The sequence below is a fragment of the Parasteatoda tepidariorum genome, chromosome 3 (assembly GCF_982258835.1).
Source record: "Parasteatoda tepidariorum strain Cologne lab strain chromosome 3, Ptep-v5.0, whole genome shotgun sequence".
NCBI lineage: Eukaryota > Metazoa > Arthropoda > Arachnida > Araneae > Theridiidae > Parasteatoda > Parasteatoda tepidariorum.
In genome coordinates this window covers 64,095,977-64,384,334 of record NC_141757.1, presented here as the reverse complement: position 1 = coordinate 64,384,334, position 288,358 = coordinate 64,095,977, and the positions used below count along the sequence as shown (strand labels likewise).

At 28.4% G+C, this 288,358-nt stretch overlaps 2 protein-coding genes across 2 annotated transcripts; both read left to right on the top strand.

The window, feature by feature from the left end:
• The first annotated feature begins 28,303 nt into the window (after positions 1-28,303).
• Positions 28,304-49,064, top strand: LOC139425527 (uncharacterized). Its single transcript, XM_071180542.2, has 6 exons — positions 28,304-28,393; positions 34,863-35,323; positions 38,575-38,871; positions 40,956-41,183; positions 44,806-45,042; positions 46,580-49,064. The coding sequence occupies exons 1-6, from the start codon at positions 28,391-28,393 to the stop codon at positions 48,894-48,896; spliced, it is 3,543 nt and encodes a 1,180-aa protein (XP_071036643.2). The 5' UTR covers positions 28,304-28,390; the 3' UTR covers positions 48,897-49,064.
• Positions 49,065-67,196: 18,132 nt separating this feature from the next.
• On the top strand, positions 67,197-271,493 carry LOC107446499 (neural cell adhesion molecule 2). Its single transcript, XM_016061170.4, has 13 exons — positions 67,197-67,795; positions 192,882-193,217; positions 197,904-198,011; positions 199,903-200,106; positions 205,506-205,802; positions 211,956-212,246; positions 228,153-228,440; positions 247,635-247,832; positions 250,331-250,358; positions 260,573-260,667; positions 261,458-261,591; positions 264,821-264,942; positions 271,215-271,493. The coding sequence occupies exons 1-11, from the start codon at positions 67,564-67,566 to the stop codon at positions 261,559-261,561; spliced, it is 2,181 nt and encodes a 726-aa protein (XP_015916656.2). The 5' UTR covers positions 67,197-67,563; the 3' UTR covers positions 261,562-261,591; positions 264,821-264,942; positions 271,215-271,493.
• The last annotated feature ends 16,865 nt before the right edge of the window (positions 271,494-288,358 follow it).

Genomic DNA, 288,358 nt, shown 5'->3' with positions numbered 1-288,358 from the left:
TCTACTGGTATTTCGAACTGGAGAAAATACCATAAAATAGAAAAATTGCGCTCCATTTTATGTAGCCAGCAAATGAATATCTATTTTGGTGCAACGTGGCTTGGAATTTTTAATAGTGTATATGTATAATGTACGTATAATTTATTAAAATTCTGCGATAGATTTCGGAGTGCACTAATTTTAAAAGAAGAGTGCAAGAGAGGGTAAATTTTGATTTCATTATAAAATTGCAACTACTAAACTTTTGTTTAGCGAAAACTGATTGTGAAAGTAAACATGAAAATTTAGGTTTATTGACAACATTACCTACTTTTTTACGTCAATTCTTCCCAAAGTCGTTAATTCTTCTTTGACTATTATTTGTTGCCCTTCTCGACGGCCTTACGTCAAAAGAAAAGCTAACTTTTCCTAAAATTTTAATTTAATCTTTGCGATAGAAATAAACACAAGTTTTAATTTTTTTCAGGTATAATTCGGGAAAAGTTATGCTTAAAAAAATTATGCTAACCCGAATTTCGGAAACTTTCTGATTATTTAAAATTCTGTCTATTCCAATCAGTTGTTCGATCAGTCTCTGATGTAAATTAACAGACACAAAATTAAAAAGAAGATAATAATGAATTTTTATTTGTTGCATATACTGGTGCAGCTTTATACTATTTTCTTCCAATGGCCGCCTGGGGAGTGACCTACGTCATATGAGGCATCTAAAGGGTAGATTTGTTGGCCACTTTTCTAGGGGTACCATATTAGGTGGGCTAATGTTGTTTCAGCAGTAAGGGCAGGTAGAACAGAGAATGAAAGAACATCCATGTTTTGCCCGGGATTCGAACCCAGAACCTTTTAGATGCAAGGTTAGTTCGCCGCCCACTACACAGACCGTTTGGCAGCTTAATACTATTAGATTCACCATAATCTGCACCAGAAAATCAGCACAATAAAATGGAAATTAGCTATGCATTTTGTATTCTTTAAATTTTACTATAATTTTTCTATGACTTAGTAGTTCTTGTTGAGTTTTCACTAATTTAATGCCTGCAAGTACCGTAGATAAATCATGCAAATTTTCGATTCAGAAATCAATCAGGTACAACAAACACACATGGCGTCACTTACAAATATCTAATTACATCTATTAAATCCCAATTAAGTTTATAGAAACATGCTTTAAAAAGTATCAATATATGGAACGTATGGTTTAATATACCTTTTACAATACAAATTCGGTTAAGTCATCACCATATGTCTCGAAATTATTAACGATGATTTTACTTGTTTTAAGATAATATATGTGGCAAAAGATAAATAATTATCAGAAACATGAGCTTAAACTATTTGTTTTGACTAATTAGAGCTGCAAGCTATCAAATAACCGTAGTATGAAATATTTATCAAGTCCTATGAAAAATTCTTTCCTGAGGATGTATCGATAGAACCGGTAGTTTTAAAATAAATAGTTAGATCTTCCGTGCCTTTCGACTTACATCAAATTTGGGAATGGTTGAGAAGTGCGGATATGTATAAGTTGCATACACACATATAAGAATTCTGCTTTATTTAAATAGAGTAAGAAACAATTAAATTTCACGTAATTAGTGTAAAGTGGTTTCTATCAGATCAAATGAACTCAGATGGATCAAATTAAATTCTTTCTTATTCTGATTGATTTTTGTAATGCTATGATGTTTTAAAGATATTGAAAAACTTAATTGAGGATAGAGGACAGATTGAGGAAAACTTAATTAACTTTATTTTCTTATATAAAAAATTCAAAATTTTCAAATTGAACAGCGATTAATCAGCAAAGAATAAGAACGTCACTTTTAAATGTGTACATAATAAATTTTTTTAAACAAATAATCGCGTATTATCTTTAAAAATCTTTCTTCTCAATGTTTCGTAGAAATTAAAATTTCTTTTTAGGAGTTAATACTTAACTTGAATGATTATTTTTATAAAACAAAATTCCTTTTTAATATTTCATAAAATAAAAATTCTTTTTGCAAATAGCTTACAATATTATTCAGTTTTTTAAGAATATAAATATACTATTAGCCAATAACATTTCTAAGCCGGGACGAAGATCTGACACATACGTGAAATTTGCAAGGCAAATAATTGTTGAAGTACTGTACAAACAATTAAATTTTCAGCGTATTCATCAGAAGCAGGTGAGAGCATCGTCGCCTATATCACGTTTAAAAGCAGAGGTTTGACAACGAAAATTTTTTCATGCTCAAATTTGCATTTGAATGTTATTTTCAGCATAAAAGTTGTTATAACGAATTGCGTAAAAAAGAGAAACGCTTGCCAGCACGCATTTGACATTTATTAAGAAAAGATTATAGCATATAGGGACTTTAGTTTATTGTACGATTTTAATGCTGTTCAATTTGTATGAGATCCCTTAACTATCCATAGAATGGTTTAAGGACACTCATAATGGACGCCATGTAAGATTTCAGAAGATCCCACTACTAGCAGCTAAGAAAACAGATTTTCTATCCCCATGGACACAAGTAGCAGCTCAGCTAAATAGTGAAACATTAGCCCAGGGGTGAAAGCGAGACGGAAAAGAGGAAAGGCTGGTAGTAAAACCATTTCAGTTATAGCTAGTTTTGGGGAGGAGTTTACTCATTCTTTTTTTAAATTTTTCAACAATATCTACTTTATCTTGGAAAAGAAGTAGATTTATATATATGCCAGAATTATAAAAGAAATCTTGATAGTTACAGATATTTCATTTTTTTCGAAAAAAATGCTGGAATGAAATGTTTTACGTACCAGATTTTTCTCTTTTCCGTCTTGCTATATAAGGGCTTTCACCCATGCATTAGCCTAAAAATAAAATCTTTTGTGCAGCAAGCTTGCGCTTGATGACATCTGTAGCAGTGTAGACCGGGAATCATGGAGTTTGCTACCAATGATATTGTAATACAGAAAGAAACACCAGCTGTGATGAAATGGAATATCAATCTAAAAATAGGAATGGTGGCACATTATTTTTACTTATAAAATCCAGATTTTGTCCACATAATTAAGATGAATATATCAGTGTTCGACAGCATCATGGTAAATGTATATTTCCAACTCGAATCTCACATCGAGAAACTGGACTACCCCCTACGATAGTGGTATTGAGTACCATTGCATGAGGGTGTCAATCACTTCATGAACCAACCATTACTTTCTAAACTTGTTAATACCCGTATCCCTACTTTATGTTTATCAGCAAGTTAAATCTCGACCAGACGTCGGGATTTAACTAGTACGGTTGCCAATAAAGTCCTGATCATACTTTCTACAAAACATGCCTAATATTCACCTAAGGTCAATCCTTCTTTTGATCTTCGAACAATTTAAAATTTGCAGTCCCCGTTCGCCGAGCTCTACATCTTACCAATCACTACTCTCAATGAACTGCTGCATTATCGTAAAGCTACATCGACCAAAGTTTTCAAAGATGCCATACAATGTCATTTCTAACTGCTTTTCTCCCTATAATGTACAGTGCGTAAAATAAAAACAGGCAACCTTAAACAACTATAATCTAGATTGGAACTTCACGTTCTAGGAATCAATCTTAAAGGTTCAAGGGTGTGACCATCAAATAAGATAATTAATTAGTACAGACTATGTTTTAGGTTACTAAGAAACGTATATTTTTTTTAATGAACAAGAAACAGAAACAAAGGGGGTAGCCTAAATTTGGGAAAAACGATCCCAATAGTTTGGTCAGGAAAGCTGTCCAAAGTTTGGATCTCTTAATGTTAATTTTATTTTTTGCGTATTTCGTCATAGCTTGAAAACTTTTTAAGCGAATTGAAAATTTTTTGCATATTATTATAAAATTCGTTTGTGCAGTGCAAAAAAAATCCAAGAAAAATATAACGTTTAGTAAACATTTATTATTTTTTATTATTTTAATTGAAAATTGTCGAAACATTTTGAAATGTAAAGAATATAATTTTTACATCATTCTAAAGAACTTAATTTTACATGGTAGAATACGAAATCATTCAAATAGCTCCTGAGAAATCAAATTATATAGAAACCGTATTTTTAAAATGTAATTTCTCCGGCACTATTTGACCTATTTCGCTCAAATTTTGTATTTTGCCATGTAAAACTACATTCTTTGAAATTATGTAAAAATTTATTACCTTACAATTCAAAAATTTTTCGACTATTATTAAAAAAATCTTTAAAAAAAGAAAGAAATGTTTATTGAAAGCTATTATTTGCATGGAAATGTGTTTGGATAAGCGATATTTTTTTTAAATCTGAGCAAAAAGTTTCCAATTCGCTTAAAAAGTTCTCAAGAGATATGGCGAAATTTACGAGAAATAAAATTAACATTAAGAGGTTTCTTCTTTGGATCGCTCTCCTGTCAAAACTATGGGAACCATATTTTCCAGATTACCGATATTTTGGAGATCAAAATTTCAAATTAGTCAAAAAAAATTATGTTTATTTAGTGAAATTACGTTTTGTGTCTGATTTCGTAAATTATACTATCGTCTGCAACAATTTATTAGCATATTTGAAGTTACCCAGTCAAACCATTAAGATTGAGTACGTGAAAATCCGATCATTAGATCAAAAGTTACATAGAGTGGTCCGTTTTTTATTTTGCGCACTATTCACTACTAATAAATATCATTCTTTTAAATACATTCCTTCCTGATTGTAGAAAATTTAATGGCTAGCAGTTTTTTATCATAAGTATATCCATGAACTCAGATATTTTTTTTTCTTTTTTCAAACATTTTTTTTAATTATATAATTAAGAAATTATATATTACCATATTTGTTAACATTAACAAGCTACATAATGTTTACATTCCGGAATATTTAAAAATTTCCATTTAAACGCTTCAGTTTTTTGTTTTATTCGGCAATAAAATAATTTGGATTGATAAAGCTTAAAAAAACATTTTCGACCCTGATCACCATAGAATATAACTCAATGTTCAGTGCAAAATGCATCCGAATTACTCGCTTGAGACCAAAATCTCTGCTCTTACATAATCGACTGCACAAAAACATTTGCTAAGCATTTCACTTTTCCAAAATCCATTTTTCCTATTTCAGGTTTTTATTTATTTTTGCTCCATTCTTAAAAAAAAGCCTTTTTCTATTTTCAGAATTCAACTTTTGGAGCTTTATATATACCAGAAAGCTGATGGGCTCGGATTTCAAAGAATCTTCGATCGCTAAGCATTCGGAAAATATACCAAATATCAGCATTGCCATTTTTAGTCATTTGTATGTGATGATTTTCTCGAAGCCTGGGGATATTATCGGTGGCGTGATGTTCCATCGTTACAATTCTAGAATCTCTTCTCTGATGTATTGAGAACTTCTGTTTTTTGGCGAAGTAATGAATGCACAAGAGCAACTTGCACGATTTTCACAAGGAGTTTTCGCATGCAAGATTTTCCGAAAATTGCAAAAACGTGAGATTGTAAAATGCGAATGGCCACAATTTATTTTACGTCATGGAAGTGATATCTATATGGAATTGAGAATTTGGATTTATGTGTTCCCTGGAGAAATGAGAAAGGGGAAGCACATCTCAATAATAAGATTGTACATTTTCAAAGTAAACTATTGTATCAAAAATAGAAGAGGAAAAAGGGCATTCTTAATAATTATAATAAGTTCTTAGAAATATAGTACCCGAAATCAAATGTGTTCTTGTTTAATGCGTTTTATTTTCAAATCAGTTTTTATGTAATGGAACATGGAAAGGTATTTTGAGACAAGTCAAACAGTGTAATAAAATTAAGATATTTCTTCTGGCACATGCATTTAATGAAAACAATATTAATATGTAAGCTATTCAACAAATTTGAACATTCAGACAGTTAAACAAATTAAATTAAATATCATATAGTAAAAATCAGTTAAACAGAAAAGAAGTATGTCCCCTCTTAAGTCTAAAGTTAAAGTGAAGTTTAAGTTAAGTTAAAGAACTTGTTTGTTCTTTAAGTAATATTTCTGTATAAAATGGTAATTGACATAAATGATTGACATAATTGATTCAAATGATTTATTTTGGTCTGACCAAACTGGTTATAACAATAAAGTCAGAAAAACGAAAAAAAAATAGGTTTTTAACCACGAACCTTTAATCAAGATTAAACTATGAGTATAAAAACTAGAGGTTAGCACGAACCAATTGTTTTTGCATCAGTAAATATCTGATACTGGTAAAACTGTGCATCAGTTACAAAGACGTTTCACTTTTAGTATATATTTTATCATCTATCTATCTTTAAATAAATGAAAAATTAAATAAAAATCCCAAAGTTTTGGTAATTGATTTAGTTGTCTTTAATTGCTTTTAAATTGCTTTCAAAAATCATTAAAAGGACGTTGATAAAATCTCAATTCAGCGTTTAAAACAAAACATTTGTCTCATATTTTTTGTCGAAACATTTGCAAAACTGTGAAAATTTTAGTTTTTATTTTTAAAATTGCTTTTTTTAAGTAAATAACTGTATAATGTAAGTATTTGTGAAAATAGGAGAAAATATTAACACAAGATTTGTCTAAAACCACCCTAAAATAAAATCATGTAAAAACTCACTAATTTGATTCGATCTGTATCAATCATCAAATATCTAATTTTTTGTATCAGTTTAAAAAAAGAACTATATTTCGAAATTAATCCTCAAATTGATATGAATTCACTCACTGACATGAATCCGAAGGTGAATTATACAAGTCTAGCAAGAACTCACTTTCAAGAAGAAATCTTATCAGTTGGTTTTCCTGGCAGTTTGAAACTGCTATTCACTAGAAGTAGGATATTCGGATTTCTTTCCTCTAAGTGAATAGGAGTACGTATTAAGCTACAAAATTTAAAAATTAAATAGTGCTGCCGTTTAAAAGACAAATTTATATGAATAATTTTTTTTTTAATATTTGTTTTCGTTATTGCGATATTACTTCTTAAAATGCTGCGAATGAATTGTTACAAAATGTAATCATGAACTGGGGATTGAAATAAATATATGTATAAGCCAGGGCTCGAAAAACAGCCCGTCCGGCAGTCCTCGGTGGTCAAAAATTCCCCACGGACAACGAATTTCTCGAATCCGACGTCCGCGTGGTCGGCCATTTTCCCGTTAATGTTCGTGATACATTTTCAATTTTTGTTATCTTACAAGAGTCTAGCTCCTCACTATTAAAATGATCCTCTAATCTAGAAATACAGCAACATACTGCGTATGGAATTGATGTTTTCTCTGTCTGGGAGTACTGCAGAGGTTGAAAGGAGCTTTTCAGCAATGAACTTACAAAAAAATGCATTACGTACTGGTAACAAGAAGCGTTAAACGCAATTAAGAACATCTACCTAAATGGAAAATCCCTTTCAGATTTCTATGCTGAGACCTCTGTAAATCATTGGCTTGATTGTGGAACTGGCAAACGTCATATTTGATTTATTTTAAAAAAACGCAGCACCCTCGGATAAATTGACATTCCAGATAAATTGAGCTTTGACATTTAAATTATTTCATAAAAGAAATAAATTATTTCATAAAAGAAATACTAGGTTACTATTAGTAACCTAGTATTTCTTTTATTACTGTATAATGTAATCCTAGTAACTACTAATTCATTGTGCAATTTATATAAATGTTTGTAATAAGTAAGAGAAAATTATATTTTAATTTATTTAGAAGCTACGGGTTAGTTTCAAAGGAGGACGGGTATATTGTTGGACAAGCCGTCCTCGGTGACGGGTAAAATTTCTGAGTTTTTTCGAGCCCTGGTATAAGCCCTATGTACACAATATCTGATACGTTGATACACGCTTACCTCAAATAAGAACGACATCTTCAAAACTATAACATCCCCTTCCTCTTTATTTCAAGAATGTGAATTCTTAGCATTCCTAGAAACATACATATATTTACTCTTTAATCAAAAATCTTTTATCTATAAAAGATAAATGAAAAATTAATCAAGACCAATTATATAAGTGCATTTTGTCTACATTGTTTATATACTCATTATCTCCCCTCCCCCAACTGTACCGTTACCCTTCAAACTTTGGCAAGGCTGTGATCTTTTAATTGAATTTTGGTAACAGTTTCCCAGGTTCAAAAATAGACAAATAACTAATGAATTACATGAACCATTTAACAATAAAAATTAAATTTTATTATAACTATAGATTTTCAACAAACACAACCTCAATCATCTCCAGATGCCTTCATGTGCACTAAAATTTTCAATTTATACACTTTTAAATTTCCAAATGGTTATACTCAAGATAAAACTTTTCGATAAAAAGCACCTTTAAATTTCATATGCACAACATTCAATTAATTTACACTAAAAGAGACATTTACGAAATTAAAATACTAGCTCATTCTTAATTTACAAAAACATTTAAACTTTAGGTCATTATATTCCTACAACAGATAATTAAAATTAAATATCCAAGGCTCATCTTAAAATAGGTATCTTAACACCTGATAGAAATAATTTAAAATACGGAATAAAATGCTCTTCTAAAAAGTTACTAAAAAGGTAAGAAATTAGAGTTTATAAATACACAAGGAACTTGCAGATCACCTTCTGGAACGCCCACCGGGCTTGCAGCTAGACTTGTGGACTAGGAGAACTTCGACTTTCTGACCGCCATTCAGTTCTTTAGAAACATACGATTTTCGTCCGAGGACTGCTCAATTCTTGCCAACCGTCTTGAACTTAGCGACATTCCGTCTATCACTTCCCGTCAACTATTCTGAGGCTTCAGATCAACTTTCTTCCAGACAACAGCTCATCCGACCAATGTTGCGTACTTAGTCGCGGCATCCAGAGACTCCTTCCAAACCTCAACCTTTCAGCCTAGATCAACTCACTCTGAGACTTCAGCTATATCTAAACTCATTCTCAATGATACCGGCTCAGAACACACTTCTAGCAGCCATGATAGATCCTGTCAGCGGTGATGTTTCAACCCAACATTCCATCGGGCACAATCCGCTCTCCCGTCGTACTGCTTTTTCAGCCACTCTTCACGCCTCTTATACTTTTTTCATCAAGGCGAAATAATCCATACTGACCAGTTTACTCGCTCAAAAGTCATTCCGCATCCAGTGGACGTCAGAACAAAAAAAAAAGATCCACAAGAAAAACCAGCTACAAACCCACTAATGCGCCATAAAAGTGATAATTCAATCCTCCTTGTATGTTAATACAATTTATATCCACAATCTACCCCAAAAATCCAATTTTAAAAGGATAAATAAAAATTTCTCATGAAATATCATAATTTTGATTGCATTTAAATTTTATCATAGTGGTGGCATCTATTGAAAAATAACCCTTCTTTAAAAAGTATTGATACAAAAAAAACTCCAATAAATTCCTATTTATTACACAACAAACCCTAACCTCCCCCGCCCAAACCTCCCCTCATTTCCTGTTTCAGATAATTGGCCTCGATTATGTGTATTTGATTCTATGCTTAATCAAAAGTGAATTAATAAATTAGCAAACAATTTCTTGCAATACCTGTCTATTACTGAAAATATTTTTTAAAAGGAAAAAAAAACACAGACGTGCTATTTAATTTTGCATGCGTAGTCGCATGCAAAATTGTATTTATGATGCTTATATCGCAATAATGTGCAATTGTATAACATAATAGCTTTAATAAGATAAACGCTAATGTTTCATGAAATGAATAACAATTAATAGTAATAGTTAGTGATATGAAATTTGATATTATAAATATCAATAGTTTCCTTAGTAATAGTTACCTTAGAGAAGAACTTTATAAAAACACAAAAAAAGAGGTAGACCAAAATTGAGATGGCTGTATCAAGTTCAGGGGTAAAATCAGAAACTAAAGAAAAATAATCTATGAAAAGATGGATTCAGGTAAAAAAAGCCAAGACCCACCAAGAACTGTAGAGTTGGAAATGAGAAAAAATAATAGAATTAAAATTTAAAATAATGTGAGATCGTTATGTAAAATTATAATCACATAACAATTAGAAAAAATGACATTCTCTTACAGTAGAATTGGGTTTTATTTTATTAGAACAACGAAGCATAATATGACTGTAGTTAGAATATATATATATATATATATATATATATATATATATATATATATATATATATATATATATATATATATATATATATATATATATATATATATATATATATATATTGTTTAGTATTTTTTACTACCAGACTTTATCTTTATTGGATATTTCAAAGAAGAATTACTTTTATTATCATATATTTAATATAGAGCATACAAAAAATAGTATTTTTTTAAAAAAGAAATAATAAATTTTTTATCGCACTTTAAGCACTTAAGTGCCATATAACTTCGGTAAAAATTTTTCAAAAAGCCATTTTTGAAAGAAACTCTTCATCCCATTCAATCTTAGCAGTTCACTGCCTGGCATTTCTCCAACAGACTCAAGAAATTGTTCAATAAATTTAATAAAAACTTCGTGACAGTAATATTTTTTTCCTGAAATGATTAAAAATATAAAAGGAACAATATTTTCTATTGTTGTTTTACACCTTCCATTAGATGAGGCTGAATTAAACGTGTAGGAATGATCTTTTCTATCTATCTATTCCGCTTCTAAAGTAAATACACTTAGTTATTTATTTCGGAGATATTCGAGAATCGATGCGTTAACATTTCAAACTTCTAATACAGAAATTGTATATTGGAAAAAGAATTTCCACTTATAGATATTAGATAAGTCAGAGAAAATTCTTTTATTTTCCTGCATTTAAGTAATAACAGATCGTAACATATTTCTTATATGCATAGTAAATTATAATAAATTTATCGATTATAAGAATATTTTAAATAATAAATATCTTCCTATGCTATAATAAATTTATTTATTTGATTTGGAGTTATCCGAGCATTAATACATCAGAATTTTATGCTTCTGTTTCAGAAATTGCTTATTAGAAATAGCATTTGTTCGTATTTATTTGTATAATAGTAATAGTCAGGGAAAATTCGTTAGTATTGTAGTATTGAAACGTTAAAATTTTTCATATAATATAAAAACATCTAACAGACGTCCAACAAAGCTTTCTATCGCTATCAGTGCATTTTTATTGTCCGGAAAATCACATGATAGGATCCAGTTTTCCCACATTAATTTCATATTGGTTTGGTTGTGATAAGCATAAAATTGATATAAGTTATAAAGATATTTGCAATCGCAACGCTTGAATACACCCTCTAGCGGTTAGTATATTTCCAGGCTTTTATTTATTAAGTTTTATTTAGTTCTATCAAAATCATTGCAGAATAGGACGCCATTTTTTAGCAGCAAATCTGAGTCAAAGGAAAAGGCAGAAGAACTTGAAAAAAATGACCCAGAACATAAGTAAATTTTTCTGAAACAGAACACGCCCAACATTTGAAGAACAATTTCTCAATAATTTTCATCTTTCTATTATCAAGAAACTTGCAACCGATAACGTTTGACTTCGTGATCGCATATTGCTACAGATGCGTGTATTACGGTAAAATATTTTTTTTTGTCTTCAATTCATTACAAATTAAGGGGAAGTCAGCATTGCTTACTTCATTTCAATAAATAAATATGATGTCAGAACGTGCAGAACTGTAATAATTATAGATTTTTTTTCCTCATAGAATAGTATATCTTTCTGAATCTATATAATCCGAAAAACAACAATAAAAAATACTCCGAATTACTTGAAATAGCATCATTTGTGTTAATTATTAATATATTTTTATCGTTTTCTTGGTACGCATTTTTTAATTTTGAAAGAATAATTTTAACTATAATTCAGCTATTCTGTTTTTAAGTCACATATTAAAATTCATAGCGAGATCTTACAGTTTAAAAATTTTGTTATGTGGTGTGTCATCTAAAAGTAATGAAGGGATAATCTATGTATATATTATTTGAGAGTAAAATTTTCAAACGAAGAACATTTCATTTGGAATTCTCCGAATTTATAAAGCAAGTAAGTAAGATGATTTTCATAATAAAAAATTTACTTGTAAGTAAATTTTTTTCTAATTTGATGATCTCTACAGAATAGTTTTCTACGTCTGATTAAGAACTTCAGGACTAAAAAAAAGGAAGAAAGAAACAACATAATAGTTATTTATTTGAATATTAGGAATTTTCAGAATCGTTTTTTCATCGTAAGCATTCTTTGTTTTACGTTTTTTTGTTTATAAATAATGATTTTTTATTAAAACTTCGCATTTTTTGATAAAAATTGTTTAAAAAAATTTTTTGCAAAATTAAATGGTATTACATTATGTGTTTCTGTATACTTTTGGTATAATTTTAATGTTTGGAGTAATATGATTCAGAAATGTATGGGATGTAAAATTTAAATGGGCCATTCTCCGTCACTAGGCTTTAACTGTAAAAATTTTTTACAAATATTTTCTTATTGTGTTTTGGATGTTCCTTCTCTAAAATAAAGAGATACCATTTTGTTTTCACTTTTATAAGAAAGAATTTAAAATATCTTTCTTTTTTAAATTTAATAAGCCACAATAAAGATGGAACGTTATCCTGATACACTGGGGAAATGTCCCGTGCAACTGATGATCGTGTTGTTCTTGTAGCAGTCATTCGTCTCAAATAACAACTCCCCATATAGATCATTGCGTTCTTGAATTGCTTCCCGATAAATATTTTGGCATCCCTAATTTGAAACTATTTACTTTGTTGGGTAGACATAAGCATGATTTATTTTACTTTATTTTAATTTTCAAAGTTTCCAACTCAGTAAGTGGCAATGCAATAAACAATAATAGACAAATCTCTTTGCAAATTTTTCCAAGCCACAAACCGATTCTAACTTATCTATCACCTTCAGCTATCAATCAAGCCTCGACCACATAAATGGAAATACAGAGCTGTAAGCGAAAGCAAGGAGCTCGCCCTACTCATCTACAAATCTACAAATTAATTTAAAAAATTTATTTTGCTGTGGTTTCTGTTCCGTTTATTGATAAAGAGCAAGTTTAAAATGCGTAAATATAAGTTATTTTATTAAATTGCCATTTGCTATCATAAGAAGTTATCTATATATTACTCTGTATACGTCTTCGCATAAGAGTTCGACAATTTGGAGACCCTTAAAGGGCGCTAAGAGATTATGTCGGTAAGGGAAAAAACACGAATAGCTTACAAGAGTTACACAAAGTAATTGTAAAAATTCCTCCATTTTGGACAGATAAACTGGAAATATGGTTCTATGAAGTTAAATCGCAGTTTAAGATAAGTAGTGTAACATCAGAAGAAACAAAGTTTAGTTATCTGGTATCAAAATTGGAACCAAAATACGTAGAAAATATCTGGGGCATAATTAGTAATGATAGTAAAAAAAGTATACAGACTTCAAATATAGTCTTCTAAACCTATTTAATGAAAGTTAAAATATTGAAATACCAGATTAATTACCGGAATTGAACTTGGCGATATGAAACCAAGCCAGCTTCTCAGAAACTGAAATCAATTGCTACGTCGGATATCTCAGAAAATTCAATTCGAACGTTTTTAGGTTACTTGATTTCCAGAGAAGGATCTAAACCACTTCCTGTAAAAGTCAAAGCTGTTTTGGATTAAAAATTGTCTGAAACTATTCACGAATTGCGTACTTTTCTTGGTATGGTTAATTTTTGCAGAAGATTTATGAAAGATGCTACTAAGACACAAGCCATTCTACATGGATATCTTAAGGGATCAATAAAGAAAAATTTAAGGACAATTAAATGGACTGAAGAAGCTATTCAAAAGTTTGTAAAATCAAACAGGATCTTAGCAAATGTTGTTTTATTGTCTCACCTAAATCCTGAATTACCTCTGTCTTTATATACAGATGCTTCAGTTTTGACGATAGGTGCAGTACTTCAACAATAAGAAAATGACAGTTGGAAACCAATAGGATTTTATTCAAGAAAATTAAACATTGCCAAAAGAAATTACAGTACTTACGATCGATAGATACACAGAATTTATTTAGCAATTAAATATTTCACGCATTTGCGAAAGGGAAGGAAATTTGATAATTTCACAAATCATAAGCCTTTAATATTTGCATTCAAACAAAAATATTAAAAAGCTTCTAACAGACAACTTAGATATTCACAATGTGCTCCTCAATTTTCCACTACTATTCTACACGTTAAAGGGGAAAATAATATCGTTGAGGATAATCTAGAATTGGAGAAATATCTGCAATAGATAATGAAATTACAGCCGAATCTCAAACTGATGATCCAGAGCTTCAAAGTTTGCTTGAAAACCCTTCTTTAAAATTTCAAAAGTATCTTTTAAGTAATGGAAATTTTTTATGGTGTGGATACTTCAACCTCTAATATATCAGACCATACCTGCCTAAAATTCATCGTCATGCTGTGCTTGAGAAAATGCATGGAATAGCACTTCCAGGAGTCTAATTAACCGTAAAAGAAATGACATCTCGATTTAAATGGACCAATTTTGAAAAAGAGATTTACAGGAATGGACAAAGTCATGTATAAATTGCCAAAAAATCAAAATTAACACGCACGCTAAATCACAATTTGCTAAATTTCAACAACCAGACGAGAGGTTTGATGTCGTTCGTATAGATTTAATTGGATCTTTTTCACCTTAAATGGAAAAACATGATAGGGTTTCAATTGATAGATTGATAGATAAAAACCAGCTTATTTGTTATAAAACTATTCTGCAATAGATGAAAACAGTGAACAACCCTCAACAGAGTCTTAGAAATTAAAGCAAAATATTAAGCCTACCAAAAACCATAAAGTATCTCGTTTTGGCAGACTTATAAAATTAGCTACCAGGTTTAATTTGGATGTGAAAGTTAAACATTTATAGTAACATTGTTACTTGGTAGGGGAGTAATGTAGGGTAGATATAAGCATGATTTAATTTTTTTTAATTTTTAAAGTTTTTAAGTTAGTGAGTGGCAATGTAATAAAACATAATTAAAATTAAGATTATTTAATTAAGAATTAAGAAATTAAGAATTAAAATTATTTAAAAAAAACTTCTTTTGTTGTGTTCTATTCCATTTATTAAACCTAGGCAAGTTGTAAATATGTAAATACAATTTACTTTTTAAATTGTCATTTACTTTCATAAGAAGTTATCTATATATTACTATTAACCATTTTACAATTATTATTTTGGCGCAAATTACATTAATATATTATTATGAATCACGGTTAATAAGATTAGTTAAATGACTTAGAACATAACTTTCAGCTTCACGCACAAAGTGATGATGTAAAAATTGTATTTAGTCTATACATCCGTTGATTTGGAAAGCAAAAATATTATATTACTTTTGTGAACTCCCCAAATTTATTATAACAATTTACTTTTAATTTAAGTGTTATTTCAAAAAATGAATGCTTAGAAAAATGATTAATGTTCACTAATGGATCTTAATAGTTTCATAAAAGAAGTATTTGGGCATTTTTAGTGCCAGGACAAGTGCTCTTTTTAGTACATATATTTTAGTGGAATAATTTCACCTGTTTTATGCCAAGAAACAGCAATTATTGCTAAGCAATCTTCGGGGTTGGTGAGCATCAGTGAACAGGAGTCTAAGCCTCCTAGTAGTTACATAATATGCATAGTAATGAAAATTACTATAAAATATATACAGCTACTATAAATATATATAATAATATATATTACTATATATTATTATATATATTACTATAAATAAATTACTACAAAATATATATAGTGGCTAAAGCAAAATACATTACTATAAAATATAAATTTGCATAGTAATTATCAATGGATTCATTTATTATTAATACAATACTTCTCATAATATCTATCTTCCTATGCTACAATAAATTTATTTATGTGTTTTGGAGATATTCCATCATCGATACGTTAACATTTCACACTTCCAATTCAAAAATTGTTCATTAGAAATAGAATTCCCACGTGCATAATAATATAATAGTATAAGTCGGGGGAAATTCTTTTATTTTGTTATGGTTAAGAGATAAAAAATAATTATATAACAATTGTTACATACATAATAATTTATAATGAATTAATCTACTTTAACAATGCTTCATATAATAAATATCTTCCTATATTATAATAAAATTATTTATTTGTTTAGGAGATATTAGAGCATTGGTATGTAAACTGTTCATACTACTAATTCAGAAATTGTATATTAGAAATAGAATTTCCAGTTATATTATAATATAATAGTGGATTCCGATTATAATATAATAGTCGAGGAAAATTCTGTAGTTAGGCGACAAGAAATTGTTACGTAATATTTGCTACTTATATAGTAATTTTTAATAAATTCATTTGCAGTAATTACTTATATAATGTTTAAACACCTGTCATTAGATGATGATAAATATCTTATATACGGAAGATCTTTAATGACGATATAACTCGCCACTAGAGCAAATAAACTTATTTATTTCTTTTGAAAACGGTAGAGCATTGATACATCTAATACTTCTGTTACATAGTTGCATACATCTAACATCTTATACTTTTGTTACTTAGTTTAAACTTCGAAAACAGAATATCAACAGAGTAAAGGATTTGTATCAGCTATAGTTAAGTAGCAGCAAATAGTCATATAATAACTGTTATATATATAGTAATTTGCTATAAATATATAGTGCCTCTAAATCTCTTATTATTTGATGCTGAGCAAACCGCCTAAGAATGATCTTTAATATTAATATACTGCAACTGCCAAAGAATAAATTGTTTGTTTGAAATGTTTTAGGATATTAATGTGTTTAAATGTTATTCCTTTCTTATTACAAAATTTATATTTTGGCAATTGATTTTTTGCTCGTAAGATATAAATCGGGAAACATGGAATTATAACTGCTGTTGTTAGGTAATTGTTAACAGTTACAAAATAACTGTTATCTATGTAATAAGAGTGCGCAATAGTTACATATGTATTCCTTTTATGCCTGTATATGTCATAATCTATCATAATATAATCTTACACGAAATATCATATCAATCAAAGTAAATAAAGTTGTTTTCTTTAGAAAAATAATCCAACATTGGCGTGTTAGTATTTCATATTTCTATAACAGGAATTGCACTCCTGAAATCGAATTTAAAATTATAAAAATATGCCAGGAAAACTGCGCAACAAATACAGTTATATGCAGGAATAAATAGTCAACTGCAACTACAATAATTAGTGAGAATTTATAGTTTTTGTGCAGTTTTTCTGATTAATTTGAAATAAAACAATGGTTTCGATAAAAATTTTAAATCTAGATTATAAAGTAAGTTTGAATCTAAATTATATTTGTAACTATTTTCAAAGTTTATTCCGCAGCATTAGAGATAAAAAGCATATTTTGTAATATTAAATGTCTTGTATTCTTGTGCACTTGGTTTTTGGCAAGTATTCTTCTTTCCGTTATAAAGACATATTCATATTATTTAAGCTTTGTTATTATTTAAAAAAAACTGAAAATTTCGAATCTGTTCTCTCATTAGAATATCATACGGAAATAAATCTATTTAAAATATTTTAAAGGAATTATGGAAATTGAAAGAAAAAAAAATAGCAGATTTAAAAAAAATGCACAATAAAACATTATAGATTTCAAAAATGGAGTTCACGATTATCTATCACCAATAAAATGATACAAATAATTCGAGAAGAAAAATATTGTGTAATTGAAACTCTAAACATTTCCACTAGTGCAGAAAAATTTAGCCAGAATAAATTTATCAAAATGCTTGTTTGATTTTCAAAAGATCTTCCCATTAAGGCTCTTTAACTGCATAAGAGGATTATTAAATAAATTTATTTTAAAATTATAGGAATGATAAGATTTTATCCATCTTTCAGTAGTGATACACAAACCTATAAATATTTTATTGATCATAAGGGAAACATAAAAAATGGTGCTGTACGTTGAGTTTTACATCGCGGAACAAGCTAAACAGGTATAAAATACTTTAAAAATCATTCTGGTTTAAAAAAATGGTTATGGTACGAACAATTCTCAAGAGAAGCATAATGTATTTATTGCATTACGTTAAGACGTCACCCCTTCTTAACGATTTCGTTCATTTTCTTGTTTATAGACTACCTCTTGATTGGCTTCCTGTACCTATCTTTGTTTATAAAGTAAATTAGATTTTCTATAAACTCGTTTTCTTACGTTTTCCCCGAAAATATCTGAGAATTACTGAAACAGTGATATTGATTAGTAATGAAATGAAAATACGTCAAACATGACATAAAACCAAATAAAGTGAAAATTGCACGTTTTTAACTCTTTTAAACTGAGAACTTTTTAAGAAATATAGTCCTACCTTTTTTATTTCATATATTTAGGATGTCGTATGAGTAACAAACAAAATAAAACAAAAATTTTATCGAAATTATGTTTTTCAAGTGATTATAAATTAAAAAATAGTTTTATTTTTGTGAAGCCAAAAATGAAAATTTTAAAGTTCATTTCTTTGTACAGATCCATTATCACCACTGATAATTCCCATCAAGTTTTTACTAAGTGATGCGTATTCCCTTTTTTTTTTAAAATTTTTATATCTGATTTTCTTTTTATTGGTCCTCTTGAGAAACGAATTTCTTTCTTAATTTTCATTTTATTGCTTTCTTTATTTTAATTTTGTGTATGATGTCGTATTTGTACAGCATGGATAATATCTGCTCGTATTTACTTAGCAAACAGATTTAAAAACGTTATCTTCTTTCACCCCTTTGGTCATTTATTTTTCTCTACATAATTACTGTCAATTAAAAAAGGAACATTTGATAATGATTTATTTACTGTATAATCCTTTAGCAGGAGAAATCACTAAGCAAATTATGATTTAACTGTGCTTTTAATTTATTTAGCCATATCTACAGTTAGAGATGTATGAAAAAATAGTTTTTGGTTCTCAGTGCAGTTGGATTATTTGAACAAATACTTGATATTTGATTAAAAAAAATCAGAAATATTAGACAAAAAAATTCCAATAATTTTCAGAAACGTAACTAAGTAATATATTGCTAGTTTTGTTATTTTATTAAAAATTAACAAACGAATACATATATGCACAGTGATTGTTCGAGATGATATTATACTGAATTACATTCGTAAGTATAATGCAGCATTTCGTGTAAGAGTTTATTTTATAATGTATAAATTTTTTATACTTTTTAAATTTCATAACATTTGTGAAAAATTGGAAGAATCGTTATTCCGGAACGTATGAAATCATTAAAAAAAGTCATTTTCTCTCAGAATAAAAAAAAAATCATTCTTGAAGAGGTTATGTTAACATACTCGTACAAATGCAGTTAACTTGGAATCCAAAACTGGAAAAAAAGATAAATAAGTTAGGAGAAATAATATATTTACAGCTCATATGGAAACTGATATCAGTGCAATTTCATCTTCTTAAAAAAGGGGTCGATATTTAGATAACGCTAAATTAGTTTTGACATTAATCTCTGCTTGTAATGCTCAGAAGACGACTAAAATTTGTGTTGTAATCTGACACGGATATGTAGTTCAAATTTGGCTATTACTTGAATACTGAATACTTCAAAAAGAATTTAAATGCATTTACTATTTAGAATTATCTCTTTACATTTTATTGGCAGTCTTATTTAATATATTGGTACTCTAAAATTATGCAAATCTTTGGATTTCAGATTAGAAATTCTGAAAAGACATTAGTCATGTAAATGTCCATTTAAACTATACATACATTCAACTTCTCATTTAGCTGACATTTAGTACTTTTTCAACATGAAGTTAAGCAAGGACCACTGCTGCATAGGATTAAGTAATCAACCACGACTGTATATAGTTCCATTTTATTTAGTTATCAAATTGTATTGAATATGCTTTCGAAACATTATAAAAGCTATTAAAACGAAGTTAGAAACGACGAACAGAAATTTAATTCGGGCTATCTTTTACGATGTATATCATAGAATTATTTAAAAAAAGGGTTATGGTTTCGTATTCTTACTTGAATCATAGACTTAATGAATAATTTGATAAATAAGGAAAACATTCGTTCTTGAAAAAGAAACAACTACATTAGGTTTCAAGAGTATTAGATTTGATTGGACTTCTAAAATAGCACGTTTTATGCTGATACGCCCTTAATAAATCAAATACGAGATAAAAAATTTCTTATATTTGTTTCGCTGTAGAAGAAAATCATCTGTAAGAAGCAATGTTTATTATTTTTTCTCAGTTTCCTTAAATGCTAATGGAAATAATTGCAATTTTTACGATTTTTAGATATCAATTTTATTAATTTTAATTAACAAAACAGTTGTTTTTATTCAATAAGTTTCATTTTCCTTATTTCACATTGATTTAAGAAAGCAAGCAAAAAGAAGGCTGCACAACGTCGTTTCAAGAGTTGGCGATGTTGATATACGTTCACGCTGAGAGTTTAGCATTCATTTGGCGTGTACTTCGATACACACAGGCCCTCTCCATAAGGATAATGGGGTTTTTTAAACACGCAGCAGAGTGTAGAGAAAATACAATTTAAACCCACCAAGCGTAGAGTCCTTGGGTAAAATTTTCCAGAAATTTTCATACTACGCACCATTTTCCCATTCAATAATATGAAGAAACCGGGTTTTTTTATGCATGAAGACCTGCATCTGAAAAAGCTGGAACTATCACTCAGAAGGTTAAAAATGAAAGAACATTTATGTACATAATTTTAAAAAGAAAACTTACGATTTTTTACAGTAATATTATACTTGAAGAAATTAATATTAGCTAAGTGTTCCCGTATTTGGAATGAGAAAAGCAAACTTATTTTCTATTTTTGACTTACTTGTAATAAAGAATATTTATTTTTTTTCCATCATACTAAAAGCTCTTTAGTGAACGTATTAATTGCTTCTTGGTAAATTTACAAGTGAAGTACCTTCATTGTTACTAACAGGAATTCTATGTGTTCTTTACTAAGCTTAACCCTGCAATACTACTTGAAAAGGAATTAAGTAGATTATTAAAAAAACCCGCGCAATCCTAGTCCAGATCCCTCAAGTTTTTCAACCAAAACTGCAGGTTTTTTTCAGTCCCTAGATTCATATCTGAATATAGAAAGCTCATATTGGCTAGACTTTCTCTCTAATTCTGAAATTGCGTACATAAATTACATATGACACTGGGTGTTAAAATGAATTCTCTACAAATCTGGTTTTGAGATTAAACTTTTAAGTTTTCCCTTGATGTACCATCTCATACCCTCATCTAAAGATTGGTGGTTACTCACTTTGTTTGTTTGAAATTAAATGAAAAGTATCGGCTGAGAATGCTTCGAAGAAATGTTAAGAAATTCGGCAAGATGCTCGAACAAACATAATACAGATTTTGCCTCAGGCTATAAAGTCTACCACTCTCTTGTTTCGCCCTCCCACACGTATACAGGTACATATTTGACACACAAGTCTTACATCTTTCTCTCGAATAGGTAGTTTTACTTTCCGCTCAGTTGATTTCAGAGAATTGAACAAACTATGCAAATTGTCTTAATTTTGAATATAAGTGTAGATGACTTTCATAACACAAATCTTGATTGGAATTAAATTCTAAATATTGCTTAGTTCCAATGTATACAGAATTTAAGCTTTTATTTGTCATTATTTATTTTGTCATTGAACAATACACATCCCAAAAAAAATTTTTTTTCAAGCTCCACCTGCAATTAAAAGCTTTACAAATTGTCTTGTTATTAATTGTTTTCTAATTATTTTTTATATATTTTTATTCGTTCCCTTTGGGATAGAGCGTTCGCGTTCCAATGAGGCGAACCAGGTTCGAATCCCAGTCGATACGAATTCCGCATCCGGCTTGCACCGACAGCAGTGCTGACGGGAAATATCCTCAATGGTGGACAGATCATGGGTTAGAGTCCCCTTGCCGTCAGGCTAACCGTGGGAGGTTCTCGTGATCTTCTTTTCCATGTAACGCAAATGCTGGTTAATTCCATCAAAAAGTCCATCACGAAGGCAAATTTCTCCCAAAATTCGATCCAGGAGTTCCCTTGTCTTCTGGATTGGATTCAAAATTACAAGGCTCCGGAATTGAACATTAGTAGTCGTAAGCCCATAAAAATGGGTCAGCTGTTCAGCGACGGTTATAAACATTATAAATATAAACATTAGAATAACCTTATGTAATTAACATTACATACAACTAAACATATTTAAGGATCTAAAACCCTTAGTATAAATACAAGACCAGAACTGTACGTCAGCAAAATTAGATCATTTTAAATTCGATTGTCGCCAACTTATTTATTTATTTATCATATTAGTATCATATCAGTGCAATATTTAATTGATGATAAGTGTTTTACGAAAAAAAAACACCCTCAAATTTCCTTTCAGTATTAAATTAATGAAATTTTAAGCAAACCTTAAAACTTAAATTTATATATCTACAAAAGAATAATTATTTTAAGACAACTAGAATGAAATTTTGAATCCTACATAATTTCTTCTTTCTCTCTCTCTCCAGAGAGAATGCATTTCCAGAATAGCAAATTACATAAGTTTATTCGATAGTGCTCCAAGAAAATATGTTTCTTAATTTGATGCCCCACTGGAATTTTGTAGAAGTTGATTTTGTTTCTCGCAAGTTTTGAATTAATGAGGAAGGATTCAAATTATAACGAAGCAAGTTTCTATTCTTAAAACTTAATTGCTAAATACCAATTAAAATTGAACCTTTGCTACAAAGTATTCATGTAAGTAATTTTAAAATATATGGTAATTTATTTTATTGTTCGTGTTTTACATTGAAAATGTTTAGAACAAAACAAATAACAAATGTTTCTTTTTTTTCTGAAGCAAAAAAATTATTTAATTAACGAATTAGTTAATTAACAATAAAGAAATGACAAAACATAATTTTATTTTTTATTTTATTTAGAGAACAATTACAAAAATTAGCAATATTATCAAGCAATACTAAGAAAACATTTATTAGTAATAATTCACCTAAAAATTATTGCTTTTGTTTTGTAACAAAAATGAAGATTATTTCTATACGTGATTTGGGATATTTTCATTAACAAGTAAGATCATTGACTTAAAAAGCTGGGAAAATATTCTTAAATTTTCATTCAGCATTTTTTAAAATCCAAATAATTACTTTAAATTTTATTCATGGAAAATGCAGTGTCTGGCAATAGCATGAACTAGATTTATTGTGTTTGGTGTTCTTAATCCTCATTATACCTGATCTGATTAATGAGATCATAAACTGACAAAAAGTCGGAAAGTAGAAAGGCAACCGGATACAATCCTCCCTTACAAATACACGAAGTAAAATATAAGGAGCGATTTTACATTTCTTACAACTGGGAGTCTTATTGCCCAGATCAAGCTTAAGACTTTTCAAGTGTCCTCTTAGAGCTCTTTACAAAAGTAGTTTTCTGGACTCGCGCCACTACACGCGAAAGCAGCAGCAATTTCCGCTACTTGATACTACCTAATTTTTTTAAGGACTATTTATTAATAGAATTAGCAGCCACTCTAAGTATAGCCCAAATCGTGGATAGACTGTTAAAAGTGACCCAGTCAATATATGGCAAAAATGAAACAGTGTACTTAAATCAATTAAATAGTTCTTACTAGTTTGGGAAAATAAAATCTTAAGTCAATGCATATATCCATTTAAGACGATGATTTATGTTCTTCCCAAAAAAAAATTAAAAGCAATTAGGTAATATATGCAAATTATCTCATTTTTTTTAAATATTGACTTTGTCACTTTTTTCAGAATTCTAACGAAATTTAATTAAAAACTTAAATTTTCATAAACGTTAAAACAGACTTTCGTATAAAACTTTTGGATCTATTTAAAACTTCAGGGAGTTATATATTTTTCCATAATTTATTTAAGAGTGGTATCTTTCTTTTGCAATACATAAGTTTTCAATAGAAGTAGTGAAATAAAAAGCTTATATCTAAAAAAGTAAATTTTAAGTTAACCTACAACGGCCAACTGTATGAATACTCACAAATGGTCGAGAGTCCAGTCAAGTCGGACAAGGAACCAAATTCACTTCGATATATCGAATATCGATATATTGCTTTAGCAAGTCGTCAAATTTTATAACGCTTAATATTCTACAAAGAGCTTTTACATAGTCAAATTTTTTCTGCAGATTTTCTTATTTAATATCTTACTGCAAAAATTCATGTTGCATTTTTTGACCGTATCCAAGTTTTTATTTTTAAATGCACTAAACGCTTTTTGTTTTATTAATTTTTTGTAGTTTTGCTTTAAATTGAGGAATTTGGCTCAAGAACAAGTTAATTACAGATTTATAAACTATCAGTGATCATTAAATCAAGTTTGAAAAGACAATAGGTTTGTACAGTTCTCCCCCGCACATCTTTAAATGTAGTAGAGAGTACTGATTTTTCATTTGGACCTAGTCTTTGTTTCACTAAAACCCGCTATTTGTATTAAGAATCAAAAAACAATAATATGCTTTACTTAGTTCTTGAAAAGAGGACATAAATTATTTTATTGGTTTAGCGTTGAACACAACAATTATTTTTACGCTTGATATTTAATAATATAAATCATAATTATTAATGAATTCACAAAAACCAATGTGAGTTTTATATTAATAATACTGATAAAAAACAAAGTTCTCTTTTGTAAAGTAGATATTAAAAGTAGCTTTACTAGAAAGTAAAAATCGGTAACAATGCCCAAACATCCGGTATAGCTATTTATTTTCATGTATTATATCACAGGGAGACAACACATTTTTTTTATCCTTAATCCATTATAGATATATGCTATTGTACTGTAGTTGTCTGCTATTTAAGATATTCCTTCTCGTATTGTGGTTTCTGGACACGATAAGAATATTTCCTTTCCCGCCTTTTTCCACAAAAGTTATTGGAGTAGGCCTTTAGGATTCTGACAGCTGGTTTGAATCTTTATCTTTTGACGAACAGAGATACAGACTTACTTTCTAAGCTCCAAGAAACTGGTTGTCGAAGCCCCCCTCCCCCCTCTCTTCCTCAACACTATCTATCCGGTATTATATTAAAGCCAGTAGTTCTCTCGGAATGGTGAACTGATAATCGAAAGGCAGGTTCAATCTCGTGAAGAATCGGAATCAATTCGACAGGGACTGAGATTGAAAGCTATTCTCCATTCCCTTATTTTCTACACAGCTGGCAAGGTAACGGGTGAAAATCTACTCCTCTTTGTTAAAAGAGAAACTTTTTTGAACATGTTTGAAAAAAGAAGATTGCGGGTAAAAGTGGTACAAATGCCTGACAAAAAGTGCTTCTTTTTCAGGAGATAACGATAATTAAACTATGCATCTACTATTCACTTTAATCTAATATGAAATAGATTGCAATAGTTTTACTCAACATGTTGAAATCTACTCTTCTCTGTTAAAAGAGAATACTAGGAAAAGGGATTTGCGAGCATAGCTGGTATGGATACCGCAAAATTATGTTTCGTTATTATTTCTGCAAAACATGAAGACACTGCAAATTATGAACTATGAATTTTTATTTAATCAAATCACAAATAAAAGTATTTTAAATAGTTTTATTCCATATAATATTTATTTTCATTTCATGATTAATATTTGCTTTATTATTTATTATTCACGTATCTATTTTCACCATATTTACATTTCATGGTTTACTTAAAGTAATGACTATAATTTTATTTCACAATAAAATTTTTAATTCTAATTTGTTTCAAGTGAAGCAAAAAACTGTGTTTGCTTAGTGATTATCCTACAAAAGTGAAATTCTAAAATCTCTGTCTTTTGTCCTGTATTCTTCTCATAGGGCTTATACAATTATCAATTCAACAATATGAAATTATAGGTAATTGATTTTATTGGCATACTAAATTACTAGATTTTCTATTACTGTTCTGTTCGATTTTTAGGGTTCGTAACATCTGTACGGAGTATAGAGTTCGTATGTAGTTGGGGAGTGACATCATACCGGTAGCATTCTCTGATTGGTTGAAAGCCAAAATTTAACATAAAGAGATGAAACAAACCTTTTCTTGCCTACCTAACATCGACAAAGTACTTTTAGTCGTCAGAATCTTAAAATTAATGCAGGTGTCTGTCATTAAAGAGTGGTATTCTATAAAGATAATATCAAAGTTCAGTTTTCTTATTTTAAAAAACATTTTATTTCTTAAATTTTACAAATTTATATTACTAAAAAATACGTTAATGTTATAAGAAATTATCACATTTTTCTGAATAAAAAATAGTTGGAAGATAATATTAATCATGCTACCTCCTGATTGGTTTTGCTGAAAAAAACTGGAATGAAGAATTCTGTATTGCGATATCGCGTGATCAGTACGTATAAAAACTACTCTAGACTGCTCTTATTGTCGATTACAAGATAAAATGTTACCAAATAACAATTTATTTAGTGATATAATTAAAATACTAAGAGGCTTCGCCCTCTGATCGCTGGCGCTCGCCAACTCCTAAATATTTTAGCTAATTATGCCAATTTGACATTGTTTAAAAAGCAGTAAAATCAAATAGCAGATATTATCAGCCGAATAAATAAATAAACCGAAATTTAGCGGCAAGCAAACAGTTTTCAAAGCGGAGTAAGAAAGCAGAGTTTGAGAAAAACTTTTCTAAATGAGGTAACCGACTTTTCTTTCGGCATTCTTCGCAACATCCATTTTGGGCAATTTAGTAGATGGTTTTATTGTAAAACTTTTAATTTAAGTAAGATACACGGGTTCTAAGCGTACACCGCGTTTAAAATAAAATAGTTTTAATAACTATATAAATAATGTTGGACGGTAAAAGAAATAATTCTAATAAGCATATTCTCAAAAGAAGTTGGGTTTATTTTATGATTTGGATAGGTTTAAATATATAATTAGTACAAAATTTTAGCCTCAGATTCTATCTTGTAAAATATTCACCCAAAACATTCGAGTAAATAAGAGGCGAAACTAATCCTTACAAATGTGTGTAAATTAGTATTGAATGATTTAAATAAATAAACAGAAAGTTCAAGAGACTAAAAAAAATGTTTTCAGTGAAAAACATGCATAAATGAACACGTGCATATTGGTAATATTAAACGAAATTATTGACCTGGTGAACTAGTTTTTTTTAGTAATACTTGAATTGTTTGGCAACGCATGTGCAGTAAATGTCTTTTATGAATGAATGAGAACGCTGAAGTAGAGCCCCTGACGCTGAAGGACGATTCACACTGACGTCATGACGATACTTTTCTTAAAGTTTGCCCTCGACAAAATGTACGACAGTTCTCTCCAGTAACTCTGAAAAGGAAACAATTAATTCATTCTATAGATTTGAATCGTTAATGCTCTGCGGATTAATATATGATACTCTACAATAAAATCACCAATCTAACAAGTAGTTAAGCTTATTAAGTAGTAGCTAGCAGTATTATTATTTTTAAGAGACGCCATTTTGTCACGCCTTGGCAGAAGAAAAAAACGCGTGTGTTTTACATGCTCTAGCATTAAAATGGCAACTTGTACAAAAAATGTATATTCATCGTTTCTTAAAAAAATGTCAATAAAATATTCTAACATAGATAGCGGCAAAAAATATGTTAAATCTTTTCTAATAGATCGTTTTTTATTTAAATTTCTGTTTTTTTCTAAAAATTTTTTTTAATTATTAATAAAGAAGGGATTAACCATTAGAATGATAATCGTACATTTTATTCATAGCATAGGCGGGACAATGGTTGAAATTTTGGGCCCGGTAATATTAATTTATATACTAAACTATTTGATCCATAATTTCCAGATTTTCTATTTTGGTAGTCAATAATTTAAATTCATCGAATAAAAATGTATGTTTATTCAGATGAAGTATACATTTGTTCCTGATTTCGCAACTTAAAATATCGTGTACATTAATTAATTAGAATAGTTAAAGATTAGATCAACGAACTTCTAAGATTGAGTCATAGTGCTTGAAAATTTGAGCATTGAATCAAAAATTAATAATGTGTTTGCTATTTTTTTCCTTTTACACAATGAACACATGGCAAATGGGTTTCGATAAAAAATCACGTGGCTCGACATTTTTTATATAAGCATATTCATGCTTCATTGCATTGTGCTTATGCCACTGACGTCATAAAAATTTTTCCATTAATATGTATACTTAAAATTTAAATCTGGCATCACTCTAACATTTCTTGAATGCTTTCATTTTTGTTATAATTTATAATCAATGTAAACAAAACAATATTTACAAACCTTGCTAATGCATCATGAGAATTAAATCGAAATCCAACATTTTAAGGAAAAATGGTACGTTTTAAAGAAATATGAATTTAAGTTCTTTTTTGAAATGATCACATTGTAAAATTTATGTTTAGATATTTATTAGTTTAATATTGTGTTTCCCTTATACTGAGTTTTAGTAATCAAACACTTATGTAGAAATTTTAATATTTATAAATAATAATTTCCACTGATTAGGAAATCTTCAAACGTCAAGAAAACAAAATAAACATCTGTTTGTACAATTGCAATTATCTAATGCAATAATTGATAAACGCATTTAATAAATATAAATAAGACTTGTAATTTTACGGATATTTTTATTCGACTAAAAATACTATGTTCATTATTTTTAAGCTGAGCAAGATGAATATTTTTGACTTAAGATTATTGTTTAATTCTTAATAAGATATCGTTAGTTAGTTCTTAAAGAGATATCGTTTAATTCTTATTTGATTTATTTCTATTGTTATAATTTTTTTTAAACTTTTTCGTGTCCTTGCTCCTCTTTCACTGATATTTTAGTTACTGCTGCTTGTTTTTAAAACTGATGTTCGACCTCCAGTGGTGGCTGGAAGCCCAATCAGCTTCAGATTCATGGGCACCAGATTGTCTGAGAAGTAAAGGCGGCCTATGCGCAGTGCTGACTATATTTCCACAATTAGGCTGTTGGTCTCGGAATTGTAAAGCCTTAACCTTTATGACAGCTTGCCCCACAATGGGCTGTTGCTAGAATGCTTTACTTTAGTGCTTGTTTTTACCTTTATTTTTCACTTTCTGCAATTTTTACTGTTTTTACTCTTTTACTTTTATTATGATTTTTGATGTTATTTCTTAATTATTTTATGCCCATTTTTACTATTATATATTTATTCTTATTTCACGGATAATACTTTCATAAGTTGTTCTGAAATAAGGAAGTGTAGCGGAAGAATTGAAAAGTAAAATTTTTCTGCGACTTAAACCATTTTCGCTTAACTACAACGATCTTATTTTTCTCTCTTCTCCTAGAATCGGTATAAGCCGCTTCTTGAGTTAATGTGAATGATAGCATCTTTGCCTACCCAGATCCCATTCTTTAAATTCTTTTTCTATTATACTTATTTCAGATCTTTTGGGCTTTACTTTAGTTAGGGTGATGCGAGTATGCAACATTACTGTCTGCGTACTCGTGTGTAGTAAATTTAATTTAAAAAAAAAGAAAAAAAAGAAAATTTCTTGTTATTTAATTAGTTTTGTTTTCTGTTTGCAGAACGTCAAGCACTGGATTTAATGAAAAATAAATTTCAGACTTTAATTTACATTTTTCTTGTGATTGTTTGATGTTTGTGCAATTTGCATTCGCAAACAGTTTGTGTAAAAACAATAGTTTTATAAGTATAATGTATATTTATTTCGTAAAAAATGCATAAAAATAGATGAATGATTAGAAAAATAGCAAGTTTTAAAGAAATATGAATTTAAGTTATTTTTTTAAAATGATCACATTGCAAAATTTCCATTTATAAATTTATTAATTCAAATTTATGATTAAAAATTTTAAGCATACGAAGAATAATTCACATTTTAAACGAAAGTGAAGAATTATTCTTAAAAGAAGAATTATTCTTTAAAATGTGATTTATCAGGAACTATTCAACCGATTTTGATCATATTTAATATTTTGCTATGTAAAGTTACATACTTTAAAACGATGCAAAAATTTTATACCTTACATTTCAAAGTACTTTTGATAATAATTTTATAATGTAATAAAAAATAATAAATCTTTACTAAAATTTATTTTTCGCATGGAATTATCTTTAGATATAATTGTGTGAAAATATTTTTTTAATTCGCTTAACTATTTCTCGAGACATTTTGAAATACACAAAAAGTGAAATTATCATTAAAGGGACTGAAATTTGAATCACTCTCCTGACGAAACAAAGAGGACCATGTTTCTCAGATTGCGGCTACTCTCTATATTTTAGGGGACAGAAATCTGAATCCGTTGAAAAAAAAGTAAATGCATTCCGAGAAAGTGCGTTTTTGTTTCTGATTTTGCAACTTTAAATATCGTCTCCGAAGTCAAGCATCACTGTCTGCGGTCAGTGTGCGGGTGGGTGACCACTTGGATCAGTATGCTTAGGGACCGAGGGTGTGCGGTATTGGTCCTCGTTAAACTGTGCTACCGTAAAGTGCTCGACTTCGCACGTAGGTCGTCGGGCTACCGAAGCGGGTATGCCATCCCCTTCGCAGAGGATCAAAATTGTGATGGCATGTCTTCGGATCATCCTCCGGGATGTTTCCCAGACCGTCGCCAATGTCCCATTGTGCAGTTCTAATGAGACGTAAATTAACAACAGTAACAATAACAACAACATTAAATATCGTCTACTCTAATAAATTAGAATATTTATGGCCACCCCTAGAATAGTTAAAACTGAGTCCTAGAACGTGAAGATCCGATCATTAGATCAAAAGTTATTCAGTATGGCTCAGTTTTGATGCACTGTCCAAGTTAAAAAGAAATGCGATGATTTGGTGCGACTTAACACCAAGCTAAGTTATCTGCAAATTTGAACGATATGCTTTAATACTCATCAAAATTTCTAAAATTACAGATATATCTTTCATTTTAAGGTAGTATAACTGACAAAGCATTTATATTTAAGCAGTTATTCTCATAATTGTATCCATAAATAAAAAGCATTGTTTATGGGATCGCAAACAAGTATCAAACTTAAAAGGCGATTAAATATACTGCAATACAATTCATGTATTTTTAAATTTTACATGATCTCCGTACAGGCACATATGTAAATAATAAATTTTATTCCTTAACATTACCCATGTTATCTGATATTTTGTGGCGAAAGACGAAAAGTCTTATAGCTCATGTGTTGGAGCCATTTCACCAACGAGGAAATTCTCACAAAGTTACTCGAAATTACACAGCATTTTTATAAAACATTGAATCACGCGCACTTATCCCGATAATACGAGTAGTCTATCACTTTACTGGAGAAAATATTTAGTGCTAGCGTTGATGATGAGGTAGTTTACGAATAGGCAATGACATATGGATTTCAAACCAAGATGAACAGGATTAGCGTGTGAAAACTCATGTAATCTATTACAACACGAGCATTTTGAAGTTGTTGTTGTTTTTTTTACACCAACACCAATATAGGTAGCCATACAAGTATTGTCAATTGACGACAACAATAAAAATTTGTATTAATAAAAAGTGGGTGCATAAATTTCTCTTATAATGCATTAAAAATTACGATAATTAAGAGCAAAGAGGCAAATATTTAATTAAACCTACATTTGAATCTTTTTCCTAATACATTGTGCTGAATAATAGGAAAAAATAAACTTCGAGTAGCTTGTAATGTGAGTAGGTTGCGAACATATTTGTAATATGAACGCATATGCAAAATGGTTATAAATAGAATTCTTTTTTTGTATCAACATAGTGTCCGATTTGGTGGGTGGGTGTTGGCGAAGCTTGATAAATACTTTAAATATACGTTTCGAAAAAGAGATCTAAAATAAATATAGTTGACTTCTCGAAAGATAGATTGAAAGTTTTCTGTACAACGAAGGACGCTAATACTTTCTGAAGCGGTATGAAGAAACACTTTTTTAAGCCATGTAGTTATAAAGGAAAAAACTAAAAATATTTTCACTAATTTCAAAAAAGACTGGCGAGTTAGATGAGTGCTGTTAGGGAGTGGAAGAAAACGAGATTAAAATAAATTTAAATTAATCACATAAGCGTGATTGACGTATAAAGACGCCGAACCAAATCTCTATTGCAATGTGTCTGACGTGAATATCATCGTGTGGAATAAAATAAAAAATAAAACTGGAAATATCAATAAAATACGATTAAATATTATTTGGTGGTATGTCTCCTTTATATCACCAATACAACTGTTAAGTACTTTATATTGGAAGGGGGATGAGAACTTGTGGCTCGAAACCAATTACACACGTGAACCACGACTTACACGGCGAACGTTAATATGAGGAGAAATTGCATAAACATTTAGCGGGGGCAATAATGGCCATTTGCTTTGCGAGGCAGTGTCTTAGACTGAATTGAATACAAGAATTCGAAGCATTCGATTCAAAAGCTCTGTCTTCCTCGCTTTCACCTCACATTATTCTTATATTGTATTTTATACATTCTATTATTTTTAACAGTTTTTAACAAGTTTCTCAGAACAGTAACTTTTTCAGGAATGAATTGTTAATGTTTTATTATATGGCGTTTTCGCAAGATATATTTTATAGTTATTTGCTTTGTGTACAACGCGTATACATAAATTTTTAAAATTTTAATTCCGCATCCTATGGGAGTTTTCCAAAATGAAACCTCTCGTTTAATTGACTAAAAGCAAGCACCCCGCATCATTCTTATATTGTATTTTATACATTCTATTATTTTTTTAACAGTTTTTAACAAGTTTCTCAGAACTGTAACTTTTTCAGGAATGAAATGTTAATGTTTTATTATATGGCGTTTTCGCAAGATATTTTTCATGGTAATTTGCTTTACGTACAACGTGTATACATAATTTTTTAAAATTTTAATTCCACATCCTAAGGGAGTTTTCCAAAATGAAACCTCTCGTTAAATTGACTAAAAGCAAGCACCCCACATTATTCTTATATTGTATTTTATACATTCTATTATTTTTTTAATAGTTTCTTAGAACAGTGACTTTTTCAGGAATGAATTGTTAATGTTTTATTATGTGACTGTTTTATTATATGGTATTTTCGCAAGATATATTTTATGGTTATTTGCTTTCTGTACAACGTGTATACATAATTTTTTTAAAATTTTAATTCCACATCGTATGGAAGTTTTCCAAAACGAAACCTCTCGTTTAATTGGCTAAAAGCAAGCATAACTCGAAATGCTCATTAAATAGATTGAAAACCTCATATTTAGATTGCAAGGCCTTTTTTTTTGTTTAGGCGTTCTATTTTATTTTATATTTTATAACCGTCGCTGAACAGCAGACCCAAATTTTGGGTTTACGACAACTAATGTTCAACTCCGTAGCCTTGTAATTTTGTGCCCAATCCAGAAGAGAAGGGTACTTCTGGATCAAGTTTGGGAGAAATTTGCCTTGGTGGAAGACTTTTTGATGGAACTAACCCGCATTTGCGTTACATGAAAAAAAGGACCGTGGAAACTTCCCTCAGTTAGCCTAACGGCAAGGGGACTCTAACCCATTATCCGTCCACCACTGAGGATATTGCACGCCGGCACTGTGGACGGTGCAAGCCGGATGCGGTTTCGTATCGAACAGCCATTGCCTGGATTCAAACCCTGTTCACCTCATTGGAAGGCGAACGCTCTATCCCCTAAGCCATCACGGCTCTGTTTAGGCGTTCTTAGACTATTACAAGCTTTTATCATGTTTTGACAGAAGTGCAATGCTTATTAAACATATACTCTGCTTAGATAAAGTTTTTTTTTATCGCCAGGGAATTTTGCTCTTTATGCTTGCCCGTTACTCGCCTGATAATCGACGTTTGAACTATTTTCCCTGCAGAATTCTTTTTTTTTTCATGGTCCATAAAGCGTATAAACTAAGTTTCATCAACATCTGCCCCCATGAAGGTTGGTATACTTTAGTTATTTATAATCAGTGTACAACTAAAATTTAGCTTGTTGCTCTGCTATGAAGTTTTGTCAAGCTGAAGTTCGGTACATAACAAAATGAATTCAGACAAAAGAAACAAATAAAAAACGAGACTTGGAAAAACTCACGTGAAAAGAAGGATTGATGCAGAAAATACCCAACATTGGGTTTAAAGTGGGGCAAGCTTGATTAGTTCATAAAAATATAGACAAATTCACTTGGTCTAATTTTTTTAATCATTTGCCATTATTGATTGTACTTGACTTAACCTGACTAATGTATGATTTGACCCAACCTGGAAAAAAAATATGCCGCCAAGTATTTTGTCAAATATATTCTTCATGTGTAGTATAGGTTTCATTAATTTACAGATTTTTCACCATTGATTTGTAGTGAAAGAGTGAACCAAATAATATACAAGTAACATCTGACAAGCGAAAACTCACTTTTGACTTTTTGCATTTTCTCAACCTATTCCGTCTCCACCTTCTATCTTCTATGAATCCTAGTTATTAAGATTAAAATTATACATTCAATTCGGTATTTATAAAAAGGACACCAGAGAAACTAATATTCCAGAATACAAGTTATAAAATATAATCTTCTTACTTAAAATAAACTAAAATTTTTCTAGAAATAATTTGTTAGCTATTTTCAATTTTCTTTAAGCTTAAAACCACAATTTTAATATGCATGTGTTATTGTAATTACTCATATTGATATATTTGAAACATCATTCAATAAAATTGTTTTATTCGTTAATTTGCATAATAATTATCATCTACTTATTTTACAAAATAATGAAATAATTTAAAATAATTTCTAAACTAATATTTTATTTTCAGATGTTTATCAGACTTCTTTTAATTATGATTCTTCTATCTCTAAATACAATAATGAGTAATGCGGATACTTCAGATGAAGTTACAACTGAATGTTTCGATTGCACTGAGTCGGAACAGCTAGAAAAGGATAATTTTTCTGAAGAACCATCGACTGAGAGAAATGAAAATATTGAACAACACATTGATTCACATAATTTTGCAACTGAAGCCAATGAAACTCCAGAAACAACAGAATCTGTAACAGAAATCGAATTAACCCATGAAGCCGATGACGACGATACAGATGACAGCGATGCATATAATTTAGAAGTCCAACAGAACACACCAACAACAGAAGCAAACCATCGTCATGGCGGTTTTACTTTAAGTAATAAAGAAGTGGAAATAATTAGCAAGGCTAATGAAATTAGAATAATCCCCAAAAAATCCTCCAAGAAGTTTAAACTACTGAGTTTGATTTTGTAAGTATTTTTTACGTTTGGAACAGTTCAAAGTTCAATAAATGTGAGTATTGCACACATTTAATATCAAGACTAATCATTTTGTTAATATATATATATATATATATATATATATATATATATATATATATAGTTACAAGGATTATTTACTCTTGTTACAAGGATTTACGAAAAAATAGTTCCATTTATAGGGTTCTTGTCTCATACATAGTAAACGATTTGGTGAAAAAAGTAAGGATTGTAAGAGAAAACGAGGGAATGACGTATGAAAGCGCTATATAAATGAACTAATCGAGAAAAATTTTCTATGTAAAATAGGTGAATACAAATATTTAATAATTATATGAATAATATAAAAATGAATGATATATATAATATTGATGAAAGGTTATTATTTTGTTCATGAACGATTTTTGTTTCATGAAAATAAATCTCAAAATATTGGTATTATAAATTCATAACAACCTTTTTCTCTTGTGCCTGCTCACAGCGAAAACTGTCCCGACTATAAGTTTTTCAAAAATGAAACGAAGCAAGCCAATTACTTGATCAATGCTTATTTTTAGAAAACTTTTAAATCATAAACACGAAAGAAATAAGCTAGACTATCAAAAATTGTTTCTCTAGTGATGATTAACAGTTTTTAAGGCATTACATACGGCATTATCGCAAAATAGGCTTTTTGCACATTGCCTTATTTGTGTAAGAATTGAATATTGAAGTTACCCTTTAGCCAACATTCCTCCTCCAGTTGCGCGTTGTTGGGCCTTTTTTTATCACTTACTATGGTATAACCTTAAATTTTTGTTTTAGTGCTAGAACTTCACGTAGTAAGAGGTAGCCGCATTGGTTTAAAGAGTTGACAGTATATAGTTAAAGTTCATTTCTTTAAACCATTAAATAATGTACTTAGGGAATCAAAATGTGATAATTAAAAGTGTTGTGATTGGTAAAATCTTTTTTTTCCTCTGACTGACACAACAATTTGTCGCAGGTTCTTGGATTTTGCATATTTTTAAGACATCTTTAAGTGAATTATTAGTGTTTTTTTTCAAGAATAATAAATATGAATTACTTAAATCTCAATTCTTGCGAATTAGTGTTGTAAAACAAAAGAGAACTAAAGCTAAGTGCTCCAATAGAGATAAAAATTTAATAATATTGCTGAAATGGAAGTGTTTTAAATTTTTTGGTTTTGCTGGCTAAAATTAATTATAAAACCTTGATATTAAAAGAACTTATTTACAAAGATTTTATAATGTATAAAGCACCCTCTCAATAAATTGATTTTTTTTAAATGAGCTGAACCGTTTAAATTTGTTTATTAAAGCTGAATTAAAAGTATTTATCTCTCTTTATACTACAAATATATTTCTTTTTATTTGAAGCCTTGCCTATTTTAAGTTTTATTGTAGTTAAATTAGCATACCTTTTATTCGACAAAATAATTTCCGTTATTCGCAAAGTAAGAAGAAATAAAAGGGAAATAAATTATGCGAAATAAGAAAATTTATAACATTTGAAAGAGTTTAAAAATTCTACCATTTTTTTTAAATCCAGCTGACTAGATATTTTAGAATGAATGCAGATATTTAAAATGAAACATAACTGGATATTTGCAAACCCTTTACTCTGGACAATTAAGGAAATAATCAAAGTCATCAAAGTACAAAGAAACTTCTAGATTACCGTCTGGAAGTCTGTAATTGCAGCAAATAAATTAAAAATACTAGAGGCAAATTGCGACGGAAATTCATAATTTTGATGAAAAATAAATACGTTAAAGAGTCGCATACCAACACGTAACTCAAATATTTAAACAGGAATTATAATGATCGAATTATAAACAGTACTTTTAATGTGTTAGAATAGATTTGTATTTTAAAGTGTTAGTACTTTAATTTCTTTCAATTTCAAGAGCTTTGCTATATTACTAATTCGAACTCTCAGTAATTACATATTAAAATTTTACGCCTTTATTGGATATTGCATAAGCACAGCAGCATGTTCTTAAAAGTTTTTGCGCAATTACTCTTTAATGATTATTTTTCGTTTTTCTTAAATATTGCGCATCATCTCGCTCATGGGCTGCAATAGCGGCACAACTCAAAAAATCATATTTTGAGATAAATGGGTTTAAAGTTTTCATTGCTAAGAAAAATGGAGAAGAAATGCTTCAGTTTGTTTAAACGAATATTACCTTAAAGTTGAATATGAGTTGTGCTAGTATTACTGCTGAAAAGAATGTGGATTTTCATATTCACACCTGTTCTTAGTCCAAAACGCGTGTTTTTTGAGTTGTGCCACTATTGCAGCCCATGAGCGATCTGATAATGTATGAATCCATATAACATATTTGTAGTCTTTATAGTAGGATGTTAAATTTGCTAATTAAAATTACACGTTTAACTGACCATTAGTCCATTATTACTTTCTTAACAACAAATAAAGTAAAATTCGGAGTATACATTGAGATTAACTGCATTTTGCAAATGTAAAATTGCGCTTAAATAAAAAATAAAAAAAACAGAATGGAGCCGGTGGATAAATTTCAAAACGTTTTGTTTCGATGGATATTTTTAACTGAAGAATTAACTTTGTAAATTTTCAAAATAGTTACCAGCTAAGTGTTGAAAAGGTTTTACTTGATTTACCTACTATGAAAAAATTGGATTGAAACTAACAAAAAATTTTATTGTTCAGTGCGGCCATTATGTACAAAACAGATATATTTCTGTTGTCATTTTTAAGGGGTGTCTGCAGGGCATGTATCAATAATGCTAAAACTGACCGTTTTCGATGTACCTTTCCTATGAAACTACTTATGATATGCTTTGAAATGCTTTGGGGGATAGTTGAGATTATATCAGTTGTATACTGTGATAATGTTTTAGCGTTACCATGAATATTTTCTGAGTTATAAGAGATTTCTGATGAAAATGATGAAACTTTCTGAAAAATTAAAAGTTCTTCGTTTATACTTTTTTAAAGAAATCTTTCAAGGTTTTGTATTAACAGTTATCATAGTGTAAACACATACACGTAAATATTCTGTACAAAAAACTGGAGCAATATATTGTTTAGATACTGGGAAAAGATACATCGAAAAAGGTCAATTTTAGCATTATTGGTATATGCCCTACCGACTCCCTGAAATGATATCCTTGATAATTTCTAAAATTATTATTAGTCATCATTAATTTTCTTTATGATTTTAGAAACATGTTTCTGTAATATGATGTTTATTCTAGAGCAAAAAGGAATGTTTCAAGTAGGCATGCTCGAAACAGTTTTTCTCGTTCTCTCGACACGTATGAGCAATCAAAATTTGCGGACCGAAACTCAAAGAACCGGAGGAATCGGAATCTGTTACCACTAAATGACTTGCAGAGTGTTGAGACAATGGCAACAAATCAAAACAAGCAATTAGGTTCCTCACAATATCCTGACTGGAGGCAAACTAAGATGAGAAACTGGCTGAAGAAAAAATATCTTCCAAGCTATTCAAGAAGCCGTGGTGTGAAGAAGGACAAACCATCATTTGAAAAGTAAATAAAAAATTGAATGAATGAAATTTTAGGATCGTAATTATTACATGGGAAAAATATGCATGACTAGAAATATTTCAGAATAAAAAAAATTAGTATTTAATCAATTCAAAAGGAAAAACATCATGGGATAAAATATATATAGGCGTGATGCGTAAGAACGTACCGGGCTCTTTGAACTTTGAAAATTAAAAATTGAGTATTTATTTCAAAAATTATTTACCATCAATTGAGAGTAGATATTTGAGAAAACAGCACTTATCACTAAACTTTAAACCCTTTAAATCAGAAATTTAAATCTTGTAATAAGCAAATCGGTAAGTAGGTACCAGAGGAAGATCACAGGTTCCTTCAAAGCCTTAATTTTAGAGGTGGTTTTTGTAATAAAGTTTTTCAGAAAAATATTGATCCCCTGGTTTTTTTCGGTAATTTCTAAGGGAAACGAAATACATGAAATAAAAATTTTAAATATAAGGACAGCGCAATGAACAGATAAAATTAGCATAATATGTCAGATAGGGAAATGTTTCAAAATGGATAAAGTTAGTAATTCAGATGTAATTAATTGTAGCTGTTTTGTACATGGCGTGTGCAGGGGATGTTGAAATTAATTATCATGATTATCATAATTTGTTAAATTCGGGATATCAGTTTTTAGACGTTGCACTCATGGATAATTTCAATAAAGAGGGCATTTAATGTATAATAATCATTCTATTTGTTGTAGATTCTCGCTTTTTTCAGGAAAATATAGGACAATGGACCCTTAGATTTAAAACTCGAAGCGCTTCCAAAAGACATTACCAAACAAAAATGCTTTTAGCGACTTAAAGGGTCAAAAGATTTCTTTTTAACAAAATTTTTGATACTTTGAAAAAACACTATGTTAAGACTTGTTTTATTCCAAAAAAAATTGACACCAAATATAAGATAATGCTCAAAAAATGTCTAAAGTTACAGTAAAAATTGTGAAAACTACTCTCCAAAAACAGAAAATAACACAACTATTCTCTTAACTGAAATCGTCTCTAAACTCAAGTATTTTGTTTAAGATTGTTTATTTAAAGTTTTATTTTTAAAACTTGTCTTTCTTAATTGATATTTTTTCACTTGACTCGTAATTATAATTTGTTTTGGTATATAATTTGTTGATAATTTGTTTTAGTATAGCATGTTACCTGAATTTATATTTCTGTATTAATTTTATATTTTTTGGGAGTTGAAATAAATATTTTTTTATAAATATTTATATTTTGAATTTAAAAAAGAAAACACATTTTATGGGCCGGGATAGCCTAACTGGTGCGACGTTGGGCTCGTATTTGTGAAAACGGGAGTATGAATCCCACCAGCCGAAGAACCCTGGTGAACTAAATAGTGTCTGGTGCACGTTAAATCAGTCGGGGTCAAAGTCTTCAGAGTTCCCATAACAAATTGTTACCTATGTGTATTGAATAGGATATTGGTTGAGGTTCTCTGGTTGAGGTCAAGATTACGAACTGTTTAGGAATTAATGCAGTATGATTGGGTCCTTCACGTAAAACCGATTGTGACGTGTGTGTGGCTGAATTTGTATTCTTGGGCATAGATGAAGCCGCTGAAAAAACAAGAAACAAGCACTCTGCCTTAAAAGTTCGCTTGCATGCTGGTATTGGTAAATGGTATACATAACATTAATACACAATTTAACTTTTTATTCTTCAATACTGTGAGCTGTATGGCTTAAAAAATTCATATTTGGCTAACTAATAAAAGTTGCTTAATGATTTAAATCTCTATCTATTAAAACAACTAGACATAATTTACTTAATTTGAAAAATGCCAAATCCTCAAAATTAATTGTTGCTTCACTTGCCGTTTCAAACAACAAACATTCTAAAAGTGAAAGAATGCAGTTACGAGGTACTGCTTATGATAAACCTTACAATCATAAGAATCATAATCATAAGTTAGCCATTATGCACATCATCCTAGGCGATTGATTTTTTTTTGAAGTTTTCCTGAAGTAGTAAATTTTTGCATATTGTAAAGCTTGAAAATGCTTTTTTTTTTCTTGTTTTATACTTGTTATTTTTACTTGCCAGGAAGAAAAAGCTGAATGAATTCGGAGCAGTTGAATCAGTCAACGAAAAGACAGAGCATCAAGCACCTTACGATAAAGGAGCCGCTGCAATAGTTGTCCGAACTACAACATCGGGTCGTGCTGCAAATTATGAAAAAAAAATTGATACATTTAGAAGAAAAATGAAAAAGTATCAATCAGGACATTCAAAAATGCAAGGGTTTAGAAAAAGCAAAATATCGCCAAAAAAGTAAATAGTATTTAAATGATCTTCTAAAAGTATAAACCAAGCGTAATATTTTATTTATTAAAATGAATATAAACTTACACATAATTAAGAATAGTCCTAATTCAAGCATAAATAAAAATATTTTTAGAGACGAAAATTCTTTTGAAATTTTATAAAATGTTTCTGAAATTCTAGCGAAATGAATTAAAGGTATCAGCAAAGGTTTATTGAATTACTGTCAAGTCATAATTTTAACATTCATTAGTTATAACAGTTTTAGAACATAAATTAATTCATCTAAACAATATGGCTTAGTAGCGTATACTGTTTATGTATGCACATATTTATTATTAACGCAAATGCAGTTTACTGTTTTAGAGTTTTACATAGATTAATGGTTAAAATGCCTTGGTAATAGTTATCGCCTAAGGTCATAATATTTAAAACAAAAGAAAATTATAGATTGAAAAAGTACAAAAAATGCTTTTTTAAAGATTAAATTTTTAACTGAAAAATTTTATTTAGACACTTAATTTATATTTAATCATTGGTTTTTGCTAATAATTTTATTTTTAAATATATATCTCGTCTCAGGAAGTGGTAAAATTGTAACTTATTTTATCGTTACAAAAGCAGTAGTGTTGACTTCTCCAACAACAATCATAATTAAAGAAAGAAATTGGAGGATAAAAACTATATCATAAAACTTCTGATGAAAAATAAATCTACAAGTGCTGGCCTTGTAGTAATTTATGGCAAGGAAGTCATAAATTCAAAAAAAAAATACCATTCTGCTTTAAAAAGGGCTCACTAACTCTAAAAAATTATATAGTTTTTGATAATTAAGTAAATGCTAGATAATATAATTAAGCAAATGACAATTAAATCACTAAAACATTTAAACTACTTCAAATGATTTTCTCAAAAAATTTAAAATACTCAGCTTCTTGGATTTTTTTACATATAGTTCAATAATAGTTTTTCTTGTGTGGTATAAATCTTCCAGGCATAATGTTTCATAATTTGTAATCATAACTGGTCATATAACAAGGTCATAGAGACCGAAGCTGTTAGTTCGCGAAATAAGAATGCCATCTAAACTTAAGTTGGCCAAGATTATGCAAAGAAATGTTAAAACTTTTATTACTTCAATGATCTATCAATAAAACCACTCATTATACAAAATTAATTGAGCTCTTTGAAGCACAACATTAAATATTTTAACTTTCATATCAGAAAGAGTTTTAAGTTAGCGATGTATAAAATGTGTGTAGCTATAAAATGAATAGCTGATTAGATGCGTAATTCATAAACGTTTTGTCTAGAAAAGTGATGACGAACCTCTGCCTAGCTTGCCTCTTGGTGCCACGTGATGTGTATTTTGGTGGCATGCAAGATATATTAAATAACTTTTTAATTAGATGTACTGAAAACTTTATTTTTAAAAAGAAATTTATTTGTTAGGATGTTAGGGCGACTGGTTCCTTAACTATTAACGAAGTCCATGTTGTATAGGGGGCTAACATTTTCTATGGAAGTATTGGATGGCGATATGTTGTAAAATAAATTGCAAACTTAAATTATGATGGAAATTGTAATAGCAAATTTTCACAATACCAGCTATTTTCATCAATGAATTCCATATTACCATTTGTAAGAAACAGGATTATATCTGATCCAATATAAGTTAATAACTAAACAGCAAGTACATCATTGAAATTTAGGGCTTAGAATCAAGGTAATGGCTGGTGCATTGTATTTGAAAAGGTAATATAACAAGTGGCACACTAGATACCTGAAAATAGTAAACCGTACTTTAACTGGCACACTAATCGTAAAAGTTTCTCCATCACTGGCCAAGAACATTGTACGCAAGCAGTCACGTAAGCAGTGTAGTGTACATTTTGAAACAATTCCGGAACAAACTACGATAATAACTATTGGCACCCTGAGAACAGCTTCAGTAAAATTCATTTTACTGTAAAATCCATTTTTACTGTAAAATTTTGTACCGTCATTTTACAGTAATACTTATCTAGGAAATGCAGTGATTTAGTTACTATATAGTAAACATTGGTGTAAAAATCATGGCATATCTAGTGCGGTACATTTTATTGGGATTTAATCAGGAATATTTTGATGTGTAGAATCTATTCACTGGTGTTGATTGCACCACCAGTAATCGCGGTGACCGTCCTTAATTTCGAATTCATCCCAAAAGCTTATGTCCCATTTGGTTTTCCATCAGTCTTGATAAGACAGTTAAAAAAAATCTTACATTGCTACTCTTTCTGAATTCATAGCTTTTTAATAAAATAATTTTCAGAATATTTTTTAAATTTCCCCTCTAAAAGATAGGTTATTCGCGTAATAAAGGAGTTTTCCATAGTTTCTATAACTCTAAATCAGCCATTTATTAAATTTTTCATTGTTATACCTGGGATCTTGTTTTATCAGAGCTTGCAATGAGCAAGTTCCAGCATTAAAGTGGATAACTTAACCTTTAATATTTTCTCGATCATTTAAAACTTTTTTTTTAATGGCGGGCACTTGGGATGTATTGTCCCAATGGCCTCAGAATGCCAGAATGGCCTCAGAATGCCCAATGGCCTCAGAATGCTTATCGTTACCCAGTGGGCACCTGTGGGCACGGCGGTGGAGCAGCGTCACCCACGTCACACAACCACAAAGCCCTTTATAGGGCGGGGCACATTCACACAATCGCAGAACGGAGAAAGGACATAGAACACAGAGAGAAAGAAACATCCATGCCCTGAGCAGGAATCGAACCCGCGACCATCGGCTCCACAGTCAGGCGCGCTAAGCACTCGACCACCTGGTCGGCTCATTCAAAACTTTTCTCGGCTATTTTGTATTAAAAGATATTAGATTAAAAAAAGCACTTTGATTAAAAAAAATTCTTCCCATCAACATTTGATTCAAATATTACAAACCCTTTGACGTATAATCTTTATTAAACATATTTTTCATACTTTTTCATTATTTTGTATTAAGTTTAATCAGAGTAAGCGAAAAATAAAATATTTAGCAATATAATATTATATGGGTCAAAATTACAGCATGGAAAACCGATGCCTTTTTTCTTCATTAAATGTAAAATTAACAGTTATTTGTCAGAGAAATTTTAATTAACAAAAACAGAAATTAACAAAATCAATTTTTGATAGATTTTTGAGTATGAAAAAGAATATATTTTTCCAACAAAATTTCCTTCGGATTTTATATTTTAGTACAAATACAATTCCGATAATCTAACACATACTTTAATAATTATTAGACTGTTTTCTTTTTTATAATTAAAAATTACCAAAATATATATTTTTTTCGCAATTAGAGAGTGAGAAAAAATATATATATAAACGGGAAACCAGTGTCCCATCTGATTCGAAGGGCTAAAGCCTGGAAAACCCTTTGAAAATATTTTTTATACCAAGATATTACTTAATTGATGTGTTTTATGTGTGAGGCAAAAGTGTAAAAAGCCCCATAAAATACGTTTTTTTTTTTAATTATTATTACTCCTTCAAACGAATATAGCACTTCTTTATTATGCAACGTTATTTAGATTTCTATTTAAAATGTTATCATCGGGAAATAATTAAAATTATGTCTTACTTTACAGGTACAAAAAAATAAAAAAGGTGAGTACCCCTGCATCGTTCGCAGTCAACACTGAAATTAGTGGACGGAAGTCGTATAATGAAAGCGCTGAGAAAAAAGATACTAAATATACAACTATTGGTTATGCTGTCGTTCATGAAAAGAAAGTGATTGAGAAGTTCAGAAGAAAAATGAAAAAATATCATCCAAGCAGTTTTAAAAAATCCGGAGTTAAAAAAGGCAAACAATCATTCAACAAGTAAAGTGTGATTTTAAAACATTTATTAAATGACCGTCGAAAATGTCGTAAGAATTCTGAATCTCTTTTTAATGCTTTCAAATTGTACACAAAAATTAAAGTGATAGTTTTATTACTAACCAAGTTCTTTCTAACGGGGTAAAAATAGCGAAAATAATTCATTAATCGATACTAATTAATGCTAAGAAATATTACAGAAAAATGAAAGCCATGCAGTTATTAAAGATAATTAAATTCTAAATTTAATTTTATTTATGATTTCAATAACCCTAATATTCCCTTTCCAATAACTTAACGCTATTAGATTAAGAAAATAATCACGTTTTTGGAAGTTCATCTCACCAAACTAAATATTGACTACATTCAGTGTCATTTGGCATAAAGCTATTGTTCAAAAAAATCACGATAGTCAAAATTTACCACAATGAAGCAATTTTCTCCCGTACTCTACAGGAGTCACGAATTTGCCACAGTATTCACCACAGAAATCGTATTGCCACTGTATCTGTAGTTGGTACCTAGTCACCTGTAGATTTCGTACCTATTAAACCTAAACAATTACCATAACACCAACAGCACCAAATTCCAAAATTTATAAGGCATCATTGCCGTCAATATACTACATAAGGATTCCACTAACTATTATTGAAGTCAGTGATGCTTGATTAATACCGTTACTAGATATTACTGACATTATTTATACAGGTACTTTGATAATTGATACCTAATATTCTTTTTTTTAATTATATATCTTTTTATTATATTTCTTTTTTTATATTGTTAAGAAAAGTACTTATTAGATTGGTAATTTTTTTTACTTCTTTAACTAAGCTATCATTAGAACAAAATCAAGCACAGAACTGCAAGGCATATATAACGATACAATTAATGAAGCTAGCAAAAATCCAAAATTGTTTAATTTGTTATTATTTTACTAACTGAGCAAAGTATGATTTTAGAAGTTAATCCCATTAAAATAACGGCTTATTACATTCCGTATTATTCTGTCTGATACTATTGCTCGCGCCTAACTCATGAGAGTAAAAATTTGCCACAATCTCTTCTCATTCATTTAACACTTTGAGGAGGGAAATCGTAGAAAAGCTATGACAGCAGAGCTTATATAAAATCCCGATATTAGTATATCTTTTTTATATTAAAACATCCCTCATTATTAAAATACCAATAGAATATCATACCAAAATTTATTAAACATTATTGGAGCTAAAAATAGCATGGCGTCTTTTACGGTATCTCAAAACATTTTTCTTCTTTTCTAATTTTAATCATTATCGCATGGATCTTTATTTTTTATTTCAAGTACCCTTAATTGCGAATTACTTAGTATTAAAGAAACTCGTTCAAAAAGGTTCTTATAAACAAGATAAACACACGATGTCTTAAAACTTTCATAATACTACTTTCGAATTAAAATATTTTGCACTTTATTTTTGACAAATATAAGTGGTTTTACAACATTTTTCCATGATGTATTCAATAAAGCATAAACCATGTTTATATTATTTATTTTTTGCAGATTGATTAAACTAAACGAGTCAAGTACTGAGAAGGCATTCTTAACAGATACTGGGATGGGTGTAATCAAGTTTTATAATAAAAGTGTCGACGCTCTTCAAGTTACCACTACCAGTCATTCCACAGTTACTCAAACACATTCCGCAATTGCGCAATTATATGCACGCAAGCAGCAATTATTAAAAAAGAAGATCAATAAAATGCACAAGAAAAAACTGAAGCACAAAAAATTACATCAAACACAGTCTGGACATAAATACAAAAAAATAAGATTTCCAGCTGATATAAAAACTTTTAAAGAATATAAAGAATATTTAAGGAAGAAGCTGAAAAAGGAAAAACTGAAAAGAAAACCCAAACCAAAGTTGTCCACCGAGAACTTTAGAAAGATATCTCAAAGACCATCACGTCGCACTCTGAAGGAATTTAACGAAAACGACGCTTCATTGGGTGTGTCAAATACAAGGAATAACATGATTATCAACATTAAAATTCCTGATGTACTTCTGATGAATTTGGGAAGACAAGCGCGACTTAAATATTATCTGGAAAATAAACAGCAAATCAAAATTAATGCATCACGCCGTTGGCCTACTTCTTATAAGTTTGAAAATGATGACGATGAAAATAATCAATATACCAATAGTTTTATAAACACAGAAAATGGTGGTCGACGAAATGTCAAATACGTAGAAGGGAATTTTGAGTTTGCTAAAAACCGAAGAAATAGGACTCCTGGAAATTATAAAAGATTTTTTACTGGGCCAGAGCGCTTTTACCTGAAAAGAAATGCAGATCTTCGAAAAAATATGTCTAGAAATATTACTGGTGACGATTCCAGATGGGGAAATTTATTAAAAAAGAACTTTTCTCGACATGTGTATGATAAAAGGAAAAATAACACCAAACTAAATTTAAGCTTAAGCATCGAATCACCAAGAAGAGAATTGTTAGAGAATAATGTGGCGGAAATTAATCTATATGACCTCTTAAAAAGTGGTTCTGCAGTGAATACAACTCATAGGAATGATCACAATAATAAAACCAAAATCAGGCCGATGTACTTTCATAAAACAGCAATAAAACAAAGTAATTCATCTTCTGTAACACTGCCAACAAAATTATCTTATCAAACAGCCTCTATTACTGATGATTACAAATGGGGTGATCTATTAAAGAAGAATTTATCTCAACTAACACTAGATGTAACAAAACTAAACTCGAGTTCAATGGGAGAGGTTTTAAGAAAAATATTGCTAGAGAACTATACAGCAAAACCAAGTAATTCAAACAAGTCTTTAGTTAATATATTTAATTTATTAAAGGATGGTTACGTGAAAGCTGCATCTTCACCGCATAACAAGCAAAAGGAAAAAGGGGACATGTCTTTTTATTTTAATGAAATGACTTTTACTATGCCGACCGAAGCATTACCGCCAGGGTCATTTTATCTTAACTCCACTCTGCCTGCGAATGTTACAATGAACGACGACGAACAAGCAAGCTCAAGTTTAGATGGCATGGAATGGAGAAAAAGATTGTTGGAGAGTAATTCAAAGACATTAGATAATTCAACTGAGTTCCTTCTAAAAATATTTGACATATTAAAGAACAGTTATGCAAAGACTAAATCGTTGCCGTACTTTAAGGATTATCAAATTAAGAAAGGCAATGCATCCACTAATTTTAATAGAAAAAGTTTAAATCAAAATGATGAGCAAACGGAAATATCATCACCAAGGATCATAGATGATGAGAAAAGCCGAAACAGAACAACCCGAAACTTAATCCGCATTCTGAGAAACGCTTCATGGTCAGAACCAATTGCTAGATTTCGTGAATCTTTTGAAAACGGAACATTTTCTAGTAATATCTCAGAGATATTTGATGCATTATATCCTCATTTATATCCGAATGCTACACAGGACGGTACTCGGCTAGGTGAAGTAAGCACAAACATTTTTAAAAAAACCTTTTCAAAGCCGAACAGTGAGCCATCTAATGTCTTTAGGAATACAAAAACTAATCAGTCAAAAATGAATGAACTGGCAGAAGATGAGATTGAAGAGTTGGATAATTCCACTGAAATATCAAGCACACCATCCCTTAGGAGCACCAAAGCACCCTCAGATAAAACGAATTTAGAGAAAGAAACGTTACGTAAAATTATATTTGTGTTTAAGAGGTACATTTGGCGAATGTTGGACAAACAAAAGCATTTAAATAAAGAACAAAAAGTTCGTATTTTTCAAACAGTTGTAAGAAACTTAATAATAGTCCTGAAAAGGCATATTGAAAAACTTTACGACAGAAAATAAATAATATTTAAAAATTCTTCCTATATTTTCTCTGTATATTTTCCCTTTTTTTGCATTATAATAACTTTTGTTTTTATCATAAGCTTGCATTACTGTATTTTACATTCTTGAGTAGCGCGTAAATAATTACATACACATAATAAATGTGAATTTTAGTTCAAACTTCGTGAATAAGATATGACGAATGTTTGACAGGCAAAAGAATGAAAATAATAAAATAAATAAAAAGTTAACTACTGTATATATTTTTTAAAATATTATGTATATTAGGAGTTTATAATCATAATTTATAAAAAAAAATACACATTGATAGATGTAAAAACAACAAAGGCCTAAAAGACTGATGCAAATTTAATTTACAACATTTAAACTTGATTTTCTTTTGAACATAACTATAAATATCTATTTCTTTAGTAACATTACTGTAAATTAGACATACACTAACAAAACAAGAATTTTAGTATTATATCCTTTTTTTCTAAAACTAATTAAAATTTTAAACTTAAAATTTTTATAAAACAAAACTTTTACGATTAAAAGAAAAAACACATTTTTTAAAGTATCACAATCTTAATTTTGATGTTAAGCTCTTTTCTCAATTTTTTTTATCTTGTTGATTGATTTTTTTTTGTAAGTTACTACAAAAAAGCGATGATTAAATGTCACAAGAATTGTTTTTCAAGACTATAAACATTATGCCTATTTACTTATTTTTTCCCTTTCGAGTGCAATTCTAAAATCTGCAAACAAGAAGATCAATAAAATTTGTTAGTTCTACGCTTCAATAAATGTTCCTTTCTAGAATAACAGTACCCCATTCAATGTATTTTCTTTCGAATTTATAAAAAAAAATACCCACAAAAAAGATATTAGACTTGGAAACATTTACTACAAAATCAATATCAAAGACTGAAGTCAAATCAACAAAGAAGAACGAAAAAAAAAACAATCTTAACTCCGATAACAAATAACGTAATCAAAAGACAAAAAAAAATTTATTGAACAACAATCGAAACGATACAGATATATCAAAACATTGATAAGGCATCGAAGAAAATTTTTTGCTGGGAAATTTCATTTGTTTGAGGCAGTTATTTTTTGAGAGTTAATCGTTTCCGCAAAAAGTTGGAAGGTGGTAGAAAATCAGTTATGTTTTCTTTTTACATTTTCTTTTTGGCTAAAAGCATTGAAAAGAAATGGTATGAGAAGTCACCTAATGCACTTCGATGATTTTGTGGTAACTGCTGCATTGCATCGAACACTTTTATCAACTACTTTATTAAAATTTAGGATGTTTGTTTCATGAACTTTATGGACTTTATGGTGTAGGATTTGTGATGGCAATAAGGCTTTTAAGAGAATTCATCATTAAGGTTGCTTTTAAAAGCTCTGGCTTTTAATGAATTGAACTCTGCCTTTAATTATATCTTTTTTTTTAGTTTAAGGCACTATAACTGAAGAACATTTTTAATAATTTGCAAGCAAAGAGATAATTTAGATAATATAGACTTCTTAACAGGTTTAAAAATGTAGTAGAGCAGTTCAAATGAATTGAGTTCAAATAAATTATAAAAGTAGTAAAGTAGAAAAAAAAATTAGTTACAAATAAAGAAGAAAAAAAACAGTAAAGCTTAATGAGAAGGGAAGAAGAACAATTATTAAAATAAAATATTTTAAGAAAAATAGATGTATTAAAAAGCAGGAAAACAAAAAAAAGGAAATGATATAATGTCTTCTTCAGCTCATACGATTATATCTGCGAAAAAAATTGCACGTGCATTCTTATATTGTATCAATCTAGACAAAACAAAATATATCAATACAATAGTGTGAGGAACACTAAGAAAATCAAAAACATTAAATAAAAAAATATCACACAAAAAAACAGAAAAGAAAAAACAAAAGAAAAAAAAACACAAAACGAAATCTATAAAGCGAATAACGAATTACAATGAACTTACGTGTACCGGTATCTTTCAAGAATGATTTAAAATATTTTCTTAATAAGATTGCCAGATTACAAAATATGAAAACAGAAGCTCAATTGGAGTTAAAAGCATAAATAGAGGAACTTTATTTTATGCCACATTCTTACTGCAGTAAGCGCGTTTGATTAATTGATTCCAAGGAGTGACCCGAATATATAATATATATGCGTGTGCGTGTCTTATGCTGTTGTCTTATCTTACTCCATAAGAAAAAATACCCTATGCTAATGCTAGCTTAAATTGGTATTACAATCTTAAGGTTTTAAGAAAGTGATGCACATTATAATTCGCGATCGCAACGAACTATAGGGGGCGTTGTTGTATGAAACCATATATGGCAGTACCTTTACTTTCGTTACTTGTACCGCCGGAACAAGTAAAAAGTACGTACTTTTACTTGTACTTCGTTACTTTTTAAATTTAGTACTTTTACTTGTACTTTCGTTACTTTTTTAGGGAAAAAGTACAAGTATTTGTAACGGAAATGTCGAATGAAATCGTTACTTTTTTCTGAAGCTCGGTAAGCTTTCTAAAAAGAAAAAAAGGAAGAAAAAAATTAAATTTAAAAAAATGCTTATGTTTCTTTGATTTATAAAATTAATGTGCAATATATATGCATTCACAGCTAACTTCGTGTTTAAATACCTTGACCTCCCGTGGAGCGCTTATTCAGCGTGGATAAGCACGTTCTGAGAAATTCTCACAGCAGACTCAGTGACACCACTTTCGAAATGCAATTATTTTGCAAAATGAATAAAATATTAATTAGCAAGTTATTTTAATTCATTTTCGAGTTTTATGCATTTATTTAATACATTGTAAATAAAAAATGTTGGATTTTGTTATTAAGTTTTTTAATTTTCTTTTTGAACTCACTAATAATACATTAATGACTTAACACATTTTTTACGAAATACATTTTTACCTAGTACATTTTTTACTAAAATTATGTTCATGCCCGACCTTGTCAAACAACGCCCAGTCAAATCTCTAACAACTTCAAAACTATTTGTGCTATTGAAAACTATTATAATTACCATTTTAACTCTTGAAAACTCGAAGGTATTAATTTAGCCGCTGATACTAAAATTCGTTTACAAATTTTTATTATTCCACTAGGCAGAAATGTTCGGAAAATGATTTTCTCGCATGACTTCAGCATACAAATAAAACTGTAGACTGTTCTGTTTCAGCTTATACTGCACATTCAATTATTTTTTACTAGCTCAAACATCACAAAGGTATCTATCTGAAACCCCGTGTTTGCTTTGTTTATGTTTGCGCTTTTAAAACGCGTTTCTATAGAGTAAAACAATTTTAAATCAATGATAATTTAAATAAATAAAAATAATAAACTAAAAATTAAAATCAATAGATAAAATTTCTTTTTCGTGCAAATCCATAAAAAGTTTGATATTAAAATCTTATTTGATTTTAAAATTATATTATACGATTATATTATAAGATTATATTATAATATTCTTCCGAATTCAAAAATAAATTAATGCCCATAACTTTCAAAATTAAAATTAATTAAATAAATAACAAAAATTTTACAAAAGCATTAAAGAACATAAGAATATTATTCAATAAAATTTTAGGTTACTTTGAATTTTCGATTTCCTAGAAATGTACTTTTAAATCGTTACTTTTTTTGTTTGGTACTTGTACTTTTACTTGTACTTTTTACTCGTTACTTTTTAAAATAAGAACTTTTTACTTTTTACTCGTTACTTTTCTTAAAAATACTTGTACTTTTACTCGTTACTTTTTAAAAGTAACGTTGCCATATATGTATGAGACTAATACCTGCGATTTCTATATGAACAGTCATTCAGTTAATCTGGAGACGTCTTTAATGTTGCGTGTAACATTGTAACGTTCCTTCTTTATCGTGGCCCATTAAATTCAAAAAAGAATAATGTTTGATATTCTTTCTTATGCAACCCAAAACAAGATGGTGTCTCTTTTTTTTAAAGAAGGAACACCCAAAACATATCTGAAAAATATTTGTAAATAAAGAGAAAAAAATATGTATTTTCTTATTAAAGTTAAAACCTAATGCCAGAGAAATAGTTTTACTAAATTTACTGATATGACCTGAAAGGCCTATTTAAACTTTACATTCTATAGTCTTAAGAATCATATTACTTCAAACATTAAAATACGCAAAAAGTATACATAAGCTTCATATTTTGTAGAATTTAATTTTGTAAAAAAAGTTTTGACAACAATTTTTATCAAAAAATTTTAAGTTTTAATGAAAATCATTATTTAGAAAGTAAAAAACGTAAAATAAAGAATGCTTACGATACAAAGCAAAAAAGAAAAAAGCAATTCTAAAAATTCCTTACATTAAAATAAACAACTTTCATGTTTTTTCTTTTTTGATTCATAATCGGACGCAGAAAACTATTCTATAGAAAACTATCATCAAATAAGAAAAACATTACTTAAAAGTAAAATTTTTTATTTTATAAAAATTAACACTTACCTTCTTTATAAATCAGAAGAATTCCAAAATGATTTGTTTTTCGATTTTTGTTACCATTTTTTACTGCTACGAAAATGCGCCTTTGGGATTTGCCAAAAATAGAACAAGATGCAATTTTATTTTTTCAGGAGCGAAATATTTTGCCCATTGTCCACCAAAATCCGATAAACTACTTTGATTTTAAATAAAGTGTTTTATTTTATGATTTGTGGCAAACATTTTTGTGGCAAACATTTTAAACACTTAAAAACCGCCAAATCTGTAGTTGCGGTGGCGTTATTACGTAAGTACCAAATTTTTATTCCATACTTTTTTAAATCATATTACTTCAAACATTAGAATATGCAGGAAGTATACATTAACACATAATGTTATACCATTTATTTTTTCAAAACGATATTTTAACAATTTTTATCAAAAAATTATAAACTAAAAAACTATAAAATAAAGAATTCTTAGGATAAAAAAAACGATTTTAAAAATTCCTAATATTGAAATAAAAAACTTCCATATTGTTTCTCTTTTTATTCTTATAGTTCTTAATCAGAATTAAAAAAGCATTCTGTAGAGAACTATCATCAAATGAGAAAAAAAATATTTACAAGCAAATTTTTTATTGTAAAAATCATTGCACTTACCTGATTTATAATTTCGGAGAATTCCAAAATGATGTGTTCTTTGTTTGAAAACTTTATTCTCAAATAATAGATACATAGTTTATCCCTTCATTACTCTTAGATAACATACTACACAGCAAAATTTTATAATTGTAAATCTTGAAACGAATTTGAATATGTAGCTAAGAACAAAATAGCTGAATTCTAGTTGAAATTATTCTTTCAAAACTAAAAAATACTTACGTTGAAAACGAGAAACATGAATTAAGAATCAGCACAAATGGCACTATTTCAAGTAATTTGGATAATTTTTTATTGTTTTTTTCCGAATTATATGCATACAGAAATATATACTATTCTATAACGAAGAAGAATATTCTATAACTATTACAGTTCTGTGTGTTCTGAATTCATATTTATTCACTGGAATGACGAAAGCAATGTTGAATTCACTTTAATTTGTAATGAATTGAAGACAGAAGAAATGCATTTTACCTTAATACACACATCTGTAACAGTATGCGATAGCGAAATCGGAAGTTATCAGTTGCAAGTTTGTTGATAATATAAGTTAAAACTTATTGAGAAATTTTTCTTCAAATGATCGGCGTGTTCTGGGTCTCAAAGATATCCCAATATTCTGGATGGTTTTTTCAAGTTCTTCGGCTTTTCCTTAGGGAAATTTAGATTTTTATTTGCTGCTAAGAAAATGGCGTCTGATCCTGTCAATGATTTTGATGGAACTAAATGAAAACGTGATAAATTAATGTCTGATATTTACAGGCTCCCGCTAGACGGCGTACTCGAGCGTTGCGATCGTGAATTGCTCGCTGTTTTAGTTTTATAAATATTCGTTACACGATGTTAAGGAATCGACTTGAATTATTTCGTCATCGACATTTAATTTTTTAATGATTTTATAGGATTGAATGTTTTTCCGATTTTCCTTGAACTTTAAAACTCTAACTGAAATCTCAGAAAATTCATGAATCACTTATTTGGACAAATGCTCCACTAAAGAAAAACATTTTGAATGTTGTTGTTAAGGCTAAATCCAAAGGATGAGGGATGATGATGTGATCCTAGCTGAAAATCGTACTACCTCTAAAATTAGCATTGACAGTATTGTAGTCAACATAAACCCTAAGATTTTAGCCATCCCTAGCTTCAGCTTTTTAGTCAGCAGCATCGCAAATTTCTTTTTAACATTATATTTTCATTTTAAGGTGTTTTGCATTTTTTAAGAATAAATTTTCATTAATAATTTCGATACAGTTTTTAAAATTTTAATATGTTAAAATACATTGTAGACTTTGATTAGTTTCAGAAATATGCTTTATTTCAGCTTTGCACATTCTTGAAGGTATATTAACCAATTAAAATATTTAAAAAAAAATACTAAAATACATTTAAATTATGACTTAAAGCAAACCTGTCGTGTGCACATTTTTCTGCATGTGTAATACATTTATTTTTGTTCTCATAAATGCAGATATATTTGCCCTTTCATTCAATCCAATCTTCAAGTTATTTGCTGGATTCATTAATATAAACATCCTAAGCCATAGGTCAGAAATTCTAACCAAGATAAGCTCGCTCTCAAATCCAAGAGCCTTTGGCGAGAAAGACAAAGACTCCATTATTTGGCCCCAGCTTTGTTCGAATAACATACATAATCATCCAGTCCGCAGTAAGGTACTTTTGAATTACCTTACACAAGGATATAACATCGCTGACCCAATGTCGGTCTTGGAAGAACCAATACTCATTTCCCGGGAAACTATACGCGATAAGCGATTGGATTTCCGAGGCCCAGAACTAACCACTTCCCACAGAAGATCCATGCCCGATTATCCTCCGGGGACGTAGCATGAGAGTTATATATGTTGGGAATGAGTTTAACCGTCTGGGGCAAAAGGGTCAGTCAGGTATAATTATCACGAGTCATTTAAGATGCCAGGCAGCTTCCTGTAACTAGTAATTTCAGCAGTTAATGCGTGTAAAACGTGAAGAGACACGTCTGTTCGGCAGGCAACGAGATAACACTTAGAGTTTAAAACTTTAGAAACAGCATTAATCATTTTCTAATTTCGATATATTCGCTTTAACTTCCTATTTTGGGTTGACACAATTATTTTAAATGGACAAACTTTTGTTTGAGAGCATCATAAATTCATGTTTAAATCATTATCATCTTAGCAGTAAGAACATTTTTTCGGATGTGAAATAATCAACTAATTTTTCGCCATGACGACAAAAAAAAATGATAAAATATTGCTTTTGTTCTTCGTTACAAGAAAGGGTGCGCATTATGAAGTCACGTTTGAAAATGAGGGGAGCAAATATTTCTAGATGTTACAATAGATAACTTTTGTTCATAAGTCATAGATTTGATGATGAAAATAATTTTAGACAAATAGAAAAAAATGCCATAGGGAATGCCTGCCATTCGAATATATTTTCTAAACAAACATAATCTTTTGAAAAAGAGGATGAATTTTGTTACATTTTTGTTTGTTGATACAATCACACATTCTCCAAATTTTAATAACTCAAAACGATTAATATTTTGCAGTTTGTAAAACTGCCTTTTTAAAGTATTTGAATGCAATCGAGAAAAAAATTGTGATTAAGACTAATAATTTATGGTAAAATAAAGCGTTTTTCGGGCTCTATGGGAACACCAGAAAACTCAGTACTCCAAAACGCTCGGTGACTTTTACCGAAGCTCTTTGGTAATAATATTGGTAAACTTAACAATAAAGTATAGATTTTACAATGCATGATAAAATTTGAAAAATGTTTTAGAATTTGATAATTTTGTCCTGATACCTTAAAACGTGGCATAAAAACTATTTATTCTGTAAAATTTACTTCTCAGTTTCGTATTTGGTACTAAATATGAGGCGATAAGAACTAAGTTTTTCTCTATATGGAAGGCATTATAACTTAAAAATATTTTTAGTTGAAAATTTTAAACTATAAGTTAATATGCAAACTAGGATGTCATCGATCCTGATTGTTGTCATATATGAGCAAACATTATTTTTTAATTACTTTTCACGTAGTTAGTTTCAAAAGTGAAGGAAAATGTGCTTTCATTTCTGAATTGGGAAGGAATGTGAAATTTAACATTTCTTTGAATTTCGAAATGAAGTTATTCGAATCATATTATGATGTTCAAACGATTCTCTAATCCAAAAGTATCCGAGACAGCAAGGTTAGATAGTTAAAAAAAAATTTTACGTTTTTTTTTACGACAATATCCTTTTTTGAAACATCTTCTTTAAGTTAATCATCTTAACGTTACGTTTTACATTTTAACGTTTTTTTCCAGAAAACATTTTTTTTTAAAACAGTGATAAAATTTTAGCTTTTCCAGAAATTGTTCAGGCAACACAAAATTTCGTTGTTCCATTTTACATTTTGCTTATTTGCGTATATCTTACTTGTTTTGATACAAATCATACATTCTTGTTTATTAAATTTTTGGACAAAAAAAATTGATAAAGATACAGGCATGTTTTAATGCAGATTCAGCAAGATTAAATTAAAACTTTAAAGGACTTTAAGCGTAGAAAACAACTTTTTTTATGCAGAATTTATGCAAGCTTGAATTATTTTCTTCTTTTTTTAAAGGAAAAAAATATGTCAGTGTCGAACCTGTATGTCTCATTTTGTAAACAAACTAATTTCTTTAAAAAAAAAAACGTTTGAATTTTGGGAAAGAATCAAAGTTTATTAAGTTTAATGTGTAAAGGGTGAAAGTGATTTTTTGTCTATGAGTTCCATAATAATTAGGATAAAATAAGGAGAAATATTCTTGGAACCTGTATTTAAACATAAATATCAAATTTAAAACAAAAAATTTCTCTTAAAAATATTCGAACTATTTTAACTCTATGGGTTGCTTGACATTTTTATTAAAATTCCTCCCTTATTTTTGCAATGAAACATTAACTACTCCTCTTAACCACCCCCACCCCCCACATTCGTGACCCATTTATGCCAAATATTTTGACGCTTTTCGTGAAGTTTTAAAGATGACTAATTTTTTAAATAAAATTTAGCTTTTTGGAGAGGCTTTTTACTAAACAGATGGTATTTTTCCAAACGTTTCAGCGAAAAATATTTCCAGGCTCCTCGTCATAAGTCACGTTATTTGAAAACATTTTTAACTTATATTATCATAATTTATTGAAAGTTCGTGCAAATCTGGAATGAGAAAATATATTTTTTCTTCCTACACTTTGAAAAGGAAATAAAAATTTGATTAAATGCATCATGAATTTAAATCTCACTACTCATCTTTGTAAAAACAAAGCATCAAATAACTTATTTAAAATTATAAATGTGCATATCAATTGACTGCTCCCATTTCTACACATTTCTAACGTTTTATAAATATATTATATGCATTTTTAAGCTAATTTACATTACGAATATTTATTGCTTTCTTTTAAAATGAAGCTGAGTTTTAAAATATAGCTTAATCGAATAATACTTGCTCTGTTGGAAATTTCTCGAAAAAATGAACGAAAACAAATTATTTAATTGCTATTTTACATTCAAACAAAACAATCAAATAACCGTAAATAACAATCTATTAACTGTGAAAGAAATCATGAGATTACTATATTAACCCTCTCGTCTGTAATATGTATTTAGCTGCAAGGAACTAAGTGGCTTCATTAGGGGAACCTAGTTGATCGGATAAAATTCTGTTTTTTTTTTTTTTTAACCATATTAGTTTAATAAACCTTATTTACCAAAACAGTTAATAAACTGTTTTTCTCAGAGTTAATATCAACTTATTCATATTATTTGACTGTTTGGTTGGAATATGGTAAACTAAAAATTAAATAAATTGTTATTTAACCGTATTTTCCGAAAAATTCCGAGCAGTCCGTCTTTATCAGTATTAACACTGAAACCCTTTAATACTTTTCAACGTTATTTTATGCACCAAGAGTTTTTGATTAAGAAGATGCGGCTAAAATTAAAACTTGTGTACAGACGAGACTTTACGAGGTTTTATTTCTACTTGGATGCTAGCAACAGTGTCACTGAACGGTGCATAATTGTTTGGAATTTTATCAATTTTCCAGAAATAGACTATTGGTGAACTGATTAATCAGTTTCACATCCGCTATTGCACCTTAGACACTGTTTTGTACAGTGTCTAAGATAATTGGGATATACTTCTGTCCTTATGATCGGATTACTGCATACTATCACTCAATACTAAGATTCGGATTTCTTAATTTTAAATATGATCATAATTAGTGCAGACGATATTTTAAATTACGATTGGACATTAAAATGCATTGTTTCGAAACGTTTGTTAATAAATCAAATCGTTATGCATGTTATAATTATAAAATAATATTTCTTTCATTTTTAATTTTGCTATTGGTCATTTGTTTTGAAATTTAATCAGTTAAAACTTTCAGATATTAAAGTGATGAACTTTTCTTTTAAAGAAAACATTGAAAAATAAGCTGGTTACTCTTTTGTTTTCTTATTTTATAGAATGCATATTTCAGAAATATTTTAAGATGTTTATCATAAATTAGAAACAAATGACAGCAAAAGTACACAAAAATCAATGATGGCATGACCTGTTGTTAAAAGCTTATAGACAATAAATGAATTAAAAACCATAAATAACAATACCTATGAATAAATAATTTAAACATTTTTTCATTAAGTATGGTAACAGACAAGGAAAGCAAGAAAGGATATTAAAATTATATCCTCTTTTTATTGTTCCTCTAAAAATAATTTCAGCACGAAACCTCTAAATATATAGTATAACAATATTTCAACTTTAAAAAATTTAAAAAAAACGTTATTTGAAATTTTGGTATTAAAGTTGGTAAAAATTATAAAGAAGAGAGAATTTTTCATCATTATTTTTTTTACATAATCATCCTTAATATATTGCAATTAACTTCTAATCAGAAATAGGAAAATTATCTAAAAACTCCATAAATTTATAAAGGTAAATAGAGATAAATAAATAACTTTAGATGCATTTCTTTAATATTATTTAAAGAACTATAAATAAAATAAGTATGTAGGAATATTTAATTTATTTGTTTTCTAAGTAGTTTGTCTTTGCAGTATAAATAATGTATTTCTTGCCACAAACTTTTAATTTCAGAAAATTTAAATATTCAACAGTTGAAATATTACTAAAGAAGCATTAAATATTTGCACATTTGTTATCATTTTTGAAGATATATATCCAATAATATCATTAAAATATGCATAAAACAATTCCGTGATAAAAGTAAAGAATAAACTGAAATGAAGTAAATAATATATTCTGAGAATGGTAAGTAGCGTCATTTTTCTTTTGTTTTAAAATATAAAGCTTATTTTAAAAGCCAAAGAAATTGTTTTGCCCGAAGGGATAAAATTGGTTTTGAAAAATCCTTGTGTATTGAAGCAAATATTTCTATAAAATATTGTACATTTCAGTTCAATCTGTTAAACTATTTTGGTTTTAGATCAAATTATTTCGACTTTATTTCAGACTTCGGTCTAAAATATATTTTAAACATAAATTTGTAATACTTTATTTAAGAAAGTGTTTTTCTCTTTAAACAAATTTTCTTTTTCTTATTAAATGCTTTGATAAGTGTTTTTATTCATACAAGCATTATGCAATTTCGTTAAAAATTTCTCTTCCGAAAAGTATGCTTAAAATCATAAAACATTCATTTAATTACAGAGACATTTAAGAAAAAACATTGTACGAGTATAGTAGTTAAAACAGGAACTGGAATAATAGTTTAAACCATTAAGACAATAAAAAAGTACTGTGAGTGAGAAAAAAAATACTCCCAACACAAAAACACCACTCCGTTTAATTCTGTTCTACAAAAGTCAACCGTATTTTGGAGAATTAGGATTTTATGGTTGATGAATAATATGGGGTTCACACTGTTTACCGTTCTCCTGATCAAACGATTGGGACCTTATTTCTCAATTTGCGGCTACCCTCTATATTTTTGGGATCAGAATTCCAAATCCATCGAGGATAATGTATGCTTATTCAGAGAAAGTACGTTTTAGCGTACAATTATGAAACTTAAAATATTGTCTGCACTAATTAATTCGCATGTTTGAAGTCACCCTTCAAACAGTCCTAGAACGTGAAGTTCCGCTCATTAGATCAAAAAGTATCTAATATGTAATGTATATAACGTATGGTGTAAAGGTGCGTGATCTTGGTGTAAACTTTTTACATTTTAGATATTTAGATCTTTCATACGCCATTTAAAATTTATATGAAAGGTCGATTAGGTGTTAACGTGAAAAATAGTGCAATTTTTCAGGTTGTTCAACTTAAAATTCTGAGAGACCATAGTTTTTACAGTTTTACATTTAAAATGTATATGAAAGTTTGATTAGGTGTTAACGGGAAAATAGTGACGCACAATTTTTAAGGTTGCTCAGCTTAACATTCTCAGAGACCACAGTTTTTACAGTGCATGTTGTGATTTGAAATTAATTAAGTGTGATAGAAAAAAACCGCAATTGAAATATAATGCTGAATTTATTGTTGTTTTGTCTATTACGCTGTTAAATATTACCAAAAAATTTAAATATAATTAACCAACGTTGTTAACAGGTTAAACATAACTCTAATAATTATATATCAATTTCCTTCTTCTATAGTAAAATTGGTAAGATTAGTTCATTAAATTTATTAATATTAAAATCTAAAGATCCACCTTAATAAATTTAACTAACCCATCTTACAAAGTTTACTAAAGAAAAAGGGAATTGAAATATCTTTAAAACCTGTTTGATTGTCTGAATGATAAGAGAAAAAGCGCTTATCAAAATATTTTTTACACCTCTGTGTTTCATCGGGTAACTACGTAACTACCTAGTTTAGATACACTGTGAAATACGTTTCTAAAATCTTTTCAGAATTTTTTCAAAACATACATGCTGTATTTTTTGTTCTTTTGAAAATTTCTCAAAAATTTTCGAATATAGTCGAAATTAATATAGTCGAAGTTGAAAAGACTTTGTCCACATTATTGAGCATAATAACATGCTCAAAACATTTATTTTTTAGTAAAATCATTCTCAAAAATGAGTATATGCTGTTATGAGAAAGTCCTTATACTCAGTGCATGCCGCTTACAAATTCAACACTATTTGTTTTGGAACTATTTTTATATATTTTTGCTTAATTTTGAGAAACCATTTCGTACAATGTAACTTCAGTCCATGTTCAATGCAATTCAAAAACCTTTTTGCCTTTTCTCTCTTAAACATTATTTTGGGACTTTCAGAGTGTAAATTGTTTCTTCCTTTTAAGCAATGTTTCTAAAACTCACTTTCAAGGCGATGAATAATGCACACCTTTGCTTAAATTAAAGAATGTAAAGCAAATATTGCAATACATGTGTATGATCGAAAAATCAATGAAGAATACACAATTTCCAAGTTGAAAGATGCCTCGAACGACAAAATTTTATATGAAAGAAAACGGTTCTGCTGTGCATAAAAACATAATGGCTGTTATGGTTTGATGATTTCAAAAATTGTTTTGTCTTCAATAAGACTTTCAGTGACCCCTTTCAGACTCTAATTACTAGATCCAGTATGAAAGTGGTATTTGTATTCATAAACTAACCTTTAACAACTTTTCGAATTTTAGTAATTTATTTTCACAACATGTAGTAACCGAACATGCTCTATTAGTATGCAGTGCCTCTTGGGACGTTTTATCCCCTTATAGTAATTTTATCGTAGATATTTGATATTTTTCTTTTCTTCAGTAATATCTCGAACGAGAACTACCCATTCAAAATCTATCATAGAGTTTTTTAAGCGCCTATACTTTTCACTAAAACGAAATTACAGTTTAAGAAAAATTTAACATATCTGGACCAAGAACTTCATTTCTAACTCAATAATTTCTGAACTAAAAACTTAAACTTTTAAATATTCCCTAATTAACGAAAAAAAAATTCGAAGTTCGGTTAAAACAAATGATAACCATCCCTAAATAGTTCATTGGAGCTTTTGAGCAATCCAAACATATAATTCTCTACCTATTCATTTATTAAGAATGCCTATCCGTAATTGCTTTGATAATTGAGAAAGCATCTCTATCCTTCATTTACAACTATCTGTATTCTTTCCGGTACTGTATCCGGATAATATAGCACAGTAATTAAACATTAAATCCTATCCCTCTGAGGCTACATATGCACATGAATTATGCATTGGAGCAGAGCAACTCAACTTGGAAAAATCCTGGGTATCCAGGATGTGTGCTATTCTTGGAGTTATCTCTTTCAAGACACATGGGAGAGCATCAATGACAGGATAAAGATTTTTATTTCCAATGGAGAATCTTGGGCGGCACATTTGATCAATAGCCAAGTCGAAAACGGGTGCTCATTTCGTTTTTTCCATCCGTCCTTATACATTCTCTAACAAATAATGTCGCCAAAAAAAGGCAAAAGAAGAAAAATAGCTGAACCAGAAGACGTTGTGAGATACAGATACATTTTGAGAAAAAAATTCTTTCAGCAGACGCGTTAGTGTGGTTAAAAGCTTGTAATGATATTGCTTTATTTATGTGTGTCTTACTTTATATTACGGAAGAAAACTTTTTCAACTGCTATAAGAAACTCTTATTTGAGATGATGTCTGTATCATTGAAAGAAACTGGTCGTTATATGCTAGGTAGGTATAATAAAAATATAGGAAATAATTTGTAAGCTATTTTTATAGATATTTGATTCAACAGTAATAAGTATATCTTATATGGAATACTGCTTGTATCATTTAAAGGAATTGCTAGTTATATTTCATGTTGGAGAAAAGCGATGACTCAATGTTTAGTTATCATCATGAGTTATCATTGAAGTACTGGTTTTATCCCTGGTAGTGACTTGATCTCCTCTGCAGATTTCATAAGGGAAATAAATGTGGCCAGTGAGCAAAGTAGATAACTTTGCCATCACATACCATTCATTTCAAAATTGTGGAGCCTTATACTCCATAACTCTCAAGCGTACACTGAAAAAAAATATAGTTAAAGCTACCGGAATATGATAAAATTTACCGTGTTTCTTGCTCTATGGGAACACCAGAAACCTCGGCAATTTTATAGATGAAATTTAGTAATATTTTTGGTAAAAGTAACAATAAAATATGGTTTTATATTCTGTGATAAAATATGAGAAATGTGGTTAAATTTAGAATTTTCATCATGATATCTTTGTGCTTGGCATAAAACCAGTTATTCAATTAAATTTAGTTTTCAGTTTTCTATTTTTAACATGGTGTGCTGTTAAAAGAACTATATTTCTGAAAATCAGAATTTCTGGTGAACGGTCACTATATGAACGAAAAAATTTTCAAATAAATGGTTTGAGCACCGTACATTTTGGCTTGTATTATCAAATCCTGTTTTTTTTACTAGAATTGTTATTATTATGCAGTATGGCAATTTTACCAGAACTTTTTTTTCCGTGCGCAAATGTCACGGGAGTGCTTGACCTTCTATGTTATGAAAGCAAATAAAAATATAATGTCATTATAGAAAAATTTAAAATATAATTACTTTAATAAAATAAAAAAGGATATTTTAATAAAAAGCTGACAAAATTATTGGCAATTCATATACGCTTAATACTGTAATAATATTGAAAATAATAAGTCATAAAATCATAAAAAAATTATAAAAAATAGATCCATTCTTTTTTCATATGTAGAATGCATTTTGTGGAAAAGAGCTTTAATTACTTTTATGGACTTTTATGATGCAGTTTAATTTACAGATTTGGTGTTTTTAATGCGAAAGTAAAGCTATCTAGAACTAGTAATGTATTTTTTAAAATCGTTTTATAAAAAATGGTTAATATCTGATATAGACGCAGTAAAAAATCAGATTTATAAGAGCTAAGAATTATATTTTCATTAAAAATTACAGAACTTTCCAGCAAAGGTTTTGACTTACTAAAATCACAAGTAATAAGAAAAGAAGTTCATTATGTGTAACATTTCATAAAAAAAATTAAATTTATTTCGAATCTGCAGTGAGTGAATAAGATGTTTTAAAATAAAGAGAAAAAAATGTGAGATGCATAGTAATATCTGGTTTTATTTAAACAGTCGCCCTTCAATTTATAATACTTAAAACTATTCCTCAAACATGCGCATACCCTTCTTCACAACTAGACTATACAGATATTGTGTATTCTCTTAAAATGGTTAATAAAATCTTTTAACGGCCAAATATTTTACAGTAACAGTCTTTAGTTGTACCACAGTCTTTAGTTGTAATTATTACTTTTATTAAATGAAACTGAGAAGTTCATTCTTTTTTTCCTCAAAGATTTTAAAAAGTACTGGATGCTAATAGTAAATATTGGACATGTAATTTACCTTGTTAGCGATGTTGTTGAATAGCAATATGTCTTTTAGTATTTTGTAAGCATGGGACTCATTAAACAAAAATAAACCGTTTATATACATAAAATGATTAATATAATGTAACTGTATTGCATCGGTAATACCTAAAATGCTAATAATACGTGCATTAACGATTACCCCCAGACTCTATTGTTCTTAATAGAATGCTTCTTGTATAGTCCAGACTATAGAGTGGAATATTTAATGCCTGCTATTTAAGTTCGGTATCTGAATAACAATTGTCATTGTTCCAGACGCATTGTTGCAGCTTTGGATCTTTCTTAAAACATTCTAACAGAAAATTATTTGTGAATGTAATAGTAGAATACCTGGTCAATTCTTAAGCTTCTCGTATTCATCGCACATTTTTCACACTATTAAGCAAAGTTAATCTACTTGAATGTACTCTCTGGTTAAAATATATAAATAGGGAAAAAATCAGCTGGTTAATTAAAATTTTTGCTGTCATTTTGTACCTCATAATTTGTTAGTTACCTTTTCATCCTAAGGCAGCTTTCAAACGCTGTTGACATGAAAGTTTTACTAAATAGTTACACGTTGTGCGAATTTAAAATTAGATTTGAAAAATTTTCCATATATTATATATAAAATTATTTAGATGAAAATATATCGTTTTTGTATATTTTTGGCTGAAAATATAGATTTTGTAATTATTTTTTCTCAGCGACGCATTTTTAGAACTTGACGACTATACTCTTTTTAGCATTTCATAATAAAAACTTACAAACAAAGGTGGGAAGCATTCACAGACAGTGGGGAAATAGACAATGACAATTTCAACAACTTTGCTTTAAAAAAAATAAAAACACTATTTATTAAAACACTATTTTATAAGCACTATTTATTATTACTAAGTTTCGTGGCTCTAGAGGCAAAACATCTGGAAATTTACAGGAAGCTTGGAAACTGTTTTACTACAAAAACTGCATATTATTGATCGTTTTTGTTTGGATACATATATCAAATAAATTTAAACAGATTGGCTGTTTTATTTAAAGATAAAAAATGAACTTTAAAATTTGTTTAACAGTGTAAGTGAAACAAATATGATTTATATATGTGAAATAAGGATAATAATTTAAACAGTAACGTGACAAGTTTTGTGGTTTTTATATGTTATAAAATAAGACATATATATTTTTTAAAATCATAAAAATATTAAACTTTCTTAAAAGATCCAAAAAATAATTTTACTTAAAAATTCAGACATAGATAATACACAAAATTACAGTAGTTAACTGAGAAAAATAAGAAATAAAACAGGAAAAAGTTTACTCGAAATATATCACGACGAAGATAAATTGTTTAGTTCTGAGAGATTAGAAAATGGAATAAAATAAAACATTTCTTTAGTATTTACCGAAAAATTCGTTGAGAAAATCTTAATAAATAATAAACCTAGCTCATTTAAAAGGACAAATGAGAATAAAGTAAAGATAAAATTCTCTAGGCAAGAATAGTGACTGCATGATCTTTATTCTATTCATAAATTCCTAGTCTATGCGAATTTATCTTAAATTTTAAATTATGTCTACATAACATCAAAAACCCTATCGCTATTTCTTTCTAATGAATATTAACGAAATTTGTAAAAGAAAGACGCAATTTCCCTGGCGTATAATGATTTCAAAAAGTTAGAGAAAAAGTTTTTATAAGGCGAAAGCCAGACGTGCATTTCGAAGCTATTAACCGACCTACTGCGATTGCCGGATGGCTATCGAACGAGTCTCTGGATTACAGCGCCTCCTTCCGGACGACGAATAGTCCGGCCTCTGTATCCTGCCGATCACGGACCGGCATTTACTTAGAATCTGTGTAGTCAGGCCAGAGGCAAGGATATACAACATACCTCTTCTCCATTTAATTTTGGAGTGAGAATCTTTGCTTAGAGGCGCTTTAGTAGAACTTATTTCCAAAACTTTTTCTTTTGTTTTAAACTGATTTCTACCATTCTGTTTCATATTAGGAGCTTAAAAAATTAACAATAGATGACGTGAAAGTCGCCGTAAGGCCATTGGAAGGCCTTTTTGAAGAGTTTATTTGGGCTTTCAATTTCATTTTGTGATTTAAGTTCGTAATTTTGTTCCCGCATGTGCCCCTTGAAAAATGATAACGAGTGGTCAGAAGGGTGGAGAACGTTATGTTTAGTGACTTATTCAATACCATGCTTTTGGAACATGATGTGGATTTTTCTGCTGTTATGCAATGTCCAGAGCATATCAGCAACATCTCGTTGGACAGTGGTACTGCGATCTTTAAGTGTAACTGTAGTGCTTCGTGCCTCAGGACTCTTGTCGTTGTGCTCAGCTTCTTCACCTCCCGGTAAGCACTGTGCTTTATATAAATATTATTAGTTAAGTAAATTTGAGAAAACATTTTATAAAAAAAATATGCATTCAAGGTAATTAAAATAGGAGTTCAAATGCAACCTAAGTAATTTAAATTTGACAACATAAAATAACAAGTATACACAAAGTGATATTTAAAATGCTATATTAGTGAATTAAAATTACTGCCGGTTTTATGCTAGTCATTATTATTTATTGAGTTAACTAGCATACAAAAGAAGTATGTGATGTTTAAAAAAATAGGTCATTTATTTTTCTAGAAACAAAAATAAATATTCAAAAATAATTGTTCAAATAATATTTTGTAACAGATAATGTCTAAGGAAAATCAAAACGACGATAAGCATGGCTACTGCCGTATATCAAATATACCCAATCGATTTCAGATGCTATCTAAAGTGGCATAAAGAAATTTCTGAAGAATTCTGATGAATTCTTATACCCTTGGATCATTTAATCAGAATCTGAGTTCCAAATATAATTTCTGATGAGGTTCCAATGAAATACTAAAGTATGCATTTCACTTTTTTACCATCAATATTATTTTAATGTACCTACCTGTGAGAGTCAGGTGCTACTGAAACAAATTTACAGTCAAAAGTCATCTTTTAAGTATACTTTCTGAGATGGGAAAGTAGATAGAACTAGATCTTCTTGATTAGATTCCATAAAATAAATACTCTTGAGAACAGAAGTGCGCAAGATAAAATTCAGAATAATTCAAAATTTTTTTATTGCATCAGATAAATAATGGACGTCATAAATCATCCACAACTGTAAGATGTAACTCTTTGAAAGTTTTCTTCACGAACATCTGAAAAAGTTTACTGAATTAAGTATAATTTTTCTGGAGTAATATATTTAAACTCAGTCTTTAAGGCTGATGTTTAATTTTTATGTTCCGATATTTCTGTAAATACTCACTTTATTGGTTTCCTTAGCTTTAAATTACTTAGTTTCAAAAATAATATATGCATTTAGAGAGCAATAATTGTCTAATAATAATCGCGTGTGAATATTTTTAAATTAAAAATTCACAACCAAATTATGGTCATAAATTCAAAATTTTATCAAGATCAACCATCATGGCAACTTCCGTAACTACAAGAAATGAACACTTACTGTTTGGACAAGCAAAGAGATAGAAATAAAATCATTATTTTTTTTCGTATAAATATACAGATTCTAAGCTCTCATAATAAGAAAAAGAAATTTATATCTTTATTTGTTAGAATATTTCAAGTACACTTTCATAAAAATAGATCCAGCGCTAAACCATAATATCGGTACATGGAGGAAAAAAATCTGGAAAAATTACCACTTTATATGGTAATGAGATTTCTAGTAAAATAAACAACTACATAATTCTGGAAATTAAAACCAAATTCGAGGGTATTTAGAGCATTTTGGTAATTTTTCCCTTTATATAATAATTCTGGCTTCCAAAATAATATTTCTTATTACCACACATTTAGTAAAAAATACAAGACTGTAAAAGTAAATAAGAGATTAGGCCATGCTCTAAGGTATCATGATAAAATTGCTAAATTTCTCCTCATTTACAATCAAACAACATGGTAATAAAAAGCATATTTTATTGTTAATATCACCGAAAAGTCATTACCAAAATGCTTCGGTAAAATTTATCGAGTTTTCTGAAGTTCCTAACGAGCCAGAAACACAGTAAATATTACCATATTCTTGTAGTTTTCAATATATCTTTTTCTTTGTGTACTTCTCATAATAGAATTTAAACTTGCTGGGATTTTAAATAACATAAGTTTTGTTTCCGTTCAAGTATTGCTTTCAAGAAATGTGAATATTATTTTATCCAAATAACTCAAACATATTATAAAAATGTCTTAGAAATATTTTAAAAAATTTAAAAAATGATAAATACATGACGCATTCCCTTACCTAAAAAAGAAACAACTGTAATTTTTAAATGTCTTATAGTAATCAAACTTAAACATGCAAATAATGTACTTCTTTATTAAAGTATGCAATATATCCAAATTTAGAAATGTACATAACTTTCTTCTCAATTTCAAGAATATATTACAAAATATAGTAATATATAGTTGAATATATGTACATAAAGTGAACAGATGTATGTCCAAAATGGATAGAATGAGCTATACACAATCAACTCAAATTTAGGATATTTCTAAATTACCAGGAAAATCTTATTCAACGTACAGATTCACATTTTGATGTATTTTAAACTTAGCTTTGTTTTAAATAAAGTTTTGCATTCCAACGCAAGAATATTTCTATTCATTTAAAAGAAAGCGTATACTTTTTTTTGCATGAAATATCATGCATTTCTAATTGTTTACATTAAAAGCAAATTATCTTTTATTTTTTCAAAGACCCCGTGTACAAGTCATTTTAAAAATTGCCAAGTAACTTGAACTGAAGAGTAAGTTTAAATTATTTGGCGATGTTACGACACCATTAAAAGGCAGTTTTCAATGCAAAATTGATTAAAGAAAAAATTGATTGAGGGATTTGTATTAAAAGCGGATTTTAATGCGACATAAATTTGACGAGAAAAGTAATTTAAGTAAATAAGTAGATGCAGTAGTTTTGCATTAATATATTAATTTTATTCTAGCAAATATTTTGCAAAATTTTTCTTACTGATCACTAATTTTCTTTAAAATATTACTAGTTTTTTTGTTCTCTTTTAAGATAATTCAGAAATTTTTTAGTCATTATTCAACGAATCATTTTTCTTATCTTTTATTTCTTCTTATCTTATATCTATTATTTTTAATACATGAATAACTCACACACTTTTTACTAGTAGTATGCTTTCAATTCATTCATAATATTCAAATGCAATGTAGTTGTATGATTATCTGACATTCAAATAAAGCAATGAAATAAAATATAAAAAAAATATATATTTCTTAAAATCAACAACCAAATGAAAAACCTCAAACTATAAGTTTCAAAACGTTTTGCACAATGTTTCAAGGATCAGAATTTTTCTTAAAGCGATTCAATTCATTCGTAATATTCAAACGCCACGTAATAGTATGATTACGCTAAATTCAAATAAATAGAACCAACTAAAATGCCAGAAAAAAAAGATGTACTTCTCAAAATCAACAACCAAACGAAAATCTTAAACCATAAGTTTTAAAACTTTCTTCATGATGTCTTAAGGATCAGAATTTTTCTTAAAACAAGATTACAGATTGCATCTATTCTTATTTTGTCAATATAAAGAGATATAATCCAGATAGGGTAATATAGATGTGGAACTTATAAATCTTAGTAAACAGTAAGCAAGAGAAAAAAGTAGGCGAATTCTAGTCTTTGAATCGACCAGGTCTTTGCAGTGCTAAAAGACAGAATGATAAATGACTAGAACGTAATCGATAGTTTTCAACTGAAGCAAGCTTGCTTAAATTTTCAGTTGGGTCGGTCGGAAAGTATTCATCCGGTTGAAGAAATTGGGAACTTTAAAGTTCGCAGGAATGTAAAAGACTACTATTGAAATAACTGGTTATTTTTTTTAATAATAAAACGTGTTTTTGAACTTAAAGTTTTTTCTTTTCTTTTTAAAAAACTGCTCCCAAAATCTTGTTCAATTATTTTCAAATAGTTTTTAAACTTTTCTTATAATAGTTCTGGTTAAGAAATATTTTAATCAGTTTTTCTATAATACAATGGATTTTTTATCTACGCTATATCTTTGAGAAGGAAATATTATTCTGAAAGCTTATTTTAAATTTACTTTACAATTATCTGCAATATTTGCTATTTAATAAAATTGGTTTTTAAAAAAATAAAACTTTTTTTGCTAGAAGTATTATTGATTTTTTTAAAAAAAATGCTATTCAAAAAATGTTTAAAACATGCTATGTATGATTTAAAATAGAATTTTTATTTGAAGTTTGCATATTTGTTAGATATTAAACAAACGAAAATCAATTATCACTCGTTTTTTTATTGTTTAATTTTTTGCAATGTTATTATGTCAATGTTTTATTATTTATTATGTTAATTTTTTATAATGCTTGTAACTATGAAATATTAATTAATTGTGATTATCTAAATGATATTTTTACTGTCGTTTATTAAATGATAAAATCAATATTCAGGTACAAACTGATTATTATCTTGATTTTATCAGAGAAATTCTCGCAAATAAATAACTTACTTACTGAATTAAAGAAGTCAAAGCAAGGTTTAACCGTATAATCTGAACCAGACATCAGTTTAAATTAAACCATATACCAGTTCTGAGAAAACCTTACCTTCATAGAGTTATAATTCAGAATGATTAACTTGTATAGTTTAAGGATTTAACTGCGGATGTGTGACTTGTTGCATTTTTATAGTAATACGAAATCTAAATTTTTACTCCAAATACTTTTGAATAAATTGTTAGGGCTTGAAGGAGTTTGATCCAGAATGTATTTCCAACATAATAATTTTTTTTTTTTCAATGCGCAATGTCTTTTCTTCATACAGACATTTGAAGGGCAGATTTTGTTGATCACTCTTTCAGGGACACCATATTAGGTGGGCCAACATTGTCCCCACAATAAAGACAGGTAGTACAGAGAATGAAAGAACACCTATGCCTTGATATTCGAACCCAGAACCTTTCTGATGCAAGGCCGGTTCTGTGATCCCTCCACAGGCCGGTCGACAAAAAATCAGTATGATAACTAATTTTTACAGAAATAAATTTATGCCTATGAAATAGTTCGCAATTATTTCTTTAATTGCTTTTTTACATTATAATCCTTTACTATTAAAGCAGAAATAAAAGAAACTCAAGTATTTAATTGACAAATAAAAACTTTATTTATATTCTTCATTTGTTTTGCAAAAGTTATTTATAACATTAAAGTGATTCTTAAATCTATCCCTGAAAAAGAAGTCTTCCAAAAAATCTGTCTATACAGCATCTATGGATTTGAAATAAAATTGACACCAGTTTAAAATCTGTCTAATATCGATAATATAACGCATCAATCATCAAAGTTATGCATGAAATTTATCCTCCCTCCCAAAAAAATATTGACCGATACCGATAATCGAATCTAGTAATCAGAATATGAGACAAATACTTTCATTTTGGAATTCTCTATTCTGACACTGAATTCTCCATACTTGGAATTCTCTAACCTAAACACTGTAAGATAAGTCCCTGAAGTGCATTTCGCAAAGCTTTATTTTCAAAAAAATAAAAAAAGCATTTGTTCTGGTGAAAAAAGAATTTAAAATAGTGTGTATCTTTTAAAAATTAAGACAAAGATGAACCATAGCTCTTCTAGTTGATTTTATAACCAGCGATAAGTAGCTGATCTATCCATAGTGAATGTAGACTTTTAATGTTCGACTCTGCGGTTCCTTAATTTTTAGCCCACTCCAGAAGACAAATGAACTTTTGAATGCAGAAAATTGACATTTTATCTATTCCGAATTGGATTGAATAAAAACTTACCCACATTACATTGAGTTGTCAAACAGGTTCGCGTCATAGGGACTCCAAACTGGGATTCATCTAATGCTGAGGATATATGTATATAACTAGGCTCGATGCAAACTGGGAGAAGCTTAACTATCTTAAGTAGTTCCTTTGTTCTTTTTTTGTAACTAGACTTGTTTTCGGTCGAACACAGGTTAGATGTAGTAAAAACTCAGATTTAGAGTTCAGCTCTATTATAGCACATATTTTTCTTTTAATGATTTTGTATAAAAAAAAATATAGAGTCATTTATATATTAAAATTAAAATATATATATATGTTTGTTTGTACAAAAATTAATAAATTGTAATGAATAAAAATTTTATATTTATTTTATAGTATGTTCAGGATAACATTTCGAAAACGTATTTCAAAAATCTAAATCAAAATAATATTTTAATAGAGAGTTGTGACTGTCAAAAAGAACTTTCCTCAAAAACACATAGTTTCGGAACAATGGAAGTCTCAGCAGTTTGATTTTTTCTTTTCGTAGATATTTCAAAAGATTTTATGTCTAGGAACACCCTAATACAATGTTTAGATCAAATTCGGCTTGACTTTTAAGACATACTACATAAAGTTTTTCACGCAGTGCCATATGAATTGAATTTCATTCCATTTGTTTGGAAGAGTGAAGCATATATTTAAATGAAAAACTTCTGAAATGCATAATTTAATTTTTTTTATGTATTTAAGCATTATAATAATAAATCGTTTTTTAAGTTTCGTCATTTTAAACTTAAATATGTCTGCATGGAAATCAAAATGATTTATTAAAACAAATAATCCAGAAAAGTGTGAATTATCTTGACAAAAGCGTATCCCGTGCTACTTTTGTATTAATTTCCACACTGTAAAATTCTCCGGATCAAATTACTGCATAAAGTACCAGTACGGTCCAACATCCGTAAAATTCATTTTAACATGGAATCCATTTTTCAGTAGATTGTTGTACCGTAATTTTTACAGTATTATTTGACTTTTTTTTCGGAAACATTTACTTTTTACAGCAACATTCAGTAATTTTCGGTAATTGTTACAGAAAAATTAAAGTAAATAAAATATTTTTTTTTCCATAAAAATGAATTTTATGGAGAAAAAAACTGGCACCTTGAGTTCCGGTACTCTTTACCGTTATTTATTAGATATAACAATAGGTTTTTCCCTTGTACGAATTATTTAGTATTTAGAAGAAGTATTACTTGAAAATTTAGATTGTCCGCAATCAAAAACTATTATGAAATTTTCAAAAAAATATTGAAAGGAACGTGAAATTTAAATTTTTTTTTCACGATTGCTCATTTTGCAAGAAAACAGAAATCAGTCTACCCTCATTTTTGATCTAATGATTGGATCTTCACGTTCTGCGAACCTTGCTATTGTTTGTGAGAGTGGTTTCAAATGTTCTATTTAATTAGTGATTGATCCGTGGTGGCTCAGGGGATAGAGCGTTCGCCTTCCAACGAGGTAAACTGGTTTCGAATGCGAATCCCGCAACTCGCTCACACCGACTACAATGTTGAAGTATAATATCCTGAACAGTAGATGAATGATGGGTTCGATTCTCTTTACCTTCAGACTAACCGTGGGAGGTTTTCATCGTTTCCCTCACCATGTAACGCAAATAAGATTCTCCACGACCACAGTCCTGATGTAATTCCTCTACGAAGGCAAACTTCTCCCAATATTTGATCTAGGAGTTCCCTTGTCTTATAGATAGGGTTCAAAATTGCGAAGTTACGGAGTTGAACGTTGGTAGTCGTAAGATCAAAATTGGGTCTGCTGTTCAACTACTGTTGTAAAATAAAATTAAATTAATGAGTGAAAATGTCATTTTAAGTTACGAAATCAGACATAAAAGCGTACTTTCTCTAAATATCCATAACTTTTTTTCAACGGATTCAAATTTTTTATCCCAAAAATATAGAAAGTAGGTATTAAAACATAGAAGCATATATCTCAAACTAATTTGGTCAGAAGAGCTATCCAAAATTTGTTCCCCTTGTTATTTTTACTTTTCGCGTATTTCGACATTTCTCGAGAACTTTTTAAGTGAATTGAGAAATGTTTTCTCACATTTGTTTATATAAAGATACTACATGCAAAATAAATAATCATTAAATATTATTTATTATTTTTTAATAATTTTACTTAATAATAATCAAAAAAATTCAGAATGTGTTTCCGTTTCTTCACTAGTTTAAAGAAATAAATACGAAAAAGGGAACCCATATTAGCTCAAACTTCTTAAATTTTATTTTTTCAAATTTTTAAATGACTCAGAGGGTTTGTGACAGTTTGTAATAAACTACGCAAAAACTTTTGTAATAACTTTGTAATAAAGTTTAGAATAACTTTTTCTTTTTTTAAATAATTTCGTGTTTGTTGGCTTACAAAAAAAATGACAAAATTAAATGTGTATTCTAAAAAAAAGTTACGATTAAAATATTGCTAACTGGAAAATAAAATTTAAAATTAATAAATTTCCTTACTTTTTGGCTAAGCATAGTTCTACTTGTGCTAAATGCAAAAAATACAGTACATATAAATTAACAAAATATGCATCTCAATAATATTTTATGAGATTTAAATATTAACTATATTCATTATATATTCAAAGACAGATTATACTCCTAGTCTAAAAAGACATTCTCAAATTTAAAACTATTCTCAGACTTACAGCTATATTACATTCTAAGACATAAATCTCGGTTATACTTTAAGATTCACAGTTAAGTTATATTATAAGCAATATTTGCATTTAAATTTAAAGCTAAGCTACATTAAAAGCGTTATCTATATCTAAATTTAAGTCTTGTTCTAAAATTAAGCCAATAATCTCTTAAAAATGTCTTTAAGCTTAATCTGAAGTATAATTACATTCATTCATTATTCATTCTATAAATAAAATTTTAAGTTTAATTCTGCCCACGATTACGCGGTATTTCAACCTAGTCTAAATTTCATTAATTTCTGTGAAAAATTGAGCTGTTACTCAACAAATAATATTTCAACGAATAGCTCAAAGTTTTAAATAAAGCTCAAACTATTCACACAAACGCTTAATTAGGCGATGTATTTAGCTTTGTGAGACCCTAGTATTTTTCCCTAATTTTTTAATATTTAACAGGTATTTGCATATGAGTAATATGTTTTCTTTCAAACAATAGCTAAAATATTTCTTTCGTGACTACGACGCAAGAGCGTTATTTATTCCCACCTTTTGCATCTTGCATACATAAATTATTCATGAAACTCGTAAATTAGCAGTGCTGTATTTAAGTACAGTGTCAGGGAATTCGTTTATTTTATGTAAAAATAAAATATTGAAATAAAATAAAGACCTTATTTATAAAACATGCGTTTTTATGATTTATCCAATTTTTACAAGAGAAAAATAAGGTAAAAATTTTAAATAGGGAGAAAAATATGCTGGCCGAGGGGTTCTGAGAGAATTTTGGGGGAAATTGCTTCTGCAAAGAATTATTTTAGAATTTTATGTTACACAAAAAGATACCACGCTTTTAACTTTTCTTTTAGTACTGAACATGTACTTTATAGATTAATATTTTAGCGAAACAGCTATTATTTAATTATTTAATTTCTTACTCTTTCTTTGATTTTGTCGCATCTGTTTGATTTGATATGGCAGTATGAAAATTGCAGTTTTCTCAGATACTAAGATTGATTGCAACGTTTTTTTTTGTAGTGACCAGTTATTGTATTATTTTTGTACCATTTATTTTCAGTATTAAGGCAGATTTTTCAGTAATAGTTAAAATTAGTTTTGTGTTCATTTTTTTTAAAAAATAGTTTTAAATTTTGGCACAAAAATCTCATTGCGAGTGGTTCGAACCATGCTATAAGATTTTTAAAACTCTACATGTCTGGAAATTCTTTTAAAATTTGAAAAATACAATAATGACATGAAATCAAGATTTTACATGCGTTTTTTTGATTTATCTAGTTTTTATATATGAGGAATAATTGCGAAAAGGGAAAGTCAGAGAAAATCTGGGGAAAATTGGATTCTGCGAGGAAGTATTTAACTTGAATTTATGTCAAGCATAAAGAAGCCGCACTTATAACTTTTTTTTCTCCTATCACTTAAGTGCCGCTCAAGCAATATTTCATTGATTTTGTCACAACATATATATATATTATTATACTATATATACTTTATGTTTTAAGCATATATATATATATATATATATATATATATATATATATATATATATATATATATATATATATATATATATATATATACTCTCTGGAGAACAAGTAATTCTGATACGAGAATGACTTTCTTAACAGTAATAACAAAAAAAAACTTAGTTCATATGGTAATGATTTACCGAAAATTGTAGTTTTCAAAATTATAGTGCTTAATAACATACATTTAGAAAAATATACAAAACTAAAAAGCAAACTTAACCATTTGATTGATTTTTACGCCTTGCTCTAAGGTATCATGATAAAATATACCAAATTTTGCAGCATTTACAAAAGTTTAACAGACATTATAAAACCATGTTATTGTTAATTTTATCAAAATTATCAGCGAAGCGCTTCGATAAAAATTAGCGAGATTTTTTCGGTGTGCCGTAGAGCCAGAAACACAATAAATTTTACAATATTTTGGTTGTTTTACCCTTACTTTTTTTCTCAGTATGCAATAGATAATTTTTTTTCTTCTAGAAACGATCTCTTCATATTATTGCTTGATATTTATTTTTACTGTTCAAACAGTTTTTTTTTAAATTTTGTGAATGTATTATTTATAATTAAATTTGTGGTAAACGTTTTTATTTAAAATAGTTCAAAGTGTTAGCAATTTATGCTTGCCAAAATCCCATTAAGAGTAATTTTTTGATTGACGATATAATCGTACAAATAATTGAAGTCAAAGGTTGAATTTATGCAAATTCTGAAAATAAAATGGAATGCACATTAAAAATTAAATATAGCTTTGATATTTAAAATGCTGCATCGCAAATGTCTGGTTGATTTGATGTTTCAATGAGTTTGATGATTTGTTAGCTTTTAAAGACTGGAATAGGAGCAAAAAAAATGTCAGTGTTTTTTAGATTAAACGCATTTGCCCAAAGCGTGTTTTTAAATAAAAGTACTCCCATTGAAAGAAAGCAAAAAAAGAAAGATATAGAAACATTTTATAATTTTATTTTACTAAATAAGAGAAATTGTGTTGTCAAAATATAACTTTTTTACAAAATGAACAATAACTCTTAAAATATATGTTATTTTCTTGACATATAAAAAAGGATGAAGGTCCGGTATACGTGACAAAATATCCTAAATTGTAAAATTAAAATATTTCTTCTTTAAATTTCATTTTCCAAACCCCCCAAGCTAAAAAATTCATAATAAAAGAAGTCGACTCAAATATGAGACAAATTATTTCCAGCTAACAATGTTGCTTTTTAATGAAATCATATGGAAATGAGACTAATATATTTAAAAAGAGAAACTCATTCAGCAACGCTAATGCATGAACATGGCTTCTGTTTTCTTCTTATTTTCCATTTTGTTTCCAACCGCAAGTCGAAGATATGATAAAAACTAGGGACCGTAACTCTAGCTTATAATTGCGAGATTTTGTGGGTTCTGTTTTATTTACTTTCGTTGATTCCTTTCGTGAACAGAATATCTAAATTAGATTTCTGAATGTTAAAGCCCCTTCCCTATTTATCTTTCTTTCGAGATGAAAACTTTTGGTCGCGAAATAAGATTGCCAGCTTAAATTAGTTTTACTTTTAACATATTGAATATTTCTCTCTTGTTTATTTCTTAAATCATATAAAGTATTGCTAAGGTAAGGCATTTTTTACAATATTTTTTTGAAAATGAATTTTTATTTCTTTTTAAACTATGGTTAGTAATGACAGAAGCAAATAAGCATAAATAACCTGCATTTATCTTACGTAATTCATAACAAATTGTACACAATAAAAATGTCGAACACAATTTTTTCACTAACTTATATGAGAATCAATATTCTTAAAACGAAATGTAATAACAAAGAAGGAACAAAATAATAGTGATACATGACAAAAATATTTTAATTGATTTTTTTTTTTGATGGTAAAGCCCTTTTCCTATTTATCTTTCTTTCGAGATGAAAACTTTTGGTCGCGAAATAAGATTTCCAGCTTAAATTAATATTACTTTTAACATATTAAATATTTCTCTCTTATATACTTCTTAAATCACATAAGGTATTGCTAAACTTTTTGTTGTTTATTTTGGAAATATTTTTTTTTTCAAACTATGGATGGTAATGGTAGAAGTAAATAAGCATGAGTTACAAGCATTTATCTTTCGTAATTCGTAACAATAAAAAAGCTAAACGCATTTTTTCAAAAACCTATCTCAAATCATTATTCACTGTAAAAAATTTATGCTCAAATATCCCGAAACTTTTTTCGTTTTTTGCGAAACCCTTTCCTGGTATTGTTTCCTCAAAGTGGCGAAATAACTATCTTCACTTCTTCACGGAAACGAATTTCGTCAAAATTTAAAAAAAAAAAAATATTAAATTTTATTTTTCTTTCGAAAAAAAATCGCACCTTATTGTACTAACTTTTCCACCAATCACTTTATCGTGGGCACTTAGGGAGATCCATGTTGCCCCAATAACACAAGAAGTGCAAATGAAACAGAAAGCTAAATTACTACCATGCCCAAAGCAGGATTCGAATCCGGGAACTCCCTGGTACGAGACCAATTAATCGACCACCATACAGTGCGGTCTGCTTATATTGTTATTTTATTTTTGATCGTCTAGTCTTCGTTCTTGTTTCATCATTCTAGTTAACAATCTCCCACAATGCACAACGATGAGGTTTTGAGTTGAGCAAGCATTTTTGTCATATATTTGAGAGTTAAGAGTTTGATCACAAGTCACATGATTTTGAGACGAAACGATTCTCAAAACTAACGTAATTCGGCTCAAGAACTGCTGAATCGTCAATTTCGTCTGAGAGTGTTCTTAGAACTTGTAGCGTACCTACCACTACAAAATTACAACTACAATTCACTAGTATAAAAGACATGTTAACTCGACTCTATGTCGGAGTACCTTTTCATAGATAATGGTTGACATGGTCGAATACTCCTCTCCCTACATTGGTGACCTTCGGACGTGATGTAAGCACGCCTACCTTGGCAGTAACGCCCACTTCGATATGAACACGCCTACCTAGACAGTAACGCCTACTTCGATGGATGATCCACATTGAACAGTTGACTTGCTACTTGTGACTGCGGCATTATCCACCTCCTCACACTGTTGCTACTCAGTCTCGTCTCGATCACGCACAACGTCGGCTTGCATACTTGTGATTACTCGACTGCTAACGGCAACACAGGAGCGACTACGACCGTGAAGTTAATACACTTCTCACATTCAGCACTCAAAAAAATACGGTGATCTTAATACAGCTCTCCCGACTTCTCACAAAAAACAGCAATGAATTAACTAGTGGTATTCGCTCATCGAATTCCATCACAGATATAATTCTGGTGGGGGAGTACTGTAGCGTACCTACCACTACAAAATTACAACTACAATTCACTAGTACATAAGACATGTTAACTCGACTCTATGTCGGGGTACCTTCTCATAGATGACGGTTGACATGGTCGAATACTCCTCTCCCCACATATTAAATGGAATGAGAAAAATAAAGTGGTAGTGATACATGACAAAAGTATTTCAATTTTTTTTTTAATGTTAAAGACATTTTCCTATTCATCTTTCTTTCGAGACAAAAACTTTAATGAGATTACCAGCTTAAATTAGTTTCTCTTTTAACATACTAAATGATTCTCTTACGTTTTCTTCCAAGTCACAAAAGGTATCGCTATTCATTCCCTAACGTATTTTTTGTGAATAAATTTCTTTAATCATTTTTGATTACCGAATATTAATATTAATGATAAGTTAGATGATTAATATTAATGTTAGTTACTCAACGTTAGTAAATAGTGATTAATATGGCTTTGAAATATTGTATTCCACGAACTTTTCTTTAAATTTTTTACATCTTTTAAACTAATTGTAATGATAAGAGATACGTAGAAGATAATAATAGGGGTAGATTTAAAATAAATAAATAATAATCATTGATTTTTTTAAAAAAAAATTTTTTTCCGAGACTACCTCTCAGCAATTTCTTAGCTGCATTTCGTTAATTATGACAACAACTTAGATAAATGCTTTTTAAAAATTCCGTATAATCAAAAAAGTGAATATATTAATGTCTCGAATTCAGCGAAATGCTCGCTCAAGTAATTTCCAAGTAAACAGTTTCATCGAACACTAAAAAGATTTCGTAAAATCATCCATTGTTTAAATTACAAAATTTTTCTAGGTTCTTAAGTTACCTTCCACAAATAATTTCAGAAATTTATGTCTTTATTAAAAATTGCTAATTTTTTTAAGCATTCTTTAACACTAATTGTGATTAATTTTATCATTTTCATTCTTTTTACTTTTATTATGATTAAACAACATTCAAAATACAATATTCAGTTTCGTTAAAATATATCTTGTTTTCAATCTAGAAATTTTTATTGAAAGTCAATGAATCGAAAAGTCCTTTTCAAAACTAGTAAAGATAAAGAAAATATTAAAAACTCTTGTGATTAAATGGAAAAATTTAGGTGTAATTGTTTATTTACTCATTTTTTTAAAGTATGATAAATAATTACTCATAACAAGTTTTATTCAGCTTGTCATCTTTTAATTTTATTTTATGGTTGTATATAAACATTAAATCAATAGTATCGATTCTAACTTAAATGAGAATTTTAAAAACAACTTATTTTCCTTCATTAAAGTTGGGAATTTTGATTTAATTATGAGTTAGATTTTCCTTGACAAAATACTAAATTTGAGTGAAATCGGTGCAATAGTTCCTGAGAAATCGAATCTTAAATATACATCTTTTGCAAAAAATTCTCAGGAACTATTCCACCCACTTCACTCAAATTTTGCATTTTGTGATTTAAAATTAGAATATATTTAGAATAACGTACAAGATTGTATACTTTACAATTATTTTTTTATTTTGTATATATGTGTATAAGAGAAATTGATAATTAGGCACAATTATTTCTGTTAATTTGCTTAAAAAAACCATGGTGAAATACGCAAAAGGTAAATTTAGAATTAAGGGGTTCAAACTTTGGTTTGCGCTCCTGTCCAAACTAAAGGGACCGAAAGCACCATGAAGGCAAATTTCTTCAATACTTGATCCAGGAGTTGCCTTGTCTTCTGGATTTTGTTCAAAATTACGAGATTACGGAGTTGAACATTACACTGTTAAAATTTTCATTCCAAAATTATGGTAAAGTAACTTGTAGCTGTCTGTCCATCCAATTAACCGTAAAGTTTACAACAAAGATAATTTTTTCCTTCATGGTTTTGAAACCATTTACAAAAAGTACTGTTATAAAACCAGGCATACAAAACTATACGGTTTTTTAACCATTTACAACTAGCATTTTTTAGAGGCGTAAAAAAATAATCATTTAACTAGACATAGGAACTCGGCTTTTCGTAAGGTAATGGGCATTGTTGAGTGCTGAACACTGGAAATTCTTCGTGCGTTGAAAGGAATGGAGGAAATATTGTGGTGTCAACATTAGGACTCGAACTCCAGTTCTGCCGGTCATGAGATTGACGGAATAAGCCCGCTCGGTTATAATATGTACGCAGTTGCAAAGAACTAAGTAGCTTCATTAGGTTTGTCTAGTTAGTGTGATAAAATTCGGGTTGTTTAAAAGTATTAGGTGAAAGCAGTTAATAAACAGTTTTTCTCCAACTTAACAGTTTGATTACCATTTTATTTATGGTTATTTGGCAGTTTTGATTAAATATAGTAAAATAACCATTCAATAAATTGTTATTTAACCATTTTTTCCGAGAAATTTCTAAAAGTGTAGTTGTCGTAAACCCGAAAAATTGGGTCAGCTGTACAACGACGGTTATAAAATAAAATAAGATTGCGGCTACCACCTATATTTTGGGGATCAGAAATCTGAATCCGTTAAAAAAAGATATGTTTATTCAGAAAAAGTGCGTTTTTGTATCCGATTTCGTTACTTAAAATATCGTCTGCTCTTATTAATTAGCATATTTGAGGTCCTCCCCCCTGAACCCGTAAGATAGAGTCCGAAAACCGAAAGAGCCGATCATTAGATCAAAAGTAATTCAAGGTTATCTGATTTTTTGGTGCACTGTGCAAATGAAAAGGAATGTCGCTACTTTAAAAAGAGGAAAAAAAGAGGAAAAATATTATTGTATCTTTCAATCGAAGAAAATCTATTTTTGCACTATTGATTTCCATAGATTTGTTTTGTAAAATTTACTCAATGATCCACGAGAACAAGGTAGCATAGGCTGAATAGGTCACTCTATTAGTATTTCAGAATTTATATGAAACATGTCTTCATTTTGATATAGTTACGTTTTTAAAACGTGCCTCCATAAAACTAAGTTATTTAGAATCAACTGTAATTAAAATAAATAAAATAAGTTATGAAGTGATAAGCCAAATTGATACATAAATAGTTCTAATTCGCTTAAAAGAAACGTAAAAAAAAACGTCATATAATTATTGACAGCAATAATTGAAATAACGAAAAATAAACTATGCACTAAAATTGAAAATTCATTGAAAAAAATGGTACAGAATTGCTTAGAAGAATTGCAAAAAATCGCAATGATGCCAATGGCGCTTAGCCAATTTTAGTTATAGGTATTAATTGAAAAAAAATAATAAGATGTGTACTAAAAAGCAAACTTAATGGGAAAACGGTACTTATTCATTTAGGAGAAAATTAAAAAACCACGATGTAACATTTTTGACATCAAAGAAAGATGCTTTTGAATTTTGTTAGTAAGTATTATTTAAATTTAAAATAATAAGATGCGTAAAAAGCAAAATTAATGGAGAAATGATACTAAGTCATTTTAGTAAAGGGTAAAAAATTACCAAACTGTTATTAACTCCAACCATGCTTAATTAATTTAGATGATATGTACTAATTGAAACAAAAAAGCTCAGTACTCTATGTACTGCATTTAAAACAAAACTAATTGAGAAAAAGTGCCAATTCGTTATGAAGAAACAGAAAAAAAGCCATACTATTGAAGGCCAATGATGCTTAATAAATTTTGGTAATATGCTGGGCTGACATTAAGGCAATTGGGAAAGTTCTGATAACTACCATGCATACTGTATGTTGTATTATGTTAGTATATTTATCACCTATTAAAACTGCATCAACAATTAGAAGATCTTATATTGTAGATACTGTGGGAAGAGGTTTTCTACGGCTCCTCTAAAGGAATAAGTATTGGAGAAAATTGCTTGATTACGGGTAATTTTGGCTATCATGAGTTGGTGTCAAATAGCAGCATCGTGCCAAATTATATTGAATTAAGGTAATCTTTTTTTGATGATGAGATGAACTTACAAAAAATCTACTGTGCTTAATCTAATAACATAAAACCACTGGGAAGGATAAAATTTATTAAGTAAAAAATTTAATTATTTTAGCTTTTTTTTCGTTGCGATGGCATATGTCTTTCAATTTTGCTCATGATACGTAGTGTTGTTCAGTAACATATTGATTATTTATTTCATTTCACCCCGTACGAATAACGGGTTTCCAGATAGTAGTTAAATAAGTTTAAAATGACGTTCAGGTTATGCTTTAAGCATTTCTGAATTAAATTAATGGAGTCTGTACAGATGTCTGTTGAGAGAGTCTGGTTTATATTTGCCTCATACCAGCATGATTCAAAGTATAACAGTGACACTTTTACCACATATGCTCCAGAAATGCGAATATTTCAATACATCCCATTTACATATGTTTTTTAAGTCAAGATTTAAAGTATAAGAATATCATCATATTTGCAGATCATCGTATGTAGGCACGTTGACTTCACATCTGTTGATTTCAGAGCAAATTTAGCAATTGAAAAGAGAAGTCAAAAGTGAAAAGGCAGTAAAAAATATTACCACCATTTTTCTCCTTTTCTTATTCTTTGGGCTGATTTAAGTATTATATAATTATTAAATATAATGGTAAGAATAGAAAAATGATATTAATATAATGTTAAACATGCAAAAATCAAACGTATAAATTGATATTAGAATACGAACATTTTGTTCTAACTATAATATAAATTTATGAAATATTTCGAAAAGGAACTTATTACCAAGAGAAATTACTATAACGCTTAAGTAAATATTTCAATAGATAAATAATAAAGTATCCAACTTCTGATATATCAGCTAAAACTTGATTTTAATTAAAACTTTTTAGCCAACTTATAACAATATTTTTTTTTGAATGAAGCAAAATAAAACCTTTGTAAGTAATAAACAAATCAATTTTGTTAAAATATTTAAGGCTCTAGAGAGATTAATTTAAGTAAGCTGTGAATAATGGTATTATGTATAAAAAGTACAGAATAACTAAATAATATACTCAATTCCGCAATAACTAGTTTAGAATTCAGAACTTTATTTACATAACCAGAGATTGGTAATTTTGTACAAAGATTGTTTTGAGTGTTCTAATTTAATTATTTTCTAAATACTAATTATATTTATTTTTACCTTAACAAAAATTGTACATTGACGTATGTACAAATTCTATATCGTTACAAAACTTAGAAATTTACAATATTGGAGAATAAATAACAGCAAGTAATTAATTTAGAGCACAATTATGTAAGCAAATTTATCTAAAGTTATTTTTTATTTACGATAAAGGAACGAAAACTGATTTAGAAATAAAATTTTACTTTTGTAATGATATATAATTTGGGTAATATAAGGGACAGAAAACTCTGCCTTTCACACAATATCTCCTTCATAATTACATTAAATTCAAGTATTTATTCGGAAATCATGTTGACAAATTTCGGTTTTAATTTAATACTATTCAGAAATGCTTAGCTATATATTTTTGGAAAAAAAAAAGAATTTTATTTGATTTAAGCAATGCATGAGCATGTTGTAATGTTATTACAAACATAAACGCCCGTCTTTTTATTATACTTATTAATTTTTAAGTCAAAAATATTTTTTGGCAAATACTGCTAAATAGTGTGTTTGTAGCACTGCAGTATGGGAAAGAAAATCGATTATTTAAGAAGATATTTTTTTTTTAAATTTGTATTTGACATTAAGCCTATGTGCGTATTCTTAAACGATTGGAAACAGTAATTTGCTTAATATATTTATTTTTTAACAAAAAGATTTAGAATATTGTTTTCGTGAATATTATTACCACATAGTGCAGTATTTATAGCAAACGGAGAAATGAATTCTGATGAAAATACCGTTGATTGTGTGGTAATGGTGTGTCTATTGAAAAAGACATATATATGATAAACGAAACCAAAATATACAGTATTTAAACCATTCGTTTTGTCATGTTTCCGTAGGTATGGTAGCGGTTTATCGAAAATTCTGGTCTTAAAAATTATAGTTCACACACATTTAGTAAAAATACAAAACTGCAAAGTAAATTTAACCGCATTTTTACATTACACATTTAGTAAAAATACGAAACTGAAAAGTAAATTTAACCGGACAAATGCTTTTTTTATACCTTGCTCTGAAGTATAATGATAAAATTCCTAAGTTCGATCTTTCTTACTAAACGGCATGGTAATAAAACCATATTTAATTGTAATTTTCACAAAAGAAATCTTTACCAAAGCGCTATGCATACCTTCCAACTTTTAAACTTTCTTTTTTTTAAAAAAAAAAAAAAAAAAAAAAAAAGAAGAACTTAGTGGTAATCAATTTCTGAGACCATAAATTTTTTTGTCGTATACCTGTTTAGGCAGTGGGGGTGCGATTGTTCCTGTTTTTCAGTGGAGCCATCTATGGCCAGGAATTCAACTTATGCCACGCCATTCGCATCCGTGACCACAACCCGTTTATAGGGCAGGTCACATTCACACGCATTCACACACAAAGGAGAAAGGACATAGAACACAGAGAGAGAGAAAGAAACATCCATGCCTTGCCCGGGATTCGAACCCAGGACCTGTCTGATGCAAGGACAGTTCCCTGCCCCCTACTCAGGCCGGTCGGTGAGATAATAAATGTTCCTCATAAAAAAAATTCTGTAAACAAGAATCAGGAAAAATGAAAATAAAGTTTTTTGCTGTTGCTACTTTATAAATCTTATAATATAACTTGGTTGGGGTGTTCATACTTTTCTATGGTGGTTAGAGCTGCCAGTTACAGTCAGGGAGGTGGATTCTTTCCGGCTACTAGCGATTATCTCTCACACTTTCCTCTACATTGGTCATAACGGACCGGCAACGAATAGGCAACTACTTCGCAAATAAAAAAAAAAGCAGTATTACTCTATTTCACCTTGTTCACTTTTTTTTCTCCAAAAACATAACTGTCTTGGTCTCAAACCAAGTGATTTTTGCAGGCAACGCTCATGCTTGAAAACGAGCCAGGTTCTCCTGTTCACAAAAGGGGGAGTGAGGGATGGGTACCATATACGGCTATTTAACTCACCCTGATTGGGACGTACTCCTTATTCTATGGTTTCTAGAACAGTCGGCTACGTGCGTAGAAGTGCTTATTTCATTCTCTGCTGGTAACTAACGATAAAATCTTACATACTCCTCCTCACTTGCAGAAAAAATACAGAAAAAACAGAAAGAATACTTAAGTCAATCAGATTTTCATGTTCAAAATCGACGTCGAACTTTTGCAATTTTACTTAATGATAATGAGTAAAACCTTGATAATCTAAAAATAATTTAGATTATAATATATTAAAATTGAAAAGCTTCTTAATGAAAGCTAAAAGTAAAATTATTCATAAGAAAACGCTTTGAAGTTTTTAATAGAAAGTCTCAAAGCTTATCAATAATGCATATATATGCATAATTTAGATGCAGGCTTATTTTGAGAACGATAGCAAAAAAAAAAAAAAGATAGCATCAAAAGAAAAATAAGCTGCATCTATCAACAGTAACATTTTTAAAAAAGAAAGAAAATGTTTTTATTTTTTAATTTAAAGAAGCAAGAGCACATTACGCTTAGTATCTAGGTTCTATTTTAATTTAAAATCCACGCCAAATCGTTGCCTTAAAACATAGAAAGGGACTCGGGAAAAGACACAAGATCATTTATCTGATACGAAAACTACTCAACATAACAAAAAGCAGTTCCACTTGACATTAAGAACGACTAATTAACTGTCATTGCTTGGGTACATGTACCCTAGAGAAAAGTGTTTGTTGGAATACAGCCAGCCTCTTAGACTTACGATCTGAATTTTCTTAATTATCAATGATTTTGATTTGGACGTTGTTTGAAGAAAAAATATTTTGACAATTTTGTTGCCGATTACAAGCGCATTAGAAATTAATCTTGATTCTGAAACTTGCGATAATATTTGCTGAGAAAAATAATTCAAATATTACTATTTATAATGTTTCAGTAAAAACCATCAGCTAATGATAAAAGCGAAAAGTTTCTGATTTAAAACAAAGATTAAATTTTACGTAAGGTAGCTTCATTTAACTTATATACTTAATTTCTTATTATTTCATGATTTTTATCATCTTAAAATGTGTTTAATTTGCTTCATTATGCAAGGAAAAAATATTTTTCTATTAAAAAAAACTATATAATTATATATGATATATTTTTTGTAGGTGTGATATATTTATGTGTCAAGCTTTAGGGCCAAATGTGTGTCTAAAAAAATAGTACACGTAACATAATATTTTTCACGAAAGCAGACTAAATGTACATTTTCTATCGATTTTAAGTAACTGGGTTGAAATCTTTCATCTCACAGGTGAAGTGATGCTGCAAAACGGCAAAGATTAAATGCATGCGAATTCAATCTGCACGAGATCTCTTTTTAAAATCCACGTAGGTAGGAAAATTTTATCACTTTTATATTGAGTGAATTTTGTTAAATATAAAAAAATAATAACATGAATTAAAAAGAACGCAAATTGTACGATCCATTCATAGTGACACTCTATATAAAAATTATGACTAATTTACTTTATTTCAGCATTTATACAATTTATTCGCAGATTAAAAACTGCCTGAAAAGTTCTGTTGAGACTTTTTATGGATAGATTTAGAAACGAAAAGAAATACTAAAGACTGGCATGTGCTTAAATCAAAAATGTTAAGCGAACATTTACATTGGTTGAACAATATACGTGAGCGCAATTTGCATAAATTATTTCAAATGTGTAATTGATGAGCTTGACGTCACTAAAGAACTAGGGCCAATTCGCTAATGATTTCTTTAAAAACAATATAGTTTCTTTTAGATCAGTGTTCTATTTTTTCACCAGTCCTGTGCTTTGCTATAAATTGTGTGCAGAAAGCTGTAAATAGTCTTGTAAAAATAGTGCTTACCTGACAACTGAAAAAAAAGCATTGCCTATTTGCAAACTACCAACTACCTAAAGTGCAATGCTTAGTACTGTCATCTTAGTTCATAGTAAAATAGTCCATGACCTCATGCATACTGTTTTAGTGGTAGGAGGTAAAAGGTAAAAGGTGAATCTTAAATATTACGATTTAGGAAAATAGGGATATTATCTCTCTTAAAATTCTTTTTTTTTGTTATCTTAACTTTTCATCCTTTTTGCGCTATATATATATATATATATATATATATATATATATATATGTGTGTAATATCGAATTTCTCATGCGAGTCGTTCTATATTAACTGGTAAGCTTAAAACATATGTTTCTTATCCAGTTTAAGATGTAGAAGTCGGTCTCTCACAAAGAGCCATAAAAAGTCAAGATAAACCAGATAAGGCCAGATAAAAGATTATTTTCCGAAGTTAATGGGCAATAATTCGTCGATGAAGATAGTCCCAGAAACTTCCCACCGTCAGAGTGGCGATATCCTTTTAGCGAATCAAAATCTCTAAATTTTATCAATTGAATGACGTTTCATTACGATAAGAAGATCCCTGCAGCCACTCCCCTTCAGAATCTCACTTTAAAAGCTCAGGACAGGCAAAACTGCGTGTCCTTTTAATATTTTCAATGGCTAGATAAAGCTGGGCCAAATCCAAACAATCCCTGCAAAGGGGGAAACCTGATGTAAATATCCCACGCATAATGTTTGCAATACTCCATCTAATGAAATAAAATGCCTTTTTAACAGAAGCCGCCTTCAATTATCTGGCCTTTAAAGACGTAACATATATATATATATATATATATATATATATATATATATATATATATATATATATATATATATATATATATATATATATATATATATATATATATATATATATATATATATATATAGGAAGGAACCATAAATTATTAAAAATTTTGTAGCAGAAATCAAATATTAGAAATAACGACAGGGAAACAAGAATGACTAAAATAAAAAAAGTCATTGTAAAATAGAAAGTATTTGCAAAATAAAGGATAAAAATAACAATGAAAGTATTGATAACATAGCAGCATTATCAGGGAGCAAGAATTACTATGCAGTCAGTGCAGAAGCAGTATTTGCTGCCTCTAACAAACCACCACAAACAACCCGACTGCCAGAAGAATAGTAATAAAATAGAAACAAGAACAAGTTAGTCATTAATAATATGGTAATATACCGAAATATCAAAAATCAAAGAAGAAGTATATATATTTGACCAAAGGGAAATTCGATCTTTCAGATGAAAGTCTCATATCGAAGACAAGGGTATGATATTATATTATATACAACAATGGAAAACCAGATTTCAATATCTAGATCGCAGAAATCTATGGAAACTAGGATTTAAATATCTAAAATAATAAAATAGGAAAGAGAAAAAAATGAATGAAACCAAAATAATCAATTAGAAATATACACAAGCATTCTATGTTTCTGTTGCTATTTCGATTTATGTCATGCGCTTTGTATTAGTATGCATTTTTTTTTCAAATATTTTTCAAGTTATAACATTTACAGTCTGGCGCTGCGGTGGTATATATATATATATATATACATATATATATAAATAGAAAAATTCTAGAATGATATGCCTTAACTATATGTGTGATTCAGAAATATAAAGATAGTTGTAAACATATATTTTAGATTGTGGGTGGTTATCAAAATTGAAACGTTTAATAAAACACTTTTGATATAAAACGCGAAAAATGAACAAAATAGATAAATTCTCTTCTATCTTTCTTCCAAATCCTTGGCACTGAAACTCCAAATATTCTTTCCATTTCCAAATATTAAACTTTACTTGATGTGTACTTGGAATCCCTTTTCAAGAGATAGAGCGCAGGGATGTTTGAAGAATTGAAAATAGAAAATTTCAATATGTATCTCGTTCTCTAACAACCTAAAAATTTGATAGAAATAAAGATGTGGTTTTCGATGTATTTAATATGAAATACTTTACTTTGATGTTATGCAAAAGTATCGTGTTACTTTAAGCCATACAAATTTACTGCGATGTTTTACTCTTTAAATATACTATGTATCTATGGTTCTACGTCTATCATCTATTAAATTTTCTGAGCCTTACATAAAATAAGCAAGTATTTGCTTTGAGTATAATTTTGAAAACTCTACTTTGGAATTGCATTGGTCAGAATTTATTCCTTGAAAAGGAAATAGCTAGTATTATGCATTCACATTTAACATACTTTGATAATTTTAAGTGTGTAAGTTAATAAGTTAATAATCCCTTTACCTTCCACGTATCTTACAACTCTAAGAAATTACCTTAAATCCATAAAAAAATAATTATTATACATAATTACAAATCATTTAACCCTTTGATGCAGGCAGAATTTTTATTACACTTATCTTTCATATTTTTTCATTTTTAGGACATATTTAGGTCCAAATAAGTTTAAAATGTTACAATTAGAAGTTTAATAGTTCACGGCTATGAAATACAGCAAGAAACACAGTGTCTTGTTCTTCAAATGAAGAAAAGGTAAAATCTAGGTAAAAGGTAAGGTTAAGGTAAAAAAATAAATAAATGAAAAGTAAATTTTTCCGAAAGCAGCTTACTTTCAAGCAATGTTTTTTTTTTAATACATTTGTATTTATTTTCAGTTATTTATACCTAAATTTCGTTGATTTGCAAAATAAGTTATTGATTAAAGTTTTGAATATAAATGTAAAGAAAACTGGTTTTCAAACTAGTTCCTTTTTCTGATTTTATATTTTAGTACAAATTAATTCCGATTATTCAACAGTTTTTTTAGTAAATAGTTGACTGCTTGTTCTAGTTAAAAATACAAAAATATATCTTTACTTGTAATTAGAGAGTCAGAAAAAAAATAAAGTAAAAGGGACACCGATGTCCCATCTGTGTCAAAGGTTAAAAGTGGAGACAAAAATTGATATATTTTTGAAATTAACCAATATACGTTGAAATACTCTTAACTATTATCATCTGTAATAATACTCTTAACTATTAGCAAAAATAACTTCCATACTTTATGAATTTCAAGACTTTGACTCCTTACAAAACTTTCAGGTTGTTATTAAATGTTTCTTTATGTACTGTTTTACATACGTTTAAGTGCATTTGAGTAAATATCTACGTGCATTAGAGTATTTTAATTGGAATATATTATTAATTCCATCTTGATTTGATTATCGTAATTATAATTGAATGGTAGGTAATTTTAATATTATATTAAGTATGACGCATTTAGAGAGCACTACAGTTAAAATCATCAAAGTATCAAATACTTTTTTACATTTTATATCTCTTTGCTAAATTTTGAGGTTCTTAGAAAAATTCAAAAGTCTTTTTTATACTGTTTGATATACAATTATAGAAATTTTTTATGATTTTTCCTTTGGTATTTTTGTTTTAAAACACAATTTTCTCAGAATTTTTTAAAAAGGAAAATGTATTTTATCATAGTGATAATTAGTTGTAAATAAAGATATTTTTTAACCATCTAAACTGAGGGCATAAAGGCTAGTTAAATCTGTAAATTAAGCTTATATGTTTTCTTCCTTATTAGAAACTAAAGTTATAAAAGCTATACCTTTTAAAACTGAGCTATAATTTTCTGATAGTTAAATCTAAAAAAAAATGTACCTTTTCCATGATTTCTCTGAAAGTTTTCTACCAAGCTTTGCATTTTGGTCAGAAACTTTCTATAGTTGTTTATTTTATTCGCATAGCAATTTCGTTATGATGCTGCAATAGACTTAACTACGGGACATTCCTCTAAAAACGGAGGATTTATTTCAGTTTATCCGCATATATATAAAGCCCGTGTTTATCTCCCTTAAAAGGTATATACGACAGTTAAGATAGGAAAGTTAGGAACAACAGATTATTTTTAAGTGCGTAGGGATTCTCAACGAGTAAAACAATCAGCTTAATGGCAAAAACGCTTAACAAGCAACTTAATGGTAAAAGAAAGACTGAAAGTTAGATCAAACTTTTAAAGAAAATGACTTTTTCCATGGTCTTGTAATAGGTTAGTCCTTCAAGTGATACAGTACTAAAGTTAATGAAATTGCTTGATCTATAAATTTCACTTTACTACGTATCTTATAAGAAGAAGAATAAAAAAAAGAGAAAATTTCTTGTGTTCTCAAATTTATTAGAAAACTAATCAGATAGTTCGTATAGTAGTTAATTGCATTCTGTAATTATTTTTTCATAAGAAGCTTATTGGGTTTTAATTACGTTTTTGCGTGTGCCTCGTAGACGAAGGGAAAATGCATCGGCACACCATGTTACTTTTATTCTGTTTCTTTTAATTTATGAAGTTTTTTGAAAGTAGTAATTTGGTTTTTTTTCTAAAAAGACGGAAAATTAAATTTCTAAAAGTGATCTTTGACTTGCTTTTAGGATATTACAAAAAATAAGACGTTTTTATTATGAAATAACTATTTTTCTATTTGATATTAATATCAACTTCATATATCTGTTGATGAGTTTTATCTTCACTCATTCATATTTTTTTTAACTTATTCATATTTTCACTTATCCATATTTATGAAGAGAATTTAGTTTGTCTTTGATTGTTTTTCCACTCACATTTTAAGCATGTTAATTTATTTTCAGTCTTATAATCTTAGATATTTGTTTCTAATAATTTAACATACTCAGTCACAATCATTGAAAACTATACTTTACTAAGTGTTTGATTAAAATGTATTATATTAAATTTCTTTTCTCTTTTCATATTATATAATATAGTTCATTATCTTTAAGTTTGTGTAAAAGCTGCTAGTGCGTATTTTTAAAATAAAATTACATGAGCTAAGTTATAGATGCTGCTAATATGTAAATTCAAGAAATTTTTATTTAAAATAGAAGTCATGCAATTCACATTACTTTATTTAAATATTTTAAGCTAAGCCAGTTAAACAGTTTTATTTAAAATTTTACATAAATTGCACTTTATGTTACTAGTATGAGATTGACACAGAACTTTTTTTTACTAATTCATTGCTTGTATCTTTTCTGTGTTTAAGAATAATCAACATTTCCTCAATTAAACCTAATTTATCTAAATAAATGAAGAATCATGCAGTGAATTTCTTACTGTTTCATAACTGTATGATGTACTGTGGAAAAATTTAAGTTTCTTGTTTATCTATATTATAATGACTCCACTCACGGAGAAAAAAATTCTTTTAATAATACCACACTGTATGGTAGCAACATTTCTAGTGAACGGGAAAAAATAATTCTACTAACGAAATAAAATTTTCGGTATTTAAGCCATTACATTTGTTATTTTCCCGTTCACACCATAACGGTTTAATGGAAGTTCTTGTTTTCTAAATTATAGTACTTATAATTCCCAAATTTAAAAAAAAATACAAAGCAAAAAGTAAATATGATTGAATATATGATTCTTAGGCCATGCCCTAAGACATCGTGTTACAATTAACAAATTTCACGATTTTTACTAAATTTTCTCACTTATTATAACACTCTATTTTATTGTTAATTTCACCAAAATCATAACCGAAGAGCTTCGGTGAAAATTACCGAGATTTTGGTGTACTTACAGAGTCAAAAACATGGTACTAATAAGTTAAAAATCTAGTAATTTCAACCATAATGCTTTTCTAAGTGCACCAAAGCATTATACATTATATCATTTTTTACGTGATATGTCTAGGCATTTCAAAGTAATATTCAACTAGATGACTTCAAATATAATAACTTCGATTACTTCAGTGATGTCAAGCTCGTATCAGGATTGCACGCAAAGCACTTTAACTAAAAATTAGAGGAAATTATTAAGAAACATATCGCATTTCAAAATTTCCGTAATATTTATATTTGCTGAACGTGTAATAATTTCCATTCTCACTTCTTTAACTGAAGTTTCACCCCGACCTCAATGGAAAACATACCGTGAGTCATAATACTTTCGACAAAATTATGCTTAGTTCTAAAAGACTTATGGTAAATTGCAAGTTATGATAAAAAGTGTTGATTTTTTGTTTCTTATAATTGATTATTTAACTCTAGAAGCGCCGTTTATGTCATTTTGATCATTTTTTGCAGCTTCTTATTTTATTTTTGAAGGTACGAGTGAGCTTTGAAGCTCCTATTATTTAACTTTTCCGAAATTGTTTCTATGTATACTATATCAAAATTGCATCCCTCTCTGTTGATTAATAAAATAAGTCATTATGAATATGCCTAGAACTGTCAAAACGTGAAGAAAAAGTCTACTAAGCCTTAGTCTACTAAGCTACTTCATTTCTATTAGATTATGATTTTGTTATTTTGTCTAAAAGAAACCATATACATACTGATTATAAGCGGTTAAATTTGTTGTAATCCTGGACAGGATAGTATTTTTGGGGAACAGTTATTGTTGAGTAACTAATAATGAAAATTTATTGCATGTCGTTCAAGCCACATAGCTTTGATGTCAACTGGTATAAAGTCCAAAGAATATTTTTTTTGAATGGCTGTTCTTATTTGTGCGAATTGAGAAACGAGCAAATGACTTATTACCTGGAAAAGTATAACTTTCTAATTATGGAACTACACACAAACTCAGGTGGAGTGGAATTTGGTATTTAGCCTCAGAAAAATGTACAGATGTTTTTTTTTCAGAAAAAAACTACTACATTACAGGAACACAAGCGTTTAAACAAAACAAAAAATTCCCCAATTTCATTGTCCTCGTCATGACATTCATTTTTTGCACTGCAAAATGAAAAATAAATACTTAACTATATAGATGCAAAATAAAAAGCATTCTTTTGTTAGTTAAAAAACCACAAATTAGTACTTTGCGCACCAGATAGACACTATTTAATAAATTTCAGTCTCTACACGCTAATGCTTGTGATGGAACGTAACGTTTTAAAACATGTTGTGTGGTAATGTATATTATTTATATTCATGTTGCTTGTTTGTTTTCGTATTATTTGAGCAATTTCGAAAGAATAATCTGTATTACAATATTACATTATAAAGCAATATTATTAGTGCATTAATGAAAAAAAACGAAAAAAAATTATTAACCTCTAAGAAACTCTTACACATTGTTTTTTCAACACTATTCATCACTAAAAAATCATTTACTTTGAAAAACATCAATTTCTCATGAGGGTCAATTTGACCCCGTATGACGGATTTAGGTAAGTCCAAAATCCAGTTTTTCTATTCTTAAAGTTAATTTGATATCTTGAAAATTTTTTCTGCTGAAATGAGTTCTCATGTTTATTGATTTTCATATAAAGGATTTGTCATGAAATTTTGATAATTTAAAACTCTTATTAAAAATTCATATATGAATCATGTCTCTTGGATTATTTTTTTTCGCAAAGTTGTTCATCATATTTTCTGTTAAATTTTAATAACGTTTTTCTGTAAATAATTTTATATTAAAAAATAAAATCTTTTTAACCCATTATTTTATTTTATAACTAATTTATAAGCATCTGAAAAAAAATTAGGTTTGCAACCATTGAATATCTCTCGTCAATATCTGCTAGAGATATTTATACAATCTAAAATTCGAAAAACGAAATTCATGTTGTTTAAAAAGAAGATACGATTGTAAGGTTGAAAAAACTCAGATAAAAATTTATCTGGACTAAAATCGGATAAATTACTCTAATTTTATTTTTACGAAACTGTGTTTGAAACAGATTTGTAAATTGGTTAATTAAATTTTGAAAGCAGAAATAATTCAATAAAAGCGCCTCCGATTTGTGATTTTATGTTTATCTATAGGAATTTCACTTTTTCGAAAATAAATAATAATTTTTTAGGCATATTTTAAAAAAATAAGGCTTTGAAAAAAATATGTTTTTCAGTCCAAATGTATAAACATTAATATTCCTTTTGGTTTTGATGGATAGACTTAGTCACGGGGAAAAAAACTTACTTGACACTTCAACAGCGAAATATCTTATGGAAGTTGTTATTTTGACTTTTGATAAGAGTTATGTAGAAGGTTATTTTTAACTGCAGAAATTGAACGATGCTTTTAAAGATTTTAGAAAGTTGATATAAAAGTGTTTAAATGTATGAAAAGAGAAAACATGAAGAGTTTAGATAACAGTTTTGTATAAGCAAGCTTTTATATATTTCAGAAATGCTTAATAATTATCTTCTTATGTTTTAGGTTAACTGCATTTCTCTTTTTTTTCTTCCTTAGTTTCCTTTAAAATATTCTGTTCCGATTATATGTTTAGATATATGAAATAGCATTCATTACACTCTTTGAACAAATCTTTTGCTGCATTTACACAAATACTAGACCTTACCTAATTTGGGTGTGGGTATTTTAAATACGAAATTAGTTTTGGTCCTAAAGTTAGAGATTGTTTTAATGGCATTTTTAGTCTATTTTATGTTGAAATATGTAAGTTTGAAAAATTTATCGGTAAAAGTGGGTCGGGAAACTGTTGCTACATACTTCTAGGGGAGTAAAGGCACATAATCAGGATTGAAATTGCATGGTGAACCATGCCCAGAAATGTCGTCTTCTATGCAGTTTTTGTCCTGATGATGCCTCTTACCTCTCCCAAAAGTTTGTCACCATATGTGTGCCACCCCTAGTAAACCTCAAAAAAATAGACTAAAAATGGTAACTATTTTTGGTAAATTACAACATTCACAGTTTTATGCATTAAAATTTTTAAATTAAGGCTTACATATAAGTTATATGCTTATCAGATTCAATATAAAATATTTATAATTATGATCAACAACTCATACAGGCCCTAAAGAGTTTTAAAAAAATAATGAAAGTACAATGCACCATTCACTTCAAAATCACATACAACACTGGAATTACATATTTCGACAGTTATACCTATACTCAAATTGAAAACAGTACAGTACTATGAAAATAGTACTATTTAAAACATTTTATTAAAATGTGTAATTAAAATCAATGCTTATTCTTACAACTTAACTCAAATCTGATAATATTGTAACGAATGAAAAATATTTAATGAGCACATTTTTAAAAGATGTCCAATATCTACTTTTTTAACTGAAACACTGCTTAGTTAATAACAGAAAAATGGTTCAATGACTTAAAAAAAATTATAAAGAGGAGAAAAAAAGAAAAGTTGTACATCAAGTAGTAAATATAAAAATAAACATACATAGTTTAGAATTAATTACAACGTTCATATCAAATACTTTGAAAATGAATTCATTTTTAAATATAAATACAGAAAAAGCATTTATTACAATTAAAAAATGACTGAAATATATGTTATTTCCTATATAAGAGCTTATAGTACACAACAAATGCTCCAATGCTTTTATAATGCTCTAATTCCTTAAGAACATGAATGAAAGATTTCAGATTTAAAGTTTTAAAGGCATTTAAACTAATAAATATTCATTTTTCCACAGAGTATAGAAATTGTGTTATATTTCCAAAATATTTAAAATTGAATACGAAATCCTCAATGCTTAAGCAAATTTGCATTTTTATTTGCATTACAATCAATTTAGTGACTCTCGGGGCTGAAAATGAAAAATGTAATATGAAAATAAGAATAAAAATGGTAAGCATTTAATAAAACTAATTATATAATGTATTGGTAGTAAAAAGGATTAAAGCGTAGTTAGTGTTATTACTGTAAAAATAAGCATGGTATAATAGTAAGTATAAAATGTATTAGTAAACAAAAATATTTAGGAATAATACATAATCTGGCTTGGGAATTGTAATCGTAAACATGAGGTAATTGAAAATAAAAAGTCTATGGTTTATTTCATGCTGTGATAGTTATTTAACTATAGTAAATTTTTTACTAAAAATTAAACCGAAGTATACGGTATTTAAACTATCCATATGGTAATTTTATCGCTGTTGTTACGGTTTACCGGAAATTATACTTTTCAAAATTATATTACTTATTAAAATACATTTAGTAACAAATACAAAACTCAAAAGTAAATTTAACCAAACAAATAATTTCTATGCCATGCTCTAAAGTATCACGTTAAAAATTACCAAAATGATCTTCAGGACTCTCTATCAATTTACGATTTATTTGGTAAATTTAACCTTTCGATGTCTTTTCCTCTTGCAGAAAAAAGAAGGGTACGGTTTATTTAAAATGACAGTTTTTTTTAAATGGTTGATAAGAATTAGACGATTGTTAACTATTTCTCATTTTAATATAATTTCTCAATTATAACAGGGATTAAAGGGACAAAAATGATGGCTTTAAATGTTTAATTAAATTGTTTTAAAGATAATAAACTCAGATATATTATACTCTGGTGACTGTTTTACCCATCTTTCATAAGGGTGTGGGACTTATTTATTTATTTACGTACACATTTGGTTTCTTTGTAAATGCAAATAATGGTTTAAAAATAATTTTCAGTTTGAAAAATAGATTGCCCAACTTTTCAAAAAAACAGCATGAATATACATCGAATGCTAGAGCTGGATTCAAACCTAATACATAAACGCTTCTTAGCGGTTAACGCCCATATATTATTGGGGTCGCCATTGTCGTACGGTGTTGTCCTTCTGCCATCGGCCAAATACTTAGAAGCGTAACGGTAGTAGTCTCAACATAGTGCTGCTGTTTTCCTCTTATTTAAGCTATATGTTACGAAATTTGACAAGAGACAAGTAATTATTTGCATTATGCGCATGATTATATAGATGTATCTAAACTGAAATTATTTATTTTCTGTCACACATCCATCGTTATGCTATCATTCGAACCTGTTACCTGCATTTTAAATAGCGTTTTGTGGAAAGACAAGACTGGTGTGAAAATAATTTTAAAAAAAAAGACATTGCTATTCCAACAATTTATATTGTTACATATATTTATAATTTTATATACCCTGATGTAGTATCTGTTAAATATAAGCTATTTACTTAGTTCAGCCTTGTACAAGCATTTGTGCATTGAAAAATTTATATTTTTTTATAACTTTAAATGTTTGTAGATACTAACTTACCAAAACGAAAAACAGATAACCGACGAGAAACCAAGTTAACTAGTGTTTTTTAAATAAAATAGAGGTGAACAAAATGAAAAATTTTCTGTCATCTCAAACTATACTAGCAATGTTAAAATTACCGACTTTTGATTAAAATTACCTATTTTTACCGCATTTACTACCAATCAGCATGGGTAAAAAAACATATTTTATTGTGAATTTTACCGAAAAGACATTGCCAAAGCGCTTGGTAAAAATTACCTGGTATTTTGGTATTCAAATAAAGCCAGAAACTCGTTTAAAATTGCTGTTGAAAAAAATCGGTAATTTGAGTTTAGCTTCCATAAAATCCATTTTAACGTAAACTAATATATCGTAAATTTTACATTAACGTTTATTTAAAGTGACTGGTTCAGTGATTTTATGGTAACTATTACTGTACACTTCACGGTAAATCAAATTTTTTATTCCTCCATAACATATATGAAAATTAATTTTACTGTAAAAAGTACCGGCATCCTGAGTGTCTAGATTTTCGGATTTTTTTACAGTGTACACTTATTTATTGTACTTACCTTGGAACATTACGAATAATGTTCCAAGGATAATATGATGCATTATGGATACAATTCGAATATTAACCTACATTGAATAAACTATTTGAAAGTAGACTGTTTTCTTAATAGTGCAACGAATTTACTACAAAACATAATCGAATTAGAGACTTTTTAAGAGCATTTTCCTTCCCGTATACCTTTTAATAAAAAACTAAAGTTATAAATGATAAAAATATCAAAACTTCACCAAGTGATGGAAAATTAATTCTGATATCTTTATAAGAGATGACCTAAATTCAATGTATCACAGAGCAATTTCAGGAATAACCTTCTCCCTGATCTTCAGGTCAAATTTGTTCCACAAAATAAGGGTTAGGCGTCTTGCCTTATAAATGATTAACGATGTATAGGAGGTCGATTAACGAAGTTAACTTTGCTTTCACGAATCTGCACCAGCCGTTGATATGCTGCCGACCGACTGAGTTAATTCACGTTTGATGGTGCTTCCTCTAATGATGTATGTGCAGTGGACGGTAAATGCGATTACCTGCAGCTAATTTTTAAGCAATTTGTTTCACCATTTGCTGCTTGAGTTTAGGCTCAGAAATGATTGGCCTGTGTTCTAAGAGATTTAAAGGGTACAATGTTGTTCCGATATTGAAAAATATTGATCATTGATTATTCGAAGAGCTGAGTAGAAATACTGCATTTTCAATAAAGATTTGGAGCACGCAAATCGTGCTGCGATTTGTCTCCTTTTTAATATATATTTTAAATTATAATTAAAAAATTTCTTTGAAACATTTGTTTATTAAATCGTTACCTTTAGATAGATAAAGAATTGTGTTCGCGTTTATTAATACTGAATTCTTGTTTCAGTGGATTAAGTTGTGAATTTTTGTTTTAGTCTTGCTAAGTTGTGAATTGATTTGATGTCCATCTGCGCATTAAAAATTTGAGTGTATAGTTGCCATCTTTTTTAGCTTTGGGGTACATTGTAGGCATTAAATACCACCATTTTTGGTGTTGAAGTGCATATCGTGGAGGTACTGAATACATTCTGAAGAGCAGAGTTAGAGATATCAAGCAAGACAAAAGATAAATAAAATTGACAAAATAACAATAGTTTCATAGAATCAGTGATTAAATTTTTAAAAATGTGCTTATTTGTTTAAATGAAATATTAAATTGTTAAATTGTTTCTAAAGCGTATGAAAATTGTGTTATGTGTTGTCTTGTCAGTAAACAAATTAGAAACACTTTTAAGATATTCACTACTTTTAGATATATAAAGCAGTAGTTTCCTGTTTTAGTCTTGTTAAATAGTGAATTGATTTGATGTTTACATACACTGTGAAAAAAATTGGTTTATAGTTGCCACCAGTTTCGATGTTGAGGTAAAGTACAGAGTTGTGTGCAAAAAATTACATAAAATTGACAAAATAACTGTTATTTGAAAGAATTGGGGTGAACATATTACTAAAATTGTGCTTTTTAAACGAAATGTTTGAGCAATGAAGCGATTAAATTGATTCTAATGCGCATGAAAATCAGTGTTGTCAGAAAACAAAAAATGAATAAATAAATAAATGAGACTATAACAGTGAGAGAGTAAATGGAAAATAAGACTACATGCACTGTAAAAATTTCAGTTTACTTATACACCCAAAAATGTTTTACAGTGTATGAACTAAAAATAATTTATTGAGGTAACTATTTTTCATTAAATTGCATAAATGATTTTGTACAAAATAAACCATTTCCAATTAACAGTCTGTCAAAAAACAAAAGTTTTTGACCTGTCTAACTTGTTTGAAAAAATTGGATTAAAACTTCAAATGTTTGTTTTCTATGACTTTTATTCTGTAGTTAAGTATTAATATGTAAGTATATTTCTATTAAGTACTTAAAAAAAACAATCAGTGCTACCATGATTAAAATTTAAAAATTCTCCTTTTGAGAAATATAAAAAATTATTCAAAGTTCACCTGCAACCAGAAAATTTACTGTTGTAGCAAATTGCGTAAATAGATGTACACGAATTGTTTCAAAGTGAAACATTTCCAGTTAACGGAATACTGTTTGATACTGTCAAAATGGGTCATAAAGAAAAGTTTGTGACCCGTTTTAACACTGACACATTGAAAATCACAGTTATTTCCAACCGATTGTTAGGAAAAATAAAGTAGCATTTGAGTTTAAAATTCAAAACATTCTGTTGTCCAAACTATTGGAGCTATATTTTCCAGATTGTGGTTACAGCCCATATTTTGAGGCTTAAAAATTGTTGGATAAAAGACTTGTTTATTCAGAAAAATTATGTCACGTCAGAATTTAAAGTATCATTTGAACAAATAGTATAGTATATTTAAGAGAAGTCCTGCGAATCAGTGAGATAGTATTTTAACACTTGAAATTCCAATCAGTAGATCAAAAGTTATCCAGGTCGTGTTATATAAATTTTTTTGCTTCGCTATGTTCTAAAAAATATTGAGTTTATCTTAAAGCAATTAAAATTAGTTATTAATAAATGAGCAAATTCAATATAATCTGTACATTATTTAATTGCATATCTTTTTAATAAACATTGCCCTATTTCCATCAAATGGGCATTTCTTTTTAATTTTATAATCGAACTAAATCGAAAACAAAGCAATCATTTATTGTATAACATAAAATGATCCCTTTAGAGTACCGCAGAAATGAAATTGGAAATATATTTACTCATTAAAATAATTTTTCAAACTTTTAAGACTTAAGAAAAATAATTAGTTTTCTTTTAACTTAACATTATAAACTGGAAACTTATCAGAGGAACTAAAAACAATAAGCGTAAAAAAATTAAAAAGGACGTGGCAGAAAGAGCAAGTTTTTAAATAGAACGCTCAAGAGAAGGGGATAAGATTGAAGGATATTGATTATTTGCTTTTGCCATGCAGGAAACTGCTTTATTTTTCTGTATAATTATGCGCAGAAAAAAAGATTACGCATGTGAGCAGATTTTTTTTCAATTCTTTACCTGCTTATTTTCAAAACTTTTTGAAGATAATGACTAGTTATTATTTGCAATTGTTTAAAAAAGGAAATAAAAATTCTTTTTTTGAATCTTTATTTATCTTTTCTCTTTATTTTGCAAAACATTGTGACATAGATAATATGAAATAGAAAGGTGCTAAATCGGATATCCTGATTATTTATTAAAAAAAAGTACAAAGCTCAAAAATTACAAAATGCAGTTTAATATTTTGTACCAAAATTTTTATTTAGTGAAAAAACTTTATACCAAAATTTTATTTTTAATATTGATAATTTTCCTTAATAATTTCTTATTACCCGAAATATTTATTGAATCATAGAATTAGTAGGTAATAATCACGTATGGAATAGCATATTAAGTCAATATTATTATCTTATATACTTTCTTTTCTATATACTTTTACTTCACTTTGGCAGACAACAACGGATTTTTAATGGAAATGTGGCTCTATCTAATTGGCATTTCGTAATATTTGGATGACAATGGAAGTGTCAATATAAAATTTGACAAAAAGTAAACCCAAATTTGTAATTTATAGCCAAATATTCTCGAGCAAACAAGAGATAATTCTACGTAAAAATCAATTTAATGGACCAAAACGTTTGTCTAGGTGCAAATTAATAAAAATGTTGTTCTCAATTTTCTAAAGTATAAGTCAGTTGTTTTTATACTTACAACATGCAAACAACTTAGTAGAGGAACAATCATTTTGTCTTACTTTACTTTTCTATGAAATAATCATTAAGTTAATGGATGATTGAGCAAATTTTATATAAAAGAAGGCATATTTATTTCCAATTAAGAGTTTATTTAGGACGATGCTCAAAATAGAACAGTCTCGAATTTCAGAGCAACCATCTTTAGCATTCCACATAGTACTTATCTCTCTTTCTTCTTCTCCAGTCATCCGCATTTCTAAGAAACAACCCAAGCTCAAAAATTATACCTCGTTTCTAAAGTTTGAATACATTTCTTTTATGTCTTTTCCAGACTAAACAAAGCTTTCTTCTGAGTTCGTATATTGGGTAAATTATCAAAAACAACTGTGCGCTTTATTTGTTTTGGAAAACATTGTGAATTAGTTAATCTAAGTAAGTTTTATAATTGGAAACTGAATAAAATGACTAAACTATAAAAAAGAGTTTCTTAAAAATACCGAATTTTTTATTAAATTCCGAAATTTATTTTAAAGTAAATAATTCATCTTAATTTTTTTTGTGTATTTAAACTAGAAGTAAAATGCTTTTATGTTAAACAAAGCAATAAGATTTTATCTTAATTCTCTTATTTTGTCTTGGAGTAAAGCAAAAACACATTTGTTAAATACCCTTCTTCCCATTTTTTTAAAAAAAATTGTTCTCAATCACGGCTGGGAAAACTTTTTAAATATGTATGAAAAAATCATTCAACTCTAAATGATATCTTCAATAAGGCTCACATGATCATGAGCTTGAAATTATTTAATGTTAACATCATGAATACCATGAAAAAGAAGTTCAAATTACGTCAAATCTTACATCTAAAAGTCGAAATCATAAAATTACAAAATTCGATGGTTGGAATTTTAGTTACGTTATTTAAACGAGAGACATTACTAAATAAAATTCAGAGAAAAATTATCAAATGATCAAAAAATGTTACATTGTCCAAAGCAAGTGTATTGATATTTCAAACAAGTGTAACTCAGATTAAGCAAAAAATTTTGTTATTTGAAAATTAAAAAACTCATATTACGTAGGGTTTACATTTTAACCTTTTGTTTGGAAATCCAGAATATTTGGAAAAACATTATTGTTATTGATTTCATTATCAGTATTTACTGCATTTATTTACAGTATTTTCTCATGATTTTTAGTTGTATTAAGCACCATCATCCTAATAGACATTTTTGAAAGTAATTAAATCCAAACTAAACAGATTAGTTTCATCAAGTTTGAAATAAAGTCAGTGCAATTTATTATCAAACGATTATAAAAATCTGAAAATTTAGATAAATTTAAATTCGGGAATTCTCCCTTTTTTTAATTAAGTTTCACTTAATTTGTCCAATTATATGCTGCGTTAATAATTTTTTCAAAAATACAAAATTTAGAGAAAATGAGACTTTGTTTCATTTTTATCTAAAGGAAACAAAGCCTACAACAAAATATTAAAAATAAGAAAAATTGACACACCGCAAACAAATATTAATGAAATCAATTACATGATATTTTTAGTGCATATTACTTCAAATATGTTTCGAATGCGATTTATCTGAATAGATATGAAAAATGTAAGGAAAAACTAGAAAATTAGTGTCGTTATAAATTAAAAGTGAAGTTCTCTCACAGTTGCCAAACATTGTGCGAATGAACTTTTGCGTCTGTAAAATCCAAAAATAATTGAGCACATTTTTTTTCAAAAAAAAAAGGAGCGAAAATCTTGCTCCCAAGAATCAATTGAGCGAAAATTGTATTTATCTTTTTTTAAAAACTAAGCGAAATTGTATTTCGTTTAACTTTATTAGCATGCTTGAATTATTTTCGCGTGGAAGTGACAGTACTGTTGCTCCTTAACTTAGCTGGAGACAAAATCGATTTTTGTTACTTGTAATTAAAATAAATTTCATACTATAATAATACAAAATAAATTTCATACTATGAAGAAATATAAGCAGTGTTTTCCAATTTTACGTAAAAAGAAATTTCTTTTTTGTCTATTTTTAGTATCCATTTCAATTTAGCGTAAGACAAATCAATTAAAATAGTATAATGTTTATAATTATAAATTTTCTACATCTGTTTTTAACTCTTGAATTAGAATTGAAAATGAATTAAAAATATTTTATAGGAATTATTTTTAAAATTTCATTCCGAAATAGAAATTAGTATACTGTGTAAAACAAAACGAAAAAACAGTTAGGAAAAATAAATTCCTTTAGACTATTATATGCGGATTTATTTGTTTAAATTTAAAACTAAACGTTTTAGTTTGTAAGTTTTTATTTGTATTTGACTCTTAATTTAATTAAACATTTAATTTGAACTTAACGAAATCTTTATAAATAGTGTAGAATTGCTGTTTTACCTAATGTCTTTTTTGGTTGATTTCCCTTTTAAAAACAAAATCTCGAATGTAATTAAACCAGCATATTGCGGTTATATCACTAATAGGCATTTAAATAAATTATCAGCCATTTAAATGAAACAATATCTACATTCAGAATATATTATCTCGAATGATATGTTTCAATATACTGGAAAATATTTCCTTAAAGTAAAATAAACAAATAAAGAAATAATAAAAATCGTAACTTCAATATACATATAAATAGCCCTATCCACTTGCGAGTGAAAATAGATAAATCATGCTTTGTATTAAACAGAATAAAAAAAAAACTAGAAACAGAGTTAAAACACCGATATGAGTTAAAAATACTTATAAACTCCTTTTTTTTACTTCTCTTTGGTTCTTTTTTTCTGAAATATAAATACACCATAAATAGCACTGATTGGTATCAGTATTTTTGAAGTATTTTGATTTTTAAAAATTTGAGCACATTTTTCAAAATATGACTGCGGGTTTGACTGTACTAGCTTTCTCTTTTGCTGTGAGATTCCTTTAAAAACCATATTTGCACTTTTCTACTAATTTAAAGTACATAACGAATCAATATGACCCGATATTTGTTGTTGATTTTTTTCTTATTTTGCTAGGTGCATGAAGAAAAAACAAATTTCTTTGTAAAGGAATTGAAATTTATAGTGATAAACGCTTATTTCAAAACTTCGAAGCCTGTTTGTACTCAGGCTTGAAAGTAATCAGTATACATCCGACAAAATAAAACATAAAATCATTTCAAAGGATTACTTAGAGAATCTTCGTCCACATAACTGCATCACCCTCTCCTTATTTATGATTTTTATATTCGATTTTTATACGTCATTCACTAATAAAGAAAAATATCAACATTTACGAAAAAACAAAAACAAAAAAAAGCACAAATATTTTTCATTTGACTTTCTTTCCGAAATTCTTGTAAATTAAATCAACACATTTTCTATTTGCGGCTACTTTTTACCCGGAGTCGACAAAGAAATGTCCCATGACTTTTACTAGCGTTTTTCTTGGAATCTAGTTTTTTGTTCCTATTTTTTCAGTTTTTTTAGTTTTTTTCAGTCCTCCTTACATCGTTCGCTTGCCTCCAGAGACTCAAAATATTTGCATTTGTTTCACATTCTGGTTTTTCTCAAAAGATGATGTTTTTTCAAAGGAAATAAAACTGTTGCAAAAAATCTAAGGTTAAATAAGACTCTGCACGCATCTAAACGAACTGAATTCGCCGTCAGCGAAATAAGAAAAGATGCGTACGTAAAATCGACTCGATGAATAAAAAGAACTGGATTTGGAATAAAAGCAAAGGTATTGGTTCATTGAAAGAACGCTTAAGGCTTTAACCAGTTTAGCTAAACCAATCCACTCGAAAATCTGTTTAAAGTTTTCTTTTCCATGCATACATTAATCATTCATGAATAGGCAATGACACTTCTTTTGAGGTATTTTCTTTCTGTTAACATAAAGCTTGAAACAGGAATAAAATACTTTTAATTTTTTAGTACCTGAACAAAGAGTCTAGAAACTTTATTTCGAAAAGCATTTTTTATAACAAGATAGACTTAATTTTTTTTTTATAAAAATTTAAATCAGAGTATAAATGCTATAGCATTTATATAAAAATAAAATACTTGTACCGTGTTTCAGAATAAAAAAAAAGTTTTATAAAAAATAAGTCAACATGCATATATTGAAAAAAAATATTTAATAATGCACATTGATCATTTCTATCTAAAGATAAAACCATTATGATGATTAATAAATTGGAGCGACCCTAAAGATAACATGGTTGCAGGTATTTTTATTAAATAATATAATTCCTGTTTTAAATTTATCAAGTCAACAATTAATTTATCCTCTGTGAAAAAAACGTGTTTTCATTTTTCATTTTACAATTTTCATTTCTCATTTCTCATTTTTAACAATGTAGGTTACGACTTCACGAATATACACCGTTGAACATCAATCCACTCCATAAAAATGCACCGTTTTTTTTTTTTTTCATTTTCAACTTTTTTAGCATTGAATCAAGATGATAAGAGAACACCTTTATAACGAACAAGGTTAAATTCACCTTCAATAAGAATTCTTTTAAGCGATATTATTCAGCATTTGAGCAAAATGGAGGTGAAAACCATAAAAATCTCTCGCGAACAGCCCGATGTCAATGCATCTCTGACATGTTTCAACCAAAATTTAATTTTTCGCAGCACAGAAATCTCTCTTGGTAGGGAACAAAACAACGTTTAACTATCCCTGTGTTTCGTTCATATGTAGTCTCAATGTTTCTTCACTGAGCACTGCTGATTTTTATGAAAGATTGCCATATCAGTTTTGTTAAACATATGAGCACACTTATCATTTTGGATTTAACATTTAATATTTTAAGCACACGTCTTAATGATTGTTGTTTAGCCCCTTCTTATTTACAATTAAAAAATAATGATCCGAAAAGTAGAAAAATGCTTGGTAAAACTGTTGGCCGGTTTAGCAGGTATTACTGATAATATGTAAATTGGGGCTGTTTTAATATGTAATATGAATGCAAATAAGCGTATTACGATACCTAATATGAGTATTGGGGAAAAAAGCTTTTTACAGTCTACCGAATGGTATAAACATCGGAGAAAATTTTTGAATATGATAATGTTTGACTATCAGGAGTTGGTCTCGAGCAATAGAATTATGCCGAATGATAGTGGGGGGCAAAGTTAATCTTTATTTTGAGAGGACGAGCTTCTAAAATTAATTTTTTCCTTATTTAACAACATAAAATCATCAAGAAGAGCAAGAAATAACAATAAATAAATAAAAAACTGCTATTTTAAGTTATTTAATTAATTGTCTTTCAAACTAACTACTCCGCATATATCTTTCAATTTTGTACATGATTTTGTAATGTTGAACATTACGGATTTATTGATTATTAAGTTTTATTTTAAAATGGAAAACGAGTATTCAGCTAATAACAATAATAATAAACTGAACAAAATGTTTAAGCACGAAATAACATTTATTTTAATCGCTTCTTTGCTTAGAAAAATTAAATTAATATTTTTACTAGGGCACACAAACTAATGCAAACCAGAAGCATAGAAATTGCATAATGAAGCTGTTTAAAAGCTCTTTTTTATTGTCTTTCTTAATTTTTGATTCTTAAAAAAATATGAATTCCTCCTTAATGTATGAAAGTTGCTGTTTCAAGTTTTTCATTTTCACAGATCTTTTTCTCCTCGCGCCTTAGCTTTCGATGCCAACCAAGAGAAGTAACTAAAGTTCTTTATTGACTATTTGCTGCCAAGTCACAATCAGTTCTTCCATCCAAAGAATACTCAAATAATGTCACTTAGTCGGTTCTTCCACTAAATATGTTTGAGATTAATAGATTTAGTAAAATAAATGAATGTTAAATATTTAAATAAAGCTAAACTTTCCAATAGAAATCTTAGTTACTTTAAAAATGTCAGTTAGCCGGTTTTTCTACTATATTTTTCAAATGTAGGTCTGAGTTATATCTCTTTCTGTTACAACGTTCCCTTGGAATGTGGTTTAGTTAGATGATATAGAGCAGTGGTTTCCAACTGTCGGCCCGGGGGCCGCATCCGGCCCGCGAAGCCTTTTTTTGTGGCCAGCGAAGTAAAGTATATTAGTTGTCATTTTTTTGCGTCAATTTTCGTAAAAAATCTATATGGGTTTAAAATACTTTTCTCGTTAATATAAACCCAATTTCTTCGTTTCTGTGAAATTAATCATACCAACGGTGCAAAAAGAAATATTTCTCAAGTTTTGCATCTAAGTAAATATTTATTCAAATACAAAAATAATCGTGTATGTTGCTCTTTTTTTATTTTTTTTTGTATTTTGTGAATATAATTTAGCATGTGTGTATCAGAAATTTTCTCGAAGAAATTCTCCGATTTAACTTTTATGAAACCGCTCATTTTGGACGAAAATATTTACACACACATTTGTAAGTTTCAAATTTAAAATGTAAATATCTATTTTCTGGTGGTTGCAGCAGACAAATCTCAATTTTATCATTGAACATCTTGTGTGCTACTATGTAAGTTCTTATGCCAACCTCTTTAAAGTTTTATATCTTAACAATTAGATATCTGTTGTACATTAACTGTGTAATACATGGGTGCACATTAAAGTTATTGTAGTCCGAATTTTTTAATATGCAATAAAATATTTTTAAAAATCTACTTCTTATTTTAATTTATAATTCAATACTTTGTTTTGTACAACTTGGAAAAATTCCGACAGTAATATTTAATGTTCCTTCAAATATAAAGGGGTCCTACATAAAATTTCGATAAAGTTGCGGCCGCCATTTGATTTGTGTTTTTAATTGTGGCCCGCGGTCTCATGCAAGTTGGAAACCCCTGATATAGAGGTACCATCTAGCATAAGAGGTGGATAGTGGTAAATTTTTTCTTCCTGTGAGATCAAAGATTGCAAGCAGAACTGTGATGCTGACATCTATAACTACTTGAGAAAGCTGCGTGTTAATACAATCCAGGTTGAGTAATTGAGAATAATGGTATGGAATTGAAACTGTTCGTGATACTAAAAAAAAATTAAAAAATTTAAATTAAATAATAAATTTGAAATAAAATTAAATTTAATTATACTCAGCAATGAAATTTAATTATACTGAAATTTAGTTAATTATACAATAGGCTCCAAATATAATGCTGTTGTGTTGTGTAGCTAGTTTTCCGTTTCTAATCTTTGAAATAATCGAATCGTCCACAATTTAATTTTTAGCAATGCCAGACGTTAAACTAATGAGAACAAACTCTCGAATCTCCGGACGAACAATTGAAACATTGAAGCGAATCTTCGATCGGGAGTTAAAATCAATTCATGCATCCACTTTCCAAATTTCTTGTAAGGAAGTTTTAAGAGAGACAAACTTACGAAATCTTTCCCTTATAATTATAAACTAGATGAATACCTGTTCTTCGCTCAGGGTAACACAAAAAGTAAATAAACATCAGTATTAATCAACACTACGCAATCACTTAGTACGTAAGTAGTAGCAATATCTCACCTCACTACGTAGATTTCACAATTAAAAAACAAAAATAATTTTAATATTATTTTTATTATTATTTGATCCTCTACGTGTTTACTTAATGTTATTAGAGTTAGAAAAACTTGTTTTTAAATTCAACTTCGCAGAATAATAATTTTCATAACTAAAGGTCTGGTTTCTTAGGACAAGCGCCTTATCTGGGAGTCAGCGGGACGTCAACGTTTTGTTGACGCCAACAAAATACTGGTTTGTTAGCTCAAGGCTTGGTTTCTTAGAACTAGCGCCTTATCTGGGCGTCAGCGGAAAGTTGACGTAGAGCTGACGCCAAAAAAATACTTTTTTGTTAGGTCAGCATGAGCAGTCGGTCCAACGCAGACATTATGTCTCATTGCGCATGCGTTAATAACGTAAACAAATATTTATTTTGAATTTGTATTGATTTTGTTATTGTCGACCAGTGTTTTAGAGAACAAATAATGACTTTGTCCAAGAAAAAACACATTATAGCTGAGCTGAATGAAGAGTCCTATGTTTAATGAAGAAGCTATGTTTAATGTCAAAATCAAAATCTTGGCTGATTTCAATGTGCTGTTGGATGTTGTCCGCCATTGCTTCTGTGGTTAACGTCATGTTGTAATCCAACTGAAGTTGAGTTGGACGGCAATTGTAGTTCAAGATGAGCGTTCGATGACGTATACTATCAAACTCACAAATGGACCAATCAGAGGTTAGCGCTGATTTCCAGCTGACTGCGTCCTGTCCTAAGAAACCAGGCCTTAATATTAATAATAACCATACTTAAGGCTCCTATACTATCAGAGCTGACCTTTCAAGCAATATTGGAGCAAAAAAGTTTGCAAGTTAACGTTATGTTAGTATTGTGCTTATGTTAGCTCTTTGGAGCGAAAATAGATGATAAGTCGGCCTGTCTAATTCAGGGGCTCTAATCATCATATCATCAATCATCATATCATTTAATCTCATTATCATCCGGCACCTCAAATGACGTTATTGATAGCTTCCAACTCAAAATTATCAAAATTTTCCGCAATAAAAATTCACCAGCAATTTTGAACTCGTGTTTGCACTTATTACTTCAGTTACTTAATTTTTTCTCATATGAATTGTTTTTAATTTTAAATATTTTAATGGAAACGTGCTTCAAAAGCTTAGTGATATAAAAAAATATATAAACACGTTATTTCAGATAATTTTTAAAATACTAATTCATTGATATCCATTTACTTTGATTTCGTCTATGTTTTCTTAAGATAACCGATCAATGACTATTAATTATTAAAGAACATGCGATAATACTCGATTTTGATCAAATGAAGCTGTAAGCTTAGAAGCGTCACTGGTGTAATATTCTAAATAGTTGAATAATAATCATCTACATCGTCTATGGAATAAATCATCTACAATTTACAACAATACCTAGTGATGATCAAATGAGTAAATTTCATTTTCGAACATCCATCCCGAATAGACTTATTAAAAATTTTGTACGGTTTCATCATCGTGTGCTAAAATTAACCCCTGCTGCCGCTCTCTACATTTCAGAACTCTAGCTCCGCAGTTGAAGCTATATACACACAAAGATGATACAAACAAAATTTTCCTTTAATTATTATATTATGAATAAAGAATTACTTTTTTTATAAGAATATATTTGTACCCATTTTCGAATGATTTTTTATTCAAAAAATTTGAGATATAGCAAGCAAAAAAATATATAAAGTAATTCTTATGAATATAAAAACACTTTTCTTATAAAAATATATTTATATCCATTTTCGAAAACTTGTATTCAAATTTTTTTTTCAAAAAAATTGTAACTTCGCGATATATGAAACTGAAAAGAACATTGGACACAGATGTATGAAAAATTTACCATATAAATTAATGACTGGAAAAGAGGAAAAATACCAGTAACAAATCATTCAGCCATCGCTGGGGCTCAAACTTCAGTAAAAGCACTAATTTATAAGTTAAAGTATTAACTGCTATACCTAGTCATCATGCAATGTAGAAAATTTTAAAATCAAAGTAACAAGTTTCAAAAACTTATCTTGACGTCAAAGTTTAAAAGAGAAAAGTTACCATTGTCCTCGATTGATATTTATATACTCTAATGTTACCGTATAAACTCTGAACAAGTTGTATAGTACTGTTGGTGCTACACTTTATAGTTAAATTTTCCCAGAATTATCCTGACTACTTACAGTATTTTTTTTAATACTATTTTTAATAGAAATTCTTTTAATTGTAATTTTAGATTTTTTAACAATTCAGAGTTATTCAAAAATGAGAATATAATTTTAAATAATTTGTATATCAATTGAGTACTTGCACTTCAAGAAGAAGATCATGGATACACAGACATTTGACCTATGACGTCAGTTCCATCTGGTAGCTTTTAAGCAAAATGGCTTGTTAAAGTTAATCAAGTTTCTCCACATAAGCCTATCTTTGTGTTAAGTAAGAAATATATAGTGAAAGAATTGAAATCTTTGTGAAAGAATCTTTCTGGAAGAATAAAGAATGTGGCAACTTATACTTGACGATCTTGACTTACTCGAAATAAAATTAAAAGAACAGTTGCTGAAATAAACAAATGATATGTATCAGCAACCAATCAGGATCTACACAAAAACTACGTCACTTGCAGGTATAGTGCGGCTTTGAGGAGAACTCCTCCAGGCTGAATGTCTGGGGCTGTCTGCTGCTATGGTAACAAGCTAGAGCACATTTCTAATGGGGGTGAAATGGGAGAAAGAAGGTGTCGATTGGTTTATTCACGACGACGTATGCTAAGACAAAACTATTCGCCCCACACCTCTATTCGAAGTCACCTTTCCTTGTAACCATAGTACCCGCCCGGCGCGAGACGAGTGAATGGAGGAGTTCTCCTGAAAGTCGCACTATATCCCATTATATATTCGCAGAATTCATACCGAAAGAACGAGAGTGTTTCAAAGAGATGTTTAAAACCAATTTGGCGGTGATAGCTGCATTATCGGCCACTAGGATGGTCGTTGCATAAGCGACTACATAAAAACCAAGCGAGGTTAGTTAGAGCTTTTGAGTATTGCCTTCATTTTAATTGTCCTCTATATCTTTTTTTCCAAAACAAATCACATTCTCTTATATTTACGCCATTTCTTTCGTTGACATTCTGGCACTAGCGTTCGATGAAGCTATAAGAGACCTGGCTGTATGAGACCGTCAACATATCGGAACCACGTTGGTAATGATTTTCGTAAAATTAACAGTAAAATATGGTTTTAGAACAAGTTGGTAAATGTTGTAAAATGTAGTAGTTTTTTTCATGATAATTAGATCATGGCGTAAAAACCATTTATTCAGTTAAATTTACTGATAAGTTATTCATTTCTTCAAAATGTGTAGGGTTGACAACTGCAAATGTAAAAACGAGAATTTCCGGAAGACAGTCACCATATGAACTGAAAAAATACCATATGAAAGGTTTAAAAACTGTATATTTTGGTATTCATGTTCAATTTAAAACTCATTAATAATAAATATATTAAATTCGATATACTTTTTGAATAACTCTGCATTGTATTTTTTATGTTTATTGTGTTTTTAATAGAATTGTTTAAAAAATACATTGCATATTAAAATATTTTTTTATAATACCTAATTAATTTAAATAAAACATAATTAGTTCTCTCAGGTTGAATCGAAAAACAATCGTTGAAAGAAATATTTATGTTTTAAATTTTATCTCTGTAAAAATTTAACCAAATAAATCAAACTGATTTGCAATTAGCTGCGGAGGAATAGAATAATTATTCTCGTCCATTTACAATTGTGTTTGGTATAATTAATTTCCAACTTCTCGGAACTCGTCACACTCTCACGTTTCATCGAATTCTCGAATTGATCGAGTTTGAACGTGAGGTTTTAATCTGGGAGTGGTAGTTATTGTTGATCTCTTCTAAATTATTCACTCGGCCTCCATTGTGAATAGGGTGTCCAGTTCAGTCATCATACTATTGCTCGTAGGGAAGATGTAAATTGAATAACTAATGCTTCAAACAAATAGATCAAGATTAATATCATAGTATTAAATTTTAAGTACGATTTAAAAAATACGTTACAGATTTCAGTTGTATTTTCATGATATTTCCATTTAAAAGTGCTACGATTTAATTTAATATAATGAAATATTCATAAAAACTTTTTATTTCAAAAATAAAACTTTTTTATGCTTATAAAAGATTAATCTATATCCCAAATATATATATATATGAGTTCAAAATGAAGATAAAACGAAGAAAAATTATAGACATATGAAAAAGGGGTGAAAAATAAGTAAAAAAATAACAAACAACAGTTAAAAAAAGAAAAAAAAGAATGAATTTTTAAAAGAAAAAAGAACCAGAAGAAAAATATATAATCTTTTCATCAGCCCACACGATTATATTCGCAAAAAAGGGTGCTATCTCATAGCCAAAGCAAAATATAATAATACAATAGTGTGAGGAGCACTCAAAAAATTTTTTTATAAAAATTACAACAAATAAAAACGAACACAATAAGTAAAAACAGAAAATAAAATAAAATAAAGAGAAGAAACAGTATAAACCATAGACTATAAAGCGAGTAGCGAAATCAAATGTACTTACATGGGCGGGAAATTTTTCAAGAATGACTTAAAAATGTTTTCGGAACAAGATTGCCAGATTACAAAATATGAAAACAAAAGCGCAAATTGAGTGTAACTAGAGGGTTTTAAAGTGCCATTCTTACTGCACTGCTGAAGTGATTTGTTATTCTGTGCATTAATTTGTTTGTTACCAAGGATGGGCCCGAAATGGATGTGCGCAAGGTAATATTATACTGGATAATTTAAAAAAGTTGACCATAAATAGTTCTAGAAAATAGATGTTTATTTAAGAAAAAATATAAAAGAGAAAAGAGAAACATAAATTGCCTAATTTAAAAAAAAATGATAAAGGGTATTAAAAAAACAAATTAGCTTATGTAACGAGATCTTATAAATGTCGCATTTTTAAATTTTAATTAAATAAAACGAAAAATGAGAAAATTTTTTAAATTTATTTCAAAGTCCTTAAAAACCCTCAATACTTTTATTACAGAAATAAAAATTCTTTTTTATAATTTTTCAGTGGCTTTTCACATTTCTCTACATCATTTATCAAATATTAATTTGAACATCTTCATAAATATATAATGCAACTGTCATAAAACATCTAGTCTAAAGAATGGTCTTAGACACGAAAAAGAACTGATATCTCATAAAATGGTTATCCGAAAGAACGTGACTTTTTTCTTTGCAGGACTGAAAGTATTCTATAAAAATTGTGATCATCTTGTGGAACTAAGGTTTAATGTTTGTATAAGGTTTTACAATTGAAAAATATGCTTTCAAGAAGGTTAATATATCTCTATATATCTCTAATATATCTCTACAACTTATAAAACAAAGCGGTTTTTTACTCAATTTTTCGGTAAATAGTCGAAGAACTTTTAATGGTCAAAATATTCACCTGACGCAACAATGCACAGAAATACCAGTTTTCGTAGTTTAAAAGGTAGTTTGCAACTTTGCACCTTCAAAATTCTTGGAAATGTTTTGCGCCTGTCTAACTCATGGAAATTTAGTTTCGTCTCTATTTACTTCTTTAGGTCCCTATGTATCCTAAACTGCCATAATCGCATTAATTTACTTCCATTCCTTTCCCCTCTTCTTATAGTTTACTAATGTACTGTTTCTTATTGCTATTTTTTTAAAAGACTGATCGTCTTAGAAAGGAGAGCCGAGTTTTTTGCATTTAGTTGAGTTTAAAATTTTCTTAATGTTTTAGGTTTTAAAAATAAGCTTACTGCATAGTTAATGTTGCATTGAAGAACAAAATACATCTATAGACTATATCTCTATAATAAATATCTGATCTCTATGGGCTATAAAGTAAAATGAGTCCGTAAAAATATCTCTGTAATAAATGTAATAAATATCTCTATAATTTATAAAGTAAAATGTCAATCGTTATCAAAGCTTTTAGTTCAAAGTCATTTATCAAATCTTTTTTATCGGCCAAATTTATCCCATTGAGCAGGAATACACATAATTGCCAATTTTGGAAATTTAGACATTGGTTTTTTTCTTGTTCTTTGGGCTAGCAAAAGCAACTTTTCCCTTTTTAAAAAATTATTTTCCTCCACATATCGTCTACGTGAGCAGCGTCGTGTTTTGAATGCTCGAAACATGCAAACCATTTATTTTTACTTTGAAGCCAAATAAGCATTCACTTTAAATATATTTTCCCTCCCTTTAATTCCAAGCACCTTTTTAGCCGTATGATACTTTTAATTAAGCACTTATTTATATAATAAAAACATTTAATCCTCTGTATATAGAAATAGTCAAGAATAGCTATAATTGAAAAAAAATACATCAGGTTAAGTTTTTAACTAAAAGTAACATCTGTTGAGCGATATCAAATGACTACTTAGTCTCTATCTGTGTTGGATAAGACACGAGTCGTAATTATCTTCAGTAAATTTAAATAAAGAAAACTGTAAATTTGCCCGGCAAACTATTAGAAATTATCTTTTTGACGCTAACCAGTCTGTCGCCATTTCTACCAAATGATTAGCAAGAGAAGCGAACTCATGAATTACATTTCTACTTTTGGAGCTGAAAATTATGATCAGATAATTAGGCTGACTGACATTTCGATATTGTACCGGGCACGCGTGATGCTGCGCGACCATTCCATTTCGAAAATGAGATTCTCCCTTCCGCTTTACCCCACTTGTCAAAAAGCGATAAGGTATGGCAGTTAAAATAACGGGAAAAGTACAGTAAAGATAAATTTCCTTCTGTCGAGAAGAATGGCACGGATCACAATCTCTTATTAATATTTGAATGTAAATGGCACATTCTGAACTTTGGAAAATTTTTCACGAGCATTCCAACTTATAACTGTACTATTCTTTCTAATTATAGTTTGAGAAAATATGTTTTACATGTTATGGGTAGTAAGTATTTTGTTTCCACGATAAAGTGTTATAGAAAATGAGCTCAGGATTTTGCTCTTAAATTACAATGTACATTTAGTTAACATTTAAAATTCTTATTCACTTTATATGTATATGAGCATATATAATATTACATATGTGTAAAAATAATCATCTTCATATAATATTCTCAGAAGGTTTAATATCAATCCCATTAGTGTTGGAAATATCTACAAAATATTTCAAATTACATTTTAGTGAAACAATCACGTTTAAGCTAAATAATCCAAAAAATTTTCATTACTATTTTCTTTCGTTTTAGGCATTTGTGTCATTTATTTTTTTAATTACATTTGTCAATTTTATTACTTGAAAATCCTTGCTAAAATTATTTTTTGAGACTCAAAATTCGCTTCACCTGCAATATACATTTCATAATATTAAAAAATTATAAATAAATAAAATGTTTAAGAAATTGTCAAATACTAAAAAATAAAATAAATCCTATGGTGATCGATGAATTACGTCCCATTAAAATTTAATTTATAATTACAAATCCAGGAAGTATTTTCTAATATGACTTCAAAAATCTTGTTGCAATCGCAGTTCAGTTCACTATATGGTGCTATAGTTTTATTTTCAAATCCAAATAAAAATTTTAAGAATAGAAGCACAAGAAATGCTTATGCATATTTCAAATTATCATATATATACTCAGCATATTTTACGCAGATAATAATGAAATATTTAGAACAAAATGATAAACAAATGTCTAAAAACAAGCTTAAAGTGGCCATATCTCTTAAATATCAAGGCAAGTTGGCCATCCAATTCTGTAAAGAAAAAGTGATGCTAAAGTATGGAAACAATCAGATTTCATTCTGCTGACTATGATTCATTTAGTTTTAATAAGTTGTAAAGAATGAATTTATGATGGTAAATAAGTAAAAAAAACGTTACTAAATAAAATAAAATCTAATGTACTGATTTAATCCACATTGCAATCAACATAACACAAACAATTTTACCACTTTTAACACATTTTTGCAAATGTTTTCTATCTTTTGAACATGTTCCAGGAGGCATTGCATGCATATCACCCCTCTTATTTAGAATTACGGCATATTTTTAGTTGTCTCATTGTATTCTTTTGCGCAGCTAACTCTCTAATATTTATCAAATTATGAGTGTGTGGAATTAGATAATATGTATGGGTCTATAAAGTATGTTGCAGGTTTCAAAATGATAATAAATTAGGTTCTGTGGAATACTTGGTGCGCTTTACATGAGTTAAAATAGTAAATAAATTTTAATTTTCTTCCATTATTACAAATCGATTCAAATATATATCATTTACAGAGAAATCTTTAAAGACAGATGCGAGCAATGGATATATACGAAAAAAATGATCTATTAAGTAGGTTGTAGGCTACGATCAGATAAGATAGGTCTGTGGCATAGGATTGCGATTCACTGGATTCATATGGCCTTTATGGATTGTAAGAAGTGGTTTTATTACTGTAATAAAAAGGCTGAGAATTACTTTCTTTTAGCTTACATCTTAAAATTAAGAAAAAAATGCGAATCCAAAGACTTCGAAATTAGGTTTATTTATTTGGAAATAAAATATTAAGCTCAGTGTTGAATACAAATTTATTAATATTCTTTTTATTTTTAATATTTTTTTACAATGTTTTTAAATTTTTCACTCATTGGCCATCACTTCTAGATTTTATATGGCCGTAACTCCTAAAGTTCAGTATGAAATCCCCATCGCATTTTAAAGGGTCATTTTGTTATTATAGTTATTTGCTTTCTATTCAGGAACAAATATTAGACTCCATATGGGCTTTAGAGATCCAGCTAGTTGAAAAACATATAACCTACATATTACATTGGCCATCTATCCTTCAAGGCAACCTAACCTAGACTTACCCTACATTATACTTTATCTCAACATGTAGTGCATTTGTAATGGTGTCCGTGATAATCATACATAGAGAGTTTATGCTTTGTCTTAAAACTGAATAGAATAGTGTAAATAAACGTCATGCGCTTTGCATACGTTAAAATGGTAAAAAAATTGTCATTTTCGTTATTATTATTAACCGATTCAAATGTAAAATATTATTTATAGAGTATTCCTCATAAAACATCTGTGAGCAATTTGTATAAATGAAACAAACGATGGTGTTGTGTTGATTGATGAATCAGAACCACTGCATTTACTAACATTTAATTTTGGGAAGATTTTTAATGATATCAATCAATTTTCTCTACTGCTATCTCTTACCATCTTTTTTCGCATCTAGCATGTATGAAAGTTCTTACTTCCAAACTATTGTGAAACATCAGAGGAATATATCTTTCATATCTGACTGTGAAATAGCTTGAATCATATATCTTAATCATTACTAAATAAAAATAATTTTTATTTACTCATAATAGCATGTATTTTTGCAATGAACAGAAAATCTTTTTTATACATTTACATAAATTTAAAAGCTTATCTAATTGCAGAAAATTACCCTTTTCTAAATCTATAGCATCGATTAACATTTCTTATAAATATATATATATATATATATATATATATATATATATATATATATATATATATATATATATATATATATATATATATATTAGAAATAAAGTCATTCATGTAATATTTTTAAATACATTCTAAAATAAAAAAGAACCTGAGATAGGTAAAATGTTATTATTATCACAATAAAAGTAAAGCATTGCATGTACTTCAGAAGTCACAAAAAAAATAGTTCAAGAAGTTAAAAAAACTCCTATCATCTTTTCAGCTGAACTGAATCCTTCAGAAGATCCTCAAAAATAACAAGTTCTTTTAGAAGAAGAGAATTACTGTCGCTTGAATGGGTTACGAACAACGGGAAAAAAACGAAACAAAGTTAGTTATACGAAAAACATTGACTCCAGTTAATAATGAAAAAAATAAAGCAATGGCAAAATCATTTTTTTTTCAAAGGAAGAATTATTTATCTAAAAGCATGATTGAAAAAGCATCTTCTTTCCCAATATATAAAAAATCACTGAATATATTACGAGCAAATGTACCTTGTAATACTTTCTTATATGTATAATATTTAAAAATATATTATTAGAAATAGAATCTTCTATATTTATGTAAAGAACAGAGAATTATATATTATTTTTGTATGTATTTTTGAAAAGCTTAAAAACATGGCTAAAAAAAATATTATTATTTATTGAATGATAAGAATGTAATGTTAGGTGTTAGAAGCTTAAAAAATGACTTTTTTCTCTAAAAAAGTTTTCAAACTGTTATCAAACCACATAAGTTCCAGAAAAAAGGTTTTACTGCGTCACTTGATTCTAAGAATCGTGGTAATATATTATGTGACTAGCAGTCAGATTTCATGTGATTGGTGCTAGATGCCAAAAAGATATCTATTTTCTCTGAGAACATTTTCCAATTGTTTTCTAAAACACATAAATTTTAGGAAACAGAATGTACTATGTCTTATGATTCCCACCAACGTGATAATATAATATTTGCCTGTAAGTTAAATTTTATGTGATTTCCTCCTATTTCAAAATAAATCAGCAACAATGTTTCTAGTAAATAATTTCTCAGCAACAAAATTTCTAGTATATTTGTGCTTAATAAGTTTTCTTTTATTTGGCACAAAAATTAAATTGGCATTGGTATTTTCGTCATTAAAAAAATCGACATGAACAGGTATCTCGCATTAGACAAAAATATTCACATATCCTGAGGCAGGAAATATTTACACATAAAATTCCATTTTAATTTGTAAGTGACATTTTGCGAATCACCCTTTTTAAGAGTGTTTGAAATTTTTTTCTAGTTGCTTTTTAGAAGAGACACTGACATGAGCAAGCTGTACACAATGATCTTTAAAATTAATGTGTATATATTTTGTTTTAAGCTAGATTTTTAAGTCTTAAAAATAATTACTCTGTTTGTTTTTTTTTTAAAAAAAAAGCGTAAGAAGAGAAAAGTTGTTGCTTTTCCATGAGTTTGATGTTTTTTTTTCTCTATATAATAAAGAAAAAGATTAGCAGAAGTAAAACGCCATGAAGTGTAAAAAACTTAATTATTAGTATCCGTCTTTTGCCTCAATTTGTTTGCGTTATAATTTTTACATACATGTATTTTTAGACAAAAGTCTTTTTTTTCTTAAAAAAAATAAATAAATGAATGTCATTTTTAACAGTTTTAAATGTATCAGGGATAAGATATTAATTTTTAAAGAGCTGGCAATTTTAATAGGAGGTTTCCTAAAACTTAAAATTAAAAATTATAAAAATGTAAAACATGTTTATAACTCGTTACATTTTGAGTAACTAAAAATTTTAAATAGCCACATAACTTTTGAGAAAAGGCATTTCTTTCATTTTGTCATTTTTTTACTAAGATATTATTTTTCTTGTTTTATTTCAATCTTGATGCTGATGAGATTGGAAAGGAAGGAAAATATGTTGTCGAAAAATTACTATGGTTATGTAATTAATCTATCTTATGTTGCCTAAAAATTGCTATTGGTTTTCAATAACATCTTATAGTTATTTTTCAACGGAAATTGCTTATTTTTAATACATGGATGATGCCACTCCATAATAAAAAAAAAATTAAAGTTCTATAATGTTTAACTGTGCACTGGACAACATTATCTTATTGTCCTATGAAAGATAAATATTTTGTATTTATAAACGAAAGACGTTTCTTTTGTCTCGATGTTTTTTACGTAAGCATTACGTAAGTTTGTTTTTCTTATTTTTAAACACTCAAAAAGATTGTGAATGAAGGGAAATTATTTGTAAGCATTATGTTGCCTGAAGAAACTGTTGTTTTTAATAACATCTCATGGGGTTTTCTGTTGAAAATTATGTTTTTATTTTCTTCTTTTTGTTTGGTTTTCTGATAAAAATTCTGTTTTGAAAGGTTTGACACAGATTAAATTAAAATTGAATATTACGTAATGATATACAATGTGCTGGATAACAATCTTATTACCCTATGAATGAAAAATATTTTGTATTACAGAAGAATATTTTACACTACCTTCATGAATATGATCAAAAAACCTTAAGATTAGTGATTTTTATTTCTAATCAGTAAACAATTTTTTTACATTCTTCTGGGATCTCAAAACTAATAAATTTTATGGTTACTAAAATCATAAAATTTGAATCTGATAAATAATCATTAACGTTGTAAAAGATTATATAACTTTCGGTATATTTATATATATATTTTTTTCATTTGAGAAAATATTGTGAAGTGCCTGGATCCTTTTTTGACAACTATCATTGCGTTATTTTTGTAATAGTGTTATAATTACATGTAGTAATTCATACAAGAGAAGGGAAGTGAGTTGTTTAGGATTCAAAAAATTGCTACAAGAAATATGCACTCGAAATATTTGAAAGTCAAATTAACTTGATTGCAAGTTTTGCAAATAGACTATGATTAAAATAATAAGATTTTTTAGATCATACGACTAGTTTCGAGAACTTTCCTTTCAAATATTGATGTAAAATTTTAATTTTATTAAATTTAAATAAAATTTTGAAAAATTTCTTTATTTGTTTTATTATGTGTAAAAATTTATAACACTAACAAAAAAATTATTATTGTGATTGTTATTTTTATAAAAAACCAGTTTTAGGTAAAAAAAGCTGATTTTTGGCATTCACGTTAAGCACTGTAAAAAAAAATTACATGACCGAAAACAAGAAAACTCATTTGATAATTTTATTTAGAAGGTTATCAACCATGATTTGAACAAATATCTTAAAAGCAAGTGCATATACTACTGAGTAAGGAATTAATGTAGCTAAAAAAGCAATTAGCACTTGTTTATGCTAAGCCATATGCACGAAAAGGAAATTCAACTATTTCTTTTCGTCTGTAGTTCAAAACATATGTGATAGAATCATAAACACTCATGAAAAATAGCAGACAATTATCTTAAAAACGGCATGAGATATCGCGTATAAGGTGATGTAATATGTGAAATAAATCTCAATTTGAAATACACTCATTATCATTGGTCTATCCACTAATATCTCCTTGCACAGAAACTGCTATATCTTTGTAAATAGTACAAGCAAAAGTAAAGTATTTTTAGAAAGCTAAGAGTACATGGATTTTAAATTTATAATAAGCTCAATTAAAAAAAATTTGCCTCAAATTATGTTTTTGTACTAGTCCAATAGATTAGAATAGCAAATAGTACGGATAATACTTTACTATAATTGGTTAGATGATGGTAAAGGCTCGGCAATTGAAAGCACTGAGATATCGTGAAGGACTGGGTTTTGATCCTCAATTGTCCAACAAGGTTCATTCAATGGATACAGGCTTATCTGGGAAGCAAATGTACCGGCTATTGCAGAATGCTAAACTTGTGGCCAGAATCATACAGTCTGACGTGAAATTGTGGATTTTTACCTTTATGAGCTCCTTGGTCTACGACGGGGTGTTGAAGAATTCCGTTACTTTTGGTAAAATTGAAACACTTATTCAATTTTAATTACTAAATCATATATAAAAACAAATTATAAAAATAATCTGACTAATTTATCAGCAGATATTTGGTCTTATTTATTATAAGTATGTTATCAATTAAAAATTGTCCTTAACATTACTATGTAAAGATAACATATAAGAATACATAATGAATACAACATTTATTTTCAATGGTCTAATAAACTTTTATTTAGTATGATTTTTGTTAAAAAATATGAATGAATTTAAAATAAATGTATTTAAAGTAGTTTTACGATTAAACCTGAAAATTTTCGTTCGTACTTACCAATTATTTATTTTTTATTTTTATTATGACTTATAATAATTAGAGAACTTTATTTTAATAATTTTAATAACGTTATTGCATGAAGAAGTATCGCAGATATTGACCAAAATTTAAAGTAATTGTCCTTTTTTTCTTTTTGTGTTTTCAATATAAAATTATACAATCAAGACACAATCTGATAACTTCAACCTTTTTTCCCCCACATTTTTATCCATATAAAGTAAATCATTGTGTTCGTTTTCATTAATAATTGTGTTCGCAGTGTTTATTAAGAAAAAAAATATTCTTTTGCACTGTAAAAAATTCCGTATCAAATTATGTCATTCAGGGTGCCAATACTTTTTACAGCAAAATCCATCTTTACCAGAACATATTAGGCAAACATTTCTGATACGACATAACTTTTATAGTCATAATTAAAGTAAAATTACTGAATTACACTAATTAAAAAAATTACTACAAAAACTATGGTGCAATATTTTACAGTAAAAATGGATTTTACGATTGATACACCCAAATTGCTAGTATTTTTTATCTTAATTTAATCCTGAAATTTTTAATGTGTATATTTTTACTTTTCTTAAAGATAAGAAAAACACTAAAAGCAAATTTTAGCAATATAAGACAAACAGTATAATTAAAGGGTTTTTTCTGCTTAATGTAATTCTCTAAAATCTATTTAGTTTTACACACATTAATATCAATATTAGAGTAAAGTTTTTTCAATCATATTTTTGTTATTATAGTATGTTATTGGAATCCTTCTAATGAATATATATATTTTGTCTAAAAACAAAATACGTATTTCAAATTTTAATTTTATGAATTAGATACAGTTGCATTGTAACATAATGAGAAAAAAAATAGATTAGAAAAAAAAAACGTTCTGTTCAATTTGTTCATTTTTATAACCAAATTGTTATTCCACTGTTCACTTTTATAAACAAATTTTTATTCAACAGTTAATTTTTTTAACAAAATCGTTATTTTACTGTGTTACCGAATAGTATACATGAAGAAACAAGTCTGAAAATTAATGCAAAAGTAATTCATGTGATCCTTCATTTATATTTCAAATCTACTACAGTCTGCTCCTGACATAAAGTTTGAGAGCAATAACCTTATTAAAAGCTTTGAAGTGGTTTCAATTTTGTTTTACTAAAAAATAAGAATTGTATAATTATTGATATACATAGAATCATTGTTCCATGTTGTCAAATGTTCCATGAAATATTCACATAAACGGAAGTCAGAGAAAATAATCCCCAGAATATTTTATGTACCATGGAAACTGATTGTAGGAAATGACATAGGAATGCAAAAGCTAGAGTACTCTAAAAGTTTCAGAAATATGTCGGGAAAGATGTTTTTATAGATTTTAACCACAAATAGTACTTTTTCACAAGTACATGAAAGAAGCGGAAATAAAATTTCCATAGAAAGTTTTTTTTCTTTCGCTTTTAAAATTTACTTTTTCCCTTCATATGGAAAACGATAAATTTCTTTTTACATTTCAATTTAATATTTAAAGATATAGGAACATAAAAAGAGACATGATAACATATTTTAAGCATTTACTTACCAATGTTCAAATAATGGAACGTGGAATTTGAGGTGATATTAGCGACCAATAAACCATTTTATTAGTTCAATTATGTGAAATGTGAAAGTCTTGATGCAAATGCCTTTATTATAAAAGCATTTATTTTAAAATAATAATAATTAGCACTATTTATTAATGAGTTTTACAACTGATTTTGAAGCAAGTTCTTTGAGTATTTCTATTTTCTTTTGTTGTCCTGTCTTTGATATCTTCAAAAAGTCATTTTTAAATCCCATAGTATTCCTCTAAAATCGTGTTTTAACTATATTTATCTATATAAATATTACATTATTTTTATTTATTAAAACATAAACTCACAGGAAAAATTCTATTTGATCTTAACTTGCTGTCCAAAGTTAAAAAATTCAAATTTCAATGTCTGGGGCATAGCCAAAACATATATATTTAAAGGTGTTATAGTTCTTATATGATACTTTATATCAGCAATGATGTGTTGCATGCCTTTTTTTAAGTTATCTTAAATCTTTTAAGTTCTAGAAACAAAAATTGTTCAATGCATTGAAATTATTTTAAATACCGTTTTCAATTTTTGTTACAATTTATATTTAATCTGTTTTTCTCTTTAAACGAAAGACTTTTCTTTCGTATCTAAAGATTGATGAAAACGATAACCAAAAGGAATTAGGTTCTCAGTGCAAAACATAATTATATATAGCCTGATTGTAATGGTATATGAGTGCCTAAAATAATTAAGTGCCCCTAGCAATATATTGTTTATTTTGATGCAGTGTTGATACGGAAATATTTAGTTTTATTTTGGGAGGGACAGGATCTAAAGTAAATGCTTGTTTACGAGTAGGAATGTCTGAAACGCAAAAGATGCCACGTGTGACATATTGCGCAAAGTTAATATGAAGTTAGTGGCAAATCTTTTAACTTATAGTACAGATTACTAAGTGGTGCCCTTATGTATCATTCCGAAAACTGCATTGTGCATTAATAAATCTTTATTATACGAAGTAAGAAGCAAAAATATTAAACTTGGAGAAGTCACAGTTGTATTTTCAAAGATTATTTCCATCAATTAAAACGCTCCACAATTTGTAGAGAAAATCTGAGCTTCAATAAAAGCTTAACCACTGGGAAGAATACTTAAAAAAACTGCTCTGCAATCACAAATAAACATAATTAGAGTAAAATCTGCAGAAATTTTAGTTACATAAAAAATTAAAAATTTGGGCTAGATCAACTGAATACGTAGTTTCAGTGTAGTGAAAATTACGATATTTTGGTATGTTCCCTATTTAATATCATAAAAAAGTATCTCTGAAAACATTGATTTGTTTAAATTTTAAGAAAAATTTTAAAGTGTGTATTTTTTTACCGTGGAATAAGAACTGCAAAAAGAATTATGCTGGTATTGTCCTAACGTGAATAACGTTCTTCGATAAAGGTCATCTTTAGGTCATTTTACTATTTGGAGACATGGTCAATAGTAAAAGAATATATTGTTGAAAAATCGTCATCTAAGTGAATTTTTGATTTTAAAATGATTTGTCAAAAGATAAAACTTAAAAATGGGGAATTTTAACTGCCACATATTATTTTAAACTTGACTTTCAAATTTCATTATTGAAAGCATGTATAAAATATATCAAAATTAATGATTTGATGTATGTATATATATATAGGTAAATAAAGAATTAGAAGATAGAATTATAAATTTATAAACTTACGATTTAAATATTTTTAGACATGGGACTTATTGCATACGTCATTCAAATTTGACTCCTTGTATAATTACACACATATTAATATTATGAACTCCAGATCAATAAAGTCTGTCTTATTTCTTTCGGAAGGTTAAACTCTTTTCATAATTTTTTTTTAGAAAAAAGTACGTAGCATGCACCAAATTATTTCGAAGCACTTTTAGAGTTCGACTCAAGTAACTTTGATTACTTTTCGATTCTCATGTTAGACACCATTTTGATGGAAGTGGGAGAAAAAAAACTCATCCGCGAGGAAAAAAATAGGGAAAAACTTCAAGAAGGTCAGAGTTAATCCCTAGACTGTTCAACCTAATAGCACGTATCCTAAGCCTTTCGCAATAATTGACTCCGTACCTAGGGAAAATGGAGGAAATACGAAAGATTAGTAAATTTCGGGTGGGAACGAATTTTTTCCATGACGCCAAGTAAGAAATAAGGGGATTCTACCGAATAAGAAAATCAGTGTCTTTCCAAAGAATCTTAACTCTCACCACTTTCGATTATCAGGGAAAGAAAGCTCGATGTGATGGTTGCAAATGGATAAAACGTGCGAGTACTTTTTTATCGAATTTCCAACGCAGCTTTTTATAATTAAGTTTGCTCGTGGTTCCAGTTACAAGGATTTTAAGTTAAATATAGCTTGAATCAAATATGCTTTTTCTTTCTACGTTTTTGAATTAAAAAAGAATGATACCGAGGAAAAGTTTTCTCTTCCAAATAACAAAACTGTTAAAATCAGTTTTTTTTCTGGATTTGATATATTAGAAAAAAAATTCTCTATTTTTAGGAAAATATGCAAAACTATTTAAATATGATTATTAGTAGGAATTATAGAAAAGTGAGCAAAAAGTGAGTTCATAGTAAATTATCAATTATAATACATATTGTACAGTTCTCAATTTGTTAAGGGTTTCTTTTTTTTTTTCTTTTCTTGAGAATGATATATCTTTTTAACAATAAAATGTCCCTTAACCGTAAATTAACCAAAACGGAGAATAAATTAAAAATTTTGAAAAGCTATTAATACATGAACTTTATATTAAAAATACTTTAGCGATTGTCTTAGATTATATGTTGTTGAAATTATGATTATTTCGTTTTTGTTTTTTATCCAACTATTACAATTTTAGGTCATGTTTCAAGATGGTTTAACTGGCGAGATCAATTTAGGTTTTTTATGTTATGATTGAGTATTTTTCATACAATCGAAACATTTGATTTATGTTTTTTTAATAAGTGAAAAATAATACTAAATTTGAATTTTAAAAAGCATTTTCAAAAGTTAAATAATTTTTTTATTTAATTAAAAAACATGAGAAAATTAGTATTTCTGCAATCTTTATAGAAATGATTTTGAAATGCTTTTGAAGAAAAAACCATAAATGTTTAAAATAATATATTAATGATTTCTCAAAAATTACATCTCAGAAACATACTAAAATCAGCATTTAAAAAATATTTTAAAAATTAAATGGTAAGAATATTTCATTGTCAATGCAAAAATTTTTTTAAAATATTGCATTTCGAAACTATTTCTAAAAGTAAATGGTATTTTCAATGTATTATATGCAATTTTAAATAATTGTCACTACTCTTATAATAATTGAAGATAATTAATTTAGATTAAGATTAAATGTATGCTTATAAAAATTTAAACAGAATTATAATGCTGATAACAGTAATTTGAGATTAGGGTTACTACCATTGCAGTAACGTGAGAATATTATTGACGTGGATTATGATTAAATTTGCAATTACAAGAATTTAAACAAATTATGATTCTGATATACTAATAATAAACAATAAATACATCTAACTGCAAGTTTCCTCAAAGTTTACAACAGTAGGAGAGAGAGGGCTACAGTAAATAGGGGCTAGAGTGGTCATCTTGAATAGCTTAATTCTTTATTGGTCAAATTTCTCTTTGAGATCATTGATTAGCAACACTAATGTGAACTCGCATATGCAGTTGCATAATCACACTGTGAATACTTAAGTTTAAATATGTAATGGAAAGAGATTTTAAGGTGCAAAAACAAATTTAATTTTTTTTCTTTACTTATTTATTAGCATATTTTATTTTCAGGATTTCAACGAAATGTGATTGTAAGTACACATCTGCGTAACCCTATTGTAGATATATGGTGGTAGGGATTGTATGGAAATATCCTCATTGGTCCCATATAATATATTCGTACATGTGAATCCGTTATTCGTTACACACGTGAATTCGTTATACATGTTACACATTTGATGTTATTTATTTTCGAAATTATAGAGGAATTTTATAAAGTTACATACCTTTTCAAATAGTGGTTCAATAGTGGTGAAAGCTTTAGCACTGAACTTTTATATTAACCCACTTTTTAAAGGTTTTAAAAAAATTTAATCTATATAAGTTTTTTAAATAAATATAATTCAATGCAGAGGAAAAAAATTAAGAAAAGAAGTTTTTAGTACTTAGTTATATTTTGTCACACATTAAACTACAACAGAAAAGGTGCAGAATGTCCCTTTCAGTGCTCTAGTTAGGGAAATATCTCTGATCCATGTCATTCATGTGTTGTCATTTGAATTATTTCAGCCTCAAATTAAGTCTGGTTATTTAAATTGGTTCTGTAAGCAGTCGAAATAAGCTACCTAAAACGGTTCTTAACCAAAAAAAAGAAGAAGAAAAAACGTAGAAAAAGCCACTAGCGTTCTTTCCAGGGAATGAGAATGAAAGAATTAAACTTCCTGACATCACTGGCTTGATAAGAGTTAGTGAATTTGTGCTAGCCAAGTTTTCTTTTTTTTCTTTTCTTTTCTTTCTTTTGTTTTTTTTCTATTTTACTTTTCTGTGTTGTAGAAGGGCTGGTAGACCAAAAGTTGCTTATAGATTTTTGGGTTTGATGATCAATTCTTAAGAAATAAGAGGGTCATAGATCTTGATATCGCAAATTTTTATTTCTTTTCAGAAAAAAAAATCTCAAATATTAAGAAAAGAAGTAATTGAAAATCTTTCATCTTCAGTAACTAAAAGAATTACCAGGACTTCATCTCGATACACATTTAAAATCAACATATCAGATTTTTTAATGAAATTAAAAAAAAAAACAATTTTAAAATATTTTTTAAATAAATCTAATTGAATAGTGGTTTTCGAATTAATTAATTAGCTTCCAAAACGTCTTCTTTGTTATGGTTGAATTCTCGATTAAAAGCAAGTATTTTAATTATGCGTCAATATTTATTCTCCGAAAAATATTAGAATAAAATGAATTTCATATCAACTTTAAATATAGCCTTCTGAGTAGTAAAAAATGGTTATTTAATAAGTTATCAAATTTGTCATCACTAGTCCTGTGAACAAAAACAAACTTTGAAAGAAGCAAATTAATTAAAAATATTATGAAAAACTAAACAACATTTCATTTCCGTATCTAAACAGAATGTAGGTATGTGTCCAAATTATGGCTAAATATACCTCCTGAATTAAAAATAATGTTAAATATGTTTTTTAAATATGTTTACTTGCACCCCTCTCCCCTATTAGTCGTGCCAAAACTCAATAATGACTTTATATGTAACAAGTGTATGTTGTCCCACAACCACAACTCGATACAGATACCTAAAAATTGTTTTTATTAATGATTGCCCATTAATTAGCATGATATTTGAACCTTTGTTACCAAAGAACGCAAGATTATGAAACTCGTTTTATAGATCTCACAATAGTAGGGGGAAAACAAGTGTATTTGTTAAACTGCAAAAGAAAATGTTCTAAATTAAATATCGCAAACTCAATTTTACACAAAATATTTGAAATAGTCCAGATATTTTCAAATTTATCCTATCCTAGTATAGGTGTTAAAAAAGCTTGATTTTGTAGTGAGTTTTGCTATCAAGGTTAACCCTAACATAATTATGATAGATATGTCACAATGAATGTATGAAATCTGACATTCCTTAGAGTACCTATAATAACAAAGGAATACATAAAAATGTTAAAAAATAACCCTCATATTATAATTCTACAGAATTATTAATCTGAATTTCCCAAAATGTAGCGGCATTCTATCAAATATTTATTGAACAAATAGAACAGAGATGCTCCATACAATGTATATGATAATTCAAGCTCCATACAATGTATATGATACAAAAAGTATATGCTAATTCTAATATTTTTATAATTGGCCTGAAAACGCAAGACAGTGTATACAATGCCGGCATTTCATGCATAGATTGTAACATATATATTGGATATAATAGTAACAAATATGATGAATGTATTAATCAAGTAGAAGAGAAAAAAAAATTAAAATTTTCAGCTTCTGCTAATTTTATTTACATGGAGAAAAAAATTTTGAATAAAACTACCGTACCGTATGGTAATAGCATGTTTGATAAAATAAACAATAATTCTGGTTCATTAAATCAAAATATACGGTATTTAAATCATTCATTTGGTATTTTTTTCGTTCATATGCTAATGATTTACCGGAAATTATATCCTTAAGGCCTTATTATTATAGTCCTCATTACCAACATTTAGTGAAAATATATAAATAAATAAATAAAACACACAAAACTAAAAGCACATTTTAACAGAATAAATATTTTTTCTCGCCATGCTCTGAAATATCATGTTAAAACTACCAAATTTACCAAATTTTATCACGCATTTAAAAAACTATATTTTATGTTTAATGTCACTAAAATCATTACCAAATCACTTCTGCAAAAAATAACGAGCTTTTTCGTAACACAGTAATTCTTACTATATTCTGGTAGATTTACCAGAATTTTTTCCTCATTGTAAAATCAGAATTAATAATCATTTTAGATAGTGAAAATGAATTAAATTTTAATTGGAGTTTAACCGTTTTGATTAAAACATTGACCTGAAACTTTTGAAAAACCTACTAAAAAATAACATTTTCCCCTTAAAACTTAAATACTCTTTAATTTTATATTTAAAATAAGAAAAATATTGCTATTTATGATAGCCCTAATGCGTGTTGGTGTCATCTACAAATTCCATTCCCCAATCTCATTAAAACCTTACCTCATAAAACATAAGCGACACTCTATAACTTTCATAGTAATAGCTAAACGCGCTTGAGACGTAATGAAATTGATGTTTATTCGAATTTACCTAACTTAATTACTTGTGGAACGACTAACAAAATGGCATAATTATAAAGATCATTCTCAAAGCCAAATTATTCGCAATGCATGTTGGGAACGACTGTCTCGTAACACTTTACAAATTTTATTAGCCGAGTTATTTATCAATGTAAAATGAAATTATGTATCTGAAATTGAGAAATTACCATATATCTTAAAACCGATTATGGAGGTTCATGCAAAATGTGAACATCATTATCTAATAATATAATTTGGTATGTGTTCACCTATTTTTTTGTAAAAATTTAGTTTTTAAAATGTTTTTATAAGAACGGATGTCTTTTTAAGAACTCTATTTATTCGTTTTAATTTTTCCTTTGATTCAAATTTTATGAAAAGCTAATTAAAAAATGCAATAGTTTAACACAAACTGGTCACGCATTTCTCTTATTTAAGCGTCTTTTTAAAGAAATGTATAAAAATTAGTTTTAAAAAAAGTTTTTAAGTAAATCATGACAATTCAAATTTTCTTTAGTATTTACCTTGAGCCAATTTGATAAATTTGGTGTACAGTTATTCGAATTTTTACGTGGTGCAAAATAAAAGTAAAGTATATATATATATATATATATATATATATATATATATATATATATATATATATATATATATATATATATATATATATATATATATATATATATATATATATATCGCAAGAAAAAGAAATAAAAAATATATATCATATTAGAAAAATGATGTATTAGAAAAACTCGATTAATATTTTTTTTAATTTGTATGAACAGGTTTTTTTAAAGAATCCTTCCATTTGTTTGGAGTCTAATTGCTTTTCGATTCAAATTTTACGAAATCTTGATTAAAAATATGATTGCTAAATTGACAATGATCATGCTAATGTTTTATTTAAGACTGTTTTAACTAAACATATAAAGATTATAAAAATTTTGAAATAAATTGCAACAATTCCAATTTAATTTAGAAATTTTCTTTAATTAGTTTATACTTCCCTCTATTTATGTTTCTCACGATAGGAGATGATACGTAATATGTACAATTATAATGATACGCAAGATGTACGTGCTTAATTATTCGACATTTTCTGTATTTATGAATAAAAGTCATCAAAATCATTCACCTGAATTCGTGTGGTTTTTCTTGTATAAAAAATTATCATATATAAAAAGAAAACTTGATTAATAATTTTTTTAGAGAACTGGGAAATAGTTCGTTGCTTTTATTCAAAAAATATTACTAATTGTCTTGAAAATTTTTATCAATTTTATACCTGACTTACCATTAGGTAGCAAAGCCACTTTTAATGTTTTAAATGTTTCCATAGGACCTTTTTACTTCACTAGTTTAATTATTACTTAAATATAGTATAACTTTATTAACTTGATAATAACTTAGTTACTTAAATATTAGTGTATATTTAATTATTATATCTAATTATGATATCTAATTATATCAATAATTTAAAAAAATCGGATGAAATGTTACAGAATTTTGAGATATGTCACAATATACTTCAGGAGCAGCTTTTTTTAGCTACATTAGCATGCATGTAATTTTTGCACAAAACATATATATTGTGTAACAACTAAACCTCATATAGCCTCTATATCGTCTTTTTAGTTATCTGCGTGACGTATTTTAAACTTATTTTGCTAGAGTAAAAAAAAAAGCCTTTCTTTACATGTGTTTCTTCATCTAAACGAAAGTTACACTTTGAGTGTAATGTTTATTATAGAAACTATAAGAAACAGCTCATGGACAATTACAGATTTTGGACTAAAAAAACAATGTTATATTAAGAGACTAGTCAGTAAATTTTTAATAAAAAAATGTTTGAGTTAACCCAGAATATCCAAACCACTAAACGAAAGGATGAGACATGTTAATTTTTACAATTTTACTCATGTAAATTTATGCTTGTACTTTCTCAATTTCACCTACTAGACAATTTATGTACAATTATCATATAATGACTGTATTGGCATGCACGTACGTTTTATTGAAACTTTAGAAAACAATTAGAACTCATTTATTTTAGACATTATTCCTTTAGTAATCTGGTGAGGAAAAAAAGGGAGACTTTTCATTAAAAGTGTTCCCTGATTTATGAGAAAGTTACAGTTTGTGAGCAATATTTATTATAGGTGTTATCAAAAATAGCTCATGGGCGACAATTTCGGATAAAAAAGAGCATTAAAGTGCTACAGGGAAAATAATGATAAAACAAAAAAAATATTTATTTTTGTACGCGACAAAATAGTTTCGGCTTTCTGATGAGTTATTGGGCAATGAACCATAGTAGCCAGCTGAGGTCAGAGAAAAAGAATAACCTCTTTCACAAAAAGGTAGACGGCAGTAGAAATTGATGAACAGTGAAACCTAAATGAGTCTCAAGCGAGCAGTAGTGCCAAGGTCTCTGGACGCTTAATCAAGTGTTTGCAGTAAATGTCCATTTTTTTTCTCTTTGCTTTTGATAAGAACTTCTGAGGTGCTTACTATTTTTATCCCACAAATTCCTTCAGTTAGTGAATTTACCTTTTAGATTTAATATAATGTAAATTTCTCGAGTTATACTTTTCACATTCAAAACTAATGACTTAGGGGGGTTGCTTAAGGCTTAAAATTATTTATATTAATATCCAATTCTATACATTAAAAAAACTCATCGACTTTTCCATACATTTTAATATTGTTACTGCTAAAGAACATGATACCATACTTTACTTTGCCGATATTTGATTTCCATTAGCCGTCTAATATTAGAGAAAAATAATAAGCTCTTTCACAATACGGTAGACGACGGTAGAATTTGATAAACAGTGAAAACTAAACGAGTCTCAAGCGAGCAGTAGTGACAAAGTCTCTGGACGCTTAAACAAGTGTTTGCAGTAAATGTCCATTTTTTTTCTCTTTGATTTTGATAAGAACTAGAGGTGTTTACTATTTTTATCTCACATTTTTTTTTCAGTTGGAGCATTTAACATTAGATTTAATAATATTTCAGTTTTCCGTGTTATATTTTTTGTATTGGAAGTTTAACACTTCTAAGGATGCTTAGTAAATGTATCCAAACTTGGAAAATTTATTCAATCTTGGTGAATGTATCTTTGCCAAGTAAGTTATGGTCTTCTTCTTTCATGTTTACCATAAGTTGTCCAAGTTAGTGAGATGTTATCAGGGTCATCCCGTTTTAGACGAAGGATATGACCCATGCGTCTCCATCTTCTCTTAAAAATTTCCTCATGTATGGAAATGTTCATTTTACTTCCTACTTTGAATAAGAACTTTTGAATCGTTTACTATTCTTATCTAAAAATTTTTTTTAGTTAGCGCATTTGAACTTTAGATTTGTCATAAGCTTCACCGTTATACTTTTTGCATTCGTAGACAAATATTTTAAAGACGGCTCATATTAATCTGAAATTCGATACATTGAAGCAAATAAGGAGTTTTGTTTTTAGTTTGATATTGGAATTGCTAATGAGGATGAAGTCGTGTTAGTTACTTCTCCAGTTTTGCCAATGTTTGATTTGCATGCGTGCAGTACAGATTTTCGGGGCTTTCATAGTAACAGCTGTTCTAAATTTGGAGCCAAAATGTGTTTATTAAGTTGTTTTAAAAAATATGCACGTTATGATAATAGTTAACATTATAGTAAAACTATGTCAGTTCAAATTAAATGGAAATCCTACAGAAACAGCTTCATACCTTTGGTAAACTGTTAAGTACCCTCCTTATAGTAAATGATTAAAAAAAATTGAAAATTGCACAATCTTATGCCATGTAATTTCGTATGAGGAAGAAAACATGAAATTTGGGGGAGTTTTAAATATATACACATACAAAGGGGGATGTTTCTGTTTTTATTTATTTTTATTTTCTTATTTTTATCCGTATACTTATTTATACTTTCCTTCTAAACGATGCATTTTACCGTCTCTAAATCGAAATTAAATTCATCGCAAAATTCAGAAGAAATAATTCCTTACTTGTCCAGATACCTTTGATATAGTATTGATAAAATTAAACATATGTACTAGACAAAATTAGTACATTTTTATAAAAAAAAAAGCCTCGCAACATTTGAACTATTTTCTTTATATTCTCGTATTTACTTTCTTTTTATTCAGGATAAAATGTTTATATTGAACAAAACAATAATTTTCTTGCTTCAATGTAGCAATTTTCGATCCGTAAATAGTTGTTAGTTAAACCTTGTACTTTTTGCACATGGAATCATTATAGCTTCTAAAATTTATTCTAGCTTATCATACTCGATCTCATTCAATTTAGCTTAAGAAAATTAAATCTAAAACAGTTTTTATTTCGATTGCAATAATTCTTCCTCATTCATCGTCTTTCTTAACTCTTCCCACTGAACCCAACAAATTAGTTTGTGCAATTACCAATTACCAATTACTATGAGAAGGGTATTTAAAAATTTGAAGGTTTGAACGAGTTTTATTGTCTGCTCAGTTTTTTTTTATTTTTTGCTCTATATTTTCTGAATAAATTAAGCAAATAGTGGAATAAAGATCATACGAATAATTTAGAGCTTGTAAAACATATTACTAAATATTTACAAACATATAAAAACGTAGATTAAAATGACGGTCTTAAAATGTTTTGTATAACAAAAAATATATGTTTTTTTTAATAAGGAAGCACAAAAAATTAGTTGTAATAGCTCTAAGTCGAAAACAAAATTGAATCTACTTTACCGAAATTGCATAAAAAGTTTTTTTTTTTTATATATATATTTTCAGATCAATTAGTTACACCGTTTTTAAATGATGTGTGTGATTGTTACCCATGCGATTGTCAAAGTTAATGAAGTTTTACCTTTCTGTTATTTTTGATGTCATAAATAAAATGTTTATTTATAAATAAATTTTAAAGTATAGGATTTTAGTATTAGAGACAATCGTAATGTTTTTCTGCTTATTTTTCTTAAAGAAACAACTTTTAAAAACAGAAAAAAAACAAGCCAGATACAAAACAGATATCTAGATTACTACACATTTTAATAAAAGAAAAAAAGTAGTAAAAAATATGATAAAGCCAGAGTTTTACATAAACCTTAACAAGTTTGCCGTAATTTATCTAGTCAAAAATTTTTGCAACGTTACTGAAAATATTAACTAATATTAAAATGTATGTACTAGAGATGAAAACTTTAAATTAAGTTAAAAATGAAATATTAAAATTTTAAATATTAAATCAGGGACAATGTCTTTATGTACTCATTTTATCATCGAAATTCAGATTTAAATAAACATTTTTATTTGCTGTAGAGCATTTAAAATAACGGCTTTTTTCAAAAAAAAAATAATCAATAACATTAGCATTATTTTGATCCTAAAAGAAATTTAATTACATGAAAGTTTAGGAATTTAAACAAATTCCAACTTTGTAAAGCGTTCTTCAGTAGTTATAAATAAAATTAAATCTTAAGTGAAAATCATCTTTATTTCCTATGTTATGTGTCACTTGTTTGTTATTTTGAATTTCCTACTCTAATATTAATTTTCTTTTTTAGGTAAGTGTTTCAAGCACTTGTGAGATATGTCTATACATTTTAGGTATGAATATTGATTTCTGTTTCTCAACTTTGGCTTGTGTGTAAAGATAAAAAAATATTTAAAAAAATTCAAAGTTTTTTTTATTTTTTATAAGCTAGTATACAAAGCGTAATGCTGCATTGAAAAAGAATACAATAATTACAGAAAACCTTTAATAAGATTAGTAAAATCCGCTGTGGAAAAACTAAGCAGCACAGTTTTTTTTCTTTTTTCATAACACAAAAATATTGCTCTTAAAAAGGAGCTTAGTTCATCAAATTGCAAAAAAATAAAATAATAAAAAAAATGAATTGAGATAAATGATTCATTTTAAATCTCAACAAATTTAAATAAAAGAAACACATTAAAAAAAAAGCCTCTTTTCTCGGAGATTAGGATAATAAATTCTAACTGACATAATTTCAAGCATGTATCTCTAATCCTATTATTTCATTACCAAACTCGTGTTGTGATATGCTTTGCTTTGTTTTTAAATGAGTATGAAAAAAATATGCTAATTTTAATGCCAAGCTTTATTAAACTATGCAAATAATATCTCTTCGTGAAAATTAAAAACATGTGACAAGTAATTCATATACACATTATCCCGTAGATAACACATAAGAAGCAACAATGACAGATGACTTATTCCACTGAAAAATTTATTATCTTTCTGATATCGTGGGTTTACTTGAGGAATTCAACTTTGCTAGAAATAAAGGGATATCATACAAATAACAAACCTGCTATCTATGCTGAGAAAAAAGTTTTAGTAAAATTTCCGTACAGTATAACAGTCATGTTTCTAATTTAAAAAATCAAAAAAAAATTTATATAGTATTTAAACCATTCATTTAATTACTTTTCCGTTCATATGGAAACTGTGTTTGTCTGAAATCATGGTTTTCAAAACATTAGCTCTTATTACCACATATTTAGTAGAAAACACGAAACTGTAAAGTTAGCCAAATAAAGGGCTATAGGCCTCAAGCTAAACTACCAAATTCTACCACAATTACCATATTTTATTACATTATATAGAACCATATTTATTTTACAAAAATCATTACCAAAGTGCTTCGGTAAAAATTACCCACCTTTTGGTGTTCCCATAGAGCCAGAAACATTGTAAATGTATCTATATTCCAGCAATTTTGTACATATTGTTTTGTTCTCAGCGTGATATGATCCACCATATTGATGACTTAAAGTGATTTTATACGGCTGAGAAAAGCAAATAAGTTTTGCAGTGAAGAGATAGTTTCTTGTTTTGTATTTAACTAAATTATAAGTAATTTATTTAAAAATTTTTGCTATGAGAGCTACAAACTTTAGTATTGTTTTTTACACTGATCATTAAACTATACCATGAAGAAAAAATTTATTACAGAGTATTTTCTTAGTCTTTTTCAGTTTCAATTAATGAATTAAAACTGTTTTATAGAACAAATTTATCACGGGCTGACAAGAAAAGCTTTCTATGCACTAAGCATAACTTCACTTAATAAATGCTCTACATAAATGTTCTTTATACTGTTGTTGTTGATGTAATCTGTTGATGTAATATCGAATATTTATGAACATTACAAATGTTCTATATTACATCAACAACACTTATTGTTAAATTTGAATGATTTTCTTTTGAAAATCATTCGAATTTGACGCATAATATATGATGCCACTTGTTTAAGAACTTCATTCTCTTCAAAAACATGCAAATTGGAAATAACGGTAATCTTTTCACTTCAATTGTTTGGGATTATTTATTTAAAATATGTATTATATTCAATAGAAATATATATTATTTCAAAATATGTTTGCTATTTCTAAATTATATATTTATCAAACAAATCTCAGTTACAAATATTGACTAACATCTGCTTATGATGAATCAAAAATTAAAGCATCAAAATATTTAATAAATTCTCAAAAATGTAAATTGTAATAGGTCATAGCTCAATTCAATTTTATCACATCGTCTATTTCTAAATAAAATTTAGTAATATCTTGAATAAAAATAGCTAACTTGAATAGAGATAGCTAGATTTTTATTTATAACGGAAGCGAAAATTGTTTACATTGTGACAGATTTTGAAAGGAATTTGCTACAGGAAAGTGTAAAAAATAAGCAAGTTTATTTGGTTAGCAAGGGAAACAAATTTTAAACTGCACCTGGATATCAAACCAAAATTAAAAAATTAAAATAAGGATGAAAACGAAAAAAAATATTTATTGCGATGAACATTATCACTAGAAAAATAAATATATAAATATATGCAAAATCTAAAACATTAAGCCTTTTGAATAACGAAAGTGATGCAATATTTATGGATATAGAAGAAAAAAAACCTAATATTTACATAAACCAACCTTCTTTTGTTCTGACAAAAAATATTATATACAGTTTTAGAGTTTTTAAATTTTAACTTAGAAGCTTACATTCGTTTAATTTATGTTTCGTATGTTGAGCTGAAATTTTTAACGTCACTTTTTTCAAGTTCTATGTTTTTAGCCATAATTCAAAATTTAGGCTTCGATTTAAATGCATTCTGTTGTTAATTAATTTAAGTCACAATTATTTCATTAGTTCTACTTATACTTTTGTAGTTTCTAGTTTACTTGTGAACTTTCAACCAACGAATGAAGATTGAGAAAATTTTTATTTAATTTTAAAATGAAAATATTTTTTCAACTTACGGGCAAAGTTAAGTCTTTAAAACGAAACAATAAAACACTATTTTTTCAATTTCCGATGAGAGTAGCGTTGCTTTATAAACTTACAAAGAAAGGGAAAGAGAAAAGAACAGTATTTTTTAATAGAGCAGAGATAATGCCTGAAATTTATTAACTCTGAATGCAGTTCAGTTTTTTTTTTAACTAAGAATCAAAAAAACCTCTAAAACGTTTTTATAAGAAAATGTAAATTATTATAAGAATCAAGAACTTATTGCAGCATTATATGTAAGACACTTTTTCCTAAAGCAACATTAACTTAAGCCGGAAGGAAATCCTTAAAATGATAGTAGAAATCGGAAAAATTAATAGAAGGATATTGAAAGCTTTGGGAATGCTTATTGCTCTGAAGGGACTTAGAAGAAATGATGATGATGAAAGAATCTATTTTATTATGTTATTTTTCTGGTCTTTTCATATAAATTTTTCTCAGGATGCTAATGAAATTTCTCTGAGCAAATATTGATTTTGTATGCAAAGAATTTTATTTGCAGCATAATTACTATCTAAGTGAGCATTTTATCATACGCTTTTTTTACATAATTTAATAAAAATTTGACACAATTGTAGAGCGTCCGTTATTTAATAAGGAAAAAAAATTTTAAATTTAATTATATAAATAGGGGAGAGTGGGGACAATTGCAACAGGGTACGATTGTAACAGAGCAAAAATTTCGAGTTTCGGGTTCTAGATTTGGTTCCTAGGTGGCACACAAGGTGTATTTAATAAATCTACATGCACACCCCTGCTGGGAACCATTTTTATGTACTTTTGAAAGAGTTACATCACAAAAGATATTTTCAAGTTAGGTAAGTACTTTTTTGGTATTAGAATATTATATTGTTACAAAGTAATTTTGTTTAAACTAATAAAAATTATTAACCGAATATGTAAGTGGACACCTTAATTAACATTTCAAAAAAAGATTAGTTTTGTTAATTAACTAGCATTGTTTTTAACAAATGAAGCTGAAATGGCGTCTTGGGGACGATTGTAACAATAAGTAAAGGGACGATTGTAACAGCTGAAAATAAATAATCTTATGTTTGCAAACCATTACTTAACTCTTTAAAAACCACCAATAGATTCCTATATCATTTATATTATGTTGCATGAGCATTATTTTATTTGTCACCTTTCACAGCATAAATTAAAATTTTTAACCCCTTAAAGTTAAAAGTTTAACCCTTTAGGTCTCTGCTCATTATTATTTTTACTCCTTAAATATCACTACTATTTTGATCAATAAAAAATATATCACAACTATGATAATATGTATAATTAACTATGTTTTAGTTGAAATTAAGAGCTGTTACACTTGATCCCGTAAGTGGGGACAATTGTAACAAGTTCACGACTGTCAAAAATTGTTAATAACTAATATAATATCATTTAAAATAAGGTATTTTTTTTCTAGTAGAGGATAGTCTACTTTACTCGTCTGTCAATTAATACTAATAATATATTGGATTTTTGTTAGTTAAAAATAGTTAAGTAAAAAACGTTACAATTGACCCCACTCTCTCCTACTGTAACAATAAATAATTGTAATTCAAATATTTTTCATTGAAGCGGCGCACTGTAAACAAAATCTGTTATGTAACGGAAAATTGCAGCAAAGTTGTCGATTTTACATATTCTACGGAAAATATAACTCGTTGGCAGAAGTTTTCCGTAACAAATCACTACAGAAAATATAATACGCACCACATATTTTTCATAGATCAGGATGCGACAAAGAAATTTGACATGAAGGTGTTGTATACCATCTATTTTCATAGTGAGTCACATTTTTAAAATTTAGAATTATTTCCTTATAAATCATCTCTTGTGTGATTTTTCGTGATTCTTGAATTGTTGAGAGCCATAAGGTTTAAACGAACCATCGTAAAATTATTTCTTTCATTTCCATTTAAGTTCAGACATCTCGGGACCTTCCTGGTATGATGCCAACTCCTTGACCACCATTCAGTTCAGTCGGCAGCTGTTTCAATTTATCAAATTAACTTTTGCCCCTTTGATACCAAAGTTTTTCCGATTAGGAACTGAAAAAATCTGTACCCAATAGAAAGAACAGTATGAATGGTTACAGATTATATTTGTTAACAGAGAAACGTCTGTTTTTGACTAATTACGATGTAGTTTAACAGTAAACTTCTGTTTAGTGCTGAACTACATGGCAAGTTTCTGTTTTCTTTTATTAAAGATATTGTGAGCGACGGTTGCAGGTTACTCACAATATGTACTTTTGCATAGATGCAATATGTTTACTTTTGCGTATATTTAATAATGTTGTAGTGTCGCATTATTGTTCTCTCAGATGTAACTGCAAGACAAATTATGGTTGGCGGAACGCAATTTCTCAAAATCACTATTATTTAAGATGTACTATTTATTGTTGGAAAAAAATTCAGTTTTACCAGATTTTTGCCCCTATATGGGGATTAAAATGGTGATTAATATGGGGATTAAATGGGGATTAAATAGGCATTAATGTGGGTAGAAGCTAATATGGGGAATAAACATATTTATTACTAATAGAAATAAGGAAAATAGTTTCATAATTCGATTGCAGAGTTGAATAATATTCATCATCATCATCAATGGGTCGATAACCCAGGATGGGCCTTGGCCTTCTCAAGAAGTTTTTTTCCAGGCTAACCTTTTCTTTTGCTAGTGTTCTCCAATTTTTTGTTTTTAAGACCAAAAGGTCTTTCTCCAGGCCTTCTATCCATCTCAAATTCGGCCTGCCTCTTTTTCGTGTGAATTGAATAATATTGAATGTGTTTAAAAGCTCAAACAAATGGATTTTGAACAGTATCAGACCATATTCAAACATGAATGAAAGTAAATCCAAGCGGAGTACATAAGTAGCCAAAGACAGGGTTTAACAGTGCAGTAAGTCTAATATAAACATAACTAACTTCAAGTTCTCATAAATGTGAGCTAGTTTGAATGCTAAGCAACTAAACTACCAAAACCATAAAAGCATTTTATTGTATAAGAATTTATATAAATAAGCCTGCTTGATCTTTAAATGAAATATTTTCCTTTTTAATTATTTATACAGAAACTGAGTATACGAAACCTGAAATATTCATTTAACGATTACATTTTATATTATTTAGTATTGTTCCTTATTCAAACATTCATGATACATCTCAATTCCGCTGGGGAACAGGTATAATTTCAGCATTCGCGAAACTATGTTCTAACATCGTGTTTCATTTTGTTGTTTTATTCTCATCGTATTTATCGCAGACTCTTGTATTGCATCCATAATTCGTCGAGAGACAAAGGAGGCAAGCAGACATATTTTCCAGCTAAGAAACGGTAACAACTCAACGATGAGTAGGCTATCTCACTAAATAATTCCGTATCGTCTAGAATCTTAGATGCAGGCTATTAAATAGAAACTGTGTATGATAAACATAAAAGAAAAAGGCAGTTTCACATCTGAGATGTCCAGTTAATGAAATCCAGGAAAATTGCTTACGTATTCTGGTAACATCCACCTACAAGGAAACGTGACACAATCCCACAATAACTAAAGTATTTTAGGATGGATATTATTATGTTACTGAGGAGAATTTCCTTTTTTTTTAAAGACGGTAATTGGTTAAAGATCACTTCGAGGACGATGCTCAAGTTCTTTTATGTTGTTGCTCTAATGATGAAAATGTTGAGATGACTTTATCTTATTTTCTTTTTCTAGGTAATTTGTAACTAACTCAAAGAAAAACAACTACTGAAAAAACACTTTTCGTTCATTTTCTTACGTCACGAAAAAGTATTATTCTCCATAACATAATTACAAAATAAGCTAAATCATAATATCATGTTATATAAAAATCACTAATGATGTATAATAATTCATAATGTATAATGTTAGCTTGCAACTGAAGTAACACTATGAAGCAATTAATTACTTAATTTCTAGTAAGTCTATTGAGTAAAAACAATAAAATCTTATGGGATTATTTTTTGTTAAATAATTCAGTCTATTGATGTAGAAAAACCATAAAAATATCGTTAATCTCATATATTATATTTTTATGCCTAGTATTTTTATATTTGTGAATCTTAAAAGCTAGCTTTTAAATAGAAAATGCGTATAATGAACATAAAGAAGAAAAGTAGTTTCGTGTCTGAAATGTGCTGTTAATGCACTGATAAAAAAATGCAGTCTTAACCACCAGAATATGGAAAAATTTACTGTATTTCTGGCTCTGTGGAAGAATTATTTAATTTATTAATAGTCAGAAAAAATTTGAATTGTAAGGTACATAATATTTTGCACTATTTTAAAGTAAATAATTTGATATGGTAAAATCAAAAACTTGAATGAAATAGGTTGAACAGTTCCTGAGAAATAGAATGTGTCTTAGAAAGTGAAGATCTGATCATTAGAAAAAAAGAGATTAAAAGTTATTTAGAGAGTGGCCCGCTATATAATATATATATATATATATATATATATATATATATATATATATATATATATATATATATATATATATATACCGAAGAGCCATTTCATTATGACCACCCTGCTAATAACATGTAGGACCACCTTTAGCCCTCAAAACTGCTAGCACCCACAGTGGCATTGATTCCACAAGGTGCTGATAGGTAGTCTGATAGGTAACTCTATTGGATTAAGGACAGGTGAATTTGGGGGCCAGGACATTACTTGAAAGTCACTGGAATGTTCCTCGACGATTCGACCCTTATGACATGGTGCATTATCCTGTTGGTAAACACCATCTCCCGCAGAAAAAGCCGTTGCCATGAATTGGTGAACCAGGTCTGCAACCATGTTCAAGTAGCTTACAGGTGTCAGGGATTGTTCGATGAGGATTATGGGTCCTAATGTGCTTCATGAAAACATTGATCCTGGGGGAGAAACCATGAAAACCTAGGCGAACCCATTGTTATAGATGGAGGGTGGACATAATGTAATGGCTCTTCGTGTGTGTGTATATACTTGTGTATATGTGTTGTGTATATGTGTGTATCAACAACTTATATATATATATATATATATATATATATATATATATATATATATATATATATATATATATATATAGGTAGTAATGAAATAAAAAATACGCATTAAGAGTAGCATCTTCATATTAAGAGATGGGAAAAATTGAAAGAGCTAACAAATCCAAAAGAATCACTGCTATGGAAAGCGAAAATGGAAATTTCGAAGCTTGTTTGATTACCGTATGGAATAGGAGTAGCTGAAAAGCAATTGTTGGAATTCCAGCCAAAATTCATACAATAATTAAATTATTTTTAATTTTTTCCCCACTATCCTCAATAATGACTTGTCTGATTTTAATATGGATTTGACAGTATTTTAAAGTTACCTAAGTCTAAAAGAAATGCTAAAACTGATCAGATTTCAGTATAAACATTATTAATTCAAAAATATGCATTTAAATAAAATTTTATCAGAGGATCAATTTCATGCTTTTGGTTAAATTATAAAATTTCACTTTAATTGTATTACAAAAGGTAAAGACAAACGATTGTATTATTTTAATGAGTATTACAAACTACTTCATCAATAATTAAATGTCTTAAGCTAATCCTTAAACACCCCACAGACATTGCCTAAATCATATGATGGCTTTATTGTTGTTGAATAAATTAAATCACAATTTTCGTTATAAGAAGACTTTTTTTAGTCAGTGATCCGTTCTTCCATTTTAAGTAATAACTCACAAAATAAGATGTTAATTTTCCAAAAAACAAATATAACAATCAAGAATTGAAAGCACAAAATAATTATTTAGAACAATTCAACAGATATGGCTTATGAATTAAGTAAAGCCTTTGCGACAAAGGAAAATCAATTTTTTAATTAAAAATATACCTTATACACATCTTCTTCCTTACATTTGATATGTAGAACAATAGAATAATATTCAAAATAACAGAATAATAAAATGATCTACACTATAATCAACAACTTTAAACTATACAATAATCGTTCAGTACAATCCAATAAATGCTGCAGTTAATATAAATAACGGCTACATAAGGCTAAGCAAGTTTAATCCAAATTTTCCTTCAGAATAAGAACAATGTTTAAAGACATTGTTTTTTATGTTTCCAATGATACTATAAGCAATATTGAGCACATTAATACCATACTATAGCAGATACAGCAATATATACAACAATCAACAACTGAAAATATAAAATGATTCTTTAGCACAATCCAACATATGTTGCACAAAAGTTAAATAACGGCTCCATTGTAGCAAAATAAATTCAATCACAATTTTCTTTCCAAATAAAATCTATGGTTCAGACATTGTTCCTTTCTTGCAAAAAAAGAAATATTCCTTACTTTATAAATCGTTCTTTTCTCGCCGGGAAATCATCTCACATTGCGATGAAGAAATTTATCATTTTACCCTTCATTTCACTCTTGAAAACTCCAGCGATTCATCGAAGAGAATTATACTCTGATAAATGGTCCATTAAATACTGTTCAAGCTTCCTTTGCAACATATTATGATTTTTCAAAATAAGAATATATATCTCAATTTAGAAGAGTTTTAACTTATCCTTTGACTGAAATTTGCGCTTAAGATGATAATTTCCTCACGTCGAGAAAAAATTTATGATTCTGACACAATTTTGCACGCTTGTATAGAGGATTATGTACCATTTATTCAAGCAATTTATATATATATATATATATATATATATATATATATATATATATATATATATATATATATATATATATATATATATATATATATATATATATATATTCGTAATTTCCTCCGGAGTTTCGAAGCGTTATAGTTAAAAAAAAAAAGGACGAATATGAAAGAAAGAAACATATGAAATTATTCCAAAACTATTTAAGTTTTACTTACATACATTACAGGTGTTCTATGTGTGAACCCTTGGTCACGCGTCATACATCAATGCGATAGTTCAGTTCCTGCCCGGACTGAATTATGAATAACCCTGTATATATAATTGAAGATTAAACTATCATGATTAAAAAAATTAAGTAATCAAACCACAGTTATACGGTGTAACAATGAAACTATTAAAACTATAGTATGGTAAGATTTATAAATAAAAAAAATGTTTATATGGCGAAGTAAGCACACAAGAATGCATGGGAGATGGAAAACAAATTAACAATGAAATCATCTTAACAAAGTTACATATTAATTCATATGCTGTTAGCTTTTACATTCTTTTATTTCCACAGACATACACAGACGAACGATAAACAAAAACATTAATAATAAGAAAAAGTCATTTGGTTGCCTAGCAACCAGCTGGAGTTGCAGTTATTATATCGGCAGACGATTTAAAACAATTATTAAAACTAACTGTTTATTGATGACGGAACATATGTTTCACTTTAATTGGCAGAATAGTGGTAGTAAAAGCATTGATTAAAAAAACCCGAATAACTTAATAGATCTATTAGGTCATAAAAGAAACAGAAAAAATTTTGAAGTGAAACAAATAGAAGCACAATAAAAAAATACATATTCGAAACTAAGGTAAATGCATTATTGTGAGTCCACTGTTATGTGTGCTATTATATTAATTGACATATGACTACTCACTCAACTTGACAACGATAAAGCATTGCTGTATCGAATGAATGAAAAAAATAAGAGAGTTCATCGAAGCATTTTCACTTATTTTATTTTATTACGGAGGAAAAAAACAATTTGCGAAGGGGTGGCATGCAGATGCACCATTGAGAAACACACTCACGTGAACATGGCATTCATTTTCGAATATAGAGAATTCACAACAACTCCACAGGACACGAAATTATATTCATTTTATTTTATGGTGTTATACACCTCTACACCGAAAACTCTTCAACTACTCCTACTTCTCAGAAAAGCACCAGCCATTAATTCGTAATAAATGATTCAATATTTTTCAGTCATGCAGTGTATTAAAAAAAACAATAGTCGTTGGTAAGGAATCATTCAAGAAAAAAGTAAGTGAACTCACCAAAATAGCTAATGGGATAAAACAGTGGTCAGCTCTCACCGAACCCCTTAAGATATTATTGGCAGGTAGAAGAAATTAGCAAAAGACAGAAAAGTAACATCACATGACGAGACACTCCCATGTGCAAGGAGAACAAAACCCAAAGTCAAGAAGGGGAAAAGAAGAGAGTTTACAATTTTCCTCTAAGAATACATTAAAAAGTTCACATGCTGACTGAGAAATGGAAAAATGTCACATTGGTTAAGGGATCTAAGATATAAAAACATATTTTTAAGTGATAAGAGCTCATGCAGCTGCAGACGGTAAAAAGAGGGGAGAAAAACAAGGATAAATATATTAACCACCAACAAACTGACCAGATGCAGGTGTCTATTTAGGGGATGGTCAACACAAGCCAAAAAATAACAGCAGGAGAATCAGAGCAGGATAACTCATTACGGAGATGGGTCCCTAAGATGGTTTCGGTTTACAAAAAGTAAAAACATAAAATTGGGGAAGGATATCTTTTGAAAAATTAGGCACTGCATGACTTAAAAAGAAGAGCAACATAAAAATGCGGTTAATAACCGATTAATTATAAAATAAATTCATATTGCAAATTAAAAAAACTTAGTATCAAGCTGGTAAATAAAACATAATAATAATCTGTAAATTTTATAAATAATTAATAATAAAATATGCAAAATGTGAACATATACAAAATGTGAACATATACATAGTTAATTACACAGATTAAGAACAAGTTTAAGTTTCAAAAAAATGAATGCAGTTAAGGCAGAAACAAGATATAACAAACCATATATAACAAAATTGGAGTTAAAAGGCAAAAGCAAAACCAACTAAAAAGAAAGAAACAAATTAGGGAGAGTATAAAATTTGTGATAAATAACATTATCACAATCTATATATGTGTGTGTGGATGTTTATATGAAAGCTCATTTTATTTCACATTCTTTATATTTAAAATTACTTGGTCAAAAATAAATGTCTACTGTAAATAAGCACAAAAATAGCATTAATGAATATAAATTTTGGACTGATTTACCATTAGATTCTAAGCATCTGTAAGAACGCAAAATGTGGAAATAGAATTAAAGAATATAAAATTGTACTGATTTATAATTAATTTCTAAGGAACAATAAAAGTGCAAAAAGTACATCAATCATATTAAAGGATATAAACTTTAGACCGAATGCCTGATAGAACTACTGAGATTATCTTCTTCGAACTTCAGCTGCGATCCCTAAAGTTTTGAGGCGCAGTATTTATTTTCTTTGTATTTATTTGTATGTGTCTTAAGTATTTTTTTTCTTTGATTCTAACCAGATAATTATACTGTAAAGAAAGTACGATAAATAGCATTGGCACCCTGAGTGAACACGACTTTACTAGAAAAAAATTATATACTGTATTGTTTACATTAATAATTACCGTAATTTCGCTGAATCACTCTATGGTATAATATTTTGCTTCAAAATGGATTTTTCGGTGAACTGGATTTTATTGATGACGAACCATAAGTTATATATACCTTGCTTTATATCATAATTTGATCCGTAATTTTTTGTACAACGTATAAGGCAGTTTCTGATATTCTTTTAATTTTGTAAATTTAATAGCTATATTTATTATGTGCTTTTCTCTTACGATTGGTTCGATTCTCTCACGATTGATGGTTTTCCTATAAAAATAACGTTAGATCTCGGTTAACAGTTAAAACTGATCACTTTAATACAATAGATAGCTATGGAAGTGATAAAAAATTATTAAAGTTTCGAAAAATGGATTTTAAAATTCAACTTAAAATATTTAGAAACATTTCAAAATACTGAACTATTTCTACAAAATTTCACAAAAAAATGATTTTTATAATTAAGATTTAATCAAAACCTAAAACTTAGTACCTTAATACCTAAAAATTACTTATAATAAAAGTGCCTTATAGGCATTTCTATCGGGCGAATTAGTTCTAAGCTCGTTGATTTGGTGGAACTTTCTTAATGTTAAAATGATTTAATGCTCTAAAAATAAATCTGAAATATTTAGTAATTTTTTTAGCAATTTAAATGACCGTCAACATACATTTCATAAAATCATACATGAAAATAATTCAATATTTAAGTTATAAATGTAATGTAAAACAGGTGCAAGTAAAACAATTTAAATCCTCTCTGAGTCATAATAGAAACATAAAAAACATTACCATACAAAAAAGTAGACGGCTTTTTGCTATCTAACGCTTGTTCTGCACAACATTTATTGCTTTAGAACATTTTTTCCCGAATCTTTAAACATTCCACTGTTATGTCCTAAATAAATAGCTTCTTCTGCGTGGTCATTAAATATACATGAAATATTATTAAACTTTCCCTCCACAATATTTACCCTTATACTTTAAAAGTTTGCCCCGAAAGAGGTGTTCAAAAGAGCACTCAATGTGTGTGTGTTTATTCAAGAAAGTATTTAAGGTTGTGCCTTTGTAACTCATTTGACTTGCAAAATTCTTCCTCTTCCTTTGTTTTAAACCATCAGAAGAGCTTCCAGATCACGTCTCGTCATTTTCCTTTTCAATGAAAGTATTTATCGATTGAGAATTCTAAAAATTTTTCCTTTCACAAACTGAGCAAACATTGATAACAATGCTTTCCCGTTTCGTCGCCTAAATGATAATGGAAATTGTTTTTGACAGTGTTTCTCATTTATCATACATATTCCCTCGCACCGACTTTCGATAACCAGAATTGTTCTATGAATTCGAATGTAATACTCTGATCAGAATTGTAATGTTTCTTTTTGTAAAGTGCATATATATGGTTTTTGCTTATTTGGATGAGGAAATTTATGATTGCTGATGAAAAACGATTTCTTTTTTTTAAGGAAGGCATGTTTCTGATCTAAATGTGGCATGCGTTTTTATAAAAAAGATAAATGATTTATTTCAAGTCATTTTTAGTGAATTTTTCTACACCGATGCTAAATTCAATATGTTCCTGTGAAATTATCACTTTTTTCTTTTATGCGAAATAAATTTTGTCTGCGTACTAATGTGGTTCAAATTTTTTGGAGCTTCTCAACATTCTGAACACTATTACAGTTTAAAATATTTAAACCTTGACTTAGATTTTTTTTTTAAATTAGCAACGTTGTTTTATTTTATAACCGTAGTTGAACAACCAAACTAATTTTGAATTTACGACTACTAATGTTCAACTTTGTATCTTTGTAATTTTGAACCTTATAAAAGACAGGAAGACTCTTGGTGATAGTATTGGGAGAAATTTTTCTTCATGGAGGACTTTTGGAGGGAACTAGCTAGAATTTACTTTACATGGAGAGTAAAACCACTAAAACAACCCAAGATTAGTCTGACGGTAATTGGATTTATTTCTCAGCACTACCGTACCACTGAAGATATTTTACTTCAACACTGTGATTAGTGCGAGAGGCGGAATTCGTATCGACTAGCCGTTGCAGGGATTCGAACTCAAGTCACTTCACAAACAATGTTATTAACATTTTTATATCCAATAAAATATTATTGATTCAGAATTTCAAGAGTCTATTGTCACAGACTGAGCAAACATCGTCAACATTGCTTTGTATTTTCGACTCCTAAATGATAACGGAAAGGAGCACGTGACTTATAAAGTTTACCTAGAAGCAGAAATCTAATAAAATTACAGGTCTCTATAGTTTGCATCTAAGACATCTTTTAATATGAAGAAAATATTTCATTAAGAAAACGTCTTCATATAATAAAATTATGTGTAATTAGGTTTTGCTTAAATAATTAATATCTGTATTCGAGCAAAAGGGTTTATTATCTTTTCACATTTTTAGCATTCTTGTATATTTCCACAACGGAAATGTTCGCAAATTTATCTGCAAACTGCAATATTTACTATCGTTACAGTATTTGATTTGAATAAGAACGAATTCGGGACAAACCGCAAGAACATATCACTATAATACAAGGAGTAAAATAACTCAGATCCATAATCAACCTCCAGGATGAGATATTTTTATGTCAGTACCTTAAATTCCTTTATCAAATATTATATCTTCATTTTATTCTTTGTAGTTACTGCTTATAATTTTGCTTCTTATATATCATGTAACGAACGCATTACTTGAAATCTGCTTATTTACATTTTGAATAATTTTGTTATTTTATATTACTGTACATTAACGTTGATTCCAATAAAAAGTGAAAGTACAGCTCAATTATCTTAGTATAGAATAAAATTACGAAATTTTTAATGCCTAATAAATTAATGGAAATTTGAACTAAAATTCCTTAGGCTTGTGGTATTTATCTTTTAAGAATTATTACTTAAAATAATTGTGCACGTAAAGACAGAATTATATGTAAAATAATACGAAAATGCAAAAATTTTTCTTTATTTCATTACTATAAATTAAATATCGCAAATTATTCGATAAATACTTTTAAGTACTTTTAATTAGCTCACCATTGAATTCGTATTATTAAAAGTAAGATTCATATGTTATCGAAAGGTCGAAACTATAATTTGACTGATATTAAGCTTTTTTTAATTATAAATATCGATAATTAAAAGCATTAACGATAATTAAGTTTTTAAGCAGATATATGATGGAAGTAATAAAGCAAAAAATTGTATTTACTTAATTTCAGAAGAAAAATAAGAAAAATTTGATATTTTTAGAGTAGTTAATAAAGAAATTCTAAAAATATAATAGTCATGTAATACATGAAAATAATTTATTTCATCTCAAATTGCTTTAAGTATGATAAAAAAAAATATATTGTATTTGCTTCGAATGAAATTTCTTAATCGTCTGCCTCCATGAGAACATGTCCTCATCGACAATGTCTTGCTGTGATTGGGTCCAGAAAAGTTTCTCTGATTACTTTTTTTTCTATTTCTCCTTCATTGTTCCATGATTAACTTCAAGATTCTGAAGATCTATTACACGGAAGTCTACATTACAGTTCGAGAAAACATTGTTTAATGATTGAACATTAAGAGATAGCTCCGAATAATTAGGTTTGGTATGAAGAATGAATGAAGGAAAAATATTTTTTTTTATCTTACAAGAAAATGTATCTCGTAATATCAATAAGAATTTATTTATTTTCTTTAAATAAAAACATTTATTTGGTGTCTACATTTAGAAGAAGCTAAAAGTTAGTATGCAATGCGTATTTTACGGCAAATTTAATCCCTAATTAACAAAGATATCATGTAGAATGAATTATTGTTATTAATTAGTTATCTATTATTGTTATTAATTATTTAAATATTTTCCAAACTTATGCGACCCTTAACATTTAAGCAGATTTTCTTTGATTGTTAAAATTAAATAATGAATATTTTTTGGGCATACTTTAGTTTAAAGTACTGTAGCTGAAATTGCTTTTATTAATGGAAATAGTTAGGAGGTGAAATAAATTTTATGTTAATTAAATTTAAAAATGCGGCGATCAATGACTTTGAAAGTTTTGAAACATTTCAGAAGAGGTCCCGCTAGGTATACAAAGCCCGAAAGTTTATTTGTTAGATACAACCCATTAATATGACAATACATATCTTTATGGCTCATGTGTTGGTACTATGTATTAGATTTTGTCGATTAAATTCTAAGAAAATAGCCCTTTTCCGAAACTTTTTGAATAAACTTTGATTTTCGATATAAAGGTCTACTGGAAGCATTTATCCTATAATGGTTAGTATGAACGTAGTAGGATATAAAATAACGGTAATTGCCGTGATTCAATTGTTTTCTAAAAAAGTACAATCAGATGTAAACTTATGTGTTTTTAACAAAATTTCGAGGATCTGCAGTTTTAACCCCTTTAACATCAAAGAGAGAAATTTTTTAGTAAGAATTCAAAAACCATAAGTCTTAAATAAAGAACAGATACAGAACATTACAACAAAATCAAAAATGTAAAGTATCCAGCACTCATGATTGACTCTTAATTACTCTTAAAAAATGACTCTTAAGTAGTAAACATATAGAGAGAGTAAAGTGGAGAATTTATTGTTTTATCTATTACTTCAGTTTAAAATTTCCCTTAGAACAGTACTGCTGCTTAACTGTATTAACTGCTTATTATTAATAACTTAGAAGAGTATTGTTGCTTAACTGTATTAACTGTATGTAACTTAATTAACTGCTGCTTAATCTCAGCCTTTAAGCATTGTTTAAAAAAATTAAAAAGGTCTGGCGCTCATTTTGTTTTTATAAACTTATAAAAAAATACATAAGAAAATTGATATTGCATCGTAATTTAATAAGTTTTTCTAATTATTTTATTCTAAAACGGATAATTGACATATTGCAGTTATGTAAATTAAATGAGCATTTTTAAAAAGCAGAGAATATGTGAAACGTATATTTAGAATATAAAATTGGGCATATAATTCAGAAAACATTCAATATAATAATTTAATGCAAATAAAATTAAGGCCATTAATGCATTCACAGGTGAAATAAAGCTTCACGGAGAAGAGAATGCCTTTTGTAGATTGGAATTCCGAAAATTCTTGCTTTGTCAATAATGAGTTTGAACTATGACTTCGGGACAATCTTAGAGAATCGCGTTTAATTAATTTTTCCGAATCATGAAGATATAAAGAGATGCCTAGGAATTTCTTCTTCTCTAAACTTAATTAAAAACTTCCATAGAACACCTTGCATTTGCAGCTTTGAAAGTAAAATAATTGTGAATGATTAATTTTTCAGCATATAATTCAGCTCATAAATAAATTTTGAGAAATCTATTTTCTTTTACGACATTTATTATTCTAATCTTGTAAAATTATGAATTAAAATTCTATTAAGGAGTTTAGTTTTATTTTTAATTTGAACACAATTTTGCTATCACGCCATGAATAAAAATCAAGGAGAAAACTTACTGGGGATGATTTGTTAGATGAGTTGAATTTATATGAAACGGAAAACTAAATAAAGTTTTAATAGATAACGTTCAGTATGGTTTTAAATTAATGATGAACTGATTGCTTTATTTTCAAAATAAGTGATTTTTTTAAAAATTAAAATTATTTTAAATGTTAAACTGGAAAATAATTAAAAGAATATTCAGGTTCACTTTCTGAAGAAAAGCGCGAGACCTGATTAATTAGCAATGCTTGTATTACTATCTTATGTATAAGGTAAAAACGTTTAAACACATCTTTGCAGCAAAAGCTGCTGCAAAAGCTGTTTATCAAAGCAATCTTTTCCCGAGCTTTCAATTTATAACTAAGTTTGTCATAACTCCCCGATTATTTTAAACTTGCTTTTTTTTTATTTATTAAAATTATTCAGAATTACCAAAATTACCTCTTCTGTGCTACACTCTAAGCAATTGACTAAAAAGACAATAAATTTTACTCAGATTTGAAGGAAATGACAATTTGAAAGAAAATTATTCCCAAAAAATATACAACAATAAGTCACATAAACAAAGTGCCTATAACAGACAAATATTAGATCAAACATAAGCGTGTTTTAGATGTTTTTATTTTCCATCTTGGATTTAATTATATTTCATTACTGTTTATATCTTAATTAAAAGTGCATCCATCCTTTTGTATTCAAACATCTTCAGCTATGTTTAAATAAATGTCTAGATGTACTAAAGTAGTTATGTGTTACAAGATGAGACTGGTTACATCGCCTCCTTTTTAAATACTAAAGATTTAGTTTTCTTATCTCGAAAACATAGAGCGTGATGAAGGACAAAAGATAATTAAAATGTTGGAGGTTACTATTTACTAAAATTTTTTTTAACAGGTACATGTTATGGACATTAATACAGAGAAAAAAGTGCTTGAGAAACGAGCCAGAGTTCTTATCTCGAAAACTTAGCATGTGATAAAGGAGGAAAATCAATTAAAAAGCTGTAGGTTACTATTCACTGAAAAGAAAAAAAACACTTACATGTTATGGATATCAATGCAAAGAAAAGATTGCTATAGTTAGTTTTCTTATCTCGAAAACATAGCACGTGATAAAGGAGAAAAGGCAATTAAAAAGCTGTAGATTACTATTCACTAAAAAGAAGAAAAGAAATAGCACGTACATGTTGTGGATATTAATGCAGAGAAAAGATTGCTATAGTTGGCTTTCTTATCTCGAAAACATAGCAAGTGATAAAGGAGAAAAGGCAATTAAAAAGCTGTAGATTACTATTCACTAAAAAGAAAAAAAAATAATAAGTACATGTTATGGATATTAATGCAAAGAAAAGATTACTATAGTTAGCTTTCTTACCTTACCTCGAAAACATAGCACGTGATAAAGGAGAAAAGGCAATTAAAAAGCTGTAGATTACTATTCACTAAAAAGAAAAAAAAATAATAAGTACATGTTATGGATATTAATGCAAAAAAAAGACTGGTATAGTTGGCTTTCTTATCTCGAAAACAAACGTAGCACGTGATAAAAGAGAAAAGGCAATTAAAAAGCTGTAGATTACTATTCACTAAAAGGAAAATGGGATGGATATTAATACAAAGGATATTATGGATATTAATGCAAAGAAAATATTATGGATATTAATACAAATAAAATATAGATATTAATACACTATGGATATTAATACAAAGAAAATGTTGCTTCAACACACATGTGTATTTTAAGAAATCTTCATTATTCATGATTCTCAGTTTTGTAAAGTGTGACGTGACGAAACGATCATAGAAGGAAAAAATAACAGATGGTTATCTTAAAAAATCTATATATTTGCTGATTAAACTTTGCATCGCCCATCTTTGTGCATCAAAAATAAAAGTATAACAAACAGTATTTTTTTGTTTGTTTCTAAGATAGTATTATTATTCTAACCATCAAACTCTGATTTCGTGATATGTGTTGTTGATTTAATTTACTCGCGAATGAGAATTATATTATTCGCTTCATTTGTCGCACCTCAAATAAGCTAATAATATAGTCCCCAAACTTTACCTAGTAATTTATAGGACATAGTAACGCTTAAATCGAATATATTTTAAACCTTATAAAAAAAGTTTCAGGTAGAAAAAAAACGATGAAGGAGAAGCAAAAACACCATCCCTTTCCACTAAATTAAGACTTGGCTCATTGTTTTAAGAAGTTGATAAACTTTTAATCCTAACGTCTTTACGAAATTTTAAACATTCATATTTTTGCATTTCATAAATATTGTTGTTATTTTTATCTGAAAATTTATCGGAACATTATTCCTTCTCATAACTAATTGCCCATAGGTTGATGCCAAGTCCAAACATTGCAATTTGTGGTTTGAATTTGGCTATTTTAAAATATTGTAAGAATAATTAATGCAAAAAATCTAATCATTCTTTTTTCAGAATATGACTTATCCTTTGCTTGTAAAAATGTCAATTACAATAGAATTGTAAAAATTTGAACATCATAATATATGCTTATTTTTTTATTTGAAAATGTATCCTAGCATTATGTATAGCCACAATTAAATCTGAAAACTCCATGATAGCAATCGTACATAATTCTAAATGCAAATATTGATTACAATGGAATTCAGGTGTGGTTATTTTTTAAAAATATATATATAAATAAACAAAATAATTTACTATTTCTTTATTTGGATAAAATATCACCTTTACCTTCGAATATTTAAAAAAAATATTGTCTAAACGAAATTTCAAATTATACAGCATATTCGCTTTCCTCTGATCTAAAAATACATATCTGGGTATTACTCATTATCACAATAATTTAAATTAAATTGATTCCATATGCAAACCTTGTTTATCATGTAAAGTGTTAAACATTTCTTTGAAAAAATAGTTAAATAACGATTTATTTAATAGTTTTTTTTTACCATATTCAAACAAAACAGTCGAATAACCATTAGTAAGACGGTATTCAAACTTTTAACTACGAGTGAAACCATTTATTGACTACCATCTCCTACTGCGGATAAGCAACCAGAATTGTATCTCGCCAATTATATCCTAACGAAGCCACTTAGCTCCTTGCAGCTACATATTAGGATACACATGCAGGATACATATTATAACCCAGAAGACTAATCTATCAATCTCATGATCGACAGGCAGGATTTACACCACAACATTTCCTCTTCATAAAACACAACTAAAATCCTTTCTCTTTTACCTAATAAAAAGCTTAACTCCAGTTGAAATTCTTTTTTTACGGATTTGAAATTATGCTAGGCGTAAATGGTTAAAAAACGGACAGTTTTGTATTAATGTTTTCTTAACTATACAAGATGTAAACGGTTTTAAAACAGTAAAGGTAAAAAAAATTCTTTTCCGTAAACTTTACGGTAAATTGGATTGATGACTGCTGCTGGTTATTTTACCATAATTTTAGAATGACAATTCTAACAGTGCATCGTTCTTATGTGTCTATTAAAAAATATGCAAGAGAAAGGTGATTCAAAACAATTTATTCTTTCGTTATTTGGAGCAAATATCATCTTTATCTGCAAATATTTTTAAACAATTGTCATTTCAAATTTTCAGATAATACATAAATATCTGAGCGTTACTCATTGTTACAATTAATAAGAGTGCTCCACTGTTTGAACGGATTTTAAAATATTAATAGATATTTCAAATTTTAAAAATATATCTAAAAACTAATTGATGCAAAACAGTCTACTCTTACTTTATTTGGAACAAATATCGTCTTCACATATCAGTTTCTTTGAACTAAAATATTTTAAAATTTTCAGATATATGTGCTTATTTCAACTGAAAAAAAATATCTGAACTTTACTCATTGTCACAATTAATGAGAATAATCCCTTGTTACCTTTTTTGAACAGATTCCGAAATATCAATCTATAGGGTCACTTTTAAAAATATCTTAAAATAGTGTTTTTGCAATACAGTTTACTATAATTTTATTTGGAACAAATATCGTTCTTGTTTCGTCTTTTACCAATTCCTTTAAGCTAGAGTTTTTTGTTTTCAATTTTTCAAACATTCATGCTTATTTCATCAGAAATAAAAATTTGGGTATTACTTATTATCTCATCTAATGAATCAGCACCTTGGTAACAATTTTGGGTAAAAATATACTTGTGCCCCTTGGAGAAATTCGCGACTTATGTTTGGCGCCATTCCTGTTTACGCGGAACACCGTGGTAAGAGGAATGGCGGCCAAAACACTTCAATAAAACATTTGAAAATTTCAACAAAACATCGGCCAAAACTTTCTAAAATTGCAATGAACCCAATATAAGCAAAATTAATAAACCCAATAAAATGCATTTTGAATCTAAACAAAAATTAATGGAGTAAGAACAGAAAGAAAAGAAGAAAAAAACTCACTTCTTCATTAAGTTTTAATATCCTCAGATTTAGGTGCACAGAATTCTCTTATAGCAGTTCGATACTGTCTAAATGTATCATGAATAGAATCTGTGTACCTCCACCGCCACATAATTCTGGCGAAATAGGAATCGAAAATGGCATCTCTGGTACCGGACTGGCGGTGACATTTTTTTCTTAAGTCCCTTTTTATGACTGCTCACATGCCTTCGATCTTATTGACCAGAAACAAAAGTAACCTTACCAGCCGGTATCCAACGTAGAACTAACGAACTTCAAAAGTTACATATACCGTTGAACATTTAAAAATCTAAACCAATCAGAATCACAATTAGGTTTCAACATCACCAAGCTTGGCGATCAACCGCGATTACAATTTTTCGAGAATCAAGGGGCACCCTCAAATATAGTCTACCCCAATTTTGAAGTGATTCAAATGTATACTTTTTCTGTTCTGCTAATCTTGTTAAGAACATCTTGTTTAAGAAATTAGTGAAGCAAAAATACCTACACTTTCTCTATTTTGATAAAAGTTCTCCTCATGCCAATATTATTTTTTTTATTTAATAGCTTTATTAAGTTTCAAATATTAATACATATGCGCCTTTTTAGCAACAAATGTATCTGAAAATTATTATTTATCACTTTAGTTAGTGATATTTAAAGTAAAAATCCTGCAGTGATTCGAAATGTAATTATTATTTTCCTCATTTTCTCCCAATGCAATTCAGTTTATTATATTTCAAAAAAGTTATGCACAAAACCTACTCTTACTTCATTCAGAACAGATCTTGTCATTAAATTCTAGAAAACTTCTTCGGACATTGCAAAGAAAGCGTGTCAAAACGTCAAATACATTGAGAAACCTTTTCTACGACAAAAATAGAATATCTTCTAATGAAAACTATAAATCTAAAGATTGACCAAGAAAATAAAAGTTTGAAAAGATTTCTAGCTAAAGCTAAAAAAAAAAGTTTCTCTGTCTATATTTTGAGAAGTAGAAAAAGAAATTGTTCTTACCTAAAGTCAACTCGAGCTCCATTTATTCGAAAGTGAAGAGCGATATTCCGTGCTAATGACGATAGATTCAGGAGTAAATTCAACCTCGATCGGAAATTGCTGGAGCAAAATTTGATAAGAAAAAAAGTTCTTCGTCAAAGAAATAAGGAACAAAAAATACCATTCCAACCGTGGTTAGTAGAAAAGTTTTAATTAAAAGCGCTTCGTACTTCTTTTCATCCTTACCTTTCACTTCGCAAAAGGAAGTAAAGTCGCAGAATATATAGAAGTAATTGGTTCATGTAAGTTAAGTTATAAACCATGCAACTCACTATCCAAATTATTAAATTGAAACTCATAATGGAATATACAGTTAACTCTCAAAGTTAAATAAATTTTATAGTTAATTTACATAAATAATTATATTAATTTTATAAAAGAAATTAAAGTATTTATCTAATATGCACTTCAATTAATGATTGAAAATATTTGTCGATTATGACTAAATTTGATAAGAAAAAAAGTTCTTTGTCAAAGAAATAAGGAACAAAAAATACCATTCCTACCGTGGTTAGTAGAAAAGTTTTAATTAAAAGCGCTTCGTACTTATTTTCATCCTTACCTTTCACTTCGCAAAAGGAAGTAAAGTCGCATAATATATAAAAGTAATTGGTTCATGTAAGTTAAGTTATAAACCATGCAATTCTCTATCCAAATTATTAAGTTGAAATTCATAATGGAATATACAGTTAACTCTCAAAGTTAAATAAATTTTATAGTTAACTTACATAAATAATTATATTAATTTTATAAAAGAAATTAAAGTATTTATCTAATATGTACTTCAATTATTGATTGAAAATATTTGTCGATTATGACTAAATTTGATAAGAAAAAAAGTTCTTCGTCAAAGAAATAAGGAACAAAAAATACCATTCCTACCGTGGTTAGTAGAAAAGTTTTAATTAAAAGCGCTTCGTACTTATTTTCATCCTTACCTTTCACTTCGCAAAAGGAAGTAAAGTCGCAGAATATATAAAAGTAATTGGTTCATGTAAGTTAAGTTATAAACCATGTAACTCACTATCCAAATTATTAAATTGAAACTCATAATGGAATATACAGTTAACTCTCAAAGTTAAATAAATTTTATAGTTAACTTACATAAATAATTATATTAATTTTATAAAAGAAATTAAAGTATTTATCTAATATGTACTTCAATTATTGATTGAAAATATTTGTCGATTATGACTATCATTGTTTGCCCTCTTCAAAAGAAAGTGTTGTTAAATGTACAAGAATATGATAAAATTTACCGTACTTCTGGCTTCTACGGGAACATAAAAAAGCTGGGTAATTCTTACCACAGAGCTTTTTTAATGATTTTGCAAAATTAACAATGCAATGCGGTTTTATACTATGAGATACAATTTGGTATATGTGGAAAAATTTGGCAATTTTATCATGGTTTCTTACAGCATGACATAAAACCGATTGTTCAGCTAAGTTTACTATTCAGTTTTACTTATTTATTAAATGTGTGGTAATAAAAACTATAATTTCGTAAACCATAATTTCCAGTAAACCATTACCATATGAAGGGAATAATTAATAAATGAATGGTTTAAATTCTAAATATCACTTTCTAAAGATTGGCCAAAAAAAATATTGTTTGAAAAGATTTCTAGCCAAAGCTAAAAAAAATTGTCTCTGTCTTTATTTTGAGAAGTGGAAAAAAATATAGTTCTTACCTAAAGTCAACTCGAACTCCATTTATTCGAAAGTGAAGAGCGATATTCCTTGATAATGATGATATATTCAGGAGTAAATTCAACCTCGATTGGTAATTGCTGGAACAAAATTTGATCAGAAAAAAATTCTTCGTCAAAGAAATAGGGAGCAAAAAATACCATTTTGACCGTAGTTATTATAAAAGTTTTAATTAAAAGAGCTTCGTACTTCTTTTTATCCTTCGCAAAAGGAAGTAAAGTCGCAGAATATATAGACGTAATTGGTTCATGTAAGTTAAGTTATAAACCATGTATTTCACTAGCCAAATTATTAAATTAAAATAAATAATACAATTGACAGTTGAATTTCTAAACTACATAAATTTTATCGTTAATTTATGCAAATTATTATAGAAATTTCATCAAAAAAATATTAGAATCATAATTATGTGATTTGTACATTACTTATTGGAGGTAAACGTTTGCCAATAATGACCAAAGTTGATTATACATTGAGAAAGAAAAAGTATGGTTAGAAATATCAGATTATGGTAAAGATTACCACTCCCACATTAAACCATCAAAAATTTCTGACCAAATTGAAACACGAAAAATCTCTAAAATCATCAAAGTGCATTGGTAATGTTTTTAATGAAACTATCAATAGAATATGGTTTTATAGTATGTGATACAGTTTGGTAAATGCGGTAAAATTAAGTAATTTTATTATGAGTGTTAGGGCATTACAAAAACAACTACATCTGTTAAGTTAAATTTTTAGTTTCATATATATTACAATATCTATGGTAATAATAAACTATAATTTTGAAAACTAAAATTTTCGTAGACCATTTCCAAATGAACAGAATAATTATCAAATGAATAGTTTAAATACCGTATATTTTGATTTTATTAACAAGTATTATGTTTTTTTTAACAGAAATGTAATTACAATACAATATTGTAATTTCACTAGAAATGTCATTACCATATACAATTTTAATTTTACCAGACGAATTTTTCACCGTGTATTTTATGCAATTGATTATTTTTACTATATTTACATTTAAATCAATATTGGTTTTATTATTTTTATTTTCAATTTACTATTCTTATTTTTTATTTCCATAACTTGATAAGGGAAAAATCTTTGTCATAGAAATGGGGACAAAAAAAACACTATTCTAACTATATTTAGTAAAAAAAAGTTTCAACTGAAAGATCATCGTGCTTCTTTTCATTCTTAACTTTAACGTGTCAAAAGGAGGTAAAGTCGCGGAAAATATCGAAGTCATTGGTTTATTTAAGTAAGTTAACAGAACATGTGCTATGAGAACTTGTGCTATGAGAACATGTGCTATGAGTTAACAGAACTTGTGCTATGAGAGCCATGAATGAATATTTTACTATCCAAGATATTAAAATATAACTCACAATGCAAAATACAGTTAACTTTAAAAGCAACAAAAATGTTGTAGCTGCATTACACATAATCTGTGCAAGTTTTTAAATTATGAAATTAATTAAAATCATTATAGTAAAACTAGTATTTCTTTTATCATCTGAGTCATTTTATCAATTATGCCTGAAAATTTTTGTACATGATTTCCTGTTATTTCCTGCTTAACAATATTCAACTAAATCTTTAAAATAATTAAAAAGTTTATAAATTTTATTTTTTAGCTTAAACGAAATAAATGTTAAAAATTTTTTCAGAAAAAATTTTTCAAACTATGAGGAACTTTGAATCTCACATTTTCTCTTGAGTAATTGTTAGGATTTTTTTGCTTCAAAAATTAATTAAATTAAAGTTGCAGGCGGAGCATTCCATTCTCTCACATATTTAGTTCTTTGTAATTATCGAGATGCATTGTTTGAACGTCTATTGTCAAAAAAGTTTGCTTGAAAAGTTTTAAAAAAAAAAAAGACTTTCTTGAATTAATATTTTTAAAATATATAAAAATTAGTTAGCGTTATAAGTACTTTTTAACTTGTATAATTTGCTAACAAGATTTGCACAGGTATTTATTTCTGGAATTTATATGATTGAATTTGTGAGTTTACATTTTATCATAACCTTCTAAAAGATTTTGCAGTTAGTAAACTCAAAATGTATAATAGTCAGTTAGTATTATCAGTATTATCAGTAGTTGCATTTCATAATTAACTTGTGCGATTAAGGAAATTTATGTTTTTGAAATCATAGGATATAGTTTTCATGCATAATATCATCTCTATGAGTGTGGAACATAATAAAATTTCATAAATATTCCAATCTATATTTTTCATTTTATTTTTGTATAATTCATAAGACAATTATGAAACTTCTGTAAATCTGTAAATAGTACTTACTATAAGTATTATTTAATAATGTAGAAAAAGGTAAGGAAACACATTCAGGGAGAAAAGTAAGTCCGGTAAATTTACCGTACTGTAATCGATATCATACTGTTATGAATCATACTGGACATTCCAATCCATAATATACATTTACTTTTTAAATAATCCATAAAACTTTTATAAAAAATCTGTAAGTAGTATTATACATATGATAAAATAATGTAGAAAAAGGTAAAAAAAATTACATTCCTGGAGAAAAATAGTCTGGTAAATTTGTGCCATTTCGGGCAAAAAAAAATATAATTCTAATTAATAAAATTAAAAAATATGGTATTTAAAACGTTCAGTTTGGCAATTTTTTCATTCATGTGATAATGGCTTACAGTAAATTATAATTTTCAAAACTATAGTTCTCATTACCTCACACTTAGCAAAAAATACAAAACGGAAAAAATAAATTTAACCAAACAAATGGTTTTTATGCCATGCTCTAATGTATCATGATAAAATTACTAAATTTAACCAAATATACCAAATTTATGGCCAATTTCAAACTATACCTTATTGTTAATTTCACCATAATCATTATCATAACTCTTCGCTAAAAATTCTAGAACTCTTCGATGTTCCCATAGAGCCAGAAACACAATATTTTTTTTCAATGTAGTAGTTTTGACCATATATTTTTTCAGTACAATGTTCAAATGGAAGTAAAGAAATCTAGAATAGCTCTACAATATGGTTCGTTAAAATAACTGTTTATTAAAGTGTAAGATAATTTCTGTAGTTGGAATTCCTGTCTTGATAGTGAATAAATCATTTTAGTATAAATTATGTTATACTAAATCCTACTATTATCATGATTATAAACTGTATGTTGATAACAAATGCCTTATATCCTTCATTTTTCTGTTATAGTTAAACAGGAAGCTAAAATTTGATATATCTTATAAATTTCTTCATTTTAAATCCTCTTTTAAAATAAGTTACTTTATCTTAAATCATAACTTTGTTAACAATAAAATGACTAAAAAAGCACTTTTGTATGTTTTTTATCAAAACAAAATTATCTTTTCCAATTTTTGTAGGACAAATTAAACTGTCGAAATAGATTTTTTCCAGAATATTTAATGTAAATAGAAATTAATGAAAAAAATCTCTTTTCGTGTATTGATTATGTGCAGAAAGGAGAAGTTACAAAATATAAGCTGAACAAAAAAATTCTACCGCTCTGCAGAAAAAAACGAGAGAAAAATACAAAAAAAAGCATGTTGAGTTTTTCATTAATTAAGCAATTATATTATAAATGGTATAATTTTTTCTCTTGGAAGAATTTTTTTGAGAAGTGCAAAGCATTTGAGAGATAAGAAATAAAAGCGAAACAAAATGTATTGTAAAAAAATGACTAAGCAGTTATGGCTTGCATCTTTAAAATAATTTAATAAAGTAATGTCTTGTTTTTTATGCATTTTATTTTGAAGAAATATGTAAATTGTTGCTGTTTACTCGATAGTTTTGATTGCTAGAAACTCTTGAATACGGGTAGAAAAGAAAAAGCAATTAATATGAATCATTATTAAACAAAAAACATGTCTGTTTCGTTTTGCTAGAATTCTTGCGTAAACAAAAATAAGTTTTGTTACTTCGATTTAGCTAACTTCAATAAAACGAAAGATGGAAAGAAAAAGAACGAAAGAAAGAAAAAGAAAGTTAGAAAAGGAAAAAAGAAAGAAAAAAAGGAAAGAAAAAGAATGAAAGAAAGAAAGAGAAAGTTAGAAAAAGAAAAAAGATAGAAAAAAAGGAAAAAAAATAAGAACCAAGAAAAGAAACGTATATTTATTTGCGTTTTGGAAATTGAACTAAATACTTTTTTAAAGTAAATATTAAATTGCGCCATGATTTCAATTTTTTGAAATTTTCTTCAAACATCAGAAAATATGCATACTTTTACAGCCTCAAATTTAAGATCCTTTACAGGAAAATTTCCTAATTGCACTTTTAAGATAGAAATTTTTTATGAGTCAGCTAACACAATCATAGTTAACTTCAACCAATAGACATATAAATGCATTCTTTCAATTCTTGTTTTTGACAATAAGTTAGGCTTTATCATATTCTTGCATTTTCAATAAAAATAAGGCTATTCATAAGACAGTAGTGTAAAGAAATAGCTATAATTTACTTAAATCTATGAAGTCAATTAGCGTTCATGAAGTTACTTATAGTTACTTAAACTTCGTCTGTCATTTTCCAGATATTGATAAATCTTTGAATTAATTAGATATTAGTTGAAATTAATTTTGTAAAATAGAAGATAAAAATACTTGCAAATTTTACAACATTTAATCTCATCAAATATGATTTCAAGAAGAAAGTAAACAAAGATAATTGAGTAATAGTTTATATAAAATATTCACATTTTTAAAAATAAAGTCACTTGAAGCTAATACAAATTTCAAGTCTAACAATCATTGACCTTATTTGTGAGATGTTTCACCCAGTCAATAAATACCGAAGCTCTTGTGTTTATTTGGTCTGTCTATGAATAAGGTTTCTAAATCAGCTAAAAATAAAACTATCAAAAATTAAAACAGAGTTTCATATTGATCCACTCAATTCGCTTGTCTTCAGATTAGGCTACATTAAATGCATCCCAACATTAATTTTTTGAAATTCTCAAGTCTGCAAAAATTAGGCTACATTAAGAACATTCCAAGTTATATTTTTTGTTCTTCTCAATACACTTATTTTCAAATTAAGTCACATTGAATATATTCCAAGATTTATTTTTAGATCTTCTCAATTCACTTGTGCGCAAATAAAGCTGCATTAAGAACACTGCAATTTTTATTGTTTGATCTTCTAAATTCACTTGTCTGCAAATTAGGCTGCTTAAGTACATTCCAAGTTTTATTTTTTAATCTTCTCAATACACTTATTTTCAAATTAGGTCACATTGAATATATTCCAAGATTTATTTTTAGATCTTCTCAATTCGCTTGTGCGCAAATAAAGCTGCATTAAGAACTATCCAATTTTTATTGTTTGATCTTCTAAATTCACTTGTCTGCAAATTAGGCTGCTTAAGTACATTCCAAGTTATATTGTTGATCTTCTCAATACACTTATTTTCAAATTAGGTCACATTGAATATATTCCAAGATTTATTTTTAGATCTTCTCAATTCACTTGTGCGCAAATAAAGCTGCATTAAGAACACTCCAATTTTCATTGTTTGATCTTCTAAATTCACTTGTCTGCAAATTAGGCTGCTTAAGTACATTCCAAGTTTTATTTTTTAAAGGTATAGCATACATTTCTTAATAAAATTAATCAGAAGAATTTTCTGAAAAAATTTCAGAAGTTCTTTGCAACAACGCATATAATACCAAGCAGACAAATTTTTTTTTAAAAAAAAAAGATAAACAGGAAATTGTCTTAAGCAATCTTTTACCGTGTATTTCAATAACCTCAATCGCAATTGACCTCATAAAAATATAGTAAATTAATTCTGTTTTCTATCATAATAATAATAAATAATCATAATATAAGAATAAAATAATCTATATTTATTTTCAGTTTTATTCAAAATGCGTTAAATATCCTAAATTGTAAATTATAATACCACATTTAAACAAGTCTTATGGAGTTTTTGCGCTAGCAGTAAATGTTGTTTTGATTAAATACTAAATCCAGTTTTAACATTATGTTCAAAAAAAGTTCATTACTTTGATGATTTACAAAGTACTGGAAAAATTACAAAACTAGTGCTCAGATATAGAAATTCAACTACTTCCTGAACATTGATGAATTACTTAAAATAATTTCTTTCATATTAAGTAGAAGAAAATCAATAAAAAATAGTCATGAGCAAGTTTCAAGTTTAGTTACATTATTTTTTTTTTTCAATATTTAATAAATTAAGTAGAGAAGAAATAAAAGGAAACAGAAAAAAATGACGAAATTAATTTTCATTATTTGAACGTAAACATGTGTGAAAATTTGCAATCAAACGAAAATAAGTGCTGGTACTTATTTCATCAACGAAACAGCGTGGTGGAATAAAAATAGTTATTAACAAAAATTCCTTTCCAATTTTTTGTCATCATATTCAAGGATGTTGGTTACTTACATTCGTTAGTTTCAAACTTTGTTTTTTCTAAACAATCTTCTATTTCACTAAGATTTAAAAAAATATATATATACAGAACGTGTAAGGATAAAAACAAGTCTTTATTCGGATTTTTCTCCTTGATTTTGAATAGCGCCTTGATTTTATCAATGACCTATATTTAGTCTTCCGTCTTGATTTTATATTTATTTTTAAACTCCTCTTTTCTTCCGAGTCTTTTTAATTTTTCTTTCTAAAGAAATCAAAAGAAATAAAAAAAATCTATTCAGCGAATATAATTTCAGCTTAATTGCATGAGCGTTTTCTTTAAAGTGGATAAATTTACAACTGGATGAAGAAATGAACAAGTGCAATAAATTAATTCTTTACCAGTTGCAGAAAGGGTGTTGGGATATATTTTTCTGCAATCATCGGGTTTTTTTCTTTAAAATTCTGTCAGGTCGCATACTCAAAACAGAAGTTATTTTTTAATTCATGCATTCCACCTAAGTCCAGTGTGTATATCAACGTCTTCTTCTTCGTTAAAGCTATAAAATGAGACAGGCTAAGACTGTGTTCAAGTTCTTTCACATAACCCTATTTGGAAAAATCACTTTTCATACATCATTCCCCATTAGCTCTAGGACATTCTCAACAATGTCTCACCATCTAGTGTATATGCATCATAGAGCAAGTATATAGGATAGTGGTTAAATAAATTATTGTGAATAATGCGTGTAGGACTTTAAGAGGCAGTATCGACTGAAATGCCCATTATATCTCGTTGCTCAGATTGAAACTTGGAGACTTGCAACTTAAAATATTGTATCAGTTAAAAAATCTCTCGATTATAGCTAGGCGTAATCCATTAGAGACGAAATTGCATTTGGTTTAACCTGTACATAATAATAATTGTAGTTTTACAAATTGTGTCCCCGTGTAATGCAATTAATCGGATCTTATTACTCGTAATTGTCAGATTGAATCAGAGTAGCATCCTTGTCAGAGTGGAGTCTTGAATATTAAACAAACTAAAAGTACACTTAAATTTAAACTTAAGAAACATGAAAGGCATTGACAAAATCAGGATATTAAACGTATATTGACTTTCATAGATGGAAGTCTAATCACAGATTTGAGTTTTCTTCTGCTGAAACCATTCAGCACTGCTCTTCTTCCACAGAGCTTTATTTTTATAAATCTATTCAATATTTTGAAAAATTTTAGGAATTTAGCTAATGATCTATCTTTTTCTTAGCTAATGATTCCTACTTCTTCTAATTTTGATATCTCTTAAAATTTAATCATTTGCACCCTAGGGTGAACCATTTGTTTCGAATCATCTTTCTAATTTAGAATCATACTCATGCTTACTCCTCTGTACCTATTGGTGAAACAACTTTGCACATTTTATTTCTTTACTTTTTTCCCACAATTTCTTTTTTAGACCATGGGAAAGGTTCCTAGTTAAGGAACCGAAACTAGAGCATGTCATTTCCTGTTCTCTATTTGTCCTTTATTCATGAATTATTTCCTTATTTTGCGTAAAACTACGTATACCATTTCCTCCTCTTGGATAGTTATTCATGCAGCGAAAAGAGGACACAAAAACGCTAAAACTTCATGTAGAAATTTTTTAAAAAAATAATATTTTTAATCTTGGCTTTTCTTCCGAATTAGAAGGGAAGAAAAGTAGAGAAAAAAATTTAAAATCAAAATAATATTAACTATCTGATAATGCTTTTAAATTCGCCCTAAAGCTATTGAAAAAATATTCTTGTTATATACACTAAACGATTTCTGTTAAAAAGAAGAGGTTCTCTCCACTTTCAGAATTATCTCAAAGATAAGCGAAGTGAATCATAAATTACTGTCATTTAATTAATAGAAAAAAAAGTTGAGAGCTTTTGTTTTTCAAAACAATACAGATCATTGGGGAAACAATGCCAGGAAAAAAAACTTCCATTAATAAAAATGGCTCGTAATAGTGGCATCAATTTCTAGAGAGATAAAAGTAGAAGGTCATACAATGATAATAAATAGAGAACAGTAAAAACGCGGAATTTTTATGAAAAGCACAAAGCACTGAATATCTCTTTTCTTTTGTTTTTGGTTAGTAAATTACTTCTACTTCTTCTTTAAACATAATAGTTTTTGTTCCATTTATCTGTGTCTTATTTTCTATTGACATTGAGTTTTTTTTACAAACAAAAATGAATATTTATTTAGAGCGTGGAACAAAGTTTAATATCTATACATAAATCTCCAAAATCAATTTCTTACACTTTCAATGAGTTGAATGCTTGTAAAGCAAAAATTATTACTGTTTGCTATAGTTCCAAATATTTTTATCATTTGATATTTCTTCTAAACAATCGTACCTCCTTTGTAATGCTTTCTGAATTGCATAAAAAAATTGATAATATATCTAGCAAACCTAAATCAGTAATCAAAATTATTATTAAATATTTTTTTAAATTTATAAGACCAAAACTAAAAATCCTTTTCTTTTTAAAATAACAATTTTCCAATTATTAAAGTTCTTCTCAACTCAGTTTTAAAAGGTACAATGCATGTTCAAAAAGTAACACCACTGAGTTTATTGTGAAGTTTAAACGTGTTTAAACGCACTCTCAAAATTCGCACGTTATAATTTTCAGCTTTAAGACAGATTTGCTTTGCTTATTAAAAGGAAAACTACATTTGAAACTCTTAGTTAGCCTGAGATTTACCAGTAAACACTTTATAGTTGAAATGCTGAATGTGTTCGAAAAATTATAACACTGAGCCTATTCGGACGATTAAATGTATTGCAGCAGTCTTAGAGTTCACACATTATACACACACACACACGCACACACGCACACACACACACATACACACACACACACACACACACACACACATATATATATATATATATATATATATATATATATATATATATATATATATATATATATATATATATATATATATATATATATATATATATATATACAGTAAAACCTGTTTTAGTGCGGTAGATAGGGACCGCATAAAAAAAGTCGGACTTAAAAGATACATCCATGATTTATGAAATAGATGAAATAATGCTTTAAATAAAATTAAATAATTAAATTAGACCTAAATAAATTGTAAAAATATTTAATTCTTCATTGTACATATACATGTAGAAGTTTTCAAATTATACATTAAATAGTTTGCTGCTACTCGTCGTAATCCAAAACGCGCATCTTCCTAAGAGGAATTGGTTGAAAATCGCTTTCGTCGCTTGAAGATAGGATTTGAATTGATTTGTTTTTTGTACCATAAAGTCAGTGATCAGTTTTTATGACGACGGTCGACTGGTAAAGGAGACCACGTAATCAGAGTTCGTCCACAACATGTATATGTACATTGATAGAAAACCTTAAACTGGTGCTAACGCCGCTAAGATTCGTATACCGCATAAAAATAAATCACACAAAAAAAAATGGCACAAAAATAAAATCGCACAAAAAAGGATCGCCCAAAAACAGGTTTTACAGTATATATAGCTGAGATTGGTAAAGGAAGCTGACAGCTAAAACATTATTGTCTCTAAATTGTCTCCTACTCTTTAAGAAATAAGGACATACCTGTTTCCCAGAATGTTCTTTAGTGCCTAGGTGCAAATATCTTAAATTGTTAAGGAATGATGATCCTGCGTATGAAATTTCGTGAACCGGAACTGTGAAAGCCAGATTAGGATACATGGGAGGAAGAAGGAAAAAATTGTTGTTATGGTTAAGTTACCATTGTCTGCCATGACAGGTCGGCATTTTTTGAGCGTTTAATGTTTGGTTAACGAAATGATCACTCTGAGCCATCTGAGTTCAAGACTTTAGTCCTACGCGTGGCATTTTTGTCAATGCATATGTCATGTGTCAGTGGATATATGAAATGCCTTGTGCCATTGATAGATTCTGCAATCCGCCAATCATAGCCAAAGACTGTCTTTAAAGTTTTTACTGCGATCCACATCGAATACTGCATGGCGACTCGCGCGATATATAAAAATGAGTTAATGAGCTTCTCGGATGGTCGGAAGCGATTGAGCGACCAAACAAGCGTGAAATGAAGGCTCTTAACAGATCTCAAGTGACCTGATCATGCTTAATCACGTTTTGGTTTTACAATAAATTTCGTGGCATTAATTTCTGGACTTACCATGCATTAAATTTCGGCAAAGATATTTCAAATTGCGATTATTAGAAATTTATTAAAAATTATTCTTTTAAAACGTAAATATCTTAAAGATATCTTTTAATTAGAGCATAAATTTAAGTACATTCATTTTTAAACTAAAATGTTTTCTAAACATGAATTAAAGGAGATTTTATTAGGACATTTATATTTATTTAAATAAAGTTAATCGTAGTTTATTTTTATTATAAGTTTAAAATCCGTAATCAACCGCATAATGTTTGGTGACAAAATATTTATGAAGAAAACACTCATTTTCATAATTTTTTGTTAAAGTTTTGTTTGCTTACCATTAAAAAAAAGTCTTAATAAATATTTCAAAATATTCGCGATTTTGAAAGGTTTAGACCTATGCAGTTATTCCAGCTATTAGATACTCTTCAATATTTTTATTAGAACTGCAAAATGCAACACCTTCTAACGAAATATTGGACGATACACGCTATGCTCTATATTTAGAACAAACGTTGAGTTATGAAATTCTAATTATCCAAATTATTTATCATATTTAACATTAATTTTCAAAAAAGCTTTAATTGTTGAAAATGAAAATATATTTTTTGATCTGAATTTGTTTTACCATTGTTCTTCTCTCCCAATGCATTTTTATTTCCCTTAATTCCCTTTTATGTCTGTTATTTAGGAGTAGCAAACTCTGCGATGAGATTTTAAGAAGTTACTATTTAGCCAGAGAGCTCCAATTTCAGATGAAGTTCTGATCCTGGGATCGCAATAATTTCTTTAAAAATTATATTCTTACAAGCATGGACAAGCATAATATATTTCCATTTGAAATCGTGATCAAATACCAATAAATAAAAATGATAGATACGAAACTTATCAAACAAAAATAATAAGAGGATATCAGACGTTTCTTTCAAGGCATGTTTTCAAGTGAAATAAAAATGAGTATGCATTCAAATTTGTGTCATACCAAAAACAGGTGAACCGTGACACGCGTTTCTTAAAAAGTTACAAATATCAATAATATTAACTTTTTAATGCTACATGAAATCCCTCTAATTTTCTATAAAGTGAAGCATCCAATATTTGTTTTCTAAGTGAAAAAAAAATAATTTTTTTTAAACTTTTTATATACTTAAGACTTGTATTTTTTATTAAAAAGAAAATCACTAAATTATTTTTTTTAAAAAAAAAGCTATAATGTGTTGTCATAAATGCACTCAATAAAAATAAGAATCAGTAGATTAAAGTGGGATAAGAGCGAGAAGCTGAGATTTGGAGGTCTGCTGGAGTTAAACTTTTCTATAAGTTCTATATACCTAGACCTGCTGGAGCTAAACTGTTCTATATGCCTAGAAACTGTGTAATTCAATTAAGACATGCAATGTTTAGTTGTTTACTATATGTCATTCCTGAAAAGTCGTCAATGTACTTCTTTTTAATAAAATACATTTTTTTTCTAGAAGAAATCAAAACACCTGGTATTCCCCCATTAGTGGGAAAAATCGGATAGTTGTGGTGTAGTCCAGGCCATATACAAGGGATGTAAAATTGTCACGGAGATTGGGCCAAACAAGCTTTCTTATAAGAAATATAGTGTTTTGTAATTAATTTTTTTGAAAAATAGTTTCAGAGAATTTTTTTACATCTTTATAGAAACTCATGTACAACGGGTCTTCAAAAATGTTACAAAATATGAAAATATTTCTTTTTGAGTTTTGAGAAAAAAACCCGCAATATATTTTGTTTCTGGGTCGTAAAACAATTGTTCAGCCTTGACTGCAATTATCTTCTTCCTCAGCAGCACTGCAGCTTTCGTGCGCCAATCATTGACTCACTTCAAGGACGCGAAACCGTAGTAGCCGGCCTTACCCATAGACCAGAAGCTATCGAATTGTAACAGAATAGTGACAGTATTGGACTAAATACTTATTGTTTTGTAAGGTATGTATCTGTAGTGAGCAATAAGTTGGACTAAAAATAATTTCTGTAATGATCAATAAAGGATGATAGTTTTGAAACGAAGGAACATTCGAGAGTTGACACAGACAATATGAATTAATCAATAACATCCCGCCAGTATGGTAGAATTTTTTTGAATTGTAATGTGCAATTTAGAGTTCGCGCTAAGAAACAGAACTAACTTCGATACAATCCAGGTACACGGACTCATCCTTCTCTCCCTTATAAAAAAATAAGATAATGGAAATTACTTTTCTAATTATACGTATTTATCAGACATATAGTTTTAAAATAACTTTGAATAACTCATATTTTAAAATACTCATTACGATCATTTCCGGCAAAAAAATTTCTTAAATCTTAATAAACGAAAATTGATATTTATTTCAAAAATTAATTATTAAGTGATAGTTTTACCATTAAAATATAATATCTTAAGAAATTTAAGCCTTTCAAAATAGTAAATCATTAATGCTTTAAACTTTAGGAGATAAACTTCCTTAAAAACAAAATTAAAATACATTTTAATTAAGAAGCATATTTTAAGCCTCACATTTCAATTTCGGATTATTTGTGTTTAGAATAGGTTTCTATTATTAAGGTTTTTATTGATTGATATATTATGAAAATATATTCTTCTTAGTTTTTGAATAATGAGGCACCAATTTAATATTATGACATCACAAAGTGATATTTCATGTAACTTTACGAAGTAAAATGTTATTTAAGCAAAGAAATCGGCAGTAAATTTCATTTGAAGATAAATCTTATGAACTATGCAATGATTTTTAATTAAGCATAAGTAAATGTTTAATTTATAAATTGGTTATTGTAACTCAACGTCAAAGAAAAGAAGACGCATTGTTTTGAAGATTTGTTACAAAAGCATCAAAAGCAAATTTAAAATGTATTTTGTTGGAAAGGACTTCTGTGAAAGCTTTAAGTCTTTAATTAGTCTTTAAGATTTTCCTGAGTACATTACTGATGAAACATTTTTGCTTTGAAGGTATATGCTCACTTGTTCAAATTATTAATCGCATAAAGCATATAAATAAACTTTTTTATAATACTTAATAGGCTTGGAATCACTTTACTATTTTAAATTTCAAGTTCTTAAATAATATTGAAATACTTTGCAGTGTTTTATATTAATAATTCCAATTAAACATTGAAATCTTTAATTTTGGAAATAAACATCGCTGGTGTGCCATGAAATGTAACCCATACGAAATGCAACCCAATTTCAATACAAATCTATTTTAAATTCAATCAATGAAGTGAAGTCATAAAAAAAGAGAAGTTATAAAAAGTAGTTCAAAAAAGTAGTATTTGCGAAGAAAAAAAGAAAAGGCAAATAAATTTACACGGGCAGGGTTCAAATAAAACCTTAAAAGAAATTTACATTATTTACCAATACAATTCCAATTTACGTTAAAGCCAAATTATTTCATAACCACATGCAGAAAAAAATTATGATAAAAATACCAAACTATATGGTAATAACATTTCTGGTAAAAAGAACCATACTTCTGGATATTGAAACCAAAATATAAAGTATTTAAACCTTTCATATTGTAATTTTTTCGTTGATATCTGTGTCAATAGTTTAGAGGAATTCCGGGTTTTCGAAATTTTTATAGTTTTTATTACCGCACATTTAGTAAAAACCGAAAATCTGAAAAGTAGCTATGAGTCTATAAATATTTTTTTATGCAATAAGCTGAGGTTTCATGATAAAATTAACACATTTTGTCACATTAATTAAATTATTTTACATATTATAAGACCATATTGTATTGTTTACTTTACCCAATAGTAAAGTGCTTCAGCAAAAATTACCGAGCTTTTCGGTGCTTCCGTTGAGTCAGAATTTTAATACAGTAGATTTTGCAATATTCTAGTAGTTTTGACCATGTTTTTTTGGTGCAAAAGAATCCCTCGCTTCCATAGAAGTCCCTGCTTTTCTGTCTCTTCCAATCTGTTTTTAATCTAAAGATATCAACTCTTTCAACAATGTCCATCAGTCTTTAAGGAATATTTCTCTCTGATTTATAGAAACCTATAAAATTGATATGATCACGATTCTACGAAATAGTGTAGCTTTCCGGTTTACCAAAATGCTTCAAGTGAGTATTTAAATATATGCGTTTAAAATTTTATTCAAATAGAAATTTGTATTAAGATACTTTAAGAAAATACTTCTCATGAACATAGTAATTTGCTGATATTTAATAAAACTGGTCTTCCTGTTTTGACACATTGAAATTAATAGCTTTTAGATTTGATATATAAATTAAATTTCTTAGTAGTTGAAAATGATCGCAAATAGACTCAAAATCAATCATTTAAAAAACTTTTTATTCTTTGGATAACCCACATTTGCTTTGAATTATTGTTATTTATTTGTATTCTGTATAAAAAGAATTTCTTATAATTAGGTGATTCTTGAAGGGCATGCATTAAAATCTTTTAAGTCAATAGATCAACTATGTTACTGTTTGTTCTATTACTGGGTGGATCGAAATACGACCCGTCAGATATTACTTCTTTGATGATTCTGTCTGCGCAATCAAAAATTGAATATTTTCCCATCTTGATAAATCTGATATATTTGCTGAGCATACAGCTCAGAAAGATATTTATCATTTGGCTTTAAAACTTAATACTGGCAGTAAATGTATGCATGCTGCTGAGTTAAGATGATGGCCTGTTTTGAAATTTCAATTCCATATAAACCGAAATCCATATTCTGCGCATATCTTTTCTTGTACATATTGAAGCAGTAATGCCAGATTTGCACTTTGAATCAATTGAGTAGAAATCAGAAAACTATTCCAAAAAGTTGCCTTTAATGTCCCGAAAAAGGAATTTGTTAATTCTCATCAACATTTTTGTCATGTTTTTCAACGTAATTTGAATAGTAGTAATGGCGGTTTTTCAACTTGAATAAATTGAACAGCAATTTAAGTTTAATAAAATTAATATTTCAAGGTAAAAAAAAACTGTGTTATATTTACACTATCTTAATTTCTTTTCTATAAACATGAACCTAAAAAAAATTGCTAAGAAATGAAAAAATAAAAAAAAACAGTTAGGTTTTAAAAGTGCATTCATGCATTCCTTACCTTAATAACATGTACTTTTTACATTTTATATTGTGTCTTATCAGACAGCTTAAGTTTTTTATTTAATTTTAATTTTTACGTTCCCATCAAAACGAGTTTTCCTAACACTATATAAGTCACCAATAGCAATTTTGAATTAAATATGGTAGAATCTCTCTGTCTTTATATATATATATATATATATATATATATATATATATATATATATATATATATATATATATATATATATATATATATATATATATATATATATATATATATATATATATATATATATATATATATATATATATATATATATATATATATATATATATATATATATATATATATATATATATATATATATAATAATAATAATAATAATAATAATAATAATTATTATTATTATTATTATTATTATTATTTTATAATTCCCTCCGAAACGTTTAGTTTAAATAAAAAAAATACATGTAAAACATTGAACACTGAATTAGAAGAATCCTATGGCTAAATGTAAAATTAATTAAGGTAATGCTAACACATTTACAATACAGACAATATGCATCATAGTTCATTTTAAAACTCATTATTAAATATTTTTATTCAATAATCGTAAAAGAAATGTAGGACTAAGTATATTATTTTAGGCTGGACACAGGTATTTTTTTATATTTGGTTGGATTGTAGGATGTGATTTACCTCCATAAAGAAACTTAAGAGGTTGTGATTTATCTGAAGGGTATCACTTATTTTATTTTTGATTCCGTAGCTCTTTATTTTTTAACATGACATTTATGCAAACAATTTTAGATTTACGAGTATAGTTTTGCTACAGTTTTTAATTAAGTATTAACGAAATTAATAACCACTTGATAGTGTTTAAGGGAATAAGTTGTCATGTTAAGGGACAGGAGTTCTATTCTTAGTGGTGGATTAAGTTCCAACCAACATTAGATTGATAAGTTCTAGCTTGTCTGGGAAGTAAAGGCTGATCACTTGCGGTTGATCTCGTTACGAAGAGAAGACTCCATCAATTTCCCGGCTAGTCACGGCTTGTTTTTGGCATTCTTTACTTTATTTATGTATGAAATAAAAAAATATTTAAACATTTTCTTAGATTCTATATAAGTACAATTTATTGTTCAGAAATAAATCTAGCTAAGTTTATTCATGCAATAGATTACATATATTTACATTTTACGTTTATAATTAATAACATTTAGTAACATTTTTCGTTTTAATTTTATCGATCCATTTTTCAATGCAGAAGGATACGTTTTCTTGTAAACTAATTTCTCTAGTAGTACTTATTTTCTTTTTGCGAAAATGTGATACAATTTGGAAATTCGTTATTCAAACATTCATGCTGTATAGATTTCTGCCTTACATGAAGTACAGAACTTTGAAATTTTGTCTGAAATTTGTACGGAAAACCAGTTCACATTTGGTATGCATTTCAGGCAAAAATAGTTGTTCAAAACAAAAAAGAGGTAAATGTGTCGATTTCATTTTATCTTTTAGTTGTATTTTTGTTGCTATTTTAACATTACACACATATATATATATATATATATATATATATATATATATATATATATATATATATATATATATATATATATATATATATATATATATATATATATATATATATATATATATAATTATATCAAAATGAAATCTTCAAAATGAAGAATAAAACAAAGAAAAATTATAGACATATGAGGGGGGAATAATAAGTAAAAAAATAACAAACAGTTTTTTTAAAAAAAAGGATGAAATTTTAATTAAAAAACCGGAAAAAAAGTTATAATCTTTTCATTAGCCCACACGATTATATCCGCAAAACAGATTGCTTTCTGGTATTGTATCAATAAAGCCAAAGCAAAATATATTAATACAACAGTGTGAGGAGCACTCAAAATATTTCCATGTGCAAATCCGTGGCTAAAATTATCTACTAAAATTTTTTTCTTTGTTAATTTTTCCATGTGCAAATCCATTTCGGGCAAATCCGTGTTAAAATTATAGATTAAAAGTTTTTTCTTTGATAATTTATACAATTTTTCCATGTGCCAATCCATTTCGTGCAAATCCGTGGCTAAAATTATTTGCAAAACAGGCAATTTATGTTTCTCTTTTCTATTTTATATTTATTTTTAAATAAACATCTATTTTCTAAAACTTTTTATGGTCAACTTTTAAAATTATCCAGTATAATATTACCTTGCGCACATCCATTTCGGGCCCATCCTTGGTAACTAGCAAATCAATGCACAGAATAACAAATCACTTCAGCAGTGCAGTAAGAACGACACTTTGAAACCCTCTTGTTACACTCAATTTGCGCTTTTGTTTTCATATTTTGTAATCTGGCACTCTCTCTGCGAAAACATTTTTAAATCATTCTTGAAAAATTTCCCGTCCGTGTAAGTTGATCTGATTTCGCTACTCGCTTTATAGTCCATTTTTATGCTGTTTTTTCTTTTTCTTTTATTTTATTTTCTGCTTTTGCATGTTATTTTTACTTATTTTTACTTTTTGTGTTCTATTTTATTTGTAGTAATTTTTAGAAAAAAAATTTTTTGAGTGCTCCTTACACTATTGTATTAATATATTTTGCTTTGGCTTTTTTCATACAATATCAGAAAGCACTCTGTTTTGCGGATATAATCGTGTGGGTTAATGAAAAGATTATATCTTTTTTTCCGGTTTTTAAAATATATTTTTTTTTTTAAACTGTTTGTTATTTTTTTACTTATTATTCCCCCCTTTTTTTCATATGTCTATAATTTTTCTTTGTTTATTCTTCATTTTGAACTTATCTATTTGCTTGCAGCTTAAGCGCAATAAATGATGCTTATTGTTTTTCTTAACTTTCTTCGCGTTTTCTTGTATATATATATATATATATATATATATATATATATATATATATATATATATATATATATATATATATATATATATATATATATACATACAGATATAAATGTAGATATATTAGTTTATTATTTATCACATCATCTTTTATATCCTCTAAGTTTCAATAGAAGTTTCTATTGCATCTTTGGTAAATAAAAGTGAAGCTAGACAGTGTCGCTGATATTTAAGAAAGCTCCATTTGTATTTTCATGGGCTTATATCCTTGAAATGTCTAGGGATTTGAAGTCTTCAGAGAATAGAAACATTTGCTCGCTGTTATTTTTCCTATAACGCCATCCTGTTTCCTGAAATCTATAAAAAGAATGCAACAAATACCATACTTTTCTTGATATCATTCTCTCTTCGACTTCTTCCTTGTCCTCCAGGATATCTTCCTTATCTTCCTTTTCCACTTATTCTACTTTTTATTCTAGCCATCTGCATCATTCTCAAAATGCCGGACTACTTGTCTAGAGTTCTTTTAACTTCCACTTGAGCTTCTTTTTTGCACTGGCTATGAGATAGCGATCGTGACCCAAATGACGTAAAAGAACCTAGGATGTTTACATGTTTTTTTTTATTTGCTTAAATATCCTATTTTTATGAATGTTTTTCTCTTATATTTCAATGGATGGGTTCTTTTACAAAGAAAACTTTTTTTTCTCTGCTGTATTGTTCAATTTTATTAGTCTCATGTTTTTTTTTCTTCGACAATGTGAAAAGTTATTTTTCTAAACATATTTTATTGCAACTCATTATATTTTTGTAGTTTTTTACTTTCTATTTCTTTTTAAAATATTATGTAAAAGATACTTAAGAAATATGCTGCTAATAATTGTACCATCTTTAGCAGACTATGAGTATTCAACATCTATTTTTCCAGAAAATATTTTTCTTTAATATATTACTTTGCTGATTAACGAATTTTGATAGAAAAATGCATTTTTTACTTAATCTTTGAGACATATATATTGTGTTATTTTTATTTTCCTTACATTATGTTATACTTGTGTGAATTGCACCATTTATTAAAACTTGAATTTTAACAAGATGTGCAAAAATGTGAGAAAAAAATTTAAAGCGTAAGTATGCTGTTATTAGAACAGCATTTGCACTTAGCATACATTTTGTCAAAAAATGAAGTTTCAGTGCACTATATTGGTAAGAGTAAGCTGGTTAAGGAATATTGAAAGGAAATTGTGTTTGTTAACTCAATATTTGAGACAGGATTTTATGTAAGTTAAATTAAGCAAGTAATAATTACAAATTACTCAAAATAATTCAGTTAAGCATGAGTATAAGAAATGGAAATATTTTGATCAGAGTTGTGTTTATTAATACCTATTCAACTAACCAAAATACCAGCCGCAGGCTCCAAATTTTCTTTAGTATAAGAAATTATAAAAAGTGCACAGTAAGAATTTCGCTTGAAATTACCCAACAAATTAAATTGTCCAATAAAATAATTCCAGTATGGATAGATAATACAGATAATCATAAAGTCAAGCAATATCTTTCTCAACTGATAAAAATTAGATTTTCACTTAATAGGATTTAATAATCCTAACTCAGAGCATAGCTTTCTTAACAGAAACAAATTTAATGCTTTATTTGTAAAAATGCACATTGTAAATTGCTATCTATTTTTTGAAAATGCCCTTAGAATGGTCGGTTGAAAGATAAATACAAGTTTTAATTCGTTGAAATATCCTTTTTTTTGCAGTAGGCTTTTAGTTTTAATTGTAATTAATATATAAATAGCGTATATTATACTTATTAAAAATAATATTGAATACACACATTTCAATCCCCCCCCCATAAAAAAAATTACTATTCAAATGCCTATTTAAAAAAGCTTAATAAAGTTATGCTTGAACAAAATAAGTATTTAAAAAGGGATTAAACCACATCAATTTATTTAAAGACAATTGTTGATAGTTGTATTATTTTCAGTTAATTCGAATTATTTTTTAAATTAAAAAGAAATTCTTAATTATCTTTATATGATACTCAGAGAAATTTTTGTTTATATTAAAATTAAAACACCACACATCACAGAGATATTGAAATAAATGTAACATATACACTATTGAAAGAGTTGAATTGAATTGAATTGAATGTAGGGTTTACTGGCACAAGGTCCACAAAGGGACATGCTGCGTCAAACATGCGATTTCAAAACGAACCAAAGGTAAACTCATCCTACTATTTTTCTTACTAGATTTTTTTTCTTCAACATACCACGGATATTCGAAAGTGAATAAAATCAGTTATATATGAATACTATAAAACCAGATGAAACAGGATCAAAGGCACTATTGAAAGAGAACAAAAACTTTGTAGAATTGAAACATTTAATAAATTTTGATGATTTATGCAAATGAAAGTCTATTTATTATATCATCTTCAGTAAAAAAATGTTCCCGAGAATCAAAATAAATAAATTAAAATCTAATTTTTAAAAATTGAAGTATCATACTTCTGTTAAATGTTTTATAATAGTTTCTGAGACAAAATAAATTTGTCTTCTTTTGTATTTTCCTTTTCAAGTTTGAAGGTTAACAAAGAACATTTTTATCAAACTTGGTAGAATGAATTTTCTGGTAAATGTTATGCATATAATTTGTTTACCAGTACATATTTACGGTATATATTTTTACTAATGGTAGCGCTGAAATCTGGTGGTATAAATGGAAGCATATTACAAGTTAAACATAACAACATCATATGTTCCTTAACAAACGGTAGCTAAAATCTCTTTGGTATAAATGTTAGTATATTACAAATGGTAAATTATCGACAGCACATATTTTTCTTTTAAATAGTAGCGTTCATTTTGTTTAAAAAATACATTTTCAAAACGCAAAAAAAATCAAGCTTTTTTTACTTTCTTCCCTTACCTTCAAATAATAGAATTAAATTTCGAAGGTATGGACGTGTATTATTATGGACACATTTCTACAGCAATTAATTTTGAATCTGCCAGTATTAATATTCAGAAAAATGCTTTTTTTTTTTTTTTTTTTTTTTTTAAATTAGTTTTTAAAACATAGCAATCCAGATTTCTTTACTGTTTCGTTTACAAATACTTATTTTTAGTTTATATTTTTACGGAAGGTAGCATTAATTTCTAACAGTATAAAGGCTAGTATTTTACAAATGGTAACATACCGACAGCACATATTTTTACAAATGGTAGCATTAAACTTTTGGCAATTGATATGTAGAATTAGTTTTTGAGAAAAAAGTACTAAACCAGTTTTTTTTAATTCTTATTCCAGTATATATTTGCCATTAATATTTTTATTAATGGTAGTATTTAATTCTGGTGACAAAAATGGAATCACATTACAAATTTAGCATAATGACAGAGCATATTTTTTCAAATAGTAGCACTAAATCTCGTCGGTATAAATTATAATGTATTACAAATGACAGCATACTGACAGTATACATATTGTGACTAACGGCAGCTTTAGTTTTATGCAAAAATGCTCTAAAAATTAGTTTTCAAGACGTAATAAATCAAATTTCTTTTTACCTTCTTTCCCCAGTACATATTTTACAAATTGTAGCATTAAATTTCGATGGCATGGATGTAAATTATATTTGATTCTGTCATCACTTAATTTTAAAAAGGGTAACAATTAATTTAAAAATGCAACTGGTATAATTTCTTGAGACAAAATAAACGACGTTTCTTTTCTACTTTCATTTACCAGTACATACCCTTGGTTCATATTTTTCAAGTGGTAGCATTAAATTTCAATGGTATAAATGATAGTATATTACAAAAAGTAACATACAGACAGCACATAATTTCACAAATTGGAACATAAAATTCCGACAGCATGAAAGGTAGTATATTACAAACAGAAATATACCGACAGCACATATTCTTACAAATGGTAGCATTAAACTCCTGGTAAATGTTCTATAAAATTAGTTTTAGAGACGTATAAGCCAGCTTTTTTATTCTTCTTTAGATTTATGTTATTTTTCTATGTTTAAAATGACACTATTGAACAAATCTCATTCAGAAAAAGGAGCAGGTCTGAGATTGCCGGCAAGTGACGAGAGAAATAAATCCAGTTTTATCGAGAAAATATACTCTCGGGTTCCTGCAAAATAAAAGGAAAAATAAGGTGAAGAATGAAAGATATCACTTCTACCCCATAAGAGACAGAAAAAGAAAGATGGGATATGATTTTCATTGATAGATCTAGACCGAAAGTCGAAATTTTATTTATGCTGTTTTTTCGTAAGAAATTCGGCTTCTGTATTATGTATGAGAGAGAAAGTATCATCTGGGAAAAATATAGATATCCAAAACGAAGTATCAGCTAAAGTTTCAGATGTATATGTACTTCAAGTCTGCACTCTCAGTTGATGCTGATATTTGTACGTAGACTATCCTTTATTAATCTGAATATTTATGAATATAGATATGGAAAAGAAAATATCTTGCACGTGAGCTGACTTTAATATTTTTAATTTAAGAAACAAGAATTTAATTGTAGCTGATATTGATTAATTTTTTTTCAAATCTTAAAAAAATTTTAAATAGAAAAATTATTTACAAAAAATATTGGAGCTGAGACTATGTTATTGGTATGGATAGTTATGAAAATATTAAAATAATGGGAGTGATGTTTGGTAATAACCACTCTTAATATATATTTGCTTTTAAGATTTTTGTACAAAATGCTGTCTAAGATTCGCAAATTTATATTTAACCAAGAAAACGCAAAAATGAAGGGAAAGACAGTACTGAAAATATCAAAACCTATTTTATTGCTGGCAAAAACGAAGAGGAGGGTAAATGCAAATATTATTAACACCTCCAAGTTTCAACAGGCAAAGAAACAGTTTTTGTTGTGTGTGCCTTCCTTCCCACCTCCTTTCTCGAAAGATAACGATAGCGATTTTGTTTTTTTTTTCGACTTAGATATTAATTTTGATAAAGACATCTTGATACCAGAACTATCTTTGATAAGACATAAGGTATTAGCTTTTTCTTCAAGCTATCTAAGGAAATATAAACATCCAAAACGAAGAATATCAACAAACAGTTGAAGTCATAGGCGTATTTGTACCTCAAGCCCGCAATCTGCACTGATGTTTAATTCTATGCAAGGACCACCTTTGACGGTTTTAATATTCATGAGTATAGATAAAGAAAAACGAAATATAACACCCGGAGATTTATTTTGATACTGTCAAATTTTCTGTTGCTACTAGAGTCTATTATAAAAAGACAAAAAAATATCAAAATAGAAAAAAAATATCAGAGTGTAGTACAGAATCTTCAAAAAGAACAGTTGCTTTAGTGATACAGAAGAAATACATGTGAGGCAATGTTCTATTACCTTTAATCTATAATTTTTAGAATCCTCTGATAAAAATTAAGAATAAAAAAGGGTTGCACATTAACAGAAGCTAAACGATAATTTATTAATGAAAAAACTGAAATTATGTCGAAGTCTGAAAAATTAATACTAAAAGAATATGAAATTTAAAATTTTAAAACATGTTTTATTGCCGTAGAAAACAATGAGAAGTTGCAATGGGGTTTCTAAAAGCACATTCACGCTTCATATATATATATATATATATATATATATATATATATATATATATATATATATATATATATATATATATATATATATATATATAATTTTTAAATACAAAAAAAATTAATTAAAGCAGTATTATATATTTGAATAATTTTTTTTGCTATTAATCTTTGTATAGAAATACGTGGAAATAAGCAACGAATGCGAAAAAACGATTAGAAGTAAGTTAATGATTAAAAGTTCCAAACAAATTATTTTTAATAAGAAAACCAACAGATTAGAAATTTAGGAAAACAAATTACTACCATAAGAAAGAACTTTCTTTGGCGCTAATATGAATTGACCATCCTATAAACCAAAAGAAAGCTTTTTCACTAACTACTGATAACGTATGAGTTTAAATTAACATTTATTGAATAAATACACAATATTTTCTTTATGAGAGTAGCCATTTTCTAATATTTTAATTCTATGTGTTAATTTTATTAACTTTTTTCGTTATCTCATTACTTCGTGTAAAAATAAAAATCGATAACGGCAAAAAAAGGAAGAAATATCGAATATTACAGGCATCCATAAATTTCACTTTGTTAAAAAATACGCTTCCACTAGCTTTAATAAATATTAAGTATGTATAAAAGCAATCGCTAGTTTTTTTTCTCCAATATCTATTTTTTTTCCTATTTTTTAGATTTTGGAATATTTTATTCTTGTTAGCAGATGCTTGTATAAAGTTACAACTTATCGAAAAATTTTATTTTTTACACATATGATTAACATATCACTTACTACACCTTGACATACTATTTATGAATTTAGCACTGTTGTGTATTTTTAACATCATTTTTTAGTTCAATCTAATTCTTCAGCAATATAAAGTGCTTCTTTATAAATACTAATTAATAATTCTTACCAGTTATTAAATTTGCATAAAGATTAATTACGATGCCCATCTCTGACCGAAATTCCTAAAGTCATAAAATTATTTTTTAAGTTTCAGATATTGTGCTTTAATATTCATTTTACCATTCATAGAATAAATCTAATTAACTTTTAAAGCATGCTACTTCCACTACATAAATTAGTTTGAAATTTGTTCAACTTGTTCACAGCTCAACAACCTTTCACATTTTGTTGCATTATGACAAAATTATTCATTTCATCTATTCATATATTTCAGTCAAATTTCTTTGGTTTAGCTATGAGTATTCATAATTGAATAATTCCTAACTAGATTATTTAGATATTATAGTATTTATAATTATTTTTAAGTATGAAAGCACTTTTTTCTTATGTTAACACTGGGGAACATTTTTTTTCCTGTTGCATGAGATTTTTTGCACAGATCTTAAATATTTTCATATTGCTAATTTCTATACTGCAATCAGTTTCTTTCTTCAAGCAACAATTTATTTTTAAATTGACATTTTTAGTCTATTTTTTTTTGTCGAGATGTATACGTTTAAAAACGTTATATATAACAAGAGACAGCATGAATGTCGCGACAAAAGTTTTAGAGAAGTTAAGACACATCACCAGGATTATAATTTCGAAGTAACTCATATCCGGAAACGTCGTCGATTGCCGCCAAGGGAGCTTTCTTATTATGAACTGTTTCTTCGTGTTTTGCTGAACAGATAGATCATAATATGGAAGCACCCGGAGATATTCCCGGGAATGGATTTCTAAGTAATTTTAAACCTCATGACCTGTCAAATTTCCCTAGAAGTACTCCATTAGAAGTTGGGGGTCACTACATTTACGCGACATCCTGTGATATACAACGTGTTTAGATTTATTTATTCCGATCCAAAATAGACTAAAAATGTCAGCTTAAAAGTTAAGTACTATTTGGAGCAAAACTAGTTTCAGAATTAAAATTCCCACATTCGAATTAAGCAAGAGTTTGTATTAATGCAACAAAAAATTTGTTCCCCCAGTGTTATTATTACTTTTCTCCATAAAAAGCATTAGTTATTAGAAATAATTGAAATGTGTGCTCACTTATAAAATAATTTTGTACTATTCAAAGCAATAATTTAGAAATGCTATATATATTTTCACATCTTTTTTTAAAAACAAATAGGAAGATTAAAGTCATTTGGGTAAAATAATGATCAATTCAGACCTATAAAATAATTTATATTTAGAATGTATTAAAATAAAATTACCTTACTTTAGAAAGTTGTAATTTTTTTTATGTAAGTTTATACTCTTCAGGAATACATTTGCAAACAGTAGAAAAACTTTATAATTAAATGAGGCACAGTTTAAATAAACGTTATGGGCAAAGGTGCAAAAAACGAAATTTTCTGCAATTTTGTATTATAATAATTACACATAATTATCATTTATCTCAGTTCAAGGAACTGAGACAATGTGACAATAATAAACTCGCTGTCATTTTTAATAATTTTACTTACTTTCTACTCCTTAGCAGTCCTTGTGTAATTTTAAATTAAACATTTATTTTTAGCTCAACCGTCACAGATAAATATGTTTTTTTAATTAATACATATAGACACATGTGCGTTTATCACCTGTTCATATTACATTCATGAGAATATGCAGTTGCTTCTGACTCTTTTATTGGATAAAGAATTTCTGAATTCAAGATAGAATGTATACAAAATTACTTATTAACCATGCATGTGATGTAAAATACGCCGAAGAGCCATTGCATTACGACCACCCTCCATCTATAACAATGGGCTCGCCCAGGTTTTCAAGCTTTCTCACCCAGGAATAATGTTTTCATGGAGCACATTAGGATCCATAATCCTCATAGAACAATCCCTGACGTCTGTAAGTTACTTGAACATAATTGCAGACCAGGTTCACCCATTCATGGCAACAGTTTTTCCTGCGGGGGATGGTGTTTACCATCAGGATAATGCACTATGTCATAAGGGTCGAGTCATCGAGGAACATTCCAGTGACTTTCAAATCATGTCTTGGCCCCCAAATTCACCTGACCTTATTCCAATAGAGCATTTGTGGTCCTACTTGGAAAACCAAATCCGTGCTGCCATGCTACTCCCTCGCAATGTGAGGGAATTGCAGGGCCAGTTGGCGAGCGCTTGGTACCAGATACCTCAGACTACCTATCAGCACCTTGTGGAATTAATGACACGGCGGGTGCTAGCAGTTTTGAAGGCTAAAGGTGGTCCTACATGTTATTAGCAGGGTGGTCATAATGCAATGGCTCTTCGGTGTATAATGTAATGTTATAATATTTTTCGACACAATCTTTGTATTGATACGAGAATTTAATTTAAAACAACACATAACGTAATTCAAAAATAACAAAAAATTTTAAAATTCCGACATATTTGGAATATCTTTGCTGCTAATGTATTTTTTAATAATATAGATACAATTTTACAGAAAAAAATACTCATTTATTTATTTGTATTTTTCAGTTCGGCCGGAATTCTTGGCCGTCTCCGGGGAAATGGCAACCCTACCTTGCAATATATCCACTCCTTTAGCCGACGATGCAGCCTCGCTGATTCTTTGGTATCGGGAAGATCTTCCAAACCCAATATATACCTTAGACATCAGAAAGATGGCTTTAAAGAAGGCTCTCCATTTCCCCAGTCCCGAAATGGAGGGAAGAGCTTACTTCGACATCAACGTCCACCCTCCTCTGCTCAAGATTTACCCCATCCGGAAGCCGGATCAGGGGGACTACAAGTGCCGGGTAGATTTAAGACGGTCCCGGACATTTATACATTATATCCGTCTCAAAATATTAGGTATGGAACTTGTATCAGTAGAAGGAATGAAACTTCTGAGCTTGTGGAATTGGAAATTTTATCGATGTGCTTACTAAAATGAGTTTTTCAATAGGATATTCCTGTTTTGTATTCCTTCCCTTTTATTTATAAATTTTATTTATAAACTCAAATATTTTAGCAATTGTAAGGAATGAGAGAAAATATAATTTTAAACTCGTTGGTATTCCATATTTAGGAATTCAATTTTTCAGCTTTTAAAGATGTTTTAATTTTTTTCCGTTTAATAGTGGTGTTTTTAACGGCGTAGTTAACTAAAATTACATTTAATCAGATTTAAAAAAATTCTTATTTTTAGCATTTTTTTAAAAAAAGTTTCAAAAATTTTTTAAGCAAATAAGTTAATTGATATTTTAGAACCAACATCTTTAGTAGTTTGCTTTGCAGTCTTGGACTAAGAATTGACAAAGAACGGTTTAATATGATAAAGCATAATGTGAATTTTTTTAATTCTATTTAACAAAAAAGGGATGGTTTAAAACAAGCATTGTTGCTTTCATGACAGACAACCTTCTTTCAATAATTAGTTTAATTTCAGTGTTTAAAGCTTTCTTCTTTTTACAATGCTGACATAATTTAATCCAAGAGGTAGACAAAAGTTTTAAAATCATCTTGTTTAGAGTCTCCTTATTTTTAACTGCTATAAATGAAATGTAAAAAAAAAGTGCTTAAATTAAAATTTTATTTAAAGAGAATGTGAAGTGTTAATTCATTTTTAAATAAAAGCATTCCATGTTAGAAAACGTTATTCATATATCAGATGAAATAAACTATACAATTGATAGAGTTTACTTATTAATTATTATTGCCTTAAAATCGATATTTAATAAACAAGAAAAAAAGCATTTAGAAGAAGAAACATGGAATTAGAGATATTTAATTTTTTTTTATGTTTAATAAGAATGTCTTATTTCTAATAGTCAGAACTACTCTGCTAGCAGAAAACAAAGAATTAAAAAAGTAAATGAAAAAAATAATGTGTTTATGAATATACTAAACTCAGTGGCGCGACAGCCCTAGAGGGTCAAGGCCTATTGTGTGCCCATCTCAGGTTTCTTGACCTTGGGCAACTATTGAAATTATATAACTGTTTAATGGTGATTGTGCAATCAATAAACAACCGTTATTTGTAGAAAACAGATATCTAATGATAAGTATTTTTAAAGGGCTTAATCTTAATCCTGATATCAATACTTATGTCAGCGTGTAGTTATTTGATGTATTGTGAAATTTCCTGTAATACAATTAATCATTTTTAAGGCATTTACAGCTAATCATTTTCGAAATTAAAATATAAAATGAATGACAAATATATGAAAGCTAAAACTGCCTAATGCTTGAAAAACTATGCTTAATCCATTTTTCGTGAGTTACAACAACAAAATAGTTTTAAGTAGGATAAAATGGAATCCAAATATTATACAAAGTTGCATGGTTTTAACGCACAAGTTACGTACATGTTTCAGTATGGCCGAAAAATGTTTGTTAAGAATCGGTTAAACCATCTATTATAAAACAGGATGAAGAGTCACTATCTGTGCAGGCAAAAATCAATATGGTTTTTATGAAAGGATTTTTATTTAACTTGTTAGTCCTTAAAAAAATTGCAGAATTTGTACCAAAGCACTTGAAATTATGATTGAATTCGTGAAAAAATTATTGCATGACTTTTTTCGTCTGCCATCAACGCCACCTTTTATTATTTTTTTAACGCATTAAAAATTTATTAATAAGTTCTTCATACTTGTATCATAGTTTTAGTCTGGACTGACAGGTTTTGACATCAAATGCTTCAGTTTTCATATCGATGACTATAATAATCATAATAAAAAGAAAACATGTGAATAGAAATTTTATTAAATTTGAAAGGAAAAACATATTTTATATCGAAAAATAGAAAGGCAGCATAAATAATATTTTCCGACGAGAAGTCATTTTATTAAAGCAGAACAAATTAATCATATATATTATCAAATTTACTTATCATGTTTTTTTTTTAATTTGTACTTGAAATGTTGTGTATTTAGGACATATGATTTCCCTTATTACAAATGTATTTATAATTGTGGGATTGATTTAAGTTTAGACTTATGTTTTATTTTCAGTTTAATTTCTGATTGACTTCTATTTTTTTATGTACACGGATATTCAAAATATTTTAACCAGATAAAACTGGAACTAACGTTCTAATTTAAATAATATGATTATATAAAACGAACTAAACAAATAAATAGCCTTTAACAATTATGATACACACGCATGCACAAGCATAATACTCATGAGCTTTTTGAAGACGTTGAGCAGGTGTTAAAAAATCAAGCAAAAAGGCGTAGTAAGTAAAGGTTTTGTTCCCTTGCTTGTTAATTTTTAATGATATACCTGTCACACATTGTGGTTGGTTTTATATAAAAAGAATTACACAAGTTAGATATTTCTAAGAAAAAATTTCTCTCTTATTCAGCAACGCTGTCTCAAGTGTCTAAATGATTGCCTGAGGGGAATGCGAGTAACAATTGATCTCCCTAGAGTAATCCAGACAATCTAGGTAAGATTGAGGTCTAAGAACTTACAGATCAAAAAGTTGGCAATAAGATGAGCTCTTATTTTCCGTGCGTAGATCATGCCTCGTTCTCTTCCCTCAGTTAAAAATTTCAAGTTATTTATTTTCAAATTTATAGTTGCCAGTTCCAAATTACTAGTTATTTCAAAGACTTGATAGGTTGTGCAGACATTAAAGAAGATGCATGTTTAGATCATTGTAATTCCACTGCCATAATGTTTGAAATTCTGGATTGGTAAGTAGAGTATCTCTCATTCCTATTTTGATATAATCAAATCAATACGAAAGACCTGCATCCTACTCATGAATGCCTGAGAAATCATCCATTATGGAAGTGGTTGTTTGATTGTCTAAACGGCCATCATGTTGAATGTTTTCATACTTCTAATTCTCATTGAAAGTGGCACAGCGATTAATGTAAGGTATAGTGCTGTAACACGGTATTCGCCTTTCCGGGATTGCAGGTAGGCCTTTTATTGAACAGCAACTCGTAACCCATAGTGGAATATTTTCTGTTGTTGTGTTGTTGTTGCTTATTCTCACTGTCTGACGGAGTTAGACAAGATCCACGAGTTCGTTGATTGAAAGGAAGTCAAAAACTAGGAGAGGATTGCTAAAGAGATCCTCCTTAGAGTGTTCCATGCGATCCAAGAGATGCTCAGGAGAAGCCTGATGAATTTGGCACTTGGTGCAGGTTACGAAAGTTTTCCTACCCTCGTTGAAAGTGAGGCACTTGATGTGACTGCTAACAAGCCTTGATAGAACAGTCCGGATACGTCTGTCCCACGGGAAGTCAAGGGACAAGCCCGGCTTTGATCCCTTGTACCAACTGTGGGTTGGGGGTATTTTCCACTCCTCCGAGATTTTTGATTTTTCCAGAGAGTATGACTCCAAAAAAGTAAGTGTGGAAGAGGGTGTTGAATATTTTCTAGAAAGTAAATATGTTTCGTGTATCTTTGTATTTGCGATCAAAGTCTCTAGACATTAATTCAATTAAGCATCTCTGGAGTTCCTTAAGGAGGGCAACTGGAACTCGCATCCTTATCCTTTAATCCTCCACGTCGTTGCAGAACGAGACGTTGCAGAACGAAAGGGACCACGTAGAATTCATCAAATGGCTAATTTATTGCATAAAATCACTATGTGAGGCATGCAAATAATTTAAAACTAGTTAGAAAGGGACTAATATTAACTTATTTTTTGTTCAATTAGCCACTGTATCATACTTTAAGATTTCCAAGCGAGCATGTGTGTGCGTTATACTTGTAGAATCATTATTTTGTAAGTTTAATATCCGATTATCTCGGTACCTAATTTCTTTCAACTAGGTCTTTAGTTCTAGAGTTATAGATAAAATATGGAAAAAATTTTAATTTTGAGCACATATGTATAAAAGGTTTCTCTAAAACTTAAGAATTGTCTCATTTTACTATTTAAAGAGCTTAATGTAAGAAACTCTAAACTAAAACTTAGGGAAAAATAAAGGGTCTTTTTGGGAAAACAAACTATTTATTATAAAATTAAATTAAATGTCGAAGATTTCAGTAGATTTATTGAGAATTTTCGAGTAGAAATGGATTCCGAGTTACAATTGGGAAAAGTCGGTAATAATTTTATGAAGTCTCTCTTTCTCTCTCTTTTTTGACAGAATGTTAAAACCCTGCTAATGTAAGCACTAAGAGGTCAACTGTTGTTAAATGGGTTTAGGATATTATAGATTTTAACGATTGGAAACTTGCATTCAAACAAGTATTGCGAAGCATATTTTTCTTCGCAAGAACCATTTTTATTCACAGGCACCGCAAAATGCATCAATGTATAAATTTTAATGGTAATTTTCTTGAACTGACTAAATTATCACTCAGAACTTTTATCTACTCAACTCTTCATGTCAAGGTTATAAAATCGTATTATTTATCCATAATTAATTCGATTTTAAATTCTGAGTATTTATTTTGAACAAAGGTAAAAAAAATGAGGCAAGAGAATATATATTTTTAATTATCAGCATTATCGTATGAAGAAAATACATATTTTACTTTATTGAAATTTCATTATTAAGTTCTTTTACTTTTATTGCAATTTAGTGCCTCCAAAAGTTGTGATAACAGACGAGCATGGTCAAACAATGCAAGATGTCATAGGGCCTTATGATGAAGGTTCATCCGTATCTTTATTTTGCGAAGCATCTGACGGTAAGTGAAACGAAATTCAACGTCAAACAATCAATATAAAATAAATAATTATTATTGAAAATTCCCACACAGCTTAAGCGATGGATTTTTATATGCAAAATATCACATTTTCCTTTTTACATAAGATTATATTGATAATAATGGCATTTGCATTTTTTTATTTCTTGAACTGAACTGAACTTTCTTACTGAAATAATAATTTTTGATCGAAAAATACTAGGGGAATGATATGGTGTAGTTAAAAAGATGCATTTAATGAATTCATTTTGATACTGAATTGAGCACGAATTTTTGCGAACTGCATATAATGAAAGTAATCTAAGCATATCAATTAACGTAGTTTGACCGAAACTCAGTGACCAAAACTCAGTAAAAAGAAGTTACGTGTCAAAAAACGGAAGAGGGTACCTGTACCTGTTGAAAAACCGTTGCGGTTGATAGATTGCAAGATCATAATGATGAAAATATTTATGATGACCTAGGCGTAAGGTTAATAACAGATAACTGAATGTCAGAAATGGAATTAGTGTGAACATAATTTGTAACTCAATCTCTAGTAAGTATCACAGTTGGGCGATAATTGAATATTTAGAAACACGAGTAGATGCAAGCTTAAACATGAACACATGAGGAATATTCACACATGAACAACACATGACATGAACACACATGAAGAATACGTGAACACATGAAGAATATAACAAATAAGCAGTTTTCTTCAACTTTTGGAAGTGTTTAAAAAAATACTAAAATCATCGTAAAAGCTTTTTATCATAATAATTTTCAAACAATTATTATGGACTAACACAAATTCGAAGGCTATTACTAGACTAATTGTATAATTTTAAAACATAATCGTAATAATATTAAACATAATAAAAAAATCAGAAATAATTTTATTTATTTATCATAGGAATTTTCAATATTATGCTTTTTTTAAAAACAAAATAAAGTTATAAAACTAAACATCATCTAAATTAAATACCATTTTTTTACTTATCTTGTGTTATTACTATTTACAACTTCAACTTCATTATTTTTTATTTGTATTGTCTATGTTTAAATAGTGTATTCAAATTTATTGAATTAAAATTACAGTTTTTATTTTTTTTCAAACATACATTATTATCCATCAACTTAAATCTATTGCGACTATATTTATATAGCAATATTTTTTCACAAGCATTCTTACATTCATAAAATATAGATTCCTTTTTCTATCCATACTATTAAATAATTCAAAAGAGCACTCATCAAACTGTCGTCACTTAAATGGACAGTAATAATTTTTACAGTAATAATTATTTAATTTGAGTTATCCAGTAATTTTTCGGTAATTATTACTATAAAAATTACTGTATAGATTTTTCGTTCCGTTATATGTCCCTTTTAAAATATATTTAACTGCAAAAAGTACTAACATCCTGAGTGTGTGCCTGTATATTTCGCCGTAATTTGAAGTGTATAATGTTGTCAAGCAACATGATGCTTTTACAAGAAAACTTATTTGGGCAATGAAATTTGATTGCCTTTTTAGGCTCTGTTAGTATTTTTTTAATGTAATAAGTAAATTACTCTTCTATCACTCCAGAAAAAAGACGAGTAAAAGTCGTTCAACGAGCAGTTCCCCATTTCAAATTACTATCAGCAAGGAAATGAATGAACTATTAGCTTATTAATTATCGTCATTTATCTGTCTTTTTGTGACAAGTACTGACAACAAAGGAATGAAAGGTTCATAAATACTTTTTGCCATATAAGCAACTACTTTTCTGACTTGTCTTAATTACTTGAAATAAAACAGTTAGCGTCTGATATATTTTCGCTAGAAAATTATTAACAATGCCTAATACATCCTATTATTTATTTATTTTAATTCTATTTTTTTCAGGTGAGCCTCAACCTTCACTCACCTGGTGGAAGGGTAATATTTTAATAGATGACACATATAACATTACTCCGCAAGAAGTAGTGAGAAATGAATTATTATTGCTAGATCTACAGAGGTCTGATCTCTTAGTCGAAATTACTTGTCAAGCATTTTTTACCAACCTCACGAAGCCCAGAACTCGCGTTGTGATGTTGGATTTAAATCGTAAGTAATCTATCTATTTTATATAAAACGCTAATACGTACGTATGTATGTATGTATGTATCAATAAAACCGATGATATTTCTTTTCTCGCGCTGGCAACAGTTTTCATTTTTAATTGATTGGATTCGGCGCGCAAGAGCACGTAGTGAGCAACCAGATAACAATAACCAGAGTGAGCATTATCAGGTTGTTCAATTCAGATTCATGCACTAAAAACATGACAATATTTAATTTAAACACAATTAGGAATTAATTAATTAATTGAAGTGAGAATGCTTTAAAAGGCCGCTGTTGAATTGATATTTTTCTACTGTGACCTACCTAAACGTCTAAGAAACGTTTACGTGTTTGTATTGAATGCATTGAATTTTTTTCATATTTCGCGTTTATTTATGCATTGAATTTTCACGCTTTAAAATGCAGAATATTAGTGAAGCAATATTTGATAATTTATTTTGTTATATGTTTCTTACTTAGCTAATGTTTTGATTTTTTCACCATGTACAATCTAAATAGCTAATATACTTTTTTAAAAGCCATTAAGAACATTGGTAGAATTCATCTACATAAGTACAATACTATGTCTTTGATGATAAAATACTATGTCTTTGATGATAATATATTATGTCTTTGTGCTAGAACATTGTGTTCATTGGCGAGCGAGCGCAGCGAGCCATGGTTCACGGCGTGAACCACATAGGATTGCGTAGCAATTCTCGGGGTTTGGCGAGCGTTAGCGAGCAGGGGGCGGAGCCTCCTAGTAAAATTTATTTCGTGAGAATTGTTCTTTCACGTGTAAAGTTGCCATGTTTTACAAATCAATAATTAAATAAACAAAGAAATTGACAAAGTAATTAATTAGGTAATCTTATTAAGGATTTAAATGAAAATGTTTCATAATTTTTTAATTGTAATTTTATTCTAGCATATATTATTAATTATGAAGATTCTATGCTTTTCCAACAAATAAATAAATAAGTAAATGAATATATAATTTGACAGTCTCTTTAAATTTTCTAAAAATGTTTTAAATTACATGCAACCCTGTTTTAAACTAGCTTTTTCAAACATCAGGTCATCGAAGCAGAAAAAAAAATTTCAGGTTGAAAAAATGGTTTTCGGTAAGGGATAAAATCAGAATAAAATTCCCATCTTACAACAGAATCTTCGTGTTTAGCGTTAGCCTCATTTTTTTCTGCAAGTATTTTTTCTGCCATTCGTTATATATTATTTCTATAAACGGAATGGATGGTTATATAACGCTGTACCAACAACCTTTTCCGAAAGCAACCTTTTTTGAGGGTTACGAAATTCAGGGGATTTTAAAATTGCCTGGAATGATACATAAGTAAAACGCCTTTTATCGGGGTTTTTTTTAAACGTTATCAACGAGCTGTTTTTTTTTATGTTGCATCTTAAGGCAAAATAGTTTTTTTTACTATTATTATTTTTTTGTAGGTGTTATTGTGATGTCGTCCATAGCGCATATTCTTTCTCAAGGTCTTTTATTCATTACCTATTAATCAATTTAGCACTTTTGCTCTTGTTTTCAGCATAGTTTCGATTTTGATCTTTAAATTTACCCCTCTATGCAAGCTATAAGCTAAAATGTTAATTATGATATATTCCGGAGTCAAACACCTAACTTTTTAGTCACAAACAAAACAACAGGTACATTTTAAATGTTATGCTAATTGCTAATTTTTCTTCGGAATATTTGAAGTCTTATATATTTGAACAAAAACTGTTCAAAATATTTTAAAGTATTTATATCGATAAATATAAGTTGCAGATTTGATTATTAAGGAAAGATATAGTGAAGTGTAGATATAGCGAAAAGTGATTTTAACATTTTCGATAAAATAGCTGGCATTTAATATGATATTAATAAAAATGATCTGATATGATTTGATAAACTGTTATGCCCTTTAAAGTCACTTACGTTTAGCTTGTGTCCCTTATTTGAGAAAAAAACAATGTAATTAGCAAAATAAATGCTTCCTAATTATTTGTAAAGTGGATCAGAGCTCTTGTGGTTTCTGGATTAACGATTGCAACAATTCATTTTTATATTAACATATCAAAATAAAAATAATATTTTAATTCTCCTAAAGAGCTTTCAGAATTAGTCAAGTTAGTTTTTTCTTTCAGTACTTTTTGAAACAATAAATTAGAGAGCATAGTGAAAATCCTTTGCAGTTTTAAAACAGCATTTGCAAGTGTTCTTTCAAATTATCTCTAGTAACGCGTAATCGAAACTTCTTCTTCATTTAAATTAGTTGAAACAAATTCTCAGAAAATAAATGTTTAACAATAATTAGCTAAATGTATTTTTAATTGGCTTAATTGTGCATTCTAGAAAAAAATACCCCTTATCTATTCTTTGTTATAAAGCATAGACTAGTTTTTTTTATCTTTTGTTTAAGAGAGAGCTTTCGCATTCACTTTAATACATTCAAAGCCTTATTATCGCTTTCTCTTGCGCTCCCCTTTTACATTGAAAAAGAAGAAAAACTTTAATATGTACCCTCGTCAAATCCTTTTACCTTGCACTTTAATAGAGTTAAAAGAAATAATTTCGTTTAATTTTATTTTGTTTTGTGAAGTCGTACGGGTAAATCTGATTTTGGAAACTTGCCAAGTATCTAAATATCGGAAAATACATTTTTAAGGTATTTTTAATGGCTAATTACTTTAATCGCTTTTTGCTCTGCTATCTCAAGAATAAAAGCACAAAATAAAGCTCTGAAAATGGTTTCACGTGGCATGGAGAAAAAGCTCTTATTCAAATTTCCAATTATTTAGAATTGGATGGTATTAGAAAAAAAGTCTTTTTCTTTACTGTGTTTGTTGACTTTTTAGTTATAGCGGGGCTTTCGGAGTCAAATGATCCAATTTATAGGTATGATACTTTATCTTTCAACTGAAACTCGTAAAACGAACGACGTAACAACAAACAGCTCTGAAATAATTGATATTTACAGAAACTATTAGAATTTTATTGTTTTGCAAACTAGAGCTACTGGAAGGGCATGGGTAATCTTTCTTTTGTAAGGGATATTTGAGGATTTTAAAATTTAAAAATGTTTGAGGATTAACACCTCTTATTATACTGCTTTTTATTATAATCACTTATCATTCAATTCTTTGTAATTGGATTCATTTTATGTTTAAAATTAAATGCTGCTTAAGTAATGAAATTTCCTAACTCTGGAATGGATATTTTTAAAGACATTAAACACGTTTTATTGAAAGAAAATAATTATACAAAGGCAGTGAAAAAGTTTTAAAAAAATTATATTATAGACATTTGCGTTACTCAACAATTAATAATATTTGTATAATAATTTGCTTAAGAAATTAATAAAAGATAATAGAAAAATAAGTTATTTAAAATAATTTGTTTTAAAATAGCAAACGAAGTGTTTTAAAATAATACATTTAAAGATTTTAAAGTATTTAAAATAATTTTATGTTATTTTTTAGCAGATTATAAAAAAGAATATCATTCATTTTTATTTACAGAAACTTATGTTTTGTGGAAAGGGGGGGAATACAAGCAAAACAGTTCGTCTCATTCATGTTTAGACGTATTGAATAACTTTTGATTTAATGATCGGTTTTCTTGGCATCCATCCTTATAGAAATAAAGTTGGAAAATAAACAGGAATAAATTAAACATTTTGCAGTTTATGAAATTAAACCCAAATGCGTCACTCTCCTTAAACAGTAACTATGAACAATCGAGATCTTTCAAAAGTTTTTTTTTTATCAAAATACATTAACTTAAAGAAAGTTTTATACAAGAAATTCAAAAAAAAGTTTTTTTGGAAGTAACCAAAATTGATTACGAAATCGAATTCCTTAGATTTTAATAATATTTATTTGCCGTTATACTTTGAAGCACGTATGGTTGAAATACTTTGTTTACATATCTAACGATCAAGTATGTTGTCCAGTAATGTGTGTGATTTTAACTAAATGAAATAAAATAATGTGTTTAAAGAATTATATTTATGCTACTCTTCTAAAAGAAATTTCCATAAAATACGAAGAAAAAAACACTATCGATCCTTTCTTTGAGAGGAATGCCCAGTGCCCGTGCATGTAACAAATTTCAGAAAAAAATCGTGGAGTTGACCGTATATATTTACACATTCTGGTAAATTCCTTGCAAACGGAGCTCAACACCTGTAAGTATACGAACTTCAAAATTTATTAAGTTGATCACTTGATTAGGCAGCTACTACCCTTCCTTGCGAAAATCCTAAGAATATTTTTCTTTCTATTTGACTTAACAAAACTTAAGTTAATTCTATGTTGTAATAGAAAGGCACTAGATTAAAATATAGAAAATTATTTATGCAAACAGCTAATTGTTGGCTAGGTCTAGAGATCATAGAGATTAAGACTCCTCAATTTTATAAACAACAACATGGCTGGGACAATGTGGTCTGTATTTCGTATTGCTATCTTTACTTCCCGGACAAGCTGGTGCGTATCGATTTAAATATGAGTGGGCTTCAAGTTGCTTATAGGAATCCAGTCCTAGATATTGACAATGACAGTTAGTGCTTTAACCACAGAGAGATCGTAGCTCAGAATAAATTTTAAAGTTGTAAAGTTAATAATTTATTTTATTCAAATTCATACAAATCCAAAAGTATTTCCTTACAAAAGCAAGACTTCATATATTAATACCGAATATATTTATACCGAATATATTAATACAGAATCTAATTACTATTATTTCTAGTTAGACTTCAAATAACGTTATATTTATGTATTGCAGTACTAACTGCAAAATGCAACGTAAAACAGAAAAAGTGAGAAAAAATTCGCAAAAGAGGACCTAAAAATTGCAATAACTGTCGAACGAATTTAATTTTTAGAAACACTCTATGTAGTTCATAAGCAAAATGAACTTTCCAGCATGCCAAATTTCTTTGTAGCGGCATTTCTGTGAGCTTTAGTGACTCGTGTCAAAATTTTTCCTGCAATTTTAACAGTTAATAATTCTTAAACTAATTATCAAATGTTAATTTTTTATACAACTTTGCTCTCTGCAAATTTTAAGTTTTCTTCTTTTTACGCAGCAAAAAAAAAGTAATCTTAAGTTAAATACCAAAAATAATGTCGGCGGCTCTAACAATTTCTTAATAGAAAAACAAAAAGAGTAATGTTTTTCTCAACAAGCAATTATTATGAAATTGATAAATTAAATTTTTAATGCATATGTTATAGTATAGGTTTACTTATGAACAAAATGCCATTTGCACCTGATGCCAAATAATTTTAAAGTCATTAAAGAATAAATTATTATTTCAAATTTTATTCTTTTGATACCTGTTTCCTTCTTAAAAAATTAAATTATTGCTGATTCCTTTTTATTTTGGCAGTGAGACCTTTGGAAGTAAAAGTAATGCCCAGAAGAAGACCGTTATCTGTTGAATGGATTGCGCAACTAACATGCGAAGCTAGAGGTGGGCGACCACAGGCCGTACTTACATGGTGGAGAGAAGGTAAGGAGGTCGAAGGAACATCTGAAACGATTTTAGAGGATGGTAATCTCACCATGAGTACCTATGCCTTTACACCAAAAGCAGAAGATAATGGGAAAACTGTTACTTGCAAAGCGACTCATCCGAATTTACCGATGGATCCTATTACAGACACAGTGAGCTTAAATGTGCATTGTAAGTTCACAGTAATTCAATAATTCAGAATTGCAGTATATGCATTGTCATACGAAAATTTAAAAAAAAATTATTATATATATACTCAATTTTTTTTGCTATAGAATAATGGAGGCAATTTAGAGAGATCTCGCACTCTTGCTTTCGTTCGTTCTGCGCAAACTCTGTAGAGAGTCGATGTTGTTTTGTGGTATGTGAGCATGCGGATGTAACATAAGGATGCAGAATTTCTTTATGTGATTGCTGATTGGTGATTGTTACAGTAGTATAACAAATAGTATTATCGGTGTCACTATTTCAGTAGTTGATCTTATTTCCTAGACCTATTTGGTCATTTTTCCTCAATTATTGAAACAAATCGATTGCACTTCTGTTTTTCTGTTGATTTTGTGAGGCACTAATGATGGTACGCGTTATTGCACTAAACTAATCGTCTTTTTGTTGTCACATTGTTGACCGGCATTTCTACACAATATGTGTCATGTCACCGGCTATTTTTTGTAGCTGAACAGGGAAGTAAATTAAAACATTCTAAATGATGTGCAAAGGTTTTGCAATATTATATATCATCCTGGATTTCATAAATTGAAATAGATAACGCTAGTGCAGCGACAAGTTAACTCTTCATCGGTCAACAACGTTTGGGCATGAAAAGACGAGTTAACTCGTCACCCGTCAACAACATGTTAGCAGCGTTTTTCGTACTCTTTTAAGAGGATAAGTGGTTATCATGTTTTAATCAACTCCAAAAATTTGATAAGCACTGGTCTATGGCCTATACAAATTAATGAGTTTTTATTTGTTTTGAAACTTTTTCTTTAACTAAAATGGTTTAACGATGCACTTACATAGTTATTTAAATGTCTTTTTTTGTTAATAAAGTACATATCATAAAGTACATAGTTACTTAACTTTCTTTTTTTTGTTGATAAAGTTTTTTTAACTACAAGAAAGATCAGGGTTGTACTGGCTTTGACCGAATCACACCCTATTAGCTCCATCTCGAAATTTCCTGCTATGCAATACTCTAGAACTTTGAAAAAAAAAGTGACACAAACTGCAACTACGAATATAAATTTCTAATAACATTGATATCAACGCAATTTTAACTAAATCATATAGTTTTCTTATATTATAAAAATTTTAAATATCTGAAATCTCAGAAATCGTTCCCTTTTTAAAAGTTAGTGGAATGAGAGCTATATTAAACTTACTTTTTTGTGACCTTAAATGTCAGCTGCATCGAATGATTATTCAGATCAGCATTCCCACTCCCCAAAAAAACGTGTACTAGAAAGAGAACTAGTTTGTTGAAAAACTTCACGACTGCAATACCAGCAATATATAAAGGGAAAAATTATTACTGTCATATGATACTGTAATATTTAATTAGTGACTTAGCGGCATCTTAAATAAAGATGCAGAATTTCATTAAAGAAATTAATTGTTATTGTTGGTAAAAATCATTATGAATTAATAAAGTATTTATTTTTAATTTCTACTTATTAAATAAGCAATAATAATAATTACATTCTTCTGACATAAATAGAAGGGGAAAAAATAGCTGTCATTAATAAAATACTAAAACAAAAAAAAACATGGAATATAGAATCAATTTTTTCAATAATATCAATTTTTTCAATAATACATGGAATATAGAATCCATTTTTTTTTCTTATAGATTGGTCTTTTTGTAGAAAAATTTCAATTTTTAAGCCGATTCATTTTTAAAATTTTTCCATTTCAGATATTCAAGGTTTTATTTTCAAAATTGTTTGACTAAAAAATCTTGAATGTCTTGAGTTCTTGCTGTATCCACTTTGACGAGAGGCAAATAAAAAATAAATATTTTATACTACGCAACAAACAAATGAGACTGAGCAAAAAAAAATTATGCCTATTGTGATATATATACCTTTCAGAATAAAAACCACTGAATTTACATGCGTACATTCACTAAGAATTCCTACAGAAAAACAAAAATGCAAGCTTCAAGGCTTAGGAGAAATAAATAAAATATGATGCCACAATTTTATTTTTATGAGTTTACCTATAAAAATGGGAATGAATATTTCTGGAAATACTTATAGTGGAATTCAGATTTGCGTTCTTTGCATTCTTTGCATTTACATGAAAAATACTTGTTTTAAAATTTTATATCAAATATTTTATTAAACTTCTGAAAGAACTTTTATATTTCTCATATCTTACAATAATATTAAATAAATCTTTGGGAGTTATAAAATGAATTAGCTTTGTTTCCAGTTCAATAGTAGTCAGTTTCATTTCATTATATCAGTTATTTTAATTGGTGAAACAATTGCATTAGCAATATAAATTTTACAATAAAAAAGTAATGCTCAAATTGTACAAAAATTGTCTTTTTTATCTGGAGTTGATGAAAAGAAAATAAAATATTCAAACAGTTTAAATGTAAAGGTATTACTTACAAACAATCTACTGTTTAATGGAGGTCTTCTTTAAACTTTTATAAAAATTTTGATTTTCTACTCCCGCCTTTCAATTTCCTCTTGTCTGTGCTCATTTACTTAGTCATTTGGAGTCTCAAAATCTATGAAGTAATAGTAAGTCCAGCAAACGCTAGATTCCCGAGACATGTTAATATTTTACGATAAGGTAGTATTGTGACAATAAATAAATGTAATACTGTTTCTAAGTAGTGTACTCCTGTTTCTTGTTTATTTTCATCTTTTCTTTTCCTAATTGTTTTAATTTTTTCTTTTTTCCCTGTTTGGTTTCAGTTTAGTTTCCAATTTGTCTATTTAGGTTTTGACAATACCTTGTAGGAAAAATTTTGACTGATATCGATACAAAAAATTGCAGTTAATATGCACCTTCTGACTATGTTTTCTGCATTTTGTTGTTAATTTCTTTATGTTTATTCTGACTTCTTACATCATCTTACTGTATATGTTTCGAATTATATCAATATTAAAAATGATGATGATACTATATTTATTGGTGAACGTTTTTTTGCCTGTTGAGTTTTTAGCTTTATTTTGCTGATGCTTTCACTTATTATTAGCTTGATGGTTATATTTGGAATAATGTCTTTTTCCTTCCAAAACTTTCCTGAACTTTTTCATTCCCTTTTTTGAGATCATTTAGTATATCAAATCTGTTGAATACGTTAATTGCCTTCTCGAAGTTATAAGAAAAACTTACAGTAGCATTCATATTTAATAAGCTGCTTGCTAAATTCAAGATTTTTTGTTCGAATACTTATTTTCCTAATGGTTGTTTCTTTTATGCATAGACTCTTACAGATATTAGATTATAAAGTTTTTGACTTTATATTATGTCCCTTTACAGTATTTACTCTCCACTGTTATCCTACACATTCTTCCTTTAGCATTAAAGACTTTCTCTCTCTTCGACGAAATAAATTTTCCCTTTTCAGATATATATAGGAAATTCAGAATTCAAACGAAAAATTATAAGGTGTTAAAAAGTATTAAAAGGTAGTAAAAGGAATACCAGACAACAGAACATGTGGTTGTAAACCACGTTGAGAAGTTGAAAATCGCGAAAAAAGGTTTCAGCGTCATGTTGGAAAAGAGTCATAAAAGATACTACAAACTTCTTATCTAATAAAATGATTCATCTTATTAATTACTTCAGTAGATGTTCGAATTGGCATCAGTTAACGCCATTGAAATGTCTACAGCGACGTACAAATGATTCCAGAATATGCTTGAAAATAATATGTAGGCTTTTGATATCAGCCAAATCAGAATCAATCTAATTTGAGAGATTCTTCGATGCGTATGTGCATGCAAGTCGTGTAACAGTGATTTAAGGTAATTCTGTAGAAAAAAACGGTGCACGGACTGAAATCTGGCAAAAGTATGAACGATGCAACGAGTCAAGTGTGTTCAAACTATTTTCTTATTTATGTTACACCAAGATGATTGCGTACATTTTAGAACTGTGGAGGCATCATGAATGAACCAAATGCTCTGCTGACCACCATAGTTATCTCCTCTGGATTCAGAGAATGAAGGCATTTACGTGATTTTGATTCTCTAACCATTTCTTGTGACTAAAATTAAATGACTAAAATCAAGTAAAGTTTGATGATAAGTTTTCATCCTCTTGGTGCCCTTCAGCATTTCTGTGAATTAGTTGGTCGAATTTCGGCACACTTTGCATAAATTCTCTTAACTCATATACTGATCAATTTTGCCAAATTGTAATAATTTTGTTAGTTTTTTTTTCTGTAAACTAAAAAAAAATAATAACAAGAGAGAGAAGAGAATCCGAATTTAAATAAAATAAAATTTCGCATTACCATATTTTTTTCAAATTTCTATAAAATTAATGGCTTTTTATTTTTAATATAAAATATATTTATTTTAAAATGTTAATGTCTTGAGTTATTTAATCTCTATTTTTAGTTCGTAAGCAACACATATGCAGTTAATATTCCAGAATTAGAAAGTTTCTGTATGTCTAGAAACATATTATAATGCTACTTAGAAAATATAAAGTGTGCGAATCTCTTTGCAGTACACTTATTATTTGATCCAAAATTTATAATTTCAGTTAAATTGCGCTAGTATATTTAATTTAGTTTACATTACTTTTCGAATTTCAAATCATTTAATAATGAGCATGTCAACAACGAAGAACAAATTAAGTTGAAATTCAGAGTTTAAGAAAAAAGCTCATTACAAACTTTTTTTTCAGTTGCTGTTTAAGTAAATTTGGTTAATTAATTTCTTTTAAGTTAGAATGCAAACATGCACCATTATCTGAAAGAAGCTATGTGAAAGAAATCTTTATTTTTTTCTTTTCAAAAATATCATTAAATAGTGCCATTTTAGTGCTTAACTTTCATTTTTTTCAAAGAGTTCACTGGTACAAACTGGTGTATTTTCGTATGGGTCTGTACATTACCGAATACATCAACAAAAGAAAAAAAAGGAAAAGGGATAAAGTCTGGTGTAAATGATAGGTTAAAATTACCTCATCTTAACTGCCTTACAAAAAATTAAAATACAATAAAAATAGAGGGAAAAAAAGCAAAATCATTAATAAACTTTTAAAAAGCACTTATTTAAAATGTAATGTCCATGCAGAAAAAGAGCTTTAAATAAATCATATTGTTTAGATCATGATTTTTAGATATTCATGACATTGTTATATCATATTGACATTATGAATCTTATTGTTAAGATCAGGATTGTTAGATATTCATGACATTGTTATAACATGTTAATGTCATTAATCTCATTGTTAAAATCAGCATTTTTAGATATTAATATTATTTATGATATTATTATAGCATGTTAATATGAATCTTATTGCTAAGATCATGATTGTTAGATATTCATGATATTGTTAGATAATATTGACCCGTCAGACCAGATGGGAATTAGCAACAACAACAACAACAGATAATATTGATGCCATTAATCCTATTGTTTAAATTAAATATTTCTGATCAATTTTTTCAGGCTTAAAAAATTAAGACACTAATGTAGTTTTTTTTAAAAACTATCTTTATTTTTAAACTGACATTACTTTTGATTCATTAAAAGCAATATTGAAAAATAAGTCAATGATGTCTGACAAATTCTAATTAAGTTACTTGTTACTGCAAATAAATTAAGAAGAAAACTATTTTAACCATTTCTTATATAGTGTTCCTTCTATGCAACACAATTTTAATGGATTCCCTCAAATAATAGATCCGTGATTTTCCTACTTTGTAATCAACTAGCATACAAACTTTTATTGCTTTTTGTCGTGCGTTATTCTTGCTCATCTAATAAGTAAACTATTCATTGACATTTTCATTTCAAAAAGTGAATAGAAAATACGTACATAAGAGATAAATAACTTCCTTCTTATTTCTAATTTTGATTTTAGTAATTTATTTATCTATAAATTAAGCAGAAAACATTCAAAAAGATAAATAATTTTGGATCAAAACGGAAATTCACACAATAGTTCTTTTCAAATGAAGTAACAAACATTTTCTATCTCAAAAATTTAAATTTTCAAAATCGTAATGCTTTGAAACTAAATGAAACAAAATGTTAAGCATTCATTGAATAATTTTTTTTAATGCAAAATGTTATTTTAACTTAAAATTTCAAAGTTTTTCCACTTAACTATTATTTTCAGATCCTCCACAACTTAAAGTTGCCATGGGTGCAAGTAACCAACACTCTGGAATTAAAGAAGGCAGTGATGTGTATTTTGAATGTAATATTAAGTCTAATCCCGCTGTGACGGAAGTAACATGGTATGCCGACGACGATATTCTGTCGACAAATGTATCTAGGGGTGTCCAGGTCAACAACCAATCACTGATACTTCGAGGAATTACAAAGGAAAGTAGAGGACACTACAGATGTCAAGCAATAAATATAGAAGGCCAAGGTGAAAGTGATGTTGTAAAGTTGGACGTCCAATGTAAGTACTAAATGATTTTAGATATTATGAAAGTATTTTTATTCTCAGTTGTATTCCGTAAAAATATTTTTTAAATACTAGTGGGCTGAGCCCCTAGTTCGCTAACGCTCGCCTACCCCCGAAAATTGCAGCGCAATCTCATACGGTTTGTTTCGCTCGCTACTAACTTAGGTACATTGCAAATACACAAAATTCTAAGAATTCAAAACAATCATTCAAATCCATATAACAGAATGTTTTTTTAAAAAAATTACATCTTTTTAGTAAATACTAAGTCATTAAAATAAATTTGAATTCAAATAAATGACATGTAATTCGTTAAACCTATTAGAAATGTGCTATAGTATAAAATCTTAGAGCGTAACAGCACGACTGAGACTCATTTTTTAATGAATAACTAATAACAATAATAAAACAAATAAATTCGTGATATAATTTAAAGATCGTCAAATAAATTCGTAATATATAAATTCGTGAAAAAAAGCGCTTTCGACAAAATACTAAAATAGATATCTATCGACAAAGACTACTCACTTCTGCCTAACTTAAGGTTATTTCAGTTTCCGTTTTTAAAAGCGCTATATGCTGAGCCACCTCCGCTAGATTTGGCATGTGACATATTTAGCTGCGATCATTGGTCGATTTTTTAGCGTTGCCGTTCGGGGAGTTGTAATGAGGCTTTTTTTTTCCCTCCGTGGAAGAGAAATATATATATATAGATATCCTAGCATTAATAAAATTTAGAAATATATTATGATGCAAGTCGGAAATTTAACTCTAACCGCCATTTCAAATTTGATCCTGTTAGTGAATTTTTCTAAAGAATTTCTTAAAAAGCAAATAATACGAAGAAAAACTAGCAAATCTAAGTTAATAATGTTAGACAGATATACGATTTCGAGGTTTTTTCAAGATTTACCTACCTACCTTTAATGAACATTAAGTGCTTTAAAATATATACACACGCACTATTAAATTGCTCTTTCACAACCCATGACTAAAAATATTCTTTACTGACATAAGCTCCTTTTTGAGCTTAAGTGTAGCTTATGATTATATAAAAAAAAATCATGACAAATCTTGTTTTCAAAGGTTAAAAATAAACCTACTTGGTTTTCTTTTCATTATAAATTATTTTAAAAAAAAATGTACTTTTTCATTTATAAAAAAAAATACATTAACTCTCTCCTTAACTTTTTTTCTCAAAAAAAGACCAGTTACGAAATGAAAAATCCGCACGATACTTTTTTATCTCTTTTAATTAAGTTCTTCGCAACCATTAGCCGCACACGCTTCTTCTTTACACGCATCTTCATGCACCAGTGTTTTGCGCATTAATGCGTGTTGGCTGAAAGTCATTGTCGATAATGACAATAATTTCAACAGAATTCAACAAACCTTTCTCCGTAATTAAAGAAATCAGAATTTATAACAAACTCAGCTTAGAACCGAAAGTTTTACTGATTGGCTGAGACATCAGAAAAAAGGAAATGAAATTGCTTAACGCTCACATGGAATAGAAGTGTGCGTGCAGATCTCATTAAATCTGGGAAGGAAGGAGATTTTTCACGAACTCATCAACAGGAATTAAAATATAAAACTCTAATGACTGGAAGCTTTGCTTTCTGTTATGCGTGTTTGTGGAAAAGTTTTTCAACCGGTTTTCCACTTTAGTCGTTAAACCACTGATTTGCTTTTGGTAACTTTAAACATGCCAAGTTTTTTTTTTATTGAAATCCTCTATATTTTATACTGTAATCTAAAACGGTTTGTATACAATAGTTTGTATTATTTTCTTTTCATTTAAAAATATGTTTACATACATAGTGCCAATTTTTAACCTTGAAAACTTACCTAATAGTTATTACCTTTTAACTATTAGATAAGTTTTCTGGACAAGCCTGCATTATAGCTCAATTTCTTGAAATATTCCTTTTCCAAAACTTTCTTTTATTTTATTTCTTCCTATTTTTAAACCTGAAAGCTTACCCTATTAGCAACAAACCTGAAAACTACTGTTCTATCTTTAGAACAATGTGCTTTCATACGAAAAACAAGAACAATTAAAAAAATTCTTCTAAATTTAGGTTAAAGGAATTATTATCGTTTTAATTAAATACTTTTAATTTGTTAGATTTTATGTTTGAGAATTTTCCGTTTTAGAGTTTTATAATTCAATGATGAGAGGCATCTAGAGTTTTTAACCCTATTTTTAAACCTGAATGCTTACCCTATTAGCAACAAACCTGAAAACTACTGTTCTATCTTTAGAACAATGTGCTTTCATACGAAAAACAAGAACAATTAAAAAAATTCTTCTAAATTTAGGTTAAGGGAATTATTATCTTTTTAATTAAATACTTTTAATTTGTTAGATTTTATGTTTGAGAATTTTCCGTTTTAAAGTTTTATAATTCAATGATGAGAGGCATCTAGAGTTAGTTTGTTAAGTTTGAGTAAAGACATATTAGTGAAATATGACTATCTAAAACAAATTCAAAGCAAGAATAAATGCTAGATTTCTCCATGTAGAGTTCATATTTTTAAGACGTGCCATATCAGGCATGCCATTGTACATTAGACTTTTGGCATAGTTATTTGAGGTTCTCAACAATGTGATTGATATTTAAGGCTCTCAACAATATGAGCTTATCGATAGGATGACTTTACAAATATAAGCTGTTATACATGCAAAAGTAGGTCCAAAAATATTTATCTAAGGTATCTTATTCATCTGCCATTCCTAATTCATAGGTAGGGAAGAGTGGCTCACCTTGAGACACTTTTTTACTTTCTTTTTTTCTTTAATTTTTTTTTATTTTGATCAATTATTGTCAAAATTTTACCTGGTATTCTTGTAACATTTGAAAACATTTTTAACTAGGGTTGGATTTTGTATCTGTAGCAGAAATAAATTTAAATTTCTTTCAGTTACCTTGTTATTTGTCCACAGGTGTATCTTCCAGTGGTGCACCTTGGGACATTTAAACAAATGTGAAAAGTTAAGTAGAAATTTTCTAAGAAAAAAAGTATAACTAAATAAATTTACATTTCCTAATTTTGTTAGTAAAGCTTTTTTTGCTAGTTTCAAGTACTTGCTTGCAAATCTAATTAACAAATTTTACATACAATTGTAACCGTCCAAAATCAAATACTAAATCTAGCGAACGTTCAGTGCTTTGCTCCGGTTCTTTAAGTTTTAACAAAATGTCATTTGAATTTATGTACGATTTTTCTTCGTTTTCGGGATAAATAAATGTTGAAGAATGATTTACTCTTCTCTAAAATGATAACTCGTACTTATCTCCATAAACTCTTTCAATACAACCTACAAAAGCAACAATAAGTCTTTTACCCGTAAATTTGGTAACAGCAAAATCTCCCACATATAAGCTTGTTTCACCCATTTTTTGTAGGTGAACTTTTTCCTTATCGTTAAATATATAATTGTCACTTTCACTGTTCATTTCATCCAAGCTGCAAGCATCATCATCACTGTTATCATTACATAGATCACTAATTACTGGTTTTCTTCCAGATACATTTCCCACTGATTCTGAGAGCATTAGATGCTCATTTTCACTACAACTGCTGAATTAAAGCTCTTTAATCTCTTTTTAGCCTTTTCCATTCATACATTTTTTTTGTTTTCCCTGAGAGTCTTTTTTTATTCTTAATAGCATCTTCAAGTACCTTTCTTTTCAGGTGCGTCTGTATAAATAGCAGGTTTTTCCCTTTTTCGCCCTCGGTAACTTGATTTTCGAGATGTTGCCTTTGGAAATTGCCTCAACTGTTCAGGTATTACTGGTAGAGGTGAATTGCTGGAACTCATTCATATTTTGCACAGATAAACTTGCTTATAGAATTGGCCTATCAGTGACAAAAGCTGATAAAAATGCAGTGTCATCAAATGCATCAATTAAAGGGATTGACACCAGTTACTTGAAAACCAGAAACACTATTCTTGAGTGTAAAAGAAAGGGGATATGCTTTGCTTACACATTCAGCAATATCATAGATTGTTATAGGCTTTCCAGCATGCGTAAGCATTGATTGATTACAAGCACTATTATAATGTTCTTTAATTGAGCTGAATACAGTACTAACCAAAGGATGCAGTTTATGACTTGTGTGAGGTGGCAAAGTGAGCATAATGATACAATTTTCTTTGCATAAATCAATGGCTTAAATAGTTATATGTGTATTATGGTTGTCAACTATTAAGATGATACTGTTTTTTTTTGTTGCTTTACGTTTTTCAAAGTGATTGAGATAAAGCAAAAATATTTAGGTGTTGACCAACCACTTGAATTTGCAGCCCCAATGATACCAGGGGTGCCCCTTTTAACATATGATGTTCAAACATTTTTTAGGGAAAATAAAAAGTGGTGGTACTGAATTACCAATAACATTTATACTAGAAATAATTGTTATAAGCTTACCACACTCTCTTGATGTCATTTGCCCTACCTGCTTTACTCCTTTTCCAGCAATAACCTTTGGTGGTACATGAACAGTCAGTGAGTCTTAACTCTTCAAGATTAAAATTTCGCTATCTAAAAAGTTCTTCGTTGGAGAATCAATTCTAATTTATCGTAAAACTTATTCACATTGCCTTTTTTAAAGCTGTTTGCTCAAGAAGGACTACTTGGTTCTGGTCTTCGAAGTGAAAACATGGCACTGGGCCTTCTTTTGAACACAATGTAACAGTCTTTCTCAGCTTTTTTTTTTCATTCTCTCAGTTAGGAGGAATGTTATTTTGCTTTGCTGAAGGATATTCATATGCAAGTGCACGTGCGTCACATGCTGTCAATCCATAAAAGTACTTGGAGGCTTGTAACATATTGTCCACCAATTTTATTTGCTCCTCATCTGTGAATATTTTGCTACTCTGTAAATTTGAAATATATTTTAAGTTAGAATTTATCTGCTCTCTTTTTTTAAAGTAAATAATATAGCGGTTCAGAGGTCTTACTAATACTGTGGAATTCAGCAGCTCTCCTATAAGTCATTTACCCTGATAAAACTTTTGTAGCAGCTTTTTAAACATTGTTAGCAAGAACTACAGCATTAATTTTATGCTCTTTGCTTCTAATTCTTGCCATTAGTTAAGTCTAATGAGTTCCAAAATAAGAAATAATAACTATTAATAACACAAATTATATAAATTAAAAAATATTTTGTATGCACAATATCTTTTTTTTAGAAATATATTTTTACTAATGATTAATTATGCATATCTAGTGTCCCAAGGTGGGAAACCTCCCTCTGTCCCAAGGTGCACTATATACTAAATATGAAATTTCAAACTATCATACTTTTATGCTTAGCAGTAAAGCAATTAAATTTGATAACTTCTAAAGGGAAAGCTTTATACTTCATTATGCCACCCTTTTTTAAAAATAATTTAATTAGAATGTCTTTCTACAATTAATTGAACTTTTATATGAAAGTAAGCAAACATCTTCAAAAATAAAAATCTTCATAAATTCTTACCTGCTTAATCAATAGAATCAATATATGTTTCAAGGTTAGATGATGCTGGTGCCCATCTGAATCTAAAAGAACTAAAAATAAATTTGAAATTTAGGGTGAAAAATATAAAAAAAATTATATGTCCTAAAATCTACTGTGCCCCAAAATTTTATTAACAACAAAAATTTTATTAATTATAATATTCAATATTCTATGGCTTATAATGACTACAATTAAAAATTTCCGTAAAACTCGTTGTCTGAAGTTTATTTAAAATAAAATAGTATACTGAAAATAGTATGCGTTTTTAGATATGAAATAAATCTAGCGTTCACATGAATTTAAAATTTATCTTATAAGCATTGTTAAAGTTTGAAAACTTGATAAAGCACGGTAGTAAAGAAATAATAAACAATAATATGCAGCACTTTTCTCAAACCAAAGCACCTCTAAACCACTTTCTATTGGAATTTTAAGAAATTTTAAGAACAGTTCAAAACAGTGTAAAAAACTTGAAACAAAATATATTTTGAGACATTTAGGAAAAGTTTCTTATTGCGTGACATTTTAAAACTTTCCGTCTCTTTTTCTTCCATGAATTCTTTCTTTCATCAACCATTTCTAATCACAAAGCTTTATTGTGAATAAGATCATTCTGAATACTATTTCTAGACGTTACGCTGACTGTCTAAAATGCAATTGCAAAAACTTTTCAAATGAGATTGGAGAAAATCGAATAAATTACTTGGTATGGGTTGAAAGAACTTCTTTTTGAATAGAAAAGAAGGATGATTAAGGGCGTAGAGGAAGAAAGTATACAGATATTTTTTTTTATACTTTGACCTACTTCTCAAAAACCGAGAAATATTAATTTCTTTGCGAAATCAATTTGCACGAAAAGGTGAACTTTTTCTTATCTGCCAATTGCATAAAATACTCGTATATCATATCTTCGAAAATAAAATAACTAATTATATAAATATATACATATGTGGAGTGTTCCGATATTCCATTGACAAATTCAGTGGGATGATAAAAAACATCTCAAGGATATAAACATGCTATAGATATTAAGGTTGCAAACCACTTTGAGTGGGTGAAAATCGTGGGAAATGCAAACAGGCAAGAGGATATCATAGCACAAAATATTATTGCTTTAACAGACATGAAAAGCACATCTGGAATCTTCGAGAGTAACAAGGAATCATTTGTACGACGTTGTAAAATGTTGTCAGTGGAAGCTCTTTCGAATAATTGATAGTTTGTAGTTAAACAAATATATATATATATATGTTGTAATATCTTATAAAACTTTATCCAGCGTAACGTGGAAACATGCAAGAGGTTTTTGTATTTTCTATCCTCGCAATACAATTTGTGACGCAATACTCTATGGCACATTTTTATTCTCATGATGCTTTTTGTCACCCCATTAAAATATTAGTCAAATTTTTGATTACCTAGAATACATATAAGTAGGTGTAGTGGCAGTATGCATACAAGTTGCTTCAAAAAATTATAATTAAAACATGGATAAAGCAAGTTTACACCAGAAATACTAAAAGAAGGCTGCAAGTTATAGAAAATATACAAGCGGTTAATTAACAAATATTGTTTTACATTTAAATCATTTTATTTATGCCGTATTTCAACACTGAGAAAAAAAAAGTATGTACAAAGCTACCAGAATACGATAAAATTTACCGAGTTTCTGGATCTATGGGGACACTAAAAGCACTAAATAAAGTTTCGTTATTTTTACCGCAAAGTTTTGGTAATGATTTTGGTATAAATAAAACTAAAATATAGCTTTATAGTATGTGATGAAATTTGGTAAATATGTCGAAATTTAATAATTCCAAAATGATATCTTACAGCATGGCATAAAAACTATTCATACGGTTACATTTACTTTTTTCCTGGAGACAGGCAGACCAACATTTGCTTATCCCGACTGGCCAGTGGACACCTACAAAGTCTCCCATTTTCTGCTAATCAAAAGATCTTTCCTCTTTGCCCTAAATGCCAACAAAACCAGGCATCACCTGAGCACATTTTGAACTGTTTAGGGCTGGACTGGAACGACATTCATTCCTCTCCCATTTTGGTTTCGGATTTTCTTAACGTTAACGGATTTATTGATCTGACCAGATGGGAATTAGCAACAACAACAACAAATTTACTTTTTGGTTTTGTATTTTTTACTAAATGTGTAGTAATAAGAGCTGTAATTTTGAAAACCTGAATTTTTTTTAATCGTTACCATACAAACGAAAAAATTACCAAACGAATGGTTTAAATACCGTATATTTCGGTTTTATTAATCAAAATTAAGGTTTTTCTCCCACCATAAATGTTATTACCATTCAGTGTGGTAATTTTGCAAGAATTTGTTTCAACGTGGAGACTAATTACACACATGAACAATTCTACATATGTGCCTATGCATTATACATAAGTCTGTCATATGTGCAATAATTACAAGAGGAGCTTAATGACTTTGCCAAAAGAAACACGTATTAGATTGACATTCATGCTTACATTTTCAAATTAACCAGCTGCATCTGGAGCACATGCTGCTATCAAAACAGTCAATAATGGTGACATGTGCTTAAATACGTTATAAATAAAACGATGGAGAATGATTTTTGTTTATTGTAGAAAAATGTGCCATAATTGTAACTCCCATTTAGAGTTTTGGATAGTACTCTTTACCTTATTTTCCTGTCACATTTTTGTGCTTGCTTTGTCTTAGTTTGCTTTCAAAATTATTAGTAAGTAAAAAAAAATTTGTTGGGTTAAAAAATATAAACATAAAATATATAGTTGAAATTATATAAATGCTGAATATTCCAGATGCAATGGCTACAGTTAGGGTCCGCCTTTAATATGCTTGACATCTATAGCTTAATTACCCATGTAATAAATTCAAAACAGATATCTTTCTCCGCTAACTCATCTTCAACTGCAATTTAGAGCATATATTTTGGATTACTTTTAGAAAAACTGCGTGTTAGTTAGATTTTGCTATAAGTATTTTCATTTTCGTTTCTGTCTGTTTATTTATTAGTCTTTTTTTGTTTATTTCCTCGTTTCGTTTATTTTTTAACTTCCTTGCTTCATATTTCATATCAGTTTATCGTTTGCGAATCAATAGAGTTTTCAGAAAATGACTTTCTTAGATTTATGTAGCAGCTTACGAGAATTTCTTATGAGCATTTCTTCTCATGTTACATTTGTGTTTCATTATTTGTAACTTTTTTAGTTGTTCTTGAGTTTTTATTTTTCCTCTGTATTTTGTTCCATATTATTTTCTTATTACTTCAATTATTGTTGAAATCAAAAAACTATTGTGTGTATCATAAATCATGAACGTTATTTAGCGTTTTGCAATTGATTGAAATCTTTCGTTTACTTTCTTAAAACAACTCAATAAACCCACAATCAATGTATTTTTAAAAAAAGACTTTTTTTTTAGTTTTGCTTATTTTTTGTGTAAAAAAATGCTATCTTAACTCAAAAGTTTAAAAAGTTTCAAAAAGTTACTCGAGTTTACTCAATACCTCTATACTAATTTTGCTCGAAATTTATTAACTCAACCACTTTGCACTGAATTGAAGACGATTTTAGTCCATTATGAAGAACAAAAATATCTTCCGCAGAACATATTCTCATGAAGAAACTCAAAAGTTCTTCGATCTCAGTAGACTTATTTCAAATAATACTCTCCCGCGAAGTAGGTGAATGACTCTAACCTAAATATTCAATTTCACCACATTCGCCTCACCTAGAGACAATTTCTCTACGGTTCGGGAAAAAACGTCATCAATCACGATGACTCCTTATCTGTCGAAGACCCTATATTACTTTCGCTTTTTTGTACCCTTTATATCCTCTCATCCATAAGTAGAGAAAAAAAAAGGTTTTTTGTCCTTTTTCACCAAGATTTTATGTTAGAAAGTTCTTGGAAGAAATTGTTTTCTATCCATATACTTAGCTCGCAGGGATAATCTTCATAGAATAAGTCTGAAGTTGTGGTAATGTGTCTCACTAATCGTTTTTTTATTTCTGCTTTACGCAAATTGAGGCGCTTCCTTAGAGTGTTGCAAACATAGCCACTATGATAATGTATGGTTATTGCTGATCTTTTGAAAAATAAAATTAACTAAACTGAAATATAAGATTTTGAATTATATGTTGCATTCCATAAAAATTCTATTAAACTTAAAGAACAAAGAAACTGGGGTGCTAGTAGAAAACTGTATATTTCACAAAAAGTACTGTAATTTAAAAACAGATACGCCAGTTCTTTGAATAAATAAGCACTTTTATTTGATGAAATAAATTCTGTTATTTTAACAAAAATATTATTTTATTCTAACAATAAAAAACAACTATATATGACTGCAACAGCATTGTGATCAATGCAAACTGAAAGCAGAATCCGCCTGAGTAGTCTACGCCAGGATTCGAACCCGAGTGACACCATTGTAACGCATTGGGAGCATAAAAGCCTTACGTATTGAAATCATATTAAATTGTACAAAAGTTTAAAACTATAGTGGTGTACAATTACAGAAATTTATCTTAAATTAACTTATTGAGAAATTATATATATATATATATATATATATACTTTACCTGATATTCTACCTAATAATTTTCAAGACAAAATCTCATTGAATCACAATTTTATTTATACGATGTTCAGACCTGTGAAATAATTTCTGCAAAATGAGAGTAAGAACAGAAAATAGTCGTAGACTGATTTGACAAAAGATAAAGGTACCTTACGTTAAGCGATTTTGCATAGCAAAAACTAGAATTCGAATTGAAAGTTTGAATTCGTTTATGATTTGTAAGAAAAACAGCGAGAAACTGTTTTAATCCGTCAGAAAATCTGTAAAAAAAAAATTTTATTTTGTAGTGAGTGAGTAACGATTAAAAACAGAAAAAGAGGTATTTTTCTTTAAACTGTTTTCCTGTAAAAAATACGTTATTTTTCTGGGGAATTTGCAGAAATTTTTTACAATGTATATTCATATGTTGTATAGCAATTATTAAGAGAAATTATTTTTTTCAATAATTTCGGAAGAGACATATATATATATTTTTTTTGATTTTACATTGTTTCCTTATCAAATATTACTATCGATGAATATGAATTTTAAAGAAAAAAATAAGATTAGATTGTAACAGTGTCGATATAAAATACAATTTTTCAATACAAATATAGGTTTCCTGGAATCTATGAAGGGCAAAATGAAAGTCTTTTCGAGCTTTAAATTTCAGTCAAAATGATTTACGTGAAAAAATATGTTTTCTTTCTTTTTCTGTAGAATTTACAGTTATTTTTACAATGTATTTTCATTTGCTGTATAGCAATCATTAAAAATATTAATTTTTTTCCACAATTTAGAAACGAAACACATATATTTCTTTTTCTTTTTAAGTTGCTTCTTTATCAAATATTACCACCTCTTAATATGCATTTAACCGTGTATAGTAATCGGTTATTATTAACCGACTATTATTAGTCGTTTAATATTAATAGGCTATTATTAATGTGAACGTTGTTTTTTTTCTCATTTTAATATTTGCCTTACTATTTAAATCTCTGTAGTTATGAATGTTGGTAATTAAAATATAGAGTCATCGCTTTTTACCAAAAGATAAAGTATTGCTGTGAAATATTTTTAATTTAAATATATAAATATGTCACAACTAACTTTCAAAATCTCTCAAACTTTTAAACCTCTGCAGTACAAATATTTATAACTAAGATCGCCTAAGAAATATTTCCCAATTGATTTTTTAATGATTTTTTATAAGTAATTAAAACTAGCTTTAAGACAGAAGCAATTCTACACGTAATCTACAATTTGATAAGTGGATATTAATGTATTACTGCATTTAGCCAAAATAATGCATTTATTAAATAATTATTATTATTTAAACCAAGATCTTTAAATGTCTTACTTAACATCAAATATAGAAGCCCGTAAGTAAACTATTATTCTAAAATAAAATTTCTTGAGAGGATTATTTTAAAATCGTACGCTGAGATGACATTCTGGATAGCAATACTCATTAAAAATATCTGAATTGCATAAATTTATACATATTAAATAATATTTAATGCATATTATCTGAATTTTTTTTCTTGGCAAAATAATTGATTATTTCTTATCAACAGAAATGCTGAATAAATTACATAATGCTTAAAAAAAATTATGAAAACACTCAAACTCTAAACACTTGTATTCTATATCATAACCGGTAACAATCAAAAATCGTTATGCAAAATGAAAATGTAGATTTCCGCGCAGATTAAGAACTAAGGAATAATTATTTAAACTAAATAAATTAAGTTTTCAAAATACCAATGTAATAAGTAGTAATGCATTAAAATTAAAACGTCTTTTTTGTTACAAAAATATATGATACATAGTGAATGCGCCCTTAAATAATAAATCTGTATTTAAAATCGTCAAATGATGGAAGTGTCGTCAACATCTTTTTAATTTAATTTCAGTACTGTTACTTACATTTAAGTTCATATTACTTTTTGAAATATCATTGGGTTTTATTTTTGACAACATTGAAACTATTTTTGACAACATTGGAAGAAATTGCAGACATACTTCAATTCTTCCAATAACTAGCAATAATATTGTTTGCTAGTTACTTATATTTTTAGAGGTCTGAACTTTATCAAAAAGCGTAAAAATGCTATGGCTTTAAAATAAAAAAAATACGAGCAACATAAAAAATTTGAACAGGAATCCTGACTGCTTGTCAGCTATATAAGGAATTTATTTTGTGAGCTCTATTAAAAGTTTATTGGTTAACAAAACTTTAGAACTATTTGCCTCAGTGTACCTTGAAAGTTAAATTTTATGGTCTTTCTAAGGCGATATTGTGATATAATTTAATAAATAATTTGGGTTACTTAATATTCATCTCCTCAACTATCTAATAAATTCAATTAAAATTCAGAAGGCAAGAAAATTCGGAGGCCAAGCATTAATATGAACTATCAATCGCGAAGAAAATATCAAAATGCGCTAAACGGCAGTCAGCATACAAGGAAAGAAAATGCTTGATATTTAGGCATCTAATATTGAAAAATATGCCTTTCACCTAATATTAAGTGATTTTATGACGAAAGGATTGGAAAAATTATATACAGATCGTGAATTTCTGAATCAACAAAAGTGAAAAATTCCGTGAAAACAATACAGCTACCAAATAAATCATAACAATAAGCAACATTGGCTAAAATTGGTATAAATTTCCACATGTAACTGTACTAAATTCAATCTTAGAAAAATACTTATTCCAAATATTAAATATTCTTTCAACTTTCTTAGATTCTTTCTTTCGTTCTCTCTTTGTCTAAAAAGATAAGAAAAGTTCTTCGAAAACTGAACACTAGCCAGAAAATTCTCTTTTTTTAAGAAGCAGTGCTTTTAAATCGAGCTTCAAATGAATTTTTAACGCCTCTACGAAATCGGGCTTTAGCGCTAGGGAAATCAAAATAAAGCATTTAGCGCAGTAAAAAAAAATATTAGAGTAATTGACCTGTCAGTAAAAATAAGGGAAGATGCTATACAGAAAAAAAAGACCTGCAAAAAATGTTCGTCATCTTCTGAAATGATCATTTCTTATAAATGACATTAGAATCGTCATTTCCTTCCTTTGATAAGAACGAAGAGAAAAAAATGAAGGTAAAGAATTGACAGCTCGTCAGTGATGAAGCACATCCGTAATCATAAAATCGAAATAAATTGCCTCGGAAATTGGGTAGGAAAGGAGAGAAAAAGATTTCCTTCTTTATGTATGTCAAAAATGAGATAGATATGAAAGATTTTAAAAGCCCATACATCAAGTCATTATAGTATTACTTTGAAAGCTTTGCGAGCAAGGTAGGAAAAGGAGATGCATTGATTCTTTGAAGAAAGGTTCAGAACCGAGTAGATACGATTCCAGTAAACAGTAATTGCTAAACCGATATTTCAAATCACAGATTTCATTTGAATTAAATACATTGGATTACTTGTAAGGTTTTTGAATGGAATATTATGAAATTGGAAAGCAATTAAATTATGCACACTATGGTTCCAATGAAATTTATGACCCACTCACAATTTTGACATTCATGAGAAATGAAAAGTATTCTTAAATATGATTCTTTTGCATTTTATGCGTTGGAATGTAAAGCTCTTTCATTCAATTAAATTGATCATAGATTTAACGTACTTCAAGTATTGTAATTTCATGTCAAAGCTTCAATGCTACCCGTATCTATCATTAAATTGAATAATTACATTATTCAGCTATCTTATTTTAATTGCTAAATTTTCTAAAGCACTCCAAATCGTTTAAACAATTTAAAATACTTAATTTTAAATTCATTTATATTGGCTAAACGTTGTGCAATTTTTATCATTCAAGGAAAATGCTTAGTTTTGATTTTATAACTGTAATCGTGCAAGCAAATCTATATTTTATAAACTATTCAGACTAATAACTAAATATATCTAACTATAAACTATCGAGTATCAACTAAAACTTACTTCCTTAAAAATTGTATTGCTTATGTATATGAAAAATGCGGTAAATGTAAAATATTTTATTAGAATACTTATCATAATATTATTTTAATAGGTTTACGAGCAAGTTACGAAAAGTAAGGAGATGCATTAATTCTTTGCACCAAGTAAATCCAATTCCAGTAAACAGTAATTGCTAAACCAATATTTCAAATCATGCATTTTATTCATATTAAATACAATAAATTAATTGCAAAATTTTTGAATGAAATTTTAAGAAATTGGAAAGATTTAATAAATTTTTTTATTAAGATTTACAAAGAATAATTTAAATTTTTTTTCCAACCTTGAGAAATTTAAGGTATTTTAGAATAGGAAATTAAAGCATTTAATGTCATAGGATCTAGAGATCTTTCTTCCTTTTAAATTGATAACAGTTTTAATTCACCTATAATACAATACAATTTTGCATGAAATTTTCTTAATTCCATGCATATGCAGAAAGAGATTCGTAAACAAACTACGTTTAATAACTCATTCTGTTGGTATCCAACGTTAAATTGGTTGAATAATTAAAAATGCATTATTTTAAACACATTTTAATCTATATGCTGAGCAATGTTCATCATTTAAAAAAAAAATAAACTTTTGTTTTTATTTTATCTCAGTAATCTTATGGACAAACCTATAGTTTGAAAATTAGACTCACTATCACAATATTATTATATGAACATGAACGATTAAATAACGCTTGAATTTACTGCACTTTATTTAGTTAGTGTCTTGTTTCTAGTAAATATATTATCATTTTTAACATTTTAGTTAGAAATCTTAAATAATATTTTATTATTAATATTTTATTTTTTATTATTTGGTAAAATTTAAAATCATCCGGGAAATGTCTGTAATGTTATTGAATTACAAACAGCAAACATTAAAAAAAATGTCTTAATTTTCTGGAAAAAAAATATATTGATGTATCTTCACATCATCATAAGTATTTGCCTCCTTGACTTTTACAGATCTACTGCGCTTAGTTATATAATATTATATAATATATTCAACGAATTTTTATATAAATAAACGTTTTCAAACATAATTACTTTTTATGAAAAATAATCGTATATTGTAAGAATTGCACCGAAATTGTATTCAGGTCTAACGGCCAGCAATGAAAATTGTCACAGTTAAAGAAATATACTCTCAAAGAATCTGGTTGCAATCGGTAACGATAGAAGAGTTTTTGTAAAATTAAAATTTAAAAAAAAAACGCTATGCAGAGGATATTGTTTAAAAAGTATGTGGTTTTAATTATAAGCTGCAGATCTACATCGGAGGCCGAGATAGCCTGGTCGGCAGGGATCTTGGTCCATGTCCGAGAGTGCGTGGGTTCGAACCCCGCCAGCCGAAGACTCTCCGTGTAGTTGGTGACTGATGCACGTTAAAATTCTGTCCAGTCGCAAAGTCCTCCATGTTCCCATAGCAAATCAGAACCTCTGGGGGTACTGGATTAGAGACCGATAGTTCTCTGATTCAGGTCAAAATTACGATCTGTGGATGAATGAATGGATGTATGAATGGGTCCTCCTTATAAACAGGTGTGACGTATGATGTGGCAGAAGTCGAATTCTTGGCCATAGATGGCGCCACTGAAAAACAAGAATCGCCCACTCTGCCTTAAATTTGCTCGGTTTCACCAAGCAGGCTTGCCCGTGTGGCATTGGAACCAACCAACCAACCAGATCTACATCGCTATGCATTTAAGAATTAAAGTAAAACCAATAATCCAATTTAAATTTTTACACAAAATCAAAAGTTTTGTTTAAAAAAGTTATTAATTCAAAAATTCTAATACATATTTATTTTCCTTTTACAGATTCGCCAGTTTGTAAATTCGCAGAACAACAAACGTACAATATATTTCAAGGGGAAGCTATAAATATTACTTGTGATGTGGAATCTCTGCCAAGACCATCGGCTTTTCAGTGGACTCTCAACAACACTTTAAGAAGTACCGTAGACCTAAAAAGACGTCACCCTAAAATATTTGGCGCTTTGCACTACGTTCCGCGATATCTTGGAGATTTTGGAACTATTATGTGCTGGGGAAAGAATGACGTCGGAGTGCAAAGAATACCTTGCATATTTCATCTAATACCCGAAGGTAAATAGATGGACCAATGTCTGATATTTATTTAGAAATATAATTTAGTTGATAGTCGAATTTTCAAGAGACGGTTCTAAAAATGAATCATAAATTCGTAGGAATTATTTATTGGACATAAATTACAGTTAAGTTTGCTTTTAATTTAAGTTTCATCTATAACAGTACTGATTAAAACTACCGGAATATGGTAAAATCTATTACTGTGTTTTTGGTTTCTTGGAAAAACTAAAAGGTCGGTAATTTTTACCGAACCGCTTTAGTAATGAATTAGGCAAAATATGGCAAATGTGTTAAAATTTATCATGATACTTCAGAGCATGGGTTAAGAATCATTTAGTCAGTAAAACTTGCTTTTCAATTTTTTATTTTTTAAACAAAAAGCATGGTAATAAAAACATCTTAATTTTGATTTAAATATAATATTAATTTTGAAAACCAGAATTTCCAGTAAATTGTTATCATATAAACGGAAGAATTACTCAATGAATGGTTTAAACACCGTATATTTTGGTTTCCTTATTAGAATTATGTTGTTTCTTGTTACCAGAAATGTTTTAACTGTACAGTTCGGTAATTTTACACGAAATTTTTTTACCCTTTGCCCGTATGATTAGACAATAATAAAACAGATTTTGTAATGTTCAGTATAAGAATGTAAAGATGCTTAGTTTGTTTAATTTTTTCTACTGATTTTTTAATAGTTTTTATTGAGTAGATGTTTAGGTCACTTTAATTATAGTATTATTTACATTGTTGAATCTTACAAAAATGGTAATGTATTTTACTTTGGGAGAAAATATTTATATTGATAGCTTAGTTTGTTTTTAATGTGAGATTCTCGGTGTAATAAATTTCACCACTGTTACGTTATAAATTAATTCTTAAATTCTGTGGCTCGATAGTGACAACATAATTCAAAATATTGAAACATTAGACTATTTTTTATTCTTACTTAAATTAAGTTATTCGAATGTAATATCAAGCATGATTTCAAAAGAGTTAAAAAAAACAATAAGGCACTGAAAAAAGCTGCGTTCGATTCAGGAAAAATACTGTTTTAAAATGCTTAAAAAAGAAATCTTACTTTAAAAATTTTCACAATTTAATACTTTTTTTATTATCTATTCATAGTGATAGGATCATAATTTAAAAACTACAAATATTATGGAGGAAAAGATCACATTGTTTGAATATGCTGAAGCATTTATCATATAATTTTTAACATGCTTATATTTTTTAATCATCAAATATTTGAGATGTTAATCAAAAAATTTACATGCGTGTTGGTTTACTAAAGATAATGCAATTTCATTAAATAACTGTGTTCATATTGCGTGTAATAAATCTATAGAGTAATGAAAAGGATTCTTTCAAAAGTTAAAAAAAAAGGGAAACAAATTAGGTTTTTCTAATGAAAACCGATTTTTTTTTATGCTTGAAAAAATTCAAACAGCATATATTTTATTTAAAAGCGTTGGTAATTGTACTAAATATCTTTCAGAAATCTTTTTGATTAGCATTTTTTAGAACACTTCATTTATCAAGCTTAAAAAATAAACATTTAAACTAGATTTGTTGAATTTTTACCTAAGTCTAAAGTCATACAAAGGAATATAAGAGCTTTTATCGCAAAAATACCAGATTGTCAAAAGGCTGAAAAAATAAGGTAATTATATGGTTATGCATGAGAAACAAAAAACCAGAAATGCCACATTAGCTTTAATGAAGTAAATGTCAATTTGTCAAATGGCAAGTGTCCACAACTTTGACAAAGTGATAGCGTTTCCCAGTTATAGCTTTTTTTTTACAGCATTAAAGAATTTTCATCATGCATAAACTAATTAATAGAAAACGCATTCTTTTTGTATTCATTTTCATCAATGGCGTCAAACATTATAATGGATGTTTAGAAGGAAACGGAAAAAAATTATGAAAAATGGATAAAAAAAATTTTTCCCAGTCACGTCAAACTCCATACTTATTTTTATTTTTCAAATATTTTTACACACGATTTAGTCTGCTTCGATTGGCAAAGAAGAGCTGATTCAATTCGCTTTTTTTCCCACAAAGTTTCGCTTTACTAAATTAATTTTCTTTTTCATTGTAAGGCAGTAGAGGGTGTCTTACAAATTACCTTGAGTTTAATTAATTTACAAACTTGACATTTAAACTATTTATCAGTTTGATTGTCATTCGCAGGTGTTAGTTATCCAATGTGTGAAAAATCTTTCACTAAAATAATCGCGTTTTTTACATTTTTCTTTTGTGGTTAGTTTAGCTTCATTTTTATCTTTTATGTTTAAGAAACTTTAAGTATATTTAATGAAGTTCGACAATCACGCCGGCATATTTGAGACACATTTTATCAATAGTTTAATTGAAATATAAATAAATATTTTTTGAAAGAAATTTATATAAATAATTTTTTTAAAGAATTCATTTTTTTAAGAAATGAAAGAAAATTTTATAAGGATTTATTTTGGATTGTAAGTTTTTAAAAAACAGTTTTTTTGGCAATTTTTTCCAGTAGGCCCAGCACAATATATGAACGGTTCCTTTTTTCTGTCTGCCTTTTACAAATATGAAGCAAATGCTAAACAGTGATACTGAAAGTAAAATATTATAACTTGAAATTAGATATAACAACATGAGATATAAATACAATAATAAGAAAAAAAATTATAGAAAAGTATACAGTATAAAATTCCAAGTTGCGATTACGTAAAGATGCTAATGTCACAAGTTGAAGAATACTAGAAGAAAATAATTTAAGTTGTAATAAAATAAATTAATACCGAGGATGAGAAATAAGGGTTCAAAATAGCAAGAGAAAACCTAAAAACATTAATCTGAAATTTTGAAAAGCACTACAGGAAATAACCTAACTATCAAAAAAGAAAAAATATTAAAAAATATTAAAAGGGATGCCCTGACATATATGACAGCTTGTTCAGGGGGTAGTCCCGGAGCTAGTGCGGGAGCAGTTTCAGCGGTTGACGATAAATTACCGCAAACAAATATACCCCGACTGCCCAAGAAAAACAAAAGGAACTAACAGCAAGTCAGATGAAGACTACATACCGTAATCTTGAAGACCGAAGTGGAATTTCAAAGAATCAGCAAACGGTAAACAAAATTTTCGAATAAATTTAGAAAGCTGTAGGTTCGAGTATAAAATAAGTATGTTGGTTGGACTATGTATTATGAAGAAAAAAAAATTAAAGAAAAACTCTATAAACATTAAATGAAATAAATCAATGTTTCAAAATAATCCAACCGAACCTTAAAAGCTTGTGTGGCTCTTCTACAGCTTAAAGCTACACATTCCTTCGCCTCGGACGGCATTACTAGACTGAATCAGGTATATATCTATATCTATATCTGTCTGCTGTTTTTATCCTTTCTTTTGAATGACCAAGTTCTCTTTAGAGGTAATAACTTATTTTATTTCATCTTAAATAATATATATATATATATATATATATATATATATATATATATATATATATATATATATATATATATATATATATATATATATATATATTAAATTAACTCTCATTCCCCCTGATTTGAATGTTGTCATGTCTTGTTTATTTTCTTGTCATGTCCTGTTTGAAACACATTTTCTGACATTGCCCTTTACAAGACGAAAAAATATTAAAAAAGTGTATCTGTACATATCATGTCAATGACAAGGGTTGTCATACAATTCCAACATAGAAAATGGTATGCATGAGAATGTATTTTTACTTTTATTTTGCTTGCTGGAAAAATAAAATGACATCTCTTACCGGATGCGAAATAACAACAAAATCTGTACTTCTTATCAAAAGGTTGCAGATCTCTTCAACAATTTCCTGTACAATATTTGTGGTAAAAGATCAGATATGAGACTCATTTGACAAAGAGAAAAATTGTTATTAGTAAAATGATATTTAATGTATTCATGTAAACAAAAAATTTGGATGAAATTGCGATAAAAAGGACCAGCACTTAGGGTGCCGGTACTTTTACCTCAAGATCCATTTCTACCAGGGAATATTACGGAGCAAAAAATATGATATATCTTAATTAGTACAATAATAATTACCGTAAAATCACTGAATTACTCTAATTGAATAAAAATTACTGTAAATTTACGGTCTAAACAAATCTTACGAATGATGCACCAAATGTGCTAGTACATTATACCAAAATTTGATCCGAAATTTTTAGCAATGCACTGTTAAAAGTGTCAGTAATTTCCTATAAGTTGGCTTGTCGATGCTGCACTTAAGTAATTCAAGTTTTATACCCAGATGTGGACACAGCACTCTTGAAAACTTCCCGCAATAATGATCTGTATCTTATATTCTTTTATATGAGATCAATGAAAAAAAATCTAAAAAGCAGGATGAGAATTGAGGATGAGAATTCACTAATGCTTAATGTAATGGCGATTAAGAGCCAACGATATGCTATACTTAATCATTATTCAGTTCAATTGTAAACTTCGTCAATTTTTGACTTAGAAATGTATACTCTTAGAAAATGCGACTGAATGGTGTATACAGCGATGTTGCCTACTATTGTTAACGAAATACATGTTATGGCCATATAATGCGTATTTCACTGAAAATATATTAACTAAAAATGATTCTGCAGAGTCTGGTTTCTTTAAAAAAATATGACTCTTATGATATAATGTTCAGTTCAGCTTACGATTTTTTTGACAGGTAGTAATCCCCAGGACAACTATTTTTTTACGTTAAAAGTCTACGACTATTTGTGTTTCATCGTATATAGTAAAAGCATGCTGAATTTATTTTATTTTATAACCATCGTTGAACAGCTGACTCAATTTTCGGGTTTACAACTATTAATGTAAAACTCCATAGCCTTGTAATATTGAACCCAATCCATAAGACAAGGGAACTTCTGGACCAAGCATTGTGTGAAATTTGCCTTCCTGGAAGAATTTTTGATGGAACTGACCCGAATTTTTTTTACATGGGGAGAAAAACCACGAAAACCTCTCACGTCTAGCCTGACGGCAAAGGGACTCCAACCCATGAATCGTTTACCACTGAGGATATTTTACGTCAGCACTGTGATCGGTGTAAGCCAGATGCGGAATTCGTATCGACCAGCCATTGCTGGGATTCGAATCAGGTTCACATCATTGGAAGGCGAACGCTCTATCCCCTGGGCTATCACATGCTGAATATTTTTTTAGTACTTTATAACCATCGTTGAACAGCCGACTAAATTGCTCGGGCTTACGACTTTAATGTTTAACTCCGTAGCCTTGTAATTTTTAATCCAATACAGAAGACAAGCGAACTTCTGGATCAAATATTGGGAGAAATTTTGCCTTCGTGGAGGACTTTTTGATGGAACTAAAATGCATTAGAGTTAAATGGAGAGGAAAACCACGAAAACCTCCCATGGTTGGCCTCACGGCTAAGGGGACTCTAACCCATAATACATCTACCACTGAGGATATTTTACGTCAGCACTGTGATCGGTGTAAGCCAGATGCGGAATTCGTATCGACCAGCCATTGCTGGGATTCGAATCAGGTTCACATCATTGGAAGGCGAACGCTCTATCCCCTGGGCTATCACATGCTGAATATTTTTTTAGTACTTTATAACCATCGTTGAACAGCCGACTAAATTGCTCGGGCTTACGACTTTAATGTTTAACTCCGTAGCCTTGTAATTTTTAATCCAATACAGAAGACAAGCGAACTTCTGGATCAAATATTGGGAGAAATTTTGCCTTCGTGGAGGACTTTTTGATGGAACTAAAATGCATTAGAGTTAAATGGAGAGGAAAACCACGAAAACCTCCCATGGTTGGCCTCACGGCTAAGGGGACTCTAACCCATAATACATCTACCACTGAGGATATTTTACGTCAGCACTGTGATCGGTGTAAGCCAGATGCGGAATTCGTATCGACCAGCCATTGCTGGGATTCGAATCAGGTTCACATCATTGGAAGGCGAACGCTCTATCCCCTGGGCTATCACATGCTGAATATTTTTTTAGTACTTTATAACCATCGTTGAACAGCCGACTAAATTGCTCGGGCTTACGACTTTAATGTTTAACTCCGTAGCCTTGTAATTTTTAATCCAATACAGAAGACAAGCGAACTTCTGGATCAAATATTGGGAGAAATTTTGCCTTCGTGGAGGACTTTTTGATGGAACTAAAATGCATTAGAGTTAAATGGAGAGGAAAACCACGAAAACCTCCCATGGTTGGCCTCACGGCTAAGGGGACTCTAACCCATAATACATCTACCACTGAGGATATTTTACGTCAGCACTGTGATCGGTGTAAGCCAGATGCGGAATTCGTATCGACCAGCCATTGCTGGGATTCGAATCAGGTTCACATCATTGGAAGGCGAACGCTGTATCCCCTGGGCTATCACATGCTGAATATTTTTTTAGTACTTTATAACCATCGTTGAACAGCCGACTAAATTGCTCGGGCTTACGACTTTAATGTTTAACTCCGTAGCCTTGTAATTTTTAATCCAATACAGAAGACAAGCGAACTTCTGGATCAAATATTGGGAGAAATTTTGCCTTCGTGGAGGACTTTTTGATGGAACTAAAATGCATTAGAGTTAAATGGAGAGGAAAACCACGAAAACCTCCCATGGTTGGCCTCACGGCTAAGGGGACTCTAACCCATAATACATCTACCACTGAGGATATTTTACGTCAGCACTGTGATCGGTGTAAGCCAGATGCGGAATTCGTATCGACCAGCCATTGCTGGGATTCGAATCAGGTTCACATCATTGGAAGGCGAACGCTCTATCCCCTGGGCTATCACATGCTGAATATTTTTTTAGTACTTTATAACCATCGTTGAACAGCCGACTAAATTGCTCGGGCTTACGACTTTAATGTTTAACTCCGTAGCCTTGTAATTTTTAATCCAATACAGAAGACAAGCGAACTTCTGGATCAAATATTGGGAGAAATTTTGCCTTCGTGGAGGACTTTTTGATGGAACTAAAATGCATTAGAGTTAAATGGAGAGGAAAACCACGAAAACCTCCCATGGTTGGCCTCACGGCTAAGGGGACTCTAACCCATAATACATCTACCACTGAGGATATTTTACGTCAGCACTGTGATCAGTGTAAGCCAGATGCGGAATTCGTATCGACCAGCCATTGCTGTGATTCGAATCAGGTTCACATCATTGGAAGGCGAACGCTCTATCCCCTGGGCTATCACATGCTGAATATTTTTTTAGTACTTTATAACCATCGTTGAACAGCCGACTAAATTGCTCGGGCTTACGACTTTAATGTTTAACTCCGTAGCCTTGTAATTTTTAATCCAATACAGAAGACAAGCGAACTTCTGGATCAAATATTGGGAGAAATTTTGCCTTCGTGGAGGACTTTTTGATGGAACTAAAATGCATTAGAGTTAAATGGAGAGGAAAACCACGAAAACCTCCCATGGTTGGCCTCACGGCTAAGGGGACTCTAACCCATAATACATCTACCACTGAGGATATTTTACGTCAGCACTGTGATCGGTGTAAGCCAGATGCGGAATTCGTATCGACCAGCCATTGCTGGGATTCGAATCAGGTTCACATCATTGGAAGGCGAACGCTGTATCCCCTGGGCTATCACATGCTGAATATTTTTTTAGTACTTTATAACCATCGTTGAACAGCCGACTAAATTGCTCGGGCTTACGACTTTAATGTTTAACTCCGTAGCCTTGTAATTTTTAATCCAATACAGAAGACAAGCGAACTTCTGGATCAAATATTGGGAGAAATTTTGCCTTCGTGGAGGACTTTTTGATGGAACTAAAATGCATTAGAGTTAAATGGAGAGGAAAACCACGAAAACCTCCCATGGTTGGCCTCACGGCTAAGGGGACTCTAACCCATAATACATCTACCACTGAGGATATTTTACGTCAGCACTGTGATCGGTGTAAGCCAGATGCGGAATTCGTATCGACCAGCCATTGCTGGGATTCGAATCAGGTTCACATCATTGGAATGCGAACGTTCTATCCCCTGGGCTATCACATGTTGAATATTTTTTTAGTACTTTATAACCATCGTTGAACAGCCGACTAAATTGCTCGGGCTTACGACTTTAATGTTTAACTCCGTAGCCTTGTAATTTTTAATCCAATACAGAAGACAAGCGAACTTCTGGATCAAATATTGGGAGAAATTTTGCCTTCGTGGAGGACTTTTTGATGGAACTAAAATGCATTAGAGTTAAATGGAGAGGAAAACCACGAAAACCTCCCATGGTTGGCCTCACGGCTAAGGGGACTCTAACCCATAATACATCTACCACTGAGGATATTTTACGTCAGCACTGTGATCGGTGCAAGCCAGATGTGAAATTTGTATCTACCAGCTATTGCTGGGATTTGAACCCGGTTCACCTCATTGAAAGGTGAATACTCGATCACCTGGGCCATGTCGGCTCCGCATTCTGAATATGTAACATTTTTTTTTCTAGACAATATGCAGATTCCTTATAACTTCATAGATTTCCAAATTCACTGTCAATATTCCATATTTACCAGGCATGAAACACTCAAGAATCACCATGAATATATATATTTTTTTATTTTAGTAAAAGTCTTCTTTCAAATTTTCTCCAAAATTAAATCAATATTGGTATTTTAGTTTGTTGTAGCAACATTACATTGTTTAAACAAAAAAAAAATTTATTTTTTTATTAATCCTTGAGTGCTGAGCGTTCATACGATTTTGTCTCTATTTCAAAGAAATGGTAAATGGTAAAGTGTTTATACGAAAGTTCAGTGATCACTTAAATATATATTTAACAAAAGTTTTTTTATCAGTAAGAATTCCAGAAATGGCATACTTTATTATCTGATAACCCAAAGCACTAATCCTGTATCCAAGTGGATAATTTTTTTAACATAGATTTAATAAGTTTTGCTCATTTTATTGATGAAGAGTAGTAATAAAATGAAGAAAGTAGGAGTGTTGGGAATAATATGTCATTGACGAACATAGTGTTGAGCATTGCGGAAAGAACGAAACAACTCTAGACAATCTGTCATCGTTTCTCGGCATGATTGATTCATCCATTTATCTTGAGTCTTACGGAGTAAAACTAATTACAACTTGCGGCTATATTTTGCCAATTCCTTTTATTTCGTCGGCAAAGAAAATATAAGATATGTTTCCAATAGCAGTAGTGACCTTCTTAACTGTCATTTCTGGCACTATAAAAACAACCATTCTGTATTGATCTATTATCATATTAAGAAAAATGTGGATAAAATAGTTATTTTTTTCAGAAATAAGTGGATGAAACAAACAAAAACTTATTCCATTAACAAAAAAGTTTAAAAATCATAACCAGCACAATCAATTGCTAACACAAAATTTAGATTGCAATTTTTTAAAAAAAATAAAATAAAATAAATAAGTAAAATAAAATAATTTTTTGTCAATCTGCGCATTTTAATAGATGGCGCTGTTTTCTTTTGTTTTAAATGTTTCCTTTGCATTTAGTTTGCTTGTGAAATCGCTGTTTGACCGGTTTAATGTGAGTTTTTATTTTCTGAAGATTTTGTTTGAATTTCTTTCCTGAATGGTTTTATGTATTTCATGTATTTTTTCCTGGACACATACAAAACCTTCGGGGTACTGAGAGAGTTAATTTGGCATTTGTCCTCTCTCTCAATAGAAAAGGTTATGTTTTATGACTACCGAGGCCGGTACCCCCTGAAGACGTCGATTTCGGTGGTCATATTTTTATATATTTTTTTTTTCCATTGACATTTTATTGCTCAAATTATTCTTTCTTTTGAAAATTCTGCTGCTTTTAAGCTCGTTTCTTTCAAAGATAGCTTTGTTAATTTAGTATTTAATATTCTGTATTCTTTTACTAAGTAAAATAAATACATTATTTCATATTTTGTACCTTTGGGAAGTTCATAAGAATATAAATTTCAGTCTCATTTAAATATAAAATGAATTTAAGAAAATATTTACAAACATAAACTTAATTTATATTGATACTTAGAATAAGCTGACTAGCATCCTCAAACAACTGAAAAACTGTTAGTGAAAATTTTATGCACAGCTTTGAAAATTCCCCACCTTATATTTTTAATTTAATATTCTAAGAACAGAAATCCTTCGCAGAGATTCCCTAACGGATATCATAATAGATGATAATAATTTCGTTTAACATTTATTTAGTTAGGAAGGTGAGTTTTTGAATATTTCTTCAGAGATTTTGATAGCAAAGTTTTAGTTTTCAGTGGACGCTATTCAGCTTAATTTCAAACATATTAGCGAAACAAAATTGAAAAGCATTTGTGAGTTTAATGATAAATTGATGTGTGAATAAGGAAATATAACTATAAAAGCGAAATGGGGAGATTAAGAAAAGGTTTTTTTAATATTTTTAATGCCTTTTAGAATAATGAAGGGTATAAAAAATTTTAAAAAAAGTACTCTTGTTGTAAAATGGCCACTAAAGTGTTACGCCACAACTTATCAACTTATACAGAAATCACTGGAATTTTATTCTTAATTTTTTCAAATCACGTATTTAATATTCGTTTTTAATCTGAAAAAATCAGTCGTTGCTTGAAAGGTTCAATTCTTTTTATACATATTCATTTATCATTTGAAAGAAAATATTAATTGTAGTACTTAGGACCAAGATTATCAGAACATAAACATACTGATGAATAGAACGTTTAAAGAAAATTATTTATGCAGACATACTTTATTCATTTCGTACTAAAATAGTTGCAATTAATAATGCGAAAATAAATTGCGTACTAGACAATCTCATATTCTGCAATTGAAATGCGAATCAAATAAAGCAATTTGTATTTACCATCTCATTTCGCAGTTATTTATTATGGGTACTTAATAATAAGAGAGATAAATTATAGCGATAAAGAATTTTAAACAAACGTCCGAAATCTTTTAAGATACCAATCGCGCCAAACTTGATTTTATAATAGCTTAAGATGCCAAAAATGTGACAAATATGAGAGTTGTGGCTTCCTGTGCGAAGCCTACCACGTGATCTTTATTCGTGCCCCGACATCCATTCATGAATAAAGTATGAAGCAGGGAGAGCATTAGCCAATGGGTGAGGATCATGTGAAATATACGAACATATTCCAATACAGCAGTATTTGTAGCAAAATTTTGTTTAAAGTATTCACATAATTTCTCTTACTCAGTTGACTTCTTTAACATACGTTTCATAACTTGCAGAGCATTTCTAGGGAATGAAATATTACTTTTACCACATTTTATATATTGAAGTTTAGTTCCTTATTTTCAGTTAATAAAATTTAAAATCTGAAGCAATATATTTGCGTAGAATTCAATACATTTAATCTATGAAAAACGTCATTTGTTCTTCTGTATTTTACTGAATAAATAACTTCCTTAGGAGAAAAAACATGCTGATGTTAATACAGAGGGTGTTTCAAAATCTGCCTGATAAATTCAGAAAGATAATAATAGGCTTAAAATATGAATCAAAATTAGACCGAAAATTCCAAAAAGATTATAACAGGCTTCTTATTTAAATTGAACTTTGATCGAAAAATTCAGAAAGCTTATAACATGCTACAAAATTGAATCAAAAAATCATTAACAAATCCAGAAATGTAATAACAGGCTTCTTATTTAAATTGAACTTTGATCGAAAAATTCAGAAAGTTGATAACATGCTTCAAAATTGAATCAAAAAATCATTAACAAATCCAGAAATGTAATAACAGGCTTCAAACGTAAGAAAACTTGCGACAGATCATACGGAAGCAAACCACACTGAGAGTGTGAGAATCTCAAAAAACAAAAGCAGATTTCAACGTAACGCTAGAAAACAACTACAAATGATACTAAAAACTTTCTCTATATAAAAAGATTTATTTGATTAATTATAACAAGAATCGTTCGAAATGTTGCCTGCCCCAACAATGTGACAACATTGCACAATCTACGTAAAAACGTTTGAGCGTGTTTTATGAGAAACAATCTGAACAAGTGCTAATGTTTACTTAAATACACGTTTAAGTATTTTTTAAGCTTTTTATTATACATCACTGTTCTTTTACGGAGAAAACAGTTCTGGTAAAATCGTCGTACTGAATGGTAATGTGATATATTTCTGGTAAAAAAAAACAATACTTCTAGTTATTAAAAGCGAAATATACGATATTTAAACCATTCATTTGGTAATTTTTCCGTTTATATGGTAATAGTTTATCGGAAATTCTGGTTTTTAAAATAATAGTTCTAATTATCACACATTTAGTAAAAAAATACAAAACTGGAAAGTAAATTTAACCAAATAAATGCTTCGTAGGCCTTGTTCTAGGGAATCATGAGGAAATAACCAATTTCTATCACATATACCAAATTTGATCACACATTATAAATAAACATTTTGCTCTTAATTTTATCAAAATTATTACTAAATTAATTTGGTTAAAAATACCGAGCTTTTTGGTGCTTTCATAGAGGCAGAAACATGTTTAATTCTACAATATTCTAGTAATTTTAACCATATTTCTTCCTGTCAGTAGTCAAATTAATAATCTATGCGCGTTTAACGTACATATTTTTTAATTTCATACGGATGGACATTGATTGTTTGTATTTTAGATTATTTTGATTTAGTAACTTTAATTTAATAATTTCGATTTGATTGTATTTAAACATGCTTTCAATATAAAATACAGTTACGTGTTCGGTATTAATGTGGTTTTAGGTGACATCCAAGTCCAAGGCCTCTTGGCCAAAGAAAGTCATACAAACGTGAGAGAAATGCTCCGCAGTAAAAAAAAATTGAATTATTTAATGTTCCTTAAGTGGACCGGTACTATTTGATCCAGTGACTGGTACCGGTTTGGTACCCACTGCTCTAAAGTATCATAATTAAATTAACATTTTTTTTCCTAATTTTATCGCACATTATAAAACCATATTTTATTGTTAATTTGAGCTAAGTCATTAACAAACCACTTTTGTGAAAATAGTAATAGTGTAAGAAACAGTGCGACAGTAATAGTTGTTCTAGTATAAAAACCTATTTAACTTAAAACATTATTTATTAAGTTTATTCCTTTAATTTTAAATATAGATAGATGCGTTTATTTCTTTATAGGTATACGGATGTGAAATTATGCATTACATGCAACAATTTAATGGAATTAGGGCGAATATCTCGAATGCAAATTATTTCGTTACAGACTTAAAAGTTTATTACAGTTTAGCGAATGGAGCAATTTTAAACGTGTTTAACATAAAAGCACTGGCCACAGATCGCAACTCAGTTTAATGCGCAAAATCAATTACACAGTCTTATCGATTGAAATTTATATCGCATCATATAATTTCAACCCAGCTGAATTAAGTTCACCCTTTCATTCAAAACCAAACTAACTCGTTTCTTGCTGTGAACTCAGCAGCCTATCATATCTGTTCCCAATAAGAGTGATAGTGTTGTAAGAGAATTTGCCCAAAACTGGATTTAATGGTGGAGAAGGATGGCAGGAATAAGCAATGCATGCGCACGGGGAAAATGGCACTCTCATGATAAGGTCCATGGTGGTAATAATTTATCCTGCTGGTGCTTAAACAACAAGGTCTTCTGTCTGGGAGAGGAATTTGTCGGAAGACAAATGACCAGAATAGATGATGGTGTGTGCTACCAGCAACGCAGAGACATTTATTGCAGAAATGAGCATTCACATACTGTGTTGACCTAGTGGGAGGCACAGAAATTTGAAGTTATATGAGTTTGATGCAGGAAGTCTATTCATTCACGTTTCACTTTGTTATGTAAAATGATTACATTTAAATATGAAATTAATCAGTTTACTTTTTTGGACCAATGAATGAAGTCTGTAAAATTTAATATCCCATTTGCCAACGCAATTTAAATTTCAAAAATATTATACCATTGTGTTTTTAAAAATAGAAAGACAGAAACACGTTTATAATGAACGTATCGTAGTTAATAAACATGATTATTCATACAGTATTTATAAATTATAATTTTAAGTAATAACTGTACAGAAATTGCTTATGTTTTCAATCAAGATAATTTAGAGAAGTCCGTTTTTGACATTTTTAATTCAAATAAAGAAACCTTTATTTTATAAAATATATAAATGTTTGAATTAAATTTCTCACAATTTCAATGATAATATAAATTATTAATTAATAAATTGCACGAATTTATTTTTATGACATCGCATGCTTTAACGCACTTTAAAATTCAAGAATATTCGTCTATTATATTTTTAAAAATAGAAAGATAGAAACACGTTTATCATAAACATATAATGGTTAATAACCTTGATAAATCCTACAATATTTATAAATTGTCATCTTAAAAAATACATTTAAACAAATTATTTATGCTAAGAAAATTAATTGAATCAAGATAATTTATTGAATCAAGATAATTTATTGAAGTTCATTTTTGACATGTTTAATTGAAAAGATTAAGCGGTTAACGGTTATCAGTTCGGTTCTAAAATAGGACTAAGTCATTAGTTTTTGTAGCAATACTTCTTCATCTGTTTTTTTTTCGTTAATAGATAATCTTAAAAAAATTTTCATAATGGATAATGTATTTGTTTTTTAAATACAATTAATCTATTACATTGCTTTGTAATGCAATTTTTAAAAAACAATGATATTTACTAAAATCATTTTTATATTAATTTTAATTTTAAAGTAGATAGCAGAGGAAGGAATTTCATTCACATACATTCCCTCTGACGTTCCTAAAAGTTTAAGTTGTTCGAATTTTTCCGAGTTTTTCTTCAATCATGAAATAATCGTGCCAAAAAAATACACTGAATGCGTAATTTTAAACGTTCTTGATATAAATAAAGCTTATGAATATTATTTTTATAAATAATGTAATTCTATTCTAATCAATCTAATTAATTATACAATTATATTATCTTTAAATTAAAAAGAACCGGAATGTAATACATTAATTTTTTCATAAAACATTTTCTTAAAAATTTGTAACAGCATTAGGTTATTTGAAATGATGGAAAAATGGTGTTTGCGATCATTAAATGTCTAATTCTGTGTGTAGAATTATCATTTTTGTAACTCTTGACTCAGTTTAGTAAGTAAAGGGTAATCATTAATTCAAAGTTGCTGGTTTTTGATTTCTCATTAGTAAATATTTATATACATAGGGCTATATTGGAAATATTCTATTCAATGCTAATAATTTTATTTGGTTTCAAAAATCATGGTTTTAAATTCAACATTATATTTTCCATTTTAATTCCTTTTGCAATTCTGCACTGAGAGAAAAAAATATGGTCAAAATTATTAGAATATGGTAAAAATTACCGTATCGGTATTACCGCAGTATTGCTATAGTAAAAATTACCGTACCGTTCGGTAATTTTTCGTGAATAATTATTATTTTTTAATTTCCGAATGATTATTTTCTTAAATTGTTTTTGGTTTGGTAAGGATTTTGGTAAAATTAAAGTTTAAATACTGTTTTATGCGTGGTGAAATTTGGTAAATGTGGTAAGATTTGGTAATTTTATAATGATACCTAAGGAGCATAACATCGAAACTATTTATTCGGTGGGATTTATTTTTTGTATTTTTAACTAAATGTGTGGTAACAAGACCAATAATTTAAAAAAACAGAGCTTCCTATAAACCGTTACCATAAGAACTCAAAAATTACCAAATTAATGGTAATAGAATTTATTTTTGTTTCAATAATATTTTTTTTTCATTACCAGAAATGTCATTCCCATATAGTATGGTAATTTTACTACAATCTTCTTCCCCATTTGGAGCTTTATCTGCTTTTCAAAAATTTATAAAGCAGCAAAAATGGGATATTTATACGGAATAGTTAAATAAAGATAAGGAAAATAATTGAAAATAATAAAATAATACCATATATATATATATATATATATATATATATATATATATATATATATATATATATATATATATATATATATATATATATATATATATATATATATACATATATATATATATATATATATATATATATATATATATACATATATATATATATATATATATATATATATATATATATATATATATATATATATATATATATATATATATATATATATATATATATATATATATATATATATATATATATATATATATATATATATATATATATATATATATATATATATATATATATATATATACCAAATGCAGTTCTTGTACATGGCAGCGAATGCTGGGCAATAAACGGAGAGAAACTGATCACATTGAAGAAACAAAATACTAAGAAAAATTTTTGGTGCAGTAAGAGAAAACGGAATCTGGAGAATTTGTTACAAATATGAATTACACTAAAAATACAATCATCGTAAAAGTGATCAAGGTTTCTCAAAAAAGGTGGTTAGGGGTGTATTTCGTTATAGTGATGAAAATCCTACCATAAAGAATCTTCCAAACGCCAGAGGGAAAAAAGAGAAGAGGAAGACCTGGAACTGTATGGTTAGATAGATCAGAGAAGCGGTTAAAGGACTTGGATGTTAACACATGGAGAAATATAGCATTGAATAGATCTTACTGACTGAGACAGCCTTGTCTGGTAATTTGCTGCAGTGCTTAAGAAGAAGTGTATAAAAATTTATTCAAGCTATAATATTACAATTCGTTAAATGAAAGCTGTGCTACTTTTTTAAGCTAAACAATTTAGTTATCTGCATAAAATAAATTTAAAATAACAAACAATGCATTCCAAATACAATACAATATTATTTTATAAAATGATTTAAACTCTTTTGTAACACTCTTAAATTTAATCATTTGCTTACAGTTCTTTTTTAAAGAAAGATTTCAAAAGCGCGAAATAAACATAACATTATAATAACTAAAATACTCGTCTTACACATTTTATGAATACATAGCTTTATGCTTTTCGATAGGTGTCCTAAATCTTCGCGATAATATAAAGTACTTGAAAATAAAGAAATGGTTTTTAGTTTTTGTTCACATCAAAGAGCTTATTCAAGTCTTTATGACTTAAAATAAAATGTCTTTACTCTATGTTATGCAAGAATAACATGCAATCATCATTATATTACTGAGGGTGAAATGATATTTGGGAAATTTACGAGTCTCTCTAAACTGCAATAACCAGATATCTTTATGACTGAGAAATGAATAGTGAATGTGTTCATTTTAAGAAATAACTCTTTGTTTCTCGTTATTTTTACTGCAAAAGTCGCTTTGTGAATTTTAGATTTCGAAAAGGAAAAAGTTATCGAGACAATTCTTTCTTACACTGAGTGAGAATCAATATGTTTTATGGTTATGTTTTTCCCTTTCTTGAAACTATAAAATTAGCTGATAAAATTTGAAGTATAATATATTCTTTGACAATTTCTTGGAATTACTTTTTCTTACATCTGTAAAAATAAATCGTATTTTGACTTGGTATATTATGCTGCATAATGCAATTTAAATGTGCTTTAAATTCAAGCAAATTTAAACAAATAGTTACAAATAATATATATTTCTTGAAACACAACTTACAAGAAATTTGCATTAATCAGTAAGTGAAAACTCAAATTAAACCCTTTTGTTTTATAAAATATGCACATATATTTGTTGTTTCTATAAATGGGACATTTTCGTTAAAATTTGAAAAAAAATATTATAAAATAGTTTTAATTATATTCTTGATAAAAAAAAATTTAAATCAAACAACCAGAAATAATACATAATACTAGGAAAATTTACCAGCTTAATGTACTTCTTGCTAAACGTCCCGAACTGATGTTAAGATACGCAAAGGACACGGAACTCCCCAAGTAAAATTCATTCATACGCTGTTATAACACGTTATAATTTTTATTGGAAGTAAAATACTTTTGTATGTTAGACGTTGAATGAGACGTTTATTAATTGTTTGAAGCTTTTTACCAATCGTTTTGCCATAAAATTTAATGATGATAATATTTACAACTATTATTAAAATGATAATATTTACAACTCTGACAGTTAGTATGTAAATTACTATATTATTCTGAATATTAATGTTTTAATGCATGCATGAATGTATACAGTAATATTTATTTATATTTCAATTTCTCAGACACATTAGTTACACCCGGAAATGATATGTTCGTTGGAAGAAAAAAAAATAGCACTAATCGTTAATTCCTGTTGATCTCGAGCAAAGCTTCCATTAGAGGAAGCTTCCGTTAGCTTTCATCACTAATAGTTACGCAGCAAGGTCTTGGATTTTAATGTGGAATTAAGTGACGTCGTTGGTTTTTCATACCCAGTTAGTGAAATTTTGTTAGATAGAAAAGCAGTTCTTGTACGTATCGCGGTGAAACGTTCATGCACATTGTAAACAAGTAAAAATCACCTTTACCGAGATGGAAAAATGATGCACTGAGATTGGCTGTCAAGATAAATAAAATCATTTGTAGAACAAACTGAAAGACACCCGGAGTCATTCTGTAACCCCAGTACCGATAAAACGTTTGTACCTACCAATCCTCTTCGCACCAGCTGGCACATAAGGCCTCAAATCTCTTTTCCAAGGCACCCCTGTCTTGAGCCATTTAGTTGCGCTTTGCACTGATCTGGATGTATGTATATTTGACAAGTAGGTCTCGGCCTATCTCTTTTACGTTTTCCATAGGGTGCCTAAGAAAGGGCGATGTTAACAGGGTCTATTGTATATAAACAGGATTTAGACGTCTATTGGGGGAGGAGAAATGTCAGAAATTTCTTCTAATTATTCGCAAAAGGCAGAAAAAGATTCAAAACTGAAACACTAATAAAAAAGGAAGTAACAGGTGTCTAGTTTTTCAGGAACCAGAACTTATAGAATGCGTGGGTTTAATGTAATACTTCTTAGACGATATATCATTTAATTTTCAAATCAGTCTTCGTTTGAAATTTTACAGAATTTCATCATTTATATATAAAAATTCTTCTCCAAATTTTTCTTCTTCTAAAACTAAACATGGTACCAAACCACTTTCGAGAATCACATCTGGATTCTAACACGAATGCTTATTCCTGCGATGCAAGTGTAATAGTGTCTTTCTGGAGGAATTCTTTGAGACCGTATCGTTAATTATCTCTCTTGTTTCAGGAGAAGTAACCACTGATCTGGGCGTTCTTGCACCATCAACGGATGAAGAGGATGACGAGAGTAACGGAAGGAATGACACTTCAGGATTCATTCTGTCACCCGCTGTCGGTGTTTTAGTGGGCGTGGTTGTAGCAATCATTGTAATGATTCTTATCATTGTCATTGTCATGAAATTGCAAGATCCTCCGCCTAAAAGACGTAAGTATTTTGCAACGAATGAGAATTTTTTTTTTCTAGAAATTTAATGATTTGTTACTACTAAACAAATGTTAATTACTTTAGTGAAATGAAATTATCCGTAATTGTTCAGATTAGGAACAAGACCACTGGTTGTTATTTTTTTTTACTCTGAGATAAATAATCGCATAGGTTTCTGTAACTAATGCTTAAGTAACGATATAGTTCTTATTATTACTGGGGGTTAATTTACTGTGGCTGTTTAAAGTCTATCCAGCTAAAGATCCATTAGTACCAGTTTACCTTAAAAGCTAACGTAGTCAGTGCACAACGCTGACTACATTACCTACATCAGACCATTGATCATGAAATTACGAAGCCTAAACCTCCATAACCCTTTGACTAACAATTTGCTAATGTGAAACTGCTTTACTTAACTGTAGTATAGTGATTCAATTATAATATAATAGTGTAATATTTTTATATTGATTCAATACCTACATAAATATTACTTCTAAAACATAAAATATTTTTTTACGCGAGTTAAAAAATATAAATCACATATAGAATAAACAACTTTTTATATTTAATTAATTCATGATTTAAAAAATCTCGAACCTTACCAAGACAACCGCGTTGATTCCCATATCAGAATATAATTCTTAAGAAATTGAATATAATGAATTAATTTTTAGCAATGAATAAATTTGAATATATGGTCATGAAAGGAGAAAAATAATAAATATTAACTGAAAATTAAATATTTGATATAATTTTGATTATTTATTATTCAGTCGTTGCCTTGCATCATTTCTCTTTATCTTCTATGTTGTCAAATATTCGACTAATTATGCCCGTACTAATGCAATTTCTGCATACAAATTCAAAAACATATTATATAAATTCTAACCATGAAGATGCCTCATCTTTCAAATGTAAAAATGTAGATATTTTTCCATCAAACATATATTTAGTAACTCGCAGTAGCTTTCATTATGGTAAGCAGTTGGAGTTAAGTTATGCATTTATTCAAAATGAGTTTTTTGCTTTAAATTTTTAAGGGATTCCGACAGCAATGAAATTGTTAATTTAAAACATACAAACATTTTTATGTAGTTCAGTTTAATAAATTTAGAGTAGAATAGAGTTGTTGCCAATCATTAAAAAGCCTTTTATTTATTGTTTGAGGACTTCAAATATTCCAACAATATAGATGTTACTGGTTTAAAATGCGAAACTATTATACTGGCATATATGAAATAGTTTAATATGACGTGGCTAATTTATATTTTTGGTTGAGAATTTTAAGATAATATGTCTGTTTAAATGCTTTATATTTTACCAATTATTTTTGAGGAGCCCGAATTTCTAATTTATTAAGTCTTATTTCGTGATTATTATTTTTTACGCTACTCTTCATGGATGGAATATAAAATTTAATGCGTAGTAGAAAATGTAAATTTTAGATTATATAAGCCATATGAAATCAATCCATTTTAACTGTACTGAGAAATTTTTTTTGGTTGAATCTACCAGAATATTGTAAAATTTACCATGTTTTGACTCTATATAATCACTAAAAATCTCGGTACTAATAATCGAAGGGTCTTGATAAAGCTTTGGTAAAGTTAACAATACATTATAGCTTTATAATGTCTAAATAATTGAGTAAATTTAGTAAAATTTGAAAATTTTGTTTCATGATACATTAGAGCATGCCTTAAAAATCATATTCGGATAAGTTTACTTTTCAGTTTTACATTTTTAAATGTTTGGTAATAGGAACTCTAATTTAAAATACCAGAATTTCCGGTAAACCATTACCGGAAAAGGAAAATTACCAAATGAATCAAACAATATATTCTGATGCTTTTAAGAACCATATATTCTGATTTTATTACCAGATTTATGAGTTTTTCTTTACCAGAATTGTAATTGAGTAAGGTAATTTTAACAGAATTTTTTTCCGTGTGATATAAATTGATAGCAAAGAAAGCAAATTCAAATCCATCCGACGAAAAGCCAAATGGGAATTGCATAACCTCCATAATAAAATAGATTAGACTTAAATATATTGAACATGCAAAACATTATGTTCAGGAAACATGTTTTCAAGATTTGAATCTAGGCTCCCTATAACAAGAAAAATTCCAAAATTATTTTATTAAAAACATGTTACAACCACGTGTTTATTTTTTCTTTAAGCTGTACAAAAACAAAAATCTACCCAGCACAGGTATGACCAAACAAAATGAAAACAAAGAACTGCTTCTTTTTTCGAATCCGGTAATCTCATTATAGTAAAATAAAGATTAAAATAACCCAAGAGAAGATTTCTTGCTGACTTACGTAATTGTTATTTTCCTTCTATAAGGAGAAAACATCCCGGAGCTCTTTTTATAAATATTTTATCATTTTATGAAAAGAATTCTTTTTAAAATGCATATTTATACAAATACATTTTTTCCATAAAACATGTTGTCTTAGAAAAATACTAAATCATTTTAATACTATTTTAGGAACTTATTTTGAGGAAGAAAAATTCAAGTGAGTAGCATTTTCACGTATATTATAAAATTTAAGTTTCAGATAAATGTTTTTTCTCACAAAATATCCTTTAAAACTATTATATTCTCTATAGAAAACAATTATAGCAAATAATATTAACCCTGTCGTAACAACCATGCTATGTATAGATTAACCATTAGAAATTAAGTGAAATTTTTTAGTTTACCAATGCTAAAAATAAAGGTATTAATTCCTTATAGATAACTATTGCATATTAAGATGTGAACACGATAAAAATCTATCCCGCAGTTCTGATCAATGAAACTTAAAGCAAATTTTAAATTATAATCTCATAATTTTTTATCTCCAATTTATTTTCCACAAACGTGGAAAAAAATTCGATTATATGGTTAAAATTATTTCACAATTCTAAAATTTCTACTATTCTTAAGCTAAATAAAAGTAATATTTCATATAAATAGTTTTTTTTATTCTAAAAATGAATGTTTTGTACTTTTTGGAGGTCTGTGTTCGACATACATTTTTTTTTTACTATAACGGTTTGATAAACGTTATCAAATCACGATGTTAATGCTTGAAAGAAACAGGTAAAATGACATTGCATTATTATTACATGCGAAAAATGTTAAACCCTTTTCGTTTACTCCCTTTTTCTACTTTGTTTTACGACGTGAATAGTCTGGGCAGTTACAAAATGTACTTTACTTATTATTTTCAATTCCAATGACTTCATATCTTATATTTACGACAATTATACTTACGTCAGTATTATTGAAATAAGATACTTTATGTCCGGTGCATTTTACTTTGTATATAATGTCTGATTTGTGAATTACTTGGATAAATGCTGTTGTTAAATGTAATAATTTGATAAATGCATAAAAAATTCTATTGCATCGCCTATTTTAAAAATCTTAACCGGTTGTGGAGGAACCGTCAAGTAATAATTTCAAATCAACTACCGAAGATTCATTAGTGGGGGGTAACGAAACAGTTTTCAATCCAGTCTTGATTTTTGTTTAAGGAGGTACAAAACTGAAATTTTTGGAGGAGAAAATAGGGGCAGAGGATAAAATAAAAAAAAGGTAAACACTATACACTTGAACATCTCTTCATCGCGCTAAGAGTTGAAAAAGACCACGTGTTTTAATAGAGCAATCACGAAAAAAAAAACTTTGACCTTGCATGTTGTCATCACATTTTTGTTTTGAGAGCTATTGAAAACATAAAAATAAACTGTATACTTTCAACTTGTTTTAAAGTAAAAGCGCCTAAAATCAACAAATGTCAGTAAAAAAATTTAAATTGGTTATAGAACTGAAGCTTGATGTAAGAAACTTTCATAACATTTAACTCTATGACTTTGTAATCTGTACTTATAAAAAGACATGTCCTGATTGACCGATTCGTCATCACCGATTCTAATCTACTGAAGCTAGAAACATAAATTTTAGACAATGAATTTCTTCTTCAACGTAGGCACCCACTAAAAAAATGTTCTTTGATATTCTGCCCCTAAGGGGGTCAAATAGGAGTTGAAAGGTTATTCTAAAAACCGCCGATTTTGTCATTTTTAGATGTTGTCTTGAGCATTAATTTGAATAATTGAGGTTTGTGACTCGAGAAAAAGAAAACAATTGAAATCACAAAGATAGACCTAATCAAGTGGTTGTTTTTGGCGTGTTAACTTTACATTTATTAAGACATGGTTTATTATCATATGGAATCAATTTTCAGATCAGATATAATTGAATACCCGCAAGTGACATCACATGTGTGTGTCGAACCTGATTGGCCATCATGACATACTCAAATGTCCTGATTTTCCCACGTGTGTCGTTGCATATAGGCATTCAGTTAGTTAGACATTAAGTATTTATTTGTTAAGTGTTCTTAAGTGATAATTTTGGTAGTGTCAAATAACTTGTTGAACGTTTATTATTTATTTGGATTTATTTTGTTAGTTAGTGAAGTTTAAGTAGTGTTTGATAGTTTAATATACGTAAAGTATTTATGTAGTATAATTTTGTGTTTTTGTTGAAGTAAAAACTTAGTTACGAAGTTGTTGTATAGATTTATTTTTGATCCTCTCTGAAACGGTTATTGAAATTTAAAACATATACACTCTATTGTGCAGTCCTGCTGTATTCTATCGTATCGCGATGCGTATTCTATCATATTTCACAACTTAAAAGAAATTTAAAAGGATTTAAGGAAGAAAAGATTTTATTACCCCTGCTTAAATGACCCGAATTCATAATTGTGGTTTAATGGACATATTTTCAAATATTACTACAATTTAATACACAGAGAACTTTGAAAAAATCTCGAACATATCTTGAAAGTAGTTAAAATGGAAATCAAAGTATTTTCAAGTGGGCAAAGACGTAAGCAACAGGTAGTATTTTCTGTTTTAAATGTTTCTATGTATTATTACCCTGAATACTTTATTTCCTACTTATATCGTAGTTTACTGTTCTTTGTTTAACATGATTGAATTACCTAAAAATAAAGTCATTACTGTACATATCATATTTTGTTTATTTATCATATTATGCGTATCTTGTCATAAAAAACCTTTATTTAGTTTCTCACTTTAATCCGCTGACAATAGTTTCCAACTGTATTAAAAATTACTCTTACCTCAAAAAATTTTATTTTTGCTATTGGGGTAGAGAAAACACCTTTTATATTTTGATTTGTTTCGTTGTCAATGGCATTTTACGGATACAATTTTAAACTGAAAGCATTTCTACAAAATATGTCAAGATTTGTGTTTTTACAATCACCCTCGGGTTTTGTAGTGAAGAATGTCCTATTTTTTGAGGAAAATATTTTTTTCCCAATTTTGATACTCGGAGGTAAGACCTAAATATTATTTTTTTGAGCTAAAACTTCCAAATATTAGTTTTATAGCAAAGGGCACCTTTTAACCGGGTGCCATCAGAAATATTCGATCTCTCGACCACCTTTATGTACCAGGAATCATGAAATATGACCGATGAATTTGAATAAGAAGCATTAAAAAAAAAGAAAAAGAAAAGAAAAGGAAAGAGGTAGTAAAATATGGTTTGGTGCATTCTGATTAGGAAACAAATTTCAAAAATTTTCCAATTATTCCAGCTTCTAATTTTTTTAAATTTTTTAAGCTTTCAGGAAACAAATTTTAAAGTTAAAAGATTGCGTGGCAATATCAAAACAAGTTTTAAATTATATCTTCAAAATAACCAATGTTGTCATGTAGCAGTAATAGAAGAAAAAATTTACAGACACCCCAGAAAACATTTCGCTTTGAATGCGACAGAAAACAATATTTCTTAGTCTTTCCAGTCAGTGGCTCTTTCTCTGGAAGAACTTAGTATCTATTTTGCGCAAGGTGGAAATTAGTTAACTACTTTTCAATGCAAAACTCAGCAAACCAAACATTTAGATTTTGTTCCTCTTTTGCTTAATCTATTTTTTTAGTTTAAAATCATCGGTAATTTTTTGGGAATCTCTCAAACTTAATAATTTAATTATATATCTCCAAACAAAATCAAGTACATGATTTTTTCCCAGGTTTTTGACTAAAAAATAATATGATTGAAGCTAAAAGAAGTGGAAAATCTGTAGCACAAATTATATCCTCTACATCCTCTTACTGTCTCATTCAAAATAGTGATTTTTCTTTAAATTTGTATTAATTACTAACACTCAAACAAACTTCATTATGTTAGTTATTTACAATGAAGCTATTTTTTTTAAAAAAAAAAAAATTTAGTCATTAAGAAAAATCAGTTTAAAAATATTTATGTCAATAGAAAAAATTATTCAGCTGTAAAAATGTCTCCAAATGTAAAGCATTAAATCCAAATTTCTATTGCGCATCACTGACCAACTCAGTATTCAAGTAGCTTACCGAAGATAAAAAAATCTTAACTTAATTTATTCCTTCCTGTGTATAATTCATAAACATGCATTTAATTATGCATAAAAAGTTCCATTTTTAATTTGAAAGTACGATATTAAAGAATATCGGTAAAGTGCATTATCTTCAACGTTAACACCGTGTAAAAATCATTACTATTCTTTTACGTAAATTAGATGTTCGCAAGTCATCTAAAACACCTGGTTTCGGTAAATTATCTAGTTCTTTCTAATCGAGAGCGTTTTTTCCCTTTCTTATAATGTTATTTCTGTTAACTGAAGCAGTAAAATTTTTTTTTCTTTGGTGAACTTAGATATTATATTTTATGTAAGTCAATGTAATATGAATTTGCATGTATCTATTAACGTTTTTTCCATGCCGAATCTTAAGATATTTTCTCAGAAATTATTAAAATAAGAAGGATTATTTTAACTACATATACTTTCCTCAAAGTATTATCTATGAGAATATCCTAATTAAAAGAGCGTTAAAGGTTTAAATTGCATTTGCAAAAACTCTTACCTCTAAATTTAAAAAAAAAAACTGCTAAGAATATTAATATTTAACAGGGAATTTTTGGTCATTATTTTATAATATTATTAGCAAACGAAAACAAAAATTATTTTTTTGTGTTTTTTTATGCATATTTGCAACAGTTTTTCAATAAATTTTATAAAATATTACAAGAGAGACTCACATAAGAAACTGAATTATGTAGAATTATGTAACAAATTACAGTAAGAAACAGATAAACCCGTGTATTTCAGAAACAATCTAGGCATTAATTTGTTCAGATAAATGCCTGGATTTAGTAAATTCAAATATCTAATCTGCAGCCTGTTTTACTTTTTTTATCCAAGTGTTACTCTCCTTATTGTCTGAATTTATCCTTCAAATAAAAATAATACTAAGAAATTTATTTTTACTTGTTTTAAAAATACAAACAAATATAGTAAAAATTGTTTGATCTGCATCGTTAAAAAGTTATTAAAGAATAATTGGTATTTATGAACATTTATATGAGCATCTTGCGCTGAATATTCCGTTGCTGACAAAAATATTTTCAACTATATTATTATTTTGTGAAAAACGTCATTTCATGTAATTTGTGAAAGGAAAGCAAAATATTTCTTCAAATAGTCATAGAGAATAGTAAAATTTTTAAAACAAACAATTAGTACTGTATGATTAAATTTACCACACTGCTAGGAATAATTTACATAATTTCTAACTTAAAATTAAAGGGGATCCACACATCAAATCTAACCTAACACAACAAATCTAAATTTTGCTCTTAAGAAATATATGAATATATTTAATAATATATAAAATATTATATAAAATATTAATAATAATATATATAATAATATATTTCCAGAAAATATCTTAGTTTGTAACGAAAAAAATTAAATAAAGTGGTCTTGGCAATATACGCGTTCTTGCTTAGCCCCATATCTATACAGCATAACAGCTTGATTAATCAACAATCTACAGCATCAAGTTGGATTTTCAAATTTTTCCTTGTAAACAAATAAACTGTTTGATAAATCATAAAATTAAACCATAAAAATTCGTTGATGACTGTTTAAAGGGGGGAAAACAGCAGTAAAATAAAAAGCGAATGGGAAAGATTTTACAGATTAAGTTACGACCGTAATAAATTTTTTACTTTAATATAATTGGTTTCTTTCAAAGCTTTAATCTATATTTAAAACAAAACAAAGCAATAAAGCAGCTTATTCTTCTTAAGTTGGACTTCATAGCTTTTAGAAAAACATATAAAGTGCTCAAGAAAATTAGCATGGCGCAAAAGTTAAGCTACGAAACTATCAAATTCATACTAGATGGATATGTGGCTAGTGTTATGAAACTGATGTTTTTTTTGATTTGAACGACTATGAGGTAAACTATGAAACAATATATATATATATATATATATATATATATATATATATATATATATATATATATATATATATATATATATATATATATATATATATATATATATATATATATATATATATATATATATAATATATATATATATATATATATATATATATAATATATCACGTAAATGGCCATGAAAAAAAATAAAAGTTATAAATTTAATTCAAAACATTGACTATTTTTTTTATTTTGTAGTTTCGGTGTTATTGGTTTTATTTGATAAACAGTAATATAGACAAGCTGATACTTACATATTTGTAATATGTTTGTAACTTTATAATTTTTAGCTCCGTGCACTATTTTTTAACCGTAATTTTTATCCTTAAACAATTTAATCTTACCAGTTCGCAGAGCACTGGAAACTCTGCTATACTCTAATACATGTTCACGTTATTTTACTTACATTTAATACAGTTAGTTTTTAACCATTATAAGGTCATTTGAATGTGTTCTGACTTTGTTTAGTTAATCCCTGAAAAAAATTTTTCCATGAAACTGAAAGGTAAATTTTACCGAATTAATGCTTCTTATGCCGTGCTATAAGGTGTCATGGAAAAGTTATGAAACTTTCCGACATTTATCAAACTATATCACATATTATAAAATCATATTTTATAGTTAAATTCAATTAAATAACTATCAAAGCTTTACGGTAAATATTACCAAGGGTTTTGGTGTTCCCATTGAGTCAGAGGCGCGGTAAATTTTACCATATTCCGGCATAGTTGACCATACTTTTTTTCTCAGTCTAAGTTTTAATTACTAAACATTAATTTCAAATTCATAATCTTTGTTTATTTATTTAAAAATTTTCCGTTCTTATGTTTCCGTTGGATGAAAACTCTGGTTTTCAAAATTATAGTTTTCTTGTCATATTTAAAGAAAAATACAAAACCGAAAAGAAAGTAATAAAGTAATAGTTTAAATGAATAAATAATTTTTGTGGTCTAAACTAATACTCTAAAGTGTCATGATAAAATTACCAAATTTTATCACACATTAATTATCACGTTTCAACTATATTTTACCGTTATTTAAACCAAATTAATTACCAAATCAATACAGCCAGAATTCCTAATGAGCCAAAAACGCAGTAAATGTTATTATCTTCTCATAGTTTTGACCATATTTTCTTTCCTCAGTGTGACTCGCTGCTGTTCTTATTATTTTTATTAGTTTGATTATTGAAAAAAAAATTATAAGCATGCAGAAGAAATTTATAAGCATTTAAAGGAAATTTATAAGCATGCAAAGGTTAAAATGTATTAAAAATTTTATTCGCTTCAAAAATATACTGATTATAAATGACAATCGACATGTTTCAAACACTCAAAAACAGGCACTCATTTTTGAAATTTCTCAGACGCGATTTCGAAGAAACGTAAGTGATTTGAAATACAAAATACAAAGTTACCAACGAAAAATGCAAAAAAAATAAAGATAAAAAACTGCAAATTAAATTTAATCGAATAAATGGTTCTAATGATACGTTTGGAGGCATTATGAAAAAATTTCCACATTTATCAAACTTTATCACATATTATAATACAATATTTTAATTATAATTTTACCAAAATAAATATGGTGCTACGACCAGACTTCCCAATGAGCCAAAGCTTGGAAAATGTTACTATATTCTGTAAGTTTCGATCGTACTTTTTCTTCTCAGTGCTTAAATTTAATCGTACTTAAATTCAATCGAATAAATGATTCTTATGATACGTTTGGAGGCATTATGATAAAATTACCAAATTTTGCCTCATTTATCAAACTTTATCGCATATTATAATACAATATTTTAATTTTAATATTTCCAAAATAATGATAGTGCTGCGACCAGACTTCCCAATGAGCCAAAGCTCGGTAAATGTTACTATATTCTCTAAGTTTTGATCGTACTTCTTCTCAGTGCTTAAATTTAATCGTCTTAAATTTAATCGAAAAAATGATTCTTATGATACGTTTGGAGGCATTATGATAAAATTACTAAATTTGCCTCATTTATCAAACTTTATCACATATTATAAAACAATATTTTAATTTTAATTTTGCCAAAATAATTATAGTGCTACGACCAGACTTCCCAGTGAGCCAAAGCTCGGTAAATGTTGCTATATTCTGTAAGTTTTGCAGTGCTTAAATTTAATCGTACTTAAATTTAATCGAATAAATGGTTCTTATGATACGTGTGGAGGCATTATGCTAAAATTACCAAATTTTGCCTCATTCATCAAACTTTATCACACATTATAATACACTATTTTATTTTTAATTTTACCAAAATAATTATAGTGCTACGACCAGACTTCCCGATGAGCCAAAGCTCGGTAAATGTTACTATTTTCTGTAAGTTTTGATCGTACTTTTTCTTCTCAGTGATTAAATTTAATCGAATAAATGGTTGTTCGTTGGCATTATGCTAAAATTTCCAAATTTTGCCCCATTTATCAAACTTCATCACATATTGAAATACCATATTTTAATTTTAATTTCACCAAAATAATTGTAGTGTTACGATCAGACTTCCCAATGACCCAAAGCTCGGTAAATGTTACTATATTCTGTAAGTTTTGATCGTACTTTTTCTTCTCAGTGTGCATTGTTGCTGTAGTCACTTCTTATTATCTTCATTAGTTTGATTATTGAGAAAAATTTATAAGCGTGCAAAGGAAATGAAAAGCGAAAAAGATAGTATATTTCCTATCTTAGTAGCCGTTTCCATTGTGTTGCTTCTCAATTTAGAGGGTGTGGGATTGCTTCCGATTCCGGGCATCACTCCTGGGTACGAAGGAAATGAGATCATTTGATGGTCTCTACCTTTGTGTGTCAACTTCAATTATGGCGCGGAAGTTGAGTTTTGTGGAAAGGATATTATGCTTTATAACCTTTAATACCCCTTTTCTGAAACACAGATATATTTTTTGAACGCATCAACTCAATCTATCTCAGGGAGTATCTGGTGAAAGAACTATCGGGATTGCATCAAATGATCTAAAACGACATAATGGGAACTGTGATTTCGTTTTTTTTGGTCATCATTTTGCAATTTCGTTTGCTTCAGAGTGGCGAGTTTTTTTTGCGCTTATCATAAATATTTGGCATAGTTTTGCTGAAAGAAAATTGTTTTTATTGTGAATCTCTGTAAAAAGAAAGAATGCAAGATAAAAATAGAAAGAGAGAGAAACTAATAACAGAACTGTTGTCAAAGGGGGATAGTTTTTGCATGAAAGAGTTAATAAAAAGAAAAAAGTTTGCTTTGAAATAAAGTTTTTGTTTAGAAAATCTTTGAAATAGTATTCGCAAGAGATTTTTCTAATTTTAACTTTGGAATTTAAATAACCTTTTTATACAAATGTTGTTTTATTTTGAGAGAGTCATACATGCAGCTATTCATCAGAATTTATGTACTACAATTTAAGCACTAATGTATCCAAATTAATATAAACAAAACTAACCAAAACCTAAGTAGATTTATAATTCTTAGACCTGAACTAAGTTATCTGAACTGTTGTAAAATGAGTTGAATTAAATTTTATCCTGAAATGATTTGCTTTACAATTGCTTTAATAGTTAACAAAATTGATCAAATAACTTGTTCCATAAAAATGATTTTATATTTTTTTATTTTACTAATTTGCTTATTTTTAACAATACATTCGTTTTTTTTCAATTGAAGAAACTATATAACTTCAATTTCGATTTAACTTATTTGAAGGTTTATTGACTGAGAAGATTACTGGTAACTATAACAGGCTTGTATACGAACAAAAGAATTCTGGTAAAATTACAGTATTGTATCGTAATGATATTTCTGGTTAAAAAAAAAAGTCATTTTGATTATAGATCCAAAATATGCGTTTTTAAAGCATTCATTTGATAATTTTTCCTTTCATATGGCAATAATTTGCTGAAATTCTGCTTTCCGAAATTATAATTCTTATTACAGCACATTTAGTAAAAGAATAGTAAGAAGATAATAAATCTAACCGAATAAATAGTTTTTATAAAATTTTCTAATCTTTCCACATTTGCTAAATTTTATCACATAGTAAGAAACCATATTTTATTGCATATGTATTTATTAATATAACGTTTTTTTGCTAAATAATATGCTTAAAAGTTTACAGAAATATTGTCGTTATTTTGAAATTCCTTCATTTCAAATTTTAACTATATTCGAATAACTAGGAAGCAAACAATAAAAAAAATCATTTCTTCAATTTGTTTAATTCAGATTAAATTTTTATTGCAAATTTACAATGGCATTTGGTAATCATGAATTTTATTTTTAATATATTTATTTCTTCAAAAATTTTGCTACAAGATTTCAAGGATTTGGATTTAAACTCTTTTTAAATTGTTTCTCTCGCAGATATCCATCACCGTTAAAAAAAGATCCAAATGATAGCTTAGTCGATGGCAACGAAAAAAGTCCAGATATCATTCCTCTACCTAGTGATATTGAAGGTAAGAACTATATTAACTTTTTATAAACTAAATTAAATATTCCAAAGAAACTGAAAAATAAAGATTTTGTCAACTAAATTTTCTTATTAAACAAGATTTTAGACTTGTCAACTTATTATTCGACTAACATATTTTTAATTATTTACTTATTATTAAGAAAATAAGTTTTCGACTTGTATTGTGCATTCGAATTGTGTAGAAGACACTCGAATGTTTAAACAAAATAAATTATGAGAAATAAAAACTCACAGTTAGAAACAAAACAAACATAAAAGGAAATAATGGGGAAACAAAACATGAAAAGCTGGGGAAAGAAAGATGGTGGTAGAAGTAAGAAAATATTTCTAATTTGTCCTGTTCAGTTAATGTTCTATTCTGTTCTAGCCATCTTGGAAAATTCGTAATCATGGAACAAAGAACAAACTTTATTTTATTGAAAACTTATCTTAATCTTTAGTTTAATGTAAATTATAATTAAATAAATTTATACGTAAATAAATTTTTACTAAAATGAAAGAATAAATATAAATATTCTCCTCTGCATCAACAAACAAAAACCATTAACTCAATTTTAAAACAAATAACTGATTATCTTCGCTTATTCGCAAATGTACAACTTATTGTCAAACAACAAATTTTTTGATTAATTTCGCTTTTTTTAGATCGATATCATTTCCAATTATGAGATGTAATGGACAATGCTTAATATATGATATCGCATGTTCTTTTAATTTTAAAAGGAGTTTGATAAAAAATTTAACGAAGCAGTTTTTTGTTCTTTCTCCAATAGTTTATGCGACATCAGTAGCTGTTGAAATGTGTTCAGCTTCTCCTCGACTTCCAAAGCAAGTGGCAGAAGTTTATTATACAGTCGAGAGTCAAACTTGCGTATAGCCACCAAATGCTTACATTTCACACATAAAGGTAAATGAGTTTTCATGATTTTGGACTAGAAGCATTTTTAAGAAACATGAAGAAATACTATTTCCTAATTTTAAGTAATAATATTACTTTTTCAACTAAAGTCTTTTTATTTATTTGATATTATGATTAGTTTTACTGTTAATTACTAGTGATTTTACTGTTTTTTTTTCAAAATATGCAATAATAGAATTTCGTTAAAATATTTTATAAAATATTAATATTTTCAATCTACTCTTGAGTTAAACTCAATATTATAAATTGTTGATTCGTGATGTAGTAAAATTATCTATAAGTCTATTTCCATACCTGCTTAGTATGCTTTTCAGCAAGAAATCATAGTTAACGCTTTGAGACTTACTTTAAATCAAATGCATTTTTCGAATCGGGCAGATATTAAATGAATCGTATTTTTCGTGCTCGATTCCAGTACATCAAAGTTAGTATTTGATAAATTTAGTTGTTTATAATAATGATATTTAGTTACAAATTTAACAAATAAGGCTTTCATAATTATTTAATGAGTCCTACATTGAATTAAAATCTAGATAAAATTAAGATAAAAAGTATTTGCACCCCGGATAAAAAGTATTTATCATCCGTGGAAGCCAATTTACCGTAAAATCCATTTTTTCACAACATTTTGTACCTCAATTCTTCCCGTAATATTAATTTAATTGCAGTGACACAATGATTACGCAATAAACGTTACTATAAAAATAATGGTATATTATATTTTTGGTTCCGTAAAATTGTATAGTAAAAATGGATTTCACAGAGAAAAGTACCACCAGCCTGAAAGCCGGAACTTTTTACCAGCAACAATTTTTAGTTACGAAATCATAATTTCTTACGTATAAACTATTAGTTTAATATTGACATTTGTCTTGGAGAATTTGTTCTTACATTACTAGAAATTTAAAAACAGAATATTCAGCTGAGCTGCTTGCAAAAAAAAGATTCAACTTTTATATAAAGAAAGACTTTTGCAATTAAATAGCAAATGGCTAAAAAGGGCATGAGAAAGGTTCGAAACCAAACAGAGACTTGATAAGTGTATGCTGGAGACTCTGCTGGAAAAGAACGCTGGAGATTCTACTCCAGCGTACTTTTTCTATAATTAGATTCAACTCCTATGAACAGGAATGCTGAATTTAATAGAGGTAGTAAAAATACCGATGATGCTGAACACTCTGATCAAAATCAGTTTTTTTCCTTTTAGAAAACGCCAAAAAAGCTTTCAAAGTGGTTTTTAAATACAGTAAAGTGAAGTTTCTTGACATAGATGACAGCTTCAAAATGTTATGAGGAAGCCCAGCAACTACTATATTTTTTCAAGTATCAAAAATATTCTAAGAGAAAGTATTTTTGGCCACTATAAGAACTTGTTAAGTGCTGTTCTGTCCGTCCTACAAATTCCTTGAAAATTTAATTCCTAATACTTCTTTACAATTTTAATTTCACCACGAGCAAGCACGCGGGGCCTCTATGGGTCGGCTGTTGCAACTCTGTATCACTGACCACACACCAATTTAAGAAATTACTCTTTATTTTCTTTATTTGCATTGAATTTTACCATCATGTTAATCCTATATAATTCTAGAATGTAACCAAACACACTCTCCTGTATGTTCGGATTTGATAAGTTGAGCGTGTTTTCATCGCTTGCCATGGCATCAACTTGTCATTTGAAATATCAATGAAATTTATCTGTTTTTCTATGGCTTACTAATGTTACAATAATTAAATTTGGCCTATTATTATTAATTTATAAATCTATATTTTAGTTTAGTGAGTTATCAAATGTAAATGCTTTCTTTCCAATATAGGTGTTAATAAAATTCAATTCAAATTTTAAAAATTTCAAATCATAGATATATAATTCATTCATCATTAATTCGTATATAATTCATTCATTCATCTTTCATTTTTAATCATAACTGTAATGTTGATAATTGTCATTTAACTAATATTTCGACAGAATTAATAATAATATTTTATTAGAAAATAGTGTAATTTTCTTTGAATACTATCGAGAAAAGTATGACATTTGTAACAAGCGCGCCTTTTCTGGGGTTAATATTTTGTTACTTTAATTACATATGTTGGGGAAACTTTTAAATAATATATAGTAAGAATAAATTGAATAACTTAATAGCCGATTAATATTCATTAAATGGAAACAAAGTCTGTTTGTCATAAAGTGTTGTGTAATAAAATATTACCATGATATTATTTCATATTTTAATAAAGGATCATTCCTTTCAGTTTGAAGCCTTTAATTTTAATCTCTAATAAAAATTTATTTCAGGTAATGAATATGTAATAAATAAATATTAAAGATAAAAACCTTTATATATGGAGTAAAAAATAAGTTTACATTTTTTTACAAATTACAACCGCAAGTATACAAAGAACAGCCATTAAATTATGACCCCCTCCATCTATAACAATGGGCTCTCCCAGGTTTTCATGGTTTCTCGCCCAGGTACAATGTTTTCATGGGGCGCATTAGGACCCATAATTCTGGTAGAGCAATCTCTGAAGTCTTTAAGCTACTTGAACATAGTTGCAGACCAGGTTCACCCATTCATGGCAACAGTTTTTTCCTGCGGAGTATGGTGTTTACCAACAGGATAATGCACCATGTCATAAGGGTCGAATCGTCGAGGAACATTCCAGTGACTTTCAAGTCATGATATGGCCCCCAAATTCACCTGACCTTAATCCAATAGAGCATTTGGTGTCCTACTTGGAAAAACAAATTCGTGCTGCCACGCTACCCCCTCGCAATGTGAGGGAATTAAAGGACCAGTTGGTGAGCGCTTGGTACCAGATACCTTAGACTAACTATCAGCACCTTGTGGAATCAATGCCACGGTGGGTGCTAGCAGCTTTGAGGGCGGCTGAAGGTAGTCCTACATGTTATTAGCAGGGTGGTCATAATGTAATGGATGTTCGGTGTATGTGTGCCTACTTATTTCGATATAAAATGAAATGACTCTAAAATTACACAAAAGACATTTTTAAAAGCATATAAAAAAAATTTGAGAATTTTGGTTAGTGAAAAGTCTTTTTCAAATATATCAAAAGTATTCAGTTCGTCGCTATTAGAGTTTTTTAATTTTCATAACTTTTTCTTCAAAATTTAATTGTATCAAATAAATTATGAGATTATTCATTTGTAATAGTTATGTTTCATCAACATATATTTAATGAGCTTCGTTTACAGTTACTGGAAAATCCTTACTTCTACAAAACCATTTCATTAAAGCAAAGGAGGGATCAATCACGATGTATTGGAAAGCTATTTTTGTCATTCCCTTTATCACGAGCTTTTCACCGGAAGATCAAGTACGTAAATTTTTCTATTAAAGAAAATGTAATAAGCATGGTGCCTTGAGACGTATAAAATCTATCAAACGCAATTTGCATCAACACTTATTTCTTTTTCTAATTATTATTTTAAGCAAATCTTTACTTTAGAGTGAAAGTTAGAATTCATGGATTTTAATTAATGTTTTGATGATGGGTAAAAAATTCCATCGTTTAAAAGCATTTTATTTATAAATTATAATTATTTATTTTTTTGACTAATTAACTGAATTTTATTTAGTTTATGAAAGAGACACGTTCTAAATGGTTTATTTTAAAAAACAATATAGGAATTCATTTGGATTGATTTCAAATTTGAATTTTTTAAGCCCTTATGGTGATGGTACCTTGGGACAGTAAGGCATGCTGTACTTTTGGACGTGTTCCAAGATACAGCATACGCAGAATTTTTAATAATTTCTTCTTTACTACTATGTTTACTAAGAAAAACGTTTGACTATTCAAAGTCTCTCTTCAGAGTGTAAATCTGACTGAATTGACTAAAAAGCACTAAAAATGAGAGCGTAAAAAGTATTCCAATATACATCTCTGTCATCGATCATCTATTATTAGTTAAACAAATTATTATATAAATTAACTATAATTTAATTAATTTAGTGATAAAGAGTTAAAAAGCAGAAATTATTTTTACTGAAAATTCAGTAAAAAATAAATTACTATTTTTAAACTCTATACCATTAAATCAATAAAAATCTTTAAATCTATTTTGCACATGGTGGTTAATATATAGAGAAGTTGCGTCGGGAAGTTAAAAAAAATAATAGCAATACAAAAATAATTATCATTAAAATGCATAAGAAAAAGTGCACTTCTCTGTCAATTTTAAACACATATCTTAAATTTTTAATCATTCTAGAAGCTAAAAGTTATCTAGCTAGGAAAAAAAATTTTTCGCATTTATACAAATACTTGATATTGATGAATTCGAATCTGGTGATTTCAAATCTGAATTTAGTTTAGCTACAAATTTTCAAAATGGCATTTGTAGTCTATTTTTTATCGAAATATACAAGTTTAAAAAGTTACATGTGAAAAGGGTTGTTGCGATAACTTATAATATAAAATGATACAAACTTCAAGTAGTGTTAGGGCATGTCATAGGGATTAAAATTGTATAGAAACCCGTGTCCAACAATGTCATCGTACGCAGCTAAGAGCGCATCACTTATGACCTAGTCAGAAACTCTCGAAATAACAGTTCATGCAGGGATTCGCCCCTAGTGGAGCAGAATGACGTTTCCGGGCATGGATTACTATGCAATTTTAATTCTGATGGTTTGTAGTAACTCCCTAAAAAATTGTCGCAAAATTTATTTGATATCTTGTTATAAATAACTTTTTTGAACTTGCGCATTTCGACACAAAATAGACCGAAAATGTCGTTTAAAAAACTGTATCTTGGAGTCAGAGACACAGATTGCAGATTTGAAACCAGTTATGCGAGAATATCTAAGATCCGTTAACAAATCTCACACAACTGAAAACAAATTAAAATTTGCTACTAATTGTTATTACGCACTACGCTGCATATAAACAGTATTATTTTTTTCTATATTTTATTTTTATATTGAATTTGCTTTTTCTCTAAAAATTAGATTAGAAACTATTCCAATAAATAAAGTGTTTTTTTTTAATATAACTCTTTCGTTGAAATTCCTCTCTATTATGATTTATTTCAGTAACAATAATTTCAAATTAATAATTTTCATATTACTTTATTACCCTCGTTGGACAACCCACTCAATTTTTGATTTATGACTACTAATGCTCAACTCCATATAGCCTTGTCATTTTTAACCCACTCCAGAAGACAAGGGGACTCCTGGATCAAGTATTGGCAGGAATTTACCTTCGAGGAGGAATTTTTGATGGAACTAACTCACATTTGCATTACATGGAGAGGGAATCCAGGAAACCCTCCCACGGTTAACCTGATGGCAAGGAGACTTTAACCCGTGATCCGTCTACCACGGAGGATATTTTTCGTCAGCACTGTTAGAGATCCGGGTGCGAATTCGAATTCAATCAACCATTGTTGGGATTTGAGTCTGGTTCCGTTCATAGCAAAGCAAGCGCTCTATCCCCTGAGCCACCACGGCTCCAATTTGATAATTACCATTATTAATTTTTGAATTTTGAATTATTGACTATTTTTTACAAGCATAGAAAACACGCATATTTCATTAAACAAGAAAAACTGCTGAAAATTTAATTAATTATTTAAATAAACCACCTGTTTTGTTTTGTAGCGCGGTTCTTCCATACTATTTAAATGTTTTTCAGATAAATTAATGCTACTTTCTTATTGAAGTTGATACTTTTCTTGCAGATATGTAAAATTTCTTATGCCTGCTTTCTTAAACTCTGTTATTTCTATATATCCTACGGTTGATGCAAATTTAAGAATATTATTTAAACAGAAAGTTTAAAAATAAAAGTTTAGAAAAATACCGTGCATGTTACATATAAGACAACTTTGTTACCAGATTGGGTAATAGAGATGACATTTAAACACTTTGCTGAAGATGGGACTGTGGTGAGGGTTTTACATATACTTTTTCTGACGCTCTAATTGCAAGAAAAAATATATTTTGGTATTTAACGATAAAAATCAGTCTAAATAATACTAAAAAAAATCTGTTATATTATCTAAAATCCGAACAAAATAATTGGAATTTTTTTTTTCGTATTCAAAAATTTATCAGTAATTGATTTTGTATATTAAAGAAATTTCCTCTTTGAAAATTTTTTTTATTATGTCCAAAAAACTGCAATTAAGTGCAAATTAGAAAAATTATTGCTTGGTAGTGAGCCGTGTTTGGAAGATTTTACCGTTAAAGCAGAAAAAAGACACCGGTACTTCATGCCGTATTTCCTACCATCAATTATTACAAATTTTTTATATAATATTTCTCTCTTATTTTTATCTAGATTAATACAAAATAATGAAAAGAATTCAGATTTCCAGATTTCTAAACAGTTCTAAATATACTAAATCTCTATAAATTTAAATCCTAATCAGATAAATTATGCAGAGGTAATTAAATACATAAGATTTCTCATACCAGCAATTATGGTAGAAGACATGAGATAGTAAAAATATATTTACTAAAAAAGAGGTACAGCTTCATCAGCCAAGCATAGAACATTCGGAATAGCTATTAGCAAGGTTTTTCTATACAACCTTCGCTGATAAATGAGTGTTGACATTCATATTTTTAATTATGTAGTTAAAAATATGAATATTAACTGCATAAGTTAGAGACATGACATTGATTTCTGTACAGTGATGATTTTTTGTGTAAAAACGTGTTTATTTCTTAATATATTTTATCTGACTTTTTAAAATTTAAATGTAATTTAGAATATTTAACATAATTATGAAATATGTTTCTGTAAAGTTATTCTGTGAAAATGATTTCAGGTATAATGTTTTCGTCAGCTGCACTTCAATTTTCTTTTGATATAATTTCTTTAAAATATTATTATTTTCGCAAAAAAAGATCTTATAATATATATTTTACTTTCTTAAAAGTGTCTACTTTTTAGTTACATCGAAAATTCATATACAAAGCTTCCACCAGCTTCAAGACAAAAAAAAATATTTTCAGACAGACAGCAAATAGCACGGATCCATGTAAATTTGTAAATGTCTGTATTGTATAGTGCATAAATAACTATGATTAAAGAAGATAAATTTCCTTAAAAGCTTGACACTGCTCAATATGTCCGTTTGTATTGCATTCAAATTTAAAAAAAAAAAAGCCTTAACTATTCAAAAGATATATAAACATATTTTCCGACTTATATCCAATTTCTTCAGATATTATTGCAATTTATTCCAAGTGAAATATCTGTTTTTCCACTTGAATAATAACTTCGAAAATTTTTGATCGATATTCCCCTTACATGGACCATTACTCTGATTTCAATTTCCTAGTTGAGAGGAGAGAAATGATTTCAGATATAAATTTTATTCCATTTCTGTTGGAAGAAAGGTCAGAGAATGTGTTTGATTTTGAGTGCTATTGGATGTGACCTGAGTTATTTTTCTCGGAAATTGTGAATTCAAATATACATAGAGTTTGCATTAGCATAAGAAAAAATATGTTTTATGATGCTTGAAAACATGAACGACTAGAAATACATGAAATAAAAACAAATAGTTGCACAAGTACATAAGTTTTTAATTTAAGATAATTTTTAAAATGTTTGTGTTGATTTAATCTCATGCATTGCGTATTTCGTATTGGACTGTGTGTAACTTTTTATTAACTGCATCTTCAAATTATTAACTCTAACCTTGGTTATTAAGCATATTTAGCCACAATGACTCAGTTGCGAATGCCTGAACTGTCTTTGGGAAAAACTGGGATTTGATTCCCAGTGGGGGCATGAATAAGCCCTACCAGATTGCACCAGTCATGCCATTAGTCAGGAAAATGAGTGCTTCAACTTCCATGACTCTCTTGCCCACAATTTGCAGGAATGATTTACATTTTTGTTTTACAAATTAATGATAAATTCGATAGCATTTGTAAGATTTCGCTGAATAAAATATCATTAACATACACGGAAAAAAATGCTCGTGAAACTATCATACTTCATAGTAATGATACTTTTTGTCAGAAGAAAACATAATTCTGCTTAATAAATTCAAAATATACTGCATTTAAACCATTCATTTGGTAGTTTTTTCCGCTCTTGTGGTAATGGTTTACTGAAAATACTGAGTTTAAAAATTGCAGTTTTTATTGCTACATATTTAGTGAAAAATGCAATATTAAAAAAGAAAACCGAATAAATAGTTTTCATACCATGTTCTAAGGACCAAAATAAATTACCAAATTAAACAGCATACTTTATAGTTAATTATATATAAATTATTACCAAAGCACTTAAATTGCTGGGATTTTTTGTGTTCCTATAAAAACAGAAACACGGTAAATCCAGAAACATGGTTTTCCTCAGTGTACTAACTAAAATGTAGTATAACATTTTGTTTCAAAGCGTGGTCTATAGGTAACACGGATTATAATACATTATGTGTCGTGATGCATAAACTGCGTAACGTGGCATTATTAATTAAAGAGAATCATTTAAAATATTCTCAATGTTTAATTGGTTTTCAATGTTTAATTGTTTTTTTAATTAATATTTATTTTCATGAGTAAAGACGCTTCATCAAATAAATGTAAATGTCATGTTCATTTGCTTCAAAATGTTCCATTACTTCATGTCAGAAGGTTCCAAGTTTCGTTTCACATCTTATTCCGATATCTATTCCCTTACCCAATTAAAGATTTATCAGCAAGTCTTATTTTTCTTATTTTGCAGTTGTTAAGTTATAGAATTGAATTTGTTGAAACTTTTCTATTATTTTTTAAATAAACAATAAACACAATTTTGTTTTATTGTTAGAATAATAAAATGTATTACATGTGTTTATTTGTTGTAATAAATCTTATTAGTTTACTATTAGTAAAAGAAATATCCTTGCTAGATTATGGTAAACAGATACTCTATAGTTACACTGAGAAAAAAAAGTATAATCAAAACTGCAAAATAAGTTAAAAAGTATCACGTTTCTGTTTCTACGAAAACACTAAAAATCTCAGTAATTTTCATCGAAGTGGTTTGGTAATGATTTTTATAAAATTGACAATAAAATATGGTTTTATAGTGTGTAATAAAATTTGATAAATGTTTCACAATTATATACTTTATCATATTCTTTAGAGCATGGCATAAAAATCATTTATTCGTTTAATATTACTTTTCAGTCTTATATATTTTACTAAATGGGTGGTTATAAGTGCTTTAATTCAGAAAATCTGAATTTTGGTTCACCATTACCTTATAAACAGAGCAATAAATACCATATGTTTTGTTTTCATTAGTTAGAATTATGATTTTTTTTACCAGAAATGCATTCTGGTAATTTTACCAGAATTTTCTTTTTCGTGTAGAAATGTGGTTATTCATTATATACTTAACAACATTAAAAAAAATATTTTCTGATATTATATAAGTTTCACTTTCTTGACTTAACATTTTTCTAAAATAGAAAGAAAAATACAGGTATATTGAAACCAACTTTATTGTATGATGTTGGATGGTAATATGAATGCCTATTTACTATATACAGGTTTATAATAATGATTTCTTGTTGTATTCTATATTTAATCAAAGTTATATAATTTTTGAATTGTTCGAAATATTTCTTCTAGGTTTGCATATTAGAAAAATGATATTCGACATTAGAATACGACAGACCTATTTTCAAAACCTCGGAGATATTGCCTTATTACTTGACAACTGTTCTCTACACAAATTGTAGCTGATGCATCAACACTGGGACAGTAGCAGCATTTACTGCAGTTGTCAAATATCATTAAAAACTAATAATTGCAAATTGTACATAAATATGTAAAATATGTTTTGCTCATTTGTGAATAACATTTTTTTACAAATTTGAATATATTTCTTAATAAAATACTGCACTCAAAGTGTGAGATTTATTTGAATTGAGAATTAAAAAAAAATAACTCGAATTTTAATATATCAACGTATATATTAATACTTATATATCAACGTGAATATTAATAATTAAAACAAGTATTTTGAAATAGTGTTCCGCATGAAAAAGAAAAAAAGTGAATACCTAAATAACTGATGTTCGGATTTTCAGTTACTAATACTCAATCTCAATAGTTGGAAGGCCTAACTTTAAATATGCTAATTAATAATGAGGACGATACTCTAAGTTACGAAGTCTGACATATGTTAACTATCGTCTAATTCTGATTTTTCAGCATCAAAACAGGAGGCGTAACCGTGATTTCGACTATATGGTTCCAAGAGTTAGTTCCATTTTACATCTTAATTTCATATTTTGCGTCGTTTGCTATATATCGTGAACCTTTTAAGAGAACCGAAGAAAAACATCTGCTCACAATTGTAAAATTCGTTTATCGAAAGACAATTCTATGTATAAAATGATTTTTAATATTATTATTTTCATTAAATTTTCAACAATATTTTATCACACGTTGAGTTGCATGGTATATAAATGTTCACATCATTTCACATCATTTTAAGCATGCAATTTTAAATAACAAAATGCAAGAATGGTATCGAATCAATCAAAAAGTTTTCGAGAAATCAAATGTTGGTTGACCTCCTTTATATTTTAGCATACGGCAAAATGGTGACCTAGCAGTCAACATGTACCTAGCAGTTCAAATTTTTCTACAATAGTAAAACAATTTCATAAAAAGTTACAAATTAGTATCCAAAATTATTTTCATCTTTGGGGGGTAAACGATGATTATTATCGTGTGCAAAAAAATTTCAATGTGCTTCAAAAGTTGCTAAGACAAAATGAACGACTCAAATGTGTGTAATTAACGTTAAGAAGACGCTAAACCATGGGCGAAATACTTTACGGGTAATTCTAAATTACGGGTAATTAAACATTTAAACTATATAGAAACTGTATTTAAGTAAATCCAAAGTAAATTATGAAGTTTCAAATGCTGAACAAAATTTCAAATTATTTAAAAAGATCTGAGAGAATTACTTAGATTTACGCTGAGGGAAAGTTTTCTTCCAATAATTTGCTTGAATTTTGTAAATTTTAAAATTTATGAATTTAATTATAATGCATTTTGTGCATTAATGAATAGAAAATGTGTCCATGCATTTAATTTTTTATTTAAAATATCTTCTGCTCTAAATAAAATTAGCATATTAAGGATTAGCATATTAATTAGGGATTCGGACAAAAAGTTGAGTCCTAGTACGTAAACATCTGATTATTAGATCAAAATTTATTCAGGATGTTCACGTTTTTATTTTGTGCTCCATGCATTTTTCTAAAGAAATGATTGAAAAAAAGCTTGAAAAAAATGCATCAATTATATGTAAAAGTAAATGATATACGTAATTATTACAGAAATGTGTTTTTGAAAATTATTTTAAAATCAAAAATTACGAAATAATTTTGTTAAAAAAATTAAGAAATTTTTATTTTTCATGTTTTGCACAAAAATTACACAAAGTATTCGTAATGAATAATAATTTAATTTGAAGAAAAATAATAAAAAATTTGAAAGAAAATGAGTAAAATCGTAAAACTGAATGTAAGAGAATAAATTAATTTAATCCTAAAATATTAACTTTTACCTTATTTTGTTATGAATTTGTTAAAAAGCGAAAGGAATTCAATTCTTTTGCTTATCTTAATTGCAAACAAAAGAGTAATCATAGAAAATTACTTATTTTTTGTTTAGTTAAGCTATAACTATAACTATTTCTATACTACTTTGGTTATTATTATTTATTTATTGAAATTATTTTATTGGGACAATTTTACATAAAATAATTACGCACATTTTATAGCAGTTGTGAAATTTTCATAAAAAACAAATAGGACTATTACTATAAAATATATAGAACATATAATTGAATGGAATGGTGTTTTTATTTTTTTCAATTCTAAATATTCTCCTTAAAAAAACGTTTTAATTTTTAGAAAACTGTGATTGGTGTCATTGGGACATTATTTGGGGCTGACAGGTGGTTTTTTAAGTACTTTTAAAGTGATCTCTTCACGTAAATTTTCTTGCTTATTCATCAGGAACAAGCAGTTTTTTTAAATCAAATCTTTTTTCTTTTAAGAATTTTAAATATTTTCCAAATAAAAAAAACAGGTAGTTTTTTTGCCTCTGAAATTCCTTGGTACAAAAAGAATATTTTGAGTGGCAACTGACACTCGGGATCAGTAATTAATAATTGTAGTATGCGATCCCATTTTGAAAAATGCTTTTGATTTTAATTTTTAACCATATTTATATTTAACACACTGTACGGAGTGTGCATAAGCTTCTGTCTAATATATTTCTATTTTAATTTGATTACAATAAAAATTTAAATGAAACTATCCATATTTCAAAATGGCCTTTGTTTTGAATACAGCGCGATTTTTAGATGGAACTTTTGAAAGATTTTGCACCTTTTTAAATAAATGCATATCAACATCCAAAAATTGAAAAAAAGTTTTATTTATTGGGGACTTTGGAATGTTTCTAACATATTCGAACACAATGATGCTTTTGAATATAGCTCTTTCTTGAAATATCAAGGTAAAAATGAAATCAAGGCAACGGGATTAGCGGAGCATTTGAGCCTATAGTAGAATCCATACAATTACTAGACAGCAGCAGCTAAACGGTTATGAGAAGCAGAGCATCCCCAAGCAACACACTAAATGGAATTTTTGGCCTTAGTCCATGCAATCCTTAATAATGTAAAATATTTATCCTTTTATATATAAACATATATTACTGGACTATGATTGCCAACATTTCTCAAAAAAAAATTTTAGTTATTAATTTCTTTTTCTGCCGTTGTTTATATTCACAATAAGACATTGGATATTTCACGGTATATATTTAGGATTTTGTTATAATTTATAGTTACTGAAATATTAGGGGGACTGGAAAGTAACGACGTTTTGGTATTTGATTTTGGTATTTGGTATCAAGATTTTCTTTTTAATCAATAATGTACTCACAATCATTAGCAAGACATTTTCAACGCTGGATCGAAAAAAAAGTGAATTGGTTTTCAAGACTAACCAACATTTAATGCGCCGAAACGACATTACTTTCCGGTCCCCCTAATAGTATAGTTATTGAATTTTAAATTTAGGAAAAAGGTAAGAAGCTCAATTTTATGATGATCATAAATCTTAAATCCTATAAACGCTATTTGAAGCTGATTAATTTCAATTATTCATTCATATCAAAATATTTAATACATATATTAAATAAATCTACATGATTACTGCCTACGTTTTTTCATGGAAGATTGTTTTGAAAATATAAATTACAGTATAACTACGTACACCAAAACATGAAATTTAAACATTACAGTTTAAATTAATTTTTAATTGATTCAAATAAATTTATAATTAATTTAAACAATAAAGTTGAGATTAATTTTAATGATAATTTCAATTCAATTATTTAATTACCAAATTTAAAAGCATAAGTCACTCCTATTTTTACATTATATTAATTTAATTTATAAATTTCCCTTTAATATTTACATCGGTTTCCGAGAAAAGTATTTGCTGTAAACAAGAACGTTGTTAGCTAAATTGAATATTTTTAATTATTATGCGTGATATCATTCAAGGAATATTTTGGTTTCAAAAAGAAAGGATTTATAAACAACATGTATGGTTAAATTTCACAAAAAAACATTGATTAAAGAAAAATTCCTAAAATTTCTTGGCAACACACTACCGAAAAAGGAAGGTTGAAAATCAGTTTGATAAACGGGAAAAATAAAAGACTTATTTAGTACAGTCGAACTTGGACAATTCGAAGGGCATGAGGCCACTGCAAAACTTCGCATTGTCAAGGAAATTTTATTTTTATGTCGTAAAATAATCAATTGCAACAGAAATTGCGAAATAAAGTATGTCTATAAATTTTAAATCAAAGCACTGCAGCTTTTTAAAATATTGAGATATTTCAGATTGCTTTACAGAGATTACTTGAATTTTTAAACAAAATCTTCAAGAACAAAAGCTTCACTCACATTAGATTGTTTTTCCACATATCGATGATATTCCGCTAGATCAAAAACTGCCTCACTTGAAGTTGGAATCGACCTCTGTTCTTCTACCTCATCGTCAATATCTTCTTCATCTTCTGTTGCAATGCCCTTATTGTTTTGAATTTCGAATAGAATATCTGTATCGGATAGCTCTCCACAAATCTCTATGTTTTCATCCATGTTGATGCAATCATCAAACGGTATGCTGTCTTCCCATGCAATTGGGGGATATAAATTTTCTTCATAAAAACGATTGCCAGAGACAGTGCTCCCTGATGAATCCTGCCTTCCAGAAACAATTTGTTACTGTTTTTCGGCTCACCTTGGACCATGCATTTAAACACATTCTTGATTTTTCGAGGAGGGTAATGGGAAGCTTTTGGGAAGATTCAGTAAGGAGATGTTGAAAGACTGTAGAAATGCTTCAGAATTTTAATGATGCCTTGATCCATTGGTTGCACCACTGAGATCGTGTATGGTGGGAAAAAACAACGGGGACATTTTCCATAGTGGGTATCGATTTATGAACCATGCAGTTTTCAATAAACATGATGATTTTTCTGTTTTTTCTTTGGTGAGTGTGATTGTAATCTAGCAGTCACTCTTCAAAAAGATTCGCCGTCATCCATGCTTTCGTGTTAGAACGGTATTCTATAGGCTTTGTTTTGACAATTTTAAAACACCTTGGATTTCCTGATTTTCCAATCATCAGTGACAGTAATTTCTCAGTGCCGTCCATGTTTGCTTCCACAAGTAGGGTTATTCTGTCCTTACTGAGGTTTCCACCACTACAACAGTTTTGTCGACATTAAAAATGTCTCATCATAATTGTCTTAAAAATGTCATTAAAAATGTCATCATAATTGTCATTAAAAATGTCATCATAATTGTCATTAAAAATGTCTAATCACAAACATAATTGAAGCGTGTTTTTTGAAGAAATTATCGGTGGACAAAATAAAAATTTAATGTCTAGTTACGTTATATTTTATACGGTTACCCTAACAAAACATGCATTTATTTAAATGCCTATAAGCAACGTATTTTAGTAAAAAAATAATTAAAAATCTTGAAATACTTTTAGCTATAACTTTAAATCAAATTATTATTATTTTTCTAAAACTTTGTACACACACTACTATTAATGCTACCAATATTCTCTTAAGATTTAAAAATGATCGAAAGAAAATTGCACTTTTTGTTTTGAACGTTTTGTGTTCCCTTGATTGTTATTTTTTGCTTATTTGTGACCCTTTAGTGTCAATAAGATTCTAATCTATGTTCAAAATACGCTTTGCTAACACCATTGTCATGCCATTATAAGCGCTACATATTTCCTAGCTTTCAAGTTTCCTTTATTTCGTAGAAAAATTATCTATATGTAAGTAATCCTAGTTTGCTCTAATTAAATAAAACAGTAAATTTATTTTTAATTTTTTTACAAGGAGCAGTTGTAAATATTTTCTTCGTCTCTTTTTTTTTCAATTAATGTAACGGCTTTTTATACAATTGGATCTAGGGAGGAATTATTTTTCAGGATTAGGCACAAAATATATTTTTTATCTTTCTTTCCTAAAACTGCTTTCACTTTAGCATAAAAATGGGTTTATTGTAGTGGTCATTTTAGTATTATTTATGTCAAATTATTCAAATTTAACTTTAGATAACACGGTGTTGACTTTATTTTTAGCGCTTTTGTTTCCCAATAACTTACGAATAATGGATATCTTCTCATGTTTTTAGTGGCGTTTAGAGATTTTTCTTGTGATTTTAAGCCAACAGCTAAACTATCGTAAAATTGAAAAAACAACGTAATTGTTTACAACAGATTTCGAGAAATCGGCTTGACAATATTGACTAGATGCTATTATATTGCTAATAGTATAAACTCTAAAATTTAATTTCAAAAATACTAAAAAAAAATATTTTTAGCATTTTTTGCAATACAAAGATTATCACAGAGAAATGCCAAGTAAATAAAAATCTCAATTTTGTGTTTTTTGTCGGTTACGCTGATTATACTCTTTCACGGCAGTATAAGACCGAGGGCAGTTTTTTTCGTGTCTTCACCCTCAGTCCAATAGTTGAAACAACGGTTTTGAAAAGCTTTTAAATGGTGTGAACAGTGTCTTGAACACACATCTTCCAGTTAAAAAATCTGCTGTTATTCAAATAATAAGTTTCTCATGTTTGAAAATTTTTGCATATGGTTGATCTTAACTTGCTACCTATAACTAAGTAAAGAAAAATAATTTACGATATGAAAACAGTCGTCTTTTTTCCTCCACAAAGGAAATATTTGCAAAATAATTTCTAACACTTATCGATGAGGGAACAATAACTCTAAATAGCGACAGTATTTAAAAACCACAAATATTTTCGAATATGACTAGTTTGGTACGGTCACATTTTGCATATGGTAAACTTTAAACTTTCTACCGGTAATTAAATAAAAGAAGAAAATTTATAATAAAAATACTATTGTTTTTTTGAAGTTATACTTCTTATGCGACTTCCAACAAGTTTGCGTTAAACGTTTAACGCTACATTTTCATTGGCCGGGAAATCACGTGGTAGGATCCAGTTTTCCCTCATTCATTTCCATATTGTTTTGGTTCTCACTAGCATAAAAATAATAAAAGTCATCAAACTATTGTTTTTCTATAAATATTTTTTTAGTTTGTTTTGATACACATATAATTTAATAGGGTAGTATTTTTTCTTATATTTTCAAATTTAGTGGATAACAATTGTAAAAAAATGTGTTAAAACAATCCCACGGACAATGCGACTGATTTAAGGTTATGTCAAGGTACGTCTCCTGTGAATATTAATTGATTGTTAGATTTTCTCCTTTGAAATTACATTATGACGCATTCACATACATTATTAATACAAATACATTTTTCAGGGCGAGACGATGATGCAACCACAAGCACTTCCACTGGTTCAAGAGGTCCACGAGGGAAAAATGCACAATATTACCGTTATTACAGAGCACGGAAGCAAGCGGAGCAGAAAAAAGAGTCGTTGAATAGAACTAGTGATCCTTCTACGACTGCTGATTCTTCTACAATTAACGTCGCAGGTTACGAAGTTTAACTTCTTCCACGCGGAGGGACTCCACGCACTATTTTCTTTTCTTTATTACTCCGGAAAATAAATATTTCTAAAAAAAAAAATTCTTACTCATTACGTTAATGGCTCAATAATCCTAAACAACAACAGTGTTTAAGAATCAGAAATATTTACAAATATGACTATTTTGGTCCTAGCTTACAGATAAAATTGCCAAAAAAGTCGAATATAGTCTACATGTTGTGTTTAAGTATTTCTCTGAAAATGCATGATTGTGTACTATCGTCCGATACGCATTAAGAATAGAAACAAGGATCTATCCAAAACCGAAAATAAAATGGTTCAAAAGATAACTCTAACTGATCCCAGTAAGAAAAGCAGTAAATCCAGCTGCAGCATGCCATAAACGTTTTATGATGTTTCAAGTAACAGATGTGGTTAGCATTAACTAGAGAAACATTGAGTAAAGCAACATTTCAAAAAAAGGTTACTCTTCTATTTGAGAAGGAAAAAAAATAGCTTTTGAAAGTAAAACAAGTGAAGTCACGTTCTTTTCTTTCTTACCCCTTCTATTTAGAAAAGCATTTAATCCCTTTTTCTAGGCACTTCAATTCACGGAGTAGATATTTTACTCTTAGATGGATGAGAAAGATTTTTTTAGCGATCATGTATTTAATGAAAATTCGTTCTCTAAGATATTTTTCATTTTATTGATAAGAATTAAAGGGTGAGCAAAACATGAAAGAGTAATTAAATGAAGTGAAAATAGTTCGAAGCATTTTCTATTATCTTTAGAAATTGCAGTTATAAACTGGCAGTAAATGGGGATTAATTTTATCTTCCGGGATTATTCAAAAGATTTTTGATAGTATAAAATGATCATCTTGTTTCTTTCTGCTTTTTCTGTTTTTTTTTTAAAATCAATATCCACATGCAAAGTGAAAATGACATTCTATTTAAGATGAAAAATTTAGATTTCTTTCGGTGCAAATAAAACGTATGTCTCGTAGTAAGCAAAAATAATCTAAATATATAATGTGTATTTTTTTTCTTACCATGATTTTTTTTTAGTAAATTTCCGTTTTTTTAAATCCGTCTCTTTTTCTATCTTTACATCTTGTTGACTTGAAAATATGTTTTTTTCTTTTGAATGCTTAAAACATGTCGATATTTTTCACTCTATTTAAAGCATATCAAGTTAAACTCGTGAGTTTCCACTTTTCTTATTCATATCATTTTGAAGAATTTTTAAAATAATTCACATAGAAGTGAAAAATTAAATTTTTGTTCAATTAATTTTAATAGCCTAACATTCACTTTTTATACTTTAAAAAGTAAACTACGATCCAAGTTAATGCATATTAGGTCTACAAATTGTCAAAAATAAATAAACTAAATTAGAAGCAACATTTATGATATACATTATTTAAAAACTGTTTTTTAATCGATAAAATATGCAGATTTTTCAGTTAGTTTAAAAAAATTCAGAATAAGTTAAGTTTAAAAATATTCAGAATAAGTTAAGTTTAAAAATATTCAGAATAAGTTAAGTTTAAAAATATTCAGAATAACCTATGATTTAATAACTTTGATTTTAGAAAATTAAGTTCATTACTTTTATTATCCTGAAACACTACAGACCTATACTCGACATAATTTAAGCCTAAACTCTCACCATTTTATCAAATGAGGAAAATCATTTAGATATAGCATTACTGATACATCTAGTACTATAGCAAATACATAAAATAATATGGAGACTTAATGAATCACTATTTAAAAGGAAGGTGTGAAAAAGATTTGAAGCATTTTTGATTAACAGAGGAAACAAAGAGGAGATGAACATTAATTATTTAAAACGCCTCCAAGCTTCATCGAAAAACCGAACTGGTTTTCATGTTTTTTCATCTCATATTCTCAGAAGTGATTTCGTAGATTTTAATCACTCGTTGCTTCTTGATTGCTTGAATATTATTTTCCGCTGCTTGATGAATAAACTTTTTTGCTACTTATTTGTGTCAAAGTTTTTTAATTTATGTATCAAGCGTAGAGACTCCAGAATACCGTGTACGCAATTTAACATATTAGTAAATTCAAAAGAAATAAAACAAATTTTAGTTATTTATAAATTCCTACAACATTTAAAAAACTAATTATGGCTAATTTTAATTTATGTATTTTTGCTTTCATAGGACTACTAATTGGAAATACAATTGTATACTATCTTTAAAATGTCGTCTGTAGTAATATCTGCAAATTCATATAAAACCAATAAGACTCGAATTTATTTTCTGCTTCAGATATAATGTTTCAAATAAATTCGATATAAGTCAAAAATATAACAGTTTAGCAGACTTTGCTTTTCATTTTTTTTTTTTTTTTTTTTGTTTCTAAAAAAGTGAAAAACGTATTTGTTTTCGCCATTTTGAACTCAAATTTGTTTGACTAAAAATTTAAATAAAACTAAAAGGGTAAAGAGAATAACCAGGAGAAAATATCTATATAAAAAACGGAAACTGGAAAACCGATATGAATCCTTTTGCCTGGTTTGTAAAGAAATGCAAACGACAGACTTTCTCTTATTACCATTTTTTTTCTTTAAGCCAATATTTTTTATCGAAAAAATATAGCAAAAGAACAGTTGATATTCTTCATTGATTGCTCAGTCGATCCAAAACAAACAACATGCATTGAAAAGTTTTTTTTTTTCTAAAGTTTATTTTTCTTTAGAAACTTCTTGCTGATATTTTTGTGGAAAGTTTCCTATCCAAAAGCGGTTTACATAGGAGTTTGTTTCCCGAGTTTCAGTCTTTAATTTCCTTTTTTGTTGATAAAAAGACAATTTTACTATGAATATTAATAAGCTTCAGCTAGTTTTCAGTTTAAGTACAATTAAAAACATTTATGGAAAATGTTTATTTTAGTATGATTTAAGAAAAATGAAATATTATTCGTATGCAAAAAAAAATTTATTAGTAAAAGTCTTTTAAAATCACTAAATTTATTGCAATCGTTACTGTTTCGAACGGAAAAAAAATCCTGCACTAAAATTATCCTACACACCACAGATTTGTGCGCAGATATTAATTATAAATGATTGATAAAAGGAAAAATGAAGCTACTCTTTTATGAAATTTGTGAACTAAGGAAGCTCTATATTAATCCATTTCAGGACAAGTAAAAAATTTTTAAAAAGGAGAAATTATTTAAATTGAAATATGTTAAAATTGTATTCATTAGACGCAAAAAAGTTTCGCGCATGAAAAATAATATTTCATTTAAGAAAGAAAACGGTGCATAAATGCCCCATTGACCAAATTAATGGACAAATCATTTTCATGAGATTAATTGCACAATTTTTTATGACATTTGTTTCACTTTTTTTTGTTTACTGAGCTTGCAACTTTGATTCATTATAAAGATATGATTATACCAAATGGAATAATTATAGATTTTCTAAAATTCGAATTTGTTAATAACTCTTTCAAGCTAAAACACCAACGTAGTTTGAAAATTTCACAACGGAAAGTGTTTACTCAAATTGAATTGTTATTATTTTATAGATGTCTTAAGAATCTTTGTAAATAGCAAAACAATAAAATTATTGAAAATTATACATTACAGAGTCATTAAAAATAATATATTTTAAAATCATACGTTTGCGCAACTTTGAAAGAAAATGGGTATAAATGTGATCAACCTTTAAGATTTTAATAAAAGTGAAAAAATTAAGTGATATTTATATGCTGATATTAAGTATAACGTTGAAGAATATTTTTGATGATAAAAGAATAAATATCTAAAATTATTCTTATAGTTTTCCATTTACGCTTTACGCTATTAAGATTTATCATTCGTTTCCAGTAACACAAAAAATATGCTTGTGACATGCGCATTTGTAATCATTCAAATGCTACAATTATAATGAAATATCTATTTAAATACAATTATAATGAAATATCTAAATAATATACACGCTATCAATAAAAAGATGTTTAACATTATAAACATGACGTAAAAATTACACTTGTTACTTAATGCATTTGTTACAGAATGTATCGTTATCCTGAATGATTCTCTAGCCATGGGTCACAATGTAAACTTTGGACTTTAGATCTTCCAGTGTGAGTCTCAAAAGCATCCTTAGGAAATAAATACTAAATTATTAATTATTACTAGTAGTAAAAATACCATTTTTTGCATTCAACACGTATTGAAATAGGGAAATTAAGATATCATTTAAAAATATTATTGTATTTGATGACTCATTTTACATTTTTAACTATCAAAAATTCCAATTTACGCAAAAATTATTCTGCAATTCATTCTTTTTGAAACTCATGTTTATGAGAAAATTAAATCAATTAGAATTTTTAGTAAACTAAAAAGAACGAACATAAATTGCGCAAAAGGGGGAAACTGTGAGATGTATAACAATCTTTGACCTCTTTCAAACTTACACATCTGGACAAAACTTCAGAGAAGTGGTGACGAGGGGGCATTTAGAATATTTGTATTAACCTTACTTACCTTACTTTCTGAATCAATTGGAACGACATTAAAACCATAGAGATTTTATATGAATAATTATTATCTTATTTTATTTAATACAAATATTTTGTTTCCTTTGTTAAATGTTTAAAATAAAAAAAGCTGATTATCATCTTTTTTTAAAAAATATTTATTTCTAATAATCTCTTTTTTTAAGTAAGGTTAATTATTAGAGGGTAAAAAAAACGCCAATGTTTACGAATGTGCCATTATTTTATGCATGGTTCTGTTTCACATAGTAAAGAATTCTGAATCAAACTACGGCATAAATTACCAGCACATTGGATGCATAATCCGTAAAATTCATTTTCAGGTAATCTCGTTTTTACCGTAAAATATTATACCCTAATTTTTACATTAATATATATTTGATTAGAGTAATTCAGAGATTTTACAGAAATTATTACTGTAAAAGTCTTTGTTTTTTTCCCTAACATGTTGCAGTAAAATAGTTTTTACTGTAAAGATGACCAACACCCGGTACTTTTTACCAAAATTTACAGTATACGCTTTATTGTCCAATTTTCATTTGTTTAGTCTATACATGCATTTATTTACATCTTTACTTTTTCATGCAAAAACACAAACTTTTATTTAATTTTACTTCACTGAAAATATTTCATAAACTGTATTAATTTCACAAATGATTTATAGGACCAGTAGCCGATTTAGTTCTTGATTTTAGACTGAAACTAAGAATTATTATTATATGTAATTAAATTTTTATAGTAAAAAAATTCCATTCTTATTTTTGAATTCGTATTTTCAATTTTTCTAAATAATGGGAATAATATAATACATACTCCAAATAATATAATAATGTAAAAAGATAATATAATAATACCCAATAATAATATAAAATGATACATTTATTTAGCTTTTTTGTTGCATTTTCTAAATCTAAAAATATATAGATTATTTTATATTTCCATCTACAAAAATAAATGAATTCCTGTGTTTGTTGCTCCTTTATATTTCAATAGTACAACGCAACACAAGCTTTTGCTTCAAATAAGCTGTTGTTTTATTTCTATTTTCTGAACGAATACATCCAACAATGTATCCGAAATTTCGATATCAACTTTACGTGAAATATCACGAACCGAAGCGGCAATGGTTTTGATAATGAATGAGTTGTCAAATGTAAACGAAATATTCTGCAACGATTCTTTATTCAGAACACTGTTTAGATTTATGATTGGAAACTTACTAAGCGATTCCATTCATTAACATGGCAGGAAAATTTTATTTAATGCAAGAATTTAAATAAAATATATTCCTTGTGGGAGGAAAATGAATTTTTAAATACTCAAATTTAAAAAATAATTTAAACTTGTATAAGTTTGCAGTGTCATTTAAAAAAAATCAGAAAAGATAGAAAAAATGAGATACAATAAATTTTTTCAGATAATTCATTTATAAAAGAATAGAAATATCCTCTATTAACAAGAATAAACATATTATAAAACTATTAAGTGCCACTCTTTATGTATTTCAATAAACAGAAATGTTAGTCATGCTAATTGGATGGCACTGGTCATCCATAGAAAAAATGAGATACAATAAATTTTTTCAGATAATTCATTTATAAAAGAATAGAAATATCCTCTATTAACAAGAATAAACATATTATAAAACTATTAAGTGCCACTCTTTATGTATTTCAATAAACAGAAATGTTAGTCTTGCTAATTGGATGGCACAGGTCATCCATATATTTAATAATTATTTAATCAAAGATCAGTTTCACAAGAATAATAAGCGGAATAAATCCTCAAAAAGACAGTCTACTTGGTTTCGTACATTTGAAGCAATTAAAGCACTTATTAGCAGGATATTGATCCAGAAATTTAAATGGCTGCAATTTAAAAAAAAACTCTTGTACTAGGCACTCTAAAATTGGCACTCGAGTTTCAAAGACTGTTTAGTACTGTCCTGAATACCATACTTTCTGTTTCTGTAATAAGCTCATCACTCGAATTATGCTAGAAACACTCCAAGGTTATGAGGAAATAAATAAATACTACATCGAAATAAACATTGGTTGATTCGAAATCGTTGTCTGGTTTTCTCGACTTATACCATTTAATATCGATGAATGATTCTGGGTAAACAAGTGCACTGTAAGAAATTCCGGATCAAATTCCGGTAAAAAGCACCGGAAATGAATAATATATACCTCTTGTAATAAGCACTCGAAAACAGTAAATTTATCCTTATTTTGTTGAGAGATTCAAACAGTTTTCATGTTCTGTCCTAAATGCCATACGTTCTGTCTCTGTAATAAGCTCATCACCATAATTATGCTAGAAACACTCCAAGGTTATGAAGAAATAAATAAATATTGCATCGAAATAAACATTGGTCGATTCTAAGAATTTGGATGGTGTTCTTGACTAAGACCATTTAATATCGATAATTGATTCAGGGTAAACAAATGCACAGTAAAAAATTCCGATCAAATAACGGTAAAAATACGGAAATTTTCGATAATTTTTACCGTAAAATCCAATTTTATCAAAACATGTTACGGCAGAATCTGATATACCGTAATTTTTAAAGTAAAAATTACCGTAAAATTGCTGAATCACTCTAATTAAATAAATAGTACTGTAAAAATTACGATATAATATTTTACAATACAATGGATTTTATGGATGATGCAATCAAAACTCTGGTATTTTTTACCGTAATTTGATCCGGAAATTTTTACAGTGTAGGGTAAAATACTTAAGAAACAGTTTTAGGGAGTTTAACTGCAGAAAAAAATCAGTTTTAAGGAGTTATACTGCAGAAAAAGACACCAAACTAATTTTGGAAAACATTAATATGATCTCGAAATATGAAAATGATAAACAATTTGTCTTACAAATTGTTTACACAAACAATCAACAAATTGTTTGTTTGTCTTACAAATTGTCCGGTACATAAAACAAAACAATCCTACTAGTTTTTTTTCTCAGGGAAAATATGATTTTTAATATTTGTTCGTTCTTATTATGTTTCTTTTCTATACAAATGAAGACTCAAAATAAGAAATATATGTCCTTCGTAGAATTGTTGCATTGTTAAAAGTTACACATGTCGAATGCCAGACATTTTTTATTTAGTTGAAATTCCCAAGATACATTCATTTAGCAAAACTATTAGACACGCGTTTTTTACATTAGCGAAAAAATATTTTCTCTAAGTTTTGAGGGACCAAAGCTTAAGATTTTCGGTAAATTAAAAAAAACGGCATTAGTTTACATGGGGCAATACGTTTTGTGAAACGAGTGAATCCTGACACTGGCAATTATTTTTTTTTTTTGTTTTATTGCTTCAACACTAACTATTAATAAATAAATACTTTCAGTAGACCTTCTTAATTGAAATTTAAACTTCATACAAAATTCTTACAGAAAAGGCTATTTTCTTATAACTAAAAAGGTATGTTTATATCTCTTAAATATATGGGTGATTCTTTGGAAACATGACAATTCGGAAGAAAAAAAAATTCTAAATTTTAAAGTCTTCAAAACAATCTAAATTTTTGTTTGTTTATTTATTTAGTTTCATTTATTAATATCTTACAGACAGCAGTGTAAATTATTGACATTTGTACAAGAAAAACAAAATAGAAATTCAACAAATTTTGTATGACAGGAAAATGACATATTAGCTTGGAAGTTACGAAAACAGTCATTCTAAGCTAATAGTAAGTAATTCAACTTAAGAGACTCAAAAGACAAAGTTTAAAATTTAATTTTAAATCTTCATGTAAATAAATTCCAAAAATAATTATTGCGAACAATTTGAACGTACCGTTTTTTCTCGGCTTCTCGTTTTTTTTTCTCAATTTATTTTTCCTTGATTACTTTTAGGCCCCATGTCTTAAAAATACCTCGTAAAATTAATTTTATAATAATTTGCATTGGAATTTCTTTTATTATATTATTTAAATTTAAAACACTTCACATCATTTTATTTTACAACATTCTTTAATTTATACACCTAAGTAGAGTTTGAAGACTAGGACAGAATTAAATTGTACAGTGATTTTCTTAGCTTATCCTTCATATTTTAATTATTTTTGTTTTTAAAAAAATCCTACAACCTTTGTGTTATATGGACAATGAATTGCTTAAATGAATTCTTTTATCCACTGTTAAAAGAATCAACAATGATTTTGTTGCTCATATGTATAGAATAAAATTGTGTATAATAATCAATCATTAAATAAATAAATAACTTTGGGATACATACAGGGATATGGCAATATTACATAAACTGGGTATTCGGTTAATATTTGCTTTCGCTCTTTACATTATACTGTTTAAAAAAATTTCTGGTAATTGATGGTATTCATAGGCCAGGAAAATGTCAGTCAGAATAATGACAATTTGCCATTTTACAGCATTTAACTTTACTTTAACTAAGAAGTTTACTGACAACATAAGTTTACTGACAGCATTTCACTAAGAAGTTTACTGACAACATAAAATACTCATCACCATGTAAAATTTTTTGAAATAGATCTTGAACCAGAAAGTTGGATTTTTACTCCTGAAATAAGGCATATTCTGATGGGATGGTATTTTAATAAATCTTTTAATCTAAGATATATTGATTGCTAGCCCTATCTGTTTTAGTTATAAATTACTAAAAAAAATTCGCCAGGAAAATTACTGATTTTCATGAGACAAACAAATTATTGACAGAAAAATATATTTTCAGCACAGTTTTTTGGAAATAATACCATCTGCATATATTCTAGAAATGCAATGGTTGAGACAAAAAAAAATTAAACATTGAAAAGTTTATGGGAAGTTTTGAAGATAGTTATTATTGGAAGTATTGCTTGTGACATATGACATTTTGAAATAAAATTTAATTTTTTAAATGTACAAACAGTCAATGGTAATGCAAAGTCATTTTAAAATGCTAACAGCAATGCTATTAATAATTTTTTTGAAGAAAAGTTCTTTTAGTAGTACAGTATTAGATCTTGGAGCAAGGGAATGTCAATTGTCGTATTTCGTGAGAATCACCCATATACTAATGAGTATACTGTCGTAACATAAAAATTAGCCCAAAACTGAAATGTAGAATAAATTTAAAGATCATTAACTGAATT

Bases quoted from the DNA above. Each gene is read 5' to 3' on its own strand.
- LOC139425527 (XM_071180542.2), top strand. The intron at 35,324-38,574 runs GTAAGTATTTTT...TGTTTATTCTAG, and splicing joins AAACTACTGAGTTTGATTTT to AGCAAAAAGGAATGTTTCAA. The intron at 41,184-44,805 runs GTAAATAGTATT...CTTACTTTACAG, and splicing joins AGCAAAATATCGCCAAAAAA to GTACAAAAAAATAAAAAAGG.
- LOC107446499 (XM_016061170.4), top strand. From the start codon at position 67,564: ATGTGCCCCTTGAAAAATGATAACGAGTGGTCAGAAGGGTGGAGAACG. The intron at 205,803-211,955 runs GTAAGTTCACAG...TATTATTTTCAG, and splicing joins AGTGAGCTTAAATGTGCATT to ATCCTCCACAACTTAAAGTT. The intron at 228,441-247,634 runs GTAAATAGATGG...CTCTTGTTTCAG, and splicing joins ATTTCATCTAATACCCGAAG to GAGAAGTAACCACTGATCTG.